Here is a 281,771-nt window from a genome sequence, read left to right as displayed (position 1 = left end):
TGGGTGGCTCAGTCAGTTGAGCATCTGACTTCGGCTCAGGTCATGATCTCACAGTCCGTGATTTCGAGCCCCACGTCGGGCTCTGTGCTAACAGCTCAGAGCCTGGAGCCTGCTTCGGATTCTGTGTCTCCCTCTCTCTCTGCCCCCTGCCCTGCTCACACTCTGTCTCTGTCTCTCAAAAAGTGAATAAACGTTAAAAAAAAAAAATTAAGAAATTAGACTGAAGACCCCTGCTTCCTTTTACAGAGCAGGTCATTGTGTTCTAATCCAAGGCCTGCGTATACCATGTTGCACCTGGAAGACCTTAGTGTTCACTTCTTGAGGGAAAGATGCCATCACTCACCAACTTACAGGCATGTAACTTGATGGTCTCACTAATGTGCACTTTCTCTCTTCTAGTTTACCTACTTTCTTGATAATGTCCTTTTCCGGTTCACTATTCTAATTAGCTTCTTCGATCTGCCTTGATGATATACATCACCTTCTTTACCTATCAGGCCATTATATTTAGCTTACTGAATGTTCTGAAAATACTGAATGCCTTCATTGAGGGGATGACAATTTGAAAAGGTGAGTCAAAAGAAAAAATAGGATAAGGAAAATGTGCAATTACATATTAACAGACATATAAAACATGCAGAATAAATGGCAAATATTGGAGAGGTATGTGAACATGAATGTTGAGAGATGGCTAATGCCATGGAGGCCAACACAAAACCAAGTAAGGTTTATCAAGAAAGATTTCACAGAGAATGTGAATCTTATGTTTCAGAGCGAAGGGTACATTTTCCAAAGAGTAAACTTCCCTTAATAGATGGAAACAAAGGCTGGGTTGGAAGAGGGAATTGGGAAGCAATATAGATAAATACTGGTGAAAGGAATGTTGGAAAGCCTTGAAGCAAGCATTTAGGCATTTGAAACTTTTTCAAGATAACCCTGAATGAGAGCTTCTAGAAAAGATTAGAACATGGTCAAAATGTGTAGTTTTAAGAGAACAACTCTCTTTGTCCTTAAGATAAAGTGTATGAAACATGAGACAATTAGGGAAATGGAAACTGAGAACTCCGGTCTCAGTTACAAATATATGAAAATGACACAATATACACAGACCTTGAGCATTTTTAAAAACTCACATTCCTTAAACCACAAAAACTAGCTTCTTCAAATCATGGAATCAAAGAGTAAATATTTGTATCCATTATGATATTTTTTTAAATTTTTTAATGTTTGTTTATTTTTTAGAGAGATAGAGCATGAGCAGGGGAGGGGCAGAGAGCGAGGGAGACACAGAATCCAAAGCAGGCTCCAGGCTCCGAGCTCTCACCACAGAGCCTAAGATGGGACTGGAACTCACAAGCCGTGAGATCATGACCTGAGCTGAAGTCAGTTGCTTAACCGACTGAGCCACCCAGGCGCCCCTTGTATCCATTATTATTAAATACTTTTGCAAAGCTCATGGCATCCCAGGGGAGGTACTTCATACACCTAAATTCTCAGCAGTCACCTCCCTGTGTTTCAGCTGTGACTAAGCTGACACTAGCTACAGTTTGTGTTTCCTTCTGTTGAAAGAAGGAACTTTGAAGGCAAACACCTCTTCCTCAGTGTAGAGCCACCCTCAGGAGGCAACTAGAACCATCTATTCTGGAGTCTTATTTTAATGGTTATTTATTTATTTATTTCAGTAATGTTAACATACAGTGTTATATTAGTTTCAGGTATGCAATATAGTGATTCAACAATTCTATACATTACTCAGTGCTCATGAAGGTAAGTGTACTTCACCCATCTCACCCATCCCCCCACCCACCTCCCCTCTGGTAACCACCTGTTTGTTTATATAGTTAAAAGTCTGTTTTTTGGGTTGTCTCTTTTTTTCCCCCTTTGTTCTTTTGTTTCGTTTTTTAAGTTCCACACGTGAATGAAATCATATGGCTTTAATAGTTATTTAAATAAATGAAAGTCATTCACTTAAATCACAGATATAGTATAATGTCAGAATCATAATATAGATTTCAGCCGTACAATTGCTGTATTTAAGAGCTGTGTTGCCACCCCAGAAAAGGTGTTGTTTTTTTTTAATTTTAAATCCAAATTAGTTAACATATAGCATAATAATTATTTCAGGAATAGAATTTAGTGATTCATCACTTACATGTAACGCCTAGTGCTCACCCCAAGTGTCCTCCTTAATGTCCCTTGCTCATTTAGCCTATCCTCCTACCCAACACCCCACCAGCAACCCTCAGTTTGTTCTCTGTATTTAAGAGTCACTTATGGTTTGTTTTCCTTTCTGTTTTTATGTTATTTTTGCTTCCCTTCCCTTATGTCCATTTGTTTTGTATCTTAAATTCCACATATTAGTGAAATCATATGATACTTATCTTTCTCTGCTTATTTCGACTTACTTCGCTTGGAATAATACACTCTAGTTCCATCCACATTGTTATAAATGGCAAGATTTCATTCTTTTGGATCGCCAAGTAATATTCCATTGTATACATATATACATTCAAGAGTGGCTGCACCAGCTTGCATTCCCACCAGCAGTGCAAAAGAGATCCTCTTTGTCTGCATCCTCGCCAACATCTGTGGTTGCCTGAGTTGTTAACGTTAGCCATTCTGACAGGGGTGAGGTGATATCTCACTGTGGTTTTGATTCGTATTTCCCTGATGATGAGTGATGTTGAGCATTTTTTCATGTGTCGGTTGGCCGTCTGGATGTCTTCTTTGGAAAAGTGTCTATTTGTGTCTTTTGCCCACTTCTTCACTGGATTATTTGTGTTTTTGGGTGCTGAGTTTGATTAAGTTCTTTATAGATTTTGGATACTAACTGTCTGATATGTCATTTGCAAATATCTTCTCCCATTTTGCCGGTTGCCTTTTAGTTTTACTGATTGTTTCCTTTTCTGTGCAGAAGCTTTTTATCTTAATGAGGTCCAAATAGTTCATTTTTGCTTTTGTTTTCCTTGCCTCTGGAAACATGTCAAGAAGTTTCTGCAACCGAGGTCAAAGAAGTTGTTGCCTGTTTTCTCCTCTAGGATTTTGATGGCTTCCTGTCTTACATTTAGGTCTTTCATCCATTTTGAGTTTATTTTTGTGTATGGTGTAAGAAACTGCTCCAAGTTCATTCTTCTGCACGTTGCAGTCCAGTTTTCCCAACACTATTTGCTGAAGAGACTGTCTTCTTTCCATTGGATATTCTTTCCTGCTTTGTCAAAGATTAGCTGGCCATATGTTTGTGGGTCCATTTCTGGGTTCTCTATTCTGTTCCATTGTGTCTGTTCTTGTGCCAGTACCATACCGTCTTGATGATTACAGCTTTGTAGTATGGCTTGAAGTCTGGAATTGTGATGCCTCCAGCTTTGGTTTTCTTTTTCAGGATTGCTTTGGCTGTTTGAGGTCTTTCCTGGTTCCATACAAATTTTAGGATTGTTTGTTCTAGCTCTGTGAAGAATACTGGTGTTATTTGGATAGGGATTGCTCAGAAAAGTTTTAAAGCAAGGATGAGTAGTACCAGACCATATATGTCAAAATCTTATGGCTGTTATTGTCATCTTAGACCATGGGGAGGACCCTGGATAGTTTTTCCAAATGGTCATGTCTTGACCTCTCAGGTGTCTGTGTTGTTAGGATCTCAGCTATTCTCTTCATCTAAAAGGCATTTCTAGGGGGGCGCCTGGGTGGCTCATTCGGTTGGGCATCCGACTTCGGCTCAGGTCATGATCTCACTGTCCGTGAGTTGGAGACCCGCATCGGGCTCTGGGCTGACAGCTCAGAGCCTGGAACCTGTTTCGGATTCTGTGTCTCCCTCTCTCTCTGACCCTCCCCTGCTCATGATCTGTCTGTCTCTGTCTCAAAAATAAATAAATGTTAAAAAAAATTAAAAAAAAAAGACATTTCTAGGTTGCCTTCAAAATAGAGGCATCAATTACCGATTTTTCTCTGAACACACTACCTTTTGGAACTGCAATGTGATCCTTCAGGGCCTCCTTCCGCCAGGAAATACTGGCGGGGGGTGGGGGGCGGTGGTGATAGTGGTGGAAGCATTCAATTAAGTGATGAGCCAGTGTCATCTCTGTGGAGGACCCCAGCTTCCCTTAGAACCGGTGGCGAAGCTTGTACCCAGTATAAGGTAATGAAGTATAGCCGAGAACCATGCAGTAATTATCTTTTATCCCTCGAAGATCTCAGAGATTTGTGTCCCGTTTCTCTGTCCTGTTACGGAGTATAGTGAAAGCAACAAATTTTGGAGACAAAGGGACCTGGCTTTGGTCTTAGCGGGGCCACCGCCAGAACTACAGCCACATTTGTGTTTTCCTGTAATGTATAGTGTGCTGTGACTGATTGGACTTAACTATGCACAACACTGGGGATTAACAGTTGACACATAAGCAGGTAGTTACTTCAAGTCAACTTTTAGGAAAATCCTATTTTGCGCAAGTATTAACACAGGGCATGGCGACGATTCTGGGCTCGGAAATACCCTTTTTCCACTTAGCGTTTGGAAAAGGAACGTAAGGCCGAAAGGAGGTCTAACGCCCACCAGCGGGCACCGCCCCCTCTTAGCCCCACCCCTACCAAGGCCCCGCGTTCCTTGCTATTGGTTCCTCTCGCTGCGCCGTCCGTTGCCGTGGAGACCAAGGCTATGGCAACCAGGAGAAGCCAAACTTGGTCCTTCCTCTGGAACCGCGAGGGCTCCAGGACAAGGGGCTGGACTCCGCGCCGAGTTCATGGCGCTCTACGAGCTTTTCTCTCATCCGGTGGAGCGCGGTTACCGCGCGGGGCTCTGCTCCAAGGCCGCGTTGTTCCTGCTGCTGGCCGCCGTGCTCACGTACATCCCGCCGCTGCTGGTGGCCTTCCGGAGCCACGGTGAGCTTGCCCGCGGCCGCTGAGCGCACAGTTCCCCGCGGCCCGCTGTGCCGGTGCCCGCCTTCGTGACCTCCCCATTGCCCTCTCTATCTCAGGGCTTTGGCTGAAGCGGAGCAGCTACGAAGAGCAGCCGACCGTGCGCTTCCAGCACCAGGTGCTACTCGTGGCCCTGCTGGGACCCGATCACGACGGGTTCCTGGCCTGGAGCACGTTCCCCGCCTTCAACCGACTGCAGGGGGATCACCTGCGCGTCCCGCTGGTTTCGGTAAGTGGTTCTCCCTCAGGCCTAGAGGCCCACCGGGACTGGGAGAGGGTGGCGGGGGGAGGGTGAGCGGCCCGGCCTGGGGAAGCCCAGCTTGGGTCTTAAAGGTCGTGAACCCACGAAAATTGTGTACACAGGCACATTGGCCTGTGTATATGTTTAATTTCCCGGGAAGTGACACTGTTGACTCATTTGACTTCAAGCAGTCCGCAACCCCAAGAAAGTTAGCCACTGCTGTTAGCATGTGTCCTACACAGAGACCCGAAGCCTGGGGACAGCCTGTGTCTCGTCCCCGTCATTTCCGTGGGCCTGGCCTGATGGATGAGTGGTCGCGAAAATTCCTTTATGAATCACAAAGGCCGAAAGGTGTTCTTATTAATTACCCCACTGTGTCGCTGCATTTGTGCATCGCCCCAGAGACCGGCAAGGGCATGCATTTTTAATGCAGACCTGACACGTGGAAGCCGAGGCGCTCATTGGTCAAGGGACCTCCCCAGAATGTGCTGGGGGCCCAGTCCCGCCTCCCTGGATTTGTAAGCGTGGATGCTGCTCCATTTTGCAGCTGTCCAGGATGAAAAGGAAACATTTTACTGTCTGTAATTTAGTATTTGGTTCAGGATGAGTGTTTCCTCTACATTCACCCCCTTTCTGCTCATTTTCTGAAAACATTTTCCTTTAGAAGTATAAAAATTCTATTTTTTCTTCTTCCAAAGTTGAATCTCTTTACCCACAAAAAATTTTTTAATCTGATTGGACATATGAATAACAACAAACAATATGAATTCAGATTGTTTTTTTCTGATTACTTTAAATTTTCATATTTTTTTCTGGTGGTAAACATGCATGCTCATTGTAAAATATTAAAGAATTACAAGTATATATAATGACAAAGGTACATGGTAGGCATATGTATACTTGTTAATTAACCTTATTCTTTTTAAAATCTGCATAGTATTTCACAATATGGAATAACTGTAATGGATTTAACAATTCTCTCTTGGTGAATGTTTGATGTGCTTTTACTTTTTCACGGTTAGAATACTGCAGTGAACAAGATTTTGAGTAAATCTTGCACCTTTAAACATCAAATTGTAAGGAATTGGAATACAAGCTGTTTGTTGAAATTGTATCAGTAAACATAAAACTAACCAAGGAAATAATTACTAAATCCAGTGAAATAAAAAGTAAGGAAAAAGGAGAAAGGTAAAGGATTTACTTAGTCATAATTATGGGAACACTGAATATAGATTGACTAACCAAAATGAGGGTTAAACTCAGTTGAGGAGTGGAGGGCAGAAAACTAACCTTTCATCTCTCCTTGTGGCAAGTCAATAGAGAATGCCCAACACTGAGAAATACAGAAGTGCCTGTGCCAATGTTATTTAAAGACATGGAGATACATTTCTGCATAATCAGTAAATGAGATGAAAATATTTGCCATGGGGCTGGAAGTCTGCTGCGTTTTGTAACAAACATTGTTGAACACCTTTGATTCTTTAAATGATCAGGTATTTTAAATTAATTTTAGAGGCATCTGGGAGGCTCAGTCGGTTAGGCGTCAGACATTGGCTCAGGTCATGATCTCACAGTTGGTGGGTTCGAGCCCCACATCGGGCTCTCTGCTCTCAGCATGGAGCCCGCTTTGGATTCTCTGTCTGCCTCTATCTCTGTCCCTTCCCCATATCTGTTTCCAAATTGCATTCTCCCTCTCTCAAAAATAAATAATAAAAACATAAAAAAATTGCCAGATGGGATTAAAAAATTGACTTTAAAACATAGAACTGGAGTAGGAGATAAATCTCCTTCAATAACTCCTCACGAATCATTACATGTTGCCCATTTTTATTCTTACTGGAGATGATAATGCCTGTGGAGAAGGGTGACTATGGATGAGAGGCTGTGTCAAGATGTGCTTACTTTTCACTGTATACCCACTGTATTTCTCGTGTTCCACATGCATGTGATTACTTTCCAAAAGTGGAAGCAAAGGCGTTGTTTATTCCAAACAAAAAATTAACTTGCTCGTTTTACTTTAGGTTAGTATTCCCTGTCTTTTAAGTTTTTGGTAGAAGATTTTTTCATCACATTTGTGTATTCCTCTCTATCATACTCCCTGGTTACTTGAGTCTAAGAATTAATTAGGAAAACTTAAAAATAATCATGAAAACGAGGATACAACATTAGGTTTTATTCATTTGTTCACCCACCAACTGACTGGCTTCCCCGACTGACTGCTAGTTAGCGAGGCTCTTATCTCTGTAACCGGAAACTACTCCCTCAAGAGCACTGCTCATGTTCCCCCTGCTTCGCCAATTTTTCATCCACGAAACCAAGACAATCTCTTATTTTTATGGTGCCCAGAACTATTAATCCTTTTTAATACCAGGTAATTTTACACTATGTAACACAAAGCCAAAGCTCCTTTTTCCTAGTCTTTCTTTTCCCTCCATTCCAGGCCAGTGTCTATAAGTAATCTATGACTATGTCATCTGTGTTCTTTCTCAGTAAATGATTTGCTTCGTTCTAGCTGAGCTCTTGGTTTGAGAATAATTTCCAATCATAAGATATAAATCAATGAGCTAGAAGATATAGTGCAAGTACAGATCTCAACAGCAACTCAACAAATAAACTCATTAGGAATAAGCTTAACAAGAAATGTACAAGATCTATGTAAATAAAAAGACTGGTGAATGACACAAAAGAGATCAAAAGAATGGTGATTTCTGTTATACTCTTGGATAGGAAAATTCAACATCATAAAGATATCTCTTCTCCCTTGGTTAATCTATACTTTCAATGCATTTTCAATGAAAACGTAACAGTTTGGAGAGATAGACAGAAACTCTAGCACAAAGAGAAGGGTAATACAAGGAGAATAGCTCTATCAGATAATAAACTATACGTTAAGGCCATAATAAGTAAAGCAGTGTGGTTTGAAGAACTTGTATAAAAAGTATAGAAAAGGACTCATATATCATAAAGGTGGCATTTTAAATCAGTGACGAAAGCTGACTTACATAATAAAATGGTGTAGGGACAACTGGGAAGCCATATGGAAAAAGTTAAAATGGAGCCAGGGCTCAGACTCTACACCAGAATTAAAGTCCAGACAGATAAAAATTCAATTTAAAATGTGAAATAAGGGGCACCTGGGTGGCTCAATCGGTTAAGCCTCCAACTTTGGCTCAGGTCATGATCTCACGGTTCGTGAGTTGGAGCCCCGCGTCAGGCTCTGTGCTGACAGCTCAGAGCCTGGAGCCTGCTTCAGATTCGGTGTCTCCCTCCCTTGGCCCCTCCTCCACTCATATTCTGTCTTTCTCTGTCAAAAATAAACATGAAAAAAATTTTAATGAAATAATTAATGAAACAAATGGTGGGCGAAAGCTTTTACATCTTGGAATAGGAAAGGTTATTCGAAGTGTGACATTAAATCTAGAAGCCATAAAAGAAAATTTGGGGTAAATTCAACTCTATAAAAATAAAAATTATTTTTTAAAACTATGGGCATGGTAAAACCCATAAGCACAGTCAAAACCCAAATGACAACTAGGACAAAGTTTTATTATTTGTATCACTTGTAAAAAGCTCCTTTCCCTAACACAAAGTGCCTACAGATCTATAATTAAAAGACCAAGCACCCACTAGAAAAACAAACAAAGGATGTAAACAGTTCAGAGAAAAGGAAACATATTTGACTCTTAAATATATGAAATCACACACACGATTAGAGAAATGCAAAGAATATATTGAGATGCCATTTTTTAATCTATCAAATAGGCAAAAACTGAAGTGTGACAACACCGTGGTCAAGATGTAGGGAAGTGTGTGCGCACTTTCGTATGCCACTGATGGGAGTGTAGATTGGAACAACCTCTTTGAAGGAATACATGTCCTTATTTTTCAAAATTACAGATGTACAGGCCTGCTTCAGGCCTGCTTCAGGCCTGCTTCCATTTCCAGTGAGGTACCCTAGGTTTGTGCACACATGTGAAACGAGTTATGTAAAAAGTTGCTTATTGTTGGGGCGCCTGGGTGGCGCAGTCGGTTAAGCGTCCGACTTCAGCCAGGTCACGATCTTGCGGTCTGTGAGTTCGAGCCCCGCGTCGGGCTCTGGGCTGATGGCTCGGAGCCTGGAGCTTGTTTCAGATTCTGTGTCTCCCTCTCTCTCTGCCCCTCCCCCGTTCATGCTCTGTCTCTCTCTGTCCCAAAAATAAATAAAAAACGTTGAAAAAAAAATTTAGAAAAAGTTGCTTATTGCAGCATTGTTTGTAATTAGGTAAACAACCCATGTAGTAATAGAAGACTCAGCAAAGAAATTGTGGTACATCTGCCCAGTGGAATGTTGCATAGCTTTTTTTTTTTTTTTTAAGTTTATTTAGTTTGAGAGAGAGTTCCTGTGCAAGTGGGGGAAGGGCAGAGAGAGAATCCCAAGCAAGCTCCATCCTGGGCTCAATCTCAAGAATCATGAGATCTTGACCTGAGCCAAAATCAAGAGTCCTAGGCTTAACTAACCGAGCCCAGGTGCCCGGCATAGCTATTTTTTTAAGTTATTATTTTTTTAAATTTTTTTAAATATTTGTTTATTTTTGAGAGAGAGAGAGACAGAGTGTGAGTGGGGGGAGGGACAGAGACAGGGGAAGATACAGAATCTGAGGCAAGCTCCAGGCTCTGAGCTGTCAGCACAGAGCCCAACGCAGGGCTCGAACTCATAAACCGTGAGATCATGACCTGAGCCAAAGTCGGATGCTCAACCAACTGAGCCACCCAGGCGCCCCTAAGTTGTTTATTATTATTATTATTATTATTATTATTATTATTATTAGAGAGAGAGAGAGTGCATGCATGCACACACACAAGTTGGGGAGGGACAGAGAAAGAGGAAGAAAGAATCCCAAGCAGGCTACACTCTAAAGCAGGTTTGACACGGGGCTCGAGCCCACAAACTGTGAGATCATGACCTGAGTTGACATCAAGAGTCAGACGCTCAACGAACTGAGCCACCCAGGCACCCCTAGCTATTTTTTTAATGAAGTGGATCTCTGTATATTGAATTACCTCCAAAAGAAATTGGTAAGTACAAAAACCAAAAATTATATATTGTAAGCTTCCATTCATATAAAAATAATAGAAAAAATAGCAACATATGTGTGTGTGGTTGTATACACATATACATACATGCATGTTCTTTCTCTGGAAGGATTCAAAAGACACAACACTGATTGCTCTGGGGAAGGAATTAAGTAGCTAAGGTTAGGATGGGAGAGAAACTTTTTCACTATATGTTCTTTTGCTGTATACCCTTTTACCTTTTAAATTTTGTACGATAAGAGTGTAATACATATTCCAGATTTTTAGACTATAACGACAACAATTTTTAAAGGAAAAAATTTAGAAAGTGCCCAAGTAAGGCAAAAACAAACCAAAAACAATAACAGCTGCTAAGTATATAAAGTGACACAGCCGCTTTGGAAAATAGTTTGCAGTTCCTCAAAAAGTTAAACTAGAATTACCGTATTTTCTAGTACCTCCATGCCTAGGTATATGTGTACCCAAGAGAATTGAAGACCTACAGCTACACAAAAACTCATGCACAAATGTTCATAGAGGCTTTATTTCTAATAGCAAAAAACCCAACCCAAATGTCCATCAACAAATGAATGGATAATTGAAATGTGTTATAGCCATTCAATGGAACATTATTCAACCACAGAAAGGAAGGTTCAGCGTGGATGAACCTTCAAAACATGCTAAGTGAAAGAATCCAACCACAAAACAGCACAGCGTATGATTCCATTTATATTAAATGTTCAGAATAGACAAATCTGTAGAGACAGAAATTAGGATTCCACAGGCTTGGGGAATTGGGGGAGGGGAGAGATGGGTAGTGACTCATGTGCTTGGGGTTCCTTTTCTGGATGAAGAAAATATTTTGAAATTGGAACTTAGATAGTGGTCATAGTTGCACAACTTTTGAATATCCTAAAATCTACTGAACTGTATATTTTATCATATGTGAACTAAGTCTCAGTTTTGTTTTAAACCAGGTGGGTGATCTTATGGTAACACACCAGGGAAGCAGTGGTTTTAGGTCAAGGTTTGACCAAATGCTGGGGAGTGGCTTTGTGGTTGCTAATTTGGGAAAATGCCTCAGCAGTCAGAAACGGCCTTGCTTCTCCTTTTGGTCAGATCACCTTGCACGGCGTCTCTAAAGTCCCTATGCTTTAAATGCTTTCAAAGTCTGAGTTTCTTGTTGTTGCTATTGTTGCTAATGACAGAAGGAAAAAAAAAAAAGCACAGGGTGACCTCTCTCTTCAATAAGGTGAAGGTGACTTAGCTCTTTAAGGCATGTGTGGACCCATAGAATATGGGGGCTGAAGGCTGTAAAGGGATTCAGGAAGGTGAGTGGGGAGCATCATGCGTCTGAGATACCCATTTTGTTTTCACATCTCTCAAATCAAAATCTGTCCTCTCTAAGGTATCTTACAATAGCTGCTGCCGGGAGACAGGCTTGGCATAGTCCTCATTGCCTACCCATGTGCAAACATCAGATGTGCCAGGGTCAAAACTTCCAGAAGGGACAACGGCATCTTGAAAGAAAACCCCAGCAACAATAATTAAACATTATCTTAACCCTGAGAACCAAATGTTGGCCATTTGGAAGGTTCAAGAGGCACTTAAAAATAGGCTAGCTCTACATAACTTTTAAAATTTGTATTTGAGGGAGGGAGGGAGGGAGGGAGGGAGGGAGGGAGAGAGAGAGAGAGAGAGAGAGAGAGAGAGAGAGAGAGAGAGAACGAACGCGTGTGAGCTGGGAAGAGGGGCAGAGGGAGAGAGAGAGGCTAATTTTAAGCAGGCTTCATGGTGAGCATAGAGCCCAACGCGGGGCTGGGATCATGACCTGAGCTGAAACCAAGAGTTGGATATTCAACTAACTGAACTACCAAAGCACCCCATAATTTTAAAGCCTGCTTAAGAGCCCAGACCAATGGATTTTAGTTAATTTTTAAAAACTATTTTATCAGAAAAAAAATTTTATTGGGGTGCCTGGATGGCTCAGTCGGTTAAGTGTCTGACTTTGGCTCAGGTCATGATCTTGCAGTCGGTGAGTTGGAACCCCACATCAGGCTCTGTGCTGACATCTCAGAGTCTGAAGCCTGCTTCGGATTCTGTGTCTCCCTCTCTCTCTCCCCTCCCCACTCACACTCTGTCTCTCTCTCTGTCTCTCAAAAATGAATAAATGTTAAAAAATTTTTTAAAAATATTTTACCAAAAGACAAAATTACATAGAAAAGCGTGGCTAACATTGAGTCACAAAGTGATGCAAGAGTATCAACATGTAGAAGTTTTAGGAATCCCTAGATCAATTTATTATGTATATATTTGTATATGTATATACATGTATAGTATATATACATATAATAATATACATATATATGTATGTACATATATAGAAATAAGTATATATATATATATATAGTTTTATTTGAGAGAGAGTGGGTGAGCAGGGAAGAGGGGCAGAGAGAGAGAGAGAATCTTAAGCAGGCTTCACACTCAGCACCAAGCCTGACGTCGGCCTCAATTCCACGATCCTGGGATCATGACCTGAGCGGAAATCAAGAGTCAGACACTCAACTGACCAAGCCATCCAGGTGCCCATATAATAGGTGCTAGGATATAAAGTAACGGTGCATTTTATAATTGTTGGTATCTTAGGTTCATTGAAATGCAGGTAGCAAGGATTTGATGAGTCTAGGGGCCATAAAGTATTGGTCCCTACTTTGCTGGAGACCGAAAGACTGTGCCAAAGAATATTTTCAACATTAAAAGAAAAAAATGAAACACCTAATGATGACAAGTAATACAGCACGATGGACACTGGTATACACTAAGAAATTAAACTTGGGGCGCCTGGCTCGCTCAGTTGGTACGCCATGCAACTCTTGATTGTGAGTTTGAGCCCCACATTGGGTATAGAGATTACTTAAACATAAAATCCTTTGAAAAAAATTAATAAATTAACCTTTGATGAAAGAATATGATATGAAAGAATTAAAAGGTATGAAAGCAAACAGGGGCCTAACAAAATTCCAACAAGCCATCAAATACTAAATACCATAGAATCTCCAATGGGGAAAATGTTACAAGTTGGAGCCCTCTGGAAGTAATGGCGGTGATTAAATTTACAGCAACTCTCACAGTCAGGTGGTGTGCATGTCAGTGGGTCTTGTTCCGCTCCACACCCATCCTCCTCCACCCCGCTTTGTCCTGCTCTCTGAGTTGCTGAAAACCACATCCTCCTTTGCCCACTGGCTCTCTGTGAGGCTCGGCCTGTAGGAGGCATGATGAGCTTACTTCTGGGAGTGGGAGAAAACTTGAAACTACAACCAGAGGGAAGAACCATTGCCCGGGTTAAGCAAACCGAAGGAAGAAGTCTCCTCCAGCCTTATTGATTCCCTCTGGTGGGTTCTTTCTTCCAGGCTCCTGAGGTCTGGGTCCCAACTCCTTGAGGTAATGCCAGCCTCTTCCCTTCCTTCTGCAGACCTAGGTGTGGTGCTGCTTCCTGCCGTCACCCTAACTTGGTACTCCCCTCCTGCCTTTCTGATCCTCTAATACCTTTGTTACTAATTATTCCCTGTACTACACTCCCTCTGTTAAAGTTATTGTTTACTTTTGTTTCTGTCTTCCTCATTGGCCCCAGATGGATCTAGGCACACTGATGAGAATTGACTAAACCTACCAATGCCTGCATTTATCTCATCTAGTATATTTGTATTGATTTCACATATATCCTAAAGGATTATCCTGCTTTAACCACCAGAAATCTTTAAAATTAGGGTTCTTTTTTAAAAAAAGTTTATAATGTTTATTTATTTTTTTGAGAGACAGAGAGAGAGTGGGGGAGGGGCAGAGAGAGAGGGAGTCACAGAATCCAAAGCAGGCTCCACACCATCAGTGCAAAGCCTGATGTGGGGCTCAAACCCACAAACTGTGAGATCATGACCTGAGTCGAAGTCAGACACTTAACGGACCGAGCCACCCAGGCACCCCTGAAATTAAGGTTCTTGTGGGCTATTGTAGAAGGAGCACTAAATAGAGCCTGTAAATCTAAGTCCTAGCCCCAGTTCTGTCACTGGGTCCCATACCCTTTCTTAGCCTCAATGTAATACTGTAAAGAGCTCTTTTTAATTATTGCTAATTATTACTATAGCTGAGATATGCAGAGGAATCAGATGGGACAATCAATGGATATACAAATTGCTTCAAATTGCACATATGCCTTATACAAATAAGGTACTGGTATAATTTATGAATTCTCTCAGCCAAACACACCAATCGGGTTTTAGATACTAACCTTGAACTTGTGTTAAAGAAGTATTAGCTCTCTGAATGCCTGCCTTTAGACCTGTTGCACATGTGTTAAGCTTGATTTGAACTCAGCGGAATGGAAGGGTGGATGTCATCAGTGGTCCAAGTGCTGGCACAGAAATGCAGCCCACCCTGCCCACCCTGTGGGGGTGACAGCCGGACCTGGCGGCGGGCACTTGTGGGAGATGCAGTGCATACATCATTCGTTCACCCCCCTGCTGCCTTGGCCTCAGCCTCCACCTCCCTCCTCACCCACTCGGCGGCACTGGCCTCGTTGCTCCCTTAAGCACTGACCCACTTTGCACACAGCGCAGAGCGCGGAGCGGGTGAACTTTGTCAGCAGGGATCACTCTTACCCCAGATATTTCTGTGCCTCATCACCTCACTTCATTCTAGCCTCCCACAGTCAGATATTCCTGAAAATTTCCTGTAAAAAATGGCTGTGAAATCCTACCCTGTCTTTATTTCATTTCAGCCTATTTTATCTCTCTTTGTGGCACTTACCACATTTATTTGTTTATTGATTTATTTTCTGCCTCCCTGGCCAGGGACAAAAGCGCCATTAGGGTAAAGAGTTCATCTGTTTTGGTTGCCATTATATTCCCAGCACCCGACAGTGCCTGGCACCTAGTAGGCCCCTAAAAAAATACTTGACAAAGTAACGTGTGAATTTAACAGGCAGACACTAAATTATTCCCCAGTGTCAGATTCCTGTCCTGTGTGAACTTGAAGCAGAAGTGTGTGCACAGACAGAACACAGACTTACAAACTTTGATGCTGGCTTTTTGCAAAAAGATTTGTCCTACCCAACATTTTCCCCTTGAGGGTTTGGTTTTTTAAGTCTGGGCATTTTAGTCCTAGAAAGAGGACGAGATTCTAAGTCAAAGATGAGGTTTCAAATCCAGTCTTTACCACTACTAGCCACACATGACAAACCCCTTCATCTCCCTGAACCTCAATTTTCTCGTCCATACAGTGGGGATAATACTCGCTCTGCTTCCCTCAGGCTTTATTGTAAAGATCAAATAAAAAATGCATTTCTGTCCCTCCCACACTGTGTTGGGGTCTGGATTCTTCTGGCAACTCATTCCAGCCACTCTCCTGTCCTGCAAGTGGAGACGTTTGATCTTTGTCTTCCTCTCCAATCCTAAGATCCAGAAGGCAGGGGTCCGCTACATAGAGTTAACGCGACTTTGTCTCGCCAGTCTTCCCAACCAAAGAAAATTCACGGGAAGACAAGGCAGCCTGTTCCCCATCCTACTCAAAATTGCTAATACCTCATTGCCTCAGCGACTTGATCGCCAGCCTTGTAACAGATATCTCTCCCCTACACCTGTGAAGCTGATGGATCAGGACAGAGAAAACAGAATCCGACAGAAGAGAGAGAGGGCAGGCTTCTCTGTCACAAGGCCTAGGATAAGGACATTATTGTCTAGAAGGAAAGACATGATTGAAAGGTCCTGAAAACTGAGCTGGCTTCATCTCAAACAACCGTAGTAGCCCGAAAAAGAACAAAGAATCTCTTCCTTGCATGGTAGTAATGGCGGAAAGCAAAATGAATCTGTTCACAGAGCATGCAGATGAGAATGTTGATATACCATAGTAGAATCTTTCTGAGGATGTACAGGGGAAAAGGGTCACTTGTAGCAACAGGATCCAGAGCTGTGCCAAGGAATCGTGTCACAGTGATCTTATTTCAGTGACCATCTTCCCGGTTACTCATTTTAGGGTCCCTATGGGGTGGGACTATGGGAGGTGAGGCCGGATTCTGGTGTTTTTTATGAGCCGTCATTTGCCTTTTTCCTTTCTTAGGTCTCTGTTTTCCCTACTTTCATGTGCATAATTTATAAATCATCTGTGTAGTTTTAATGCCTCACTGATTTTACATAGCTTCCTTTTTCATTGTGTTGATTGGTACTAAAAGAGGCACTCAGCTCCCAAGCCCCGACATCAGTGATGAGAATGAGGTCCAGTATCGACAGTCTAAAACAAAGACGCTCATGGTTAAACAAAGTATAAGTAGAGCTCGGTGGTTTTCTTCTGAGTCTGTTTGGGGGAATGCGTAATGAGGAAGATTCATTTCTTTTCTATTTAAAACAATTTTTTTAATGTTTATTTACTTGTGAGAGAGAGTGCAAGACTACAAGCAGGGGAGGGGCAGAGAGAGAGGGAGACAGAGGATCGGAAGCAGGCTCCGCACTGACAGCACAGAGCCCGATGCGAGGCTCGAACTCACAAACTGTGAGATCATGACCTGAGCCAAAGTCGGATGCTCAACCGACTGAGCCACCCAGCTCCCCTTTTTTCTATTTTAAAAAGCTGACTTCTAGGGGCGCCTGGGTAGCTCAGTCGGTTAAGTGCCCGACTTCGGCTCAGGTCATGATCTCACAGTTTGTGAGTTCGAACCTCGCATCGGGCTCTGTGCTGACAGCTCGGAGCCTGGAGCCTGCTTCACATTCTGTGTCTCCCTCTCTCTCTGCCCCTTCCCTGCTCATGCTCTGTCTCTCTCTGTCTCAAAAATAAATAAACATTAAAAAAAATTTTTTTAAATAAAATAAAAATAAAAGGCTGACTTCTAGAGAAGCAGAAGGCAATTCTAATGTGCTATTTAAATATTCCATGTAAACTCAAGATGTGTTTCCAAAGAAAAAAGAACACGCCAGCAGCACAACAAACCAAAAAGATCAAAGGAGACAACGAAAAAAGAAAAATGCCATCCCGGTGCTGTTGATCTTGCCGCTTCAAGTTCCTCTTCAGTTTGAGAAGCACTAGTAGGAAAGCTCAGAGGCCACGCACATGGCGTCTCTTTCCCTGATATTGATCCATTTATACCCATTTATTCCTTTGTTTCTTTTGGTGGGGGAGATAAATCCTGTGAATAGCAAAGGAATGGGTCACATGTACAACAGTGGCTTCTTCCCAGACTCATTAAGGACCAGGGTCACTGGCCCTCTTTGGGTTTCCTAGACTCGAGAAGAAGACAAGAACCAGGATGGGAAAATGGACGTGTTACATTTTAAACTGGAGCTTCCTCTGCAGTCCACGGAGCATGTTCTTGGTGTGCAGCTCATCTTGACTTTCTCCTACCGATTGCACGTGAGTCCATTCCTTGCGGCAGCCCGTCCCCTCCCTTTTGTCTTTTAATAGAACGGAGCCCTCTCCCTGAGCTCTAGGAAAACTCACGCTGCAGAAGGCTCTATTATGAGGTGTAGTTTGGGGTTTAATTGAGGCAAATCGAATGCTTCTCATCGGGGTCCTATTAATGTAGGTGAGCTGCTAAGACGCTCAGAGGGTTTTCTGGGCGGGGTGCTTCCTGCTTGGCTAACCCTGGTGTTTAAGGGACTAGTAGGCAGCAACCACAGACAGGGATGCTGGGAACGCAGAGCCTTCCGATGTGACTGAAATGGCTATCGTCTCTCCTTGTGATGATTTCAGAGGATGTCGACATTCGTGATGCAGAGCATGGCGTTTCTCCAGTCCTCCTTTGCTGTGCCAGGGTCCCAGCTCTATGTGAACGGAGACCTGAGGCTGCAGCAGAAGCATCCCCTAAGCTGCGGTGGCCTTGACGTTCAGTACAACGTAAGGGTGCTTTTTACTGTCCGCCTCTTTTGTTTCTCTCTGTTACCGTTTCCCAAGTTCTTTGAAGAGGGAGGACATGAAAGTTGGAAATAGCATTTTTCTGTGGGTGGCACAGAAGAGGATTTCTGAGGAATTCTTGCCATGAATTCTTTCAAAACATAGAGACAGATACACCTGTATTTGTATCTAAAAAGAGGGGGGGAATCTGTCTTTAAGAACTAAACTGCGTGTTGTTTTTGGGTGTCCGTGTGCACACACACGGCATATTCCAAGCGGTGTTTTGCAGTTCGTGTAAAACACTGGGGGAATCGTACTAACCACCGTTTATTAAGCACATAACATATGTCAGCCCTGTGTTAAGAGGTTTAAATATATCATCTCATTGAATCATGACAGCAGCCTCGTGAGACGCCTGCTCCTGTCATTTCCCAGCTCTCCAGCCTCTTGTCCTATCACGGTCCCCCTGGCTGCTTTCTAGCCACACGGGCCCTTTTGCTGTTCCTCAAGCCTGCAAAAGGAAGTTCCTGCCCCCCCCACCCCCCCCCACCCCCAGGTTATGCACTTGGCCTTTCCCTCTGCCAAGTGTCCACACAGCCTGCTCTGCTACTGCGTTCGGGTCCCTGCTGGAATATCCCTGAGCACAGTCCTTCCCTGACACTCCTTTCTAAAGAGCATTCTCCTCCCTGCCCACCACTCCACACCCAGATTTCTTTTCTGTACTTCCACTGGAAATATCAAAGATCTGTTTTCAGTTCTTTGCTAGCTGTTTTTCCCCAGTGGCAAAAGCACTGACATCTTCTATACTGTCACTCCAGTACCTAAAACAGGGCCTGGCACACTGAAAGCACTCAGACAGATTTGTTGAAAGACTGAACTCTCCTTCCACACATGAGGAAACTGGGGTGGATAGAGACTAACGAATTTTCCCCAAATCCTGCCGCTTGTAAATAACAGAACCATGAACTGTCTCTCCGGGGCTGGAACTCATGCATATGATCGCTCATGACTAACCTATCTTTTACCACATGGGGGGCCCACATAAGTTGGGCTGCTCTACTTTTGAAAATGAAATTCAGTGTTATCAGTTATTACAGGCAAAAACCAGGACTGTTCCAGATAAATGTATTTATGGTCACTTTAGCCATAATCAATATAAGTTAAAAAAAACAAAAGGAGGGGGACTATAAGATATAAACCTTTTTTTTTTTAAGCTTATTTATTTTGAGAGAGAGAGAGAGAGAGAGAGAGCAGGCATGCATGAGCAGGGGAGGGGCAGAGAGAGAGAGGGAGAGAATCCCAAGCACGCTCAGCAACGTCGGCTCAGCACAGAGCCCAACACGGTGCTGAAGACTGCAGCTGAGTCTGACACTCAACCGACTGAGCCACCCAGGCACCCCAAGATATAAACATTTTATATGAAGGTTTATATAGTAGCATATGTCACCAAGAATGTGATATTAGAAGGCAGGAGATCGTTTCCTTCTTCAAAGGATTAGATGCTTATTATTTGTACTTTATCCTATTTCCATTTCTACACTTAAAAGAGATAAATTACAGAGCATTCAAGGAAGAGCAAGAAAAAGACAAAGGGGTTGAAAATATGGTCTCCTTAAAAAATGTAAGGAATTACTGCCCCCCTTGGAATAGAGAGGGGTATTTTATAACTAGCTGTAAAACCTGTGAAAGGTGGATATTGACCCCTGTTTCTATCCCTGCAAAAGGGAAGACTGAACATAGATGATTTAAATTATTGGGGTGGCTCAGTCGGTTAAGCGGCCGACTTCAGCTCAGGTCATGATCTCGCAGTTCATGAGTTCGAGCCCCGCATCGGCCTCTGTCCTAACAGCTCAGAGCCTGGAGCCTGCTTCAGATTCTGTGTCTCCCTCTCTCTCTCTGCCCCTCCCACTCTCTCTCTCTCTCAAAAATAAATAAACATTAGAAAAAATTGTTGCACGGGAGGTCATCCATTCTTGAAGAAAGGGTTACTGATGTCTAAGCAGGCCACCATGCACGAGAGGCCAGTCTCAGCTGTGGGTGGGTGGGAGGAGAGAAGGATGAGTGGAAAAGTGGCTGGGGGCTCACTCCACACCCTCCTGCCACATCCCAGGTGTCTGTAATCAACGGGACCAGCCCTTTTGCCCGTGACTATGACCTCACCCACATTGTTGCCGCTTACCGGGACAGGAATGGTGAGTCACGGGTACAATGCACTCAGCTGCTTCTCCAAGACCTTCCAGGTCAGTGGGAACATTGGACAAAACCACAACTGGAGCTCTTGTCATGATAAAAATGTCCAAGCCAGTGACTACTCAGTGATGGGAGGGGAACAGGCTACCCAGGGTCTGTCCTTTTCCTCCTGATCTAAAGACCCCGCACCCCGCCCCTGCCATCGCTACTCTTAACGTCCAGCAGGTGAGTGCTCATTTATGTCCCATGTTTATTGATCACTAGCTTGATGGATTTCTTTTTTTCTGTAAACGCCTAATTGAGTTGCTCCCCCACCACACCTGTAAAAGGAGCCAAAGACAAATTGCTAACCCTGGCTTTCAGCTAGAAGTAGGGAATGTGACTGACTTACCCCCAAATAAGCAGCTGACGTAGAGCAGGGGGCCTGGCGTTCTGGCTGGAACGCTGAGCGTGTCCATCCCTCAGAGAGGAAAGGCTCTCGGGCCAGTGTGTGTGCTTGACTCAGCACATTGGTCTGGTTGGCCGTCTGAGGTTTCCTCTAAAGGCATCTGAAGCATTACGTGGCAGCCGGACATCGTAGATACCACCCACACACATTTATCAAGTTGTGAGGACCACAATCCCAGTACTTCTTCCTGAATTTTTGTAATAAACTGGTGGCATTATTCCCAAACCAGAGGAATGTTAAAACAAAAACACTCATCTACAACTTTTCTTTCTTTATTCCTTCCAGTCTTTGTCCATATGCAGATTTTTTTTATACAGCTCTTATCATAGTTTATAAAACATTTTAGGATCCAACTTTTTTTTTTTGTACTTCCCCGCGCTACTACAAAGCTTTAATTGGTATTATTTTTAGTGGTAGCATAGTATTCCTTTGCTTAGCCATTCAACAGTGGAAGAACACACAGACGGTTCCAAGTTTGTAACATAAATATTTTGACAAGTGTTTCAACAAATAATTTGTGAGCAGCTTTGCACAGTCAATTCTCTTTCCTCCGGAGTCATTTTTTTGGGAAAAGTTCTGATGTGCAGAATTCGCATGAGGGGTCAAAGAATACTTTGATAGTCCTTATTATTTTATTGAGAGAGCATTCATGGATTGATTTAACTCCTGCTTGTGTTGCAGTAACCACCGTCCTGATGGACTCCGACCCCATCTGGCTGGTGGGAAGGGCCGCCGAGGCTCCATTTGTGATTAACGCCATCATCCGGTACCCAGTGGAAGTCATTTCATATCCTTTCTGTTAAAGAGCCATAGTAGCTCAGTTTCAAAAACAGGAAAGTGCCTCCCTTGTCCCAAGAAGGGACAGATATGGGAAGCCTCAGATTGGAAATTGCTTAAATGACTCCGTCTGCTGTTCGTGCAGGGACAAAAAACAAACAAACAAAAAAAACAACCTCATTTCCTCTTCATATCTCTGGACGATTCTTCAGACCAGAATCATCCATATGTATGTATTAATAATCTTCTATCGTCCCTTTTATCATAAGGGCATTTGAAACATTTTTGCCATTTCCTGTCTAAACTAAACCTTTGGCTTAACTTCCACTTAGAAAATATCATCTGTGACTCCTTAACTGGCTGTACTTATCTACCAGGATTCTGGGAAATGATAAAGTTTGCCTGGATCCAGTATGTCAGTATCCTGCTTATCTTCCTCTGGGTGTTTGAAAGAATCAAAAGATTTGTGTTTCAGAATCAGGTGGTGACCACGATCCCTGTCACCATAATGCCCCAGGGAGAACTGTATAAGGAGCACTTATCATAAGACCATTTCTGAGAACTAAGCAGGACCCTGGCTACCTCAGCCTTGTCTTCTGGGAACGGCCATCTTAAGAAATTTTTGCAAAGAGCTCCTCATGGACACGTGCCCGTGTGTGTCCTTTTCCTATCAGAGACAAAGGACAATCCGTTGTAAGTTTTCTCTACACAAATTCCATGTCTTCTAAGCACCTCCAAAATCTTCAGGGACTAGTTTGTGGAAACATCCAGAGGTTCCTGAAGGCTATAATTTGCTTTTTTTTTTTTTTTTTTTTTTTGCCTTAGACTTGAATTTCAGGAGAAAACTGCAGTCAGTTCAGAACTCTTGGAAAGAGTCCCATCTCTGGTCAAGCAAAGACTTTTCCTCTCTTGAACTGAGAAACATGCTATGCATTTCTTCCCACTATTGTAAACCACTTTTTACTCTTTTCAGGCCTCTCTTGTGAGAGATATGCAAATCAGTAGCACTTTCCACTCCTGAGCATCTAAATTTCCCATTCAGAACTTTGGTTTCCAGAACTGAGAGGTCCTTGAGGGGGAGAATGGGAGCGAGAGAAAGGGAGCGCTGGAGAGCACATGCACGCACACGTGTCCAGTGGGCGACTCCAGGACACCGGGACCATCCACCTGCCCTCAGGCTAACAGACATTGGTCTGTCATCAGCTGGGCTGAGCAGCCCTTTATCCCTGCCCTGCTGTGGCTGGCTTTGTGCCCTGCCTTTTGCCCTGTCTGTGCCCCTGGAACAGCAGGCTGAAGCCAGAGTGCTCTTTCGCTCACAGTCCCCTCCGCAACAGTGGGGGAAGTAAGGATTATAACAACAGTTTCTTTCTCTCTGGCCCTGACCCAACAGCCTGGACACTTGCCACTCCTCCTCCTTGACAGCCCTCCCCCACTTCTTGAAAAGGACACGGGTGACAGAGGACCTGTTGTTGGTATTGGCTCCCACTGCCAACAACCACAGAGTTTGTTTGGAGGGCTAGCAGGAGACCCAGCTACTTGTATTTCCTGTGATGAAGGGACAGGGTGCCCGTCAGAGTGAGCGGCTTTGGGGAGAACGAACAAGGTGCACTGAGGGGGTAAAGAGGACGCTTGCCCGCCCAGGACAGCCTAATCCGGCCTGGTTGTTAGCAGAATGACAAGCGGTCCGACAGGGTCAACCTCCTGCCTAAGTGAGTGTCATCAGGATGGCACTGCTGAAATGGGCCTCTGTTGCACACGGAAGGCCAGTTCGCCGTTCCTGGCCTGAGGAAATGAGCTGTCCTCAAAGGACAGACGGATCTGCTTAATGATCGCAAGATGTCACTGGCACTGGAGACACGCCTGCTCTGAACCATGTTTCAGGCCCACCCACCCACACACTCCTCTACACGCGTATGCCTCAGTTTACCTTGGAGATTCAGTTCTCATTTCCAAAGCACCTTTTCTTCCAGGCTGGCCAAGATAAGAGTTTTGGAAACAGCCACTTTGAAGTATTCAAGCACAAAACTAGCTTAACACTGGCCCCTCTGCCTTGTGTTTTACTATCTAGGGCTGTTTATATACCTACACATTTTTTCTTGGGATTTAAATGAAAAACGGTTTCTGGTTTGAATCACAAAAAGGTAAGGAGAAACGGGAAGATCGCTAAAGACATGAATTAACACCGCTTTGCATTTTGTTAAATTATTTTCAGGCAGAACTTGTATAAAGAACCATGATGTTTTGTACCTTTCTAATTAAAATATTCAAAATGGAAGGCTGCACGTGTCTGTTATGAGACGACTTCGCAAAGTGGGTGGGGATGGGGAGGGCAGAGGTTGCGCACACTTCTCCCAGTTACTCACCGGCAGCCTTCCGTTGCCAGGGCTCTGCCCAAAGACCTTGGAGCTTTTGTTAGCTCTTTGGCAACATCCCCTGGTCCTGCCCCAAGTAAATGTGAGTTTTTGGTGGAATCCACATGGCCTGTGGAAACCCACAGGCTGGAAAATTACAACCGTGTCTGGTGAATATCAAATTATTTACGGATCAGATGTTGGTAGCTTCAGAAGGGGAATGACACAGTGTAGTTGGAAGAGGGGAAAGGTGAGAAATATACAGGATTTTATCCTGAGCTGTAACAGCTAAGTCAAGGTTTGAGACAATTACTCAATATGTGGGGTGTGGCGAGGGGGGGGGGGAGATCTCTAATTTTGGTAAATGATTTTCCAGTTTCTGTTTGAATCAGGTGAGGCTCCCTAAGGCCCTGCTTAGGTCCCATCATGTAAGATTAATAAGGCAATTCTCTGTCTTCTTTTTTTCTTTCTCTTCATGTGCATGCTTTTTAAAAGACGTCTTGTTTCTTTCTGACCGGAGAAGTTCTAAATGCCTATTGGGGAAAATGTAAAATTACAGAAACCTAAAGAAAATAAGTTGTCTGTAAATGTAGAAGTTATCACGATTGGCATTCTGGCACACATCTTTCTAATCTTTTGTAGTCTTAACTTTTTCATTATCATAAACAACACTTCTATGAACCTTGTGTATAAATCCTTCTTGCCAGTTTATTTCCTTAAGTTAGATGCTAGAAAGGAATTACTAATTCAGAAAGCTTATGGCCTTTCTTAAGGATTTAAATTCATCTTGCCAAACCGCATCCTGGAAAGAATGCACTAATTTATAGTCCCAGCAGCAGAGACTTCTTTTAGATCCCAGCACGGATTATAGGAGGTCAGAATTTTTTTTCAGATGCCTGGACTCTGTTGTTATCTGGGCGGGGGAGGGGGACGGACTGCTTTACTTTTTGAAATTTATCTTGTATTTACCCGGACTTGCTACCAAGCCTGTGCCTCTGGGATGAGACTAGAACAGGGAAGGGACGGGAGGAGGGGGCAGCCAGCTCTGGGCTTAGGTCCTGAGGGCCACCTGGCGTCTCGGCCCCTCCCAGCTGGGCTACTGGCTGGGGAGGCTGCGCTGTCCGCTTGGCATCAGGACGCCTTGGACTTGGCTTACTTAGGTCTGAGGCTGGGGGCTTGGGAAAGCGGCTTGGATTCCAAGTCACTTCGCTTCGAGGATGCCACAGAGAGCGAGGAGGGGCAAGATTACGATTTGATTTCCCTCGCCAGGGCCTTTTGTGCTCCCCGGAGGCTTCGCTCTCCGCGACCGGAGCGGGAGACAACTCTTTCGGTCAGTTAGTCGGGTGAGGGGGTGAGCGCCAGCGCCCTTTGACATCCTCCCGCTGCCCCCGGGGCCCACCTGCGCCCGCCCTCACCCCGCCCTCCCGCGCCCGCCCCCGCCCCCGGGCGGCCGCCCCTCCCCTGAAGTGGGGAGGGTAGTGGGAGCAGGGGGCCAACCGGCTCCTTCCTTCCTTCCGTCCCTCCCGCCCCGGCTCCCGCCCGCCGGCTCCGGGACCGCAGCCACGTCTGAAAGCGCCTCATTGTGCGCGCTCTTCTCGGGCAGCGGGCGGCTGCACTGGCGGCGCGGGGCGTAGGGCGCGGGGGGCGCGGCGCCCGGCACGGGTGGGGGGCTCCGGGCAGGGGCGCCCCAGTCCGCGTCTTGTCGTTGCCCCACGACTGCCCCGCACGCACACCCCCTGTTCTTAAGACGCCTCTCCGTTTCCAGGACACGCCTGCCGCGTTTCCAGCTTCCCCCCGCCTGAGCTCGCCAGGTGCCTCCAATATCGAGGCATCTGCTGCCCCCGCGCCCATGCCTCTCGGAGCCTTCTCCCCGGGGTCACTGCGTGCCCCTTAAGAGCCTTGGGAGCCTGCGGGGCACATCAGCTTCCGAGGAGTCTCCCGGTGAAGACACAGCCGGCCGTGGACGGGAACTGGGAAGAGGCGAGGTCAAGGAGCCCCTGCCGAGCCTCAGGAGAGAGGTGTCCGCCTCCCGCCGCGCCAGCTCGGGCAGGGACGCCAGCTTCGGGGTACGTTGGTTCGGCCTGTCTCCGCGCAGGATGCCCCCAAACCGGGGCATTGATCTTGCAGCCGAGGAGTCGGGTCTGGGGAGAAGAGCTGAGGGTGGTGGTTCTAACCGAAGGTGGAGAGGGCATTGCAGCCCCAGACGCTGGTTTCACGGTGTCTTCCCGGGGCTTCAGCTGCACCGGAGATCGCTACTGGGGATCCCTAATCTCTTAAAACGGGAGTTGCCAAGGGCTTTAATCCAGAAAGCTTTTTCCACGGAACTCTTTTGAGAAAAAGCAGCTTGGTGAGTGAATTGAGAACCATATGCAGCTGACCTTGGAGCCTGGAGGCCTCTGTTGGGGCTGCTGGATCTTGGCCTCAGCGGAGGTGCCTGGCCAATGTTAACTCTCTTTTCGGTACCCTCTTGCGCCGGAGGCATGAGGATGGGAAGACTGAGGCCTAGAGAGCAGGAAGGACTTGGCTTCCCTGAGGCCCAGAGTGAGTTGCCAAGTACCAGAGGTAATGAGAATAGTGCCTGGCTGCTTCAGCCCGCTAAGGGTTGGCTGTGTTGAGGGCTCTACGGTTCCATTGACTCCTCTCCATCGCGTGTGGTAGGGGCTGTCGCCGGCGTCCTTTGCAAAGGAGCCAGAGGAGGAAGCGCCCAGACGTTAGGAGTGCGCTGCCCCAAGTCACACACCTCACTGGTGCAGAGGCAGAATTTGAACCCAGTCCGGCTTTCAGAAGCCAGTCTTGTAGCCACTATTCACCGTTGTTTTGCGGTACATGTTCTGACCCTGCCTGGGCTTGCCACATTCTGTTCCCAGGGTCACCTGAACCAGATCAGGCTGTTGTCCTTGAGTTTTCCTTATGAAAAGGCTTTCGCTCGGATTCATAGAATATAGTTGTCTATGGATTTATGGATTTCCAGGATTTGGAAGATTTCTGAGCAAATACTAGTGTACTGTGTGACAGACCTTTATTTTTTATTTTTTATTTTTATTTAAAAAACTTTTAATGTTTATTTATTCGTGAGAGAGAGAGAGAGAATATGCAAGTGGGGGAGGGGCAGAGAGAGAGGGAGACACAGAATCTGAAGCAGGCTCCAGGCTCCGAGCTGTCCCCACAGACCCCCGTTGCTGCGCTTGAACTCCACAAACTCATGAGATCATGACCTGAGCCGAAGTTGGATGCTTAAGCTACTGAGCCACCCAGGCTCCCTGAGTTTTGCTTTTTTAACGCTTATTTTATTTTTGAGAGAGAAAGAGAGACAGAGAGATGGAGCGCAAGCTGGGGAGGGGCACACAAAGGGAGACACGGAATCTCAAGCAGGCTCCAGGCTCTGAGCTGTCAGCACAGAGCCCAGATGTAGGGCTCAAACTCAAGAACTGTGAGATCATGACCTGAGCCAAAGTTGGATACTTAACTGACTGAGCCCCCCGGCACTCCCATTTTTTTTTTTTTTCTTTTTTTAAGTGAGCTCTAGGGGTGTCTGGGTGGTTCAGCCCATTGAGCATCAGATTCTTGATTTTGGCTCAGGTCATGATCCCAGGGTTATGGGCTAGAGCCCAGCATGGAGCCTGCTTAAGATTCTCATTTTCTCTCTCTCCGCCTCTGTCACTCTCCCCCGCTCATGCATGCTCTCTTGCTTGCTCGCTCTCTCTCTCTCTAAAACAAAATAAAAACCTTTTTAAAAAAAACTTTTTTTAACGTTTTATTTAGAGACAGAGAGAGACAGAGCATGAACAGGGGAGGGTCAGCGAGAGGGAGACACAGAATCTGAAACAGGCTCCAGGCTCTGAGCTGTCAGCACAGAGCCCGACGCGGGGCTCGAACCCACGGACCGTGAGATCATGACCTGAGCCGAAGTCGGCCGCCCAACCGACTGCGCCACCCAGGCGCCCCAACAAAAACCTTTTAAAGTAAGCTCTAGGCCCAACATGGGGCTTGAACTCATGACCCTGAGATCAAGTCGCATGCTCTACCCACTGAACCAGCCAGGTGAATTTCCCCCGTCTTACAGATTCAACAACAACAACAACAGGCACAGAGAGATTAAGTATCTTGTCCAAGGTCACCCAGTAAATGATCAAATGGAGTTCATCAGCCACTGTGCCAGCACTGCTCCCTGTCATGAGACAGAATCCTGCTTCTGGTCTAGTAAGGGGACATAGGTACAGAAATGCGTGAACAAGAGTATTCTGCACAGTGATAGTAGCATTAACGGTGATTTCTCACTATCGCCTAATACTCAGGCAAGGTGAAATTTCTCTCATTGCCTCAAAGATATCTTCTTGCACTTGGCTTGTTTGAATCAGAATCCAAACAACATCTACACACTGCATTTGGCTATTCCATGTTTTCTTCTAAAACAGCCCTTTCCCTTTTTTTTTTCTTATGTGATTGAATTCTAAAAATGATTTGCTTTTCAAAAATAACAAATCAATCAAAATAAAATGTTAAAAAAATAAGCCAGAGAACTTTCCAGATTATCCCTGTAATAAGAGGGCTCTGTCAACACCTGGGGGAACACAGGAGAATGTTCTCAAGGTGCATTCCCTACCCCCCCTCCCCTGCATGAGTTATTTCAGAAAAGAGGTGGGAGTCCCCAGACTTCAGGTCTCCCCAGCTGTAAGGTTCTATGATTAGGTCCAGCGCAAAATGCATTTTGAGGATCCCCAAAGTTCAGAGCCAGAGAAAGGTGTTATGTGTTACCTGCTCATCTGCTCTGAAATGCCCCCTGGGGTGGCTCTGAGCCAGGGGGACTTGAGGCTCCTTTCCTAGACAATTTGATTTCATTTCCCAATAGATTCCTGCAGGCAAACCTGTTTCCTCCAGCAGCATCTGGACTGTGTGACTCCAGCTTCCTTGCCTCTGGCTGATGCCACGAAGCTGCTCATTAGGGCTGGCAGAGAGCAGATGTGGCCAGGGCTTGGGGCCAGGAATGTCTCCTGCCACAGCCTGACCCAGTCCACAGCCCTGAGGCTGAGGGCGGGGTTAGGGATCTTCACTCCTTGTAGCCTCTGGGAGGTAGTTCTCCGTCCTTGCCCCCGTCCTACTCTGGCCAGCTGGTACTCGGGTCAGCCAGGGGACTGATCTGCCGCACTCCTCGTCCTGCAGCGAAAGCTGGAGCAGGCAAGCTCCACCCGTGCCCATGCCTCCTTTAACCAAGTTTATGAGTTTACGATTACCAAAGTAATACAAGTCTGTCGTAGACCACCTGGAAAACGCAGCAAAAGCACTAACAAGAAAAAAATTACTTGTTATCTGGCCACAGAAAGGTAACTACTATTCAGCACACATCGTTCCAACTTTCTTTCTCTGCATTTTTGTGTATTTTTTTTAATAAAAGCTCTATTGAGATACAATTCACGTACCCTAAAGTTCACCCTTTTACGGTGCACAATTCACTGATGCAACAGTATACACATGTTGTGTGTTAATCACCTCGGGGTTTATCCATGTTGTAGCATGTATCAATATTTCATTCCTGGGGTGCCCAGGTGGCTCAATCGGTTAAGCGTCCGAGTTCAGCTCAGGTCATGAGCTCACGGTTCATAGGTTTCAGCCCCCACGTCTGGCTCTGTGCTGGCCGTTCAGAGCCTGGATCCTGCTTGGGATTCTGTGCCTCCCTCTCTCCCTGCTCCTCCCCCACTCACACTCTGTGTGTGTCTCTCTCTCAAAAATAAATAAATGTTAAAAAAAAAAAACTTTATTCCTTTTCATTGCCAGATAACACTGAATTACAGTTGACTCTTGAACGTGGGTTTAAACTGTGTGAGTCCACTTATATGCAGATTTTTTTCAATAAACACACTGTGGTAGTATAAATGTATTTCTCTTCCTTAAGATTTTCTCAGTAGCATTTTCTTTTCTCTAGCTTACTTTAATACATATAATATGCAAAATAGGTGACTGTTTGTGTTAAGGCTTCCAGTCAGCAGTAGGTTGTTTGTAGCTAAGTTTTCCGGGAGCCAGAAGTTACACATGGGGGTGGGGGGGTGGGGGTGCCTGGGTGGCTCAGTCGGTTAAGCATCCGGCTCTTGATGTTAGCTCCGGTCTTGATCTCGGGCTTGTGAGTTCAAGCCCCACGTTGGGGTCCATGCTGGGTATGATACTACTTAAAAAAAGTTGCACATGGATTTTCGACTGTGTAGAGGTTGATGCCCCAACTTCCACATTCACCAAGGGGAAGCTGTGTATGGATGTACCACACATTTTGTTTATCCGTTTATCGGTTGATAGGTATTTGGGATGTTTCCACTTGGGGGCCATTATGAATAATGCTACTGTGAAAGGTGATGAGCACATTTTTGTGTGGACATGTGTTTTCAGTCTTCTTGGATACGTATTTTATTTTATTTAAATGTTTATTTATTTATTTTTGGAGAGACATTGCAAGCAGGGGAAGGACAAAGAGAGAGAGAAAGAGATTGAGAATCCCAAGCGGGCTCCTCACTGATGCAGGGCTCGATCCAACAAACCATGAGATCGTGACCTGAGTCGAAATAAAGACTCAGATGCTCAACCACCTGAGCCACCCAGGCACCCCTGGATATATATGTATTTTAGAGTGGCGTCTCTGCACCACGTGGTAACCCTGTGTTTAACCTCTCGAGGAACTGCCTGTTTCCTGCAACACCTGTACCACTTTGCACCCCCCAGCGGTGTCCATGGCTTCCGGTTTCCCCACCTTCTCACTAACGCTGCTGATCTACCTTTTTGGTTCTAGCCATCCTAGTGGATGGGGAGTGATATCTCATTGTAGTTCTGATTGCCATTTCCCAAGCGACTAAAAGTATCAAGCATCTTTTCATGCGCTTGTAGGTAATTTGTATATCTTTGGAGAAATGTCTACTCAAATCTTTTGCCCATTTTTATGTTGGCTTCTGCGTCTTCTGTTATTGAGTTGTAAGAGCTCTTTGTATATTCTGGCTCCCATACATATGATTTGCGAGGATTTTCTCCCATCCGGGGCTGTCCTTTCACTTTCTTGATGAAGTCCTTTGATACCGGTGTATTTTTAACATCCTCGTATGTGTTGGTACTTGTGGTTTTTCCACTCGAAGTTATGTAGTTAAGAGCTCTAAAGTTAGGTGGTGAGGACTTAAATTCTGACTCCACTGCTGTGTGGGTCCTTTAGGCAAATTCTTAATCTTTCTAAACTTCACTTCCCTGATCTGTAAAACAGGGAGGGGTATCAGGTCCACTGCATAGGTTTGTTGTAAGGATTAAATCAGAAGATGGGCGCAAAACTCTTGGCACATAGGAAGCCCTCAATGGATGGTATTTACTGGTGCTCCGTGTTTCCAGCCCACTGTAAACATTCATCTTCCTCCTCTCTCTCCTTTTCTCCCTTGCCTCTCCCCCCCCTTTTTTTTCCCCTCTTTTTCCCTCCTTTTCAGCCTTCTTTGTAACAGATGCCCCAGGCTCCATTAGAGCTGGCTTGCCCCCCAGGGGTGGCCCTTGATGCCAAGAGTCCGCTGATCCCTCATCTGGGATCTGTTTTCTGTAGCCTTTGGGATTCCTGAACAGGGATGGCCTCCAGCTGATGCCAAACTGAGAGAAAGCTGAGCCCTGGATTTGTACTTAGTATTACATTTCACTCCCTTAGATGCGTTGCCAGGGCTGGGAAGGGCTGATGACAGGACATGCTGCGGAGTCAAGGGCACGCAGAGCTGGGGTGCAGGTGAGGGTTTCCCAGAGAGCTGGATTCCTGGGCTCCAGGTCACCCCCCTCCTGTGGCACACCGTCCTGCCCTCAGGTTTCCCTGAGCTGGATTCCTGGGCTCCAGGTCACCCCCCTCCTGTGGCACACCGTCCTGCCCTCAGGTTTCCCCTTGGCAAGTCAGGCAATAGCTCCTTCCTGTGTCTCCAAGGCCAAGAAACAGTCAGGGATATTTAGAAGATACTGTCACTTAAAAAAATTTTTTTTAATGTTTATTTATTTTTGAGAGAGAGAGAGACAGAGCATGAGTGGGGGAGGGACAGAGAGACCCCCCCCCCCCCCACACACACACACACAGAATCCGAAGCAGGCTCCAGGCTCTGAGCTGTCAGCACAGAGCCCGACGTGGAGCTCAAACTCACAGACCATGAGATCATGACCTGAGCCGAAGTCGGACACTTAATCGACTGAGCCACCCAGGCACCTCTGAAGATACTGCCACTTTAAAATGCTCAGGAGGACACTGCAGAGCCTGCTTGGGACTCTCTCTCTCTCTCTCTCTCTCTCTCTTTCTCTCTCTCTTTCTCTCTCTCTCTCTTTCTCTGCCCCTCCTCTGCTTGTGCTCTCACTCTCAAAATAAATAATTAAACTTAAACGCTCAGCAGGAAGAAATATGGGACACGTGGGGGAGTTCCTCCCTTTGGATTTGGATCATAGAGTGTCTGACTTAAGTTAGGCAAATCTTTATTAATATCATCTACTCTTTAGTCTTTGGGACATTCCCTGACATGACACTTACTGCCTTATTCAGTCGGGATTCTGAACTTTTTAATGAAATATAACATACATACAGAAAAGAGCATAAAAATACAGCTTGATGGGGTGCCTGGGAGGCTCGTGGACACTGGTGAATGGCTTGGTTGTGTGGTCAAGGGCCTATGCGGAGAAAGATGGGAAAATCAGGGCCTAAGTGATTAGGAGAAGAGGCATGTAGATGGATCTCTAGGAGTAAGCACAAAGAGTCACACATCGGGGCGCCTGGGTGGCTCAGTCGGTTGAGCATCTGACTTCGGTTCGGGTCATGATCTTATGGTCTGTGAGTTCGAGCCCCGCATCGGGCTCTGTGCTGACAGCTCAGAGCCTGGAGCCTGCTTCGGATTCTGTGTCTCCCTCTCTCTCTGCCCCTCCTCTGCTCACACTCTTTCTGTCTCTCAAAAATTAGTAAACATTAAAAAAATTGTTTTTAAATACAGCTTAATGACTTCCCACAAATCAAACACGCTCAGGTACTTAGCACCTCATCAAGAAACAGCATGACGGGCCTCCAAAAGCTCTGTCCAGGCTTCCTGAGGGTTCGGCCCACACCCCACCCCACCCACAGGACCCACTTTCCAGTCAAAATGCTTGGTTGTAAATGGCAGAAATCGAACTCGCATTGGCTTGGCTAAAAAAGGGGGTATTTTCCCCCACTGAGAAGTCCACGGGTGAATCTCGCCCAGCTGGATCCGGGTGCTCACGGCTCAGACTTTTTTTTTCTCTGCTCACTTCTCTTCTGTGTTGGCTTTATACCCAGGCAGCGTCCCTCTCCCCTGCAGAGCTACAAAACTCCTGGGATTGGACTTGGGGCAAATGTCCATTCCTAAGCCTGTCGCTTGGTCGGGGGATGACGTGCGGAATATACAGATGAACGAGGCTTGGTGCACATGACTCCCTACGAACTGGGAAGTGGGCGGCCGGCTCCACGCAAACCACGTGCACTTTGTGTGAGTGAGGGGTGGCTCCCCAGAGAAAAATCTAGAGGCTGTTAGCAGAATAAGGAGGAACAAGTACGAAGTGGACCCAAGGAAACTCTGTCTCGCGCACTCGTCCACACTGATGCCTGGGAACAGACAGTCGTGAGAAAACGCAGTGGCAAGGAGGCGGGGGCAAAGTGTCACTCAGGGCAGAGTGGTACCTGGCTTGAGAGAGGCACAGGTGAGGTGTCTTCAGAGGAAGCGGGATGGGCACTCGCAGCAGAGAAGAGAGGAACATGGAGTGTTGCTTCCAGGTCACCTGACCTGTAGGATGCTGGGTCGGAAGTATGGGAAGTGAGTCTGGAAAGCTGAAGGTTGCTGCACAGGGGAACGACACGATGAAATATACGGCATAGACGGCGGATTCTGTTTCCCTCTCCCTCTCTCTGCCCCTCCCCTGCTCACACACTCTCAATCTCTCAAAAAGAAATTAAAACATTAAAATTAAAAAAAAGGTAATTTCTACCTTCCAGGAGTGTTGGGAGGATGCAATTCACTCATGAAAATTAAGTCCTTGTCCTGGTACCTTTCGGACCCGTTCTTAACTTTGAACCCTGAGGTAACTGGGTGTGCTACACACAAGGCTCCTTATCAGGAAATCTCCCACAGGACCTGGTCTTCCCTGGGCTCCCGCATGGGGTAGGGTGTGTCAGTCCCCTTCCTAGTTCTCGAGTTCCAGTAATAAGATCAGATATCAGCTCCGAGTTCCAGTAATAAGATCAGATATCAGCTCCGGTATTGTGTGAGTCACTTAAGAAAATGTCTGGTTTCCCTGGAGTACATCGGCCTGTGGTTGAGACCCTCCCTAGCCAGAAAAGGGCTGGGCTGGCCAGGGCAGCTGTGTTTGGGCCAGACCTCAGGGTCCTTTGCTCCGCAGGGATCCCCCAGGATATGGGAGAGGCCAGCTGCTTGGGGTCAGAAAATGCCAGGAGCTTAGAGACGGAAGTCCTGGGTCGGGGTCCCCCTTCCCCTACTATCTCTCCAAGCCTTGGGTCCTTCACCTAAGAAGTTGAGATCACAATGTCTACCAAAGGGGCCATTGAGTCAAAACAGCATCTAGCACTCGTATGTCAGCAAATGCAGGTTGAGTTCCCTTCCTCTCCTGTGCCCTGTTCTCGTGGAGAAGCACATCTTTGAGGAGAGGAGATAACACGTGCAGAGCAGGAAGGCGGCTGCTCTCCTTATGTTCCGGGAGTGAGCGTAGGGTCCGGGACTCGGGAGACAGCGTCGGAGTCAGCAGATGTCACGTCCGTTGGGTGTCCTCCACCCACTCCTGCAGCCTCTGAATAAGTGGGACCAGCTCACGATTTAGACCCAGCTTCTCCCGGTGGTGATATGGCTGGGGGGTGGGGTGGCTTAGTGGGGAGCAAATACTGTGGAAGCAAGGAGGAGACTTCCAGGCTCCTCCTTCCAAAGCAGCTCATCTTGGAGACCTCGGGCTGTGCGAGCTTGGCTCAGGGTTCCTTTCACTGTGAGGGACAAGGGTGACATTCTTAAGATCCACCACAGGACCAGGAGTGGCTGGGGACTAGAGGTAGGCTCGGGAGATGCCGGGATTCCAAATGTAGGTGACCTCAGGGTGTCTCATCTGGGTGGAGAAGTCATCTGCCCCAGGGCTCCTAGCTGCTAAGTGGCACCGGAGGGCTCAGTGCCAGCCCTCCCTTCTCCATCCAGCAGGAGAGACCACCCGTTCGCACCCATTTGGAAAAATGTACCCTGCCCCTGGTCTGTGCCCAGCTCCAGGCGGGGGCTGGGCAGCTCTGTTCCCACCTGCAGGGACCTTTCGGTCAGTAAGGGAAGGCAAAACCCTCCCCCTGTGCCGGGTTATCTCCTCCGGTGAGACGCTGACCCAGCCTCCCTCCTGCTTCCTCAGGCCCTGAAGAACCCGCGGACGTCTTCCATGGATTTGTGATTGAGGTGGGCAGCTCTCCCAGCGGCCCTGGACTACCGTGAGTAACCTCAGCATGGAGGCAAACCGTGGCCAGGGGTCTGACTGCTGTCACCTCCTCCTTCCCTGGTTCTGCCCCACCTCCCCCTCAACTGCTTTCTTCTGCACATTCACGCAGCTCCAGAAGGGTACCTTCCCTCTGGAGTCCCAGCATCCCGCAGCACTGTACTCCCTGTAGGTGGCAACAGTTGGTGTTCTTTGTCTCTGTCATTTGTTTACTTTTAATAACAAAAGCTGTAGCTGCGTGTTTAAAAGAAGTCAAACAACACAGACGCGCCCTGTGTGGAAAGTGCAAGTTGCATGTTATGGGATTTGCTACATGCCCTGCCCCCATGCTCATTCCATTACTCCAGTGCCAGTATCAATCCCCTTTTTACAGATGGGTAAACTGAGTCAGAGGCAGATTAAGTGTTTGGTCAGAGATCACAGGCTAAGAAGTGGCTGAACCTGGGGAGGGAGCCAAATCACTCATCAAGCTGTTTAGCTAAACAGCCTAAAACTGTCCCCCAAAAAGGAATTCTTAAGCAAAAGGTGGAGATTCTGTTTTTAAAAGAGAGAGAGAGAGAGAAAGAAAGAAAGAAGGAGGGAGGGAGGGAAGGAGGAAGGGGGAAGGAAGAAAGAAGGGAAGAAAGAAAGAGGAGTAAGGCAGAGAGAGAGAGGGAGAGAAAGGCAGGGGAGGGGAGGAAGTAAGGACGAACATACATTTCCCGCAGTAGTCTGCAACTGGCCTTTGCTCTGCAGGGTCTAGATCATGGCTGATGTTTTAAAGTCCTGTTGCCGGGGGAGCGCCCAACGAGACGGCTGTAGTCCAGGGAGGCCCCCACAGGTCGGGGGGTCCAGACCCGGGGCCCGCTCTCTGCAAGCACCCGGCGGGAGTTGGGCTGCGGCGCGGCTAGCGGGCCGCGGTCCCCAACGGCTGCACTCTCCTCCCGCAGGCCCCCGGCCGGCGGCATGTGGCTGCCGCGCATCTCCAGCACGGCCGTGACCGTGCTCCTGCTGGCGCAGACCGCCATCCTGCTTTTCCTGGTCTCCTGGCCCAGGCCGCCGTCCCCGGTGGGCGGCAAAGAGCGGGTGCACGTGCTGGTGCTGTCCTCGTGGCGCTCGGGCTCGTCTTTCGTGGGCCAGCTCTTCAGCCAGCACCCCGACGTCTTCTACCTGATGGAGCCCGCGTGGCACGTGTGGACCACCCTGTCGCAGGGCAGCGCGCCGGCGCTGCACATGGCCGTGCGCGACCTGGTGCGCTCCGTCTTCCTGTGCGACATGGACGTGTTCGACGCCTACCTGCCGTGGCGCCGCAACCTGTCGGACCTCTTCCAGTTCGCGGTGAGCCGCGCGCTGTGCTCGCCGCCGGCCTGCACCGCCTTCCCGCGCGGCGCCATCAGCAGCGACACGGTGTGCAAGCCGCTGTGCGGGCGGCGGCCCTTCGGCGTGGCGCAGGAGGCCTGCCGCTCCTACAGCCACGTGGTGCTCAAGGAGGTGCGCTTCTTCAACCTGCAGGTGCTCTACCCGCTGCTCAACGACCCCGCGCTCAACCTGCGCATCGTGCACCTGGTGCGGGACCCGCGGGCCGTGCTGCGCTCCCGCGAGCAGACGGCCAAGGCGCTGGCGCGCGACAACGGCATCGTGCTGGGCACCAATGGCACCTGGGTGGAGTCCGACCCCGGCCTGCGCGTGGTGCGCGAGGTGTGTCGCAGCCACGTGCGCATCGCCGAGGCCGCCACCAGCAAGCCGCCGCCCTTCCTGCGCGGCCGCTACCGCCTGGTGCGCTTTGAGGATCTGGCGCGGGCGCCGCTGCCCGAGATCCGCGAGCTCTACGACTTCGCGGGCCTGAGCCTCACGCCGCAGCTCGAGGCCTGGATCCACAACAGCACGCACGGGTCCGGGCCCGGCGCCCGCCGCGAGGCCTTCAAGACCTCATCCAGGAACGCGCTCAACGTCTCCCAGGCCTGGCGCCACGCGCTGCCCTTCGCCAAGATCCGCCGCGTGCAGGAGCTGTGCGCCGGCGCGCTGCAGCTGCTGGGCTACCGGGCCGTGGCCTCCGAGGCCGAGCAGCGCGACCTCTCCGTGGACCTGGTGCAGCCGCTCGGCACTAGCAGCTTCAGCTGGGCGTCGTCCACCGCGGCGCACCCCCGACCTTAGCGCAGGCCCCCCAGGCTGTGGCGGCGGGGGAGGGAGCCGCTCACGCAGCGCCCAGGCTGCTAGTGGAGGGGCCCGGAGTTGGGGAGTCTTCCTCCGTAGTAGGAATGGATTGAGTCCCCGAAACTCCATGCTTCTTTCTTCTTGCTTTTCCTTCGAGTCCTCCTTGGGAGCTGGGTTCCCGTCGGGTGCACGCTTCACGGAAAGCAAAACTGTGTCCACGCTTCCTGTGGGCACCGCGAATAAGTTCAGACCACTCGGCTGCTACTCGAGTGCTTTCTTCCTAAGTCTCTTTTCCTTTTGGATGCATCATCCGACAGCTGACAAGGGGGTCCCGGCCTTACCTGGGAGTAGAGGGGGCGCTGCGGTGAGCTGGCCCCTCAAGTCCAGCCCCTCCCCCCCACACCCCAGACTTGTTGCCCCCAGGTCCCACCACCACACTCTATCAGAGCTGTTGGCATTTATATTGCTTGTTTCTTTCAGCAAGAAATCAGACAAGATGCCTCTTATCTTGTGGTCTCCCTCTAGCCTCTCTCTGCCCATCCTCCCAGGAGCCCACATACCCCCATCACCTGCCCTGACAGTAAAGGTCCCACCCACAGAAATAAAAAATTAATGAATCTGTGTGATACTGGAGTTTACAGTCTGTGAAGTTTGACGGGCAGAACACAAAACTGAAGGGACTTGTCCCAGGTGGCACCATGAGGAGGATGGAGGCAGGAGGAGGGTTTTGCTCTGAGGCTACAGCGGGAGGTCGAGGGGTGGATGAGGCTTGCAGAGACCTGTCACTTTTATGAAAGAAGGGCAGATTCTCCCGTTTTACTCGCGCTAGGGAAGACCAAGCAGCCATGGCTGGGGCCACAGCTGCGGGCTACAGGAAGCGATGAGCTGACCGAGCCCAGAGTGCAGCAGCTAGAGAGCCTGCTGGATGAGGCTGGTGGGAGGCCTCGGGAGGCCTGGGCAGCAAGCCAGGCAGAGCATGTGGCAAAGCAAGAAGTTGGCATCAGGATCAGTGCCTGGAGGGCAGGTCACAGGGCGACTGTAACCAGATAAATCTGGCCAGGAGACTGGAAGGAAAAAGCCTGCGGGGTGATTGTCTTCCCTTGGTCCTCCCAGGCCAGGCCCTAGACGAGCAGAATACCATTCCTGCCTGCAAGCCACAACACCTGGCTTCGGCTGCAGAGACTTATTAAAGGGACGCTGGGTGTCCAGACGGCTTAGTCCTGAGCTTAGCAAATGAAAATGAGAGTTAGCAAGCACCCAGTAAGTGTTTAAAAGGAAAAGGGGGGGGGGGCGGGGCGGAGCTCACAGACCCTCTGGGAAGAACAGGGCAGCAGATTTGAGCGCACACAAACTTTGGGGCACAGTGTTGGTGTGGGCCTGACAGTTGCCAGAACTTGTGTGCCCGTCACCTCTGGAGATAATGGAGCTGCCCTCACTGTGTGACCTCACACGGTGTGCCCTCACTGTGTGACCTCACACAACATTTGTGTGCCCTCAAATGTTGCCGTCATTTGCCAGAAGGGGTTCTGGAGGCCGCTAGCTTCTTTTTCTCCGCCCAGGTATGGCCTTGGATTGATGGGACCTTGACTGTGGACCCCTATCCTTGCTGCAAAGCAGGCAGGCAAGAGGGAATCTGGCATTTTCTACGTCTTTTCTGGCAGGGAGTAGAGACATATTGACCTTGAAGCTGAAGCTTCAGGACCCCTCACTTAAGGAGCCGTCAAGCTGTAGAAGCTTCAGGCCTCATAAAACCTCCATCTGCTCCTTCACAGTAACATGGGGAAGGTATTTAAACCCCCACATTTGTTAATGGGGATTCTGCAACTTCGAAAGGCTCAGGTCACATAGCTTAATATACAGGACAGACCTCGGGGCGCCTGGGTGGCTCGGTTGGTTGAGTGCATCCGACTCTTGATTTCACTTCAGGTCATGATCTCATGGTCTTGGGATCAAGCCCTGCATCGGACTCTGTGCTGGGAGTGGAACTTCCTTAAGATTCTGTGTGTGTGTGTGTGTGTGTGTGTGTCCCTCTGCCACTCTCCCCTGCTCGTGCTCTCTTTATCTATCTATCTATCTATCTATCTATCTATCTATCTATCTATTGGATATTCGATAGATAGGAGAGAGCTCAAACTCACATTTCTGACTTCAATGCTTACAGTTCTAACAAACTGAACTGGGATGCAGTAAAGGACCCCACTACCAGCCCGGAGAGCCAGATCATTCCCCTGGTAATGACATAGGTCTCTAGGTGTTAGGGAGCCATCCAGGCATTTGGCTGCAAACATCTCAAGGACCTGAGTGTTGAAGGGTATGGTAGGCAGTGGGCTGGGGCATCGGGGCCCCTACTATTGGCCCCTTTTCTCCCTGCCTGTCCCTCCCTGTCCTCTGCCCTGTGCTGGCCACTGGGGATAAAAGTAGCCTGCTGGCCCTGCCTGGAAGGATCACAGTGCCAACTGGAGGTGTCAGCCTAGGAATGGTCCTGGACAATGTGGTATGTTCAGGCAAAGAGGGATGAGCAAGATGTTCATGGTACCAGAGGCCACGAATAGGGAGATACTGATCCCTTGTGGGGCCCAGGAAGGCTTTGGGATGGCTCAGAGCCCAGCCTGATAGTGGCCTCACACAAGTTTCATTTGCCCTTGCTCTGGTCGCAGACCGTATGGATGGCCACCATTAATGGTCTTTGCTCTGTGATTCATCCATTCTGGATGTACACCCCAGATCCCAGAAAGGGGATGACTGGCTCCCAGACCTGGCTCCCTGCATATAGTGTACTCTGGGCAAGCCTCTGGGTGAATGTATATATGCCCGGTGTACCTGGTTCTAAGCAAGGCTGGGGGTGAACCCAGATCAGGTTTCCCGACAAGGACAGGCAGTACCCAGTTGAGTGTTTCAATGAGTCAGGACAGTTCAGACCCTGGAGACATAGTGAGGGGACAGAGCAGTCACAGACCTTGCTCTCGTCGGGAATACAGACCCAAAGTAAATAGTTCCGCAGATAAACCTGCAAACATAAATGTCAATTGTGCTCTAAGAAGAAATAATAAGAATGGGGAGAGGATGACCTACTTTAGTATGGGAAGTCAGGAGGACCTCTTTGAAGAGGAAACACTGATTCGAATAAATGAAGGAAGAATGGGAGCTCATCAAGCATAGAATGAAGAAAAGGAGCCAGATTAAAGACAGGGATTCGTCCCCTTGGAATCAAGTTTCCTTGACAAAATTAAAAACTCACTCGTGGGTCCAGGCTCATGAGATTAGAGAAGTCCCCAGGAGGTGACCAAGTTTTTGTGTCTATAGTGAAGATTCCTAGAAGTGGAACTATTGGATCAAGAAGCATTTGTGTCTTAAATGTGAAACTACCAAATTACTTTAAAAATGGAGTACTAACTTAAAGTCTCTGGAATGGTGTCGAGAATGCCCTTATCTTCCTCTCCTACTGACCACCACCACCACCCCGCCCCCGCCCGTCTCCTGTATAGGGGTAAGTCAGTCATTTTCATTTTTACCTACCCGATGGAATATTATCCAGTGATAAAAAGAAATGAGCGATCAAGCCATGAAAAGACACAGAGGAAACCGAAATGCCCATTACTAAATGAAAAAAGCCAATGAAGAAGTTGCATGCTATATGATTCCAACTAATATGACATTCTGGAAAAGGCAGAACTATGAAGACAGTAAAAATATCAGTGGCTGCCAGGGGTTGGGCATGGGGAAGGGAGGGATGAATGGATGAGGCATAGGGTTTAGGGTCAATGAAAATACTCTCTATGATACTATAACTATGGGTATATGTCATTATATATTTGTCTAAACCTGTAGAATGTACAACACTAATAGCAAACTCTAAGGTACACTATAGACTTTCGGTGATTATGACGTATGCATGTAGGTTCATCCTTGGTCACAAATGTACCACTCTGGTGAGTGATATTGATAATGGGAGAGGCTACCAATGTGTGAGGGCAGGATGTATATGGGAAACCTCTGTACTTCTCCCTCAATTTTGTTATAAACCTAAAACTGCTCTAAAAATGTTAAGTCTTTAGAAAAAAGAAAAAAAACTGGACCAGAAACACTGGTAGCCTCAGGAGGGAGTGGGAGTCTGCTGAAATGAGAGTGTTTGGCCAACGACACAGAGACTGAAGCAACCACTGCAGAGTGGACTTTGAATTTTCCTGGGGCGGCAGGTCATTCTGCCAATCATGCTTTCTCCCTTGGGGGTAAGATTGGAGAACCTGGCTGGCCCTGCAGTCCTGGCGCCATTCTGATCCGAGTCTTCAAGTCCGCCACACCTCCATTTGTTTGTTCAACACACGTTATGAAGTGAGCAGTAACCAGCACAAAAGTAGGAAAGAATCACCAGGATTAGGAATGTGTGGGCATGGGGGGGTGAGTTGCAATTTTTAGTAGGGTGATCAGCGTAGGTCTTGTTGAGAAAGTGACATGTGAGCAAAGTCTTAAAGGAAGTGAGGCAGTTAATTAAGGGGTAACGATAGGTAGAATGTCCCAGAGGAGGAAAGGGACAATACAAAAATCCCAAGGAGGGAACCCATTTGGCATATGGGGAGAACAGCAAGAGGCTAGTGGGTCTGGTCTGGGAGGCCAGAGGAAGAGAGCTAGGAGATGAGAACGCAAGAGAGAGGGAGTCAGATCATGTAGGACTTTGTAGGCCTTGGTGAGGACTTTGGCTTTTCTTTGGAATGAGATGGTGTCCAAGGCCACTCTTGCTCTGTGGTCCTCCTCAAATAACTGTGCATATAATATTATATATGTATGTAACATGTCAGATATTTTTAAAATAATAGATCATTGCACTGCCTATGTTAATATCCTTAGTGTATTGGCTAGTCTTGCAAGTTTCTCAACTGGATCAAGTCAATCGCACTGTGGCCTTCTTCTGTAACTTCGATTTTCCCCTCACCTTTTATATTCCACAGACTCATCATGTTGTTGCTTGCAGCTTTAAGTAACTTATTTCAATGACTGAATAGTATTTTATTGAAAATTATATCACAATTTTGTTAACACATTCTCGTCTTGATGGACGTCCAACTTGTTTTCAGCTGTTCACTGTTACCACGCTACTAGGAACCATCTTGTATGAGCCTCCTGGTGCCAACGCTAGAGGAGATTCATCTGGGAGCGAACTTGCTGGATCGTGAGACTCTTCACTCGACATTATTCCAAAATGGTTGTCAATTTACTGCTCAGGAGTTCAGTTGCTCTACGACGTCACCAACAACTGCCATTCTCAAGACTTCAAATTTTTTGGCTATTGGGTGGTTGATAAATGATCTCGTGACTTCATTTTGGGTTTCACTGATAAATAGTGAGGTTAAGCATCTTTTCCTATTTTTGTTGGCAATTTGTGTTTTCTCTTTGATGAGGTACTTATTCAGTTCTTTTGTCCCTTTGTCATTTTCTTACCTGAGTTTCAGGAGTGCTTTATAGATCCTGGATACTACTCCTTTGCTGCTTACAAAAATATCACAAATATCTTTTCCCAGTTTGTGGTTTGTCTTTTTGGTGTTTTTATGATAACACTTGAATAACACGTTTTTTAATTTTTTTTATTTTTTAATGTTTATTTATTTTTGAGCGAGAGAGATACAGAGTGTGAGCAGGGTAGGGGCAGAGAGAGAGAGACATACACAGAATCCGAAGCAGGCTCCAGGCTCCGAGCTGTCAGCACAGAGCCTGATGCCGGGCCCGAACTCATGAGCGGTGAGATCATGACCTGAGCTGAAGTTGGACACCCAACTGACTGGGCCACCCAGGCGCCCCCACAAGTTCTTAATTTAAAACAAATTTATCAATCCTTTCCTTTATAATCTTTGATTTTTCTATCTAGTTTAAGAGCTCCTTCACTATTGTGAGGTCATAACTATATTCGACATTGTCTTCTACAAGTTTTATAGTTCTGCGTCTCTCTGTAAGTGAAACAAGTGAGATGGTTGGTAGAGTTCTAAAAAGGAAACAAGCGAAAAATCTGGTTGCTTCCTAATTTTCTTGCAGGCTTGTGTCTCCTGGACTTTGTATTGCCTTTCAGGGTTTTTTTTCTAATTATTAAGAGAAGAAAGAGGAACTTTCTTCACCCTGCCATTAAAAATTTGAGCTTCTTGGGGCGCCTGGGTGGCGCAGTCGGTTGAGCGTCTGACTTCGGCTCAGGTCACGATCTCGCGGTCCGTGAGTTCGAGCCCCGCATCGGGCTCTGGGCTGATGGCTCAGAGCCTGGAGCCTGCTTCCGATTCTGTGTCTCCCTCTCTCTCTGCCCCTCCCCCGTTCATGCTCTGTCTCTCTCTGTCTCAAAAATAAATAAACGTTAAAAAAAAATTTTTTTTTAATTTGAGCTTCTTAACCATTTAGTCCATAGCTTGAGGTCAATTCCACTATTTTTCCTAGGACACTCTTCTTTCTGTTCTAATCTGGGTAGGTGGCTGCTAGGACTTAGGCACAGAAATCAGTCTAACACTCCAGGTTAAATCCATGGTTTTTTGTTTTGCACATCTTTCTCTTTCTCGGTCATCACTCCTTAACTTTGCCAGAGGACATACTCAGCTTCCTTAGAAAGGGCACATATGAGGTGCCTGGGTGGCTCAGTTGGTTATGCGCTGGACTTTGGCTGAGGTGACGATCCCCCCGGTTCATGGGGCTGAGCCCTGAATTGGGCTCTGTGCTGACAGCTGAGCCTGGAGCCTGCTTTGGTTTCTGTGTCTCCCTGTCTTTCTGTCCCTCCGCCTGCCTTGCCCTCTGTCTCTGTCTCAAAAATAAACATTAAAAAATTAAAAAATTTTTAACGTTTATTTATTTTTGAAAGACAGAGAGATACAGTGTGAGCAGGGGAGGGGCAGAGAAAGAGGGAGACAGAGAATCTGAAGCAGGTTCCAGGCTCTGAGCTGTCAGCGCAGAGACTGACGTGGGGCTTGAACTCATGAACCGTGAGATCATGACCTGAACCGAAGCCCACACTTAACCGACTAAGCCACCCAGGTGCCCCTAAAAGAATGTTTTTTAAAAGAAAGGGCACATCAAACATACATTTTCTGACTCCTGCAAGTGTAAATGTCATTTTTTTTAACCTCTCAATTCAGAATTTGGGGATAGACTTGTAAATTAAAAATAATGTTTCCTAATGTGATACACTATTGATTGTTATATAACCCTAAAATAATGTTTCTTCCACTTTTTACACACTCTCATGGTCTGAGAAATGTACCAGAAGATAGCATTAAATATTTCATGACTTTTTTTAATACTTACTATTTCCATTTTAGATGTTTCTTGGTTGATGCAAAATCCCAGTTGCAGTGTTGAGGAACGGACATTAGCTCTCAAAACGAAATCTTCAAGAGGGAACTCTAATAAACAATCTTGCTAATGTTCTTGAATTAATATTATGTAAAATACTATGAACTTTGTAAGCAATGCATTTCTTTAAGATTTGTTGACATTTATGTTGAGAGAGAGAAAGAACAAGCTGGGGAAGGGCAGAGAGAGAGGGAAACAGAGGATCCAAAGCAGGCAGGCTCTGTGCTGACAGCAGAGAGCCACATGCTGAGCTTGGATTCCCCAACTGTGGGATCATGACCTGAGCTGAAGTCAGATGCTTAACCGACTGAGCCACCCAGGCGTCCCTGCAAGCAAGGCTTTTTACTTTAAAGAAAGTTAAGCTTTCAAAAAATTCACTTTCCCTCCAAATATTGGAGGTATTGCTGATGTCTTCCAGCCTCCTTCACCTGGCTGCTGAACCATCTGATTCTCATTGCTAGATCCGTTTGAAATCTACGCGCCGGGTCTGGGGAGGGTATGCAATCCCCCTACTGTCTTATAGGTGGCGCTGCAGAGAAGGGCAGAGCTTCGCACATCCTGCTCTGGAGCAGGAGACACTTGCCCAGTAGGGGGCGTAGCCCGTGGGTGCCAGGTTTCGGTGAGCCGTACGCAACGTCAGGGGAGGGAACAATTCTCGCCCCGCCTCTGCCATCTGCAGCGTCCTGTGATTGGAGGAAGGTCCCATCACTTGGCTGAGCCGTTGAGGTGGGAGGAAGAGGGCCCCATCCGAGGGTGACGCTGAGGAGGTAGAGTCAGAGAGCGCTTTGGTCTGTGAGAGCGAGCGAGCCTCGGCAGCACTTCGGACGCTCCCCCACATCTCTCTGCGGTGAATGGCGGCGGGATGGAGCACGAGGGGAGCGGCGGCAGCGGAGGGTCGGCCGGGCTCCTACAGCAGATCCTCAGCCTGAAGCTCGTGCCGCGGGTGGGCAACGGGACCCTGTGCCCCAACTCCACTTCTCTCTGCTCTTTCCCAGGTACCGGCCCCGCCCCGCCCCGCGCTTGCGCACTCCGCGCTCCGTCGCCGCCGCCCGGCCGGGGGGCGCCCCTTCCCCCGCGGCGGGGTCCTCTCCGCCCGCCTGTCCCACTTTGCCGGCGCTGTATGTCTCCTGGAAGGAGGTTCCCGCTCCCTCGGCGGGGAGCTGGGGGGTATAGCTCTTCCTCCGTCGCTTCCCCGCCGGCACCTCTGGCGGACCATTCCGACTCTGCGCTGGGGGCCAGAGCGGAGGGAGCGGCCGCGAGTGGACCCGTCAGTGGAGGGAGCTCGGCCTCCACCCGAGCTGATGTTGCTGTTTGGAGTTTCCAGAAGCTCCAGGGTCAGACCGGGACCCGACAGAGCCCCGGAGGCCGTCGCGCCTGCTAGTTAGGGGCTCGAGGCGCCTGGCCCCTGTGGTCCGCGCCGGCCGCGCGGCTCTCGCAGCTCGGACGCCGAACCGTCCCGGCCGGGCTGAGGGGCGGTCGGCACGCCGCGCTGCCCTGGTGTGTGTGTAATTTCGCCCCAGCCCCGGGTGCCCCCGGGTTGTCTGCCGATCGCTGTCCCACCTGCGTCCAAACGCACCCACTCCGCCAGCTTCTCTTTCGAGGAATCACTTTCTGAGACCTGTTGCCGAATTCCCCACTCCCGCGTTCGAGATCTCTGACACAGATGCGTTTTCACTCTCCTTAACGTCCGCCGGAGCTTCTGCTGGGCCTGATGTAAGGGTTTTTTCAAAATTTATAAGAAGGTAGAAAGCTCTCCGTGCTCAGAAAACCGAGAGGAGGAGAAATGACTGGGGAAGGCTCATAAAGGCTTTGAGGGGAGGGCGCAGTTCTGTGTTGGACCTTTAAAAGGCCAGGAGACAGAACAGTGGCGATGGAAGGGTGAGGTTGGGCTGTCCGGCAAAGGTGACTGGGAGTAAACAATTCGAGAACTGCGCCAGGGACCTGCAAAAGAAGGACGATTGGATTGCTTACTGGCTGCAGTCATAAACAAGGCACCTGTGATTTCTCTTCCACGGGGAAGCGACTGCCGGGCGCCGTTCCGTGGACCCCCGGGACTTGGTGTGTATTACCTGCCTAGTAGTTTCCCTGACAGCTTTGTGGGACAGCTGATGATAACCACGTTGGGGCAGATGCAGATGTTAGTTTGGAACTCTAGCTAAAATGATAATCTGGCAGCTCCCGTTGTTTCAAAAGGTACTAAGAGCACATTTGACCGTGACAACAAATCTATGGCATTCTGGAGACACTATGAAAAATGCAGTGTACACACAGTCTGGAGGTTCTGCTGGACCAGATTAGTCTGTTTTTGTTTCCTTATTTTGAAATTTTCAAACATACTGATACATTGAAGTACTTTACTTCGACTCATTATTAACGTTTTCATTCTTTTGCTTTATCTCTATATGCATATATGTGTGTGTGAATTGTGTATGTACATACATACACACGCGCACACAACGTTTTTATTTTCTGCAGACCCATTTGAAAGGAAGTTACCGAAGTGATGATGCTTCGTGCCTAATACTTCACCATGTATCTTTTTTTTAATTTATTTAATTTTTTAATGTTTATTTTTCAGAGAGAGAGAGAGAGACAGAGCAGGGGAGGGGCAGAGAGAGAGGGAGGCACAGAACCCAAAGCAAGCTCCAGGCTCTGAGCTCTCAGCACAGAGCCCAACGCGGAGCTCCAGCTCACAGACCGCGAGATCATGACCTCAGCTGAATTCTGATGCTTAACCAACTGAGCCACCCACGCTCCCCACATAGCTTTTTTCTTTAAAAAAACCAAACAAACGAAAAAACCCAGATCTAATCCAGGATCACACTGTGCATTTAGTTGCCATGTCTCTTTAGTCTCCGTGAATCTAGAACAGTTACTCCATCTTTGTTCCTTCACATTTTTGAAGAGTCCAGCCTAATTTCATAGAATGTCCTATAATTTAAGTTTATCGATCATTTTTTTCATGCTTACATTCAGATTAAACATTTTTGTTTAGAATCCTATCTATACAGGTGATGTCCACTTCCCAGTGCATTATATCAGGAGACCTTTAGCATCGCGGTGTACCTTTACTAACACTGCTGTCAGTAATCATTTGGTGAAGGTGGTGTTTATCAGATCTCTCCACTGAAAGGGTACCTTAATCCTTTTGCGATAAGTCATATGTGAGGTGGTACTTTGGAGCTGAATATTCTCCAGTCTGTCTATCTTTTGGTTGCCTTTTCTTTAAGATTGAGATAAGTGGATTTGGGACAGTAGTTAGACATTATGTCATAGTAGCTATGACAGCTATGAGAATTGTTTTGCTTTCAGAAAGTATTCTGAAAACAGGAAACTGCCACATGTACATGAGTTTATGGGCAGTTCTATTGATATATATATATATATATATATATATATATATATATATATATATATATAATTTGGGGGAACTATTCATTCATATTCAGCAAGTATGCATTTGGCCCAGTGCAGGCTCTGGGCTTGGGATATAAACATACATGAGATATAGCCCTTGATCTGAAGTTGATCAGAATGGGATGGGTAAACACAGAGCCTCCCTGCTGTGTCTCATCTTTAACTGGACTAATGGATGTTATAGGTACGTGCAGTTTGATCCTTTTTGAGGCACCAAAGCCTGCTTACAGTGAGTTCTATTCATTGACCTGAATCTGGAATTACTTCTGTTTTGGCCTCACAGAAAAGGCTACTTGCACTTTACGACAAGTCAATATGGCAAAATCGTTGTTCTAAAATACTCTGTGGTTTGTCACCATCAGGAAGCTTTGAATTGATTTTTTTAACCTGCATTTGCAATTTAGCCATTTAGATTGCCGCCTAACCCTCCCTATTCCAGGTTGTTCAGATTTCTTTTGTCATCGTTTTTTAGCAAATCTGAAAGGCAGATCTTGTCTTTTAGCAGGAAAGCAGGAACTTTCTGAAGGTAGGAATTTTTATTAATGGCAGTGTTAAAGCGTGTCCTGTGATAGTTAAACTGAAACCTACCTAGGGTTTGGTTGTGCCATTGCCGGAGCCAAGAATGGGTCACACTCAAGACCAGTTATTTATGCATTCACTCAGTAAGTATTTACTCAAGTGTCTGTTGCCTGCCTATTATTTTCTAGGTACCAAGTAAAGATGTGTAGTGAGCAAAACAAAGGAGGATAGAGAGAAAATGAAAGTATGGAAAGGAAGAGCCGGTGTCGTCAGACAGGAGGGAGATAGTAAGTGGCAGGTCTTGTGCGTCAGGTGGGGGAATGCCGTTTTACTTAGGGTCATGAGGAAGCTCTTGATGATGATGCTATTGGAGCTGCAATCTGAAGGACGTGAGGCACGAGCCATGCAGCTGTTGGGAGAAGCTTCTGGACAACGACACAGCAGGTTCAGAGCCCTGGCTCAGGAGTTTACTTAGGAAACATAAAGAAGGCCACCATGGAGGACGGAACATTGTGGGCAAAGCAGGGAGGAAGAGGTGAGGTCACCTCCCAGAGGGTGGTATGGGAGGGTTTTGAGCAGAGGACGGATGATTTGGCCAACTCCTGAGTGTATAATTCGGTGGTTTTCAGCATCTGCAGAGTTTGCACCCATCATCACAAGTAACTTTAGAATATTTTATCACCCCAACAAGAAGCCTCATACTTGGGGCACTGGTGTGGCTTAGTCAGTTGAGCGTCCAGCTCTTGATTTCGGCTCAGGTCATGATCCCAGGGTCGTGGGCTCAGGCCCCACGTTGGGCTCTACGCCGAGCATTGAGTCTGCTTAAGATTATCCATCTTTCTCTCTCTCTCCCTCTACCCCTCTCCCTCGCTTGTGTTTGCGCTCTCTCAGATAAAAAAAAATAATAATAAAACAACCCCTCACAATATACTTCATATCCTTTAGCACTGATTTTCTGGCTTTGTGTGAATAGACGGAAGGCCAGATCAGGACCAAGAGGCCGCTGGAGTGAGACAGGCCAGAGGGTTACACTCAGAAACCAGCAGTGAGCAGGCAGTCAGGCAGTGGTGTCAGAAGAGAGGTGACAGCCCGCAGCGGGCAGTCCTGGTGGGAAGGCCATCACTGTTAAGGAGGAGTGGAAAGGTCTCTTGGGGAAAACTCCCTGCTTTCCTTTATTCTCACACTACTCCCACGTTCACCACATTCTGACACCGATCGTAGGGTTTTCTACACGTCTACCAATTCTTTGACACTAGTTGGGTGTCCTGAAGTTCAGTTCCTACTCTGTCTACCTGGAGTTAACACTAGATCCCACAGGTAAAGGGCTCAGTTTCCCCAGTTCGTATGCCAGTCAGAGGTCTAGGTGGTTGGCTGTGCCTCTGACCGGCCGGCTCTAAGTTGGAGGTTCCTATGACCCTCTTCCTTGGTTCAGTTAATTTTCTAGAGTAGTTCACAGAACCCAGGAAAATACTTTACCTACTAAATCACCAGTTTATTACACAGAATATTGAAGGATACAAATGGACACCAGATAAAGAGTTACATAGGGTGAATTCAGAAGGGATTCTGAACAAAGGAGCTTCTGTCCCTGTGGAGCTGGGCCTGCCACCCTCCCAAGACATAGGTGTAGTCACCAAACCCGGAAGTTCTCTGAACTCCCTGCTTTGGGGATTATATGGAGGATTAATCACGTACGCGTGATTGATTATTAACTCCACTTCCAACCCTTCTCCCTTTCCAGAGGATGGAGGATGGGGCTGAAAGTTCCATGCTTATAATCATGGCTTTCTGGTGACCATCCTGGAGCCTACCAAGAGTGCCTTCTGCGAACAAAAGAGGTGCCTGGAAATTCCAAGGGATTTGGAAGTTCTGTGTTAGAAACCAGGGTCAGAGAGTAAATATTAGGGGGTGCGGGTGGCTCAGTCAGTTGAGGGTCCTGTCATGATCTCACAGGTGCATGAGTTTGAGCCCCGCGTCGGGCTCTGTGCTGACCGCTCAGAGCCTGGAGCCTGCTTCAGATTCTGTGTCTCCTTTTGTCTCTGCCCCTCCCCCTGCTCACGCTCTGTCTCTCAAAAATAGATGTTTAAAAAAATAATAAAAGACTAAATATGAGAACAGAATATTTTCTAGCACCATTATTTTTTTCTTAAAAAATTTTTTAAACGTTTGTTTTTTTGAGAGGGGGGTGCGGCAGAGTGCAAGAGGAGGAGGGGCAGAGAGCAGGCTCCAGGCTCTGAGCTTTCAGCACAGTGCCCGATGCAGGGCTCGAACTCACAAACCGTGAGATCATGACCTGAGCCGAAGTTGGACACTTAAGCAACTGACACTTAGCACCATTATTTAAAGGGTTTTAGGAGCTCTGTCAGGAACTGGGGGCAGTAACCGATATGTATGTATTTGATTTTGCAGGGGACCAGAGGGGACCATGGTGGGTAGGTGGGGTTCAGTAAGAGAGGGGTCTCACAGTGGGCAGTGTGGAGAGATGTAGGCTGATGGGCAATTAGTGTGAAGGCAGTCCAGCACTGAGTTGCCAGGACCAGGTAGGACTACAGTTCCCAGGTTCCCTTAGAACCCTGGCTTCAGAGAAGCTGAGCTTGTTCATTCGGTTGTTTGACGTAACATAAGATAGAGTGGGGCCAGCTAAAAGGATGGCTGAGTGCTGAGCCTCACCCTGCCCACTTGGCTTAGGCTTCTTCTGCTACTCTGACTGGGGTCTGGTTGGTCTTGAGGCCTTGCTTAGAAATTGGTTGACTCAGTTGTGGAGATTAGATAGGGAGCCAGCCATTACAAACCCTTTCTGTTAATAAAGAACTCACCTAGAGGAATCTGCAGTCTGTGTGGCTTATCCCTTTAACTGAACTGTCTGTCTGAAAAACAGATTCTTAAAGGTAATAAGCTCCTTGTGGACAGCATGTTTGTCTTGTTTTGTTTCACTCAAGTGCCTGACATAGGGGACGGGCTCAGTAAATACTTGATTGTTGAAAGAATAAACTCTTGGCGCTTGTATTCGTTTGCTATTGGCACAGTAACAACTTACCACAATTTAGTGGCTTCAAACATCGTAGAGTTCTGGAGGCCTGAAATCCAAAATGGGTCAGCAACGCTACCTTCCTCTGAAGGTTCTAGGAAGAATTGGTTTTCTTGCCTCTTCCGTCTTCTACAGGTCACCTGCATTCCTTGCCTCTCGCCCCCTTCCTTCATCTTTAAAGCCAGAAGCATAGCATCTTCCAAGCACTCTGTCTCCAACCCTCCTGCCTCCTCCTACAAGCACCCTTGTGATTACATTAGGCCCACTTGGAAAAGCCAGTCTACTCACCTATCCCAGGACTCCTAACCTAATCACCTCTGCAAACTGCCTTTGCCACCTATTCGTGGGCTCTGGGGATGAGTGTGTAGACATCTTTGGAGCCCAGTCTGTCACCAGTGCTTAATCTGATTGCCCCTTATAATTTTTTGTTGCAGATTAATTTTCTGATTTATACTTCAACATCAGGCAGTGCTAGGACTTCAGCCGTCAGAGTAAGCAAAGCTGAAGATAATTCGCTTGATTTGAAATAGTGAACAGAGAAATACTGTAAGATATGTAGACACAGATTTTTGACAGCATATTGAACCGAAGAAATGAAAGTACTATATGATGATCCATAAGTAGCTATTACGTAGATAGCAAATTAAGATGCAGTAGGTTAAAGGGAAATCGCTTAGTTTTTTTTTAAGTGTTTTATTGATTGGGGTTTGCCTTTGCTATTAAGAGTCCTTTAATAATCTCATCCATCTGAAAAGTGTTTTATAAACTAGACTACTCGCCTAACATAATAAAGCCCTTTTTTTCCTCCTTAGTGTGGCTTAAGTGATGTTCTCTAAGATTTGTAGGCACTGATGGAGCTAATGGATGCAGCTCAAGGTTGTAGGAGGGTGCGTGCGGTATGCTTCCCCTTCTCAGAAACTCCGGAAGTGCTGACCTGCTGTGCCACACCTTGTTTACAAATAGGCTTCTCAGCTTTCAGGAAAATTGAGATGTGGGTTGGTAGCCTAGCAGTCCTCCTCAGGCAGGTGCTGTGCACCAGGAAAATAGGGAAGGAGTGAGGGTTGGTGTTTTAGGCTGCTGTAACAAAATGCCATAGGGTGAAGTGGTTTTTTTTTTAATTTTTTTTTAATGTTTTTATTTATTTTTGAGACAGAGAGAGACAGAGCATGAGCAGGGGAGGGGCAGAGAGAGGGAGACACAGAATCCGAAGCAGGCTCCAGGCTCTGAGCTGTCAGCACAGAGCCCGACACGGGGTTCGAACTCACAGACTGTGAGATCATGCATGACCTGAGCTGAAGTTGGACGCTTAACCGACTGAGCCACCCAGGCGCCCCTAGGCTGAAGTGGTTTAAGTGGCTCAGTCCGTTAAGCTCCTGACTCTGGCTCAGGTCATGGTCTCACGGTTTGTGAGTTTGAGCCCCACGTTGGGCTCTGTGCTGACAGCTTAGAGCCTGGAGCCTGCTTCGGATTCTGTGTCTCCCTCTCTCTTGGTGCTCCTCCCCCACCCGTACTGTCTCTCTTTATCTCTCAAAAATGAATGAACTTTAAAAAATTTTTTTTAAAATAAAAACTTATTTTCTCACAGTTTTGGAGCCTGGATGGCCATGCTGTGGTGAGGGCCCTCTTAGGCTGCCTTCTTGCTATGTCCTCACATGGCAGGGAGAGAGAGTGAGAGACGGAGAGAGAGGTCTCTCTTCCTTTCTCATCAGGCCTCGATCCTCTCGGACCCCCTTCCATGCAGTTATCAATTTGGTATGTCTCTGGCAGATCAAGGCCCCACCTCCCAGCTCAATGCCCTGATGGTGCCATGGCGTCCAGTATGAAGCCAGGCTCCAGCACCGCCTTGAGTTGCTCCTGAGAGCAGTGCTTACCTCTAAAACTTGGGGAGCTCCAGCAGGGCCCGAGAGTAGTATCGGCTCAGTGGCGGGGTCTGAAGTCCGTTGTGGCAGCCAGCAGCCAGCAGCCAGAATGGCAACTGCTCTGAGTTCTTAGAGGCAGATTTTGCATCCCATTGTCCACCCTGGGACGCTGGCGTTCCCGGTGCCGTCATAGAATTTCACACGCTCGGTGGTGGGATAGAGGTCAGAGTCTCCACGTGATTTGGGGAGTAGCTGGTAAGGACTGTGGGATTGAAGATGGGGTTACTGCTTTGGAAGGGGACAGCATGGTTCTGTGCCATGGCGTGGGGTCAAGCTGGCGGCGGTGGAGTACGAGGGGGCTTAGGCTGAAAAGACCAAGCTGCTGTCACTGAGCCAGGGTGCAGGAGAGGTGTGTGGGCACCAGAGCTCTGGCGGGGGCACACGTATTCGAGGGGCGGTTTCTGGACACTGTATTTTTACATATATTAGCTTTTTATGTTACATATATTTAGTTTTTAAGTTTGGGACCTTACTATTTAATCACTTTATGCCCCATATTTCATGATCTAACTTGGCTTAGCAGAATTTGGCAAACCCTGTCAAACAGACCAGTTTCAACAGTATTATGAAATTTCTCTGAAGATAGATCTTGTTCGGCGGGGGGTAAAAAAAAAAGTCTCACAAACGGTTTGAAAGTTTTTATAGCAATCTGTTTTTCACCAGAGCAAAAGTGCCAAAACACCCTCAGTCGTTTGTTATTTTTAATAAGCATTGAGCCCTAGATGGGGCACACCTGACACTTTCATTCAAAGCATGAACTAGGTGTCCTAATTCAGGTGTGTGTCGAATATAGTGTTAATTGAAGCTTTAGGTGAGTCAAAATGAGCAAAGAATTAGTATAGCCACCGGTGACAATGCCAAGGGTGGCTTGGGGGCATTTGGCTCCCACCCACCACAACAAGAATAAGAAATTGGGAAGGAAACATGCACAGCAGTAATTCTTTTTTTTTTTTTTTTTTTTTTTTTTTGAGCGTGAAGAGTGAGTGGGGGAGGGACAGAGAAGGAGAGGATCCCAAGCAGGCTCCGTGCTGTCACTTGGGAGTCCACCTCACGGGGATCGATCTCAAGAATTGTGAAATCACAATCAGAACTGAAATGGAGTCTGACGATCAACTGCCCAACTGTCTGAGCCCCCCGGCGCCCCCGCCCAGCAGTCATTCTTATGACTGCTTCAGATGCAGCTTCAGATACAGCTTGGAGAAGAGCCCCTGGTCCTGCCCTTCCCGCTCTCCACGCTCCCCAAGCCAGTTAGTGCTCCTCATCGTTTCTGTAATTGTTCATTCCAATCCCACCAACCTTCCCAAACTGTTCTTTTGGAAACAAAAGCCTTTTTTCTTCTTTTTCTACTTTCTTTTAATAATAATTCTGTAAAAGCCAGTAAGCAGCTAGAAAAGCTTTTTAAGAAAAATCAAAGTAAAAAGTGAATTGTCATTAGCCCTACCCCAACCTATCCCACCCCCCAGAAATAAGGCTCTTTTGTAGCTTGCCAGCATGGAGCATGCATGGGGCCCAATAGGGCTCTGCCCCAGCCCCCACTGGCACTGTGGGCTCTGGCAAGTTCCTTCCCTCCCTCTGCCTCTGTTTCCTCAGCCAAGAGCCAGGGATATCATGTGCCTCACAGAGTTGTTTAGAAGATTGCACTGGTTAAGATTTGTAAAGCACTTAGAACAGCGCCAGCACATGTCCTCAATATTTATTAAGTACACCTACATCCAGACCGTTTTCCGAATTCATAGACTTACGCACTCGTTCGTTTCTTTTGTTTTTATAAAAACAGCGTCTTCTGTACACTCTTCTGGAACTTGTTTTTTTTTTTTACTTCCCACTGTGGCTTGGGCATCTTATCCCATCAGTATATAAAGATCTATCCCATGTTTTTACGTGATAGTATAATGTTACAGTATGTAGGGGCGTCTGGGTGGCCCAGGCGGTTAAGCATCCAACTTCAGCTCAGGTCATGATCTCACGGTTCATGAGTTCGAGCCCCGTGTTGGGCTCTGTACTGACAGCTCAGAGCCTGGAGCCTGCTTCGGATTCTGTGTCACCCTCCTCCTCTGCCCCTCCCCCACTTGCACTCTGTGTGTGTGTCTCTCTCTCAAAAATAAAAAAAAAAAAATTTTTAAATGTTACATTATATAGCTGCACCCAAACATGTTTGACAAGTCCTACACTGATGGACGTACAGTTGGCATCTAGTCTTTGCCATTACAGACAATGCTGCCGGGAACCCCTTGTTATCTCTGGCCTTGCCTGCTTGTGTATTCCTGTCGGATGTATTCCTGGAAGTAAAGTCTCTGTGGCAAAGGTGTGCACACTGGACTTTCTTGGATACACCCTTCTAAATTACCCTCCAGAAAGGTTTTCTAGTTTGTACTCCTATTGGGAGTGTAAGGTGGGGCCTGTGAAATAGCGTCGGGACAACCCTTTACTGCTCAAAACCTTTAATGGTACTTTTAGGGCTTTCACACTGAAGTCTTTAGTCTGGCCTTGAAAGCCCACCATAGTGTGACCCCATCTGTCTTTGTAGCTTTTTTTTTTTTTTTTTTAAGTAGTCTCCACGTCCAATGTGGGGCTTAAAGTCATGACCCTGAGCTCAAGAGTCACATGCTGTACTGACTGAGCCAGTCAGGCGCCCCTATCTTTGTAGCTTTAACTGCTTTTAATCTTATAAACCCTCTGTTTTAGTCAGGACACTCGTTTTTACTCAGGGAAGTTTTGCCCCAGGAGGACATCTGGCAAAGTCTGGAGATAATTTTGGTCATTGCAACTGGGGGGAGGCCAGTACTGGCATCTAGTGGGGAGAGGCTAGGGTGCTGCTCCGTGTCCTGCGATGCACAGGACAGGCCCCCACAACAAAGGGTTAACTGGTCCCGATGTCGGTAGTGTTGTGGTCCAGAATCTCTAAGTTTAAGCTGTTGACTGGCCTCTGAAACTGCCTGTTACTTACCTGCTCCTAACGCAAGGATGGACAATATATTTTATCTCACGTGACACCTTCATTGTATCCATGTGGGTAGCTAAGGGGCTATTTTGAGAATTCTGAAGGCTTGCCTGGGCTCACTGAGGGGAATTGCTCTGTCTGCTGTTTACCAGATTGCAAAGTCTTGAGGGCACGGTGGTATCTCCTCCTTTTTTGTATTTTCTGAGGTGGCTCATGCATAGGTTTTTAGACATAGTTGCTGATCATATATTTTAATGTTGCCTAAATTACAGTCATCTTAAAAGTCAATTAGACATTCTCCCTAGGAACTAGTTGCTCTAACCTGCCCCCTCACTTATGTGCCGTTTGTCTCTAAGGCAGACATTTATATTTTCTGGTATTTATTTCATATCTTAAAGAGCTTTGCTATTCTAAGACGTGATGGCCTGATATGAATTTATGTATGTATGTGTGTATGTATGTATGTATTTAGGACCTTTATCCGTGGTAACCTATATTAAAAACATTGATCACTTACATGTAACACCCAGTGCTCATCACAAGTATCCTCCTTAATGTCCGTTACCCGTGTAGCCTGTGCCCCACCCACCTTCCCTTCAGCAACTCTGTTCTTTATAGTTAAGAATAGTTACGAGTCTCTTATGGTTTGCCTCCCCTTCTGTTTTTATCTTATTTAATTTTTCCTTCCATTACCCTGTGTTCCTTTGTTTTGTTTCTTAAATTCCACATGAGTGAAATCATATGGTATTTGTCTTACTCTAACTTACCTCGCTTAGCATAATGTACCCTAGTTCCATCCACGTCATTGCAAATGGTGAGATTTCTTTTTTTTTTTTTTTTTTTTTTTTTTTTTGATGGCTGAGTAGAAAATGATTGTTGTGGAGTACCTGGGTGGCTTGGTCAGTTGAGCATTCAGCTCTTGATTTTGGCTCAGGCCATGATCTCATGGCTCATGAGCTCAAGCCCCACATCAGGCTCTGAGCTAACAGTGCAACGCCTACTTGGCATTCTCTCTCTGTCTCTCTCTCTCTCTGTCGCTCTCTCTCAAAATAAAAAAAAAAAAAAATTTAACTTAAAAAAATTTAAAAAAAGGAAACGACTGTTGAATGAATAAAACTGTAAAGCTTTTCCATCGTAGAAGTCTAAAATGACTGATCATTTTAGGGGTTGACCAAGTTCTTCTGGAAATGGCCAGATAGCAAATATTTCAGACTCTGCAGGCCATGTGCTCTTTGTTACTGTTTCAGTTCTGCTCTTGTAGCTTGAAAGCAGGCCTAGACAAGATTTAAATGAATGGGCATGGCTGCGTTCAGTGAGAGTTTATGCACAAAACCAGGTGGTGGCCTGAGGGCCGTGGTTTGCTAATCCCTCTAGAACCATCAATATTTAGATATTTGACTGCTGAACCTACCTGGCACCTGGATGGGTTTGAAAATGAAATAAGCGGGCATGATGAGGAGCCCTTGGTAATTCCTGTACTAGGAAAGTCTGTGACTTATGACCTTTCTTTGCTTTTCCTCGTAGAGATGTGGTATGGTGTGTTCCTGTGGGCACTGGTGTCCTCTCTCTTCTTCCATGTCCCTGCTGGATTACTGGCCCTCTTCACCCTCAGACATCACAAATATGGTAGGTTCATGTCTGTAAGCATCCTGTTGATGGGCATCGTGGGACCAATTACTGCTGGAATCTTGACAAGTATGTTAGACATTAAAATACCAGTCATACGTTTCCTATGACTAGTCGCTTAATTTCAGGACCCATTTTAGAAACATGTCTGTGTGAAATGAAGAACAAAGGGTGGTTTTTAACCATGGGCGCTTTCTTTAGCGTACTGTTTTTCTCTTATCTCTAACCCCCGCCTCCCCCTCCTATGATTTGGCTAACATCTTTGACTTCCTAAGTTGTATTTTCTCTCACTGGCTTCAGATAAGCCATGTGAGGCTTTTGAGTTGTAGTAAAACTACATTTTGAAATCTAGTAAAAGGTGTTTATCTTTTTGGAAGCTACTGCTCCTTTCTTGTCAGCTATCAATTGACTGATGGCATCGAAAGATTGTTGACGAGGTCCTTCTCCTCACTCAGGATGAATAATAATTTTTTAAGGATGGAAGAGTAATTCTAGTTCAGAAAAGTACCTGATTTGGGGCACCTGGGTGGCTCAGTCGGTTGAGCATCCGACTTCAGCTCAGGTCATGATTTCATGGTTTGCGAGTTCGAGCCCCACCCGGGGTTTGCTGCTGTCATTGTAGAGCCTGCTTCAGATCCTCTGTAACCTCCCCTCTCTGCCCCTCCCCCACTTGTACTCTTTCAAAAAAATTTTTTTTTAATGAATGGTACCTGATTTGTCTTCTGGTTATTTTTTTCCCCTGTCAAAACTTTCTGAATAAGAATTGGAGGGGCGCCTGGGTGGCTCAGTCAGTTGAACGTCAGACTTCAGCTTGGGTCATGATCTCATGGCTTGTGGGTTCGAGCCCCATGTCGGGCTCTGTGCTGACAGCTCAGAGCCTGGAACCTGCTTCAGATTCTGTTTCCCTTGGTCTCTGCCCCTCCCCCGCTCGCACTCTGTCTCTCTCTCTCTCTCAAAAAATAAATAAACATTTAAAAATAAATTGGAATAACACAGGCACCTGGGTGGCTCAGTCGGTTGAGCTTGTCTTCAGCTCAAGTCATGATCACACAGTTCGTGGGTTTGAGTGCCTCATCAGGCAGGCTCTGCTGACAGCTCAGATCCTGGAACCTGCTTCGGATTTTGTGTCTCCCGCTGTCTCTGCCCCTCCCCCGCTCATGCTCTGTATCTCTCTCTCTCTCTCTCTCTCTCTCTCTCTCTCTCTCTCTCTCTCAAAAAATGTTAAAAAAATTTTTAAAGAACTGGAATAACAAATTATAAATTGTTTTTACTTGTTTTTGGCTTTTGCTGATATCATAAGGATGAGAATCAGTTTAGGTCATTTTTAAGCTCATGATTAAATATAAATATATTTTATATAAATTAAAAGCTCCAGAAACCAAAACTAAAAACACTCCATTATCACATCCCTAAGTGAAAACCTCAGTTTGCATTTTGGTATATGCTTTCAGACTTTTTTCCAGGTGCATATGTAAACATAAATACATGCTGAAAAGATAGAAACACAACATTCCTGCTAATTTGTAATTTTTGTGTGAGTGTGTGCATTTAAGCCTTGAGCTCTAAATAGAACTGCCCCTCTGCCTTTTCTTTGACTTGAGGGTTTTTTTTTTTTGAGGACAAAGTGGCCTCATTTCTTTGTGTTCTGTAGGTGGCGAAACCTTTGTGATAACAGGAGGAGGAGGCCAGTTTTCTCCTGTCTGCATTAAGGTGTTTCCATAACTGGCTTTATATAGTATTTTTAACTGTATCACCTGCTGCTGCTCTTTAGAGACCCTCTGTTCCAGTTTCCTTATTGGATTACTGGCTCCTAGGAGCTGTCTCAGATTTCTCATCAGTAAAAGAAGCATAATTCTACCCTCCTCAGATGCTGTGTGATGATAAAAGGAAATAATGTTTATTTAAAGTACTTAACATAATACTTAACACTTAGGAATCGTGCAATAAATGTGTCCATTCTCTCTTTAAGACTCTGGTGAGTAGAGTCCATTTCCTTCCCATTTTACTGCTCCTCCTGGTTTGCTTTTTTTTCGTTCTTCCCTTCTTCGTCATCTAGGCCCCACCTTAGGGCCTACTTCACGTTTCTTACACTGCTTTCTACCCACCCACTCGTTTGGGAGCTAAATTATGAAGGGGCCCGATGCAGCAGGTGCCTTGCAGATGTTAATGACACCGTACGTATGCATAGGCACTGGAGGTGGGCATTTGAAAGTCACAGATGTTCCAGGCAACCAATACAGATACTGGTTAATTTGCTCTTTCTTCTTCTTCGATTTTGATAATATGTTTTCATATCACATGTGTAAAATGTGTAGGCATTTGATTGAGATGCTGTATGTTGTCTTGTATTATTCAAAATCTGTTTCATGCTGTGCTTTCTCTGTTCCAGCTTGATCTGAGTATCACGAGAATAGGGATCTTAGAAAACATAGAGGCAAATACCTGTTTGCAGGAATGAACACACTGACCAAGGAGGATTCTGTTTGGAGTGGTCTTTGAGAGGAGGGTCATCTGGGAACTTTGGATCTATTATTGTCAAACTAATGAAATCTTGGCTCTCTCAATACAATGCTGAGTCCCTGTAACAATTCATCTGGGTTTCTAGGGAGGTACAGATGTTTGTGTTTGGTTTACTCCGTTTCTGGAAAGTTGTGGTGACTTAACGTAATAAAGACGATTAATGATGTGGGGAACAGGAAGGACCCCCTTAGCACCTCTGGCCTCATGCCCTTTGAATTAGTAACAACTTCATAAACGTAGAGTCACCCTTTCCTTTTCCCTCTGCTGCTCGTCGTCCACTTTGGGAGGGGAGCTGAGTACAGTAGAAGGCAGAGCGGGCGTCTCTGGCTTTTTCTGAAATATTTCTTGTTCAGTTTCCCTGGAAAGTTTCATTGGCATTCATTACCAAAATTTTATTAGGTACCTGTTAAATGCTAAGCATGGCAAATAAGAGATGTTTTTGTGATGAGTTTGTAATCAGGTCATGTGGAAATTTGTGATTTGGGTTATGATTTCCAGATTATTTTATTCAGTAAATCCAGGAGACTCCATTTTAAGGACTCACTTTTCAACGTCTGAAAGCACTAATCAGTAATTTATAAGTCATATGGAGAATACTTAAAATCTAGAGAAAAGTATAGGGAGAATAAGACATTTCTATGATATTTAAATTTTAATGTAAAAAAATCTGGAATATTCTACTTAGGGTAGGATTTTAAGTACTGTATTTTCCTGATTATATTAACCTTGATTTTTTTTTTTTTTTTAACACTCTTGAATTTTTAAACAGGTGCTGCAATTGCTGGAGTGTACCGAGCAGCAGGAAAGGAAATGATACCATTTGAAGCCCTCACCTTGGGCACCGGACAGACATTCTGTGTAGTAGTGGTCTCCTTTTTACGGGTTTTAGCTACTCTATAGCGAACACCCTTATACCCCGATGGCAAACCTCAGTTTTACAGAATCCTCAAAAAGAATACATTATGGAATGTAGTGTTTTCTTAATTCTTCAAATGGAAGAAACGGATGAAGAAATACGTGTGAAGAATGACATTTCAGCCCTTTCTGCGATTTGAAGCTCCAGGAATTGAAGATCTTACTGGACTCTTATTGTTCTCAACCAAAACAAATCAAGTGGGTTTTTTTTTGGGGGGGGGGGCGGTATTTAAGTAGTTTTACAGGTGCACCTTTACCCAAGCTAGGTCAACAATGCTTCTAGATTGACATCCTTTGCACTGAAATGTATAATAATATGTGAGAAAATGCAATGTTGCCTATAACAGAGAAACTATGAAAAATACTGGTTTCTTTCCGAACAGAGTATACCATACTAAAACCTTATTTAATCTAATCTTGATTAGAATTTGGCAGACTCTTCTTTTGCTACATCTTCATGACAGTAAGTGCCAAGTAGGTTTTGGTTGAGTAGAGCTTTGAGAACAAATTTGGTGAAACAGAACAGGAAAAAACCCTACAACACAAGTAGTGGCTTCAGTTCCACTGCTGAAAGAAAAGAAGATGATGTGACATTTTATGGAGAACTATCTTGACCTCTGATTACTTAAGATATTTTAAGAGATGTGAATCTATTGTTTTGTACATTTTATCAGAATAAGCTAGCTTACTGAGACTTTTTTGCCTCCCAAGTTCCTGTACCCCTTTTCTTGTCACTTTCATTCTCTTGATTTTGGTTAATTGGAAATAGACCCTATTAAATAGCTTGAGTTCAAAATTTTAAGCGAGATTGGTTAGGATGCTGTTTGGACAGTGAGGTACCAAAAAAATTGTTTTTTGTTTAAACATTGTTACAGTTTTTCTTAGTGACTTTAGTTGAAATTGTTGAAATGTAGCTTAAACTAGGGTAAAGGTTATTGATTTCTTAGTCTTAATATGGTTACCACTTTTACAGTATTGGGGGTCACTCCCAGAAAGTGCCTAAAATGTAATTTTCAGATATACTTCCACATTTTACATTTCCCTTCAAGAGACTCTATTTCCTTACAGAGAATTAAACATCGTTTCTTTAACCCAATTTTAGCTATCTTAGTTTTTCTTCTGCCTAAATTGCTTTTTTATTAAAATGTCTGAAAACTGTGACCTTCAAAAGAAAAAGGATAGCAAAAATTAGATATCTAAATTGATCCTTACCACCTAACTGCGTTGTATGGAATACAGTCATTCTGTTTTCAGAATAGTTTCTGATTCATTAAACCTGATGTTTTTAAAGGAAAGTTTTCATTGTGACAGTAAGGCTAACAGCCCATGAGGTCATGTACACACAAACAATATCTATTCCATTTAAAGCAATATGCCCTCCAGCTTCTGATTAAAAATAGCCTGGAAGATGAACTTATCAGGGAAAGTCAAAGAGGAAAAATTACAAAGAGGTCACAAAATTAACTGGAGATTTCCTTCTAACTAATAGGCCATTAGACCACTTATCAAAATTACAGTGACATATATTCAGACTAGATGGAAAATTACAAGAAGACTTGGAATGCCAGCAGATGTTTTTATACATTCCCCAAGTTTTCTCTCCAATGCTCAAATCTTTCTTTCAAGCAAATGTAGCCTTTTTTTTTTTTTTTTTTTTTTAAGAGATTGTATTTTTAAGTAATCTCTACACCTAACATGGGGCTCAAACTCACAACCCTAAGATCAAGAGTTGCTTGCTCCACTGGCTGAGCCAGCCTGGTGCCCCTAAGTCTTTAAATAAGACTCCTTTTTCCAGTTCAAGGAGCTGTGATTTTTGCAAAGTAGCCCTTCAATTTAAGACACTTGGGGACAGGGGTGCCTGAGTGGCTCAGTCGGTTGAGTGTCTGACTCTTGATGTTGACTCAGGTCATCATCTCACGGTTTCTGGGTTCAAGCCCTGCTTTGGGCTCCTCACGGAGCCTGCTTGGGATTCTCTCTCTCTCTCTCTCTCTCTCTCTCTCTCTCTCTCTCTCTCTCTCCCCCTCTCCCTCTCCCTCTCCCCACTCCTCCTCTCCCTCCTCCCTCTCCTCCCTGCTCTCTCAAGATAAACTCTAAAAAAAAAAGAAAAAGTGGGGACATTATATCCTTTATTGTAGAAAATTATTTTAATCATCTCTCTTGAAATATACCTCTTATTAGAATTCTCACCTAAAACATTTTGGATAGAATTTCACAAGTTAAACACGTGGGCCTATGGTTGGTAGGCCCCTCTTCCTGAATACTAATTTTTGAACATACTGATAGATGATTTAAATATTTGGTTATTTTTCTTTTAGAGCCAAGACACAAAAGTTAGTGCATTTTGAAAGGTGTTTTTGTTCCCATCTTTGTTTGTTTGTTTGCCATATTTTGATGATCTGCTTTTTTAAAACTTCAAATATAAACTATATCTTTAAACTACTGAATATTTCATCCATCCCCATATGTGAACATTCTACTGTGAATAAATTTCTATAGACCTTTATATAGATTGAGCTTTGTAGTTTGAGATGTTTTTAAGGAAAAACTATTTGGATGATAAAGAATGTTCTTTTTTGGATTTTTTTTTAAATTTCTTGTCTCAAATACACAATTGGGGGTGGTCACTCGTGGAAAAATACTGGCATTTGTGCTGAACATTTTATTTTACCATATATAGGTTTGTAGAATTTTTGCCAACAACTGGCTTTCTTAGAGGCTGTGCAAACACCCCTTCCCAGCTAGATATCCACTTTTTTTTTTTATAGTATTTTTTATGCAGGGGAAGGAGGCAGCTCCCAGTCATAAAAGCTGGATTCTTTAATACGGGGGCTTGGCGGGGGTGGGGGAGGCATTTCACGAAAACTTAAGTCCATGTACAAATTGCAATGAATATTCCACAAGAAGGATGTCTCTTTGTGCTCTTAACTCATTTTTAAATTTTGCAGCAAAACGTTTACTGGAAATGTCTAAACCAGTGAGAAAAAGTTGATGCAAATCATTAAGCCATTCCTTATGTTTTCTAATTTTTTTTAATGTTTTATTTATTTCTGAGAGAGAGAGAGAGAGAAAGACAGAGCGTGAGTGGGGGAGGGACAGAGAGAGAGGGAGACAGAATCTGAAGCAGGCTCCAGGCTCCGAGCTGTCAGTACAGAGCCCGATTTGGGGCTCGAACTCCCAAACTGTGAGATCATGACCTGAGCTGAAGGCAGCTTCTTAACCGACTGAGCCGTCCAGGCACCCCATGTTTTTTAAATTTGGAATTGTATGTTGGCTTTTGGTTTCAGTGTCCTTTCTGACTGCTCTGGTGTGTATTAAGTTCTTACTACAACTGCAGTGCATATCGACCTTCCCTAAGAAACCGTTTCCTGGGAGGTGAGGTCGGCTGCCATCAGCCAGCCCCAGGCAGGAAGTGTGGTGTGTGTGTGCATTTCTGTTTCGTGCATTAGTTAGGCTGGTTGTCACTAAAATCAGCTTAGCTTTTGTATTAGATTATTTCACCAACTGCTGCAGTCCAAATGATCAAATCTTTGTACAATAGAAAATTATTTAAATTTTATTTTTCTACTGACATTTCTAATTCTGGTATAAATGTTTATCAATAAAGAATTTCAATTCTGTGAACTGGGACTACTATTTCTATATTCAGTGGCCAATGAACTGAATCTTGCAGTAACGTCTGACTTAAATTTAGGGAGTTTTAAATAACTTACTAAAGATATGTTTGGCTGTATTCCTTTTACGTTCAACGTCTTACTAATTTATGGTAAAATTCTTGTTCAAAGGTGTGATTAAACTGTACTTAATATGTAATCTTGAGTCCTCTTAACTGCACTTTGTGGGCTAGATCTTATCAACTGGAAGCTTTTTGTATGAAACCACACTGGCATGGACAAAAGCTGATAAGATGTATGAAAAAGACATATTTCAACAGTAAATTCACGTGACGAGAGGCTCCCAGCATTGGTTTAGTACTCTTCATTGACATTGTCTTTTTCTATTCTACCATTTTCAGCAAATTGGATCGGCCTCTTTGAGTAGCTTACATCATGGGCACAAGGTGACCACTGTAGTTCCTGGCATTGTAGACAGACAATGTCTGGCAGTAGACTGCCCATCCACCATGTCTCTGTAGTTTTTATTGAAGCATAATATACGGTAAAGTGCACAAATCTCAAATGTGTAGCTTGATGAACGTTTATGTGTTCACACATTTATGCTGAATACCACTCAGATCAAGGTACAGAACAATATTTAGCACCCCAGGATAACTCTACATGCAGAGTTTGGCCAGAAGCCCCCAAGACTGTATCCAGGACCTAAGAGGAGGAGCTTGTCTTCAGTTTTCAAAAGGTGATAACCCAAGATTGGACAATGGAAAGAGACGTAGAAGAGGAGGGGCTGAAGGTGCTGAGTATGGGGGCACCTGGTTGAGCATCTGACTTCGGCTCATGTCTTGATCTCACAGCTCACGGGTTTGAGCCCCACGTCAGGCTCTGTGCTGACAGCTCAGAGCCTGGAGCCTGCTTCGGATTCTGTGTCTCCCCCTCTCTCTGCCCCTCCCCTGCTCACGCTCTGTCTCTCTCTCAAAAATAAAAAAATAAAGGTGCTGAGTATGGTAGAGAGGACCCCATAAACTCTTGCTAAGACAACACAGTAATAATGAACCAGGAATCTTCTAGGGAGTTTGTACTCTGGCCAACTGGAGAGCCCTGTCTAAAGGGGCCAACCATTACTTAGTCTCTTACTTTATGGGATTTTGAGCCCAGTATGTCCAGATTTTCAAGTTTTTCAGGGGAAGTTGGAAATCTAGGTTGACATCTCAATTTTTAAGTGCTTGCAACAAACTTGAATTCACATAAAATGCTTTTCAGGTCAAACAATGCATGCCTTTGAGCTGGATTTGGGCTCTGTTAAACTATTTGAAATAATGGAAAATAGCTCCTACCCTGATTATCCTTAAAGTGGCTGGAAACTGTGAATTTGAACAAACGCATGGAGTGACAGTGAGCTGCAAAGAGACTGGGAGAAATGAGATGATGCGGGGGCGGGGGGGGGGGTGTTGGAGAATTCTAACGCATCCTTTTCCCCAGGGGCAAAAGGCTATATCCCAGTTTGTCACTGCAGGGTCCATTTACAGTGTCCAAGGAAAGAGGCTGGCATGGTAAACTCCCAAATACTGGGTCCTAATTTCACATCTACTTTTCTCTTATCCTCCCATAAGGACGATCTACCTAAAGCACAGACCCGAATGTAAGAACTAACACTATAAAGCTCAGAAGAAAACGAGAGTATGTTTTGTGATCTTGAGTTAGGCAAAGCCTTCTTAGATAGAACCCCAAAAGCACAAGGGACCAGAGAAAAATAAATTGGACTTGGTCAAAATTTAAAAATGTTATGCTTCAAAGGATGCCATCAAGGGTGTAGAAAGACACGCCACAGAATAGAAGGAATTATTCAAGTCCTATGGTTTATAAGAGACGGCTATTTAGAATATATAAAGAACTCTTAAAACTCAATAATAAAAAGACAAATGATGGGGCACCTGGGTGGCTCAGTGGGCTAAGTGTCCGACTTCGGCTCAGGTCATGATCTCGTGGTTCGTGGGTTCAAGCCCCGCGTCTGGCTCTGTGCTAACGGCTCGGAGTCAGGAGCCTGCTTCGGATTCTGTGTCTCCCTCTGTCTGCCCCTCCCCTCCCCTGCTCGTGCTCTGTCTCTCTCTGTCAACAATAAATAAATGTTAAAAAAATAAATAAAAAGACAAATGACCTGGTTTTAAAATGGGCAAAAGATCTGAATAGACATTCTCCGAAGAACATATATCATGGCCAATAAAGACATGAAAAGATGTTTAATATCAGTCATCAGGGAAGTACAAATAAAAACTACAATGAAATGCCACTTCACACCCACTAGGATGGCTTTAATAAAAAAGACAAGGGGTTTGGCAAGGTGTGCAGAAACTGGAACCTTCAGGCATTGTTGCTGAGGTTATAAAATGGCACAGCTGCTTTGGGAAGCAATCTGGCGGTTCCCCGAAAGGTAAAGCATATGATTTCTATATGATCAAGCAATTCCACAGGTACATCCCAAAGAGAAATTACCTCTGAAGATGTGTTAAGTGAAAGGAGACAGTTACAAAAGACCACATGTTGTATAATACCATTTACATGAAAAGTCCAGAATAGGCAAGTTTATAGAGACAGATTAGCCTGAGGCTGGGGATTGGGGAGAAATGGGTCAGAGGCTCATTTTTTTATGTGATGGCTGCACAAGTCTGAATTTACCAGAACTATTGAGTTGTGCACTTTAAAGTTTATTTATTTAGCCAATCTCTACACCCAACATGGGGCTTGACCTCACAACCCCAAGATCAAGAGCCACATGCTCTACCAACTGAGCCAGCCAGGCACCCCTGAACTGTGTACTTTAGATGGGTACATTTTATGGTCTGTGAATTATGTTTCAATTAACTGTTTTTATTTATTTATTTGTAATGTTTTATTTTATTTTTGAGAGCGAGTGAGAGAGAGAGAGAGAGCGCGCGCACACAAGTGTGGGAGGGGCAGGGAGAGGGGGAAACACAGAATCTGAAGCAGGCTAGGCTCTGAGATGTCAGCACAGAGCCCGATGCAGGGCTGGAACCCATGAACCACGGGATCATGACCTGAGCTGAAGTTGGACACTTAACTGACTGAGGCACCCAGGTGTCCCCAATTAGGCTGTTTTTAAAAGTTTGCTGCTATAGTGCCACCACAGTGCCCCTTTTTAACATTTATTTTTTTTATTTTTTTTATTTTCAAGCTAGTTAACATACAGTGTGGTCTTGGCTTCAGGAGTAGAACCCAGTGAGTGATTCATCTCTTAGATATGACACCCAGAGCTCATCCCGAAAAGTGCCCTCCTTAATGCCTGTCACCCATTCACCATAATGTCCTTTTAATCACAGGTGTGTTCATCTATTTCTTAGATTAACTCTAGGACTGGGTGACTCAAACCCAGACTAGTATAGAGTAACAATGAAGAGCAATTTTCATCTGAGAAAAACCCTAAACCTGAACAAAAGGATGTTAATTGTTGCTGTCTCCTGTGTATTTGTTTCTGATTACTGCTTCCCATAATTGGATTCTAATTAAGAAATATTTTTAATCTGATAAAATGATAGAGACCATAGGTGGCCATACTTCCATGTGGATTAACTTGAAGGATGCATGTGGGTGTTGTCTGAATTCTAGGATTCTGTTGATTCTCGTTCACAGTAGTTATGTTTATAAAGTCATCGTGCACATTCAGTTAGCAGTACAGGGTTGGGTTCCTGTTAGTCTCCGGTCACAATCTTTTTTGTCAACTATCAATACATAATCTTGTTTCATGTGTGTTTCTGTTCCAGAACACCTTATTTAATACATCTTTCTTACAATAATTATGTGCAGTGTTTTTATATAATAAAACACGGTTTCAATTACAGCATTTTTGTATAACATCCTCTACAATACTGAGATTGTATTACTTAACTCTTTTCCTCAGTCAGACACACACATGCAGTAATCATATGTAGTACATGTAGCAAACACACAGTATAACATACAATATTCACATAAACACAGAGTACGTCAACACATACTGTATATTTCACAGTAATGCAAATAGAGTCTGGAAAACGTTAGAGATTTCATTAAAACATTAACTAAAATCTTACTGTTGATGGAACTGCAGGACGTGTGATGCTACAGCACACAGTGTGGTTAAACCTCTTGACCTTGGCTTGCCCCACGATAACCACGGGTGAGGTAGGTGGAGTTTATTCTGCAGAAGAGGAAGAGGGAAGCATGTCGACATTTGGCAGTTCAACCTCAGGAGTTTGCCTCTCGTGACTTGTTGACGGAGTCGGCAATTTTCCCTCCCAAACTGGCTCGAAAAGTTGGGTCAGCCTTGTCTGCTTAGCTTTTTGCCTCAAATCTTTAAGCATCTCGGCATAAGGGGCAAATGCTGTGGAGGTGAGGCGCTTAAATTTGAGGCTGCGATCAAGCATAGGGTCACACTCTATCATGTCATTGAAAATTCTTTCCAAGGCAGAATTCCATTCTGATATTTTGGTCGCTGTAAGAGGGTCAATTCTTGAAGTCTTAGGCTGACTCTCATTGCCGTCCTCATCACTGCCGACCCCAATGCCTTGTTTTGCCATCTCGTCCAGGTCTTCGTTGGTGGGTTCTACTGCCTTCTCTGCCAAAATTTCCTCCACATCTTCCTCCTTCATGTCGTCAAAGCCTTCTCCACTTATTTGCCGTGCGATATGCATTATGTTTTCGACACTGTTCTTTATGCTTTCTGCAACACCTTCAAAGCCTTCGAAATTTTGCACACAGTCTGGCCAAACATTTTTCCAACAGCTATTGATAGTAGCTTGTTTGATGCTGCCCCAGGCTGTCCCAACATAATCAATAACGTTACGTATGGTAACTGACTTCCAATAGTCCATCATGGTAGTTTCCTTGTTGGATTCGAGAGCCTGGAAACCCTTGCTATAAAGCTCCCTGGTATAGTGTGCCTTGAAAGCTTTTATTATACCCTGATCCAGGGGTTGGATGAGAGATGTAGTGTTTGGGGGCATGAAAAGAACTTCTACGTTGGGGTGGGCATTTTTGAGTTCTTCACAGCAATGGACTGGGGCGTTATCCAAAATTAATAAAACCTTGAAGGCAAGGTTTCTGCCCTGGAGATAGCATTCAACTTCTGGTACGAAGCAGTTGTGGAACCAGCTGGATGTCATCCACGCTTTTTTGTTCCATCTCCAATGGACAGGCATATGGTTGACGCTTTTCCCTTTAAGTGCTTGTGGATTCTGGGCTCTGTATACCATGAGAGGTTTGCACTTGAAGTCGCCCTTGGCATTAGTGCACAACAGCAAGGTTGCATAGTCTTGGAATGATTTAAAGCCAGGGGCTTTGCAGGCCATCTGTGTTATATAGGTTCTTTTGCCAACGTCCTTGTAAAATAAGCCAGTCTCATCAGCGTTGAAAACCTGCTCTTCCACGTATCCTTTGTCCTGTATAACACTCAGCAAATGTTTTTTAAATTCTTCTGCAGCCTCCCGGTCTGCAGAACTTGCCTCACCTGCAAGTTTAACATTGTTCACACCATATCGCCTTTTGAAACGTGCAAGCCAGCCAGCGCTGGCGGAGAAAGGTTTAACGTTTTTCTGGCCTTGGGTTACATGACCGTAAATTTCTTTGGCTTTCAGCCTCACGACAATGCTGTCCACCACGCCTTTTTTATCGGTTGTCATCTCATGAATCCACAAATTTAGCCGCTTTTCCATCTTTTCCATAGCTTCCTCACGCACTATAGACGTTACTTTAGCACTTTCCGGAGCAGCCTCACGTACAGATCGGCGAATTTCCTTTTCCTTTTTCTTGATGTACCGGATTGTTGATTCATTAACATTGAACTCACGGCCAACAGCACTACAACTCATGCCTGAACGAAGCTTATCTAGCACACGTATTTTCTCCATAAGGCACATGACAGCCTTCTTGCGCTTAGGAGCACTAGGCACCACTTCACCACTACGCTTGGGGGTCATTTTTAACAGCAAAATCACCAACAAAAAGCACGGAAACGCAAAAAACGTGGCACCAAATAGACTGCAAATAGGACAATTATTTACAGCATGAGAGATGAAGCAAGAAAGCCCATTGTCTGCCTTGTTCAACCTCTGCTAGTACACCGCACCGCTGGTTGACTCCAGCTTTTCATCCTCTGCGCATGTCCGCGAATAACCCCAAAAAGCACCGCGAATATTGATTTTGGGGGTACAGTAAGTTTAAGCAAGCAAGCGATTCGAAAATACCAAGCTGTAAATAACGAACGTCAACTGTATTCCCACAGACATATAATTTTGTTTAAGCACATTTATTAAATCAAAGCGTCCAGACAGCGCTGGAGACTACAAGTTCCATCAGGCACCGCTTCCACGCGGAGCCTGTGCTCCGTCAACCACTACAGCAGCGCCAGGCGCTAGGCATTGGCCCGGAAGTGTCGCGTTTGGAATACGTAGCCCTTTTTGCGCACGCGCACACGTTGTGGGGGCCGCCCCAGCCGCCGGCTCCCCCACCGCAGCTCTATGGTCTCTCCCTAGAGCTTTGCCGTTGGGGGCAGCTGCTGCGGTCCTGTGGCTTCGTCCGCCCGGTGCAGCAGCAACATGGAGGAATTCGATTCCGAAGACTTCTCCACCTCAGAGGAGGACGAAGACTACGTGCCGTCGGGTGAGCGTTTGGGCCGCAGGCGAGAGGAGGCTTGCCCCGCCCCGCGCTTCACGTGAGGCGTGTTTGGTCCGGCGTGCGTGGCCCGGGGCCCCGGGTGGCGCCGGTCTCGAGCGTCCCCACAGCGCGAGCCCCGCATCCTCGCCCGCGTGGTTTCTTCGCGCGGTGGTGCGGGGCCGAGACGCGTGCACGCGGGCGTCTCGCACTGCCACTGCCCGCGGCCTGGCTCGAGCCTCCGCCCCTTCCCGGAGCGCGGGAACCGGCACGTGAGCACCACCCTGATCTGGGGACGCTGGCGGTGGCTGTCGGTACCCGCACCGCGCTGGTACTGAACTCCCGTGAAAGGCAGTGTGAGCGTAGGATGTTGTCGTCAGACCTTTCGTCCCGAGGGGCTTGCCAGCCGGCACCGCGTCCAAGATAAATCTGTCTACTCTCTGCCCTCGCATGGGATCTAGTTATTAGAAAGTTCACGTATGATGCATTTTGTCCTTTTGCGACGTATACCTGTTACTCTCTTTTCAGCTCCCCCCCTCCCCCCGCCTTCCTCTTTTTGGCGTAGGTTTGTCAAACTTAAAGGGGTCATTCGAACCTACCCCTTCCCCATCCTGCGCCTTCCCTCGGACTGTCCCATCTCATGGAAAGGCTCTACCCACACAGTCGCTCCGATCAAACAAAACCCTTAGGACTCATCCATCCTTACTGTCTCTCCTGGTTCAAGCAGTCAATAAGTGCTGTTGTGTCTACGTGGAAAATCGTTTTTCTGACCGCTTCCTCGCCAATCTCACTCACTGCCACCGAACTGCCGTTCTTCGCTAGGATTAAGGCATAGCTTCCCAACTGGTTTGCCCCATTCCGTTTCCATTCTTGTCCACCAACATTGGTCTTGTGATGGTCAGAGTGGTTATCTGAAAGCTAGTTTTCGTGTTTTTTTTTAAATTTTTTTTTCAACGTTTTTTATTTATTTTGGGGACAGAGAGAGACAGAGCATGAACGGGGGAGGGGCAGAGAGAGAGAGGGAGACACAGAATCGAAAACAGGCTCCAGGCTCCGAGCCATCAGCCCAGAGCCCGACGCGGGGCTCGAACTCACGGACCGCGAGATCGCGACCCGGCTGAAGTCGGACGCTTAACCGACTGCGCCACCCAGGCGCCCCGCTAGTTTTCGTTTTAATGAAAGTTGTGCATCCACGTAAACATAGTCCAATATTTCTAAAAGGCCTGTCTAGAAAACTAACGGTTGCCATCACCCTTCATCCCGCTTCATTCCCCCGCGGAAGAAACTGCTTTCCAGTTTTTAATTTGGTATTTTCATTGTGTGCGGGCTTCACCCAGGCGCGGTAGGTCTTATTTTAATACCCTCTTACTTCTTCCCCCTCGTTCCCAACACACACCCTTCCACCATCAGGCCCTCCCCAACTCCCCAGCCTGCCGTTGTTACCATGTCTAATTTTGGTTAGATCAGTATTCCATGTTTACATTTTTGTACTGACTGTGAACAACCCCAAGTTCAGCTCTGAACCAGGTGATCCTGTGATTGCTTTTCCTACACTGCTTGCTTTCTGTGGAGTTAATAATTGCCATTTTGCTGTTGCTTAGGTGTCTATGTCCTTCCTATTAATTTGACCCTAAATTCTCAGAATTGTATAAAAATCATCTCTCAAGGTAATTTGATTCATTAAATAATCTTTTACTTTCGAAGTCCTGTCTTTGCCTTCTGACTTCCGCCTTGCCTTGGTTTTACCACTTTAAACCTAGTATCTTTGTCACCATCACCCCTCTGGGTGTTCCATTCATCTGTCTTCCGTTTCTGTTGGATTCCGTTTCTTGGGTCCTGTGTTGTCTTTTTTTCCTTAGCGTGTTCCACCGAAATGAGAATAAATCCTCAACTACTTGAGCACGGATGATGCATAGTAGACATTCAAGGTGTGAAAACAGTATTTCTAAAAATAATGATGTTACCCTAAGGCCTAATTGGTGCTTGTTTGGTATAGAATTCTGTTTTATAATAATAATTCTAGGATTTATAATGATAGCTTTCCATTAGAATGTTAAAGGAACTGCTTTATCGCTTTCTAACTTCCAGCGTTTCTATTAAGAAGTTTGTTTTGCTGATTTCTGCTCATGTATGTAAGATCTCTTTATCTCTAGAAGCTGATAGAACCTTGTCTTTGTTCCTGATTTTTCTGATATTTCACAGCGCTATAACTTGGTAGGAGTCTGTTTTCATCGATTGTGTTTGGCCTCTGGAACTTTTGGGGGGAGGTATTCTCCTTTCTTCATTTTCTGTCATTTTTTGGAAAACTCATTATTCAGATGTTGAATCCTGTGTTAGATCTTCTGTACTGGCCCTCTAATTTTTATCCCTTGACTATTTTCTAACCCTTGACTTTTTTCCACTTCATGGGAAATTCTCAGTATCTTCAACTCCTGTATTTTTTCCTTTCATATTTTTACATTTGAATAACTTTTTTGTTCCTCGAATAGTCCTTTTTTTTTTTTTAATTTTTTTTTTTTAACGTTTATTTATTTTTGAGACAGAGAGAGACAGAGCATGAACGGGGGAGGGTCACAGAGAGAGGGAGACACAGAATCTGAAACAGGCTCCAGGCTCTGAGCTGTCAGCACAGAGCCCGACGCGGGGCTCGAACCCACCGACCGCGAGATCGTGACCTGAGCCGAAGTCAGACGCTTAACCGACCAAGCCACCCAGGCGCCCCTCGAATAGTCCTTTTTTATAGCATCATGTTCTCGTTTCATAGTGCTGAATCTTAGTGCTCTGTGGATATTAAAACTAATTTAAAATTTTTAATGTTTAACTTACATACAGTAAAATTTACTGTTTTCAGTGTACTGACTGTTCTGTCAGTTTTGATAAATGCTTAGAGTTGTGTGACCATCACCAGAATTACCAGTTCCAAGGCCACCCTCACCCTTTCCTCTCCAAATAAAAGAGATTATGAGGGACACCTAGGTAGCTCAGTTGGTTAAGCGTCTGCCTCTTGATTTCTTCTCAGGTCATGATTTCACAGTTCATGGGATCTAGCCCCATGTTGGGCTCTGCACTGACAGCGTGGCGCCTGCTTGGGATTCTTCCTCTGTTTTTCTCTCTGCCTCTTCACCCACTCACGTGTGTACTTGTGTTCTCACTCTCTCAAAATAAATAAATTAAAGAGAGATCATGATGTCTGTATATAGAAGCCATTTTAGTTTTTCTTTTACAATAGGTATGCCTTTTGTTTCTTTTGCTTGCCCTTCTGCTCTTGATAAGACTTCAAGCATGATGTTGAGTAGGAGCGGTGAGAGTGGACGTCCTTGTTCCCATTTTGAGAGGAAATTATCAATGTTTCACTAGTATGTTAGCTATACGTTACACATGCCTTGTGTGTGTGCTTTAAGCACTTTACAGGGACTAACTCCTTACTAGCTCAATCACATAACACTAATGAATATGTGCCGTTCTCCACGTTTTACAGACGAAGGAGTTGAAGCACAGAGAATTAAGCAACTTGCCCAAAGTTGTTCAGCTACAGAGTAGCTGAGGTAAGATTTGAACCCTGGCAGTCTGCATATACTGCTCCTTACAGATGCGTTTTATCAGGTTAAAGAAGTTGCCTTTCCTCCTCATTTGCTGAGAAGTGAATTTTGTCATATCCTTTTCCTCTGTTGAAAAGATTATGTGTGATTTTTCTTTCTGTTAATATGGTGAGTTAGTGATTGATTTTTGAATTTTGAGCAGCCTTTTATTTCTGGGATAAAACTCACTTGGTCATGATGTACAATTCTTTTTATGCATTGCTGAATTTTATTTGCTTATATTTGTTGAGAATTTTTGCTTTTGTTTATGAGGGATGTTGGTCTGTAGTTTTCTTGTAATTTCCTTGTCTTGTTTTAGTAGCAGGTATTGCTAGCCTCAGAATGTGACGAAACATTTCTCTAAGGTCATTTTTATTCACCCTATATGTTTGCTTTTGACTTTACTAGAAGATTTTCAGTGATTCATAGTTGTTCGACTCAGATTTAAGCATGGGGGACTGAAAAGGTGACGGGGAGCTCTGTCTTTGGACAAGATGTATTCATTTTGTTCTTCATTATCTACAAGGATGTTATTTGCTTCTTACCCTTTTTTTCTTTTTTGTCATAGTAACTGCATGGGATTTGATCTTTTTGTGTGTATATATAATTTAAAATTTGCTTATCTCTTATCAGTGAGATTGAGCATCTTTTTACATATGTAAGATCCAGAGCCACGTTTTTCTCCTTATCTGTCTGCAACATTTACCCGTTTTTATGATGAAAAATAACCTTATATTACTATAAAAGCAGGACATGAGCTTTGTAAAAAAAGTTAGAAAATTCAGGCAGTTAAGCATAAAAAAATAGAATCATTACATTCCCACCACCCAGAGATTATCAGTATTAATCCTTTAGTGAACGCTGGTCTTTTTCTACACTCAGGTGTAGATATTTGTATTTTAACCCCAACCTGAAATCATACTTTTTCATGTTACTTTGTTATCTGCCCTTTTCAGTGAACAGTCTCTCCCTGTCCATTCCAGTAAACATTTGACACATCTTCACATACAGACTTTACTCAAATTTTCCCATTTGACCCAGAGTAGACTGTAGCTTGTTTATTCAAATCAGTTAGGTTCAGCGCTACCCAAATCACCTAGTTGTCCCATCTTTTAAATTTGTTTTAATCTAGCATGCTCTGTAATGACATTGATTTGCTTAAGAGATCAAGCAGTGCGTCCTGCAGAATGTCTGTCCTGCAGAATGTCTTCTAGATTTGTTTGGTTGCTCCCTCCTGGTCTTTTAGGTTGTTCCTTTGTCCTTTGAATTTTCTGGAATTCTGAAATTCTGAAATTTCTGCAAGTTAGATCTAAATGCTGGGTGGGTTCAAATGAAGTATTTTTGGCTAGAATGCATCATAGATGACTGTGTGTTTCAAATGCCTTAACATCAAAGACACACAATCCAAGTTGGTCACCTTAGTTGCACCTCCTGACTCCAGATGATGAGAGTCTGACCCCTCTATTGTGTAATTGTTTCTTTCCTTTAGGGCGCCTGGGTGGGTTAGTCAGTTAAAGGTCCAACTTTGGCTCAGGTCGTTATGTGACAGTCCCGTGAGTTCAAGCCTCGCTTTGGGCTCTGTGCTGACAGCTCAGAGCCTGGAGCCTGCTTCGGATTCTGTGTCTCCCTCTCCCCCTGCCCCTCCCTTGCTCCTGCTCTGTCTCTCTCTGTCTCAAAAATAAATAAAAACATTAAAACATTTTTTTAAAAAATAAAAAAAAATTGTTTCTTTCCTTCGAACTGAAGAATTCTGTGTTGTAATACACTTAACTGTTAAAACTGTATGTTTTGAGAATATTACTTGATAATCTTTGCTTAAATTGCTATCATTACAGCGTGAGAAGTGATGTTTTTCTAATTCTGTGGTTTTTCTACATTTTTTAGTTAATGTTCTTCTGTGATGTATTGCTTTCTCTCATCAACTGGGACAGAATAAATGTTTCATTTTCCTTAATTATTAACTTCCAAAATAGGGAATAATTTTAATAGTAGGTTAAGTAGTACAAATCATTTTTTGTCTTAAAAAATTTTTTTTAATGTTTACTTATTTTTGAGAGAGAGACAGAGTGTGAGCCGGGGCAGGGGGGCAGAGAGAGGGAGACACAGAACCCGAAGCAGGCTCCAGGCTCCGAGCTGTCAGCACAGAGCCTGACACGGAGCTTGAACTCACCGACCGAGATCATGACCTGAGCCGAATTGGACACCCAACCAATGGAGTCACCCAGGCATCCCTATTTTTTGTCTTTTTTAAAAATATCATAAAGGGTGTACAGATTTTTATTGATTCACTATATGTACTCACACTTGTTCCTTTTAATGCTCAAGTCGTCACTTTGGCCACTAGAAGTTCTTTCAAGCTGGATCTTACATCCTTTAAATGTGACCCATTATTCTTAAGTAACTACCTTGCTTTCTGACACCGCAAGATGTCCCAGTTTCACCTTGTGCTTTCCTTCCCTCATACCTGAAATTGCCTGGTTTCTTCCAGGGAGCCCTTTTCATGATGAGTCATATCAAGGGATATAATCTGGACTCTGAATAGATGCCCATTGCTACCAGGGTGACATTGTTTCTGTGCCATTTCAGTGAACAGAGTAAGGAAATATTTATCTTAAAAAGAGTTAGAGTTCATACTAATGTTTTTTAAAGATTTTATTTTTAAGTAATCTCTGCACCCAGTGTGGGCCTTGAACTTATAACCCCGAGATCAAGAGTCACATGCTCTACTTGCTGAGCCAGCCAGGTGCACCCTCATACTGGTATTTTTAATGCAGTTTTAACATTTGAATTTTCATCTGATTTCTTTGATTTTATAATTGTGCATCATTTCTCTTACTCTGAAGATCTGGATCCCTAACATGATCAGCATCATTACTTGCTTTAACCTACAACATGAAATAGGTTCAAAATACCAACATTGATGTTACTACACGGAATAGAGTTTTTTGTTTTGTTTTTTGTTTTTTTGTTTGTTTTTTGTCTTCAGGATGGATCTTGCTAAGGGTGTACAGTCAAAATACTGTGTTTCTGAAGTCCTTGGAATAAATCCTTTCTTTATCAGTTACGTTATTGTTTGGGTGTAGAGTTATTTATTCAAATAAGTATTTGTTTATTCCAACTGTTCTTAATTTAAGGGATTTTCAAAATTCTTCAGAAAGATAAACACAGAATTCTTGCTTTTACCCCTTGCTATCCCACTGTGTTCAACCCTAACCTTACAGGTACCTATTTTCATTAGTTTTTTTGTTTATCCTTCCAGTGTTGTGGGTTTTTGTTGTTGTTGTTGTTTTGCAAATACAGTGCAGCTAGGTACCTACCTAGCTTGTAGGTTTATGTTTTTTGCTGTAGTGATTTTACTGGGCTTTCAAGGGAAGCAAAATGACATTTGTGTGTTCAGACTGCTGTCTTAGCCTGGAACTCAGTCCTTTGTTCGTGAACCACTTTCACCTGTCACTTGGGGTCGAATGCACATTCTGCACGTGAGAATGCCCACGTGATGGGCTGCTTCTCATCAGCTTTGTTCTGCTATTGTATTTGTAGTTTTCAAGAGTTTTTAAAGTTTTTTTTAATGTTTGTTTATTTATTTATTTTTAATATAATTTATTGACAAATTGGTTTCCATACGACACCCAGTGCTCATCCCAACAAGTGCCTTCCTCGATGCCCATCACCCACTTTCCCCTCTCCCCCACCCCCCATCAACCCTCAGTTTATTTTTCAGAGTGAGAGAGAGCATGGATGCATGCAAGTAGGGGAGGAGCAGAGAGAGTTCTAAGCTGGCTCTGCACTGTCGTACTGTGAGATCATGACCTGAGCCAAAGTCGGACACTCAACTGACTGAGCCACCCAGGAATCCCTAGGTTTTTTTAAAGTGTTTTGAAAAATGCTGAAGTCATTATGTCGTGATGGTAATACGTTCTTTTATCTTTTTGAAGATTTTATAAAGGCTTTTTTTTTTTTTCTTATTGTGTTATCTCTGAATGACTTTCATGTTTTCAGTTTTGCCTTTCATATTGGAGGCTTTCCTCAAATGTTTGGTGGTCCTTGGTTCTTTGTGAGTGAAATATTTAAAAGCTGATTGGATGTACAGGAATATTTAAAACAGTACTATTTGTAATAGTCCCAAACTAGAAACAACCTCACTGTTCATCAGCAGGAGAATGGATAAATACATCATGGTCCAGTCATGCGGTGAAACACTACTTCAGAATGGGAGTGAATAAACTGAGCTACAGTAGGTGACCTACACACAGCATGTTGAGTGAGAGAAGCTGGACACTCAGGAGTCAAATTGTAGGCTTCTGTTTGTTTAAGGGTGGAAACCAGCCAAACCTGATCTGTGGTGTTAGGAGTCACGATGGTCCTTGGGACGGGGTGGTGGCCAATGCCTGGAACAGGGCACAAGGGGCCTTCTGGGATGCTGGTTCGTGTTCTGGTTTTTGAGCTAGGTCTGGTTATACAAGTGTGTTCTCTTTGTGTAATTTCATTGAGCTGTACGGTAGATTTGTGTGCTTTTCAGTGTGTGTGTTATGCTTCAAATGAAAGTTTACATGAAGTAAAAAAGAAAACTACTTGAATCTCCATATGGATAGGATTTATTGACTGATGCCTATAGAGCGTGGTCATCCTGGGCATCCAGGTAACACCTTCTCGTTGGGAACCCCTGAATGTCAGTGTCTGAGGATGGGAACTGGACTTTTTTTTTTTTAATGTTTATTTACTGAGAGAACGTGTGCACATGTGAGCAGGGGAAAAACACAGAGGGAGAGAGAATCCCAAGCAGGCTTTGAGCCAGACACGGGACTCAATCCATGAACTGTGGGATCGTGACCTGAGTTGAAATCAAGAGTTGGACACTAACTGACTGAGCTGCCTAGCCATCCCTAGACATGTTTGTTCTTTCTGCTGTGTCTACCTGGAAGTCTTGAGGCCTCTTTTTTGTCAAGGTCTCTTTTGATTACTTTTTTTTTTTTTTTTTTTTTTGGAGAGACAGAGACAGAGCACAAGTGGGGGAGAGGCAGAGGGAAATGGAGACACAGAATCTGAAGTAGGCTTCAGGCTGTGAGCTGTCAGCACAGAGCCCAACATGGGGCTCGAATCCACTAACTGTGAGATCATGACCTGAGCTGAAGTCAGACGCTTAACCTACTGAGCCACCCAGGTGCCCCTCTTTTGATTACTTTTGAAAGATACCCAAGTTGTGGTGGGAACAGTAATTTCTTCTTTGAACAGTACAGTAGTAGAATTGGAATTTCTATTCATTCATTCATTCATTCATTCAGCAAAGACTTAACAAACAAAATCTGTGTCCTCATGGTGTGGAGAGCATAATAGATATTGCAAACATCAAATATAAGCAGGTTGACTTATGGAGGGAAATATGGATGATCTGGAGGCCTAGAATAGGGAAGACTTCCCTAAGGAAATGATATTTTCGTTAGACCAAGAATAGAAGAAACTACTAGACTTTATTTTTAATGAAAATGTCTTGTCTCGATGTGTCTGACCACCCTATTATGTGTGTGATTTCAGGTGGAGAGTATAGTGAAGATGATGTAAATGAATTAGTGAAGGAAGATGAAGTGGATGGTGAAGAGCAGACACAGAAAACCAAAGGGAAAAAAAGAAAGGCTCAGAGCATTCCATCCAGGTGATGCTGCCCTCAAGGCCCTTGGAAGTCAGGGGCTGTTGTCACAGCTTTCCTGATGGCTGGGATTGGTCTGATGAGTTCTTACTACCAGGGTTTCTTATCTTTGTTTTTCCAAGGGAAACATTTGGTGACATTTAGGATTAAACACAAAAGACCCCACAAAACAAAGAGTGGCATCCTCTGTGTATGGTTTCTTATTTTCACTGTCTCACATCTTGCAGGTGATAGCACAGCAGTACAGTTAGCTATACCTTCTTCTTTTTAGTGACTGCATAGTGTTACATTAGGTGGTTACACCTTGTTTTAAGCATTCCCTTATTGAAGGACATTTAGATTATACCTTGTCTTTCCTACAGCAAACAAGACTCCAGTGAATATTCTTTGTTACGTCTTTTTGTACAGGTACAAGTATATCTGTGAAACAGATCTGTAGAAGTAGAATCGTTTGATCCAGGGTTTGTACAGTAAAAAAATTTTTTTAATAAATATTAGCAAATTGCATTCCATAGGCCTGCTACTGAATTACACCCCCACCACCACCAAATTATGAAAATGTTGACAGGCTATTTAGCTCAGATAAGAGAATCTTCCATAGAAGTCTTTTATCTCTCTTTGATTAGTATTTATATCTTTTTGGGCATTGAAGCAAAAAAGCAGATTATCGTTTATAAAAAATGGAAAAAGAATTTTCATAATGAAAATTGAAGTCAGAATAGTCTAAGAAGCAATTTACTCTTTTAGGTCTTGGGCCCAGTTCTCTGGTCCTTGAGTTTTTCTGTATGCCAGCTTTCATATTTTCAGAAAGTGGGAAAAAACATGGATTTTTTTTTTTTTTTTTTTTTACCTCCTGAGAACTCTAGGAAGAAACAGTGCCAATAAATTTGATGCTCTCCTCAATAGAACATGTTCTCCAATTGGAGTATATGTTCTTGGAACACACTTCCTGGACAGATTGATTCTGTGAGGTGATTTTGGGTGTTTTCTTCGTGAAAATAGCTGGTCCTGATTTAGAAGTAAATCACTATATTTTGAGTCTCAGTGTTTGGGGAAATTGCTAACTGTATGAGCTCAATTCTTTCCTTCCACAGAATCTCAGCTTACCTCCCCTGCCTTCCCCGGGGGGTGGTGGGGTGTTAATCAGTAGTCCTCAGATTTTAAAGTTTTCTCGGATTTGCAACAGTATGTTTGGAATCGAGGAGGGGATAGCTGAAATAATTTCACATTATCTGTCTTGTCTTTCCTTTTCCTCATGACTGTTGGTGATTTAGGAAGAGAAAACAAGGTGGCCTCTCATTAGCAGAAGAGGACGAGGAGGACGCCAACCAGGACTCCGAGGGAAGTAGCAGTGAGGACGGAGATGCAGCTGCAGAGCAGGAAGAGGACATTGGCTCAGACGACGTGAGGAGGAAGAAGGAGGATGAGCTCTGGGCCAGCTTCCTCAACGATGTAGGACCAAAGCCAAAAGTGCCCCCAAATACACAAGTTAAAGTAAGTTGATAGCCACACGAGGTGTAGACTTTCCGGAAATACCCTAAGTTCCCCAGATAGACTTTTATTTCCAAACTGAGATTTGATGCTTACAGCAGAAGGCAGACCAGATGCCTTTTTTTTTTTTTCCTTTTTTACATTTATTTTTGAGAGACTGAGAGAGGCAAACTGCAAGTGGGGGAGGGGCAGAGAGAGAGGGAGACACAGAATCCAAAGCAGGCTCCACGCTGACAGCACAGAGCCCAATGCGCGGCTTGAACTCACAAACTGTGAGATCATGAACTGAAGTTGAACGCTCAACCGACAGAGCCACCCAGGCACCCCGTGACCGGATGCCTTTTGAAAAGAATTCTAAGCAAAAAGCAAAGCATTCCCTATGGTAGAAAAAGCAAGCCTTTCTAATCAAATACATTTCCAGTAGGTCTTCAGTTTGGAGGTGAAACATTTCAGAATAGCCCAAAATAGCATGTTGGGATGGTTCTTTTAGGTTTCATCCTTATGTGAAACTGTGATAGTATCTCTTACCTTTTTCACAGAGTGGAGGGAAGACTGAAGGGACGGGTTCAAGTAAATTGTTGGTCAGAGCAGAAGAGCTGGAGAAACCTAAAGAAACTGAAAAAGTTAAAATCACCAAGGTGTTTGATTTTGCTGGTGAAGAAGTCAGGTAAGGTGACCGTTACAGACTTTGAAACTAGTTTGTTTAAAAATGAGCATCTTTCTGAATGGTGTTAGACATCTGGCCTCATTCTACTCTATCATCATAATATTTTGGAAGAGTTTTGTTTTCCACTCCAGGAAAGTGGTGGTTCCATGAATTATCAGGGAACATGATGTAGTTGTGGGTATTGTGAAGTGTCTGAGAGAAAAAAAAAAAAAGAATTAAGTATTTGGTTCCACTTATTGCCATGCCTTGTGACTTTGGCTGAGTCATTTCTCGCAAGAGTCATTTCTCCCATTTTCTCCCCAAAATTCATATTGGAAAAAAGAATTTGGCATTATTAGTTTTATAAATTGTGTGGAGCAGAACTTTTTATTTTTTTAAAAATATTTTTCCCCAACTTCTTCTGAAAGATTTCACACAGCATTATGCTACAAGAATTAGTATTACAATGAGTACCCGTATACCTATTATACACATTCACCACTTGTTAATGTGTGGCCTCTGTCTCCATCATCTAGATCTGTATTATTGTCTTTTTGTTTTGGCTGAACCATTTGAGAATTGCTTGTAGTCATGATGCTTCACTCTTAAATATGTCTGCACAGTTTCCTAAGAACACGGGCATTCTTCTCCATGGTATAACATAACTGTTACATCCACTAAATTTCACATTAATGCACATTATTATCTAAATCTGTGGTGAAGGATGCTGATTACAATTTTCAACTTGCTGCAGACCAATACTCTTATAAAACACAATAAAAAGGAATTGCTAGAAAAATAAATTTAAAAGATATAGAAAATACAAGCCCAAATTTTTAACAATGAGATTCAACAGATACAAATATACATTTCAATAAATATAGTCTAAATGAACATCAAATAGGAATAGGAAGAGATTTATATAGTTCTGCATGCTGTTTATTGAAGGTGGGAGTATAAATAATTAGTACAGGGAATCACTGTTCTGTTTATACGTTTACATTATTCTATAATAAAAACAAAACAAAAACCCAGGATTAAAGTATCAATTCTCAATACTTAACATCTAGATGCACACCTTGAATACATACTTGTGTATATTAATTTTTAGTTTTTAATGTGACAAAATAGCTCATTTCTTTGTTAATTTATTGTGTCTATGATGGATATATGATCGCACTACTGGAGGATAATCGATATGTAAATTCTGTGGGTTTTTTTTTTTTTATGTTTATTTTTGAGAGAGAGAGAGACAGCGTGAGTGGGGTAGGAGCAGAGAGAGAGGGAGACACAGAATCCAAAGCAGACTCTAGGCTCTGAGCTGTCAGCATAGAGCCCGACGCAAGTTTCGAACCCACATACTGTGAGATCATGGCCTGAGCCAAAGTTGGACGCTTAACCCACTGAGCCACCCAGGCGCCCTGTCTTTCTTTCTTTTTCTTAATAATCCTCATCATAAACCCATCTCACAGATATTCTCGTGAGGATGGAAATACAGATTTTAAAACTGTTTCAGTTAAGTTCAAGATTTTTATTTTTACTTTTATACAGAATGAAGTCAGTGATACTGTATTTTCAAAGTTTATCTTTAGTGCTTCATCAGTAGCCGATTCCAACAATTTGTCCTGTCAGGTTATAATTAAATTTAAGGTATATTTCAGTGGAAAACAGGATTTCTGCATGCATGAATTCCCTGTGTCTGGCTATTCTTTTGACAGAAAATGGAATTCAGAACTTTCAGTGAGACATGTTAATCTGTAGAAACTCTGTTCTTCCAGGCTTCTGGCTTTCGTTTTTATTTATAATTTATTTGCTACTGAAATCATGTTGAATCATTTCCTTACATGGAAGTACTAAGATTATTAAAAATACAAAAGGTCAAGCCAAGTTAATAAGCCAAGTTATACTGTCTGGTTGAGATCTTTAAAATTGGAGACCAACTGGTGTTTTTCTTTTAAAGACACTAAGTTTATTCTGAAGCTCATCTTGTCAACAGCATTTTTCTCTTTCATAACCATTGTACCTCAGCACGCGATATAACATATGCACATTTCCGGTCAGCTTTCAGCTTAACACATATAAAGACAGGCATTGAAAAAAATGTAGTGCATTAGCCTTACATAATTTACAATTTTTACTGCTGTACTAAGAACAGTGGAGTTGTTTGTTGTGGTGGCAGGATTTTTCTCAGCGAAGGAAGCAGTGTGTTAATTTTATGTTCTAGCACAAGCTCCTTAATCTAATCTGTTCTCCTGTCTTGCAGCTGTGCCATTAGAACATACTCTTCAATACACTTAAATTCCAAATCACACTTGTTAACAGTGCAATCTTAGTTTTATTATACAGATTGGTGTCAGTTAATGTTTGTCAACCAGAAACTGATAAAAGAATCCTTTGCATCACCCTCATGTTTAAATCACACATGTATCATAATTTTCATGTTAATAATAACCTGGCATTCTTCAAATGCATTGAAAAACCTTTTGCTAACTTTATTATCATTCTCACTATCGTAAGCTAGATCTTGAAGCCTTCAAGCTGTGGTGTTACTGGAAAGTTGTACTTGAATCAGCTTCTTTATCACAGATTCACCAAGCTTTCCAAGCAGACATCTTCCATAAAGTCTGACTGATGTCTTGGCGGGAGCTTATTCTTCTTTAGTTAACCAAAAGCGCTTCTTTCTCGGAGTACTACAATACACTAAGTAACGTTAATGTATGGAATTTGGCACCTGTTTCTATTGGCTTTTTAGATCAGTACTCTTTCTTTCAAAGAATTCTTTTGGTTTTGGATTTATGATTTGTATATCAATACCAATGAAGATTGGATGAATTCGTTGCCTCATTAGCCAAAACATCTGCAAAGAACTCACTATGGTTTTAGCACTACATGATCAAAAACCAAACTCCGTGTATGAGTGCTCATAAAGTAAAAGCAGTTTGACCTTCGATTGGCCTTGTTTCTTTGGAATTGCTTCCATCATCACGTGGTTTACTACTGCTGCATTCAGAAAAGCTTTGTTTTCTTTAGAGAAATACCCAGGGAGGCTTGTTTTGCCATCAGTACATTAGGATTAAGAAAATAATACTGATTTTACTTTCTTAATTTAATTATTTAAAAAAATTTTTTTTAAGGTTTATTCATTTTTCAGAGACAGAGAAAGAGAAAGCCTGAGTGGGGGGAGGGGCAGAGAGAGAGGGAGACAAAAAAATCTGAAGCAGACTCCAGGGTCTGAGCTGTCAGCACAGAGCCCGAAGCGGGCCTCGAACCCACGAGCTGTGAGATCAAGACCTGAGCCGAAGTTGGACGCTTAACTCACTGAGCCATCCAGGGGCCCCGTCTTAATTTAATTTTAAACTATAAATTTAAAAAGTCACACTCGGTTAACAATTAGAATGATTGTAAAAATAATTTATAAAAATAAATGCTTATGTTTTGTCACATTTTGGGGTTTTGATAAAATAACCCTAAACTATCCCATGCATTATAGTGTTGCACTGTGCGTGACTAATACACTGATGTCACATGTGACCACCTTGCGAGTTTGACAGTATCCAAATTGTTTTGTATTCATTGAGTCCACTAGTCATGTCTTGAATATTGTGACATTGTCAGATTGCTAAACAAATTTTCAAATACTTACGTTTTCTGTACCCATCTTGTATTGGACCAATAACAAGTAGTTTTGTAGCCCACATTTTAAGTAGCACTATATGCAATACTACTCAAGTTTTTTACCAGTTTTTCCAATGATAAATTCTTTTATAGCTGTATTTCTTGTTCAAGTCCAATATCTAATCCAAGATTACACTCTGCATTTAGTCTTTTTAGTCTTTTCTTGTTAAGCCCCTTTTTTAAACCTTTCATTTAAGTATTTCGTGACACTGGTATATAGAGTTGACCCTTGGACAACACAGGTTTGAACTACATGGGTCTATTTGTAAGTAGATTTTTTTTCCCACTAAATACAGCACAGTACCATAAATGTATTTTCCTTATGATTTTCTTAGTAACATTTTCTTTTCTCTAGCTTAGTTTATTGTAAGAATACAGTATGTAATACATATACAAAGTGTGTGTTAATTGTTTATGTTATCAGTGAGGTATCTAGTTAACAGTAGCCTTTTAATGGTTAAGTTGGGGGCAGTCAAAAGTTACACGTGGATTTTGGACTACATGGTGGGCAGGTAGCAGCACCCTTAACTGCTGGTTTTTCAAGGGTCGATTGTATGTTTTTTGTTTTTGTTTTTTAATGTTTGTTTATTTTTGTGAGTGACAAACAGAGCACAAGCCGGGGAGGGCAGAGAGAGAGGGGAACACAGAATCTAAGGCAGGCTCCATGCTCTGAGCTGTCAGCACAGAGCCCGACGCGGAGCTCAAACTCACGAACTGTGAGATCATGACCTGAGTGGATGCCAGACGCTTAACTGACTGAGCTACCCAGGCGCCCCAGCAATTGTATGTTTTTAAGAGTCCATCTGTTTTGCAGGATGGTCCTTAGTTGGGAATTTTGCATAGTTTACTCATGATAGGCTTCAGATTCGTCACCTAGACAAAAATGCTAGGTGATGTTTTTCTTCCTAGTACATCGATAACAGTAAGTTAGACCACTTAGGCAATATCTGTCAGAATTCTCCATTGTAAAGACACTCATTTCCCTGATAATCAATCATTTTGGGATCCATTAGATAATTCTTGATGATGTGAATTAGTAATGTTATTTTGCTGCCGGAAATCACACTGGAAACTATATATAGAGTTCTCCAGTAGAGGGTAGCAGAACACTGACAGTAAGCCTTTAATGGTTTGGAAATCGTACAAAATAATGCAGAAAGTGTTTGATACACCAATAGGAATATATAAAAAGTTTTAGAACTCTTTCTTGGCTTGTATTATTTCCCATGTGTCATATAGGGTAGCCAGGAAAGATTTACAGCTTTATGATCAGCCCTACACAGGGAGTAAGAAAAGCTGGTAAATAACTGTTGTTATGAGAAATCATTAAATTTTCTGAACAAATAAATTTTGTGAATGTATTAGTATTTATATTAATGACACAAATTTCCTATTTCATTTTGTAAAGCAAAGGGATGGGAATTTTAAGTACTGGATAGGTATTTGGGAATCTGCTATTTCTATCATTTGTCAGAAGAGGGCAGCATGATGTCTTTTAAAAAAAAAGAAATTGCTCAGGGAAGCGCCTTTTTTCCCCCCTACAAATGTATACATTCTCATGTATACATTTCATATTCAGAAGTAATGTACATTTTTTAAACGTATATTGCAGAGATACGTAATGGGACAAGCAAACGTTCTCTATAACTCCTTCCTCCTAAAGAAAATAAAACCCTGTTAATAATTGGCATTTGGCAGGATTTTTTTTAACTTAGATTATTTATACTTAAAATTTAGGTATTGTAAGAAGTCCTCACATAGGAATTTGGGAGGCCTGAATTACAATTGACAGCCAAATGCAAACTTGACATATGGATTTGAGCATATCTTTTAATCCCTTGATGTCATTATTCTGCTTTTTCTTTTTCCCTTTGTATCAAGTTAAGAGCATTACTGCATCTAAGAAATGTGAGAAAGAGCTAGTGATGACTGTAAGAATTTGTAAGTATAAGCATAAGGTAGTGTTAGCACAAAGTTAGTTTTTTATGTTTAATTATGTTTTAATGATTAAGCTGTGGATTTTCATCTTTTTGTTTTGTTTTCTTTGCCCTTGAAAAATGTGTAGCTTGTAATCCTTTAGGAATGAGGAAAAATTGTTTGTTTGTTTTTGAATGTTTATTTATTTTTGAGAGAGAGGCAAAGCACCAGTGGGGGAGGCAGAGTGAGAGAGAGTGAGAGAGAGAGAGAGAGAGATTGATTGATTCATTCTGAAGCATGCTTCAGGCTCTGAGCTGTAGCACAGAGCTTGATGTGGGGCTCGAACTCAACGAGTCTCGAGATCATGACCTGAGCGGAAGTCGGACATTTAACTGACTCAGCCACCCAGGCACCCCAGGAAAATAGTAGTTTTTATTCTTCTGTATCACATAACCAGCTGAGCCAGTTAGCTCAGACTTTCCCAAATGATTCACCTTTTGGAAAAGGCCAGTCATGGAAAGTTTCTGCCTAAATAAAGACTTTTTAGGAAGTTCTGAGGAAGTGAAATGAAGTTAAAATGACATTTCTGCTGATAACGCTTGAACTGACTATTGCTAATAGTGGGTGTTTCCTGTCAGGGTTCCCTCTTGTATATTTGAAGTGGTCTATAATTTAACTGTTGTCCTTTTTTTTTTTTTTTTTTAAGTTTATTTAATTTTTTTTAATGTTTATTTTTGAGACACAGAGACAGCATGAGTGGGGGAGGGGCAGAGAGAGAGAGAGAGAGACCCAGAATTTGAAGCAGGCTCCAGGCTCTGAGCTGTTAGCACAGAGCCCGACACAGGGCTTGAACTCACCAACCATGAGATCATGACCTGAGATGAAGTCAGGCACTTAACTAACTGAGCCACCCAAGTGCCCCTCTGTATTTGTTTTAAGACAGTTTGTGTATGCGAGCTGTTGAGGGGCAGAGAAAGAGAGAATCCCAAGCAGGCTCCCTGGCTGTCAATGTAGAGCCTATTAGGGGCTTGGCCTCTGTGAGATCATGACCTGAGCAGAGACCCAGAATTGGATGCTTAACTGGCTGAGCCACCCAGGCACCCCTAACTGTTCTCTTCCTTGAAGAAGGTATTTTGAGAGCTGAAGTTCTTACTGATTATTAAAAATGGATTTCTTCCAGGGGCACCTGGGTGGCTCAGTGAGTTAAGCATCTGACTTCGGCTCAGGTCATGATCTCGCCATTCATGAGTTCGAGCCCCGCGTCAGGCTCTGTGCTGACATCTAGGAGTCTGGAGCCTGCTTCAGATCTTGTGTCTCCCTCTCTCTGCCTCTCTCCCATTCGTGCTCTGTCTCTCTCTTTGAAAAATAAACATTGAAAAGAATTTTTTAAAAAATGGATTTCTTCCAGACATAACTGTCAATGAAGAGTAAAAGTCTGCTTATGTTTTTTCTTGTTGATTCCTAAAGTCCCTGAGAGAAACATAACAGTTTATAGATGTCATTTCTTTGTGACTGTGGAAAGGACCTTGGCATTAAGAAACTAACAGAGATACTCCCATAGGCTATGCTTTTTTCATGGTTTCTTTGTGGAACTTACTATATATCCTGTGTTGTCATGATTTATTTCATGGTTGGCTGTCCTGATGGACTGTGAGCCCCTAAAGGGCAGAGACTATGCATATATTTTTATTTATACGTTCCATATCTAACACAGCGCCTGGATCTAGGGTCTAGGTTGCTTTTCAGAAACTGTTGACCAAATTGCTTTAGGCGGCCGCGGCAAGAGCTTTGTTGTTGCTGTGGTAAAACAAGTGAACAAAACAAAACATGCTTTGCATAAAGGCTTCTTTTACTTTCCTTATAGCTTGGACCGCTTGATCTTCATCTGTTATTGTGCACATTCTAAGATCTTACAGTGATGTGCCTTGATGTGGATCTTAAAATTTGCGATGTCAGCTATGCTGTGGGAAGTCAGTAGTAAAGTTTCTTTTTTGTTGACAACCTCTCACGTATTTTCTCTTTTTCTGAAATTCCTATTCAGTTGATAATAATCATGAAGCTATGCTAGGTTATGCTGTGGAAACAAACCCAGAAACTCAGCAGCTTAACACAGTACAGTTGACCCTTGAACAGCACAGGTTTGAAGTGTGGGTCCGCTTCAGTGTGTATTTTTTCTTGTGTGATTTTTGTAATATTTTTTTCTCTTTAACTTACTTTATTATAAGAAAATGGTGTAATACATACACAAAATGTGTGAAATCGTTTATGTTATCAGTAAGGCCTCCTACCAACAGTAGGCTATTAGTAGTTAAGTTTGGGGAAGTAAGAGGTTATACGCATATTTTCAGGTGTGTGGGGGGTCGGTGATCCTAATCCCACGTTGTTCGAGGGTCAGCTCTATATACGTATTTTTTACTGGTGCCAAGTCCAGTCCACGTGGGCAGCCCTCCATCCTGTAACTAACTCAGCCGTGTGGAGCACATAGCTTTCGAGGTTGCTGTGGTAAGGGAAGAGTGAATAAATAGATTTTCATTTAAGTACCCTGTTTTCACAATGAGACTTCAGCCCTGCGCAATGAGTTTGGAAATTCTGTGGTTTTCATTTCTCCAACGAGTAATGGGGTTTTGCCAGGTTGGATGGGGGACACCGTATGGTATGAGGTTCAAGAAGGGGGTCTGGGATCTAGTTGCTCCTGATACAGACTTGCAACTCACGTTAGCCCTGCTCCTCTCCTTCTCCCTTCAAAGGTTCCTGGTATTTCAATTCACTGAGCCATTCTGGAATAGCGTAGTACAAATCAGCTTGCTTGTTCGCCGTTCCATATGGCTATAGGCTTAGGTCAGAGAAAACAAAAACCAAAGCCAATTTCTACTTGTTTCTTTACTTTCTACCTTTAGAAAATTTGAGTGGCATCTTTTTTCTGTTGCATCTTTTCATCGTATCCTTGTGTAATTTTGCCCTTTGTAAATTTATTTACCACTGTGTAGTAGGGAGTGGAGAATCAAGTGTGTGTTCAGACCATCATTTCTAAGTGCAAGTATCTGCTTGTTCCTTAAAAAAAAATTTTTTTCATGTTTGTTTATTTTTGAGAGAGGGAGAGAAGATGAGTGGGGGGAGGGCAGAGAGAGAGGGAGACACAGAATCCGAAGCAGGCTCCAGGCTCTGAGCTGTCAGCACAGAGCCCACTATGGGGCTCGAACCCACGAGCCGTGAGATCATGACCTGAGTGGAAGTCAGACGCTTTACCGACTGAGCCACCCAGCGTGCTGAGTATCCACTTGTTCTTAATGAGCCATCTCAGGTCTGCCCCCAGATTCTACCCAGGGCAAGGAGATGCAAAGCAACTCTTTAGTCCAGTACCCTGGGATTCTGCGTTAAGGTTTAGGTTTGGGTGTGGGTTTGTTTTGGTTGCCTGTATAGCAGTGTAAAGAATTACTTCAGACTTTAGTGGCATAAAACAATTGTTTTATTGTAATTTCTCATAGTTCTGGAGGATAGCTGGGCTCAGGCAGCTCTTGCGCAGGGTGTCAAGCAGTTGTGGTTAGTGGCTGGATATGAAGCCACCTCGAAAGTTTCCTTGTTCTCATGTCTTAGGCCTGGACCAGAGCAGGCTCTTCAGGCATCCCTTTCTGTGTGGTCTTCCTGTATGTTCTGCGTAGCGTGGTGGACCAGAGGAGCCAGGCATCTTGCATGGTAACTTGAGGTTTAGAGGTTGCATTCTCAAGAGAGAGCGCCAGGTAAGAGCTGTGTCATCTTCTCAGCTAGCCTCAGGAGTCATGTAGTGCCACCTCCACCGAACTCTGTCGATTGGCAGCACAAAGGCCCACCTGATTAAAAGGAGGGGGTGCCCTATACCTCCCTTCTCATTGAGGTGATGTCGGGTTTTGGAAGAGCATGTAGAATGGGTTGTGGCAGCCATCTTTGAGAAACAGAGTCTACTATGGAGTTTTCTCTAGCATGGCTGCTTAATCTCTGGACAGTCTTGGAAAAGTGACTTAACTCCTTAGATTTCCTGTTTCTTGCTCATGAAATGTAAATGTGTCAGCCATTGCAACAGAAACGCTGTGTGACAAACCATCCCCAAAACTCTGGTATACAACAAGCGTTTGTTCGTTGCCTGTGTGTTTCTGAGTATCTGGGGTTCAGCTGATCTGGATTTGGCTCTAAGTTGCTTGTTGGATTCAGATCTGCAGTGTGTGTCTTTCAGCCATCTTGGACCAGCTTGAGGCGTATTCTTCTTATGGGGCCAAACGCAGGGAACTGAAGGGGCAAGTGAAAGAGCACAGACACGTTAAACCTTTTCCTGTCACACATCTCATTGACCATTGAAGCGTGTGCCCAAGCTCAACATCGGGGGGTTAGACAAGTTTCTTCTTGCTTAACAGGAAAGGAGTGTATATTTGCTGAATGATGATCTAATCTGTGGTATAAATTCTCTGTCCTGTTTTTGACTCTTGACTCTCATTACTGAGAAGTTCATTGGGAGAGTAGAGAGATACACCCATTAAGCCTGATAAAGAGTAAGGTAGGACCAGATTTTGGAGGGTCTTGAATGGGAGGTTTGGCAATTTATATTTGATCCTCTGAGTAATACTGAGCCATCGCAAGAATGTGGGCAGGCGAGTAACAGAAGGTAGTGTTGCTTTAAGTCACCCCTCAAGATTAACTTGCCAGTCTTTCCCGGTGAAGATTCTCAATACAAAACTCTCCAACTCTTACTCTGTGCCGCTTGAGTAGGTGACACAGCACTGAATGCAGGAATGAGATGGCTCTCAATAAGAAACCTTGCTTCTGCTCCCAAGAAGCCTGGATGGAAGGAGAGAAGAGACAGCCTTACATTCCTGCAAAGATGGACTTTATTGGATTCACCTGCCATTATTCTTGGCCAGTTTACTGGAGGACCTGGTTGAACATTTAGAGTACGATGACCTTAATCTTGGGCCCTCCTACAGATAGATTGGAATTTAAACAAAATTCCTCAGATGTTTTTATTGACTTGGCAAGACTGAGCAGGCATTAGACACTTCTCTCTTTAGCGGAGATTTCAGACAGTGTAAATAACCCTATTTGATCCTTTTAGGACTCAGTTTTGTTGAGGATCATTTTTCCAGGTTTGACATTGGACAGGATTTCTCAATCCTGTAGCTTTTTTCCACTCCCAAATGGGTGTTGATCTAGCCAGTTTTAAGGTATTTTGTTTCATCTTTCAGTTATTTTAGCTGTAAAATAGGAGCATTCTGTGGAGTATTTCCAATTGTTTATACTGTTGCTCTTCTTGAAATAATGTAGTGTTTTCCTCCCGAATATTCCATCTCCCTATTCCAACTTTTACTAGACCTTTAAATATGAGTCCTCATCTCCACGTGAGGTGAGTGGCAGAGCCTTCTCAGCCATCACGTCGGTAGCCACAGGGGCTGTGAGTCAGCAGTGACTGCGGGAGCGTGTGGCCTTCTGGCAGAAGTAATGGAGGGGATTTTAGGGACATGAGGTACATTCGTTGTTGTTCACTTAGTAAGGGGAAAATGCCTTTCTTTAGAACTGTTGTAGTGGACTTGAATCAGAAGCCTCACTCAGTAGCCAGAGCTCATCGTAAGCTCAGTGGGTGTTTTCCTTTCTTAGTGTCATTTAATCCCCTTAGATTTTGTTTCTCTCTTTTTATTCTTCTTGTAAACTTGACATCTGCTTCCTTGCAGGGTGACTAAGGAAGTGGATGCTACATCTAAAGAAGCCAAATCTTTCTTCAAGCAAAACGAGAAAGAAAAGCCACAGGCGGCTGGCCCCGCAGCTGTGCCGCCGCTCCCTGCGGGGTCCGGGTGAGTGTCCTGCTCTCGGGCTCAGGTGCGCCTGGCGGCTGGTGAAGCGGCTTTCAGGACACGGACCCCCTTTAGCTCGTGGGACTCGCTTCCCCACAGCAGGAATTCTGCTGCCGCTTTGCCTTTCCTGAAATAGTCGCCAAAATGGAAGATGCAAAGGAAAATTAGCCTTAGGTTTCTCGTTTGATTCCAGCCTGAAAAAAGTGCTGATTTCCAGTGTTGACCACAGAGCTGAACATGTAGTAGACTTTACTTTTAAAAATCATTTTTGTATGAAAATATCAGCAGTTTATTAGAACTTCTAGTGGAAATTGGGCTAGAGTACTCGGTCCCATCCCCCAAGGACCTCAAAGGAACATAGGAAGGTCAAAGCTGATTTACAAATAATTCTGTTAACGCGTTGTCAGGAACTTAATAATTTTTCTTTCTTCATATTTTCCATATTACTTGAGTTATTTTTAGCTGAAGAGTTGAATGTTTTCCTTTGGAGGAAATAAAAATTCCCTTCCTCTTAACATGTATGTAAGATGTAAAGCATCACGGCCAGTATGAGAAGGCAGGGCGCTAGCATACAGGCACGGGAATGCAGATCCCGGCCCGGGGCCAGTGCCCATCGGCCAGCCGCTGACTTCTGTGGGAAGGCCTGTGTCCTGGAGGGTTTGAGGTGGAACAGGTCACTTCCAGGGGCTTCTCCGACCCTTCCCTCCCTAAATATACCTACCTATCTCGTCGCTACGAACGGTAAAGTTTTGTCTGGGTTTTTACATTAAAAAACAAAAATTGTCGGTTTTCTTATCAGACTATGGGCTTTTCTAGGACTGTCCTTTCTCATCTTTGCAGCCCTGGCCCCAGACAGTGCTGTGTAACCGGGTGTGTGCTCATCTAGGTTGCGCTTACCCAGAAGCAGACCCTGAGACAAAGGTTTGAGTACGAGCCATTGATGTGAGAGGTGACTCCAGGGCTTCTGGAAGGAGGTGGGAAAGGCTGAGAATGCAGCCTGGCCGGGATGTATGTTCTAGCAGGTTACTGCCGGTAGTGGCTGGTACTCACTTGGTTTTGCTAGGCATCTCAGGATGGTGGTGAACAGCTCAGAGAGGGCGAGGAGACTGGAATAGTTACCCTCTGGCTTCCACCTGTCACTGGCTCAGGGCTGCTTCTGCATGCCCGCCGCCCTCACGCTGTGAGCTCAGGTGCTTGAGGAAGATCCTGCTCGCCAGGTGTGCCGTGATGGTGAGCACGAGGACGTGGCCGGGCCGTGTCCGCATCCGCCCCGGCCTCTTTATCTGCTCCTTATTCCCTGTGTTTCTCTCCCACTGGAGCGAGTGGGTACCACAAGTCATGTAGCAGTTACACCGAAACCTGAGAAGGAAAGGGATTTGAGAGCTTGCTACCACGGCGGAAACGACGTGAACAGAGTGATGTGAGCAGAGTTCTCCACACTGGCCCTGTTAATATTTTAGGCCAGTAACTTTCAAGCTATGGTTTGCAATCATTGTTCAAAAGAAACTGGGGCTCCTGGGTGGCTTAGTCATTTAAGCAATTGACTCTTGATCTCAGCTCAGGTTTTGATCTCTCAGGGTCATGAATTCAAGCCCCGCATTGGGCTCCACACCCAGCAAGGAGCCTACTTAAAAAAAAAAAAAAAGAAAGAAAGAAAGAAAATGGGATAAAAAAAATATCATACTGTATTACATGGTAAGTATTGTTTCATAAAATTTTTATTTTGGTTATTGATGCAACTATGCTGAGTGACAAATGATGTTTTTAGTGCGGGTTGAGATTTAAAAAAATGTGAGGCTCTAGGCTGAAACAGCATGTTTTTAGCCTTATAATTGTTGAATTGTTTGAAAGGGATTCTCTTCAGACCAGTAGCTTTCAGACTTTATTGACTGCCACTCACAGTAAGGAATACATTTTACAGTACTCTGTACTATGCTCGTAAATATAGGTGTGTAAGAAAGTGAAATAAAGTTTGGTGAAATACTTACCTGTACGACGTATGGTGAATTCTGATTTTCTGTTTTACATGATTGTGTATCATAAGTGTCATTTAAAATGTCATGGGCCACTGAACTGATTTCAGACTCTATAATCTGAATTGACAGATACTCCAAGTTACATAGACAGTCTTCTGCAGGTTTTACTTGGGTTACCAGGCTTATGTCTGGTATTAGTAAACGGTGTCTCTTGCATTTATTAAGTGTTACTGTAAAAGTTACCTGTGGATCAAGTACCAGGTAGAAATGCAAAGTTTCTTGTACCTTGGCGTCCTAGTGTAGTTCATTTCACCTAGCACAATTTTTACTTCTAATCGCTTGGTATTTCTTTAAATAATCCCCTATTGATGCTTAGAGATTCTCCTTGGAAACTGTGTGTGTTTCAGAAAACACTCTGTTACTATAATTACGAAGATAACTAGAGGAGGGAGAAAGTGGGAGCTTAACAGGGTCATCTTGTTTAAGTCACTAAGTCACTCATGGAAATCTCACAGCATTCTATATCCATGCCTTCCTTTCTTAGAAAGAGCTAATAGCTCTCAAGGATAAATTGCTGAGATGGTATCTGTATCAGGGAGACCCAGCAGGAAACAGATGGCATTGTCAAAGTAGGGTGCTTTGAGAAGAGTTTAATAACTCACAAAGTGATGAAAAACCACAGGGATGGAATAGTATGGTGAGCCTGGGGCTAGTAAGAATGAGGCTCCATTACCTCCCCTAGACCTAAAGGGGGCAAAAGGGGGAACAGTTTTGATACTGGAGGCAGGGAGGGCCTCCTGATGGGAGCTGAGACCTTCACTTGAGCAATGGATTCTCCAGGGGGGAAGCCAGGGACATAAATACCCAGATCTCTCGCTCCTCCTCCTCTCCTGTCTCTTACCAGGACATTCCATTCTGATACTTGTTAAAATGGTTAGGAAAACTCACTCGGGATTATTGCAGCAAGTGTCAAGACTACCACAATAACGTAGAGAGATTGGGCTCAGCTGCCAGTACAGCAAAGACAGTTGGGAATTTATGGCCAGGGAGCCAGGATGAGGGCAGTGGAGAGGGTGTCAGAGGATGGAATTACTAAGAGACACCAGGGATAGGGAGATTCTCGCTAAGCCGACCTAACGGGATTCTTGCTGAAGGCAGGCCGAGTGCTTACACATCAAGGCTGGGGAATGAAGAGCTTCATCAGATACCAAGAGTGGGGAATTCTCTTAAAGCTGGCCTAGCAGGATTTTTGCTAAAATTGGGCTAAATTGCTCAGATACAAGCCCAACAAGGATTGGAGCCGAGATTGAGGCCTCGTTGAGGAGAGGGCTCAAAGGAACCTGACTAGGTTTGAAGAAGAAGAGGGTCTGTCTCCGGCTGTCCGTAAATGACAGCATCTGGGGCAGAGAACAAGTACAGACAGAATGTGGAAGGGCCTACAGGTAAAACGCTTTTCATTAGATGAACAGACTGCTGACTCCCTTATGAAAGGGTCAGGTAAAATTTAATTAAAATCTGTTTCTTTGAGTGCTGTAATGGAATGTAACAGATTACAAGAATGTGTCTGCCTGGGTAAACAACGTGTTTGGAGTTGTATGTGAAAATGGGGACACATTTAATTCTGATGTAGTACACCTTGAATTTCTAAATAAATCCAGGAGGTGGCCTTCAAGGTTGGCGTGATCATCTTCCTGAAATGTATCTCAGAAAGCTTCTCCAGTTGTAATTGTACTTGGGAAAAGATGGTCAAGAGGAATTCATCTGATCTGGAGGGTCTACGTGGGCACATTTTATCATTGCAGATATTAGTATCTGCTGCCGGCCGTGCGTGCCTGGCGTGGGAAGTCTTTTCAGGAGAAGAATCTGTAGGAATAATCCAGTTGATTAAAAGAAAATTATTGTAATACTTTTTGCAGATGTTTTTCATTTTCATTTTTGGAGTTGCTTCAGTTTATAGATTTGTCCAACAAAAACACTTTATTTGTTTATTTTTCTTCTCTCTAAACAGATTTAAGCAATACAGGAAAACCAGAGCAGGAGGGTAAAACATCCTGTCTCACATCCTTTGCTAGCAAGTAAGAACAGATTCACAGGAGCAAATGTTTGTAACTGAAAATGCATTTCCTCTACACGTTTAAAATAGCACACTGCTTGGGCTATAAAAAGCCAAAGTTTGTGCTTTGGGAATGAAGTAAACCAAACACCCAATTTTAATTAGAGGCAGGAATCACAGATGATAAGAAGCGTTCTCTACAGTTGGTTGTAGAAAGCCCAGTACTCTGCTTAGCGTGTCTAAATTTCCACAGTTCTATTGTTCTAACCTCTTGATCCATTTCTTGCCCTCTGCTCCTCCTGCCAGCCCCCCAGTCTCCTGCCCTAGCCCTCATTCCAGCACCGATGACCCTTTGAATCCAGCTTTCATGGGTATTTGGCTGGGTCAGCCTTCACCCCCACATTTACTACTTGCTTTCAACCCTAACATTTATTACTCACCTCTTCCAGCAGTAGGTTGCTAGCGGGCTCTCAGACTTGTACAGGTTTATAATCCTAGCTGCAAGGTATCACCTTATTTCATTAAGGGCTTACTATTTAGTTGCCTCCTTATAGATTGGGAATGGCCTGAAGCAATAAAACATAAGAGTGAAAAACATTGTTTTCCCATATAGTTTTGTCTTCTTGTTCTATTGAGACTATTGAGAAAACAAACAAACAAACAAAAAAAAGACCTTACTATTGAAGTCTCCCTCGACATCGTGGATTGTGCCAGTTTAGCAACGATTGCCCCGAGATAGAAGAGTCAGAATTGCTCATAGTGTCCTGCTGAAGGTAGAAGACCCAGACTAAAGACCTGGGAAGACAGTTGTTCCTGACTGTTCCTGTGGTTTGTCCGTGTTCAGTGTGTTTCACCAGTTGGTCCCCAGGAGCCTTTAATCCATGCATTGTTCTGCCTGCCTGAGCAGGTGATCTCGTCTTCTCCCAGCCTCTTGGACCGGAGCTAACATTAACATGACCTTGTTGGCTTTTAAGTTTTTACATTTTTCAATACATAGTCTTCTGGTAGAGAGCATTGAACATTTCACTTAAAGTAACCAAAAGTAGGCATAACCACAATATTAGGTGGAAATGTTTTTAATTTTTATCCGAATCTCTTGTAGTGATCAATCACACCTCTGATTTATGTTCATCTGTGTTTAAGCCCTTTTACTTTTAAAGGAATTGCTTTCATGTTGAGCATTTCAAAGCTAGATCTGATTTCACTTGTTTTCACTAACAGAGAAGAAAGGACCTCCAAGTTATTCACTGCAGAGGTGTTTATATCAACAACAATAAAAACGACCAGCTACCTCACAAATCTGACTTTACCTCCTGGTTTGATGCCCTTGTGAAATGTCTGATCAGGGGGCACGTGCCCATGTTCCCGGTGGACAGAGGTACACAGTGAGGTTACTAATAATGCCTAGAGAATGGCCACTCCAAGAAGAGGAAAATCAGCTTGTTTCGAAAGAGTAAATATTATGAGTAAGGGCTTATTTGTAATTATTATAATAATAATTAAGATACTTAGAACAAAGTGGGTATTCCAGCAGACATGGTCTGTGATATTGTTTAGTCTTTAGGAGAACAAACAGTATTAGTCAATTTAATGATTTAAAATTGGATGTGCCTTATTTATTTATTTTTATTTTTTAATGTTTATTTACATTTGAGAAAGAGAGAGAGAGTGAGAGAGAAACACAGAGCATGAGCAGGGGAGGGGCAAAGAGAGAGGGAGACACGGATTCTGAAGCAGGCTCCAGGCTCTGGGCTGTCCGCACAGAGCCTGATGGGGCCTTGAAGTCGCAAGGCTTGAGATGATGACCTGAGCTGAAGTCGAACACTCAACCGACTGAGCCACCCAGGTGCCCCTTTTTCTTTTTAAAAACCGCTTTTATAAGCTGTTTTTATTTACTCATCTGTTTAAATTCTACACGTCACTGGTTTTTAGCATGGTCACAGAGTTGTGCCCTCGAGAGGCTATGCAGCCACGATAATTTCCATCACCCCAGGAAAGAAAAGCAGTCCCTCTCCCTTCCCATTTCTCTCCCACACACCTCGGCAGCCACCACTCCATCCGCTGTGTGTCTAGGTTGCCTGTTTGGATATTTTACACAGTTGGAGCCATACAGTATTTGCCCTTTTGTGTCTGGCTTCTTTGACTTAGCATAATGTTTTCAAGTTTCATTCATGTTTCTGTGCTGTGTTCCTTTTTATGGTCGAATAGCACTCTATCGTATGAATATACCACATTTTGTTTATCCATTCGTTAGTTGATAGACGTAGAATTGTTTCCACTTTTTGGCTATTAAAAATAACGTGTCTGTGAACATTCATGTGCAGGTTTTTGTGTGGACATGTGGTTTTATTTCACTTGGGTATATATCTGGGTGTGGAATTGCTTGGTCATGTTGGTTGGACATGCTCTTGAATAGGAGAATGAGCAATAAGAGAAAAATCCAGGAATGTTACCGAAGGGTGGGTGCCGTGGGTGCCCAGATTTCTTCCACGGTAATTTCTTTGAAGCATGAACTGTTCTGTACGTAAGCTCCGGCTGTTAGAAACAAGATCAGTGGAAAACTGTGAAGTTCAGTAATACTACTAAAGCGATGACTAGAAAAAAAAATGAGGCAGTTTCCTTCTGTCTTAATTCTAGAAGTAGGGAGAGGGATTTAAGCCTTTTGATTTGTTCCCACAGCCAACTCCAAGCTTTCTACTTAGTGAGATTTCCTGTTTGATGATAATTTGGGATTTGTAGTTTAGTTTAGACTCAGGGCTGGCCCTGTTCTTATTTTATTGCTGTTTGTAAATAGATGTTCTTGACCTTCCCACTGACTTTTGAATTTAACTTTGTTATTCTTAGTGGTTGTGGTGCTGCTAGTAGGAGGTGTTCAGAAATGTGTGGTGAGATATTTTAGTTGTCACAAGACTTGAGGAGACCACTGGTACTTAGTGGGTGGGGTTCAGGAATACTAAATATCTGCAGTGCTTAGGACAGTTTGTACAGAGAAGAATTTTCTTTTCCAAAATGCCAACAGTGTGCCCTTTGAGACACGCTGTTTTAGGGAGCTGAAGTCCCTTGGTTATATAACTACTGGGCTTTTCTTCAGTTTCTAGTTTGAGACTCCATTCCAGGGCAGGCATTCACAAACTGGCAGTTCGTGGACCAAGTCTGTCCGTAGATGTTTTTATTCGGCCATTATTTAAAAATCAGGAGAGTTGACATAAAAATCTGGGTTCCTGGCTTTTCTTGAGAAATGAGAAGTCGTGCCATTGCCTTCCCTCTTTTCTTACAGTAGCAGTCAGCCAGAGCAGAATAGATGGGGTTTACCCTTTCCTGGTGCCGACTCAGCTGCTTCATTATTTATGTCACCTGCTGGGTTCCCGTAGTCAGGAACGGGGATGACACGTTTCCCTTTAATGACCAGGTCAGTTTCCTTTGGGGACCAGTTCTTTAGATTAAATATCAGACGTATTATCTTTTGATGCTGCATGTTAAGTGTTCTTTACCTTTTTTTAAAAGGATAAATAGCTCCTATTGACAAATTACCAAATTTAAGGCACAGTGGTAAGTGTTTTATATGTATTATTTAATCTACACAAATACTTTAAGAGGTGGGTGCTAACTCTGTGCCCATTTCGTAGACCAGGGAACTGAGGCCCAGGAAGGTGCCGTTAACTTGTGGAGATCTCGTAGATAATGGATGGCGGAGCCAGGATCCCAGTCCAGATCCATTTGAGACCCGAGCCTGAGCTCTCAGCCACTGTGTTATGCAACCATTCTTTCTTACACACCTGGTTGGACTTTTTGGGGGGTAAGAAGTATCTTTTCAGCTTTATAACTGATGAGGGACTCTTTTAAAGCTATTTTGAATTTTGTAATTTTTTTAGGGAAATTGGATGACTCTTTCCTCCCTTTTCCCCTGTAGGCCCTTTCCCCATTAACTATGGCTAATCTGGGTTTCCTGTACTGTATTTCAGTCTCGTTACTATTTTAGGAGATTGCAGGGGCAGCACGTTTTTAAAAACGAGTTCGAGGTATGTTTGCACATTGATAATCTGTCAGCAGACAATGAAGCTGTGGACAAGATGCGATCAGTCAGCTGGGGTAATGGTTATTGCCGCTTCTGTCATTGGTTCGTACTGAGGGCTCAGTCCTCCATCGTAGGCAGCTGATGTGAGGGCGTTGCCAGGAGAGCCGGGTAGGGTATCTCAGTTCAGAGCATTTCTTCTGGCCGTCATTTGTTCCAGGGTAGGGCTAGCTGGAAATAGCTTTTCAGATGATATTTCAGGGACCTAGTGTGACAGTAGAAATGATTGATTCTGGCAGTGTTGGTGGTCCTGCTGTTAACTTACTTGTCAGCTCCAGAATGATGTGTTTTATACTGGGGCAAGACTACTCTACACTGGACTTTTACCTTCATGTCCTTCAGTGGATGCTAAATACTCAACTTCATTCAGTTTTAACTTACTCTTAACTTGCTTTTTCAATATACCTCCCTAGGTGTTGTAGGTATAGAGTAAATGAGTTGGCATTGAAGTGAAATTAATTATTGAAAGATTTTCCCGTAAGTAGTTGGAATATTTTGAATTTATTAAGGATTATGTCATTCACATTCTTGATTTGAAGAGATTATTCCAGGCTATTCTCAGAACCGGAGTAATTATGAATGGAGAGACTAGTAGTAGTTTTTTGGTTTCGGTTTTTGTTTTTTGTTTTTTGGTTGGGGAGAATGGTAGAATATTTGACCATTTGGGTCAAACAGTGAAGTGCCGGCCAATGTGAGCATCTAAAGCAATCTCAGACATAGAAAAGCTTTCGAAGCAAGAACATTTTTCATTTGTGGTTACTGGGATGGGGTAACCTGTGTCAGTTTGAACAGAATACCTACAGCAAATACTATGAACCTAAGAGGTGCCCCTACCGGTTTTCAAGGTTGCCCGGGGTGGAACAAATTCTAGTGTTCTTAGAAGATCCTTAGGGATTTGAACTTTATTACACAGAGCGGTCTTCTTCCTTTTGCTCTTAGTGTCGAGTCACAGTTTCAACAAGCTTCAGCAATCTTTTAAGTTTAAAAGTCAGATGTCTATACGTGTTAGAAACTTTTAAAACGTTATTTTGCTATATCCTATACCCTTTATCAGGAAAATGCTTTGGGTGCTTTGCCGGGAGTGTAGGAAAGAACAGACAGCTGAAGTTATTATGTTCACAGAGTTTTATTAAGTATGATCATTGGAAATTGATTTAGAAACAAGGTTGTGGACATCTTCATTCAAAGAGAAAACTGTGATGCTCTAGGAATGAAGTGAAACTATTTTGGTTAACTAATAAAACGCTGACGTATCGCATTGATAGTTTCATTTGCTTTAGCTTCTCTCAGTGTACGCTAGAGGGCAGAACCACCCCCCACCACCCCCCCCCCCTCCAGCGGAAATGGTTCTTCTTTGGCTGCATACAAGGAACACGAAGCTTTCCTTGATTTGGTAGATTGAGTGCTTTACGCTTTTCTTGGCCTAATTAGGTTAGTCTCTTGCATGAGATTTCTAGGTACTATACAGTTTCTGCATTTTCTTTAATTAATATTTGTTTTGTTTTCAGCTCTGCCGTTGTGTTCAGAAAGTGAAAAATGGTTTTTCTTCTTTCATTTTCTTTCTTGAGATACAAAAGCTTGTATTGTATGCTTGTTTAATTACAAATAAGAAAGTAAAAATGACCCGTAGTGCCATCACTTAAGTTTTTTCAGAAAGGAGACAGTGAAATTTCCTTGCCACTTGCCTTCATTCCCAACTCCAGAGGCTAATGCAGTTTACCTTTGAACAACGTGGCATTTAGGGTTGCTGATCTCTCTAAGCAGTCAAAAATCTGTGTATAACTTTTGACTCCCCAAAAACTTAACCACTAATAGCCTGTTGTTGACCAGAAGCCTTACCGGTAACATAGTCAATTAACACGTATTTTATATGCTACATGAATTATATACTATATCTTACCATAAAATAAGCTAGAGAAAAGAAAGTGTTAAGAAAATCATAAGGGAAAAAATGCATTTATAGTACTTTACTGTAAAAACACTGCGTATAAATGAACCTGTGTGGTTCAAATGCGTGTTGTTCAAGGTTGTTCAGTATAGTTGCTGATTATCAGTTTTACACAGATCCTTCCACTGTGCTAATACATTGTCCTTGTATATACATGAAAACAAAAATGGACTCTGTGTTAGTCTGCAACTTGTATTTTTACTTAACTGTCTGTTTGGGGCATCGTTTCAGGTTCAGTATGAACATGTATATATTTTTTGTGCCTGCATTGTATTACATTATGTAAATATTCTATAATTTGAGTAACCATTCCCTTATTGATGAACATTTAGTTTTCCAACTTTCACAGTTACGAATAATTCTGTAGTGATCCTTGCATATGCATTTTTATGTTCTCATGCTGTTATTTCTGGGGGACAGATTCTTAGAAATGGGATTGCTGGGTCATCATGTATATGCAACTTAAATCCTAATAGATGTGGCCAAATAGTACCAATTTGAAGTCTCTCCAGTGTTACGTGAGAGGGCCCATTTCTACACACCATTACTGGTATTCATCAAGGTCTTCTGCACAGTCATGACATTAACTAGATTTTCGTTATGTGCTAGTTTGATTTGTGTTTCCCCTCTGAAAGCCTTTACCAAAAAGAGACTTTTCAAGAATTAAAGTAATCCTAGGATGCCTGGCTGGCTCATTTGATTAAGTGTCCAACTCTTGGTTTTGGCTCAGGTCATGATCTCACAGTTTGTGAGTTCAAGTCCTGAGTTATGCTTGGGATCCTCTCCACCCCCTCCCGCCCCTCCCCCACTCATTCTCTCCTCTCTCTCTCTCTCTCTCTCTCTCTCTCTCTCTCTCTCTCTCCCCCTCTCTCCTCAAAATAAATAAATGAATAAACTTTAAAATAATTAAACTACTGCTATATTTCTGTGTATTTGCCAAATGTTACAGAAAGAATAAATTAAGATTTGAGTATCACCTATAGGTAGTCTCCATACTATATCAAATCATCAAAGTTAGTTAATTCTCAGTCATCTAGGAGTTCAGGTAAAAATCTGAATTTTATAAACACTGAGAGAAATTGTGAGCCAGCTTAGGAACTGATCTATATTATAGATATGTATAATATATACATAAGATATACATAGATCTGTAATATAGATATATATAATTATCTATATTATAGATCAATTAAAATGCTTTGTGCGGTTTCTTTCTTAGGTCCTTAATGTTGGAAGTTACTATTCCCAAATGTTTTAAAGACAGTGAAGAATGTTACTTATCCTAAGCATAGCAATCGGTGATTCTTATTTTCTGATCAGGTTCTGATACAGGCATCTTGCTGCCATTTCATGGAAGGTTATGATTACATAGAAAGTTTTATATTAGGTAAATATTTTAATTTGGATCAGGGAATTTTTCTTATGGGAGAGGCCAAGCAGCTGTGTTCTAATTATTTTGGTCAGGGATTGAAAATCAATCTGATCTGAAGTCCAGCACTTACTGTATTCATTTGCTTAGCCTTGGATTCTTGCCAAAACCTTTACCCAAGGGAACCTATGATAAATTTAAGCTGAAATAACTTAAGACTTCTAAAATAGGTTAATATTTCTGTATCATTGTGAAAATGGAAGATTCCAAACCAGCATTCATCTTCAGGTCTAGTAATTTTAGATGCATATGACCATAAAAAGTCACAGCCTTTTGATTATTAGCCTCTCCTTGAATTTGAAATGTACAATTTCAGTAGCTGCTAATTTGTGAATGAGCAGGAAAAACTCATGTGTTGCCTTTGCTTCTGCTTTAAACTGGAATCTTTTAGCCCAGTTGCTTGTGAGATGGTGTGCTGTGAGAGGGAGATGCCAAAGGAGGAGAGTTTTCTCTACAGTTAGATAGTGACTTGTTTGGACCAGAAGTGAGAATCAGATTCAAGGAATACCATGTGCAAAACACTCTTGATCTTGGCCTTTCGTCTACTGTAGCGAGCTTCAAAAAAAGATGGGAAAAGTTTCCTTTAGCGCAGTAACCACAAGCATCATGTCTGCTTTCCAATTATGTTTCTGTGTTGCACTGTGGGTGAACTGAATCCAAGTTTTTATACCGTTTCAAAAAGCCATTCCAATTTCACTTTTGTTGGGCCAGTCTGGACCTCAATTTCTCAGTCTTGTTGTGGTGAAGCCAGCTTTCCTTTTGGGCTAACTTAGATCAGCTGTGTGTTTGACAGCATCGTGTAAGAAGGAGCCAGGCAGAATTCCAGCTGCATGAAGGGTTAGATTATAAAGTATCTGCCTTTATGAAATTGGAGTTCTATTTTTTTTAAGCTTCAGAAGAGTAGAACTTTGGTTAATACTGTAATGAAAACAAAGGATTAGTGTTTTTTAGGTATAGTATGGAGAGTTTGTGATAAAGGCTTTTATTTTCCTTACATTTTATCAGTTGCTGACGAAATTGGTTGGCAATGGAAAATCAAACACCACTCCTTTCTCCCTATGGTACTCTGTCTCAGGACACTCCCTGATAAGACTGGTACGCCTCTGAGCTTCTTACTGCCACCTTTGCTTTATTTGTTTAAGGTTTTGTCAAGATTCCCGGGTGTCTTCTTTTTATGCATGTAATAATATCATTTATCTACTCTAAAGCTTTAACCATCTCTTTTATGTTGGTGATTCTCTGCTCTGACCTTCCAGTTGGCCTTTCTTCTGCGCTCCAGACCCATATTTCTTACTGCTTGCTAGAAGTTTATTCTGAATTTCCTTGACATGACATTGGTCCAACATTCAACTCATTTCCTCTGAGTGCTCCCATTTTACAGAGCTGAAGAAATGGAGCCTGTGAAGTTAAGTAGCTTGTCCACGAGAGAGAGCCTGGACTGGAATCTAAGGCTTCTTTCCAATCCATCGTGGTCATCTGCTGAGCCAAAATGCCTGTCTGTCTCTAGAGGAAAGAATGTACCGCCGTGGTTTCCTCCATCACTCAGGGCATCTTCAGTTATTTCCCTTTCTTTTCCTTGCCTCCCCACCTGCCCAATCCATTCAGTGCTTTTAATTCTGCATTCAGAATGTCTGTAGATAATCATTTCGTTTCTTTCCTTCCCTCCTCTCCCCTCTTTCTCTCTGTATTTCACCTCCATTCCCATTTGCCTTTTTTCTGGGTATTAAGCATCTGTCTCTGTGTAATTGGACTGTTTTCTAAAGGTTTGGACTATTGTAATTGTTTCCTAAGTTTACTGAAAGCCTGCAACCCCTCTTCCTGTATCCATGCTACATGCCACTGCTGAGATAATTTGGCAGAGATTCAGTGTAGATTATGACACTTTCTCAAAAATTTGATACTCGTCTACCGTTAGTTCACATTCTTTGGCCTGATATTAGTGAACGCCATACTGTAGTCAACCACACCTTGTTGGGAGTTACTCTGTTTGACAGAAAAGAGTCTTCTCTACCGATATTCTCCTCCCTCAGCTTTGTTCAACTGTTCACTCTTCTCCCCTGGTTGCCCTCATCTCTCCCATCTATTGGAATTCTGCCTCTTTTTCAAGTCCCACCTCTGCCCTCCCATACGCTTCCCTGGCACACACTCTCTTTGGATTCTTATTCCACTAATGGGCCCATTAAATGTTTGACCATGAATATAGTTATTTTATTCTTTCTTATTCATGCCCTATGAAGAATAAAGGCTCTTTTAAGCTCTTCTCTTTGACTTAGATTTCTGCGGTTTAAATACAATGTGGATTCATGGCTTTTGAAAGTCCTGAAAAATTCTCAAGTCTTATCTCTTTGAATATTGCCTCTTTTGCATTGTGTCTCCTACAACTCCTATTATTAGCTTTATGTCAGCTTTATGTCTTTGCACTCTGTCTTCCATATTATTTCACTTCTCCTTGGTATTTTTTATCACATTATTTCTCTGAGTTGCCTCCTAGTTATTTCCTGTTTTTCCCATGCTGTACGTTTTCTTCAGCTGTGTCTGATCTCTCTTAATTTGTCCACTGGGTTTAATTTCAGTGGCTGAGCTCTTTGTTTTTAGAAATTCTGTTTGGTTTGCTTTCAGATCTGTGTGTTCTTTTTTCCATAGGATCTTGGTTTTGGGGCTTTCTTTTTATTATTATTATTATTATTATTATTATTATTATTATTATTTGAGAGAGCATGTGCGGGGGAAAGGAGCAGAGGAAAAGAGAGAGAATCTCATGCAGGCTCTATGCTCAGCACATAGCCCAACGTGGGAGTCACTTCCACAACCCTGGGATCATGACCTAAGGTGAAATCAAGAGTCGAATGCTCAACTGACTTAGCTACCCAGCTGCCCCAAGGCTTTCTTTTTATATATAATCATTGTAAGTGTATACTTCTTTATAGTTCCTGTCTGATATTTCTCTTATGAGAAGTTCTTGGGGTTTTAAAGTTATCTTTATTTTATTTGTTGCCTCTCTTATGGTAGATTATTTCCTTTTGTGTTTAGTATTTTGTATTCATATTTAGCAAGGTTTTGTCTGTGGGGTGATCTCATATGGTGGAGGATGAAGTTGTATTTCTCAAAAGTGGGAGTGAATTTGTTTCTTCTAGATGCCATGACTTGGGCTAATTTTTATGTTAATTTCTTGCTTTGGACCTCCTGGAACATTTAGGTATTATCATTGAAATTAGAATTGTGAACCCCAAATCCACGTGACTCCAGGGTTTTAGTTCTTAAGAGAGACTTTCTCCCCTATCCCCCGCAACCCAGGCAGAGAGGCTTTCTTGTCTCCTCCTTGGGCTGTTAAGTGAATTTTTCCTGATCTGTCCTTTCCCTGAGCATGCATAGAGTTTCCACTTTATTTAGGATTTTAGTTCTAATTCTCCACCTCTGTAAGCCCAAGATAAGTCCTGTATGTGGATATAACAAAACCCAGGCGGAAGTTATTGAAACTTCTTCTCACTCCCCCATGGCCACTGTATCTGCTCATGTGCTACTTCTGTGGTTTTCAGTTCCTTCTTTGATCTTGATACTCTGGGGTTTCCCTTTCTTTCTTGTGAGCTTAGCTATACGTTTGAAATAATTTGGGGTATATCTAAGAATCTAGCATTTCTAGGTCTTTATTTGGAAAATGTTCAGGTTATATTAAGCATCCATTTTGCCTGAAATAGACGTTCATCATGAGCACTTTAAAGATGAATACCCTATATTGCTTTTTTTTACGTTTTCCTGCAGCTAGTACAAAGTTGTCCATTACATTTGATGAATTTGAAATTTCCTTTTTAAAGGAAACATTTTGACCACTGTGAGCATAGGAAGGAATACCCAGTACCTTTTAAAACCCATCAGATGATTTATCTTTCATATTAGTTATGAGCTATTGCTTCTCCAACCCAAGACCTATTGATACACATCATTAAAATACCGCATCTTAAATGTTCAGTGCTGGGGTGCCTGGGTGGCTCAGTCGGTTAAGCATCTGACTTCAGCCCCCACCCCACCCCCACCCCCGCATCAGGCTCTGTGCTGACAGCTCAGAGCCTGGAGCCAGCTTCTGATTCTGTGTCTCCCTCCCTCCCCCCTTGCCCCTCCCCCCCCCCCACACACACACTCTCTCTCTCTCTCAAAAATAAATGTTAAACATTTTTTTAAGAATAAATAAAATTAAATGTTCAGTGCTTTATTCTTTTGAGCTATTGACATTGCTCTGTTTGTTGGGTTTCCCTGTTCTGTTTAGAAACAAAATATCTGGAAATACTTTCTGATATAATTTCTAAAACATCCATGAATTTTCTTATGTGAAATTCTCTTATATCTATCTCACTTTATTTGTAACCCCCCTTTCATCTCCATCTTTCTGTTTTGAAAATCATTATCCATCATTATTGTGGACCTTCTTTTTGTCTGTCTAGTGTCTGACCCCCTCGGAGATCTTCAAGAAAACTTGTAGATGCCACACTTTGTGGGAGGCAAGAAGCTGAAAATTCAAAACTTTTGATTTCCCACCCTTCTCAGCTCCAGTTTTTAGTTTGGAGCTTCGACTTCATGAGTCAGACATCTGCCCAAGGTAATGAACCCAGGAGTGCTGAAGCAGAGGCCAGGAGCACTGCAGATCTCGGGCCCTCCAGTGCGGGGGTCCAGGGTGGGGGAGGCCAGCTGGAGCACATACAGAGCAGCCATGACAGCTGTGTCCTCACTAGCATAGGTCTGTGGTGTGATTTGGGGACATTGTATCCAGCCTCTGAATGTAATATTTTAGCCCTCCTGGATTTTGTGAGTAACCCAGTACCTTTTTATTATGGTTATTGTTAAGCTTTTTATTTTGAGAGATTGTAGATTTACATGTAGTTGTATAAAATAATACAGAGAGATTCCTTGAGCCTTGGCCCAGTTTTCCCTTATGGAAACATCTTCTAGTGCCCCAACCAGAATAATGACATTGAGACGGTCAAGATAGAAAACATTTCCAGTCTACTAGGATCCCTCATGTTGCTTTTTTTTTTTTTTTTTAATTTTTTTTTTTTCAACGTTTTTTATTTATTTTTGGGACAGAGAGAGACAGAGCATGAACGGGGGAGGGTCAGAGAGAGAGGGAGACACAGAATCGGAAACAGGCTCCAGGCTCTGAGCCATCAGCCCAGAGCCTGACGCGGGGCTCGAACTCACGGACCGCGAGATCGTGACCTGGCTGAAGTTGGACGCTTAACCGACTGCGCCACTCAGGCGCCCCCCTCATGTTGCTTTTATAACCACACCCACCTTCCTACTGCCCTCTGGCAACACTCATTTGTTCTCCATTTGTATAATTTTGCCATTTCAAGAATGTTTTATAAATGAAAGCATACAGTAAAAGCCTTTTAAAATTGGCTTTTTTTTCACTCTGCAAATTCATTCAGGTTGTGGTTTTTTTAGATCAGTATCTTTTATTGTTGACTAGGATCCTGTGCTATGGATGCACCACAGCTCCCTTCACTGTTCATCCACTGAAGGACGTCCGGGTTTCCTGTTCAGGCTGTTACAGATAAAGTGCTATAAATATTCGTGTACAGGTTTTTGTATTGCCACTATGACAAATTACCACAAATTTAGCTGCTTACATAGCACAAATTTATTCTTTTAACTTTTTAGGCAGAAGTCCAAAATGGATCTCACTCTATTGAAATCAAAGCAGGTTTGTGTTTCTTATGATTGTAGGACTTAGATTCTCATTTCCTTGCTGCCTTGTCAGCTGTGGACCATTCCCAGCGTCAGGAGACCATCCCCATTTTTGGTTGCTGGCCCCCTTCTTCTGTTGTCAAAACCAGCAACAACTTGATTTCCCCCTCAAAGCTGTGAATCTCAACTTCTTACATCTGTTTCATCTGTCTGACCCAGCTGGGGAAGGGCCTCTGCTTTTAAGGACTCCTGTTTAACACAGGAGTGATTGGGCCCACACAGATAACCTAGGATGAATCTCCCCTAGCTCAAGATCCATACTCTTAGTCACATCCCTTTTGCTGTAAATGGTAACTAATTCACAGATTTGGGCCCGGGGGTGGGGATACGGTGTGGGCATCTGTGGTAGCCCTTATTAGAATTTCATTTCTCAGAGACAAATACTCAGAGGGGTGCAGTTGCTGGGGCCAATGGTGGTTGCATATTTAGGGTTTTTTGTTTTTGTGGGTTTCTTTAATCTCAAAAAAATTATTTTAAGTAAACTCCACACCACATGTGGGGCTCGAACGCACAACCCTAAGATCAGGAGTTGCATGGTCTACTGACTGAGTCAGCCAGACACTCTACATGCTTAGTTTTTGTAAGAAACTGCCAAACTTTTCCAGAAGGGCTATACCATTTTACATTTCCACCAGCAGTGTATAAGGGATATAATTTCTGCACATACTCATCAACATTTAGTATTGTCACCATTTTTCATTTTAGTCATTCTGATGATAGTCATTCTGATTTAGTCATTCTGAAGCATATATAGTGATGCTTCATTATGACTTCAATTTACATTTACCTAATGTTAATGGTGTTGAACATCTTTTCAAGTGCTCTTTTGCTATGTAGATATCTTTTTTGGTGAAATGTCTGTTCATATATTTTGCCCGTTTTCTAATGGGATTGTTTGGGTTTTTACTGTTGAGTTTTAAGAGTTCTTTATATATTCTAGGTATCAGTCCTTTATCAGTTATGTGATTTGCAAATACTTTTTTTCCAGTTTGTAAGTTGTCTTATCCTTTTGAGAGGATCTTTTACAGAGCAAATGTTTTAATTTTGATGAAGTCCAATTTATCAATTTTTTCCTTTTATGGATTCCACTTTTGATGTCAAGTCTAAGAATTCTTTGTCTGGCCCAAGATCCCACATATTTTCTCTTTTGCTTTTTTATAAAAGTTTTAGAGTTTTATGGTTAAGCCCATGATGCATTTTTGAGTTAATTTTTATATAATTTAGCAAGTTTAGGTCAAAGTTAATCTTTTTACCTGCGCTGTCCATTTTCCAGCACCATTTGTTGAAAAGACCATCTTTGAATTGTTTTTGCACCTTTGTCATTGAATTGCTTTTGCACTTTGGTAAAAAAAATTAGTTTGGTATATTTGTGTGGATCTATTTCTGGACTCTTATTCTTTCCATTTACATGTGTTTATCCCTCTGCCAGTACCACAGTCTTGATGACTAACGTACATAGTAAGTCTTAAAATCTGGTAGATTGACTCCTCGCACTTTATTCTTTTCAAAATTAACTATTCTGTTTCTTTTGCCTATATATATGTTTATATTTATATTTATATTTATATTTATATATTAGAATAATTATGCTTCTGTCTACAAAAATACTGGGAATTTGGTAGGAATTGCATTAAGACTTGTTACGGACTGAATTGTTTGTCCCTTCCCCAAATTCTTAGGTTCAAGCCTTAATCCTCAGTGTGAGTGTATTTTGAGATAGGGCCTTAAGGAGGTAGTTAACGTTCAATGAGTTCATAAGGGTGAGGTCTTAATCAGATAGTACCAGTATCTGATCTTGGACTTCCAGCCTCCAGAACTGTGAGAAAATAAATTTCTGTTGTTTAAGCCACCCAGTGTATGGTATTCTGTTATGGTAGCCCAAGCAGACTAATACAGACCTGTATATCAATCTGAGGGGAATTGATACCTTTGCTGTGTTGAGTCTTCCAGTCTATAAACATGTTATATCCATGTCCTTCCATTCATCTAGATCTTTGATTTCTTTGATCAGCATTTTGTAGTTTTCAACCTACAAATCCTATACATGTTTTGTTAGACTTATATGTAATGTTTTTCTTTTCAGTGATTATAAATGGTACTATATTTAAATTTTCAGTGGCCACTGGTTCATTGCTAGTATATAGAAATATAATTGATTTTTGTATGTTTATCTTATGTCCTGCAACCTTGCTGAACTGTGTATTAGTACTATGAATTTTTAATCACTCCTTGGGATTTTCTGCGTAGGTAATTATTATTGCTTTTTGCTTTCTTCCCTTGTTGCACTGGCTCAAGGTTACGGCACTGTGTTGATTAAAAACAGTGAGAAGCCCTGTTCCCGGTCTTAGGGAGAAGCATTCAGTCTTTTGGTTAGCTTTAGGTGTTTTGTAGATGTTTTTAGTCAAGTTGAGTAAGTTCCTCTCTACTCCTAATTTTTTCAGACTTTTATCGTGAATGGGCGTTAAATTTTGTCAAATGCTTTTTCTGTGAAGATTGATATAATCGTGTTTTTTATAACAGCTTTATTGATATGTAATTTACATACCCTACAACTCACCCATTTAAAATGTACAATTCATTAGTTTCTGTATATTCACAGAGATTTGCAAACATCATGATGGTTAATTTCAGACCATTTTCATTACCCTAAAAAGAAATCCTGCACCTGTTATCTGTCACTCCCCCATTTAGCCGTCGCTCTTCCATTTTTTCTAGCTCCCCCCCCCCCACCAGCCTAGGCAACCATTAGACTTTCTCTCTATATGGACTTCTGTATTCTGGACATTTCATGTAAATGGTATATACAGTATGTGGCTTTGTGTCTGGCTTCTCTGAATTAGTAAAATGTTTTCAAGATTCATCCATGTTGTAGCATATTTCAATACTTTGTTTCTTTTTATTGTCAAATTTTTGACATTTTTCAGTTGATAGGCATTCACGTTGTTTCCACTTTTTGACTAGTATGAATAATGCTATGAACATTTCTACACAAGTTTTACTATGGACATCTGTTTTCATTTCTTTCGGATGGGAGGAAGTAGAATTGCATGGCCATATGGTAACTCTTTTCAGCTGAGAAACTGCCAGACTTCGCCAGGCAGTGGCTGCACTGTTTTACATTCCAACAAGCAATGTATTAGGGTTCTAGTTTCTCCACATTCTCATCAACACTTGTCATTATCCCTCTTTTTGATCATAGCCATCCTAGGGGGTATGAAGCGCTATCTCATTGTAGTTTTGATTTGCATATCCCTGGTGGCTTATGTTGGTGATCTTTTCATGTGCTCATTAGCTGTTTGTATATCTTCTTTGGAGATGTATCTATTCACAACCTTTCCTCATTTTTAATTGGGTTATTTGTCTTTTATTACTGAGTTGTAAGAGTTCTTTATATATTCTAAATATAAGTACAAGTTCCTATCAGATAAATGATTTCTAAATACTTCTCATATATGGGTATTTTTTCACTTTCTTGATCATGTCCTTTGCAGCTCAAATTTTTTTTGATAAAATCCAATGATTTTTTTTTTTTTTTTTTTTGCCACTCATGATTGCATATCTAAGAAACTTTTGTCTAACTTAAGACCATATTAACCCTTATGTTTTCTTCCAAGAGTTTTATATTTTTAGGGCTTAACATTTAGGTGTTTGATCATTCTGAGTTAATTTTTGTTTATAGTGTGATGTAGCAGTCCAACTTCCTTCTTTTGCATGTGGATATCCAGTTGTACCATTCTTGAAAAAAATATTCTTTCCCCATTGAATTGTCTTGGTACCTTTGTTAGAAGTCTGTTGACTTTGGGGTGCCTGGGTGGCTCAGTCAGTTAGGCATCCGACTCTTGGTTTCAGCTCAGGTCATGATCTCACAGTTTTGTGAGTTCGAGCCCCGCATCCGGCTTTGTGCTGACACTGTGGAGCCTGCTTGGAATTCTCTCTCTCTCTCCCCCTCTCCCTGCCACTCCCCCTCCCTCCCTCCCTCTCTCTCTCCCCCCCACCCAAAATAGATAAACTTAAAAATTTTTTTTTTCTTAAAGTCAGTTGACTTTAACTAGGTTTATTTCCAGAATCTCAGCTGTATCCTTTTGATTTCTGTGTCTATCCTTATGCCAGTATACATTGATTATTTTCAAATATTGAACCAGCCTTTCATCCCTCACTTGGTTATGTTGTATAATTCTTTTGACTATTGTTGAATTCTATTTGTTAATATTTTAAGAATTGTATGTCTGTTTCTGAGAAATGTAGGTATTAGTTTTCTTATTTTGTTTTTGTACTATCTGGTTTCAGTATCAGACAGTGTTAACTTTATAGAATGAATGAGTAAGTGTTCCCTCCTTTTCTGTTTCTGAAAGACATTGTGTAAAATTGATAGATTCTCCAGTGAAACCATCTGGACCTGGAGATTTCCTTTTTGATAGTTTTAAAAATATAAATTCTGTTTCCTTAATAGTTACAGGGCTTATCAAATAGCTATTTCATAGTGGATGTGTTGTGGTAGTTTGTGTTTTTTGAGGAGTTGGCGTTTTTGTCAATTTTGTCAATTTTGTCATTTTGTCAATTTAAATTGTTAAATTTATGTGGGTAGGATTTTGTAGCATTCTCTTATTATCCTTTTGAGGTTTGTAGCGATTACTCGTTTTATTCCTGATGTTGGTAATTTATTTGTTTGTGTGTCTTGCTAGAGACTTTTCCATTTTATTGATTATTTTCAAAGAAGTGACCCTGTTTCATTGATTTTTCTCTGATTTCACTGACTTCTGCTTATTATTTCACTTCTGCTCACTTTGCATATTGCATTTATATTGTTGTTGGAGAGCCTCCTCTTTATGATTTCAACTCTTAAATTTGTTGACGTTAGTTTTATGGCCTTGGATATGGTCTGTCTTAGTATATATTCTGGGACACTTGCAAAGCCCAGTATTCCTTTTTGTTCCTCTCAGTATCTTTTTAATAAATTCCTTTTCTGTCTTAATTCGCCAGAGTCAGTGTCTGTGTCTTACATCTAAAAATTCCACCTAATACCCCTCTCTACCTGAATTTGTTAATAGCCTTTAGTTTAGCACTTACTGCACTCTCCCAACTTACATATGTCTCTACCACTGCACAGTGAGCTTGAGGGCATAGACCTTGTATCTTTTTTTTTTGTATGTCTACTCTGATACATGGTAAATAACTTACAGGTGTTTGTTGAATGAATGAATAAATGAATGAATAGCTTTTATTAATGACCACCATTTTTTAAAAGCCTTGGGTAGACTTTGATCTATGGAGATTTCATTCTTATCTCTTTGGTTGTGTCTGTTCTGTCAGTCTTCATCCTAAAAGTAGAGTGCTTTTCGCCAGAGTGGCTAAAATGAACAAATCAGGAGACTATAGATGCTGGCGAGGATGTGGAGAAACGGGAACCCTCTTGCACTGTTGGTGGGAATGCAAATGGGTGCAGCCGCTCTGGGAAACAGTGTGGAGGTTCCTCAAACAATTAAAAACAGATCTACCCTATGACCCAGCAATAGCACTGCCAGGAGTTTACCCAAGGGATACAGGAGTGCTGATGCACAGGGGCACTTGTACCCCAATGTTTATAGCAGCACTCTCAACAATAGCCAAATTATGGAAAGAGCCTAAATGTCCATCAACTGACAAATGGATAAAGAAATTGTGGTTTATATATGCAATGGAATACTACGTGGCAATGAGAAAGAATGAAATATGGCCTTTTGTAGCAACGTGGATGGAACTGGAGAGTGTTATGCTAAGTGAAATAAGTCATACAGAGAAAGACAGATACCATATGTTTTCACTCTTATGTGGATCCTGAGAAACTTAACAGAAGACCATGGGGGAGGGAAAGGAAAAAAAAAAACGTTAGGGAGGGAGCCAAACCATAAGAGACTCTTAAAAACTGATACATATATACACATATATGTATCATATATGTATGATACATACACACATACATATATGTATGATACATATATATGTATCATATATGTATTTTATATATGTGTGTGTATATATATATATATATATATATATATATATATATATATATATGAAGGATACATTCTTTAAAAAAAAAAAAAGTTGGGGCGCCTGGGTGGCTCAGTCGGTTAAGCGTCCGACTTCAGCTCAGGTCATGATCTCATGGTCTGTGGGTTCGAGCCCCGCGTCGGGCTCTGTGGTGACAGCTCAGAGCCTGGAGCCTGCTTCAGATTCTGTGTCTCCCTCTCTCTCTGCCCCTCCCCTGCTCATGCTCTGTCTCTCTCTGTCTCAAAAATAAATAAAACGTTAAAAAAAACTTAAACAGTAGAGTGCTTTTGGTTCCACACCTGTGTTCAGCAAGTAACTGACCCCGGAAACAGACCGTGATATTTATTATATGATTGGAATGACATTTTATTTCAGCTTAATCATACCATAGTTCAAGCATAGACATGTGAGAAGTTCCTTACTCATTCCACAAGACTCATTTTGCAACTCCTACTGTTTCCTTTATTTCAGGTTGACTTGTCCTTTGGTAGAACTGTTGTTTGCACAGCAGTGCATTTCACAGCACACATTCTTGTTAGAGTGAGCAAAAGCTTTGATTTGTGCCTGGAAGCCTTGTTTCCTAGCCAGGAAGCACATGGTATTCCCTCAGCCTTTCCTGCACTTAACTTTGGGTTTCCTTATGGATAAGGAAACAGTTGTTTTCTCCCATTTAGCCTAGGTGCCAGATTAAACTGGATCTGAGGGATTTTGAACTACAAGGTGTCCTGTGACTAAAGTACTCAGGCTGTGACTGGTGACTGCTGGGAAAATTGCTCTGTGGAATAGATGGGATACATGTGGGAGACATAGCGGGGACGTAAGCTAAATATTCTGCCACTTGGCATGTTATCCTATTTATTGGTAAGGCAGTTTGGAGTGACTACCTCTTTGTTGCTTTGGGGGATTTTCTTATGGCTTCTACTGCAAGAAAAAATAGAACTGAGTGAACTGATGGGAGGGGCAGTGGAGAAGTAAACTTGGGCTTTTGGAGTGATTCCCTGACTTACATTCGTGAGTACATTTAGTGGCTTCATGTTTTTCCTGCTTTGAAGCTAAGTTGACTAGATTGCGCTTGAACACAGGAAGTCTTTTCTAGATCTTCTCTCATACTTAGTTTCTTATCTTCTTTGCCTCTTTCTTGCCTTACCGTTTCTTTTCTTTTTTCTTTTCTTTTCTTTTCTTTTCTTTTCTCTTCCCTTCCTTCCCTCCTTCCCTTCCTTCCTTCCTCCCTTCCTGTCTTGCTTTCTTTCTTGTAATTTCAGCTAGATGACTTGTTAAATGGACATTCATTGAAAATATTCAAGAAAGGGGTGAGATACAAATAAAGCAAAGTTTCAGAGAGGTAAAGATACCATTTTAGTTGTGATTAGTATGCTTTCATCTCATTTATAAATTACAAACTACAGGAAAGTACGTTGAGATTTGTGGTGACTCACATCAGTATAGTGGTAGAAGAATGAGGGAGAGCAATTTAATGACAGTTCTCCATATTCCAGGCTTTAATATTTTCTCAATCTTTGTTCACAAGATGTATCTGATGGCATCCGTTAACTAGTGCCTGTGAGTTCCCCATAGCATTTGACCTTCATGGCAGGAGATGGCTTAGTCTTAGGAGCCTTCAGTGTTCAATTCAGTCAATTTTATACATCCACATAGCCACCACCCAAAATAAGATCTAGTATGATTCCATCACCCCAGAACGTTCCCTCGTGTCTCTTTCCAGTTGGTTCTCTTCTCCCACTTCCTCAACACCCTGTGCTTCAGGCAACTACTCATTTTTATTATGATGGATTAGTTTTGCCTGTACCAGAACTTCATGTAAATCAAATCATACATTGTGTAACTATTTTGTGCCTGGCTTCTTTTATTAATTACATTGTTTTTGAGACTCATCTGTGTTGCTGTGTCTATCAGTAGTTCATTTTTTTAATTTCCATTCTATAAGAATATACCAATTTATCCAGCCATCCTATTGATGGGCATTTGGGTTTCCGGGTTTTTTTTGTTTTTTGTTTTTGTTTGTTTGTTTTAATTTTGAAGACCTATGTTTTTATTTCTCTTAGGTAAGCAAGTACCTAGGAATGGTATTTCTAGGGCACAGGGTAGATGTGCATTTAATGTTATAACAAACTGCCAAACAGTTCTTTTGAATGATTGTGCCATTTTATGTTTCTGCCAGCAGTGTATGAGGGTTTCACTTGGTCCATTTCCTTGCCCACATTTGGTATTATCTGTCTTTTTTATTTTAGTGGATGTGAAATGCTCTCTGTTGTGGTTTTATTTTTTTTTAATATTCATTTATTTATTTTGAGTGAGAGAGATGCGTGTGTGTGAGCGGGGCATGGGCAAAGAGCAAGGGAGAGAGAATCCCTCGCAGGCTCTGCACTGTAGACACGGGGCTCCAACTCATGAACCATGAGATCATGACCTGAGCCAAAATCAAGAGTCATATGCCCAACTGACTGAGCCATCCAGGTGCCCCTCTCTTATGGTTTTAAATTGTGTTGCTCTAGGGGCGCCTGGGTGGCGCAGTCGGTTAAGCGTCCGACTTCAGCCAGGTCACGATCTCGCGGTCCGTGAGTTCGAGCCCCGCGTCAGGCTCTGGGCTGATGGCTCGGAGCCTGGAGCCTGTTTCCGATTCTGTGTCTCCCTCTCTCTCTGCCCCTCCCCCGTTCATGCTCTGTCTCTCTCTGTCCCAAAAATAAATAAAAAACGTTGAAAAAAAAAAAATTAAAAAAAAAAATAAATAAATTGTGTTGCTCTAAATAATGATGACATCTTTTCATGTGCTTATTGGCCATTTGTATCTGTTCTTTTGTGAAATGTCTCTTCCATTCTTGTTTTGTATTGGGTTGTTCCTCAGTCTATTGTTGATTTGTAGAAGTCCTTTATGTATTCTGGATAATGGGTACTTTGTCTGTTATAAATGTTACTGAGTATTTTTCCTGGTCTTTGTCTTGCCTGTTCACTTTTTTCTGGTGTGTATTGATGAACATAAATTTAAAATTTTGATGAAGTTCAGTTTATCTGTTTTTTCCTTTTATGGTTAGTACCTTTTTTGTTTCCTAAGAAATCTGCCTATCTTAAGGTTGAGATTTCTCTTTCTCTCTCTTTTTTCTTTTCTTTTCTTTTTTTTTTTTTTAGAAACTTTATGGTTCAGGGCTAAAGTTGAGGTTTTTGCTGTCTTGGATTTTTATATAGGGATACATTTTAGGTTTTTTAAAAGTGTCATAAAAGTAATACCTGGCTATTGAAGAAATTCAAACAATACTAAAAGATGTAGAAGATGAAATGAAAGTTAGTAGTTTGACATTTCTTTTTCTAGGCCGCCTCTGTCTTGTACAGCAGTCAGTCTTGAGTACCCATATACAGTCAGTGCTGTTGGGCACCTGAAATGTGGCTAGTCCAAATTCAGGTATAAGGGTATAAGTGTAAAGTACACACTAAGTTTTCAAGACTTCATAAGAAAAACATAACTAAACCATTTCAATAATATTTATATCAGTTACTCCTTTGAAATGGTAACACCTTTAACATACTGGTTAAGTGGAATCAATGATTAAAATTCATTTTACCTTTGCATTCTTTAATGTGCTTTCTATAAAGTTTCACATTCTGTATATGGCTCTCATTATATTTCAGTTGGACAGCTCTATTCTAGATCTTTCCCTAAGCTTTTAGTATCTGTGTTTATGTATCTGTGTATGGAATTTCTTTTCACATATAAAATTGCTTTCATTTATATAATAGTATCATCTAAGCCTACTTTCCTGAAATTCATCATTTTTGCTTAAAAATGCAAAATACGTACACTAATACGTTTCATGTTAGTGCATGTAAATTTATCTGATATTCTTATTAATGGCTGCACAGTGTTATCTTTTTAGTGTTCTATAACTTATAAAGAACCATTTCCCCATAAAAGACATTTAGCTTATCTGCCATTTTGCTCTCTGATAAACAGTGTGTTTGTAGAGACAGCTTCATATTTAGAAAGGCAAGAAAACCCATATTAGAAATTTCTTCTCAAATAGAAATGGTTTTTACTGCTAGGATGGGTGAATTGTATAGAGGAAGTCAAGGTTTCCCTTATAAAGGACAGAATGGCTTCCTAGCTATAATCAGAACAGTCTTGAGGGCAAATACAATATAGTGTGTTTCTCCCACTTGAGTTCAAACTGTGCCTCTCTTATGTTCACTGAGTTTAGGCAGGATAGAGAGGGTCACGAAGGCAAAGAACCCAGGTTTCTGTGTCTCAGCTTAGGGGAGGTTTTCTTTTTTTAATGTTTTTTTTTTTTTGTTTTTTTGAGAGAGAGGGAGAGCACGTGTGAGATGGGGAGGGGCCGAGAGAGAGGAGAGAAAATCCCAAGCAGCCTCTCTGCTGTCCGTGCAGAGCCCTACACTGGGCTCTATATCACACCGAGATGATGACCTGAGTAGGAATTAAGAGTTGGATACTTCAACCGACTGAGCCATCCAGGTGCCCCTCAGCTTGGGGGAGTTTTTAATGCCTGCTATGTGAAAATTCTTGCGAAAAGCTTCCTTCTTCGCCAATTCTTTTTTTTTTTTTTTCCATAGAGCAAAACGACTTTCCTAGTATTTATAAAACATTATGTGAGCAGTCATTTTGTGAGAAGAAAGACCCTGGAAAGAACGAATCTGTAAGCATTAGCAAGAATGAATGAGATGAGATTATTTAAATATACTTTGGTCAATTTAACATCTGTTTGTGAGTGGTGAAATGAGTCATCATTTTATTTCCATAAATGTGGCCTGGGAAATATGCCTCCTTTTCAATTAGCACATGGAACTGATAAATCCAGACCTTGGAGTAGTTTTCAGAGGCAGGGAGAAAGTAGACAGATGGGAGCAGCTGTCCGGCAGAGGTGTCAAGCACATCGTCACTGTTTTATCCCCAGGCCAGGGTTGTTTCGGTTCCTAAACTGAGAATTAAGACTGTGATCTAATTCTGTGCCTGGGAATGCCTTTAAGACAACGGGATCATGAACTTTTTCATCTTAACACTTGATAAAATTAATTTTCCCTTTCACTTAGCAATTTGCCTTTATTTTTTGTAATTTTTTTTAGTTTTATTTATTTTGATAGCGAGAAGCGTGTGTGTGAGAGGGGGAAGGGCAGAGAGAATCCCAAGCACGCTTTGTGCTGTCACGTGCCTGACGCAGGGTCCCATCTTCATGAGATCATGACCTGAGCCAAAATCAAGAGTAGGATGAACCAGCTGAGCCACCCAGGAGTCCCAGCATTTGCCTTTACAATTTTGGAACTAAAATGTTTCCTTGGGGAGGCTTTTATTTTCTTCTCCCTGACACCTGTGTTCTAGCTTATTTAGGATTCAACCAAGCATTCAAATGTGTGTGTGTGCGCGCGCTTTTAAATACCTGGGAGATGGGTGCCAGAAGAAAAGTTAGCGCTCTCTTGTGTAAACGAGCGGTGGTTTTATTTTTCTTCATGAAACAAAACCTGGAAGAAAAAGTTGAGGGAACTTTGCAAGCAGTTGAAAAAGTAGACTGTCTTCCAGACCTTAGCCTGAGTTAAGGCATAAGTAGAGTACCTCTCTTAGGTTTTCTCTTGATTCTTTCATGAAGATATTGATGCTCTGATCCTGGTCTTGAGTTTTTAAACACTGCTAGTTCTGTTTGGATTCTGGAACCATTTTTGCAGGCATCTATATATTACTTTCTTAAAGAACCGGAAAGTTCCACTGATCTAGATTCTTTGACAGAAGTTGACATTTTATTGACTCAGCGCTCCCAGCTAGAGTCTTGAAATTGTGGTTGTGTTCCTGCTGCCCGATGTTATTATTTGTGAACAGATATGAAAACCTTATACATCTGAATTTTGTTACCACTAGATTGTGTTAACTTATTTTTATTTGGAGATTCTTAGTTCTTTGTCAAACTCTTCAGATTAAGACCCTTCTTGTAACTATTACTTTGAGCCTCTGGTATATTTTACAGTAAAGGGAAGAGAATGCTGTCATTAATGTTATTCTTGTCTCCTTCTTTGGAAGTAGGTAGAGTATAATTATATGTGCTTTTGACTTGGGCAGTCCTGCTTGGTTCAAACCCTAGTTTCACAGAATTCTTTAAGCTGTAGAATGAAGATTGTAATTCCTACCTATGAGCTGTTTTGAGAATGATATGAGATCAAGTGTCTTGATACCCTTGCTGGCACAGAAGGGCTCAATAAAAATTAGTTCTTGATCCCTTTTACCCCTTCTCAAATAAAAAGGTTCACTTACTAGTTAATATTTGGACAAAGAAATTATAAAATGATCAGGAAAATCAGAAGCAGAGTTAAATAGATGAAACTTAAAACTGATGAAAAACCTACATAGGTTTATTCAATATTTACCTTCCTTCTTCTAAGTGAGATATTTAAATTAGAAGAGAATGCTCTCTGGCTGAAGTTTCACTGACTTTTCTCTGCTCATCTTAATGTATAAAGAGACATCTGGGGTGCCTGGGTGACTCACTTGGTTAAAATGGCTGACTTCGGTTCAGGTCATGATCTCACACAGTTTGTGAGTTCAAGCCCCGTGTCTGGCTTTGTGCTGACAGCTCAGAGCCTGGAGCCTGCTTCAGATTTTGTGTCTCCTTCCCTCTCTGCCTCTCTCCAGCTTGTGCTCTCTCTCTGTCTCTCAAAAAATGAATAAATACTAAAAAATAAAAATAAAAAAGGGAAGGAAGGAAGGGAATATCTGAGGGGAGTCTTAGAAATAGGTTCTTCCTGGGGCGCCTTGGTGGCTCAGTCACTTAAGTGTCCAACTTCAGCTCAGGTCATGATCTCAGGGTTCGTGAGTGCAAGCCCCACGTCAGGCTCTGAGAGCCTGGAGCCTACTTCTGATTCTGTGTCTCCCTCTTCTCTCTGCCCCTCCCCTGCTCATGGTGTCTCTCTCTCTCTCAAAAATGAATAAACATTAAAAAAAATTTAATTTTTACAAAAACATTTAATTTTACAAAATTTTAATTTTTTTTAATGTTTATTCATTTTTGAGAGAGAGAGTGAGACAGAGTGTGAGTGGGGGAGGGTCAGAGAGAGGGAGACACAGAATCGGAAGCAGGCTCCAGGCTCTGAGCTGTCAGCACAGAGCCTGATGCGGGGCCCGAACTCATGGACCACAAGATTGTGACCTGAGCTGAAGTCGGATGCCCAACCAACTGAGCCACCCAGGCGCCCTGAAAATTTCTTTTAATAAAAAAAAAGAAATAGGTTCTTTCCGTGAATGTTAGGCTATATTAGTGTTTTTATGTGTTGGAATATAGAAACATGTATTCAGAAAACAGCCTGAATTAGCAGAATAAGAACTTCTCAACTACAGAAGAAGCTTAACTATAGGATTTATGAAGATATTCGCCATAAAAAAAATTCTTTTGAGTTTGTGGAAATCGTTAAGCTTCTTAGTTTGCTTTGATATCACTGTTTTTTAGGTTCTCAATTTCATTTATTTAAGGTATCAATTAGCCAGTGTTTGATCATTTACAGTTATGTATACCTACACATACACAGAAAGAGAGATCACTAATTAGGAAGTTGTATATATTTCTGCTGGCCCGTTGAAGTAAAATATTTTAACTTGTAGCCTGTCCCAGGAAACCTTTGGCAGTGTCTGCAGGCACTTGTGGCTGTCCTACCCTGGGCTGGGGACAGGGGAGAATACTACTGGCATCCAGGGGTTAGAAGCCCGGGCTGCTGCTAAACATCCTGTGGTGTTATCCAGGACAGCTCTTCACAAGAAAGAATTGTCCAGTTTGAGATCTCGGTGCCTAGGTTGAAAAATCTTCAGCCTGCGGTGACGCCCGTGTGAATATTTAGCTATTTGTTTTTTACAGTTGTAAAATTTGCCTTTTTCTGTACTTGCACAGTACATGCTTATATATAGGACATATTTGATAAATAAACACATAAACTAAGGCAGGTCCCATCTTGAATTTCATCGTGGAGAGGTCCTTTTGCAAATGAGTTCATTTCTGCAAATTGATCTTTAATTTTGTCTAGTAAGATTTATGGACTGTTTGTTATCAGCCTAGTGCCAATTAAAGGCTCCTAAGGAATATTAATGAAATGCTTGATAATAACCTTTATATTAAAAGTATGTATAATATATGAAGCCTCTCAAAATATAAGACGGACCATGTTTGAGTGCCAGAATATCTAGCACTAAAAAGAAATATTTAAAAAATTTTAAGAGGGGGATGCCTGGCTGGCTCAGTAGGGCATGTGACTCTTGGTCTTAGTGTTGTGAGTTTGAGCCCCACGTTGGGGAGTAGATTATACTTAAAAAAATTTTTTTAAGCAAACTTCTGGGGCACCTGGGTGGCTCACTTGGTTGTGTCCGACTTTGGCTTGGGTCACGATCTAACGGTTTGTGGGTTCAAGCCCCACGTCGGGCTCGCTGCTATCAGCCCAGGGCCTGCTTCAGATTCCCTGTCCCTCTCTCTGCCCCTCCCCTGCTGGCATTCTCTCTCAAAAATAAACATTAAAAAAAAAAAATCAGACTTTTAAAGAGGAGACTCTGATTCACACACACCACCACCACCACCTCATTCATTATAGTTGGATTAATTTTACCTGATTGACACACGGACAGGGAACATCATGTCTGTGTCTGTCTTTATATCCGTCCTGAACAGGGGGCCCAAGTTCCAGTATCTACCAGTTAGTTGTTGCCACATGAAACGTTACCAGATTTTTTTTTTTAACTAGTTTTTCAAGAGATGTTGGAGGTCCAGATTTTTATGTGAATCTGTGTGTGTATTTGTTTTTCTATTTTACGAAAGACGATGTGTGGGTCAAACAACACTTGATCTTAGCCTAAAGGCCGAGAAGCGATATGTGTGGGTCAAACAAAAGCAGACCAGTTTGGAAACTCTGATCTGGCTCCTTAACCAATTTTTGAGACTCTGCATAGTAGAGAATAGATTACCTTAGCGTAGAGAACAGACTGATTGTTTTCCCCTCTCCTAATCCCCTTTGTGTCTGGTCGACAGATTTGCAGTCATTGCTTTTCCAGTTTCATCAGAGGAAACAAGTGCGGGGACATATGTCTCTAAATAATCTGTGCTTAGATTATTGCACAATAATAGACTACTCGCCGCAAAGCCAGGAGTCTAAATGTATAAAGCAGTAGCCACATGTGCTAGCCTTCTATAGAGCAATAAGTGCCTTAAGCTTCATCATCATCATCGTCGTCATTATTATTCCCCGAATTAAAAAAATTTATGCCTAAGGAAATCAGTCTCATTTTACCTTTAAATATGATAAAGGAGGACTATATTTACTTTTGATTTTTGTGCGGCTTGTATTTATCTATAATATACGTATTTTTTTCTTATTTTTCAAACCTTAAATTTGATCCATTAGCTGATTGTGGCTTGATCTTTGTAAAGCAAGACATGATTGTGCAAGTACTGGAATGTTTTATTGCATTTTACTCTTACTTTATTTAAGTTACTGAGAAAGGAAAAAATGAAAGTGCTGATGCCATTAATGAAACATCTAGACCTCAGGCTCCTTTAAAAAAAATTTATTATGGAAAACTTCAAACATACAGAAATGAAGAGGGAAGTATAATGAATGAATCCCTGTACCCAGCATCAGACTTGCACCAGTTACCAACATTTTGCCAATCGTATTTTATGGTAAGCCCTTCATATGTGTTGTCAAATTGAATCTATGAGGTAGATATTATCCCCTTTTTATTTTTTTTACTATGGAAAATTCCAGAGAACGGAGAAAAATAAGTGTATGCATCTTCATATACACATCACCCAGCTTCAGCCCTCATCTGTGTGATCCGTGACCCATCCCAAACATTCACTGAAACTCCCAACGGAGTGTTTTGAAGTAGAAGATTAACACCATAAGATTTTATCTGTAAATATTTCACTATGTATCTCTAAAAAGTAAGTATTGTTTTAGACAAAATTACCATTACTACATCTGAAAAATAACAGTCCCTTATGTCTTCAAGTATTCATTTAGTGTGCATATTTCCTTAATTGTATCATAAGGATTTCTTTTTAACAGCTCATACTTGCTTGAACCAGGGGGCAAACAGGTCCACATATTAAATTTGACTGATGAGTTTTTAAAAATTTTTTAATGATTGTTTATTTTTGAGAGCAAGAGAGGCATAGTTCAAGCAGGGGAGGGGCCGAGAGGAGACACAGAATCCAAAATAGGCTCCAGGCTCTGAGCTGTCAGCATAGAGCCAGAGCAGGGCTCAAACTTGGGAATAGTGAGATCCTGACCTGAGTTGAAGTTATGCTGTAGGATATATCAGCTGAGCCACCCAGGCACACTGACTGATGAGTTTTTGAAGTCTCATTTGTTTCCTCTACCCTACCCCTTCCTCCTAGCAATTTTTTGTTTTTTTAAACAAATGTTTTTATTGTACTATAAGATTCACCCAATATAAGTATATAGTTTAATGGTTTTTAGTAAAGTTTTTAGAGTTGTAACCTTCATCATGCATGATTTGGTTTTAGAGAACATGTTCATCTCCTAAAAATCTCCCTCTTGCCCGTTTATAGTCATTTCCTGCTCCCACTTTAATCCTGGGCAACACTGGTCTGCTCTCTGTCCCTGTAGATTTGTCTTTTCTTTTTCCTTTTTTTAAAAACCATTTTTTAAATGTTTATTTTTGAGAGAAAGTGCCAGCGAGGGAGAGGCAGAGAGAGAGAGGGAGACAGAGGATCCGAAGTACGCTCCACGCTGACAGCAGAGCCCAATGTGGGGCTTGAACTCGCAAACCATGAAATCATGACCTGAGCTGAAGTCGGATGCTTAACCGACTGAGCCACCCAGGAGCCCCAAGATTTGCCTTTTCTGGAAATTTCCTGTACTAAAGGAAATGTCTTGTCTTATCACATGTTTAGTATAGTCTTTTAACGTCTTTCTTCTTTTACTTCGTATCTTGTTTTTGAAGTTATGCTGTAGGATATATCAGTAGTTCATTCTTTTTATAACCAAATAATGTTCTTTTTAAAAAAAAATTTTAATGTTTATTTATTTTGAGAGACAGAAAGCAAGCAGGGGAGGGGCAGAGAGAGGGAGACAGAGTCCCAAGCAGGCTCTGTGCTATCAGTGTGGAGCCTGATGCAGGGCTCAAACTCACAGACTGTGAGATCATGACCTGAGCCAAAATCAAGAGATGCTTAACCGACTGAACCTCCCAGGCGCCCCAATAATGTCCTTTTCTATGGATAAGCAACATTTTGTTTCTCTTCATTTGGATCGTATCCACTTTTTGATTATTATGAATAATGCTGCAGTGAACATTTGTGTTACAGGTCTTTGTGTGGACATGGCCTGTCATTTCTTTTGGGTTGATAGGAATATAATTGCTGGGTAGTATGGTAAATTTGTTTAAAGAAATTACAGAATTGTTTTCCAAAGACGCTATACCATTTTACATCCCCACTGTCAGTGTGTAAGGGGATTCCTGTTTCTTCACTTTTTACCAACACCTGGTATTGTAACTCTCTTTGATCTAGTGGGCGTGTAATGGTACCTCATTGTATTTAATTTACATTTTCCAAATGACTAATGATTTTGAGCATCTTTTTGTGTGTTTTACCAACCCTTTGTGTATCATCTTTGATGAAATGTCTTAAAATTTTTTTTTGCCTATTTTTGAATCAGGTTATGGATTGTGTATCTTCTTAATTGAGTTGGGATTTACCCCCTCATTTTCCAGCTGCTCTGACGGCCAAACTCAGTACTCTGTCTCTTCAAGCCATGAAGATGCTTTCTGCTTGAGGTGTCGCCACTGTAACTTGACTCACACAGTAGATTCCCTGCTGCTGCTGCTGCTGCTGCTGCTGCTGCTTTTTAAGTTTATTGATTTTGAGAGAGTGAGCGAGAGTGGGAGAGTGGCAGAGGGAGAAGCATAAGAGAATCCCAAGCAGGTTCTGCTTTGTCAGTGCAGAGCCCACCTTGGGGCCCAAACTCACGATCCATGAGATAATGACCTGAACCGAAATCAGGAGTCGGCTATAGGGCAGACAAGTAGCAACAAGACTAGACACTTGGGACCCAGGACTGTCCTGTGTGGCTGTCATCACCTAATTTGTATAGGTCGTACACTGTAGGAACATGCAAGTGTTTGATACCAGTAGAAGCACCTCCGTGGAGCGCCTAAGTGGCTCAGTCAGCTGAGCGTCCGACTCTTGATTTCAGCCCAGGTCATGATACCAGGGTTGTGGGATCAAGCCCCGCATTGGGCTCTGCACTGAGCATGGAGCCTACTTAAGATTCTCTCCCTTTCTCCCTTTCCCTCCTTCTGTCTCTCTCTCAAATAAAAAATAAAATAAAAAAACACCTCTGGGAAAGAGCAACTTCATTGGACACTTGGGTTTTTCTGAGCTTTCTTCATTTTACACAGTTTCCTGAAGGTATGGGAATTACTGGTCAAGGCAGGCTCTTTTACTGTTTTTCTTAGGCCAGGCTTCCATTCCATGCCATAGCTATACACCATGGAGTAGGAGAAGGAAGAGGGCAAAGAAATAACAGAACTTTTGAAAACAAATACAAGGAAACCAAGGGAACCAAAAAAGAAACAGACATGAGAAATTTAGAAAGAAACCAGACAAGAAGAGAACACGTCCGTGTGTTCAGTTATTTTCTACAGTGTATTTAGGGAGGGTACAGGTGCCTTGGCAGTTCCATTGTGTGTTGTAAAAGTCTTTTCATTCTTTTAGCTTTTCAGATATTCCTTTCTAAGTTTTTGTGACATCAGATCTACATTCTATTTTGAAATGAGAATTATAGTTCCTGTTGGACCTCTTGTCCTAAAACAGCAAACTGTAACGCTGAAAGCGGTCATCATTTTCGGAGGCATTTATGGGGACCTGAATCTGAATTAAACCCAGAATTTCATCTACATAAGTGCTCGTTGCTGTGGTTGGGTAGTGTTGGGTATTACGGTGAACAGGGCCATATTTGTATAATGAAGTCATAAGTCCCAAGACATTGAAGCCAGTCTGCTTTGTTTACTTACCTTTATATCAGCAGCATTTAGAACAGTTTATGTTAAAAATAGACAGTCAATAAATACTTGTTAACAAATGGTTGGTTATAGGAAGAAAATTGGGGAATGGGTGGTATGTTTGAAAAGATAGTCAGAAATGTATCTTAATGATTATTCAAGAAGTTGGATTAATACTAGAGACCGTGTAGACAATCACCTGTTACTTCTTTATTGCTCTTAAAAAAAGAAGTCTTCTATACAACTTTTAGACATTTTACGTATGTCATTTCTGTGGTTTGTTTCATATTTAATTTGTTTACTGAAAATGTTTAAATATTAAACATTAATTAAAATGTAATGTGGCTTGTTCTTTTAAACACTTTAAACAACTTAACAGATAAAATGTATTATACAACTTATCACTGTCTGGTTTAGGAGTAAACTGGTACTAATTTCCTTACAAAATTAGTTTGTTTCAATTAACCATGGTTGTTTTCTTTTGACTCTGTAAATGTCACAGTCTGACTAAAGCTTTGTCTTTAAGCTGACTCCTTTGTCCTTTCAGCACTACTCGGACAGACTTCTGTATTCCTGCTTTCTGGCAGTGCTAAAAGGTGCCAGAACAGTCTTGATTGTTTTCTTGCCCTAAGACCTGGAGTTGCCTCCCCTTCCAAGAGTCCCAGTTCCTTTTAGTAGAGAGTAATAGTATAGATCATTCCGGACTCCAGGGAGCTTGTGAGTTTTGGTGACCAGCAAAAGTGCTTGAAAGCTGTTGCTTTTTTTTTTTTTTTTTTTTTTTGACATTTATTTATTTTTTAGAGACAGAGAGAGACAGAGCATGAGCAGGGGAGGGGCAGAGAGAGAGAGGGAGACACAGAATCCGAAGCAGGCTCCAGGTTCCGAGGCATCAGCACAGAGCCCGACGCAGGGCTCGAAGTCACGAACCGTGAGATCATGACCTGAGCCGAAGCCAGACGCTTAACCGACTGAGCCACCCAGGTGCCCCGAAAGCTGTTGCTTTTAAACTGATTTTAGTGACAGCTTTGTTTTCCTGTTCATTATAACATACTCCCTATGTACAAACAATATGTGTGTAATGTATGTATAAGAAATACATACGGAGCAAACACCCTCATGCTCACTACCCAGCTTCAGGAAGAGTGCGTTATTCAACTTCAGAAGTTCCCTGTGAATCCTTGCATTTTGCATCTCTTTTCAATCCCAGAGAGGTGCGTAACCATCTATCTTAATTTTTGTCTTTGTTGTTCTCTTTTCTTTATAGTTTTTTTTTTAATCACTCATCTGAGTGCCCCTAAACAGTCGTTATTTAGTTCTCCTTGTTTTTAAACTTGAAATAAGTGCTGTCTTGTAATATGTATTTTTCCCTTTTTTTCACTTAATGTTATTTTCAGATATGTGTTGATGCAGTAGCTTTAGTTCATTCATATTCACTGCTTTGTTACGTCTCATTGCATGAATATGCCACAATTCTTAATTTTTTTTTACCTTGTTTCCAGTTTTTTACTCTTGGAAAAATATTGTGAACGTTCCCATACACATTTCCTCATGGACACACATAAGCGCTTGCCCAGGTCACTATTTTGGGAAGCGTTTTTAGCTATGAGCCCATATTAAGAAATCATTTTCATTATGACTCCAGTACACACACGCACACACACACACACACCCTACACACACTACTGAAACAAAAATTCTACTAGTGTATAATAAGGTAAAATGCAATACTTGTCTGTAGTAAGGTAAAAATACAACATTCTATTCCATTCTATTCTGTTTCATTAAAATAAAATACTGGTCGTCACCCACTAAATTGATTAGTGATCCTTTGGGTTATAAGCATCAGTTTGAAAAACTGCTCTAAGAATGGTAATATACCATGTTTAAATTTTAACCTAAGAAGATTATGGCGATTTGGGGGCACATGGCTGGCTCAGTTGGTAGAACATGACTCTTGATGTCCGAGTTGTAGGTTTGAGGTGCACATTAGGTGGAGGGATTACTTAAAAATAAAATCTCTTTTTGAAAAAAAGTTATGGCAGTCCTTTGTTTTTCAAAGTGGTTAATCAGTCTAGCAGTAGTGAAAGTTCCTGTTTCTCCAGTCCTTGTCAGACTCGTTGCCAGTCTCACGGGTGTGAAATGGTATGTCCTATAATTTGAATTTGCACATCTCTCTTTCCTATTACTGATTGGATTATCTGGTGGAGAGACAGTAGTTTCGTCTGCTATTAGAATACACTTTGATGTTCATCTAAATATAAAGTAGGTCTTGACCTTTTTTAGATCTTGAGGCCTTTGAAAATCGAATGGGTATTATGGACCTCTTAGAAAAATTACATATATGCACATACATAAATTTGACATGAAACTTCAGAGTTCTTGACCATTCAGGACCTTTGGGGGAAGGGATTTCTTCCAGGAGAAGTTCTCCCAGGAGAGCAAAAGGAGAAATGGTGAATTCTGTAGTACAAAAGTCATTTACTATGCTGGGTTGAGATTTCTCCCCTCCTCCGTGCCAAAGCTCTCCCCTGCCCCCATCCTGAAACCTTCTGTAAAGATTTGAAATGACCTACAGCTTTGCATCCTGGCAGAACTGAATTGGCATCCATCATGGGGCTCTAACATATAGAATGTTGTGTGTATAGTGTGTGCTAAAGATGAGTGACAGAGCAGAGATTATAAATTCCACACAACCAAAAGAATTGAAGAGAGAAGCAACTAATAAATGAAAGAGCCTAAGAATATCCAGGAGAGAGTGAGTAGGATGCATGTTTTCCCTAGATACAAGATGACAAATCAAACCAATTTTATTTCAATCTTAATAGGATAATCCAGTAGCCTTGAGGCCTTGGTGATACCTTGGTAACTGATAAGAATTACATGGACCCCAGTTACACACAAGCTAATTTGTTCATGTTACTGGTAGAATTAGTGAGGTTCAGTACAATTCTACATGTGTAAATTGATCTTAAAATAGTTTATGCTTTCTTTATCTGCCAGTACCATAGCTTTGTTTCCCCTCGGGCTTCTCTTATTCTTCTAATGCCAAGATTTAGAATTTATCTCACTACTTTGGCTCTAAGGAGCTTTATTCACTACCCAGCTATCTGATTCAACACCCAGTCAGGGGCTTAGGCTGATTGAGATGCGTTGCTCTCTTTGGAGCCGGCTTCAGCTCTACCCTGCTGTCCACCTCAGAGTCCCCAAGTCTATGAAATGGAGCTGTATTGTAGTATAAGGACCCGTGTGTTTAGTTTCTGAAACAACCTCCTTCCAGAAGCCATCTTTTGTCTGATACGATAAGCACGTGTGGGTAAGTCACAAAGCAGGCATTCCAAGCTCTGTTGGAAGATGAACTTTGAAAAGGTAGAAAGTATACAAGATTTAGCCAAGTAGACACTAGTGGGTTTCAGTTTTCTTTGGAGAGTAGCCATTGACAGTGTAAATGTGTGGCACAATAAACAAAACACTGAAAACCTTAGATGGTATTTACAAAACACTGGCCCTCAGAGAAATTGAATTTGGTTAAGTAGACAGCAAAGCACATCCCTGTTGTGCCAGAGGTTGTTATCCTTTTGTTCTGAATTCAAAACCAATTGTAGGTTTTTTTGCTGGGGTGGGGGTGGGGGGTCAGGGAGGGTTAAGTTTATTTATTTTGAGAGAGAGAGCACATGGGGGAGGGAGAGGGAGAGAGAATCCCAAGCAGGCCCACATGCCATCTTTGCAGAGCCCGATGTGGGGCTCAGTCCCCTGAACCGTGAGATCTTGACCTGAGCCAAAACCAAAAGTCAGATGCTCAACTGACTGAGCCACTCAGGCACCTCCAATTGTTTTTTTCTTTTAAGTAAAGTAGCCTCCACACCTGCCTAACATGGGGCTTGAACTTACAACCCTGAGATCAAGAGTCACATGCTCCACTGACTAAGCCAGCCAGGTGCCCCCAAAACCACTTATTTTTAATGGTCCTGACTGTGTCCACATTTGCTTTGGGCCCTTATCCCTGGAGAAAGAGAGGAAAATCTGATAGAGGATGAGCACTTGAATTAGTGCCAGCTGGAGGTGGTGATGGTCAGTGACACTGCTTACAGGCTGCAAAGGCTTGGAATCTCAGGAAATATCAACTTGATGGTTTGCCAAACCCAAGGCATAAGATTTTGGTTGTTTTTTTGTCGTTTTGTCTTTTTTTTTCTCTCTCTAAGAGTAAAAAATCAGTATACAAACTAACTAAAAATCAGCACTTAAACCACTTCACTGTGTATCAGTGTCTGCAGAGCTTTGCTATTTTGGAGCCAGTGGTGTGAATTATTCTCTGTTAGTAAGAATCTGGCCCTTTTTCCCCTTATTGCAGAAAAGCAGCTTGTATGCACATATTACCCTAATCAGCAATTTTCAAACTTCTTGTTATCAGGACCTCTGCAACTCTTCACAATTATTGAGTGAGTTATAACTGTCATTTACAGTGTGAGAAATTAACACTGAGAACAATTTTTTTGAGTTAACAAAAATATAATCATTGCAGGGTAGAATCTAGAAATAAAACAGAATCTTTCACTCACCTGCAGCAAGAAAAGAGTCAAAACAGATGTAGGGTCTAAAACTGAGAACAGTTTAAAATATTTTTTAATTCATTTTGAAATAGTAATAAACCCATTACATGTTAATATAAATAACTATATTTCCCCCCAAAAAATTACCAAGGGGAGTAGTATACTAGTCCCCTTTATCTGCAGGGAATACATTCCAAGACCCCTAGAGAATACCTCAAACCACAGATAGTACTAAGCCCTCTATATACTATATTTTTCCTATACATACATACATATAATAAAGTTTAGTTGATAAATTAGTCACAGTAAAAGATTAACAACAATAACTAGTAAAGAACAATTATAACAATACACTACAGGGGCTCCTGGGTGACTCAGTCAGTTGAGTGTCTGGCTTCAGCTTAGGTCGTGATCTCATGGTTTGTGAATTCGAGCCCTGCATCAGGCTCTGTGCTGACAGCTCAGAGCCTGGAGCCTGCTTCGGATGCTGTGTCTTCCTCTCTCTCTGACCCTTCCCTGCTCACCCTCTGTCTCTGTCTCTCAAAAATAAATAAACATTTAAAAAAATCCTTTAACAGTGCACTACAGTAAGAGTTTTGTGAATGTGGTTTCTCTCCAGAATATCTTATTCTACTGTTACTGCCTTCTTGTGATGATGTGAGATGATAAAATGCCTGGTGAAGAGAGGAAGTGAGCTGAATGACGGAGGCCTTGTGACGTAGCACAGACTGCTATTGACCTGGCAGTGGGGCAGGCGGAGGGCAGTCTGCTGCTGGACTGGTCGGCTGTGGGTGATTGAAACTGCAGAAAGCAAAACTGGATAAAAGGGGTTGCTGTATTGTCATTTTATCCCTTTAGTGTCAGGCTTAAGAGAGGATAGCTGGATCTCAGATCTGCTTCTCTCATCAGTTTGTTTTGATACATTATTTTGGTTGAATTACATGAAGAAAATGTAGCCTTACACAGGTATGTAGTTGCAGAAAAGGGAGTATTCTAATAGCTGTTTAGATAATTTTAGACATCATCTATGATACTGCACCAAAATGTGAACTGTGGTAGTTTCTTAGTTTGGTTGCAAAATGGGATCTGAGACCAAATCAACTTTTTGTTCTGTTACATTAAAGTCTTGGCTTCACTTGTACTTTGAATGAATTATTTTTTGTCATTATGCATGGTGCTCTAAACCATGCATTAGTCATTTGGACAATACTAGTTTACTGGGTTATATAGGTCTAATAATGACTAATTTCATTAACCAGCCACATTCATATAACTGCCAGTCTCATCAGAAAGTCTTTAAGTACTGGGGAGTTGTCCAGCTCACAGTAGTAGATAGAAGTTTTCCAAAATTCTAAAGCTCAAAATTTATAATTGGCAGCAAAGACTGTTGTTCTCCTTGAAGTGATAGACTTCGTTCATTTTTCAGAAATGAGAAAATGTCTGCCAAGCACCCAAGTGTGAATAACCGTAGTTTACCCGGAAAAAGGTATTTAGACTGCAACTCAGGTGCACGAAAGCTTTTCCTAGAGATCACCACACTGGGCATAAGAGTGGCCTACTTACCATTTTATAAAAATATATTAGAAAGATAACCTATTTAAGAATTAAGATTTAATAAATTAATCTCATTTTTAAGAAAACTATATTTCATTATAAATACAATTATATTTTAATATATGGCATATAAAATATTTGTTTTACTTAATTTTTACTCTTTGTTCTTTTTTATAAAAAGTAAAGTTATTTTAGGGATACCTGGCTGGCTCACTTGGTAGAGAATGCAACTTTTTTCTTTAAAAAAAATTTTTTTTAATGTTTATTTATTCTTGACAGAGAGAGAGAGAGAGAGACAGAGCTTGAGTGGGGGAGGGGCAGAGAGAGAAGGAGACACCGAATCCGAAGCAGGTTCCAGGCTCTGAGCTGTCAGCACAGAGCTCGACGTGGGCCTCGCTGAGCTGAAGTCTGACACTCAACCGACTGACCTACCCAGGCACCACCCCCCACTTTTTAAAAATTAATTAATTAATTGTTGTTTTTTTTGAGAATGCAACTCTTAATCTCAGGGTGATGAGTTCAAGCCCCACACTGGGCGTAGAGCTTACTTTTAAAAAAAAAAGTTATTTTAGAACAACTTTTTATTGAAAATCTGAATAGATTATGGTTTCAGAAAAGTTGCTAAAATGATGCAGAAGTTCCCTTATTCCTTTCACCCAGCTTCATACCACCATGGAACATTTGTCAAAATTAATAGATTAATAGACAAAACTATTAACCAAACTCTAGATTTTATTCCAGTTTTCTCACTAGCGACCTTTTGCTGTTCCAGGATCCAACCCAGAATACCCCATTGCATTTAGGTGGCTAATTCTTAAACCGCACTTTCCCCTTTTGCCGTACCATATTTAAGAGCATAAATAAGTTTTAGATTTATAGGATAGTTGCAAAGACAGAACAGGGGTGCCAGGTATCCTTCACCCAGCTTCCCTTGAGGTGAACGTCTTGCCTTAACCACAGTGCATTTGTCTGAACTCACAGATCTATGAGGCCACCATGTTTTTGTATCCTCATGAGGACGCCTCCCCTGGAGATGTGTCATAGATTTTTCAGGATCTCTACATCTGTGAGCCTTGAGATCACGCAAACCAGACTTTGCATCCCACCTGGCCATGTCCTCCTGTGTGACCTCCCTGAGTCTCAGCTTCCACTTCATAGATGGGCGAACACCGGTGCTGATGGCAGGAACCCAGCAGATCTGCTGCTTCTTTCTTAAGTGAAACTGGCTCCCTTCCTCCTTTCCCTGTCCCCCGCTTCCCTCCCTTCTTTCTTCCTTTGACTGCCTGGCAGTGAAGGATACTTTTGGCAAAGCCTTGTGCTAAGGGTACAGAGAAGAAAGAAAAAAGTCTCTGTCCTCAAAGAACTCAAATCCTAGTGGGAAAGAGAAAGATCTCTTCAGCTAACTCTAAAACAAGTCATTCTTAATTGTTGATTGGAAGCAGTGGTCTCTAACCCACTTCAAGAATCATTTGGCTATGGGTGCCTGGCTGGCTCAGTCGGTAGAGTATGTAACTCTTCATCTCAGGGCTGTGAGTTCAAGCACTTCACTGGGTGTAGAGCTTACTTTAAAAAATAATAAAATAAAAATAAAATAAAAAGCCCATCTTAAAAAAAAAAAAAAAAAAAGGATCTTTTGGCTTGTGTACATCCCTGTGTGTTCTTTCCTCACAGATGACCACATTACTGCAGGGCTTCCACATACTCCTTCTCACACAGGCGTGGGTCTCGGAGGCAGATAGTCTAATATTTCTTTGTGGGCTGGTATCTCCTTTCCCCCAGCTCTGCAGGACGTTCTGCTGCCCTTCAGGTAATGGTGGCAGTAATGGCTTGGTACTCTGTTCCTTCAACAAATTTCGGGAGAGAATGATGGTAATGGTTCTTTAATTTTACAGATAAACAGGTTGAGATAGGTTTGTCAGTCTGCTCAAAGTAATTAAAGGCAGAACCCAGGTTTGTCTGACTGCACAGTTCAGAATCCTTCCATGATCTTAATGATGCTTTTCCAAGGAAGGGGGGAAGCTAGGAAGCAAAGACATGGTTGCTAGTTATTTGCCATTCCCGCTATAAGTGATAATGTTCCCTTTGGACATTTGCCGTATTAATTTTCCTTTTTTTTTTTTTTTTAATCAAGTTTATTTATTTATTTTGAGAGAGAGAGAGAGAACAAGCAGAGGAGGGATCCCAAGCAGGTTCCACGCTGTCAGTGTAGAGCCCGATGTGGGGCTGGAACTCACAAACCATGTGATCATGACCTGAGCTGAAATCAAGAGTTGGACATTTAAGGGACTGAGCCACCCAGGCGCTCTGCCCTGTCACTTTTCTAAATGAATGGCTTTTGTGCTGTTTGGACTTTAAATATTCCCTGAGAAACAGGAATTACATAAAGGTTGTGATTCACATTTAACTTTTTTTTTAAATATTTTTTTAATGTTTATTTATTTTTGAGAGGGAGAGAGAGAGTGCGAGTGGGGGAGCGGCAGAGAGGGAGATGCAGAATCCAAAGCAGGCTCCAGGGTCTGAGCTCTCAGCACAGAGCCTGACACGGGGCTCGAACCCACGAACTGTGAGATCATGACCTGAGCCGAAGTCAGACGTTAACCAACTAAGCCACCCAGGCACCCCTAACTTTTCTTATATTTAGGTATACTCCCAGTGAAAACCATTTAGTTCATTAAAGCACCAAGCTTATTTTTCTGTTAACTTTTCCTTTATGTTACAGTAAAAAAGTCTTTATAATATTGGTATCAGGGAAACACCTATTCCATTGGAGACATGGTTGTATAGTTAAGATTCTTTGAATGGATTTCTGTGGTAGTTTCTGTGGAAATTCTTCTTTTAAACACAAAATAAGTACAGCAGAGAGGGTAACCATTCTACTTCAATTACAAATAGTCTCTTCTATTCCCAGAGAGAGGCATAGAACAGAGACTAAGTAAAATGATTCAAAACTTTAAAATAGAACAAAAAGAGGCTTAAAAACTTTGATAACGAATTTTTTATTGTTATTCCTCTAATATCATGGTCCATTATTTCTTTTTCCTTTTTTGCCCACCTTCAGTAATTAAGCATTAGTGCCCAGTCTTACTTCATCAAATCCCAGAATATAGTTATAGTCATAAATCTTGTAATACATATCTCTAAAAGAAAAATATTCATAAATATTTAGTATGCATGTCTTCTTTTTAAACATAACCACACCTGAAAGTCACACCTGAAAAAAAATTTTTCATAATATTACCAATTATCCAATCATTGGTTAAATACCTGATTTGTCTCACATTTGGTTATTTTTCTATATAGTTTGTTTGAATCAGGATTCAGTAAGGCCCAGGCTTAGCAATTGGTTGCTATATCTTAGTCCCTTTTAATCTTAAAATTTCCATTCTATTTCTTCTATTTTTACTTAAAATGTGTTGATAAAGAAACTAGGTTGTTTGTCCTATAGAGTTTTCCACATCCTAGATTTTGCTGTTTATATCCCCATAGTAGAATTTAACATGTTCCTCTGGCCTGTTTCCTCTAAATTGGTAGGAAGATTTGATTAGGTTCCAATTAGGTATATATGATTTTAATTTCCAAGACTTCATCAGAGTGATACGTAGAAGATATAATGTCTAGTTTTCTCTTTTTGTGATGCTAGTAGTTGTTGATGATCCTGGCTCCACTTGTCGTTACAAAATGGTGACTGTCTTAGTCTGTTCAAGCTGATGTAATAGCTTACTAGAGACTGGGTGGTTTATAAACAACAGAAATTTCTCACAGTTCCAGGGACTAGAAAGCCAAAGATCAAGACACCAAGATTCTCTGTCCGGTGAGAGCCCACTTCCTGGTTCTTGGCCTTTCACTGTACTCACATGGCAAAAGGGGCAAGGGAATTTTCTAGAGTTTCTTTTCAAGCATACTGATCCCATCTATGAGGACTCCACCCTCATTACCTAATCACCACCGAAAGGCCCCACATCCAAATACCATCACATTGTGAATTAGATTTCAACATGAATTTTGGAGAGGCACAGACATTCATTCTATAGGATTGACAGTCTGATTCAGTCATTCCTTCTTCATTTATTAGCTGTAATACTTCTATAAGTATAAACCTCTCTGTATCTGTTTAGTTCCCAATTCATATAGGAAAGACAGGATACATGCTTGATTCTTTTTAGTTACCTATTTTCAAAATGAGTTGGTTCACTAACATGCTTCCGTAGTATCCAATTAGTGTTTTTTTATGAATTCATGAAGTTAAACATGTGATGTTATTTCAATCCATTGCAGTCCTTATTCTTACTGATTCTCAAATTGTTTTCATTTGCTCAAAAAGTACTTCTTCAAGTAGGTTCGCAAGTCCTTTTAACAGTGACCCTAGCTTCCATGTTACCTGATAGGACAAAATATCCCAGGCCCATTTTGTACATTTCCTGCCTTAGGCCTACTATCCGCTCTCTCACATAGGGAGTCCTGGTACCTTTTACTGGGAAACATTATTTCAACATACTAGGGACATAAGGAGTTGCTAGTTGTTACTGAGTAGGTCATTGTCACAAGAACTTTTCAGTACACAGAGCAAAGAATTTTGTTTTGGTTTCCTTACTCTAAAGACAGTACTGCTACTTCCAAATCAAATTTAGAACTCTTTTTTTGTTGTTGAATTATTATTCTAGTATAATTAATGTACAGTGTTATATGAGTTTCAGGTGTACAGGATAGTGATTTAGCAGTTGTGGAAAACAGTACGGAGGTTCTTCAAATTTAGGACTCCTGAGTTCTCTTACATCTGAAGCTTCTCCCTTCCTAAACTGAGGTCAAACAGGAGGAATGAGAGACTATCACAAAAGTACCTATTTGCTTTATTTCACAACACAAACAGTAATCTCAGAATGACAATACCAACACCACCACCACCACCGAGTGTGATTAGTACAAATGGATTAAGTTGGATTGTTGTGTTTTTGCAGTTCTTTTTGTCCTCAGGATACATTTCACTAGAAATGTAGAGTCAAATTACTGTGTTCTGAAGACACCTGGAATAGTTTTTCTTTTTGTAGTAATGCTACCAGCTGGATTCATATTAGGGTCATTTGTTATATATTTTATTTTTAGAGTTTGCTTTTGTTTCTACTTAAAATTTTATTTTGTACTTAATGCAAAATTTCTAAAAACAAGCTTTCTAATGAGTTTATCTTCTGTCTCTGTTCACTCCACCTATTCTCTTTATACTGTAAGTAGTAATGTTTTAATAGTTTATCTTTCCATTAGAAAAAAAATACATTTAGGGCACCTGGGTGGCTCCGTCGTTAGGCATCTGACTTACAGTCAGGTCCAGATCTCACAGTTTGTGGGTTCGAGTCCCACATTGGGTGAACTTGTGCTCTGCTTCAGGTGAGCATAAGCCCCAACTTCCTCTGTCCCTCTGTCCCTCTGTCCCTCTCTCCCTCTCTCCCCCCCCCCCTTCCCCCTTGTGGGATTCTCTGTTTCTCAAAAAGAAAAAAAAATACACTTATCTCCTCTGACTTAATTAACAATAGTATACTATATATACAGTTTACTGTGCCTTGGTTTTTTTTTTTTTTTTTTACTTAATGATACATTCTTGATAGTAATAGTTAGAGTTTCCTCATTCATTTCTTTTCACATGCAGAGTGTCTCATTGTATAAGTGTACCAGAGTTAGCTAGTTTTCTTTGATAAACATTTGGGTTGTTTCTAGTCTTTTGTTGTTATCAAGAGTCCTGAAATGAATAATCTTATGCCTGTGTGTTTTTGTGGTTTCTGGCCAGGATTTCAATGTGATTTTCAGCTATCCTTACTTAGGTTGTATCCAGTTAAATGTCTGCAGTTATTTTAAATAACATTTAATTAAAAAGCGATTGCAGTTATTCATTCAGGAAATGCAAATCAAACCGCAATGAGGTACCACTTTACACCCGCTACGATGACTATAATCAAGATATGGAAATAGCAAGTGTTGATGAGGGCGCAGAAAAATTGAAAGCCTCCCTCACACACTGCTGGTGGGATGTAAAATAGTTTAACTGCTTTAGAAAAGAATTCGGAAGTTCCTCAAGTAGTGAAGCACAGACCTATCATATGACCCAAAAATTCCACTCCTAGGTATATACCCCAAAAAATGAAGACATAAGTCCACTCAGAAACTTGTACACACATGTTTATAACGTTATTCATAGTAGTCAAAAATTCGAAATAACCTGATGTCTGTTAACGAAGAATGGATAAACATACATTTATTCGGGAGTGTTTTCCAATAGCAACAGCCATTTCTCTGATTCTCCAGAAATCAACTGGGTGTTCAACAATTCAGTTCTGATGCTAACTACTTGGAGTTAGTGTATACCAGCAATATAAGGACTTAGTTCCACACGATTGCTCCCCGCTTCGGATGCCAATCCCTACTTTTGACCAGTTATCTGTAAATTACAATCACAGTCCTCTTCCAACATTTTGTGATGGGCTAGAATGGCTCACAGAAGTCAGGAAAACACTTAAGTTTACCAGTGTAGTCTAAAGGATACAACTTCAGAACAGCCAAAAGGAAGCCCTGCATAGGGCCTGGTGTTGGGGAGGGTGCACACAGAGCTTTCAGGCTGTCCCAGCTGCACCTGGATGTGTTTACTCATCTAGAAGTTCATCACATCTCACTCTTAACAGTTTTTATGGAGCTTAATCTCCGCTCCCTTTCCCGTTTCCTGAGGTCAGTGTGTGGGGCTAAAAGCTCCAACGCTGTGATCATTTGGTCTTTCGGGTGACCAGCTCTCTCCTGAAGCTATCTAGGGGTCCTACCTTAAGTCACGTCATTAGCATAAACTCCCAGCGTGATCAAAAGGAGGTCTTAGTATGAAGAACAAAAGACACAACAATGCTCAGAAAATTCTGAGGGTTTTAAGAGCTCTGTCCCAGGAACTGAATACACAGACCAAATATGTTTCTCACTATACCACATCCATACAGGAGAATATTATTCAAAAATATTATTGCAAAAAAAGGAATGAAGTAAACTCAACACACTAGGAATAGAAGGGAACTGCCTCAAGCCGATAAAGGTCAATTTATGAAAAAACAACTCTCGGCTAACATCTTACTTAATCATGAAACACTGGATGCTTTCCCAGGATAGGAACAAGACAGATGTCCCTTCATGCCTTTCTATTCAGCATTGTGTTAGAGGTTTTAGTCACAACACTTACACAAGAAAATAAGAGGCATCCAAATTGGAAAGGGAGGACTTAAACTGTATTCACAGATGACATCTTCTGTATAGAAATTTCTAAGCAGTCTTGTAAAAAACTATGAGAATTAATAAACAAGTTCAGCAAGGCAGTATACAAGATCATTATGATGTGGAATGTCGGGGTCTGGGAACGAACTGTCAAAAAAGAATTCTTGAGACATTTTTGGTGCAAAAAAGGTGGTTTTATTAAAGCACAGGGATGGAACCCGTGGCAGAAAGAGCTGCACTGGGATTGTGAGAAGGGACTGATTCTATACTTTCAAGTTGGGAGGGGGTTAAGGGTAGCATAAACCTCTAAGGAATTTGGAAGCAAGCCTTCCAGCACCTTCAGGGGCTAGCTGCTGTTAAGGTTCATGAGACTCCTCAGATGTATGTCAGTGGGGCTTTCATTTGAAGGATGATTGCTAACACACATTTTGGTGGGTGGAGAGAAAAGATGTTTAAATGTTAAGACTTACAGGATCCCGGAGGTTGGATTAATGACAAGCTAAAGTTGCCTTTCACCTCTAGCAAAGTACTACTAACATTGAGGTGGTTGACGCAGTTGAGCTCCTGGAAGAAGGTCACTCTGCGTGCCTCGGGTACTTGTCAATGGGCTGCAAGTTGTGAGGAAATTTAATTTTTCCTGCATTTCTTTTGCCTCTCTTCTCCACGTTAATTATATTTTGACAAACTAGCAATGAACAATCTAAAGATGCAATTAAGACAGTTCTCTTTTAAAAAGCGTTAAGCATAATATACTTGGGAATACATTTAACAGAAAATGTTTAAGATTTGTACACTGAAATCTCTAAAGTACCGGGAAAGACAAGAGCAATCTAAGTAAATGGAAAGGCATCTACGTTCATGGGTTGGGAGATTTAATATGGCTAAATGGCAGTACTCCCAAAATTGATGTACAGTTTCAGTGCAGCTCCTATCAGAATCCCAGCTGGCTTCTTTGTAGAAATTGATAAGCTGGTTCTAAAATCATGTGGAAACTTAAGGGATCCAGAATAGCCAAAACAGTTTCGAAAAAGAAGAACAAAGTTGGAGGATTCACATTTTCTGACTTCAGAACTTCCTACAAAGCTGCAATAATGAAGACCGTATGGTACGGCGTAAGGAAAGACCTATAGAGCGTGGACTTGAACTGAAAGTTCAGAAATACGGTAGTTCCTCCCCGCCGACCCCATGGTTTCGCTTTCCAGGGTTTCTGTTACCTGTGGTCATTTGCGTTCTGGAAGCAGGTGATCCTCCTGACATATGGTCAGAAGGTCACTGGTAGCTGAGCACTGGGTCACAGTGCCTGTCTCCTTCACCTCACTTCATCTCCTCACATAGGCATTTTATTATCTCACATCAGCACAGGGTGACTACAGTACAATGCGATATTTTGAATGAGAGAGACACCACACTTCTTTAATGGTTATTAGTAATTATCTTCTCTTAATTTATAAATTAAACTTTATCATAGGTATACATGTATAGGCAAAAAACCGTATATAGGGTATCTGTACTGTCCTTGGTTTCAGACATCCCCCATGGATAAGAGGGGACTACTGTAGACCCTCACATTTATGGTCAGTTAATTTTTTATCATGATGCCAAGACAATTTAATGGGGATGGTATAGTGTGGTCGTTTCAACAAACAATACTGGGACAAGTGGATATCTCTTGTCCACACAGTGTTCATAGCAGCATTGTTTATAATAGCCAGAGGGTGGAAACAATCCACATGTCTATCAGCTGGTGAATGGATAAATAAATTGTGAATGGATAAATAAAATTCATGTGATGGAATATTATTGGCCACAAAAATGAGTGATTTCGTGCTATAACATATAGATAAACATTGGGAACCTTATCCTAAGTGAAAGAAGAAGCCAAAGGGCCTCATAGTTTATGATTCCATTTATATGGAGTATCCAGGATAAGCACATCTTTACAGAGAACACAGATTAATAGTTGTCAGGGGCTGGAGAGGGTAAGGAATGGAGGCTGCTAATCAGTACAGGGTGTTTGTTTGTTTGTTTTTGGCAAAGGGGACGGCCAATGGAAATGTTCTAGAATTCAGTGGTAGTGATGTTTATACAACTTTGTGTCTATACTAATAATCACTGAAATATGCAGTTAAAATAGAATGCATTTTATGATGTATATGTCTCAATCCTTAGAAAAAGTTGGCAATAAATTACTACCTCATTAGTTTGGTTTAAGGCAAATCAAAACGAAAAAAAACAGCTTGTAGTTTACCCCAGTTTTTCATGTTAAATCAGCATTTCTTTCCCATTCAAAACAAGACATTCAATGACTTTCAACGAAGAGATCAAGAAATTTTATAGGCTTTGGGCTTAAATTTATTTATTTTTGTTGTGCTAACAGCTCAGAGCCTGGAGCCCGTTTCAGATTCTGTGTCTCTCTCTCTCTTTGCCCCTCCCCTGCTGGTGCTCTGACACTCTCACTCTCTCTCTCTCTCTCTCTCTCTCTCTCTCAAAAAAAAAAAAAAAATTTTTTTTTTAATTAAAAAAGAAAAAAAAAAGATCAGCATTTCTCAAGCTCTTAAGATGCACTCAGTTACATTCCTTATGGTCCAGCTTCCACATTTGGTCTACCTCAAACCAAGCACGATAGGAAAACAAACGATCTTAATCTGTTACCAAATTCTCTCACAGGTTTTAGGGACCTTGTACCAAGAAGGTATTGCTTCTGGGCTTTTCTTAAAGGTATTATTCTCATTCTAAAAGTTTATTTTGAGTAGTTTCTCATTCAGCTTTCCTTTTTTTTCTTTTTTCCTTTTTTTTCTTTTTTTTTCTGCTTCTCATGTGAACACACTACTCTAAAACATCTGAACATGAGCTACTATAATAGGATTGTTTGGTCATGAACTGTACCATTATTATATAGATATTTTTCTAACAGACCTACTTCTTGTGATTTTGTTTTCTAAAGCAATTAAACGGATTTAACTCCTGATTCCTTTGTTTTCTTACTGAGGTGAAATTCACATAACGTGAAGTTAGTTTAAAGCATACAATTCATTGGTATTTAGTACATTCATATTGTTGTGCAATCATCATTTTGATTCGTTTTTGTGTTTGTGGCTAGCAATGAAAAAAATACGTATAGGCCCCCAAAGCCTTCTATCTGCCGACAGGGCAAGCTTTCATTGGCTTCCAAATTTGTGCAGTATTGCTAGAGGCTGGTTAGTTTCATCCAACAGCCAAGCAATTGATCTATAGGGTTTTAAGCAACTGTGGTTTATTAAAGTCCATTTTCCTACCATAATTGCACCAAATAAAAGCTCTAAAGTCATTCGTGCTTTTTTAATTTGGCGATAAGGAGGAAACTGTTTCTTATTAGAGATTCTTGAAATGTCCTCCTAATTAAACAAATTCCTTTAAAAAATTCTGCATGAAATGTTGCATATTCATTACCCAGTCTACTTAGCTCTCCAATCATTCACTTTTCTCTATTCCCTTTTCTTTACCTCCTGAGGAAATCAAACTTGCATGAGCTGATCTCACATTGATTGACTGATTTACAGTGGTATGGCAGGAAACAGTAGTGTTACTCAGTATTAAGAGATTGATCATTTTTAGCTCATCAGGCCACCTTTAAGAGTCCTACTTAGTTTACCAGCCAAGGCTGTTCCAAAGTTCAGTGCTTGGTTTCTATTTAGAAGCTTTTAAAATAACTGAGCTAGTAATGAGGTCATGAAATCCCTCCCAGGCTTCCGTCATGTGCTGTAGGGCCTCATGCTCCCCTTCAGACTGTGGGAATTTCCCCAACTGTTTTGTCATGGACATATATTTTCTGCCAAATTCCCTTCCATCTTGGAACAGTTCCATTAGCACTTGTTTCTCATCTACGTGATGTGGACTGACACCTTTTTTGCTGGAGAAAAATGGAGTCAATACATTACTGTGAGGGAATTATAGCCAGGCTTTTCCCAGGCCACTTGAGGGCTGCTCAGAGGTGGATTCCTCAACAAAGGAACTGCCATTAAACCAGGGAGAAGAACATGTGCATGCAGAGAAGACTGGATGTCTAGCATTTTGTTCTCTAACCAGCTAAAATGTAAAAGGGTTTTTGCTGATGGTATTTAGAAATGTTTAATGTCATGCAATAGAATCTTTATGTTCAGTCTAGAGATTTTTTTTCCATTTTCCCAAGAACCAGGCTAGTCTCCCATTTGCCCAGGAACAACCAGAAGTCGAAGCTCATAGATCTTAAATCTGGATTTCCTCCAAGGAGCTCAGAGTGCTCTATCAGAGAGACTGCTGTGCTCATTTTAGCAGCTCTGCAGAGTGCTACCATTTATAGAGGACGTGCCATTTCACCTAGGGCGGAGCTTCTCAACCTCTGCACCCCTGCCATCTGGGCTGGATAGTTCGTTCTGGTCGAGAGCTATCTTGTGCATTACAGGGCGTTTAGCATTATCTCTAGCTTCTACCTACCGGGTGCCCGTCATACCTCTTTCCTCTTCTCCAAATTGGGACTACCAAAAATGTCTCCGGATGTTGCCAGATGTTCCTGGGGATAAAATCACCCAAGATTGAGAATTCCTGACCTAAAGTTTCTCAAAAAGGCAAGATGAGGATGAGGGTTGCTGACTCTTAACCCAGCCACCTGAACTCAAAATGCTTTTTTTCTTGGGGCGCCCGGGTGGCTCTGTTGGTTAAGTGTCTGACTTCTGCTCAGGTCATGCATGATCTCACGGCTCAGGAGTTCTGGCTCTGCACCAGGCTCTGCGTTGACAGCTCAGAGCCTGGAACCTGCTTCCATTTCTGTGTTTCTCTCTCTGCCCTATCCCACTCGCTCTCTGCCTCTCTCTGTCTCAAAAATAAACATTTTTTTTAAGTAAAAAAAAAAAAATGTTTTAAACAAATGTTCTTTACTTGGGGAGCCTGGGTGGCTCAGTCGGTTGAGTGTCCGACTTTGGCTCATGTCATGATTTCATGGTTCGTGGGTTCCAGCCTCGCATCAGGCTCTCTGCTGTCAGCACAGAGCCCACCTAGGATCTTTTGTCTCTCTGCCCCTCTCCCTCTCACTCCTGTGTGTGTGCGCTCTTGTGCGTGCACGCACACTCTCTCAGAAATAAACATTAAAAATTTTTTTTCCAATGCTTCTTCTTTTCTCCCAAGTAAGAGCCTAGAGAAAAGATTCCTGTTCTGCTCTTGTGTGCATGTAGACAGCGGGGATGCTGATATATAAGAGTTGGTCAGAACTGTAATTGGGTTTGGCTTTGGCAACCACTGGGGATGGGAAGTGATGAGCAGTGTGACCCCCTTACTACCTGCCCCTCTTACTCTAATTAAACACATTTTTATGGTCTTTCTGTTAATGAGTCAGCTGGTAAAGAAGAGACTCTTCTTTTGCCAACGCTCTTGTGAGGCAGAGACAGCAGCGTTTTGTGCACGTAAGTGCCTGTTGTCCTAGTGACTTTTTTTTCCTGGAGAGTGGGGTGGGGTACCAATGGAAATACCAGGTGTCACCATGGATTTGTGAGTAGTAGTTTTCAAAATAATAAATCTGAGATTTTGCCCCAACAGTAATAATTAGAAAGTACCACTGATCTCCGCATCTTCCGGTAAAAAGTAGACTCTGATGTCCACAGAGGATTATAAAGCCCCTAGCATGGCCGGCTCCACGAGCTGGACGCGGCAGCAGGCTAGAAGCTGGGAACATCCTTGGTGAGGCCCGCGTATCCAGGCACCTGAGGTGCATATTTGAAGTGGTGAGCTTGGAAGACACGTACTGTGCAAGTATCGGCAATCGGGAAAATGCCACTAGAGTTTTGGAAGTGAAACAGACCCCGAGCTGGCGTCTCCATGCCCGCATCCGGGTCTTCTCACTTGCGCGCACTGCCTCCTCAGCTGGCGGCTTGGGAAGAGCAATACACTGAGCACAGAAAGGGAGTCTTGGAAATGGTCGCAAAAGCAGGGAGTGGAAAGGGAACACAACCTCTCTCCCCCCTCAGAAATGCTGTGGCTGCCTTTCCTTCTCTTGGCGCGCTGGAAGCCGCGTCATCACTGCTGGTTCAGGGCTGCTCGGGGAGGGTGGGAAGTCAGGTCTTTTGTTCCTCATACCCTGCTGAAACCTGCTATTTGCAGCAAGGCCATAGAAGCCTTTCCAAGGCTTAATTGCCAGAGCAGTGCCAGATACACAGGAGCTCTGCTTATAATTTCCCCACTGGGAGCTTTTACTTTGGAGTTTTGCTTTAAGCTCTGTGTTACTCCAACCAGTCGCTTATTTTGGAGAGAAATTGCCAGCCTTTTGACAGTGCGAGGATTGCTCGATCTTTCATGGTTTCCCCCTCAAGGTAGATGCCAGGCTCAACACTACAGAAGAAGGCCTTTCTGAACATTATAGCAAAACCAGTTGGGTTTGCATAGGGTTATTAGTAGCTTTCACTCTGTTTTGGACTATGAACAGTAGGTCACAGTCAAGAACAGGAGCCGTCAAGGAGAATTGTAGCTGCTAGCACTCCGTGAAGGTGGATGGGCAGGCAATTACTGCTAAAACTTGCCTAATTTACAGCTATTAACATTTACATAAAAATTCACTTAAAAAGCAGTGCCTTGTCAGTAAAACCCAATGAGGTTACACATAACATCATTAGAACATAATTAACTGGGAACAAAAAGCATTAGAAAGTCTGGGAGTAGAAGCCCCATGTCTGCCCATTGGGCCTTTGGGCCAAGTGTAACACCAGCCTGAGAAAAAAACAGTCATCAAGAAAATATTTTCTTTCCTCCCAAGCCAGGAAGCAGACTCACAATGGAGTCTGCTTCTCCATTCTGAATTTTGAGATGTGCAGGAAACAACCGGCCATTACCAGCTGAGGTTTTCCTGCTGATAAACGAACCCTGAGGCCACAGTGACCTGTCTTGTTAATGAGTTAGTGAAGAATCTAGTACTTGAGTTGACCCTATTCTTAAAAGCTTTGTGTGGAGCTGAAACAACATTCCTCTAATTTATGAGTTAACTCTTTCTTACTTAGCAAATGAGAAACAGGCGGGAAGAAAAGAACCCATGTGGCAGAGAAGTGGAGAGCCTACTAATTGGCTTCTACTTCTAATTTCTTTATTTCAGCATCAACTTCACCTGCAGAAGAAATTTCATTTAAAAAATATCTTCTTTTTACTGCAGAACTTTAATAAACCTGATCTTCTATTTGTCATGTTGCTTTTTACCCCAAGGCAATGACATTTTATTGAAGAATTTCCCCACCCATTACTCTGACAAGAAACAGCTTTAAGTTGAGCAACATAGGTATTTGAGTTTTATGTGAACATTTCAGTGCAAGAAGAAATTTTAACTTCTGTAAGTAACAGTATTTTTTTTTAAGTTCATTTATTTTGAGAGAGAGAAATAGAGCATAAGCAGGGGAGGGGCAGAGAGAGAATCCCAAGCAGGCTTTGTGTTGTCGTACAGAGCCTGACATGGAGCTCGAACCCACAAAGGTTAGATCATAACCTGAGCTGAAATCAAGATTCGGACACTTACTGGCAGAGCCACTTGGGTGCCCCTGTAAGTAACATTAGTAACCTAGCATGTATTAAACGAGGTATATCCTCTCTTCAGTTTACTAGAGAAAGAACAGTCTCCTTTAAATTGGTTTATCTTGGAGAAATAGAAATTATTTCTTTTCCTGAATTATTTTTTCTTTTAGTGACTGGTTGTTGGTGATGTTCCATGGTTCAGAGGGGCCCCCAGGGTTATCGTGGATACCTCTGTCCCAGGGTCCTTTCTCAGCTTCGCCATTCTGGAAATGTGATTTTATCAGTTATTTAGATACTGGTGACATGGTTCATGACAGCCATACTCATAAGGCTGGTGTTACATTTGGTTTAGAAAATGTTTGTTTGTTTGTTTGTTTGTTTGTTTTAAAGGAAAAAAATAAAATGTTTATTAACTTGTACTTACTATTTCACTCTCCAGAAGAGTTTGTCCTATTGAGGCATCCCAAAACCCAATACTTGGAAAATCATAGAAAGTAACCAGGCTTTGTTTGGTAAGCAAAAAAAAGAAAACCAATCCATCGTATTAAAGATACCTCCTACATATGCCCATTTGGAGACTTGGAAGGAATGTTGGGTTTTTTGTTGCTTTTTTGTTTTTTTTAAATGTTTATTTTGAGAGAGAGAAGAAGCAAAAGCAGGGGAGGAGCAGAGAGAGAGAAGGAGAAAGAGAATCTCAAGCAGGCTCCATGCTTAGCACAGAGCCCGATGCCCAGTGCGGGGCTCAATATCATAACTGTGAGATCATGACCTGAGCTAAAACCAAGAGTTGGATGCTCAATTGACTGAGCCACCCAGGCGCCCCTAGGAATCTTGGATTCTATCATAAGGGATGTGTCTATCAGGTGCTTGGTATTAGTGGTTCAGATGTAGAACACTCTGTACCTGGTCAGTGCTAAATGGCTATTGCTAAAGTGGCTTAAGACAGTAAATTGAACACATGCCAGGACTTACAGGCCCCAGACCCCCTAAATATATTAGAAAGATATATCTTTAACAGTGCTGAAAAAAATAACGTCCCGAGTAGTCTAGAATTGAGGAATTCCTGAAGGACAGAAGGCAATGGAATCATATTAAAGTAGAATTCAGAGTCTGAAAGCCCTGTGTGTCCTGCCCCTCTCTGTGATGACTGGTTACGGGGTGTGGCACCTAGGTTTACACTCTGGGGATCTGAAACAGCAAAGAGCAAGCACATAACTCAGAGTCACCAAACATCAGAGAAAAATCAACAGTCACAAAAGAGAAGTTCTAAACTCAAGAAATTTAAAAACTAATTGTGGAGGGTACAAGTAAATAGAACATAAAGAAGGAGACTTTAAGGAAAGCGTGTTTGTACCCTGAAAGGGATAAAAAGAGAATATATTGCATTCATGAAACAAGAGAAAGCTATTACAGGAAAGAATGAATTTTGTTTCCTGGATCTTAGAAATAAAATATGGTTGTTTAGCTAGAGCCTCGTTAAAGGGGCTGCATAGCATAATGGGTACAACTAAAGGGAATTCACGAACAAGAGGAAAGGGCCAAAGAATTCTCCTGGAGGACAAAATAATAAAAAGAGAAAGAGTGACAGAAAGGGTGAATGCGATAACGGGTCATTCTGAAGTCCCAGAGTTTATCCAGGGAGTTCTGGGAAAAGAAGAGAGAAGATGGTGGGGGAACATGCCCAAAGAAATCATGGAGAAAATTTCCCAAATGGAAGACAAGCAAGAAACCTTAGCATGGAAGGCTTTGCCAGAGTGTCACTGTGAATTTATCAGTGTGAGAAGACTCACATCTCACACTGTCAAAAAGAAAACTACAGGCCCAAGGTAGTCAGTCACCTGCAGAATTAATTGCGGAGTCAGCCTCTCTAGGAGTAGAACTTAGGACAGTCAATCTGGACTTCTCTGGTTGGCACCTGTGAAGTAGTCTGTCCCATGCACTCTCTGTCCCTCCGAAGAAGATGAGGTAATGTGCAGAAGACCTCAGGGGTGCTCATCTGGACTTAAACGGTCCTTTTCTTTTGCCAGCCCCGCCTCCTCTTTTATCTCCCATTATGTAGAACTTCTAGGAGCTCCCCTCTGCTTGCGAGAAAGGATGCCACCCGATTCATAAATTGATTAATAAAGCCAGTAGATACGTAAAATTTACTTGATTGAATTTTGTTTTTTAAAAACCCATATGGGGCACTTGGGTGGCTCAGTCAGTTAAGCGACTCTATTCGGCTCAGGTCATGATCTCATGGTTCGTGAGTTTGAGCCCCACGTTGGGTTCTGTGCTGACAGCTCAGAGCCTGGAGCCGGCTTCAGATTCTTTGTCTCCCTCTCCCCTTCCTCTCCCCCGCTCTCTCTCTCTCAAAAGTAAATAAATATTTAAAAACCTACATATTTTTTTTTAAAAAACCATATGATCGAAGTCTTAGAACACTAAAGATAAGAAAAAAATCCCAGAAGCTTCTAGCCTATGAAGACGCAAAAATCAGGTTGGCATCAGAGTCTTATTGGCAGCACTGGGTGCCAGAAGATGATGACACAACAGACGTATTCCTGGTTCTGAGAGAAAATGATGTAGACCCTAAGCGTCCATACCCGGGGAAGCCGTCCCTTGGGTATCAAGGGCAAATGACGTTTTTCGGGTGGGGAAAAGCTCAGTTTCCCACTTGTGATGCCTGTTCTCTAGAAGTGCCAGAGGGATGTTGCCCAGAAAAATGAAAAGGGAAACAAAAGAAGCACCGATGAGGAGGGGTGAAACACCAGAAAACGGGTTTGGTCAGTAATAGAACTTGAGCAGCTGCATGCTCTGGACAGCAGTGACATCTGTGTACACAGGCAAAAGCAGCCACCAGAGGTCCCTCACCATGGTGTGCTCTGACATCCATTGTGGCTGTCACCCCAGGTCCAAGCCTCCAGATAACACTCACGGGTCAGATGCTCATCCCCCGCCCTCCCCTCCCTGTCTTCTGGTACCCTTGGGCACTTTGGGGATGAGTAATCTCTCTTCCGTTTTGTAGGAGTGAGGAAATGTCCCCTTCTTCCCTTCTAGGTTCTTCAGCTGGTCGAATAATTAAATTGACATAAAACAGATTAACAGGAGAAAATTTTAATGTTGTATGTTTGGGAGCCCCATAAAAAAAATGAGACTCTGTGAAGTGACCAAAGCAGGAAGGTTCTCTGTCCTTTAGACAAAGAGGCAAACGTGTGAAGAATTGACAAAATGAAGGAGCGTGGGCTTGGGGTAGTGAACTGGTGAAGAAACAAGACATTTTTAATGCCCTTCTCAGTCCTGAATTCCCCCTCCCTGGTGATGAGGATGCCCCCTACCCTTCCGGTACAGGGAAGGTACCTTTCAAGTGGGAGGTTTATCTCCTGCTTTCAGGGGGATGGAGCGGGTCAGAGTGTCTGTCTTACACTTGCTGTTTCTCAAGTGCCTTTAATTAAAAATAATCAGTGTCACAGCAGCACATTTGGGGTATGAACTCTGAACCCCCTACAGTTTCAGTTTCCCTGATGAATGATCCCGTGACCTTCTGCCTTGGTGGGAAACTGGGCCCACAAGTTCTCTGGAGCCTCCTCAGGGAGAAGCAGGTTTTTTCTCCCGCGCTTCACATTTCCCAAGACCTGAAGGTGAAATTAATGTCTTCCTTGTACCCTGTCACTGCTTGCAAATTCTCTTTCCTCCTCCTCCCTGGATTTGCTATTGAGGTTAGTGGAAATACTACTGTATTTGAGCCTCAGAGAGTAGGAGGAAGTGATTGGAGAACAGAAGCTTTGAGATAAGGTTGTGGAGGTTTGTTGGGATCAGAGAATGCCTGCGGGCACAGGTGGTTGAGTTGGGCTAAAGACAAAGTGACTGGGCTCTGAGAAAGGCAGAAATTGAGAGACCGGGTTTGAATCATCTGTGGATGTTGAAGTCCCCTGACATGAGGACAGGAGGAAGCTATGGGGCTGAAGTCGTGAGTCCGTGACAGCGAAGTGGCTGGAGAGTTAGGACGCGGTAACAATGAGGAGGGACAAAGGGCAGCAAAACCTGATGACCGGTGTTTCAAATTAGGTCAGTTGGGGGCTAAAAAAGGAGCGTTGGGAAGTGGTGGCTCCACCATCCCTCCAGCACCTGTCCAGGCAGAAGCCCCGTTCCTGCCTTCCTAGCACCCTGCAGGCCCTGCGGTGTGCGGCTCCCCGACTCCTTCCTGCGCTCATTCCCTGGCTGCCCTGCACCGTCATCTTCTCCCTTCAGCTGGATCATTCCTAGCAGCAAACACACTCTTCTTTTTTTTTTAAAGTTTTTATCCAAATTCCAGTTAGTTAACACAGTGTAACATGAGTTCCAGGTGTACAGTATAGTGATTCAACGCTTTTATACAACACCCGGTGCTCATCAGGGCAGGTGCCCTCTTTAATCCCTAGCACCTGTTTCACCCATTCCCTCCCACCCCCGATAACATCAGTTTGTTCTCTAAGAGTCTGTTTCTTGGTTGGTCTCTCTTTTTTCCCCTTTACTTGTTTGTTTTGTTTCTTAAATTCCACATCTGAGTGAAATCATATGGTATTGGATTTCTGTGACTTACTTCACTTATAATACTCTCTGGCTCCGTCCATGTCACTGGAAATGGTGAGAATTCATTCTTTTTATGGCTGATATTCCATTGTATACATACACCACCTCTTCTTTATCCGTTCATCAGCCAGTGGACACTTGGCTGTTTCCATAACTTGGCTATTGTAAATAATGTTGCTGTAAACATCTAGGTGCATGTATCCCTTTGAAACAAACTCTTCTTAATGTTTAATATTAATATGGGGAAGTCTGTTTTAACTAAGACCCAGCATCTTTCAAAGCCTTTTTAAAATTCATAAAAATAAAAATGGGGTGCCTGAGTGGCGCTCAGTCCGTTAAGCATCCAAGTCTTGATTTTGGCTCAGGCCATGATCTCACGGTTCATCAGTTTGAGTCTGAGTCAATGCGCTCTGCACTGACAGGGCTGGAGCCTGCTTGGGATCCTCTCTCTCTCTCTCTCTCTCTCTCTCTCTCTCTCTCTCTCTCTCTCTCTCTCTCCCTGCCTCCCTCCCTCCCTCCCTCCCTCCCTCTCTCCCTCTCTCCCTCTCTCCCTCTCCCTCTCTCCCTCTCTCCCTCTCTCCCTCTCTCCCTCTCTCCCTCTCTCCCTCTCTCCCTCTCTCCCTCTCCCCCTCTCCCCCTCTCCCCCTCTCCCTCTCCCTCTCTCCCTCTCTGCCTCTCCCTCTCTCCCTCTCCCCCTCTCCCTCTCTCCCTCTCCCTCTCTCCCTCTCCCTCTCTCCCTCTCCCTCTCTCCCTCTCCCCCTCCCTCTCTCCCTCTCCCCCTCTCCCTCTCCCCGCTTGCATTCACACTTGCCTGCTCTCTCAAAATAACATTTAAAAAATAATAATAAATAATAACTTCTGCATAGCAAAGACCATCATAATAAAGACAAATAACAAACTAGGTTTGCACCTCAAATCCAAACAAGGTGCAAATTTCCCTAATAAGAACCTACACAAATCAGGGGCTCCTGGGTGGCTCAGTCGACTTTGGCTCAGGTCATGATTTCATGGTTTGTGAGTTCTAGCCCTGCGTTGGGCTTTGTGCTGACAGCTCAGAGCCTGGAGCCTGCTTCTGATTCTGTGTCTCCCTCTCTCTCTGCCCCTCCCCTGCTCACGCTCTGTCTCTCTCTCTCTCTCAAAAATAAATAAACATAAAAAATTAAAAAACCCAAAACCTATACAAATCAATAAAGAAACATCAACTGCCAGGTTTTTACAAGGGCAAAGAAACCTCACCAGAGAGGAAGTACAAGTGCTCTTATACATTAGAAAAGATGCTGAGTTTTGTAAATAAAAAGAGAGACACAAATTGAAATAACAAGGAGATGCTGTTTTTCACCTGACGGGCAGAGATCCCAGAGAGTTTGATAATAATGCTTTGACAAGGGTGTGGCGCTCCGTGTTAGTAGTGGCAAAAGATCATCGTTGATAGCCTGTCTGGAGTGACTGCCTGATGAATTACAGTTCTTCCATACAGTAGAACAAAGGGATGAGGATATGCTTTATGCACTCACAGGTAATATATAAATAAGTGAAAAAAGCAAGGAGCAGAATAGTGTAGGGGGGGCATACAATCATTTATGTTAAGGAGGGAGAAAGAATATATACAAATATGTATTGTTTGGATATGCATGAAATGGCTCTGGAAAGAGGAAACAGGATTTTTAAAATCTGATTTGCAGAGGTTTATTTCCAGACTCAAACTATAGGGAGATCTGCCACAAATGATCAGGTAGGAAGTTAAGTTCTACCTACAAAACTAGGAAATCAGCTACTGGAGGGTAGTCTATGAATGGTCGGATGTTTGCAAATACAGAGAACAACTCTGGAAGGACACAAGAAACCGGTGACAGCAGTTGCCTCAGAAAGAAAAGGTGACTAGGGGACTAGTAAAACATGTTCACTGGGTCTCTTTTTGATCATTTAGAGTTTTGACCAGTTGCATAATCCAAGTAAAGGTTTAATCCAGGTTAAGGTTCAATACTTCTGGCAAATATGAACTTGATATTCTAATAACTCAAACATTTCCTTGTAAATCAAAATATCTGGGTGTTTGAAACCTGGCCAGAGGGCAGGTTACAGCATTTATAAGATGGCAAGGCCAGCTGTGCCTGGGTGGCTCAGTAGGTTGAGTGGCTGGCTCTTGATTTCGACTCAGGTTATGATCTCGTGGTTCATGAGTTTGAGCCCTGTGCTGGGCTCTGTGCTGACTGTGCTGAGCCTGCTTGGGATTCTCTCTCCCTCTCTCTCTGTCTCAAAATAAATAAACAAACTTAAAAAAAAAAAAAGATGTCAAGGCCAACACAAAATGGATGGCTGGCTCTGGAAGGATCACTGAATTAGTTGAGTCTATGGACTCTCCCCACCAGGAGACTAATTTTAGGGACACCTGAGCCATTTCTCAGCCCTCCCCCCCCCACCCCCCCGTGTGTGTACCCTTGACCCATCAATTGATTCGGTGAAGAGGCTTTTTTTCTTGGTCTCCAGACTTGTTTCAGTTGGATAGAGCTTAGCTTGTGCAGGAGTGTCCCACCTTTCATCTCTTTTTTTAGTCTTTTTTTGACAATTTCATGTCAATAGTGTAAGATCCCACCTTTTTCCCCTTCTCCCTCCCTTCTGATGGAAACCTCCCCCACCCACTGCACCTGCCTCCAGCTGATGGCTTCTGCTTTGCAGCAACAGACCGGCTGTGCAGCCTTTTTCTGGGGTTTGCATCCCGAGGAAGTACAGATGTTCTCCAGAGCATTCCAGGCTGGCAGGATTGTCTGGACAGGTGGGGTTGCTGCAACAGTTTATCCTTATTATTATCCTCGTTCGTGTTCCTTTTCACTTGTTTCTGTTTTAAAGGGTTTTGTTTGGATTAATTACAGGAGAGGGAAGAAAGCAAACTGCCACAGCTGCAAGTAGGTCAGGTGCCACAGGAGGCGGCAGGTCTTGGGTCATCGGGAGGCCGTGATTGTTGGCCTTGCCAGATGATCAGGAGCAACTAATACCGCAATGCCTCTGTCCGGTGGACGCTCTCGCAGAGCATTAATGATTAATAATGCTCACGACCTCTCACAGTTAAATTGGTCGCTGTGTGTCTCAGTTACTGAAGTAGAAAATGTGAAGGAGTGATCGATCCAGGGCCGGGGCAGCCCCCACAGCAGATGAATTAGATGAATTGCAGGCCAGAAGTCGTTCTATCTTAACGCCTTGCTCTAACCACCACAACTTCCTTATTTTTTAATCAGCTTGTGGAGGGAGTGAAAAAAGGGGAATGGGCTGTATAATAACCAGAATGTGGTATGAAGCTTTTAAAGACTTCCTTGCCTTGCCTTTTTCACTTCCCTCCCCCTACTTAAAACAAAAACAGAGGCACCAGGGTGGCTCAGCCGGTTAAAACGTCTGACTTCTGCTCAGGTCATGATCTCACGGTTTGTGCGTTCAAGCCCAGCATCACGCTCCACACTGACACTGTAGAGCTTGCTTGGGACTCTCTGCTCCTCTCCCCTGCTGGCTTGCTCACTCACCTCTCTCTCTCTCAAAATAAATAACTAAAAAAACAAAACTTTCCGATTTGCTGACCATCTTGGTGGCATTTTAGGACTTCTCTCCCTGATTCTCATTTGATAGAAACATGTTCGTTCCATTTTAGTCATTTCTCATGCTTTACTTTGGCTCTGCAGCACAACATCTATCTGAAGGGGAGGCCATCAAAGATTTTGTCTGTCTAAAATTTAGCTTACTCTTAGGCAATGGAATGAATATGATGGTTTTGCATTTGCTAAAGAAGAAATGCTGATCAGCTTGTTTCTTTAACTCTCTGATGTTACTACTTTTTCCTTCTTATGTTGACCCAGTAACTCTCCTCCTGCTCATTTAGAGACATCATTAAGTGGGCAAGTCACAGAACAAAAGGAAATATTTGCAAAATATGTGTCTGATACATATACATAAAAGACTATGACAAAACTTTTTAAGGGAAAAAAATGGACATTACACAAAAGAATACAGGTGTAAGCACATGAAAAAAAAGTGTTCATCATCATTAGTCATCAGGCACATGCACAGTAGATCTCAGGTCACACCCCGGAAATGGGCGAAATGAACAAGACTGAGAAGACCATAGGTTATGGATATGGAGCAGTTGGAACTGTCAGTGCACTGCCGGTGGGAGCCTGACCATGAATGTTAATCATTTCAGCTGTCTGTATCACATTTTGTTAAGTTTAACATATACTTACTCTGTGACCGGCATCCTACTTTTTATAGGTTTTCATTCAGGAGAAATTAAAGCATGTCTACAAAAAAAACCCCATATAGGGGCGCCTGGGTGGCTCAGTCGGTTGAGCGTCCGACTTCGGCTCAGGTCACGATCTCACGGTTCGTGAGTTCGAGCCTCGCGTCGGGCTCTGTGCTGAGGCTCGGAGCCTGGAGCCTGCTTCGGATTCTGTGTCTCCCTCTCTGCCCCTTCCCTGCTCATGCTCTGTCTCTCTGTCTCTCAGAAATGAACAAACGTTAAAAAAAAAAAAAAAAAAGTTGTTTTTTTTTTTAAAAAACCCATATGAGAATGTTGTATTATTCATGATAGCCCAAAACTTGAGAGAGCCTGGGTGCCTCTCAGCCAGAGAGTGGATAAGCCAAGTGTGGCACAAACAGGGAATAGGCCACTGGACACCCGGCACAAACTGGTCCACGTGGCTCCGATGGACCTCAGGATCGTGCTGCATGAAAGAGCCAGATACAAAAGAATAAATACCATATTATTCCATGAGTGCGAAATGAGGCAAAATTAATCTGTGATGGTAGAAGTCAGGATTGGGGTGGTAACTGACTGGGAAGAGAACTTTCTGGGATGATAGAAATGTTCTGTATTTTGACTTGGGGCATGAGTTACACAGGAGTGTACATGTACTAAACTGGTGGAAGAGAAAGTGCACTGTTCATCTGTGCATCTTCACTGTGAATTTCAGTGCCAAAAAATGGGTGGGGGGTTGCTGCTGGAAGTGACAGAAGTGACAGCCAGAGGTCTCTCTTCCTTTTCCCCTACTATTAGGGCAGGAATCCCGACCCGTGCTGAGCACAGGATAGGAGCCACAGTGGTGGGACTGACTGCCTTTGCCCCCCCTGTGGAAGGGGGCCAAGTTTGAGGCACTGTGGAGTTTGATTTTTCCTCCTAAGCACGTGGCCATCAGTGCCCGCCGCCCCACACAGCGGGGGGAGCGGTGCCTGACGGAAGAGGAGGCCCATCCTGAATAGCTGTGGAGTAAGTGCCATTGCCCCTGGTAGCCTTGGTGGATAAGGCCCGCTCTGTTTTTCTTCCAACTTTCAATAACTGGAATTCACTTCACTTCGTCGTCATAAGGGCCGGCTTGTCTGCCTGAGCGGCAGTCTTCAGAATAATAGCAAAATTGTGCTACTTGGTGCTTGGACTCTGTGTACTTGGGACGGACCGTTGATAAAATGAGGGGCCTTCTCATCCCATGAGAGTTGTGAACAGTTCTGTGCTCTTCGTATTCTAGTTAACAGCATACAAAACCTATGGAGAAGTAAGTATGATTCTCCAAAATCTTTTGTATCAAGTGTTGGAAGAAATGTTCTCGCTTTCATCTCATTCTTTCAGCACTGCATACCTGGGGAACACATTGTTCCACCAGCTTTTCTAGTGGAGTGATTCTGCCTAATGAGTTCAAACCCACCCTCCTCCTGGCCTCCCCTCAGTCGTCAATCTATGTATCCACCATTATTCCTGAAAACCAGCCTCGTGACTCCTCAGTGACTTGGCCCTGCTGACCCAGATTGCGTCCACAGCCTTACCTGAATGTTTGCACAGCCCATTCAGTTTCTCTTCAAACCATAATGTTTGGATAATTATTCGAGTGGTAATGTGCTTCAGTGGGAGGTCTTGGGGACTTTCTCTAAACTAGCAGCCTTCAGATCGTCCTATACTTCTAGTATATAGAGAACAGCTGCCAGGGCCCCGTGCCCGGAGGTTCTGATTCGGGATGCAGGATGGGCCCTGGAGTTTGCATGTTTAATAACCACAGGGACTTCTCCAACAGTATTGAGAAACACTGAAAAGTGTTATGCCAGGTGTTTGTGGGAGGAGCAGGGAGAGGATTTCATCCCTGAAATTTGGCAGGTGCCCTCAGGGGCTGTAGCTCCCTCAGAACCCTGATGAGGCCATCCTTTTCTTTGTATCCCTGGCATCAGCATGGCTGCTAGCATATGGCCCGAGTGTGAGACATTTTGAATGAGTAAATACATTAATTGAAGCAAAGGAACAAGTGACACACACAGAGAACGCTATCAAATACAGCTCAGTTCAGGTACTTCGGTGTTACGGGAAGGATTGCACATGTAGAAAATCTTTATTAAGGATAAACAATAAGAAACATGTTAAATGACAAGAGGGGCAAAGGTCAAAAAAGACACACTGCACATCAGGGGGGCCAAGAGCCTAATACTGCCAGACTGCTGGCTACACATAAAAATCCCTTTCTCTTCTGCTAAAGGGACATGAAGGTGTATTAACCCCTACAGGTACATAGTTGGCGAAGTCAAATGTGCTGCTCAGTCTTTTGACCTAGTCCCAGGCCCTGCTTTCCAGAGACTACTGCTTTACACTCCATTGGCTAGTTCTGATTTGGTCCAGATTTCATTTCATTTCATTTATTTTATTTTATTCATGTCTATTTAGTTTTTGAGAGAGAAAGAGGTGATAAGTGGTGGAGGGGCAGAGAGAGAGGGAGGCACAGAATCGGAAGCAGGCTCCAGACTTTGAGCTGTCAGCACAGAGCCTGACACGGGCTCAAACTCACAGACCATGAGATCATGCCCTTAGCCAAAGTCAGACGCTCAAATGACTGAGCCACCCAGGCACCCCTGGTCCGTATTTTAAACTCATGTGTTTAGTGTAGTGTTATTTCTTGGTTTATCATTTTTAAGCATGATTTATTAACTTCCTGTTAACTAGTTTTTAAGAAGCCCCAGCTCTCGGGCCCCTGAGTGGCTCAGTTGGTTAAGCATCCAACTCTTGATTTCAGCTCAAGTCATGATCCCAGGAGCACGGGATCGACCCCTTGTCAGGCTCCTTGCTGAGCATGCAGCCTGCTTAGGAGTCTCTCCCTCTGCCCCTCTCTCTCCCCTGCTCACCCTCACTCTTGCTTTGTCTCAAAAATAAATAAACATTAAAAAAAAAAAAAAGGCATCAGCTCGTGTTTTAAAAGAAGAGGACTGTTTTCTTGTGGCACCTGCCCCTCAGCTTCCCCCGTCCTCCTTCCAGTCTCCCAGTTTCGTGACAGTATTGTCACTGTAGTATTGTTCACCACTGAGCCAGGATGTGGACTGATGCTATATTTCCTTTCATGTATATATGTGTGTATTTGTTAGTTTGCTTGGTTTTCTGTGTCCCCCTCACAAATTTTTTCCAAACTCTTTCAGCAAGCCTGTAAAATCCCTCTCAATACTCTTCTTGACTATGTCAGAAAAATCTGTCATTTCCTTCCCCACTCCCCCTTCCCCCCATCCCTTCTGGACCCTTCCACCCTCCTGCTCCAGTTGGGGCTCTTTGTTCTCTTGGCTTTCTGTCCAGCTGTTGTTCTGGGCCTGCGTTTTATCCCTCTTTGTGTAGCTACTGTGTTTCTTGGATCCCTTGTTCTCTTCTTTCTAGGTTTATTCTCCTGTTTAGACAGAACTCATCCTCCAGTGACATCCTGAGGAAATGGTTTATGGGGGATACATTTTTGAGACTTGGCATTTCTGAAAGTGACTTTGTTCTAACTTCACATTTTGTTCGTGGTTTTGCTGGGTATGATATTGTAGGTGGAACATTATTTGTCTGTACAATTGTGAGGACATTGCTCCACAGTCAGGCTTCTTCTAGAAGTCTGAAGCCATTTGGAATTCTTGCATCTTTGTATATAACTTCATTTTCCCCTGCCCCTGTCTCTTCGCAGGTTTTGAAGTTTTTACGATCTTCTTTTTATCCCTGGGATTCTCACCAGGCCCCAAGAACTTTTTGGCATCTTTTTCTAGTTGCTTTTCACCATCTTATGCCTTCCATTGTGTATACCAGCGCAGATTCTTGCTGAACAAGAAAGTATCTGCATAATTCTCTGACGTTGACATGGTTCGTGTGACAGCTAGCGGGAGTGCTCATCTCCGCTGCAACTCCATTTGCTGCCTGTAGCTACTCTGTACCCCTGGATAATTCTGGCAGATTCTGACAAGTTGTTCAGTTGGCTGAGTATTCAGTTAGCTAATTGCTCCCATTACATCCATTCAGTGTTGGTTTTCGCTTTAAAGCTGGATTCAGGCATTGTTTCTGGCTTGTAACATAGTTCTGTAAATGACTTTAAAACTAGCCCCCCAAAACTAACCAAACAAAAGCAGCCCAGCATAAGGTAGCCAGTCGCAAGGAAAAAAACTCGTTTGCCGCACATAGCAAATGAGGTCCCTGACCTGATTGTTCCGGAACTGCATTTTCACATAAAATGAATCCAAATACCACTTTTTTTTTTTATTGTTCTCTTTTGTTTGCAAATGCTGTTATCATGGACACCAAAGCGGGGGAGGGGGCAAAAGATTCATTGAGGATTCCCCTTAATTCTACCCCTTACTTACATTTCAATTAGGGTATCTTAGCCTCTGGTCCCTCAGATTGCAGTTTATGACAGGATTGTTGAACATCCTGCAGGCTCTCAGGGTGGTGCCGAGGCCAGCCTAGGACAGATTCCACGCTACTGACAGCCAGTCGAAGGGGGCCTGCCATCTGTTGCAGTGAATAAATGCTTTTCCTGTGCCTGCTCTGCAGGACCTAGTGCTTAGTGCTGGGACCGGCGGCAGCTACGGGCTTAGCCAACACAGAGAATTGTTACTTTAGTAGGTATCGTTATTGGAATCTATTTATAATGTGCGAAGTTGATATGTTTTCTCAATATTCATACATTCTTCTAACAGATACTTATTGGGTGCCTACCATGTGCTTGGCACTGTGCCAGGTGCTTGGGTTATATCCGTGAACAAAACAGACATTGGTTCTAGCTTTGTGGAGTCTTCATTCCAGCACGGAGCTAGACAGTAAACATGACAGATAAATTACGTGGTGTGTCAGAAAATGCTAAGTGTTAGGGAGGGAAGAAAAATCGGAGGAGGTAGGGGATCAGGAGCGTGGGCCGAGGGTGAAGTGTTGAATAGGACGGTCAGGGTAGTCCTCCCTGGGAAATTGAGATTGGAACCAAGACTTTACGGGGGTAAGGAAGTGAACCAAGACACTGTCTGGGAAGAGAATATGGAGGGCAGAAGGAGGGGCTTGCAGGTCCCAGAGAGTGAGCACGTGCGTGAGGCGGGATGATGGGGGGGGTAGTCTCAGGAGAGGAGGTCTTGAGAGGTAAGCACCGCCAGGTGTCGTTGCCCTCGGCAAAGATGTGGCAACCCGCTGCAGACGAAGCCCACTGCACAGGTGGGTATGGAAGGCTGGAGTTAGGGACAGAGGTCTGGGCCAAGGATAAGAAAGACACTGGGGAAAGGCGACACATAACTGGTAAGTAAGCCTTGGGCCTGGACGAGGTCACTCGGGAAGTGAGTGTAGGTCGAGAAGAGTGGTCCAAGGATCGGGTGCCAGAGAACTCCCAGATGCCTTGAAAGATGCTGACAGTAACAGTCAGAAAAGTCCAAACTGTGGGCCATTCTGCCGGTGGGGGAACTATTCTAGATTAAAGCAGATCAGCTTCTCTTGGCTTAGAATTTTTCAGGATAAAAAGTTTGGGGTAGGGGAAGAAGTCGAAATTTAAAATCTGCTTTGCCGCCAAATATGAATTAGCCTTGGAAAAAGATAGAACAAGCAACTCCTAAAGACCTAGATCCACTAATTTTTCTCTAGCAGCAGCAAGATTTTAATTTCTTTCTGGATTCCAGAGCATCTTTTCAAAGATTTAGGAGAATAAGAGTGGGGACAACAGGAAATACTGATTTTCTGCTCTGTGCCAGACATTGTGCTGAGTTGCCTTCACGTGTAGTGCGAGTGTTATTACCTCTTTCTGAACTTCTTTATCCCAGTTTGTGCTCCTGGCAAGTTCCTTCTCATCCTTCAAACTTCAGACACCCACCCACCCCCACCCCCCACAGCCTTCCCCAACTAACACCCTGACTCCTAGTGCACCTGCTGAGTAGCACTTCTCTCCTGGTGTAATTACTTATCTGTGTATCTGTCTTGCGTGGATAAACTGAGTGAGGGTAAGAGACCTGTGTCTCTGTCTCCCGTGACCAGCAGAGTCTCGCCCACTGGAGGCCGTCAGTAAACAAGAGCTGACCGGAGGAATATCTCATTTAATCATCATCCTTCAAGGCAGTTAGTATTATCCTCGTTTTCATAATTGGTTAGTTGAGACTCAGATTTTAAAAAGAAACACAAATTAAGTGGTAAGGGCAGGTTTTTGCCCTGCGTGTGCCCGGCAGCTTTTCAGACAAAGCTCCAAACTGGCACTGGTGATGTGCGGGACTGGGTTCCCCTAGCAGCGCGTAGATACTGCCGTTGTCGCAGGTCTAGGTTTCTTATTTCCCTGCCCTTCACGAAATTTCTGTGTGACCATCAGCATAGAGGATGGAGTGGGAGGATTGCGTTTCCTATAGGAAGATGTAATAGGCATGAACTGAGAGACGTGTTGTTGCCTTTTTTTTTTCTTTATTTGAGACATGTTGCTTCAGAATTCAGCTTTAAGATCTTAAACCTAGGATTTAAAAAGTGTTAGTTGAGAGAACAGATCGATAGAGAAAGTAGATTAGTGGTTGCCTAAGGCTGGGGACCTAGGGATGGCTGCTGATGGGTATGAGGGTTTTTTTAAGGGCATGACAGAATGTTCTAAAATTAGGTTGTGGTAATGGCTGCATAACTGAATATACGAAGCACCACCGACTTGCCTACCTTAAATGGGTGAATTCTTGAGTATGCGAATTGTATCTCAGTAAAGAGGTTTTTAAAAGTATTAGCTGAGAATCAGAAATGATTGGTCATCAGATTTTCCAGCACTCTTTCAAAATACGAATAAACTTAGTAGCTGATACATTTGGGTTATTGTCTCCATCGTCTTCACTCTTAGAGAAACCTCTTCCCCAGTACAGCTGGATAGTTTGGGCATTCTGTTTTGTTGTGTCTGCTGGTTTTCATCTCAGCTGTAGCATTTGGATGAGAGCGGCTGTGTCTCCTAGCTCCCAGCCTCCTTCCCTCGCCTGGGCAGTGAGAATGAGGAACACGCTCACGCTGCTGAGCGTGAGCCTCACAGTGACAGGAAGGGCAGCTTGAAGCCCCTGCCCCGGAGAGGGTCACAGACCCTCACAGGCTGCTCTGCTGCCTCAAGAGCAAGGGGCTGCAGGTCCGGGCCTCCGTCTTGTTTTAATTCCCTCATGGCATCTCTGCCTGGCGGGGCTGGCCGGGTCTCAGCAGACCCTCGTCTCTCAGCCAGCAGTTGCTCAAGCACCTTTTTCAAATGTTTGGCCGCAACCCATTGTGGATCGTGGTCATAAAGCACGTGCTCTGAGGGGACGTCCCCCCAGGGTGCAAGCATCTGAATTTGTTCAGGGTTCATCCATCACTCATCAGTAGGGTTGGGTCATAGTTACCTTGTAGAACAAACCTCATTTCTGAATGAAAAAGCTGCTTTAGCAACCCCTGGCTGGCAGAAAGGAAAGAGACTTGTCGCTTTCTCTTCTTGCCGTAGAGATGGAGGGTGGGAATTCTTTTTGGTGGTTAGTGATGCAAAGGGTAAAAACCTTCCATCTATTAAAGAGAAACTATGTTGTGGTTGTACAGATGGCCCAACTGTGGTTAGCATCTATGAAAGCCATTTCCTGCGTGCAGGAAAAAGAAAGTTTTCTGCTTTCTCTACCAGACTCCATGGGAACACATATTTCTCTTTGTTCAAATCTACTGCATCGCCTTAGCAAAGGGACATCCTGGACTCAGGCAGAAACGGCCCCCTTCTTTTGATCACCCCGTGCAGGTAACTGCTTCCCAGGGGCACCTAAATGCTGGATTGGAAGGCTGCCATGACAGGGGAAGCTGCTGATGCTGATGGTGGTACGCCCCGGCTTTTTGAGCACAGATGAGAGCAGCTCCCGAGAATTGGGAAGGTTGGAGTCTAAGCTTCGTCGAGTTGCCCATTGAGGTTAGCCGAATCACAGCTTCTAGGAGGTGGGACAAGATGCCCTGGCTGCAGAGCGAGTGAGCGATGTTCTAGATGCCACCTTCAGAGAGATCTGGAGTCAGGGCCCCAAGCAGGAGTGCCAGGTGCTGAGAAATGGCCTTTCTTGCCACTTCAGCCTCGTCTGGTGAAAGGACCATAGAGCACACAGCCCTCCAGACAGAACTTGGAGGAGTTGGGAGTCCCAGCTGTGTCCAACTTCCATATCCTTTCATTTGGAATGTGGCATGCTTATATAGGAGCAGTGAGAAGTTTAGGACGAAGGGGAATAATTTTGCAGGATGTATGGCAGCCAACTCGTGTGGAGTTTCATTCACAACCATGTGGTTCATGTGCCTCTCCATGGCTAGAAAGGAGCATGGTCATGACTCATTTTCCATGAAGTCTCCATGATGTAAAACTAAAGGAATATTTCTAGTCTGACTGAGGACACCCCCACATCCTGAAACTTTGACCTGATCTCAATTTGGGATGAATCCAGGAACTTAATTGTATGTTGACATCCTCAGACATTTTCTAAAGGGGTTAGAGATCTGCCTGGGAGAAACAGAAAGCTAAAAGTCAAAGAAAAAGTAGAATGTTAGGGTTTGGGAAAGCATGCCAAGTCCCTCATCAGCAATTAGCCAGACGAGCCACCGTTGAGGCACATTTCTCTTCTGTGCCCTGTGCTTTGCTTTTCACATTGGCTGGTTTGAGAGACGTGCTGTTTGCTCAACCGTGTTTCCTGATGAGAGTGATCTGGGTGAATGTGGCTCCTGCCCTCAGCCCAGATAGGCATCCGCACACCCACACGGGCTCGGCACTGTCACAGGAGAAAGCCATCAGGACTCTCCTCTACAGGGGGCAGTGACTTTGGCTACCAGGTCCTGACAGCTTCATCTCTTCTTTGCCTCTGTGTCTGCACTTGATCGGGAGCTGATATGAAACCACTATCTGGAAAACAAGCCGTGTGTGCCCTCCTCAGTCGAACTCCCAGGCTTCCGCATAAAGAAAAATATCATTATGGGCTTCGTTAGAAGCTGTATTTAATAATCCCTTTAAAATTCTGTCTCAGAAATGTAAATGGTCTATTTATGTTGGCCAGTGAATTATTCTTCCCACCTGTGCCTGATCATACAGATTCAAGCAACAGCAGCTTGCACCTCAGGGAGAAAGCATCCCCTCCCCGGGCATGGTCCTTATTCCAGTATAATAAAGGTTTCCGCTTTGGAGAGCCAGGCCTTCTTCACTCTCCAGCTACTATAAAACGGTGGAGGCCCTTCCCTGCTTTGCCATGATCCCCCAGCATGGGAATAGTGTAAGGAAGGAAATTGCTGGAGCAGCGGCAGGAAGGGATGTGGCATTATCTCTTTCCCAGGGAATGGGGTGAAACCACAGGGGAGTGGAGCAGAGCAGAAGGGAAATTCAGGAGGATCATTTCCTAGAGGTCTGGTGGGCGGGCCAGAGGGTTTTTCTTTGTCACTAAGACTTCTGTCACTTAACCCTTAGGCATAGCAGGCGCCAGGCCCTTGAGAAGAGTAACCAGATATGTAAGTGAATGCCTGCATGTTGGCCAGAGAACTCCGTATTCACCATTGGCCTGTGCAGTCTAGGACTCTCTTGACCATCCTGTAACCCTTGGCCTTTTCTCTAGTTACTGCTCTTTGACTTTTAAGAGACTTTCTTACAGCCAGAGCTCTATGATCCCTTTAAGAGTTCCTGAATATTTGTCCTTCAAATAAGATCCTTCACTGTTTTTTTTTCACTTCAGTCTGCCCACAGACATTTCCAGGGCATTACAGAGTGAGGCACCAGAAATAAGAAGCAGTCAGAACTTGCTGAGCGTCCTGAGAGTAGTATCCTATGCATCACACACATTAATTACAAATTGGTTACAGAGAGGAGAGTACACCTTTACAAACGGGAGCTCTGGCGGTCACCACCTGCCCCAGGGGACCACACAGATCATCATGAGTCCTGGGCTGACCTCACACTCCGCCCGGCTCTGGGTGGTGGTGCAGTAAGCTGATTCTGACCTCACCTGTGTACCCACCTGGCATAAGAAACGGACAAACCCTAAACGAGCAGTACTCTATAAGACAGCCAACCTGGACTCAAAAAAATTGGCAATGGCATTAAGGACCAAAAATCAAACAAACCAAAGAAGAGGCAGGACACAGTACTAGATTAAAAAGTAAAGGAGACTTAGGAAACGTCAGATACTTCCTGCCTGGAAGGAGGGAATGGGGAACGACTGTCATGGCCATCTGGGGAGGCAGTGAGGGAATTGTGAATATGGACTTTACACCATTCGATCAGCTTTAAAGTTCTTGGGTGCGGTATAAAGTGTTGTGTTGATGTATGAGGATGCCCTTAGGCACCACATGCCCAAGTACTTAGAAGTGAAGGGGCATGATGTCTGCATCTTACTTAAAAGTGGTTTCACGCCTCCAAAAAAGACCATTTAAATGGAGAGAAAGGGGGAAAGCGGGAGGGAGGAAGGGGGAGAGAGAAAGCAAATGTGGCAAAATGTTAATAATGAGTGAATCTAGGCTATTCAGATAATGCTTGTTCTCTGCTTTCAACTTTTCTGTCAGCGCGACATTTTTAAACTAGAAAGTTGGATGTTTCTCACCAGACCGCACTGGGGTTCTTGTGCTGAGTGCTGCTGTACCCCGTCCCTCAGAAGCGATAGTGGAACAAATGCTCGTGTTAAAGCTCACACTTGCCCCACTTGCAATGAAAGACTTTTTGCATCTCCATGCAGATCTCTCCCTGCGTTACACACACGAGCCAAGCATCGCAGATGCCTTCGTGCACCAAGGAAGGGTGGGGGAAGAGGGCCTGTTCCTCCCTGACACTTGTCTCACTTTGACCTTCTTTGAAAGGTCTGAACCAGGCAGATTAAGAAAAACAAACAACAATTAAAAAATAAATAAGTTGGGGCTCCTGGGTGGCTCAGTCGGTTGGGCGTCCGACTTCAGCTCAGGTCACGATGTCGCGGTCCGCGAGTTCGAGCCCCGCGTCAGGCTCTGGGCTGATGGCTCAGAGCCTGGAGCCTGCATCTGATTCTGTGTCTCCCTCTCTCTCTGCCCCTCCCCCGTTCATGCTCTGTCTCTCTCTGTCTCAATAATAAATAAACGTTAAAAAAAATTTTTTTTAAATAAATAAATAAATAAATAAAACAAAACAATGGCCCTTTGTGGCAAGACACTCAAGCCCACTAAGCAGGCTGGTTTCAGCAGAACAATAGACTCCTAGAGGACAGTTCTTCACAGAGAAAAGGGACAGTAAGTTTCTCTTGGGGTGTGTTGCTAATAAATACACTGCCCGACAGATCAATTAGCTTGTCCCAGGAAAAAAGTCCTTTTCATTGTCACTGCAGAGCCCCTAAGCCCAGTTACTTGTCCCAAGATGAACGCCCTGGATTACAGCAGGGACCAGGAGACTGTGCAGTGAGAGGGCCTGTACTGCTCTGGGGAGAACAGTTCATGGCTCACTGTGAATGGATGATGCATCCACTCCCGGAAGAGCCATCCATTTCAGTAGATCCGACCGAGTCTGCTGGCGTGATCGGGTTTCCGGCATCAGCGGAGACCTCGGTGCTTCACTGACAGGGAAGGAAGAGTTGGAAAGGGCTTTCTGTAAAACACTGTTTCGGAAGAGATTAGAATTCAGAACTTTCGGGGCACCTGGGTGGCTTCGTGAGTTAAGTGTCTGACTCTTGGTTTCAACTCAGGTCGTGATCTCACAGTTCCTGGGATCAAGCCCCGCATCAGGCTCTGTGGTGACACTGCAGGGCCTGCTTAGAATTCTCTCTTTGCCCCTCCCCCTGCCTTTCTCTCTCAAATAAATAAACCTTAAAAAATTTTTTTTTTAATTTTTTTTTTTTTAACATTTATTTATTTTTGAGACAGAGAGAGACAGAGCATGAATGGGGGAGGGTCAGAGAGAGGGAGACACAGAATCCGAGACAGGCTCCAGGTTCTGAGCTTTCAGCACAGAGCCTGACTCGGGGCTCGAACCCACAGACCGTGAGATCGTGACCTGAGCCGAAGTCGGCTGCTTAACCGACTGAGCCACCCAGGCGCCCCAAACCTTAAAAAATTTTAAAAACAAAAAAGAATTCAGAACTTTTGCCACCAGAATAATCAAGTGTGTTTTGGAGACATGTTTTAAAGATCTAGTACAGATGAAATCAAATCAGACTTAAGTGTACTTCATTCTTGGATTGGGATCGAAGCAGTAGAACCAAGTCACAAATCACTTGTTATTTGTATAAAAGCTGAAGCTGCTGCTCTTTGTCAGCCTTTATTTCACCTTTTGCTGATAGATGCCACTTTTGGGGGCAGGTAGCTGGCACAGTATCAACGTTAGTAACAGGTTCCAGAGCACTGAGAGTTTTTCAAGCCACAAAATGGTTAAGATCATTTGATACTTCTTGTCTGACTTCTGATTTTCCACTTTCCTGAGCCCAGTGGCCTATAGGATACTGCCGGTACATTGTTGGGAGGTGAATGGGATTTGAACTCTCTCCCTAAAGTACCGCTGGCTTCCAGGCTGTTTCCTTGAGTGGTCTGGTTTTGGGCTTTGGGGAGATCACTTAGAGATTTGCACTGACGAGGAGTGAGACTGGCCCAGGGATCGGGGCTTTACTTTTCATTCTTGCAGATTTTAGGTAAATCCAAAGAAGATCTAAAAGAGGACGGTGGTTCCAAGCAGACAGCTCTCAACGAAGAATTATCATCATAAACTTTCTTCCCATTTCTCAGGGAGTACCGTGACAGTTCCGGACCCTTGTATGGCTCTGGAAAATAATCCCATGTGTGAGCTACAAAAAAATCCACTCCTGCCTTGTAAACAGATGACAAATCCTAAGGAAACTGGGTATCTGTGCCAAAGAATCTTTGTTCCAAATAATTTGCATTTTAGTGGTTATTCAAGTTATGAGACGGAAGGCATAGACTAGAGCCAGGCTCCATGTGTTAGAGTTCTAAGTAAAGGTCAGTAGTGCTTCCTTGTACATGTGTTGACCCTATTCTTGCCAGTCTACTTTTGGAGCTGCCTTTTCTGACGTCTTGGTTCCAGTGCAGTGTTGACTCCTTTTGTCACGAGAAAAAAATTCATTTGGATAAGCCCATTATCAAATCACAGGGATTTAGTTCATTAAACACGTAGTGATCACCCACGTAGTGTGGGTGAGTCAGGAATGAGTAGGACATGGGAATGAGTAGGCTTCCCCTGTGAGCTCCAAGACAACAGGGGAAATAAGAACACCCCCCCCCCCAAATTAGCAGTGAAAGAAGTCGGAGTATGGCATGGATCCCCAAAGGCTGTCTGTACCCAACTCCAGCATCAACCAGGTAGAAGAGACAGGTGGGGAGGTGGGGTGGGTGAGACAGGCCGGAAGTCAGAAGCACAGAGAAGCAGAGAGTACTGGTCCCACGTCTTCCCTTGGGAACTTGGGCAGGTTTCTTAATCTTCTTGGATTTCATAGTTAACTCATCTCTAAAATAAGGAAGTTGGATTAAACAGCCTCTCATATGGTCCCTCTTTTGTGCTCTGAAAGTAAGTATGTGGTTATAATTTGCCTGTATGGCGGTCTCTTCTATTACATTGTCTCCTTGAAGCCAAAGATTATGCCTTATGTATTTGTGTGTCCCTAGGTCCAAGCACAATGTCTGGTATACAGTCATTTCTCAGTAATCTCTGATGGAGGAGTACAATGAATGACTGACTCTAAATTCATTCCCAAACCTAAAATTCTATTCTGTGGGCCGGCTGAGTTCCTGAGGCCAATTTTAAAGATCTTGGGGAAAGATGTGCCCACTTTGCCTTCACAGTCAGTTGCAGTGTCCTGCCATCCTCTCTGTTTCCCCTTGTTATCTTCCTGGTTCTTTCCCAGCACCTCTTGGAAATAAACAGCAGGATCCAGAGCATCATGAGGGCAGCTGGATAGAGCAGTGCTTTTGCTACAAAATGAATGGAATCAGTGGATTCGTTCGGGTGAATCTGAGTCCATGCTTCTGAGGCTGGAGCCAAGAAAACAAGTTACTAATGTCTTTCTGACATACTCAACAGGATAGAGCTTATCATTTGGTTGCAGTGAATTTTGTTAAACTTCCATTTCTGTGACTCAAGAGAAGCAGAAAAAGTTCTAGCAGATTATCATCATAAACTTTGAATTGAGAAAGGAAAAAGATGACTGTCGTTTTGCCTTTTTTTGCCCCTTTTACTTTTTTGGAGGTTCTGAATCTGTGTGTGCGAGGTCTTCGTGGGTGTCTGGTGTTGGCATAGGTCGTTGGGCTGGGTGCCGTGGAAAGGGAACAGAAGAGAATTGCTTATTGAGGGATAACGAGCTCTAATACACGAGAGAAAAAAGCTTGATAGGAGCTGCTTTCACCAGCAAGCCTGCTGCACTCAGCCAGGTGCTCTTGGCGCAGAAGCCTGCTGCTTTAGAGGAGAGGGGAGCCGAGGCCATGCGCTTGGACGGGATTAGTCTTCACATCGAACTTACGGTAGTTAGGTCAGTAGAGGACAGTGGCGTTCAGGAGGAGGGGGTCGAAAGGCCATCGTTATTTTGGAAACATCTCGGTAGCCACATACCGGACATGTCTGAGAATGAGCAAGTGAATGGTGCCTTTCTTTGGACTTGGCCTTGCAACAGGTGGATGAGGAGTCTCTTGAATGAAATACCGTGGTCTTCGGTGACACCGCTCACCACAGTTTAGAATCAAGATCCGAAAATCCATGGCTGGGGAAACAGGTGGTCTGTCAAAGGTGACCCTCTGGTAGTACCTTGCCCTTATGACTTAGGATCCAGTACAGAGAGAAATCGGTGGCTCTGTTGATCTGGTGCCTGCAACTGCACTGGTTCCTGCTGACAGCAGAGGGGTCTCTGAGGGAATTCTGACCTCCCCCTTCCCACAGCTGCCAGAGGTCTGTGGGAGGGCAGTGCTAATAGACGCCTCCTGGCGAGCCGCCCCTCTCGGGACCACTGCGGTACTCTCTGCGGCGCTCTTTCCTGGCCAAGAGAGCCGGCCGCCCTTGACCAGAAGCTGAGGCTTTCTTGCCTGCCTCTGCCCTCCTGAAAGCCTGGTTGATGAGCCTTAACAGCAGAGCTAGGGCCGAGGTCATGGTACACGTGCCCTCCTGAAAGCTGTGATGGAGCGATGCCAGGCTTGTGCCACTGCAGCCCCGTGTCGAGTGGTGGGGCGTATGAGTGCTCCAAAGCCTGCAGGGACCCCACGCCCCAGATTCCAGAAGAGAAAGGGCTCTCAGTCGTGATGAGCCTCGCATGTTTTGGCTGCTGCCATAAATGTGTCATTCACTTTGATGTAGCCTCAAATACAAGACAGGTAATTTTGCTTTCGAGACTTACCAGATTAGGAAGTCACAAACCACATTCATGATCCAGTGAAGACAGACCTGGAAGCTTTCCCTTAAAGCATATTAGCACAGGGGACATTTCGCTGGTGTTTAGTGGTGAGCAAGGCAAAGGGGGATTATGGCTTTTTACTTTTCTGGAACTCTCTTCACTGTTAATGCTGCAAAAGATCATTATCTCAGACTTCTCAAAGTGATTGTCAGAAAGATGGTATAATTTGGGACTACCATCAGAACTGCAGCTGAGGGGCGCCTGGGTGGCGCAGTCGGTTAAGCGTCCGACTTCAGCCAGGTCACGATCTCGCGGTCTGTGAGTTCGAGCCCCGCTTCAGGCTCTGGGCTGATGGCTCGGAGCCTGGAGCCTGTTTCCGATTCTGTGTCTCCCTCTCTCTCTGCCCCTCCCCAGTTCATGCTCTGTCTCTCTCTGTCCCAAAAATAAAATTAAAAAAAACGTTGAAAAAAAAAAAAAAAAAAGAACTGCAGCTGAGGGTGGGAGATGCTGTACAGAGCTTATGGTGCCCCTCGGGTGGAGGGACCAGGTTGTCATGAGCTGAACGATGAATGAAGGCAAGTAGAAATCACTCCCCTCGGGGCGCCTGGGTGGCTCAGTTGGTTGAGCGTCCGACCTCGGCTCAGGTCACGATCTCGCGGTCTATGAGTTCGAGCCCCGCGTCAGTCTCTGTGCTGACAGCTCAGAGCCTGGAGCCTGTTTCAGATTCTGTGTCTCCCTGTCTCTGACCCTCCCCCGTTCATGCTCTGTCTCTCTCTGTCTCAAAAATAAATAAACATTAAAAAAAAAATTTTTTTTAAAAATCACTCCCCTCAGAATCCCCAATTTAAAAGTATTCTGAACACCCTTTATTCTGCAAAGAGCTGATTCCCTCCAATTGTTTCTGTGATCCGGGTGACGTTGATTGAGTGCCTACTGTTTGTAACACCCAGTCCATGTGCCATAGAGAGATTTGGGGACCCGGAGCTTAAGTACCCTCAGAGAGACGGAGCACGCACGAGGAAAGCAGTGTTGCACCTAAGCAGTTAGGTTCCCCTCAAAGCAGGACCTCGGATAAGTCCGTTAGTGTAGGTCCTTCTTTGGGAAGCCGTCTTCGGGCAGCAGGAGTGAGGAGGTAGAGGGAGGGGATGGGGCAGGAGGGAAAGCCAGTATGAGAGTGTGTTTCCAGGGCTGCAAGAGCTCCTTGCCACCAGGACTTCTAGGAGCATTCAGATGACCTCCTGGAATTGCCTGTGTGAGGACAAGAGTCTGCGCCTTGTAGCTGTAGCCATCTGGGGCCATCAGGGTGGCCCCAATGGTATGACCTCCACCACGCGGCCAGGCAGTGCTTCCAACATGTAGGCAGGATCAGAGGAGGCCCTGCAGCCAGAAGAGGAAAGCCTCGAGGTGCATGCTTTTGGTAGATGTTGTCAGCAGTGATTCTGAGCCTGCTCAGAAGTGCCCAGTGTGGCGGCAGCTAGAATCAAAGTTCTCAAGCATCTGCTACGGGAAGGATCGGTGCTCGAATGGGTGCCCTAGACACACCACCAGGAGGCATCTCATCCAGAGATTGGCAAAGGGTCGGAGAAGGCTTCCTGGAGGAGTCGCCCCTAAGCTGAGACAAGACCAGATAAATGGGAGATGAACTCTAGGTTCAGGACTGTATGGTTGGACCTTAGCTTACAAGAGTAGATGTGGTGAGGGAAGATGAGGAAGAACTTTGCAAGTTAGGAAGAAACGTATTCTTTCTTTTAAGAGCAATGAGGGGTCAGGGAAGGGACATTTAAGCAGAAAGACATGATAAGCCTTGTGTTTCAGAGAATTCCCCCTAATGATGGCACGTGGAATAGAGGCCAGGGTGGAACAGGTGAGTGGGCTGGGACAAAACAGGTCAGGGAGACCAGAGAAGAGACTGCAGAGTGCTCCAGAAGAGATGATAAAATAGTAAGAACCAGGGCGATGGCAGTGAGGCCAGGGAGGAGGGGAAAGATGGGGGACGTACTCAGTTTCTGTACCCTCACTCATGCTCTGCTCCTGGTAAAAATACAGCCTGGGTGCGTGCGTGTGCGCGCGTGCTTTGATGAGAGATTGCTGTAGGAAGTGACTTATGTGGAAAAGAATTTTTAGAAGATGTGAAGTGAAAATCACAGAGAGCTGTTTGGAAAATTTTTAAGCAAACTGGGAAGTAAAATAGCTGTCAAAAAATATCTCAAGTAGATTCTCAGCTTAGACGTGAGACTGCACGGGGCACCGCACTGGGAGTCAGAAAGACCTTGCTTTGTCCTGGCTCTGCATGTTCTATTGGCTTGACCTTCGTTGTGTCATTTAACCTCTCTGAACTTTGTTTATGTGTCCAATTCAAAATGAGGACGAGGATGCCTGTCCAGCCTGTCCTGCGTCCATCTTAAGCTAACATCGTGTGGTGGGATGTGACCACAACAGGGGAGCTAACATCCTCCTGACCAGCATGAATAGGATGAGGGTGTGGAGGGTCATGGTTTGGCCCCCGGAGTCTTGTGTTCAGTGTGGACACCAGCCTGTCTGCTCACTCTGAGGCAGGAACGGGCCATCCTTCACTGGCCCTGTGCTGCAGGGAGGTGGGTTTCAGAAGGGTTAGCATGACACCAGATCCTCTCGAGTGTTCCTCCCCCAATTCGGAGATGCAGTGGTCCTCTTTCACGGGTCGTAGTAAGAGTACAATGAGAAAATGGCAAGGGAAGCACTTGGAGAATTAGTATTCTAGGCAAGTGAAAGGTATTACTGCTGATGTTATCAGTAGGACTTATGATGTTAGCTCATACAAGTTGTACATGTTTGACTCTCCTACATATCCCAGTAAAGCAGAAAGTAACTTTCAGTTTCCTGTGTGGTCGTATACAACGTGTTTTAGTTCCATAAAGTGACCAAAGGCCATGTTCCTTCCATAGTTCTTTGCCCTGATGCCACCTTCTTACTAACTAGCTGCATTCTGTTTTCCTTATTTTATCTTCTACATTTAACAGTGACTGGAGACATGTGACCTGCCAAGACTTGAACTTGGGCGTATGGGGTTTCTCCCACAGTCCATGATCGTGTCACCAGCAAGTAGAACACAGGCTGTATACTCCCTCCTTTCAGGGTGAGGAATGTTCTCCACCTCCTGGGAAAATCCAGGGTCCTGACTCACAGGAGTCGAAAGGAAACTGACCTTAGAGTCTTGTTAAGATACTGTGACTTCTGCTCATCAGTGTTGGGATCTGTTTCTCTTTCTCTTAAAGGAGTTCCCTGGGGCTTTAGGGCACAAATGATGACACTGACTCAGGGTGACTGACATTTGTTACACCTTTACTCTGCGCCCAGTGCTATTTTAAAGCACTTTACCTCCAAGATACACTACAGCCCTGTGAATAACTATTCACCTGGTAGGTTATAGGAAACCAGGGCAGATGCGGTTAAGTAGGCTCAGGTCACACCGAGCCAGAATATCTACAGAGGGATGTGACTCCAGAGCCGTGTCTGAATCATGCGGCGCGTCTCCCTCTCTGCAAGTAGAGACCTGTCCTACAGAGCAAACGGAGGTCTTTAGGATTTCCTAGTCCTAGGTCCTTAGAGCCATCAGAGATGTTCAGCAGGAAAAGTACATTCGAATTCTGGTCTACTTAAAGTGTTCTCTACACCAGACAGGAAGTACTCTAAACACAAAAAAAAAAGGTTTCCATTAAGATAAAAAGCTCAAATCTAGGGAGCCCTGCAACAATCAGAAAAACCATGAATCAAGAGATGATTGTTCTTACATGTTTACACATTTCGTTTTTTCGCTTTCCCTAGGTTAAAAAGATCAAGTGGCATGACCAGCCTTTTGGGGAAAATTGGAGCTAAGAAGCAGAAGATGAGCACCCTAGAGAAGTCCAAGTTGGACTGGGAGAGCTTCAAGGAGGAGGAGGGCATTGGTGAAGAACTAGCCATCCATAATCGAGGGAAGGAAGGGTAAGGAGTAGTAGATTCCGTTCCTCTGAAAATGCTGAACACTCGGAAATAATTCATTATAGCCAGGCTGCCCAGTGTAAGCAGGCAGGCACTTTTCGTAGTGAAACAAAAAATGTGAGCACTTTGGCTTGTCGGTGAGGCTCTGTTCTAATGCGGAGCAGACCCTCTGGGTGAGCAGCACACTGAGGGGCAGCGGGGGAGGGGACACGAGAGCAGCCCTCCTCTGGGGGCCAGTCACACCGGCCCAGCTGCCCAGCCGCCCAGCCGAGCTCCCTGAATGACTGCTCCCGTGAACTCTAAGTCCCCTGGTTTGGTCACATGGTCAGATCTGGCTGGCCGTGTCAGCCTTGGCCTGATCGGAATGGTTTGGCCTTCTGAGAAGCCAGACCAGCCCAGTGCTTCAGGAGCTGAGGCAACAGAGTGCCCAGATGTCATTGCCTTATCGCGGGATTGGTTTTGCCCGTGTCACTATGGCCCAGGCTGGGGCTTCAACCTGTACGACACACCGGCCCTCACACAGCACCCAGGCTGTCACTTGCACCCTCGTCTTCACTGTGGAATACGGAGAGGGCATCCGTAGGCTCTGTATTGAGGAATTATCAAAAAAGATGGTGTTCGGTGAATACTTAGGAATCTCAGAAGGAGTAAAAAACAGAGTTGCTACAGAACAGGGTCCATGGCTCAAGGTCATCACTCCCTGCCCCCCTAACAGTGAAAGGAAGTGTTATGTGGCTGTCAGACAGCTCTGGGTCCTCACCACCCCCCCTCATCAGGAAGGGCTCTCCCTGCAGCATACTGGGCGTTTCTGAGGCTCAGCTCCTTTGCTTGTTAATTGGGGTCATGATACCACACTCAGGGTGACTGTGAGGATCTCATGAGATAACGCATGTAACACATGTATAACATACACATCACACACATGAAATACATAAAACCCTTTGCAGAGCCCCTGTCACGTAAAAGGATGCATTATGGGGTAGTCATTCAGGTTATTTGTGAGTTAAGTTATAATAAGGACAGGTAAGGAAGGGGGTTATTGGGAGGGGGTCACATTTCTAAATCAGGCCTCAAGATTATTTGAATGAACCTGGAAGCTGATCAGTATGTTCAAACATTTTTTTGTTAAGTGACTTCATGAGCTCATTTAACCATCAGGCTTCTAAGTCAGTCTGTCAAAGACAGAATGCCCCAGGACAGAGGCAGAAGTGCCGAAGCCTCCTGGGGAAGGCCCAGGATACATTTATTTATTTATTTATTTATTTTTGAGAGAGAGAGAGAGAGAGAGAGAGAGAGAGAGAGAGAGAGAGAGAAAGTGAGAGCGAGCACAAGCAGGGGATGGTAGAGAAAGAGAGGGAGGGAGACACAGAATCCAAAGCGGGCTCCAGGCTCTGAGCTGTCAGTTGTCAGTGCAGAGCCTGACTTGGGGCTCGAACTCACCAACCGTGAGGTCATAACCTGAGCTGAAGGCAGACACCCAACTGACTGAGCCACCCAAGCACCCCAAGGGGAAGGCCCAGAATACAGCACGGGCAGGAATCTGTGTTATCTAGAGAAGGCCTCTGACCTCGCCCCAGACCTCCCCGCCTTTTTAGCTCTGGTAACTCACAGATCTTTCCTCTTCTCCACATTTGCCTTCTGATCTAAGGCAGCAAGGGATCTGCCAGTGTGTGCAACTTTATTGCTCCTCTGAATATTGATTGTATGGGTCGGACAATGTTCGTTCTGCTGAAGTTAATAGAGGTCTTATAAAAGTAAGGAGTGGTGCTGTTGAAGATAAGGGAGAGTTAATAAAATGTAGACTGGAAGAGAAAACAAGATTAAAAGGACATCTGCCCAATGAGGACTTTTCAGGCAATGGAAAATTACGTAACTGGGTTAGGGAACTACTAATAGCATGCAGCTCTTAGGTGCTCTGCTTTCCCTCCTTCTCTGAGATCCTCCCCGCCCCCCTGCCCCATTTGATTCTGCTGATCTGATTCTGTTTTTCCGGTGCAGATCTGATGACTTCTTTGCCCTGCCTCTGGCTGTTCTCACCTTCCCTCTCTAGTGCCCACCCGCACACCTCCCCTCACCTGCCTTTCCTAGCTCTTGTAGTTGTAGTAAAGGGGCTCAACCCCTAGTCCAGGGAACATGCTGTAGCTCCAGGGTCTCACCTTGGTTAAGCGTGAGGATCCTCTGGGGGTGGTTTCCAGAGTTGAGGTGACAAGGGCACCACCCCCATACAGAGCTGCTGAATCAGGAGTCACAGGTATCTGTATCTTTAACTCACTCCTCAGGTGCTTCTGATACACAGCCAGGGTTGAGAATCACGAGACCATAACATCAAAATTCTAGAGATGAGAGCAAGATAGCCAGCTGCTGGGTGAGCCTTTCCAGCACACACGAAACTAGAAAGCCAACTTCAAAACAGGGAATGTCGAGAAGGGAAAGATTTCTCCTGAAAAGGGAAGGAGCATAAGAACCAGACCTGTAGGTCTGCTTGGGCAGAGGCAGCTCAGGCCCCCAATTCTTCTTCACAGGTGCCAGCAACAGCAAGGACTCAAGGGGAGGGAATCTCTGAGGGAATGTGTGCAGAATCCCAAGAGGTATATCCCTGGAATAAAGGTGATCTTTGCTGAAACCAAGAAGGGGAAAAGTCCTATTCGATAACATCTCAAACGAGGCACCTATGATTGGCCTCTGCCATATATATTTAGAAGACTGTGACCTTTTTACAAGTACCAGATTTAAATTGATCTCATACAAGAATTCAGATCATAACTGGCGATAAAAATATTTCTGTTCTGCATTCTTGATTAAAATAAGATTGGATTAAGATTAAAAGCTTATGTCATGCTTTTTATATTTTCATAGTAACTCCAGTTCAGTACATGCTAACACATCTTCCCCCTTAAAAAGATTTGATAGAATGTGAAGCTAGCTTGGTCAATTTTGGGTTATTACTGTCCAATTATTTAAAGGCAGTTTTGCCATCTTAAAATATGCATGTAAGGAAACAAGGTACCTTGAGAAACTGCAGGCACAGGACCAGGTCTGTTTTAACATGTGTGTCTGCTACTTCCATTGACATTTCATTAAATGTCAATAAACTAAACACTCCAGTGAAGAGACAGGGATTGGCACATTGAATTAGAAAATAAAAAACAACTAATTTACTGGTTAAAAGAGACACATCAGAACAGTGGGATGCAGAATTGGTGAAAATAAAAAGATGGGAGACAAATCAAGTAGCCACTAACCAGAAGAAAGCTGATGGAGCTGTACTGTTATTAGACAAAATAGACTTTAAGACAGGAGCATTTCCAGAAACAAAGAGGAGGTCTCCTCGTAACGATGAAAACATTCAGTGCATCTGGGAGATTCGACAGCTCATGTTTGAATGTCCCTCTTGGCATTAACCACCGAAGCGTGGTCACTTCTTGCAACTCAGCAGCCCCACACCAGCCGTGTTCCCAGCAGAAATTCAGTTGTGTGTTCCCCAAAGACAGGTGTGAAGATGGCAGTGATAGTACCTTTCATAATATCCCCAAACTGGAGGCAACTCAGGTATCTGTCAATAATGCAGTAGACAAAGTATGAAGGTCGAATTGGCTTTATTAAACGGCTCGTGAATTGGGCAGCCTCCCCTCTACCGCGTAGAGGGCTACAGAAAGGAAAGAGTTTTTAAAGGCAGGACAAGGAAGTCATAAGCAAAAAAGGATTATTTCAGGTGAGGTCACCTCCATTTGATGACAAAACGGTTCTAATAGGTGGATTACCTCATCTTTCTTTGGCAGATAAAGAAGGCCCATGTGACAGATTACCTTATTGGTGCTGACCAGAAAATTCCTGACTGACCGGTTAAAGGTTACATTCCTAGGGGGTTGAAACTGCAGTTAGGTTAGGTATTAAGTCTGGGTTTACTGACCTGGGGCCTTAACCTAAGTGACACCATTTTGGGCCTGAGGTTTTCTTTAGCAGTTCTCACACTGGGGTACTCTTTAGTAATTGGAATGAACATGGATAAATTTCAGCAACGTAATATTGCAGAGAAGTTCATGCAGTTTGATTCCATTTATATAAAGGTCAAAAACAGGCAAAAGCAGTGCTGTCCACTAAGTCATCTTGTGAAAGAAGCAAGTCGCAAAAGAATTCACACTATAAGTCTACTTCTGTCAAGTTCAGAATTAGGCACAACTAGACCATAATGTCGAGGGAACAGAAACTTCAAAGGCAAGCAAGCTCACACCTGGCTGGGCTGGCGCTGGTGGACGAGTGACGCAGGGGCCTCCTCCAGGCCACCAGCATTCTGAGTCTTGACCTGGCGATGGCCGCGTGAGGGCTCGCTCGATGATGATTCGTTTGCCTTGCCCGTTTCGTACACTTTAGTGTGTGTTTTACATTTTACGGTAAAACTGAATTGAAATTGAATTCAAATCCTCGCGCTACTGCCAGCCTGCTATGTGCTTTAGCCCATTTCTTCACCTATAAAGGAGAAACTCTTCAGTGTACCTCTCGAGTTGAAGGGGAGATGGCTGGGGTGTTTATAAATATAGTGAGTCCTCTGCTCACTCTTCTTTCTCCCATCTGCTATTACTGACCACACCCCATCAGGGGCCTTACTCCTTCAAATTCCCTCCTGGTGTATCCCTGCCCAACTTTCAGGAATGCTTTCCACAGAGGTGGCAGATACAGCTCGGTGGCATTTCCTCCCAGTCCCCCTGGCTAGCCTCTTCCTTCTCTAGGCTTTTAAACTTGGGAAGTTCCAGCGCTGAGCCGGGCAGCTGTCTGTCCTCACATTCGCCCCACACCCCACCTCCCCCAGGAGAGCTCACTAGTTCCACAGCTTAGGTACCACTGTCTGACGGCTCCCAGAAAAGCTCTCCCCTGCCTGACCATTCCGCCGAGCTCCAGACTCCCGTATCACCTGTCGGGTTGACATCTCCGTTTGCGTGTGCAAGACACACATCAGATTTAACATCCAACACCGAATACTTGCCTTCCTTCCGTAGACTCCTTCCTCAGACTTCTCAGAAAACGGCACCATCACCATCGATCCTCCTGTTAAAAGAAAAACCTAGGAGTCATCCTTGATGACTTCCTGCTTTCTGCTCACTTCCTGAAAGTCCAATAGACCATTGTCTCGTAAAATACATCAGTCCGTCGCTTTATCCGGCCCCACTGCCCCTATTCCAGCATAAGCCACAGATGTCTGCTGGGCTCCCTGTTTCTCTGTCTGTACCCTTCCCTCCTTTCTCCCCAATAGCAGCTAAAAGGATTTTTGTGTATGAGCCATTTTTCCTCTCTTCCCTGCTGGAAGCCCTCCAGTAGCACTTGCAGTCAGGGTTCAGCTTACCCTGGCATTGTAGGCCCTTCGTGAGCTTTCCCTTGCCCACCTCATATCCCCTCTCCCCTGCCCATGACAGCCCAGCCTCTGTAGGGCTCCTCCAGGTCCTCCTCCACAATGGCTCTTACTTGTCACTCGAGTGCCACTCTCTAGAGTAGACTCCCCCCCGGGAACCATCAGTCACATCACCGTGTTTGAGTATGTTGTCGTGTCGTTCCATATACAGTGAGCCTCCAACAGCAGGGGCAGGTTCACCACCCCGTCACCAGCATCTAGAAGAGAATCTAGCCCAGGGCAGGTGCTGAGCCATTTCGCTGTCTAAATGTCCATCCCGCCGGCCGCCAGACAGCATGGCTTTGTTTTGGAATTAGAATTAGCCACCTGGAAAAGAAGGGCATGATACATCAGAATGATGTCTCCACCCAGACATCATTTCCAGGCCGCACAGTTGGTTAAAATGCCTATACCCAAGATGATCAGTCACCTGCACAGTAAAGAGTCACTGCTCTTGCTCTGAGCCCTGGACTCCCGGGCCAGCCTTGTAACCCGATCACACGGGTTCCCCACAGTGTTCATGGTCAGCTGAGGCAGAGGCCGGCAGGCCTGGGGCAGGGATCCGTACAGAGTGAATGAGAACAGGCCCATTGGGCTTGGCTGCTGCTGGCGATCAAACTGAAGGTCGGGGGTTCGATGATTGGAAACCAGGTGCATTTGTGATGTGGAGAGACAGGAAGGAGAGCCCAGAGAAAATCATTTTTTCTCCATTCTACCTCCAGGACCCCCAGGAGTCCGTCTTTCAGAACCAGCACAGCCTGGTGAGATGGGAGGAAAGCAGTGGAGATATTTCATTAAAATGTGGCCATTCTTTCACTCTGGGCCTCACACACTCCTCCACCCTGTGGCGCGAGGTGGGGACACGCAGGCTTGTGCAGCCCTGGACAGGTTGCTTCTTTAGTTGCATTTCTCCGGCAGAAAAGGGCATATCTTATTACGTCCACCACGGGGCTTTATCTTCAGCCTGCCTCCACTGCCGCCGCCTCCTGCTGTTGGGACCTGAGCTGACCCGCGTTTCCTGTCATGTTTGTGCCGCACTGCATCCTTGCTTGGGGAACTGAACGCTGGCGCTCTTGGACCAGAGCAGTAACGCAGCTGGAAATGTCCTTGGTCGTGTACCTGCTTCACCTGTCCTGGCACCTCCCTGTGCTCTTTCCCTGACTGGTGGGTAGGAGGCCTCTCACTGGCGGAAGACCGGGACAGCCCGCCCAGTGGGCCGTCCCACCCTCAAAGGCCTCTGATTTCTGGGGCGGGTGGAGGGCCATCCTTCCTTTGCTGCGTGGGTACCTAAGGAGTGAGTAGGTACCAACATATTCCCTAGAAGCACTTTCTACCCATCTCTTACCTTCTGCCATTTTTCCCTCCCTCCTTGCTGGCCTGGACCTCAAACAGCTGGTACCAGAAGAGTAATTTGGGTTGAAAGATCAAAAAGGTGTCAGAGCCTGTTGTATCTAACCTGGTTCTGAAAGGAAAAGCTAGAGAATCCCTTAGGGTTTGATGCTATTAGCATGTTTTATTAATGAAAGTAAGGAGCTGCTTCCTCTTAAATGGGCCACATAGAGCAATAGTAGCAGGAAAGGATGATGGCCCCGCCCCACCCCTGGCTTCCCAGTGGACTAGGCCCAGTCAGGCTGGGTCCCCCAGGAGTGCTGGGCACAGGCCAGAAAAGTGCCATTGCACTTGTCAGCTGGTGGTTCTGTTCTGAGACTGTAACCTGCTTAAGGTGCCTGAAATTTCCTGAGGCTCCATTTAAATAGGCCATCTACCTGGACCACCTTGGAGGAGGTGGCCTTCCCCCCAACCCCTTGCTCTTGGTCTCTTAGTTCCTGTTCCAGCTGTCCCAGGTTTTGAGGCTTTGTAATGATACAGTTAAGTCAGAAGTGGGAAGCAAGCAGGGCGCCTGGGTGGCTTAGTCGGTTAAGCGTCTGACTTTGGCTCAGGTCATGATCCCGTGGTTCACGGGTTCGAGCCCTATGTAGGGCTCTGTGCTGACAGCTCAGAGCCTGGAGCCTGCTTCGTGGATTCTGTCTCCTGCTCTCTCTGCCTCTCCCCCGCTCATACTCTGTCTCTCTCTCTCTCTCAAAAATAAATAAAACATTAAAGATAAAATTTTTTTTAAAGAAGTGGGAAGCAAGAACCCCTCAGTGCTCAGCTGTTTTTGTTTTATTGTTTACAAAGCACTTCTCACAGGCTCACTGCTTTGTCAGGGGTATTGCCATTTTTATTCCTGCTTTACAGAAAAGAAAAATACAGCACAGAATTTAAGCGTCTTGCCCAAAGTCAAACATACCTAGTAAATATCAGAGCTGCTCTTATCCTCTGCACCTTTCCTGTCTTTTGGCAAGTGGGGGGAGTCCATGTCCAATAGAAGTTTTGTTCCTGGCCGGCTCTCGGCTGGATCCTGTTAGCAGCTGCCGATGGCTGTGAATGGGGAAATACAGTTGCCAGGCCTGCCTTGATGACTTTTGTCCGAGTTGCCCTTGAGAATACAGTTGTGTTCTGCACATGTGCCCCTCTTGGCTGCCTGAATCCTTCCCTAAACCTGAACTCTGCCTGCAACTGCCTGTACAGCACCCAGCTTGGCTTCACTCGATTGTGTCAAGGTCAGCTGGACCTAGCACAGCTTCTGGGAACTTGCAAGGCCATCATTCGTGCTCAGTGAGCATCCTAATTTAAGTATTACTTCCTCTTTAAAGGAAAATCTAGAAGACCACAAATGCTCAAAGCCATGTACTTCCCCTTCCTTGCCTCCAGGCACTCTCTGACAGGTAGCACCGGGTGATGGCTCTCTTGCAACATGCCCTAAATTCCTCTCTGACTATGGTTCACCCCCTTTTTTTGCTGAACTTCGAGGGTCATTTAGTTAGAGCTGTCAAAACACTGATTCGCATCTCGATCTTAACCCAGGGCGGGTGGAGTAAGGTGAGGGGTGATGATAGCTGTAGTGTGGCAGAGCCCTTTAGTCGATATTGGTTAGCTGACCCCTCTGGAGAGTCACGGGCCCCTTGGTGATAGATGGCAGGTGAGCTCGTTCTGTCGCATGTCTGCTTCCCTACCAGTCTGCCCTGTCTTCTCCCTTTTATCAAAAGGGGATCCACGGTGTCTGTGGCTTTCCTGTCAGGGAATCTGAAATTCACATTTAACCAGGCATCCTGTATTTCACTCACTAAATCTGGTGGCCTGACCCTGAGGACTTATATCAAACCCAAGAGCAGGCTCTGCTGCTGTTTCCAGCCATTCTGGCCTCTGGTTGGTGGTTTAGACACAGCAGCTTAGTTCCTGATCCCCGACCAGGTGGGTAGTTACTAGTCGCTGATAATACCCATCAAGAGCTGACTGCTCCTCTTGGATCCTTTGTCCTCGGGACCCTGGCAGAAGCCGGCCTCCCAAAATGACGGTGACAACATTAGCTGCCATTTTATTGAGCACCTGCTCTGCTAGGTGTTATGTGTACACTGTTTCATTCAGTCCACACAGCAGCCCTTCAGAGTAGGAATGATTATCCATTTTTCTTTCTTTTCTTGGCAGATTAGGAAACAATTGGCAAAGTTATGTGGTTTCCCCAGAGTCACACAGCAAGTGGCAGAGTCAGGGTTTGAACTCAGAGCCACCTCCGTCTCTGCAGTAAGGCATCGGGCTGGTGGCCACAGCCTTAGGCTGGAAAGCAGATGGGATGGACCGCAGGAGGGAAGGCAGGGCCTGAACTCAGCAAAGGAACACGGGCTCCTGAACCTGGTAACATTCTCACCCTAAACACAATGACCTTGTAATGACAGATGCACATTTTACACAGTGCAACAAAAGAAAAATTAGTGCAGAGATTCAATTATGTCTCCCATTTTCAATGACAGTTTTGCTCTCTCAGTAGATTAATTAGCAGCACAGAACCCCCCCCTCCCCCGGGTGAGACACAACCCACTTTATGGCACGAAAGTGCGTTAAAATGCAGCTTGTCTCATTAAGCTGCCAGCCTCTTCTCCTCTGCTGCCGGCTTCTGCCTTGCACCTCCTTCCCAGCCTGCCTGGGAAGACGTGGGGAAGCTGTGTCTGCCGAACCTGGCCCCCGTTAGGGCGCACAGCACTGACCTTTTAAGGGGCCCCTGTATGTATGTGGGCAGCTGCGCTCACTCTCCTTCCCTTAGAGGCACTTCAGGGAGGCCTTTCTGGACCCATTTGGGCAGAGGGCACCGGAGATAAGCAGGGAAGGAAGGAGGGGGCTGAAGTCAGGGGCTGAAGTCAGTGGAATCCCTTTTTTTTTTTTTTTTTTTAATGTTTATATTACTAATTTTTATTTTTGAGAGAGAGCCTAAGCAGGGATGGGCAGAAACACAGGGGGACAGAGGATGTGAAGTGGGCTCTGTACTGTCAGCAGCAAGCCAGATGAGAGGCTTGAACTCACGAACCATGAGATCATGACCTGAGCCAGAGTCCGACCCTCAACCACCTGAGCCACCCAGATGCCCTGGCAGTGGGATCCCCATAAAGTGAGTGCTTTGGGTGCCCTCTTGAGCTTCACCGCAGCCCCAGGAAGTAGTTTCCACGAAGACCCTGTTCCTTCCATTTTCAGCTGCGCCTTTTTTCCCATTTTGCTGTACTATACACAGGCAGGATGCATAGCTCTCTCTCTCCCCCACCAACCCAGCACACCACTACGACCAGGAAACACGGCATCACTCTTTTGCCATTGAGAAAAATGAGGCTTCGAGATCTTCAGTCCTTGACCAGTGTGGCTTAGCTAATGTGTAACAGAGCTACCCACTGAACCTTGCTCAACTAAGCCTGTGTTCTGTCCCTAAAACCTTGTTACAAAACTGCCCCAGCAGCCAAGCCGTGGATGAATTGTTGCTTTCTCTTTTTCATTTTACTTTCAACGACATCTGAACCAGAAGCGTCCTTGTTTAGACCAAATGCCTGTGGCTTGGATGTTCCGAAGAGAGTTGCGGGTGGTCACTTGGTCATATGTTTGTATGCACTATAACCGGTGATCCTGCCGGCCAGGTGGACCGTTCACACCTGGGGGGATGGGACAGTGTGGGGGAGGCATTGTTCTCCTACAGGATTCTTCTGACAAACATTTTATATTTTCTTCTAGGTACATCGAACGGAAGGCTTTTCTAGACCGAGTGGACCACAGGCAGTTTGAAATCGAGCGAGATCTCAGGCTGAGCAAAATGAAACCCTGATGTTATAGGGGGAAATCAGTAGCAGCTTAATCCTGTTTACAATGTGAGCTTCTTGTGCGTCTGTGAAATGTTTCCGGTGTTTCTCATCACCTGTTTCCCAGCAAGGTCTTTTTTCTACGTTGAACTTTCTGTCTTTGTATCTTGACCTCACATGGTTTCATTCATTTTACTTTTAAAAGTTTGTCCTTACAAAAATAAAAATGAAAGTTGGTCCTACAAGAGGCTGGCGAAGATGAGGGCCCCACTGGCCTTCCCTTGACTCCGCTGTGAAGGCCACATGGAAAGCCCTGGGGAACAGAGCTGACCGGCCTGGGTGTGAATTTCTGGGGCCCTTTCTGAAGTCGGCCCTGCCCCAGAGCCCGAGGGAGGGAGGCTCGCTTGTGTGGGTGGAGCACCAGGTCCCTGGGCAGTTTGGTTTTTGTTCTGCTGGAGCTTCTCTCCGGATCTCTTTCTCTCTCCTGAACAGGGTTCCTATTTACCAGTATACAGTCAGGCTGAAAATAAGCACAGGCTGCTGCTGAATTCGGGAGATTTTCCCCCTTCGGCCTTTTTCCTCTTCCTAGAGTTCAGGTCAGTTTAAGATGTGCTCCCACCTCAATAATTCCTTTTCTGTTTGTCAAAGAAGACTCTGAAAGACTTTCTTTTTTATACTCCTTAGGAAATCTTAAATTCCAGACTTCATAGTAATAAAGCAGTAAACCCCACAACTTGCTTTTGGGGGGAGGTGGTGTCTGGGCATCCTGAGTAACATGGACAGGTTTAGGGGAAGGTAGGGTTTCAAAGACTGGGAGCCAGTGCCTGCCTGGACATCTAACAGTTGTGACCTTGACCACAGCTTGGCTTTCTGAGCCTTCGTTTTCTGGTCTATAAATGGTTTGAGTAACACCAGTACCTCATCGGGTTGAGATGAGCTAATGACACACCTGGGGTCCCCCATCCAGTCCTCAAATATGGGGTCAGAAGCTCATGGTAACCAAGGCCTGATCCTCCACACCATATGGGGTCATGGACCTTGTCACTCAGAAAGGTAGTTTACTGGCTACATTTGAACCCATCGTCTGTTCATATCCACTCGGTTAAAAAACTCTAAACGTGATAATATAGCCCTTCGGGCCAGCATCAGAGTAGGTGAGGCCTCAGTTACGGTCCTGCACAGGATGCAGGAGTGAAGGAAAGTCCTTTAAGGTAAGACAAGCCAGCGCTTTGGTTAGGGCATGGACATCCGGTCCTACAGGAGCCACAGCCGAGGCAGAGATGCACATCCTGCTGTGGGGCATCTTCTGGGCATCATCGCCTTCTGGGTCCTGATGGCCTCCGGCACTACTCCCTCAACGGTTCGTTCGTTCTTTGTCTCAGCCACCACACCCACCGCGTCAGCAACACATGAGCCAGCTCCTCCTCGTCTGGCTTGCAAAACGACCTGGAATCCTACAGAATAAATGGTGCTGAGCCCATTGTAAATTAGGGTCTTTCTTCTTGAGCAAATGTTCACACCTTTGAAGCCTCCGAGAGATTAAGACAGTAGCCGCAAGAGCACACTGGGTTCTTTGTGCAGGTGGGTTTGCTGTTCTTGCTTTGCCCCAGGGCGTGGAGAGAGAAGTCAGATGTGGTGGTGAGCACCACGGCCGGTGCATTTGCCCTTCAGTTTGTGCTCGTGATCCAGCCCTCACACCGGCTTCTCTGGCTGTGCCTGTCGTGGATTGAAATTACGGCTGCAGAAAGGTTGGTTCCTTTCAGCTAACTCTTGACCTAGCGAGTGTTCTCTCAGCAGATGTACCGCACACATCTAATCCGTACTCGGTGACTTTTTACACATCCATGTGTCTTCTAGAGAGCCCCTCAAGAAGCAGCCTGGTGGCCAGCCTGGCAAAGCCAACACCAGGCCCGTCATGAGTGGCCACCCCCAGCCACCAGGTTTCAGGAGGTGCTGTTCTTGTCAGAGCCCCACCCCGCCCCTCCCTGTCGACCAGGCAGGCTGCAGCAAGCAGAGGCAGTTGGGTTCTTTTATATCAAAACAGCAAAAGGAAGCGAAGAGAACCCTGCTCTTTACTATCCAAGCCACACGGGAGCCTTCTTGACACTCTGCAACCGTGTGCCTTGTGCCACGTGGAAAATCCCAAGCAGCCAATAAAAAAGGTCAAAAGCCCCTCCAGCCTAACCCCCTTTTGACAGAATCTGGCAGCCTGTCAGGGAATGCATAGCTATTTGCACCATTCTGGTAACAGATGCCCTTCCTCCTGCCTTTGTGCATCCTGACATAAACATTTCAAATAGTTTCATTTGCCTTGACTTCAGCCGTCTCCCTCTTGATCTGCATGTAACCTCTTTAAGAGCTGCCTGTATTGGGGCGTCCGGCTGGCTCAGTTGGTAGAGTGTGCAACTCTTGATCTCAAGGTTGTAAATTTGAGCCCCAAGTTGGGTGTAGAGATTACACAAAAATAAAAAATCTTGGGGCGCCTGGGTGGCTCAGTCGGTTGGGCGGCCGACTTTGGCTCAGGTCATGATCTTGCGGTCCGTGAGTTCTAGCCCCGCGTCGGGCTCTGTGCTGACAGCTCAGAGCCTGGAGCCTGTTTCATACTCTGTGTCTCCCTCTCTCTGACCCTCCCCTGTTCATGCTCTGTTTCTCCCTGTCTCAAAAATAAATAAACGTTAAAAAAAAATTAAAAAAAAAAAAATCTTAAAAAAAAAAAAGCCACTTGTGTTGAATAAGTTTATCATATTGATGAAGCGGCTTCCTCTGGTTAGTACATGTGCACATGTGTGTATGTGCACACACATGTATCCTACAGTGAGACTTTTCAAAGCAGCTTCAGAGCAGCCTTTCATGTATGTCTCACTGGCCACGGCTGGCTCATCTGACTGCCCCCGGCTGTAGGGGAGGCTGGAAAAACCTGTCGTGGAAGATGGGGGGTGGAATTAGGAATAGGTGATAGGTCTGAAAACCAGCGGTACCTGCAACACTCAGTTGTTTGTAATAAACCGACAGGCTTTTCTCCATTTGGTCTTTAAAATTGTCACTAAGGAGTGGGTGGGCTGAGATTAAAAGAGATGGGCCATGTGTTGATGATTGTTGGACCTGGGTGAGGAATACATCAGATCTTTCACGCTATTATGTTTTTATTTGGATTTGAGTTTTTGATAATAAATTGGGTTTTTTAATTGGACCACAGAGCTAGAACTGAGCTGTGTGTCAGAAAGGACTGTGAAGTGTCCGGGCTCTTCCAGGACAGAATGGGCAGCTCCCGGAGCCCCGTTCCCCACCCTGAAATCTGACAGTGGCCAGGAATGTAGTGGCAGGGACCCCTGGTCTAGGAAGAGGTGCTCTCCACCTCCTAGGATCCTGTGCTTGTTTTAACAACTTGGAAACCCATTTATAGACTGTATGTTGTCTCCTCTCCCAGACTCCTCTGACCCGTATGTTCACTTACTGTTGTGGATCAGTTCCAAGGGGAAGGAACTGGCCAGCGAGACCGGTGCTTGGGCACGGGCACGAATGGCTGTTTCTCGTAAGGGTAAGCCAGGCCCCCGGAGACAGGAGCCTTCTCACCCCTGCCGGGCCATCTGCAGCGTGCTGAATGAGCCCCTGCTGCCAGCCAGGGACCCAGCAGAGGACTAGGGTGCTCACACAGAGGAAATGGCCCAGCCACTAATGAGCAGGCCTGCATGATTCAGCTGGTGTTGAAATCTGGAGGGGGTGAGGTGGGTGCTCCTGGGGGCGCTTGAGGCAGGCAAAGACCACCCTTGGGCCTTTCTCTTGGTTGCCCGTACTCCTGTCTGAGCCCCATCTGCGCCCTTAGTGGGACCTACCTACCCAGCCAGTGTTGCCACTTGTCCCGGCCTCTTCCTACCTCGCTGTCTAAGGCCTGGGAGTTGTCTCAGCGAATGCCTGGCCTTTCTTGGTGAGCCCACTGAGGCCAGGCCGGGTGGTAGGGCCGACAAGGGTGTTACCGTGTTCTATCAAAAATCTCCTTTTTGGGGGGCATGTGGGTGGCCAGTCGGTGAAGCGTCCGACTTTGGCTCAGGTCATGATTTCACAGTTGGTGGTTTCGAGTCCCGCGTCGTGCTCTGTGCTGACATCTCAGATCCTGGAGGCTGCTTCAGATTCTGTGTCTCCCTCTCTCTCTGCCCCTCCCACTCCCCTCCCTCCCTCCTTCTCTCTCTCAAAAAAAAAAAAAAAAAAAAATATTAAAAAAAACTGCTTTGCAGCAGATAATGTATAGCCCACAGTGTTTCAGAGCAAGTGTACAGTATTTTATCTAGCTCTTCACATCCACATTTAGTGAAAACTATTCTGCCCAACCCCAAAGGAAATGATTTCGCTTTATCCGGGAGTCGGGAATTGTCACGGAAAACGTGTGGGAAGTGGAAAGACTGAGTCACTGCCAAGAGGCACCTGGGCAGGGGCGCCAAGCGCCCCCCGGGCCATGACATGAGTGACTAAGGAGATGAGCCCAAGGACACTTCCTGGCTGGTCCACGGAGTCCCGAGAATCCCTGAAAGTTAATTCCTGACCTTGCTCTGCCATCCGTCTCTGTCTTCTCGCCCCAGGTGGGTGGGTCAGATTTCCAGGGCATCTGGTGCCTTGCCATTACTGAAGAAACTGCCCCCAACCAGCAGGAGGTCAAAGAAGAAAACAAGCTTCCTTCTGCGGTTCTGCTCACCTATTTCCCGAGGAACACGGCGCTCTAATTAGGAACTGGGCGGCAGGTCTCCAGGGAAGAAGGGACCCATATAGCGCTAAGTCTTGAGAGAGCTGAACCCGTCGAGGCTGAGGAGGAGGGCCTGGAGGACAAGTGGTGGCAGCTTCCTCGAGAGCCATCTGCAGATCCCCATTTTTCAGAGGAGGAAACTCTGAGGTCACACCGCCAAGCCGCCAGTCACCACACCTACATCTGGTGACTGGAGGGCCGGATGGGGGTGGGGAGAGCGAGGCTAAACTGCCTCGCCTCATCTTCGGTGTCCCAGCTCGCTGTTGGAAGGTGCGTGTTGGAAAGGAAAGCCGTGAGTGCGAGGGGACGGCAGAACCAAAGACGGGGAGACAGCTGGCCAGCCCAGTGTCAAAAGTTTGTGTCAGGAGTACGCCACAGGTGTGGGCACACCGCCTCCCTCCGGTTTGCCTCCGCCCGGGGCAGCAGCCCAGCCGCCCTCTGCAGCGGGAGGGGTGCCCCACTAGACCCCCCCGGGGCCTTATTGGGACAGGCCTCTGCAGAGGCGCCCCTCATGCCTAAGCGCTGCTCCAGGACCACACTCCGTGCTAAGCAAGGGGCACATGGTTGCCCCCTCCTCCGGGGTGCCGCCTGGAGGGAGGGACTGGGTGCCTGGATGACCGTTCCTTGGAGTCAAGGGCTGTAAATGCCTCTCCCACTGTACCTCCTTCCCTGGGTGTGTGCACAGTTCCTGCCTCGGACTTGTCTGCGAAACCTTTCTTTCATGCTCCCCTAGAGAAACTTAGATCCCCAAATACTATCAGATGTGGTCTTTGCGCACAGGCAAGTCGGCCACAGCAAGGAAAATGGAATATGGAAGTCCAGAAGATTCTTTTTTTTTTATGAGCTATTAATTAATTAATTAATTCAAGTTTTTATTTATTTTTAGATAGAGTGCACAAGCAGGGGAGGGGCAGAGATAGAGAATCCCAAGAAGACTCCGTGTCGTCAGCATAGAGCCCGATGTGGGGCTCAATCACAAACAGATCATGACCTGAGCCGAAATCCAGAGTCAGACACTTAACCAACAGAGCCACCCAGGCACTCTAGTCCAGAAGATTCTGCCCTGCTTCCCGCCACTGGAGTGGCCCAAACCACAGAGACCCTCTCTTCAGGTTCTCCTCTCCATGGTCTGCCAGTGAGCTTTTTTTGTGTTGTTCCCTCAGAAAGCTGATGGGGTAAACTGTGATCTGTGCTTAAGTAAGGTATGAGGCAGCTGCCAGGGGGAGGGGACAGAGAGAAATTAACATTGCATAAGGAGACCACCACCCTAGTCTGACACACTGGGGTTGTTTGCCCTGCCCCTCACCTGAAATCCTAGCGCTCTGCCATGGGGACCCAGGTGGAGTAGCTCCGAGTCTCAGATTCTTTGTTCAGAAGGTTGCCGACAACGGTGAATAATCCTGCTCTGCCAACCTCACAGTGGTTTATTAAATGAAGTACACTGGGGCGCCTGGGTGGCTCAGTCAGTTAAGCGTCCAACTTCAACTCAGGTCACGATCTTGCGGTCCGTGAGTTCGAGCCCCGCGTCGGGCTCTGGGCTGATGGCTCAGAGCCTGGAGCCTGCTTCCGATTCTGTGTCTCCCTCTCTCTCTGCCCCTCCCCCGTTCATGCTCTGTCTCTGACTCAAAAATAAATAAACGTTTAAAAAAAATTTTTTTTAAATAAATGAAGTACACTATCCAAGTGTTGAGTTACTATAATTGTGCACCTGGCCCCCAGCTCCCCAAGACAGCGAGGCTTACGTGAGTATAAATTAGCACTTTGAGGAACACCCTGGCAATGTCTACTCTGGAGCTGCTCTCAGCCCATGACATAGCAACTTTACTCCAGGGCTGATATCCTGGAGAAGCAGCCCAGGGAGCCAGGCTTGTTGATGGTCATAAAAAGCTGGAAACCACCCATCAGGAGAAAGGATCCGTTGTGAATAGTCATGCAGTGGAATATCGTACAACAGAGAGCCAAACGAGTAGGGCTGCACGCCTCAGCACAGATGAGCCTCGTAAGCAGCATTGATGCAAAAAGCAACCAGCAGGAGTCCTAATGTCTGATCCCAGTTATACAAGTTCAAAATCGTGAACACGTAATGGTTGCCCAAAGCTGCAAATGCAGTAAGTGCCGCTGAATTTTACACCTTAAAATGATTGGGTTTATGTTGGGTGAATCTCCCCTCAAAAGCATATTTTAACTTGCAGAAGATATTATACCTTGGTTCAGAATATGTAGAGTATATAATTATATATATAGCATACATATAAATTATAATTATATATAATGAATGGGTGATCGACACGAAACTCAGCATAGCGGTTACCGCTCATGGGATAGGGAAGGTTATACGATCAGAGAAAGACAAGGAGCTTCATTTACAGTTGTGGTTTTATACCTTGAACGGGGAGGTGAGGATACAGATATTTCTTACATTATTCATGATACCTTTATTTTCTGAAGTATTTCAAGACTTTTTTTCTTTTTTTAAAAAAAGACAAGCTCACATTTAAACTTGCATCACCTGGTCCATTTTACAGAGAGATGTCCAAGGGATGCTCAGGGATGCAGGGGTTGCCGTGGTGATGAGTTTACATCCCTTCCTGGGCTAGCAGGCATTCCAGAATGACATTCCCAGATGGCTCCTGGAACATCTCCTAAGGAGGCCAATGACTCACTCAGGTGAACTACCAGGTGCCCCCCAACTTCCCTTTGTCTGAAAAGCAGGTTGGGCAGTGAGGGGAGCTGGGGGGGGGGGGTCTGTGCTTGGACTGTGCCCTCCCCCAGCACACCCAGTGGTCGGAGTACTGCTGAGTCAGCCTTCCCCTTGCCCACATGGCCTTGACAGATGCACACAGGACACAAAAAGGCCATATGTTGGAAAGATGCTGCAGCAGGCTTTGACTTGTTAGATGCAAATAAATGGTTCTGACCCAGATAAATGAGCTTAAAATGTGAAGACACCGAAATGAATTACAGTGTGTGGGTTTTCTAGTAGAAGGTATGGAGCTGCCTATCTTCAGACTCCGCCCAGCGTCCTGAGCTGTCCTGAGGGCCCTTGGGCCACAACTGTGACATGGGGCTCCTGTGGGTGTCTGCTGTGGGTGGTGTGGCCAGGCTCCTCAGGGTGTGACCACTGCCGCCCAGCTCTCTTTGGCTTTACCTCTTCACCTGACATCTTTGCATCATAACCTAAGTCTGTCTGTGTTTGAGGCACCAGGACTGACAAATGGGAGACATTTTTTAGTCTGGCAGATCTTCGGGGCCCTGAATCTGGGGCAGGGTTGACCCTCCGTGTTCTGGATGCTTCAAGATTGCCTCATCTTTACTGCTGTATTTGGCCGGACCTCACAGTTCTGTCACAGCTCTGCCATAGAGCTCCGTTATGGGAACTTTGAATTTGAGGTTGGGATCCCGGGGAAAAGGAGGGATTCTGCTCATTTCCAATCGCATACCCTCCAGCCCTCCTACGCCAACAGTGTCTGGTATGATCCGTGTGTGCCCTTAAGACTGCTGTGGACAGCTGGAGCTGGAAATGAGAATAAGCATGGGCTTCTTTTGTCTTTGCAATGCAAGTGGTGTTTTCCACAAAACTGCAAATCCCCCATGTGGTATAATAGAAAAATAAATAAATATTTGGTTTCTGTGCAGTTCTGGGTTGCTAAAACCCTTGGGATTTGTATGCTAGTGGAAGATTCCCTGGAAAAGTTCAGGATGGGGACTGGTCACCAGCCAAACCACCCCTGTAGCTAGAGGGTTAAAACTTTCAGCCCCGTCCCTGGACCTCCAGGGAGGGAGGAGAGGCCAGAGATGGAGTCCAGCCGGACCAGTGATTTAATCAGTTGTGCCTGTGTTATGAGACCTGGGTAAAAATGCCTCAAGCACAAAGTCTGGGGAGCTTCTGAGTTGGAGGACACATCCATGTACCGGGAGTGTGGTGCACCCCAGTTCAACCGGCACACAGGCTCTCGCGAGGTGCCCTTTTGGGCCATCTTCGTCCATTTCACTTGTATCCTTTATAACAAACTGTAATAATAAATAGAGCACTTAACTGAGTCTGTGAGTTCCAGCAGATTATCAAACATGTTGGGGGTGTTTGCGGGCTGGACAGGGTGAGTAGTCTGAGCACCCCATTTGCAGCTGGCGGCTGAAGTGGGAGCGGTCTTGTGTGACAACCTCTCATCTGTAGGGGACGGTGGGGGGGTCTGTGCTCACTCTGGGTAGTCAGGGACAGAACTGAATTGAACTGTTGGACAACCAGGTGGTGTTAGAGAATTTGTTAGAGGCCTTTTGTGTCAATATAACACCAAACGTCTACCACAGGTGACCTAGAGGCAGCGTAATCTAGCGAGACACCCCCATTGGAGAGTGACCTGGATGAGCACGTGGCTTGGCCCCCTCCTTCTCCTGCCCCCATTTCTGCATCTGTAAAGCAAAGAAGAAGGATTAATCCTGGGGAGTGAACGCGAGGAATCTGCATTTCTGACAAACAGCCAGGTGATGCTTATGCACTGTGAAGTTTGAGAACCTCTGCCCCTTGCCTCCCTACTTATTAAAAATAAAAAAGCCTCCGGCTATGCATTTAGGAAAATTCCGTCTTCCTTTATTCTTGCCACTTCAAATAATTCAAACTCCTAAATTCCTGACGCATCAGCAAACCGGAATGAGTAAGCCCAGGGTTCCTTCCCTGCCGTCTGCTGAGACCCACCTGCAGGAGCTTTCTCCTCCTTGGAAAAGCCTTTGGAAGCCCAGCAAAGAGCTTAGCAGGAAGCCCCGGAAAGTTACCAGCAACTTGGAAAAGCAGCTGAAGTAAGGCCTGGGGAAGCAAGCAAGAAATTCAAACGACAAAATCCGCCCAAGTCCCAGTAAACACAGCTGAAGAGTCAACGCTTCGCTGCCAGGTCGGCTCCAGATGGCGGGGCCCACGTGCACACACGCACGTGCTCACACCAGCTAAGCTGAGCGTGTAGTGTGTCAGCCAGGTTGCCCTGCAGCTTGGAGAAGACCCAAGCCACCAGAGGCACAGCGCTCCTGTCAAAACAAGCCCCGCGAGAGGCAGATTACCCCAGCTCGAGCCAGCCCAGCCAGCGCGGGCCTTCCTGCCAATGTGAGCTTTGCCTGCACCAGGCTTTGCCTCTCTCTTCTCCCTTCTGATCGTAGAAGGAAACTGTTCATTGTTGGAAAAGCAGAAAGCAGAAAAATTGGAACAGAATTTAAATCTCTCATCATCTTACTAACAGAGAAAACTGCTATCTACGTTTTGGGATACTTTGAGACTTTTTCCTGTATTTTTACATACCTTTTCTTGAGGCAATTGGAATCATGCTATACCTGTGCAGCTCAACACAGAACCCACCGACCACATGTGGCTGTTTATAAATAGGGGCGCCTGGGTGGCTCAGTTGGTTAAGCATCCGACTTCAGCTCAGTTCATGATCTGAGTTCATGAGTTCAAGCCCTGGCTTGGGCTGTATGCTGACAGCTCAGAGCCTGGAGCCTGCTCGGATTCTGTGTCTCCCTCTCTCTCTCTCCCCTTCCTCTGCTCACTCTCTTTCTCTCTCAAACATTTAAAAATTTTTAAAAATAAATAAATGAAAACTTAAAAAAATTTAAGTAGACTCCACGTCCAAAGAGAGGCTTGAACTCACAACCCCAAGATCAAGAGTTGCATGCTCTACTGACTGAGCCAGCCAAGTGCCCCTAAATTTAAATTTTAAATTCATTAGAATTCAAAATTAAAAAAAAAAAATTCAAAATTCAGTTTCCCGGGCACACTAACCAAAGATTTCAAGTGCTTAGTACTCACATGTTATTAGTGGCTACAATATTGGACAGTGTGGACACCCAGCATTTCCATCATCACAGGATTCTTTTGGATTGAACTCGTATATGCAGTTTTGTATTCTCTTTTCTTTGCCTGTGGTATATACCATGAGTGTTTCCCCATTGACTCAAGCATTCTTCGAGAAAACGATTTTAACGGCTGAATAATATGCCATTACGTGGTTGTACCGTAATTTATTAATGCTGGCCTTCCACTGTTGGTCACTGAGGTTACCCACTTTCTGTTGTTTTAAATAATGCCGTGATGAAGTGCCTTGTCCTTAGATCTTGATCTGCATCCTTGGTGATTTCTACATCACTTCTACAAGTGGAGTTATCATATCAGGGAGGGCACACATTTTCAAAGCCTTGAAATATCATGTCCAATTACCTCCCAGGAAGGTCTCCCTCCTCTCTCCAGGGGAGTGGTTGTGCTCCTCTCTTCCCGTGTAAACCTTCTGAGAAGCTAAGATTCAGCAAAGCACCCTGCCTGCCTGTCTCTGAGCATGTAGCCCAGTGCTTTGGGTGAGATGTGTCTGGAACTAGGAAGAGAATGGCCATTCATGGAGAAGACTGGACTAGGTCATGCCTGAGTGCCAGAACCTTCTGTGGTACCAGCCCAGCCCAGCTCTGTCTCTGGAAGACACATTTGAACAAGGCAGGCGTGATGGTTAATTTTATGTGTCAACCAGCCTGGGCTAAAGGATGCCAAGAAAGCTGGTAGTACATGTCTGTAAGGGCTTTTCTGGAAGAGATTAGCATTTGAGGAGGTAGATTGAGTAAATGTCATTGTCACCAGTGTGGGTGAGTGTCATCCAATCCACGGAGGGCCCTGAAGAAGGCAAATTTGTTCTCTCCTTGAGCTCAGACATCCTTCTCCTATCCATCAATGCTCCTGGTTCTTGGAGCCTTTGCACTTGGACTGGGACATACACGGTCAACTCTTCCTCCTGGGTCTCCAGCCCACAGATAGCCAAACGAACATGGGACTTCACAGCCTCTCTGTCTCCTATTGCTTCTGCTGCTCTGGAGAACCCAGCTAATGCAGCAGGAATATGCCTCAGGACTTGATTCATCACAAACCTAGCTTTGTGGCACGTTCCTCTGTGAGTTGCTCTAAACATTTTCTGAATCTAGTTCGCCCCTCACCTCTCAGGGCCAATGAGTTTTGCACAGTTAAGAGGCGGGCCTGGGGACGTCTGAGTGGCGCAGTTGGTAAAGTGTCCAACTCGTGATCTCAGCTCAGGTCATGGTCTCATGGTTTGTGAGTTCAAGCCCTGCATCAGGCTCTGTGCTGACAGTTCAGAGCCTGGAGCCTGCTTCAGATTCCTTGTCCCTCCCTTTTTCTCCACCCCTCCCCTGCCCGTACTCTGTCTCTCTGTCTCAAAAGTAAATAAATAAACATTAAGAAAAACATGAGGTAGGGCTTTACTACACTTCTCCCACACTTTCCCAGCAGTTCTGAGGTTTGGTCAACAAGTCCAAGTTTGCCTTAAACTATTATTCCCAGCTGCACAGCCTCCGATCTCACTCCCTCTCTGTCTTTATCTTCCCAAGCTAAGGCTCCCCCTTCTTTTTTCTTTTTTTAAAGGCTTTATTTAGTATTATTTTTTTAAGTAGGCTACATGGCCAGTGCAGAGCCCAACATGGAGCCCAACGTGGGGCTTGAACTCACAACCCCGAGATCAAGACCTGAGCTGAGATCAAGAGTCAGACGCGCATCTAACTGAGCCACCCAGACACCCTTAGAGGTTTTATTTATGTATGTATGTATGTATTTATTTATTTATTTTATTTTAAGAATTTTTATTTTTATTTTTATTTATTTATTTTATTTAGAAGAGCCAGCAGGAGAGAGGGGCAGAGGAAAAGAGAAAGAGAATCTTAAGCAGCTTCTGCACTCGGCACGGAACCTGACACGGGCCTCAATCCCACGACCCTGGGATCATGACCTGAGCCGAAGAGTCAGACGCTCAACTGACTGAGCCACACAGGGGCCCCAAGGTTTTATTTTTAAGTAATCTCTTCACCCAGCGTGGGGCTTGAACCCACAACCTGGAGATCAAGAGTCCCACCCTCCACTGACTGAGCCAGCCAGGCGCCCTTCCCCCTCCTTTCCATGGCTTGCCTGCCCCCTTCTCATTTCAGCCCCTCTTGGTGTGTTCTCCAGGGACCATCAGACCTGCACGTAGGATTCCAGACTTGCGGTCCAGGCCCCAAGCATCGGTTCTGGCACCATTGCTTCTTTTTTAATTTTGACTGCTTGATGCAGCCTCACTTTTGCTCTCCGTAGGGTGGCGGTGTCTCGTGACAGTTACGAAGCGGTGCAGACTGGGCTCGAGGCAACTGCCTCATTCAGTGCGTCCTTGGACGGGAGGGAGCCAGTGGGGCTGGGGCAGCAGGAGAGGCGGAGCGGGCCTGGGCTTCTGTGCGTGCGGACGGTGAGCTGGTTCACGGCCAGCTGCAGCAAGACCCCAGGCCCCCCAGGACTAGCTGGGCTCGGGCTACCCCAGGGCTCCGGGCTGCCGAAGGTTCCTTCCCTGGAGATGGGTGACCCGTTTATCTGGAAGGAAACCATTTAAAACCAACCCAAAGGCACATCCGTCTCAAGAGTCCGAGATGCTGGCAGCAAGAACGCTAGTCCACGATGCGCCGACTTCTCGGGCAGCTGCCCTGGCTTCTCTCCAAGCTGAGTCATGGCCGTGAGGCTCCCTCAGGCTGCCAGCTCGTCCGGGGTTGCCGTGTCCTTGTTCCCTAGTCTCCCCGCGGTCTGGGTTATTCAGCGGCCTAAACCAAAGCGCCCAGACCCCAGAGGGTAAGAAGGGACCCTGCTTCTGCTCACACAAAGGGAGCCTCTCTCACCCCCTCTCTCACCCCCTCTCTCTCTCAGGGAAAGAACTAGAAGTCAGAAAAGCTGGCTCCTTGCTCCAACTCTGTGGTGCTTTGGCGAAGCCCCTTCCTTTTCCTGGGGCTCCTTCCTGACAGGGAAGAGTTTGGGCTGAGCCTTCCCCCGCTGGAGTGGCCAGGAACACTGAATGGGACACCGAGCGGGGTGCTTCCAGGATGCTAGGGGGCAGAGCAGCAAAAGGTTATAGCTAGTGGCTCCTTACGGGCAAAAGAACCTGTCAAAGTGTGGCCTGGCTGACCCGTTGTCCTCTGTGGAGACGTTGGGGGTAACAGCCCACACGTGCAGATGCTGGGAGAGGTGACCCCTCCCTGCGCACCGCTGGTGCTTCTCTGGAAAAGTCCTTGGCAGGATGGGACCTCCTGGCCCGAGTTACGCCCCACCCCATGCCAGGCAGTGCTCAGTGTATAGTGACGAGGAGCCTAAAGAGGCAGCCCCCAGCCCCGGGTGGGACCAGTTCTGCAGTACAAGTCATTCCAGAGCTCCCCAGGGGCCAGGCGGGAGCTGGACCTTCCCCGCTCCCTCTGGCCCACTCCCCTTCTCTCAAGAAGCCAGTTTTGAGGGCGCCTGAGTGGCTTGGTCGGCTAAAGGTCCTACTCTTGGTTTTCACTCAGGTCACGATCTCAAGTTTCATGAGTTCGAGCCTCACATCGGGCTTTGGGCTGACATTGCAGAGCCTGCTTGAGATTCTCTCTCTCTTTGCTCCTCTCTCTCTCTCTTTCAAAAATAAATAAGTAAGTAAACAAACAAACAAACATTAAAAAAAGAAAAATATCTTTGGGAAAACAAACTACTTTCAGAGAATCCCTGTCTCAGGCTCTGCTTCTAGGAAATAACAACCCCTACGATGTCTTGCAAATATCAATCAATATTTTTTTTTAATTTTTTTTAACGTTTTATTTATTTTTGAGACAGAGAGAGACAGAGCATGAACGGGGGAGGGTCAGAGAGAGGGAGACACAGAATCTGAAACAGGCTCCAGGCTCCGAGCCGTCAGCACAGAGCCCGACGTGGGGCTCGAACTCACGGAGCGCGAGATCATGACCGGAGCCGAAGTCGGCCGCCCAACCGACTGAGCCACCCAGGCGCCCCTCAATCAATATTTTTGTATAGGTGACTGTCACACAGGACTCCCTTCCTCCCATGTCCAGGTTTCCACCAGGATGCAGGGGCCCAGGAGGAGTCTGGGCCCGATACCTTAAAATACCCTGAGAGGTTGTTAAACAAGGGAGTAAGACACATTACTCTAAGGGAACAGAAGTGGATCTCCCAAATGGCTGGACCCAGGTGTCCCCAACACTCTCTCTGAGCCCCCATGCAATTGCCCCATTGGCCAGAGGAAGACACTGAGGTCTCAAGAGGGACAAACAGCCCAGGTGGGCCATAAGAAACGGCAGAGCCAGGGTTCGAATGCAGGCCTCCCCACTGGGGCTCAGCTTCCAGAAACCTCACTTTGTCCCCAGGAACAGATGGGGCTCAGCCTGCTGGACCCTGGAGGGGACCCCCTGTCTACACTGGCTTTGTTGCCCACAGAGGCCCTCCACAAACTCTTGCTCATCCTTCAAGCTCCTGTTTGAGTGCTTCCTCCTCCAGGAAGCCTGTGCCTCCCCAGGCAGGCCAGGAGAGCAGAGCCCGATCCTACTTCTCCACCTGGGTCTGTCTCCATGTTTCCAGGTCCAGCCTGGCAGGTCCCTCAGTAAGTATTCCTCCACCTGACTCAGAAGGTCTGTCATGCAGGTGATGTGGGGACTTATCTTTCTGGAACCTTCCACCAGACATTCCTCCCATCAAACATTGAGCCCAACGGCCTGTATAAAGAACTCGCCCTTGCTGGAAGTTCTCCTGGAGGCCAAAATTTGCACCAGCTTCCAACATCTTTTTTTTTTTTTTTTCCTCAGCATCCAGCATCTTTATTAGCCTCCCTTCTGCTTGGCCCCATCTGTAAATGTAAGGCCTTCAGGACTTGTGGGGCGACCGCTGCCTTGAGGGAGCAGGAGAAAACTCTGGGGCCAGGAGACGCAGGCTGGGGGGTGGTGGGTGGAGGGACAAGTCAGGGATTCTGACAGCCGCATTTAGCAGACGCTTCCTTGTTGGGTGCCACAGCGGCCCTGATACACCCTATATCCCAGTGCTCCCAGGACATTTGAACTGGGCCACCGCACCGCACAACCCTTGGGGGGCATAGGATGAAATAGAGGGGGGCTGTAGTTGCGGGCTGCTTTGCTGCGTTATTCAGCCCCATTTAACAGAGGGGATGAAAACGTGCTTAGAGTGTAAATACGGTGCCAAAGTTCACAAGGCAGGACCAGAAACCAGGCCAGCCTGGCACCCGGCCGCGCCGGCCGCCCTGCCCTGCCACTCGAGGCCAAAGGTGACAGGGAGGCTGGGTTCTTGCCAAAGTGCAGACCTCACTCCCTGCCGTGAGCTCCTTCCTGTTTCCACAAGGGTCAGCCTCACTCCCGGGGAGCAGGCAGACTTTCCCAGCGCCCCTGGGGCAGACCCTTGGCCTCCTGGCAGGGGAGCAGCCGATGGGAGTGGGGGCCCTGGCGCCCCTGCCTCACTGAGAACCTACCTGCTGCTCTGGGGACTCGCACTGGTGACCTCAATGTGGCAACAGCTCTTTGGGGCTCTTTAATAATTTAGGGAATGTATACTATTCAGCGGGGAGGCTTCATCCCAGGATTCAGAAACACAATGCCCCGGGGATTGTTTCCAGTTGAGAGTGAAATTCCACTTGTCACAGTCACCGAGAATACAGGCCTGTTCCTGGAAGGGGCTCGGCTCTGGGTGTTTACAAACATCCTTGAAGACCGGGGAGGCCAGAGGCCAGGGCCCTCGGTGCTGAGGCGGGAGCCTGCTGCTCTGCCTGGCTCAGGGGGCCATTCAGGGGGCCCTTGGGCCCTTGGCAAGTCCCTTCCCCTCCACCTCCTACCTTTCAGGGGGAGGGGAGATGGCGGTGGCCGGGCCTGGGGAGGGAGGGGGCTTATTCTGCTTCCTGTTTGGTTTCCTCTCCTCCCCAGCCTCACTTGGTGTCTGTCCCTGGGGGTGTCAGGCCCCAGAGTGTCTGTGGGAACCCACACAGGGTGGTTTGCACTTCCTAGGACTTGGCAATTACATTTTCCCCTCATAAGCTGTTCTTAAAAAAAAAAAAGAAAAAAGAAAATTACCCAAGAACAGGCAAACTCATAAACACCAAAGGTAGAATGCTGGCTGGTGGTTGCCAGGGGCTGGGGAAAGGGGGAGTAGGGGGTGGTTCTGTTTGGGAGGATGAGAAAGTTCTAGAAATGGAGAACAGTGATTGTTGCACCGACATTGTGAATGAACTTCATGTTAAAATGGTAAAACTGGCCAACCCATTTTGGACTTTCAACCAGAATTGTACAATAATAAGTTCATTTCATGTTATGTATGTTTGACCATAATTTAAAAAAATTATTTAAGTTTCTGTATTTATTTTGAGAGAGAGAGAGAGAGAGAGAGAGAGAGAGAACCAGCAGGAGAGGGACAGAGGATCTGAAGTGGGTTCTCTGCTGACAGCAGAGAGCCTGAGGCAGGGCTCAAACTCATGAACTGTGATATCATGACCTGAGCTGAAGTCAGACACTTAATCAACTGAGCCACCCAGGCGTCCCTATTTTACTACAATTGTAAAAGGTGTATACTGGAAAAAAAAAAATGCACAAGTAATGAATGTTCATTTGAAAAACATTGGAAAGTAGAGAAAATAATTTTCGTTACACCAAAACCCCATTTCCTCCTCCAAAAACAAACAAATGAGTCTCCTGTGAAATTCTGCTCCATAAAGACAGAAAAAGCCCTATTTATTAACCAGCACAGTAGGCCCTATGTACAAACCACCCAGCAGGGCCTTCCTAAACATTACATGTAGTGATCAAAATCTCACCCCCACCCCAAGATCACAGCTGATACTGTACTATCTAAGCTTCCACGTTTTTCCCAATGCAAATATATGACATAAATATAAATACATGAATTTTTATGAAAATAGGACCTGCCCATACTTATTTGGAAGCCTATTTTTCACTTTACGGTATATTGTAGGGGTCCTGGCTGGTTCAGTTGGTGGTACACATGGCTCTTGACCTCGGGGTGGGGAGTTTGAGTTCCACGTTGGGTATAGAGTTTACTTAAAAATAAAATCTTTGGGGCGCCTGCGGGGCTCAGTCGGTTGAGCGTCCGACCTCGGCTCAGGACATGATCTCACGGTCCGTGAGTTTGAGCCCCGCATCGGGCTCTGTGCTGGCAGCTCAGAGCCTGGAGCCTGTTTCGGATTCTGTGTCTCCCTCTCTCTCTCTGACCCTCCCGTTCATGCTCTGTCTCTCTCTGTCTCAAAAATAAATAAACATTAAAATAAATAAATAAAATCTTTAAAACAAAACAAAACAGAGTATTATAAACATATTTCCATGTCACTCTATCATTTATGGTGATGCCCGGGATTGGATTCTATCATGCGAATATCCCATGATATGTTTAACTGCTGCCCATTGTTGAACATGTAAGTTGTTCTTATGTTTTCCTGATAATAAGGGAAACTGCAAGTTATATCCTTGCATGTATATCTTTGGCTACTCTCTGAGTGCATTTTTTAAGATAAATTCCTAGAATTTCTGGGTCAAAGGGTCCCTGCCCCTTAGAGTTTTTTGCCTCATCTTGCCAGACAGCATGCTGGAGCCATATGTCATTTATAGCTATTCCCACAAACAGCAAGAGATGCCACTTGAGCTGAGTAAGAGGATTCTTGCCCCGGCCTGACTCGACCATCGCCAGTATTCAGGCCATGGGGACCAGATGGGGGGCAGCTGGGGGGCCCAGGGGTTCCCCCCGCCATACACATCTGAATCCCTGGCATCTATGATTAGGTTACATTGTAAGGCAGAAGGTGCTTCGCAGCTATGATGAAATCGATGGTCTTAAGCTGGGGAGGATATCTTGGATCACCCAAGTGGGCCCATGGTAATCACGAGGTTCTTGTAAGAGGGAGTCGGGAAGGCCAGAGTCAGAGAAGATGTAATGACATAAGCAGAGGTCGGAGTGATGTGGGGCTCCAAGCCAAGGGATGTAGGCAGTCTCTAGTAGCTGAAAAAGTCAAGGGAAGGTATCCTCCCCTAGAGCCTCCAGAAGGAATGTGGACCTGCCAACCCATTTTGGACTTTGAACCTCCAGAATTGTACGATAATGAGTTCATGTTGTTTTGAGCCACCGAGTTTGTAGTAATTTGTTACAGCACCCATAAGAAACTAATATATCTATCTCTCTCTTGCCACCAGATCCTGAAACCCCACTGTCTAGGGCACGATGGTCTTCCTCTGCACCCAGTAGCGTGATGAGCTGAACGTTACCTCCTCTCCTAACCAGATGCCTCTGAGGCAGAGCATACCCAAGGTTTTGTGAATGTGGGACAGACGAGGAAGTGCTTTGCCCTAGCCCCTAGGACCCATCCTTGACCAGACTGTGAAATTACCCACTCTGGGCTTACGGTTACAGGATAAGTTCGAAGTGGTGCCAGGACCGAACCCCAAGGTCAGTGGGCTCCCCATCCACTTCTCTAAGCCAAACATCTCTTTCTGTGCCAGTCTGACTTGCCTTCCCTGAGAGAGGCAGTCATTCACACTTTAGAGTAAGACAGAACATCTAGCCGGGTACTTCCTCACTTGTCTTTTCTTTTTTCTTTTCTTTTCTTTCTTTCTTTCTTTCTTTCTTTCTTTCTTTCTTTCTTTCTTTCTTTTTCTTTCTTATAAATGGTTTATTATTTATTTTTGAGAGAGAGAGAGAGAGATGGAGCAGGAGCAGGGGAGGGGCAGAGAGAGAGGGAGACACAGAATCTGAAGCAGGCTCCAGGTTCGAAGCTGTCAACACAGAGCCTGATGTGGGCTCGAACTCACCAACTGGGAGATCATGACCTGAGATGAAGTTGGACGCTTAACCGACTGAGCCACCCAGGTGCCCCAAGGTAGTTCATGTTCTCATCCACTCTAGAGCTCACAGGGTCCCATTAGCCACTCCCAACCCTAAAATCTCCTTCTAGATCTCCAAACAAGCTCAGTTCTTACTCTCCATAGGGATCTGCTTATCCACGCCTGGCTCATGCATGTGGCAATGATGGTCCCTGCTATTTATTTTTTTTTTAATTTTTTTTTTAACCTTTATTTACTTTTGGGACAGAGAGAGACAGAGCATGAACGGGGGAGGGGCAGACAGCGAGGGAGACACAGAATCGGAAGCAGGCTCCAGGCTCTGAGCTGTCAGCCCAGGGCCCGACGCGGGGCTCGAACTCACGGACTGCGAGATCATGACCTGAGCTGAAGTCGGACGCTCAACCGACTGAGCCACCCAGGCGCCCCTATCCCTGCTACTTAAAAAGCAAGGGTTTTGTGCTAGCTCAAGTGCCCCAAACTTTACCGGAGTCATTTGACTAAATCCTCTCAACCATCCAGGAAATATTATCATCCCATTTCACAGATGAGGAAACTGAGCCCCAGGCAGGTTTAACTCACATGCACAAAATGATTCAAGTGCAAGCAGCAGAGCCGGATTCAAACCAGGTAATCTGACTCCAGAGCCAGAAGCTGCCTGGAGTTGGCCTGTGGAAGCATTTCATTTGGCTTACCCAATGTTTCAAAATCCAGACATTTTATTTATTTATTTTTATTTTCTATTTAAATGCTTATTTATTTTTGAGACAGAGAGAGACAGAGCATGAACGGGGGAGGGTCAGAGAGAGAGGGAGACACAGCATCTGAAGCAGGCTCCAAGCTCTGAGCTGTCAGCACAGAGCCCGACGCGGGGCTCGAACTCACAGACCGTGAGATCATGACCTGATCCGAAGTCGGAAGCTCAACCGACTGAGCCACCCAGGCGCCCCAAGACTTTTTATAAAAACAATCTGGATTTCTGGATTTTCCTGAAAAATCTGATGCACCAACTGGAAGAACTCCCAATAACCAAAGCAAGATCAATACACGCAAGAAAATATTTTCTTTGTATTGATTATAATCATGCCAAGGTATAAAATAAATAGCCACGAGTTCATACTGATATAAATAAATGCATAAGTCAATAAATGAAGAAGAGATAAATTTCCCATACAGAATAATTCCGAATGTTTTTATGTAGATACTCTGTCCTCAGGAGGTGGAGCCTAACTCCTTACTCCTTCCAAAGAGTAGGGAATAGAAAGCAGGGAGAAAACCTGACAAACATTCTAACAGCCACGTGATCAAGGTCAACGTCAACAGTGTTCAGTCCTACTGATGGTATATGTCCTTGATACCACGTGGTGAAAATGGCATTTTTTCTGAGGTCTTCCTAAAAATCCATACCCCCCGTCTAACCCTGAGAAAAACACCCTGCAAGTCCCAGTTGAGGGACATTCCATGAAATCCTTGACCAATACTCATCAAAACCAGCAAGGTCATCAAAAGCAAGGCAAGTCTGAGAAATGGCCACAGCCCAGAGGAGTCTCAGGAGACCTGACAACTAGATGTAATGCGGGATTCTCAATGGGGTCTGGAACAGAAAAAGGAAAGGGACAGTACTAAGGGAAGGGAAGGACTAAGGCAGTCTGAACTGAGGGTGAATATTAGCTAATAAGGATGTATCAACGTTAGTTCATCAGTGGCGACCAAAGCACAAGTGCCCGCAGAGGCTCACTGTGCTCTCCTGTTAGAGAGGTCCGTGGTCACCCTGAGTGGGGGTGGGGAGAAGGAGCCACCTTGCAGGCCTTGGCCCTCTAGATGCGGCAAGGCTCGGGGGACAGAGGCCTGGGTGTCCAGAAAGCTGGGTATGAAGCTTATCTGTGCCCAGATTTACTCTGTGGCCATGTCCAAATTCCCTTCCCTCCCAGCCTCAGGAACAACAATAACCCCTGTCTCCCTGGGGCCCTGGTCAGCCCCCAGGGATCCTCTCGGGGTTCTGGCAACTGCTCAGGCAGCCCAGCTGTTGCTTCTGGTGTGAACTGCTCGTCAGGAGGCCCCCGGAGCCTGTGCTCTGCAGCACTGAGTTATCCTGGGATCGTTTTCCTGCTGGGGAATCAGGGTGGGGGGAGATGCAGTGAGGGAGGCAATACCATAACCCAAGGTGCTGGGTCCCTGCCTTGGAGTAAGTGAGGGTCTGGCCGGGGATCCCTTGTCCTGTGCTCAGGGATAAGTTAATGGCTCCCTCCCTGAGCAAGCAGCTGTAAGCCATTGTTGCGGGCCAGCTAGAGGCAAGGACTAGATGGTTTGGAGGTCATGATCCCAGCTGCACCCCCTCCCCTAGGTTTCCATTTCCCCATACTCAGGGGTATTGAGGGGCTCTTTCCCCACTGCTCACCCAGTTCTGACCTGGGCAGCTAGAGAAAGGGCTGATTGGACAGGACACAGAGCGGGTGGTAAGAAGGAGAGTGGGAGTGGGAGAGGAGGAAGGAGGGGGAGCCTGGGCTCAAGGAGGAAGGCTCAGTGAGGGGGGAGCCAGGGAGGCAAGGCGGGGGGGGGGTGCTCAGACAGCGGGGGCACGTGTGGCTGGGAGCCCAGGCACCAGGCTGAGCTGCTGCTCCCAGCTCAGGAGCCCCAGTGCCAGCTGGATGCTGGCGGGTGGGCACGGGCAGGGCTCCCTGCCAGGCGCACACAGAGCGCCCTTTGAGGAGGTGGCAGCTGTCGGCCCAGACCCCTCTCTGCTTGCCATGGGCCCGCATGCTCCCTCCAGCAATGCCTTGCCCAGCGTTGGGCTGGGGAAACGGAGGTGTGTAATTGGCAAACCCCATTCAAGGGGGCGGGCGACCCTGCCTGGGTGGAGCAGGAAGGGACCCCAGCTCCTCAGTCCTAGCATTGGGACTTGGGCCTCAGAGCAGGCCTCGATCGCCCCCTTTATTGCACATCTAGTACCCCTCTCGTTGCTGGTGGTCTCTCCAGGAACCTCCTTAGATGGAGGCAGCCCCACCTCTTGGGGAGAAGTCTGGAAAGCCTCCTAAACCCCAATGGATGCCCTGCTAATGGGGGATTTTGCAGCCTTGGGAGCTAGGGGCGGATCTGAGTCTCTGAGAAAGCCCACCTCACCTGGTCCCACGTCCTCCCTCCGTTCAGCCACCTAGGACTCGTGGCACTGCACACCTGGCAGACAAAAGAGCCTGTAGCCCTGGGCACTTGCCCCCACAGATTTCTCGGTGGCCCAGGTGCTCCGCCAGGCCATGAGCCACATCTGCGGCCACCCAGCCTCCTGGAACCAGTTCTCCCTTTCTTCCCCGGACTGACCTGGCCCCCCAGAACCTCGGTCTAGGTGCTCACTCATCCTTCCTGGGTAGTCGGAGCGCTTTCTCTGGGTGCAGCTTTGCCCAGGAAGGGCTCCCAGCGAGCAGGGACAGGCTGTATGTGGTGGGTGGCAGACCAGAGTGGTCAGGCTTCTGGTTTTGCCTTCTGGTGGCTGAGGGACCTCAGACCTCAGTTGATCAGATGGGACATGAGAACAGCCAGCAAGGCCTACCTGACAGCGGGTGGGAAGTCAGACCGCGCACGTCTGTGCCCACTACTTGCGGACGACCATGTCAGATGTGGAAGGAATCGGGGATGTTTAACCCTGGGGAAGAAAGGCTGGGGCCGCGAGGGCCCGTCTTGCAGTGTCTGAGGCTGCGGGTGGCCCTCGAGTGGGGGTTACAGGGAGCCAGGATCCTCCCTAACGGCCAGTCCAGCTCTGCGGGAAGAACCGACAGCGCGCCAGGCTGTTCCTAGGCCGTCGGGAGCTCCCCGTCACCGAGGGAGGGGCAGGGGGAGTGCAGAGCCGGCGGAGGAGGTCTGGGCAGCGCACCGTGGGGGTGCCCGCGCCTCCGGGCTTTCAGCGGGAGGAGCGGGGAGGGTTTCTAGGAGCCCCGCGAGGCTGACCTGCAATCGCCTTCAGACACGGGGACTGGGAGCCCCGCCAGACCACCGGGCAGGCGACCAGCATCCTGGGCTGGGCAACGTGGGGGGGAGGAGGCTCCGGTCTCCAGAAGCGGGTGGGCGCACAGGAGATGGTGCGACGCGAGGTGGCCCTTGAAGGATGGGTAAGGGGTGGAGACCGAGCCTCCTCGCCCGTTGGGCCGACAGAAAAATGCCACGGTCCGGGGTCCTCGCCTTTAACGCGGCCCCCAGGGAGGAGACGGGAGGGGGAGGGGCGGCGCGGGGCGGCGCATGCGCGGCGCGGACTGAAGCCGCCGGACCGTCCGGCCGCCGGGAGCGCGCAGGAGCCCGCAGGGAGCCCCGAGAGCGCCGGGACCCCGCTCGGGGCGGTGGCGGGGGGGCTCTGAGAGGCGCGGCGGATCGGAGCCCCCAGCCTGCCGCCGCCGCTGCCCGCCCGGGCCCCGGGGACGGCGGTCAAGATGTCCGTGCCGGTGAGTACCGATCGCCGGCCGGGACCCCGGGTCTGCTGCCCCCGGCCGGGCCTGAGACCTCGCGCCGCCCTCTGAAGGCCTAATGCCGCGGGGGCTCCGGAGCTGGGGTGGGGTGGGGGGTCACCCCACCCGGGCCTGCCTGGGCCGGGCATGGGGGTTAGCGTGGGGGCGTCTCCCCCAAGCCGGCCTCTCTGCCCCTGCCTTTCTTTCCATTCTCGCCCAGAAGTCGGCTCGGTCTGGGTTTTGTGCTGTCCCCTCCGGGAGCCCCCCCAGTACCGCTGGGTTGGCAGGGGCCTTTGTTGGTCCCGGGAAGCCCCTGGGACAGGCAGGAGTCGGCGCTGCGCCCCGGAACCCTGCCCCCCATCAGGATGGCCAGGCCTAGCGGGGACAGTTCTGTGCCGCTCGCCCTGAACCCTCCTCCGCTCCAGGGTAGCTGGGCCGGGTGAGGCGGGGAGGTCTCTGCTGCCCCCGGGAAACCACCTGGGCCAGCTGCCCTGTTGTGCTCCTGGGCTCTCAAGGATGGCCAGGGCTGGGGCAGGGTGTGCATCTCTCTCGGGACAGCCCACCCCCAGGACTGCCTGGCGGGATGCGGATCTGTGCCTGTCTCCAGAAAGGCTGATGCACTCACTTTCCCGGGAAGTTTTCCCTGGGTGCTGGGCCGGCCCCCTTCTTCCCTCCTAGCAGTGGGGGATTCTCTGCTCGCCTGACACCATCACTTCCTTGGTCCGGCAGGCCGGCTTGAGCAGCTCCCAGCCATCATGGCTCCACACTTAGGCCGGCATCTGGAGGCAGCTGGGCCCCGCCTCCTGAGGATGGCAAGTGATCCTGGCCGCCCCCCCCCCAGTCAACAGGCCTCGGGTGCAGACCCCAGCCCTCTTTACAGATGGACAGACTGAGGAAGGGGCCGACCTCCTGCGGCCTGCCCGGAAGGGGCGCCATCTGCAGGCTGGAAAGCTGTGGCTTCCAGCCATTGTTTCTCAGCCGACTTAGGGGCTTTTCCCTCCAATAGGAAGGGGCAGTGGGCCAGGGTGGCTGTCCACCTGGCCTTCTTTCTGGGACTGTGCCCCTCTCACCCCATTCTTAGGGTGAAGCAGACAGTAGGGGCTTCCTGGCAGGGCAGTGGCCTCTTAATTAACCACCATGGAGTGTGTGGAGATTACTGGAGAAGTGCTGTGTAAGTGCAAAGCATTGTTGTTATGGAATTAGAGACCCCAGCTCCTGCTGCCTCCAGAGCAGTGATACAGAGTTACAGATGAAAAAAGTAAGGCTTCCAGACTGTGCTGATGTGACCCCTCTCCTCCCTGCCCCTTCTCCACACCTGTTCTGGTTCAGAGCGGAACTGCCTCATCTTTAGAAAGACAGAAGACAGAACAGGCCCGTCCAGCCTTTCTTTCCTGCTGTGCCTCTGCAAAGCTCTGGATCTTTTCTGGCCCAGCGCACCAAGGGCCCTGCCCTGACCCTGTGGGTACTAGCCGGAAGGGAATGGACCTTCCAAGCCTGCTTGAGGGCCTGGGTCTTCAGGGCATTAGTGAACAGAGTATGTACCCGGGCCACGTGTGTAACGAGGGAGGTATGGCAGGGGGGTGGGTGCGACTTGCACAGACAGGCACTGCCAGGGACACCTGCTGTGAAGACCTGAAGCTGTGGTCCACTGTCCACACCACTGCCAGCTCCCGGTCCCTCCCCCCATTCCTGCCTATAGCCACAGCCCTCGGGGATTCTGCAGGAGGGGGACAGGGGTCTCACCATCTGCCTCCTAGTGGCCGGGCTGTCAGATCACCCTGGTTCTCTCCTGGGACCTTGGGCAGTGTCAGAGCCGGTGGGGCTGGGAGGAGAAGTTCATTTTTGGAGCAGCTGTGAAATGTTCGGAAAATTGCTTTCATGTGCTTGTGAGCGGTGAGGCCCCATAGAGGCTTCCAGGCCGAGCTGCCTCTTTAAGCCCTGCTCTTGGAACCCAGAATGGTGACTGCCCATGTGGTATTCACGGACATGTTTGGGTTTTAAGCACACCCGTTCATTTGGGCAGTCTTTTCCTGGATGGGGCTGACGCAGGCACTTTGGCCCACAGAAATTACAAGATGCTTCGGAACGGAATGAAGGGTGGTGGCAGGAGAGAAGAGGTTGGGATGGGCCAGGCTGAGCCAGGAGCGACTTCCTTGTAGAGCAGGGGGCTGTGCAGGGATTAGTTGGTCTCGCTCTGACGTTTGACCCACAAGGGCTCTGGGGCCTAGAGATGGGAGGGCACCCGGGGTCATCCTGAGTCCCTGCACAGTGCTCCTTCCTCTTCCCTGAGCTGAGGGAAGTGCTCACACAGCACCTGGAGATCTACTTCCTGGATGTTCTCTGACATTGGCCTTCTTCTTGGCACGGCCATCTGTCACCCCAGGCCTGTCTCTTCCCTCTGGCCAGGCAGGAGGCATTTGAAAGGAAAACGGCTGTGCCACCCACCTGAGACCCCTGGTGGGCACTGGCACGATTCATGTTGAGGAGTGACAAGAGGCTGGCTGCCCCCTGGCAATGTCAGGCAAGAGGCCAGTGTCTGGCTTGTAGAGAGGTTCCCTGATGTCTGTTCCTGCCACTTGCTTCCTGGCTGTGAGATGGATGCTATCATTCTAGCCTCTCTGCTCCTTTTTATTTATTTATTTTATTTATTCATTTTAATTTAATTTAATTATTTTTTAATGTTTTATTTATTATTTTTGAGAGCTAGAGAGCGATTGGGGGTGGGGCAGAGAGAGAGGGAGACATAGAATCCGAAGCAGGCTCCAGGGTCTGAGCTGTCAGCACAGAGCCTGACTCGGGGCTTGAACTCACGAACTGCGAGATCATGACCTGAGCTGAAGTTGGACGCTTAGCCGACTGAGCCACCCAGGCGCCCCCACATTATTATCTTTCTCTCTGCTCCTTTATTGATGGATGACAGGCCCTATCAAGGAGTGGAGTGCTGACATGTGTGCTGGGAGCTGGGCTCAGGGCTTCTTCACAGGCTCAGGGAGGACCTGTGTCTTGCCAGGGTCGCGTGACCACTGAGAGACAAAGTCGGGGTGGGAACCAAGTCTGGCAGCATCCGAAGCTGGGAAGTGAGCATCATCCTGCACGGCCTCTCTAATTGTGGGGGCTGTGGCCTGTTGAGCTGTCCACACAGGCCAAGGCTGCTGAGAGCCTGACCCTCTGCTTGTGGTTTTACAAATGGGAGTTTGCATAACCCCTTTGGCACCCCAGAGAGGTCAGGCAGCTTGCCCAGGGCTGTGCAGCAGGGTGGGCTTAGCCCTGTGAGGCCCCAGCTGAGGGTGATGGAGATCACTGGACCAGGCGTGGCACCTGGTTGAACCTCCACCAGCGATCTCAGGAACCTGGGTGGCTGGTTCTGTCCCAGCCAGCACCGTGATGGGAGAGCTGGCCAGGAAGCCAGGAGGCTCTACCCTGGGCTCGCCGCTGGCCTGGGCAGCCAAGCTGTGGACAGCCGGGGCCCGGTGGAACAGGCTTAAAAGAGGATGGTGGGAGGAGGCAAGGTCCTCGTCCAAAGTCCTCCGGTCAGTCTCCAGAGCACCTGGCATGCCCCTCCTCCCACCTGGCCTTGGATCTGCCTGGCCCTCCCTCTGCAGGAAGTGATCCCCAGCCACTGCCTTGCTCACCAGGTCACTTCTCACCCTCAGGTGCTCAGGCAGAGGGCACCATCCTGCGAAGCCCTCTGGGACTCATGTGTTTATCGTTGGGGTTCCCTGGTTGCTATCAGGCTTCCTCAGGGTAGGACGCAGGCCTGCTTGGCACCTCTGTCTCTGCCTTGTTGCCCCGCGTGCCCTGGCTGCCTGCTGAGGGTGTGGCACTGGGAGTGCAGAGGAGCCCCCGTGGACAGGCGGCCGTGCCCCATGCAGAGAGCCTGATGCCTCAGCCACTGTCCTGGAAGCCTGGTTGGAGCTGATTGGAGGTTTCCAGAGAGGCTGCTTCGGGACGGGGAGGGCATGTGGTGGGTTGAGGCCAAGGACTCTAAAATGAATCCTGCTGGCTTGTGTGCACCTTGAGCCAGTTACTGAACGTCTCTGTGCCCATTTTCTCATCTGTGTTACGGGATGTTAACAGCACTGAGAATTCTGAGAGTTTTGTGAGAACTTGGCCAGGGTTCCAGAAAGCTCTTTGTAACAGGCTAAAAAGTCCTACATGGCAGTTACTTTTGTTGAGGTTCTGATCTTTCTCCTGCCACCACTGGCAGGTGCAGTGGCCAAGCCCCACCCCTGGCTCTGGCCCAGTCAGCTCGGGCAGGAGCGATCAGCTCTTTGTGGCCCAGTCTTCCTCCACTGGCCCTTTGTCTATACAGTTGGTGTGTTTCCTACCAAGGCCTTAGCTTGGGATGACCCCGGACCCTCTCCTGCCCCAGCGTGCCTACAGGACCTCTGCCCCTTGAGCCTTGGATCACCAAGTACTTGTCCTCACCGCCGACGTTGAGGTGGATGCCCTGCCCTGAGTGCCCCCAGGAGTGGGTGCAGAGTTGTAGACAGTGGAAGCCAATGGGGCCCTGCAGGCCTGTCGTCAGGTGCGATCAGCAGGCTGCTAGGTTAGGGAGTGGCCCCTTCTGCAAAAAGGAGGCACGTGAGGGGGGCTCAAGCCTGTGTGTAAGGCAAGTGGGCCACAAGGCTGGGAGGATAGCACCCACTGAGTCCCCACTTCCCACCTCCAGCCGTGAGACTGTGTTTCCTAGGTGCCTATGCTCTGCCCCCTCCACCCACGGTGTCACCTTTGGGTCCCCAGCCTTTGACTCTGGCTTTTGTCACAGCTGCCTGCCTTGATGGCGTCCTGGTCAAGCCCCATTGTTTCTTTGGTTTACTCTTAGTCACTGTTTGATGGTCCATTGTCTCCCTCTCTTCAAGAAAAAGAGATATGGCTAGGAACAGGTTGGGGACTGGAGTCGAGGTGGGTTGGATGCCTGCACTGGCAGGATTGATGGTCACAAGTTGCAGCTCCAAAAGTAATCCCTTCTTGAAAGGGGATTAGAGGCTAAGGGGGCTTTTCAGTAACCTAAATTTATTATTTAAATCCTTCCAAGTCCAGGAAGGATTGGAAGCCGATTCTAGTGAAAGACACAAATAGTCTGGGATCATCAAAAGATCCAGAACTATGTAATATATGGGGAAGGTAGACATACATAACTTTAAGCTTCCTGACAGCCAGGGCAAAAAGGCAATGGTGGGTTTAGGGTTGCAATACTTATTTTTGGTATTCCTAATCCCATGCATTTTTTCCTCTGTGGTTTGTTTTATTTTTACCAGTTGAGACTCTAATAGGAATATTTTATGTGTATTGAAATGGACAGATGTTAGATGAGTTTTGACTAATGCAGACCCCATGTAACCATCAATCAAATCAAGATAATATCTCCATCATCTCAGAAGATCTTATAGTCAGCTGCCCCAGCCCCCATAGGGTGGCCAATATTCTGATTCCTCTCATCATGGCTTAGTTTAGCCTGTTTTTGAGCTTTATATAAGTGGAAACATACAGTGATACACTCTTTGAGGTCTGGCTTCTTTCGTTCAGCATAACACTTTTAAGATTTTCATCCATGCAGTATGTATCAAGAGTTCTTTTTTCACTGCGATGTTGAGTAGTGTTCCACTTATGAATATGAAATTATGGACTTAGCCATTCTCTTGTTGATGGATATCTGTCTCTCTCTCTTTTTTTTTAATGTTTACTTATTTATTTTGAGAGAAAAAGAGAGAGCACAAGCAGGGGAGGGGCAGAGAGAGAGAACCCCAAGCAGGCTCCATGCCGCCAGTGCAGAGCCCAACACGGGGCTTGATCCCGCGACTGTGAGATCATGACCTAAGCCGAAATCAAGGGTCAGACACTCAACCGACTGAGCCACCCAGGCGCCACTCTGCCTCTGGTCTTTGTATGCTGTGTATTTTTAAGTACTGACGCACTGCCATTGTTGTTGGTGTCATACCCTGTTTCGGTATATTCCAAAACCCGATATCCAAGGACGTGTGCCTTGAGGTGTACCCAGAGCGTTGTCTGTGCTGCCGGATCCTGGGTCCCCCCAAAGTTACAAGCTTGTTTAGGAAGTCGTGTGACCACACGCCGTTCTGTTGAGCCCTCCTGGGTGTCCGGGGTTTGAATTCCCTTTTTCTAGGTTGCCCAAGAGGTGAAGTGTCTTAAGTTTTTGAGTCACCTGTGTTTACCCCTGGCCCCTGTCCACTCCAGAGGTTCTGGTAGGGAGACGCTTCTAGGAAAGTAGGCGGTAGGAGGGGAGGGAGCCTTACCTGAGGGCTGCCGGCGTCCCTCCCCCCTCTCAGGTCTGGACAGATTCCTGGCCTCACTCCTCTTTGTCCCAAGACGCCCCACCAAGCAGACACTCCTGGCTGCTCTGCTTCAACTCCGAGGGGCACCGGCCCGCTGGACACCTCCCCACTCAAGGAAGGGGGAGGGGTTGCTTGAGAACCACTCCCTGCATCCAGGGACTGAACACCTCCTGCTCCACTCTCCACACTGAGCGAGTTGGCGAGCCTGGGCTATTTTTACAAATCTTTACTGTTCTTTTTTAACACATCACGAGCCTCGTGGAAGAGTCACACATCTGCTTAAAGGCCACCTCCTCAGAGAGGACCCTCCCCCGCCGCAGGCACCTCGTACGAAGTAGCCTCTGCCATCACTCTGCCGTCCGTCCGTCCGTCCGTCTCCTTCTCCTCGAGGGCTCTCAGCACCATAGGTGGTCACGTGTTTATGTGGGGGGTGGGCCCACGCACACACCCTGCAGTGCAAGTTCCCCAAGGACACGGACATGGTTTCTCAGTAGCTCTGTCCTTGTGGCGAGCAGGTGCTGAAGGAATGACCCGCACGCTGGCTGTGGTATGTGTAGTGATGGACCCCGTAACCAGCCGTTCCCCACACGGCCAGCCCCCCCCCCCAGCCCCGCCAGTGTTGGCCGGTGGATTTGGGGGCGACTGGGCTTCCCAGAAAGATTTTGCCCACGGGTCTCAGAGGAGGTTTTGTTTCTCTTGCGGTCCAGGGGCTCAGGGAAGCTCAGGGCACCCGAGCAGGGGCTGGGAGAGTAGGGAGGGCCTAGTGGAGCAGCCCAGCAAGTGCCTCCCGGTGCCAGGATGGGTGGCGCTGGTGTGTAGTGGGAGGTGGTGGGTGCTGCTGACCCCAGGGTGCCTTTGTCCACTGTGCAGTCTCATGGCCTGGTGACCGGCAGGACTGCTGGTGTCCTCACGCTTCACGGATGCGCCAACCGAGGCTCTGAAAGGTCCGGTGATGGCGGAGGGTCCCATGCCAGCTGGAGTCATTAACAGTCTCTGCTCCCGTCCTTGTGGGTGGGTTCAAGCCGGGTGAGGACTGGGGTCTGGGTGTCCTGGGACACACGGAGCCTTTCCCTGTGGGCTGGAGCAGGGCAGGTGGGACGCCCCCACGGTGCTGTCCACGGAGGGAGAAGCAGCGGTTTTCCTGGTGGCTGCCTGCCATGGCCCTGCTTTCTCCGTGTCGCCCCTTTCTGTACTCTCGCCCCGCTGCCCCTCCTGGAGTTAATGACTCCAGCTGGCATGGGACCCTCCGCCATCACCGGACCTTTCAGAGCCTTGGTTGGCGCATCCGTGAAGCGTGAGGACACCAGCAGTCCTGCCGGTCACCAGGCCATGAGACTGCACAGTGGACAAAGGCACCCTGGGGTCAGCAGCACCCACCACCTCCCACTACACACCAGCGCCACCCATCCTGGCACCGGGAGGCACTTGCTGGGCTGCTCCACTAGGCCCTCCCTACTCTCCCTACTGCACCCCCGACCCCGACCAAGTGACTGGGCAACACTGTTCCGCCTCTTTGTGGGTGTGGGCACCTGTGTTCCTGCGGAAGTAGGCTGTGAGGGGGGTTGGCAGATGGCATTTGAAGGCACCCCCCTCCAATTGCCCTGATGCTGGCGCTGGTTGCTATGAGGAGAGGCGAGAGCAGATGGCTAGCTCGGGTGGCTTCTTGACCACACCCCTGTCCCTGCTGGCCCAGGCTGTCAGCCAGATCCGGGGAGCCACCAGCCACTAAGCTTTCTCTCTGAGGACAGGGACTTGTCCCTGTGCCTGTCTTCATCCCCCTCCTCCAGCCAGGACCAAGCTCCTCTCTTCCCCTACCCCCATTTCTTCTGCTGGCCTCTTCCTCATTCCTCCCCCAGACGGTGTTGGGGACAGGGAGGGGGGTGAGCATCGGCAGGGAGGGCAGAGTGTACCTAGACCCTGACCTTCTTGCACACATGGGGGCCTCCACCTGCCAGCACCCAGGGGGATCCCCTGCCAGGAGAGTGATGGTTCTCAGAGGGAGATGGGAGGAAGGGGTGCAGAAGAGAAAGGGCCACCAGGGTCAGTGCCCTGGGGTGTGGCAGAGAGACTCTGGGAAGTGCCCCAGGGCCCAGCTCTGTCATCCTGCTCCAGCCTTGGGCCTGCTGTGAGCAGAGCCCCTCTCTGAAGCAGGCACTTTCCTGCGGGTGCCTCCACTGCTCTCTAATTTTCAAATTAGAGAAGCAATAAAAGAATTAGGAGAGTATGCAGTTTCTTCCGTTCCCAGTCCTTGAAAGAGCCAGAGGGGATAGGGGAGAGAGCTGTGAGAAGGTGGGAGCATTGCAATTGCTGGAACCAGGCCTGGATCTAGGAGGCTAGCCAGCCCTCTGCCCTCACCCCTGGCTCTGTCCTTGCACCCGGCAGTTCCACCCCCACGCTTACCAGGGGTCCTGGTTTCGACCCTGTACCTGGGTCTCTGGGCACTAGTCCGGGCACATGCTGAAGGGGCCGGCAGGCTGAGATCTGGCTCTAGACTGGCCCCGCCCACCTTCCCACAGTCAGGTTGCTCACATTAATGACAGATGAACTGCCCCATTGGTCACTGGTCACGCCATCCTCAGAGAGCAGGGAAAATGGGAAAGCTCTTTATGTCTGACAACTGCAACATCACCCTAAGAGTGTATGCTCTGCACTGTCTGGGGTCCCCTGGGGTGCTTCTCTGTAGGGACACGCCTGGGGAGTTGGGTGGGGTGGGTTACAGATGTAGCTCCCTTCCTGGCGGGGTGACCTGGGCACAGCATGTCCCCTCTCTGGGCCTCTGGGGAGTGGTGGTTGTGACAGCAGGTGTGCGGGGTGTCCAGCCGTGTGTGGCACTGGTTCTGGATGCAGCTGGATTCCCTTCTTTTCTGGCCCATCCACAGGCAGGCCTCAGCTCACAGGCTGGGTTCGAGCTTGCCAAGGTGAGTGGCCAGCCCAGGGGGAAGGCGTCAACACCCCGTGGCCCTCCAGATACATCATTTCTTCCTGTTCCTGGGGCTGGCAGCACTCACCTCCGGCCTCAGGAAATCCTTTCCTGCTGCCGCTCCCAGAGCTGCCGTCAGCTGACCCATCCGCCACCCTCTCCTGCTGCTGGGAAAGCGACTGCCTGCCGTGGCACTCTGCAGGCCATTTTAGTCTGCTGTTTTCATTCACCTGGTCATAAGCGTTTTCTTGCATAATTTCTCACTCTTTGAAAGTGGCTATCTTGTCTTTTTAAATTTTTTTAAGTTTCTTTACTTATTTTGAGAGAGACAGAGACAGCACAGGGGAAGGGGCAGAGAGAGGGAGAGAGAAACCCAAGCAGGCTCTGTGCAGTCAGCTTAGAGCCCGATGTGGGGGTCGAACTCACTGAACGTGAGTGAGATCATGCCCTGAGCTGAAACCGAGAGTCGAGAGTGGGAGGCTCAACCGACTGAGCCACCCAGGCGCTGGGAAAGTGGCTATCTTAATAGCTACACAATATCCCATTGAGAAGGCAGTCGCCTATAGTTGGGCCTTCAGGTTATGCCCCCTTTTGTTTGCTGTTACAAATGCTGCAACAGACATTGTTGGGCTGAAAGCAAGAATAGTTCTTTGTGCAGTGGGTTTGACCTGAAGATTAAGATGCAAAAAGCCCAGAGAGCAGCGCTGGGTCCCAAGCTTTTCCTCCCATTTAGGGTCTGGGATCAGCAGCAGCCTGCACCCCAGTAGACACTCTAATGGGCGGATGGGAACCATCATCCCCATGTGCTGGTCCCACCATGTTTCCTACACAGCCAGCTACTCTGGGCTCAAAGGGGAGGAGTTGGCGACACCCCCCCTCCAGCCCGGGGCGGGGTGGGGTGGGGCTCCTCCTCAGCCAGCAACACCTCCGCCTTCTCACGCTCATCACTGCCCCCACATTCCCCTGTACTGCCTGTGGGGGTGGAGGTGCTGGGCCCCAGTTCTGAGCTCACTTGTGTTTGGGGAGTGCTTGGGTCTCAGCTGCTTGTCCTTTGGGGTCTCCGGGCGCGACAGCTTCTTTGGCTTTCCGAGCCCTGGTGCCCCTGTGCCCTCATTCTCTTCCTGCCCTGTCCTGAAGCACCACCTGTCTAGCAGCCCCTTTGTCCCTTCCCTGGCCATCAGCTCTGATCCTTTTGTGGCTGGGAGTCTATAGAATGGGGCCAGGGGCGGTAAACTGGGTCTCAACCTCTTCATCACGAAAATGGGGCTAATTGCAAAGCTTGTTTTACAGGATCTCTGCGGGCGTGAAATGAGCACATAGTCATAGAGCTTGGTCCAGGGCCAGCATGGAAGCTCTCCTGGGGGCTATATCACTGTCAGAGCTTCTTGGCCCCAAGGGTCTGCTTCCCCACACATCCCAGCTGCAGCCTGCCCAGGGTGCCCCTCTCCCACCCATCTACCTGCCGGCCTGGGAGGGGGCATTCCTCTCTCCTTTCAATTCCCCCTCCCCCCCCCCCCCCCTTCCATCACTGTGGGGCACAGATCCTAGGGCCTTGATTACAAAGCGGAAATGCCATTCTGGGAGGCACAGGCTTGGGGAGTGGGAGGGAGTTTAAGTGGAAAAGGAGCAAATTTTTGAAATGCCTCTGCCTGAGCTGGGTTCCCCTCCCCCGCCTGCCTGCCCACACCAGCAGCCCCGCCCCCAGCGCTGCTTTAATCCTGAGCCAGAGTCGGGAGGGTCTCCTGTTCCCTAGGTCCCAGCCAGCAGCCTCCTTTCTCCCAAGGCCAGCTAGGATGGAGTAGGGCCAGCCGGTTGAGGGCCAGGCATTTTGTGTCCCCACCCACCCTTGCGGAGACCTGCCTGGAGCCCTGCAAGCAGGGTTCTGCCTGGCTGTGGGGCCTGGTCCCCACCCCTCTCCTCAGTGGAGACCCTGGAAAACCTAAGGACTCCTCGAGCACCCAGCACAGACAGATTCTCATGCATGGCCTAGCTGGTTCCGATCTGCTTCCTTGGAACCTGGGGTGCCAGCCGCGCTGAGGACAGGTTCAGGGTTTAGGAGGGCCCAGGCTCACAGCTCCATGCCTGACTTTGAGGCAGACATTGGGAACAGCAGGAGGGTATGCCCTAGGGAGTGTTTCCCTGACACCTGGCTCCTCCTGTGGGAAAGTGACAGCTCCTCCTCCAGAATGACAAGGGGCCAGTCTCCCTCCTTGAGGACTCTGGGTCACAAATCCCACCGCTCCTTACTTCCCTCTCCTGCCAGGCCATGAGTTCTGTCTACTGGGTCCCTGTGAAGTTTTGAGGAAATGCAGACGTCTAGGTCCCCCACACTCAGTTCTTCTGGAGCAGGGAGAACTAGGAATCCAGTGTTTTAAAATTTATTTTATTTTAAAAAGTAATCTCTGTACCCAACGTGGGTCTTGAACTCAAAACCTCAAATCAAGAGCTGCATGCTTTACCGACTGAGCCAGCCAGGCCCAAGGAATCTGGTTTTTAACCAGTTCTCCAGGGGCCATAGCCCACCCCCTTCATTTTACAGGGGGGAGAGGGCTTAGGTGGCACACCTGGCCAGGGGCTCAGTCAGCTGAGCCCTGGCTGTCAGGCCTGTGTGTCTGGTGGAGGGGCAGCTGTGGATCCATCTTGGGCTAGTATGTGTTTTATAGGCCCTGCCTGAGGGGCCTCTGCAGAGCAAAGCCAGGTTGGCCGCACTGCTTCCCTGGTACTGTGAACTGCCTGATGGTGTCCCTATGCTCAGCAAGGGGTCTAGGATGAGGGCTAAGGATCCTGGAGATTGAGGCACAGAACTGGCTGACTCTGGAGCAGGTTCTATCCTACATATCCTTGCAGACCATTATGCAACCCTGGACATGCTCAGGGACTCTAGCACACCCTGATTCTGCTGTGTGGGGTGACAGTCACTGACCTCGGGAGAGTGGACTCAGGAGAACCAAGGTGCTCTCCACTATTTCCCTCCGGTGGTTCTTCTTCCCTCTCATTCCCAGCAACCTCCCCCTCTCCCCATGTTGTTGGGCACAGGTGTTAGAGGGATTGTGGGTGGGAGCAGAGCTCCTAGGGCAGAATGGAGACCATGGGGCATGCTTCGGGGATGCTCAGTTCAGTTCAGTGGATAAGGTGGGAGATGGTGAGCCCCTTGACCCTGGGTAGACTGAGCCTCAGGCACATCTGATAGAACGGACTCTGTGGCTCTGTGGCTCTTAGGTTATGGGTCTCTGTCTCCCTGCCTCGTGTCTTCATTTCCTGGAGCTCTTAACAGGATAGGCCTGACCAGAGTTGGTGCGGTGGTCGTTATTAGTTTTCTGCCAGCTGGGGTATGCCCCTTCCCTATTACTTCTACATTCAGATCTGAGTCGGATGGCCGGATGGACACGCGCAGAATGCCCCGGATTTGGTGCGTGGTGAAGGCAGAAGTCCACTGGAGGTTAGGCTAGCGTTTTGGGGTCTGCATGGGGGCTGCAGCGAGCGCATGGGGGTGGTAATCCCAGCAGTCTTCCCAAAAGAGGGGGCGTTTGCTTAGGCCTTGAGGAGGGGCGCGTTCTCGCTCTTACTGGAGGGCAGGGGACATGCATTTGGGGAAAAGGAGATGCCCTCGGTGCTAGCCTCGCAGGCTGGTAGCGGTTGGATGCCTAGGACCTGGTGCGGGGTGGGGGTGGGGTTAGGGGCGGTTCCACTGGGTGGCGCGCGCCCGCGCCCCTCGGGCTGGCGGGCGGCTCGTTTGCATGGGAAGCCACAGTGGCCAATGGGCTCGCACGGCCGGGCATGCTGGGAGCCGGGCCCCGCCGGGGGGCGGAGGCTGCGACCGCGGCGGCGGGTGGAGCGAGGTGGAACCTTCTCCGGGCAGTGGTGGCAGCCGCAGGCGTGGTGGCTGAGGCGGCCGGACCCAGACCGGGACCCGGACGGCTGCGGCCCTCTCGGGGCCCCGAGGGCGCGCGGCGCGGGCAGCTTGGTGTGCGCCCTAGCGGAGAGGCGGGGCCGCAGGCCGGCCGGACACGATGAACTACCTGGTGAGTGCGGCAGACGCGGCCCCGGGTCCGGGAGCGCAGATCCGGGCGGCGTCCGCGTACCGGCTTCCAGGCGACCGCCCTGCCCACGCCCGGCTCGGTCCCAAGCGAGAAAGAGATAAATGTGTGGCATTTCCTGCCGGACCTGCGGGTCCTGGGAACAGCTGGCCGCTGGAGTCTCCGCGGGGTCGCGACCGGGCCGGGGTCCGAGGTCTGAAACCCCTCTCCCGCCGTGGCGGGAACGCCGGGAGGCAAGGACTGCGGAAGATCCCAGAGCCTGTGCGCCCACGGGGCGGTTAGAAGGGCGGGACTCAGGGGCCGCTGGCCGGCAGGAAAGTTCCTGGATCCGGGAAAGTCGCTGGCGGGAGTCCCGTTCTCCCCCTGCCGGCCGCCGCCTGCTGGGTGACCTTGGGCCTGCGTGACACGCCTCCGAGCCTCAGTTTCCTCAGCTACAAAGAGGGGTCCGAGATTCCTTGGATCGTGAACTTCTAGGAGGCGTGGATTTCCAGCAAGCGGGATGGTGGTCCATCTCTGTTTTCGAGTGGGGAGCAGCCCCTACCCACCCCCAGGCTAGGGGTTGAGCGAACAAGTGCGTGGTGATTGAGGAGGTGTTGGTGCGCCTGGAGCACCAATCCTGGGTTTGTTAATGATTCACCCCCAGCCTGCCAGCACCGGATTCCAGGCCTGGGGGCAGGCTCTTCTAGGCCTTTACCTACCACGATTGCCCTACCTTCGGTAGGAGCCGGATCATGGCGGTGGGAGTCCATGGCTGTGGAGGGACTGGGCTGCCACTCGAGTGTCCGCAACCAGGGCTCCCAGCCCCTCACTGCTGCAAGGGCTACAGCCCAGAGCAGTTTTGGAGGAGTCGAAGTTGCGATTTGCTGAGGGCTAGGGTGCTCTAGGACCGAGGGTGGGTTAGTGCCTGGAGAGATTTTGGGGTCTTGGATCCCAGACTGGGGACATCAGCCCACTCATCGGTCTTGAGGACAGGAGTTTCTTTTTCCTCACTTCTCCCCTGAGAGTCTAGGCTGGGAGGCACTCTCCAGGTTTGCTGTTGACTTCTGTGCCCATTTCAGCCAGGCTTGGACACGTTCCTTCTCCCTCTGGGCTGGGAGACACATCTTCCTGTGCCCATTTCCTTTCCCAGGTGGAGAGCTGATGATGTGATGTCCCAGGGTGGAAGAGTCGACTGGCCTAGAAGAGCAGGTGTGTGCTGGGTGCTGGGACAAACCCTCCTGGCACCAGCACCCTCTACCCACTTGCCCTGGGCAAGGAAGGAGCCCAGTGGGAACCGGTGGAAGCCGGGCAGGGCAGCCCCAGGTGCTGCTGGGACTGTCACCCTTGGTTCCAGGAGGAGAGCTGGAGCCTCTGGCCATTACACTTTGCGCGAGCCAGGTGTGAGTGCTGTGGGCTGCTGGCACCATCCCCTCAGGCTCGGAGAAGGGTTTGAAGTAAGGGCAGCGCCCCTAGGGCGTCTTGAGCAGGAAACGCCCTGAGACAGCTGCTCTCCCTGTTGTCATACAGATGGGGAGACTGAGGCAGAGAGGGACAGGTACTTGTTCTCACAGAATTGGATCCAGAACTTTGTCTCCTGGTATAGCCCCATGCTCTGTGCCACAAGTGTTCCACCACACCCCCTCCCTGATTAGGAGCGCTCTGGTCCCTGAGGTGCTGTTGTGCTGTGCTGGGGCTGCCAACTTGGTGGGGTCCTTCTGGCTCCGGGGCTGTGTTTCTGTGGTCCCTCCTGGCATCCATTGTGCTTCTAGGAGTTCCCACCACCCTTTTCTCTTGGGCCTGGAAAACTCCCTTCCCCACCTCCTAGGAGCCCGTAGCTAATTGGGACAGCCAGAACCAGAGGCCAGTTGTGCCCCTCAGGAGGCTTCTGGAAGGGTGAAGGGCAGTGTTGGAGTCACACTTGGTGAGTGAGTTGTAGGGTTGAGGCGACAGGGATCATTCTCCAGCAAAGATACTGGGCAAGCTCCTCTTCCCCTGGGTCCTCAAGGCCCCTCGACAAGGGGCTGAAGCGTGGTCTCCCTTCAAGGAAGGGGGTAGGGCTGGGCCCTCTAGCCCTGGAGAGAGGCCCTGGCTCCGGTGTCTTGCTGCCCTAATTCCCTTGCACTTTTTTCTTTCTTTCTTTCTTTCTTTCTTTCTTTCTTTCTTTCTTTCTTTCTTTCTTTCGAGAAGAGAGAGAGAGAGACAGAGCGCAAGCAGAGGAGGGGCAGAGAGAGGGAGACACAGAATCCAAGTAGGCTCCAGGCCCTGAGCTGTCAGCACAGAGCCCAACGCTGGGGCTCGAACTCGTGAACTGTGAAATCATGACCTGAGCCAAAACCAAGAGTCAGATGCTTTCTACCCTGGCACCCCTTAAATTTTTTTTAATGTTTATTTTTGAGAGAGACAGAGCATGAACATGAGCATGAGTGGGGGAAGGGCAGAGAGAGGGGGAGACAGAGAATCTGAAACAGGCTTCAGGCTCTGAGCTGTCAGCACAGAGCCTGACGTGCGGCTCGAACCCACAAACTGCGATGTGAGATCGTGACCAGAGCTGAAGTTCCACGCTTAACCGACCCACGCAGGCGCCACCGTCCCCCTGCCCCCCTTGTACTTCTGAGTAAGGAGTGGAGTGGAGTACTGGCCTGGAGTGGAAGCAGCTCAAAGAGGGAAGCAGGGCCCCATCTCAGACCCTCATCTCTACTGTGCATCCCAGAAATCAGGGGTTCGGGACTCTTTTTTGAGCTAGAGAACCCCACTTTTTGTGCCTTCGTGTTCCCCTCCATCCCTGCCCAGGCAGATGCTGCTGCTTTAAGGGTTGCAGCAAGTTACCATTTAGGGCTGGGGAGTGGCAGTCCGCAGGGGGCTTTAGATGTCAAGGTGGAGAAACTGGGGTCTTAAAAGGAGTGAGGTCCTTCCTATCCCCCCTGGGCTGTCCCTTCTGCCTTTTCCCCTCCGTGATGACGTGTCTGGGGCTGGTGCTATCCCTGAAGTAAAGGTCTGCCTCATGCTGAGCGCTCTTCAAGAGACTGAATCCCAAGAGGGGACCAGCAAGGCCCCAGGGATGGAGAAGGAGAGCAGTGAGTGGTCAAGTGCGCAGCTCTGGCTTCTGGCAGCCTGGGTCAGTTCCCTGAGCTAGGTGGCAGTGGTGAGGGTTCCAAAGGGGTTGGGGACCATTCCCAAGCTGTTAGTAGTTGGAATGGACTGCAGGATAGAGGGCTTTGCCTTCCTACCATCTTGGTGCTCTGACTCCAGCTTGCTTGTTCTCATCATCTGTGGTGTGTTAGGGGCTGCAGGTGTTATGTCCTACAGCACAAAGGGCCTGCCCACGCCACCTTTCTGTCTGTGCCCATCCTCCCAGGGACAGTGCCTGGGATGCCCTGGCAAGGGTGGTGGCAGGGTCCTGCTCCTGGACCAGAGCTGGCTCCGGAGACAGAAGCATCTGCTGGCTGGGCCATGGCTCATGTTTGTTTGAAGGAGCTGCTGGCAGTGGCCATCACAGGTGGATTTTTAGTCCTTCATTCAACAGACCCAGTTTCTAGGTACAGAGTATCAGACATGGGGCTGAGGACCCACATATAGTCCCAGCTCTGTTCTCTGAGCCTCAGGCACTCCTGAGGTAGGTAGGGCAGGAGCTGTGCTCCTCTTGGGATGGCTCTGGAATAGGGGTTGCCCACAGTCTTGCTCCTTGACAGTCGAACACTGAGGACTTGAGCCCAGACCCTGGCTACTCGCTTATCCCTGGGTGTATTAGGGGAGTGACAATAAGGCTGGCTGGGATGGAGTTTCACCAGGGACGAGGGTGTGGGCATGTCTGGGAAGGGAAGGAACTCTGCCCTTATGGTGCCATTAGAGCCTGGGAGGCAGGGGGAGGGGATGGTCAGGACCCTTACCAGTGGGCCCTTGGCTACTGCCTTTCCAGGGGGATTCTGCAGGCACCAGTGAGCAGGGGTTGTGGATGCACACTGCCACTCAGACACGCATGCATTGAACCTATATCCATTAGCCACTGGGGGCTCCTTGAGACAAGCAAACAGAATACCCCAGAAATAATCTTGGCCCGAGTAGGAGATGGTTCCGAGTATGAAGGGAGCTAGTGTTTCCCAAGTGACTACTGTGTGTGAGGCTCTATGTTTGGAGCTGGGGTGTGTGTGTGTGTGCTTGTGCACGCGCGCGTTGGTGCTGAGGGACAGGGGGGAGTTTCAGGAAAAGGCCTGTCAGATTTCCGCTCTTGGCTTCCAGGGACCTAAGCATCAACCTGGAGCCTTCCAGCTCTGCTTTATCGTAGAGCCCAGGTCTGCCTCTGCTGCTTCCTGACTCTGTCCCTAGCAAGTCGGGTAACTGTTCTGTACCTCAGTTTCCCTGTCTGCAAGATGGAGGTAATCAGTCTCTCATAAGGTTAAAAGGGATGACTGAAGTACGCAAAAGAGCCTGCTCCTGACAGAGGTCGTCGTTACTGCTGTGACTGTAGTGCTGTGAACCTGTCCATCATGTCCCCATCAGCCTGGTGTCTCCTCACCAGTTCCAGCTACCAGGTCACGCCTTCCTGCAGAGTCAGGGTTTAGGGATACCCAGAGCACATCCAAGGCTCCCAAGGCAGCAGGCGAAGCCAGTGGAGAGACCCACATAGGCGTCAGATGGCTGCAGTCCTCCAGACATGTGCCCCCCTGTGGCCAAGGCCCAGCTACTCCATGTCTGAGGGCACACCTGGGCTGCGTGGGTCTGGTGCCCACAGGGCCCTGGGACACAATGAGGGCTATTCTGAGTCCGGCGGGGCCTGTGGGGCAGCCCCGTTAGCCCCCATTTGCGACAACCAGGGTGTTGTTCTGAACGGGGCCTGGCGGTGTCGGCCTTGAGCTAGAGGTTCTCCTTTCCCCTCCTTCTGGGGTGAGTGAGCCCCACGTTGTCTTCCTGGCTTCCTCAGGCATGGCCACACTGCTACCAGGGAGGCTTGGATACCACCTTCTGTAAGGGGGGCTTCTGCCTAAACCCGCTCATTCAGGGCCAGGCTCTGTGCACATGTGCCTGAGGGTTCCATACTGAAGGACCCCACCCCCTGCCCTGTCCTCTCCTGAGCATCTGGGTCAGAGGGCACAAAGTAGGCAGTAATGAGATGCTTGGGTCAGCACTTTGAGTTGGGGGCAGTGGGGAGCGTGTGCTCAAAGAGGGGCATGGAGCCTTCCTGGAGGAGCGCCACCCAAATCCTGTTGTGGAGTAGAACACAGCCCAGGGTTTCCTAGAGGCAGGAATGAGGTTGGCCAGAGGCTTGGGGCAAGTCAGGCAGCACTCTCTATGGTCCCCTGGAAACACGTGGCTGGCAGTGTCTGCATGGACTGTGATGGTGCCCTGGCAGCGCGCCCCTCTAGACGTCATAGCTGTGCCCCCCTTATGAGATGGATGGGAAGGCCCTGATTGGCGCAGCAGTGAGGGAGGCTGGAAAGCTAGATTCTGGGGGCGCTGGCCCCTCTTCCGTGCTGGGGCAAGACTCTGGGTCTTGAGGAGTGTGTCCGGAGTAGATATGCTCAGATGCTGTAGGCTTTGCCCTGGCCGGCCTTACCTGCCATGAGGTGCCACCACTGGATGACATCTACTGAGGTCTCATGCATTGTCTCCCTCCAGCCTCTTCCTCCTCCAGTGCCCCGGCTCATGCCCATCCTCTGCCAGTATGCTCTTCCCTGGCTGGTGTCATGGTTGTCTGTTTTTCATTCTTCATGAATCATCTGAAGGATCACCTCCATGGGGAGGTCATCTTTGACCACTCTATATGCAGTGGCTCTGTCCCGCATTATTTTTGGCATTGCGGTTTTCCCCCCTGCCCTAACAAATTGTTTGGTGTTTGCTCCACTGGAATGTAAGTGCCATGCAGATAGGGCCCTGGTCAAGCTAGACCTGCACCATCTTGCAGAGCCTGGCCCAACACCTGACAGAGAGCAGGAGCCTGGCAAATCTTTTGTTAAACAAAAGAACAGTCCTGTGAAACCAAGCCTGTGGCCTTAGCACAGGGGATCTGGATTCTCAGAGGCTGAGAGACTTACCCAGGGTCACCCAGCAGTAGAGGGAGAACCAGACCCAGGTCTGGTTTTAGTTGCTTGACTTGGAAGAAGGAAGGAGAAGCAAGGAGGAACATGTCTCAGGAGCAGCTGGGGAGGCTCAGAGGCCCAAAGCTAGGGTGCTCGGCCAGCTGGAGTGCCCAGTGCCAGCGGTGCCTAGGACTCAGGAACAGGCTGTGGAGAGGCTGCTCCTGGGACTGTGGGTGGGGGCACCAGCTGATGCAGGCAGAGGCGCTCCTGGTGCCAGGCACCCTGTGCCACGTGCCCAGCCCAAGAGGTGCTTCCCAGCCTGGCTCCAGCCGCCCCAGACTATACAGTTGCAGTCGTTGTTGGCCTTGACTGCTCAGTGAGCTCACGCCAAGGGGGTGGGGGCTGGCCACCCTGGGTGCAGGAGGCCCCACAAGCTGTCCTGGGCTGGCGCAGACCCTCCCCCTCTATCCCTCTCCCCCACCGGACCTTGCCCTCTTTAGAGCCTTCCAGCTTCCCGGAGCACCCAGCACTGCCTGGCAGGGCCTGGTGGAGGCCCCTCTGCCAGCCTTCCTTGGGCTGTCCTCCTGAGAGGTGAGGGGCCTCAGAGGGGCAGTCCCCTCTGTCTGTACCCCGCCCCCTCTGACTGGGCTAGAGGGGAATTTTCCCGTGACTCACTCTGCTGGCACTTCCTGTGGTCACCAGGGCAGGGGCTGGGGGGGACCCACTGGGGTGGCTCTGTGTTCTGGGGTCACAGGGGGAGGGTGGGCCGGGTGTCCCGCCCCCTGACGGGATGTGATTCCCTGAGGCAGGCTGCAGACCATATTTGGGAAACTTGCTTTTCTTGCAGGCAGCTGGGAGATGGGGCCCATGGGCCCCCATGGGCTGCAGGACAGCCCCTGCCACTGTCTGCTCCTCCTGGGGCTGTGGCCTCTGGACCTGCTTCGGCCTCCTCTGTCCCATCCTGACTTGAGGCCTAGGAGGTGGTCCACTGTTCTTTTTCAGGATGTGTTTTTTTTTTTCTTCAACCCCCAAGCCTTGTTGAATACAAACTGAGAAATTCTCAAAAACAGGAAGAGAGAGCACCCCGTTGTCTGAAACATTTACACTGTACTTGTATAAAGTTTTTTCTTAATTTTTTATTTTTACTTACTTATTTTTTTTAATTTTTTTTAAACATCTATTTATTATTAAGAGACAGTGAGAGATAGAACATTAGCATGGGAGGGGCAGAGAGAGGAAGAGACACAGAATCTGAAGCAGGCTCCAGGCTCTGAACTGTCAGCACGGAGCCAGACGCGGGGCTTGAACCCACAAACTGTGAGACCATGACCTGAGCTGAAGTCGGATGCTTAACCGACTGAGCCACTCAGGCGCCCCTGTTTTTTCTTAATTTTTTAATGTTTATTTATTTTTGAGAGAGGCAGAGAGAGAGACACAGAGTGCGAATCGGGGAGAGGCAGAGAAAGAGGAAGACACAGAATCCGAAGCAGGCTCCAGGCACTGAGCTGTCAGCACATAGCCTGACACGGGGCTCGAACTCATGGACTGTGAGATCATGACCTGAGCTGAAGTTGGATGCTTAACCGACTGAGGCACCCGGGTGCCCCTCAAACATTTAGACTGTTCATCTTACCCTCTCCCCATTTTTTAAAAGTTCAAGTGACATTTTATTGAGGATGATTTATGCTTCAGTGCATATTTAATCATTATAGTCATGACATGGGCAGTGTTGCAGTAGCCAGAAGTTTTGAGGGCCTTTGCCTCAGTGCTCACCTTGCTACTGGGGTGAAATCTCTCTTCTGTGCTGTCCATGAGCTGCCCCCCTGGGCTGGCTTCTCCCCTGATCCAGCCTCTCTCGGTTCCCAACTTTCCAGCTTCTGGCTTTGTCTGGGTCTGGAGGCTCTGAGTTGCTCTGGAGAAATGGGCTCCCAGCTGATCCCTGTTCCTCCCCTCCCTGGGACGCCAGAGCAGCCCTGGTCTCCTCTCACCCAGGCACCTCCTTTGCTCTTCCCTCTGCTGGGAACCCTCTATGGTATCTCTGGGCCTGACCCGAGCCTGGCACCTGCACAAAGGGAGTAGCTCAGCAGAGCCCGAAGACCGAGAACACGGGAGCCTCCCCAGTCCCGGTTCTTTATCCCGGTGATGCTCAGGCCTGCTAGCTTGGGCTGTGTCGTGCTGTGGTCCTCCCGCCTCTATCTCCCCAAGGCCTTTCCCAGTCCCACACAGGCTGCTTGGCAGCAGGGCCTTTCTGTGCCAGGGCCATGTGGAGCTCATGGCCCTGCTCTGCGGTGGAGGGGGAGGAGGGTTGCTAATTAATGGAGCCCTGTAGTCGTGCGTGCTTCCGGGGTGGCCGGGAGGGTTACCAGGAGAATTACAGGGTAAAATGTGGGGCTGGTGGAGGGTATTGCTCTTCTGTGGTCACTGTCTTTTGAGACCCCTTTCTTATTTTGCTGTAATTTCCTCATTCCTGATGTCTGTCCCTTTTTCAGAAGCATCCGTGCTAATGTAACGTGTCTAGAGTCTGTCCCTGGGTGAACGTCTGGAAAATAACATAGAGTTGTTTTGTAGACATTTATTACATTTACATAAACGATTCTGGGCCATAGATCTGCCTGTTATTTTGACTCAGGGCGTGGTTGACCTTCCTTACCAGATACCTAGACACATGCGGGCGCACAGAGCAGAATCGCAGAGATGTCTCGCTGTGCTGGTTGGACCCTGAGCATCCTTCGTAGAGGTCTTGGCTATTCCTTTTCCCCTTCAGAGAACTTGCTGTTTTCATTTTGTTGGTTTTCTGTTGGTGTTCTTATCTTTGCCTTGCTGATTTGGAGAAACGCCTCCAGATTCTAGATTGATCCCTCTCTTGTCATTGGTGATCCGTTACCCTGTCAGTTTTGTGTTCTCCCCCAGGCAGTAGAAACCATTCACTTTGGTGAGGTTGAGTCCATCCATGTGTCATTGTTGTTGTTACCTTATGTTTTGTGCTTTGGGGATATTTGTTTCTAGAGTTGTATTTCATAATTTTTCCCATTTCTAGGTCACAAAGATATTCTCCCCGATTTTTTCTTTTATTAGAGCTAGACTTGTATCTTTGACACTTGGGTCTTTAAATGTCCTTTGTTTATAACACAAGGCAAGTGTGTGGACTGATTTTTCTTCCTACAGTGAGTGAGTTCTCATACCACCTGTGAAGCGGTCTTGTCCTTCTCATGGCCGTGTGGTACCACCTGCAGCGTCCCACGGGTTCCCCAAGCATGGGGCTGTCTCCGGGCCCTGTCCTGGTGCATCGGCCCCGTGCCAGCTCGCTGATGCGGAGTTGTGGCACATCCTCACAGCTTGAAAGGAAAGTGGAGTGCCCATTTGCTTCTCATTTTCAGAACTGACCTGCTTATTCGTGGACCTCTCTTCCTCCATTTAATTCTAAAAGGATTCTCCTCCTTTGGTCAAATTCCTTAAAAAAAAAAAAAAAAAAAAAAAAATCCTCCTGGCATTTTTGTTACAATTGTAACTTATTAAGTAAGTTTGGGCAAATTGGCCTTTTATAGTGCTTAGTCATCCCACCGTGAACTTGGTATGTTTTCCCCTTTATTCAGGTTTTTCCTTGAGCCTTTTGGCAGAAAGTACACATTTTTTCCCCTGAGGTCTCCTGCTGTCTTTGCTTGATTAATTCCTGGATTAACTAGTAGCTTTTTGTTGTTGTCGTGCGATGTCTTTTCTATATTTCTTTCTCATCAGTTACTGATTCTAATTTGTTGGAATTATGACGTAGATGATCATATGGTCTGCAGATGGTGACCGTTTTGTCCCTGTATGTCCCCTCCCCACTCTCTCTTTTTTTTCCTTTTGGCTGATTGCTCTGGCAGGACAGCAGGACTGTTGAGTTGGAGCAGGGAGGGTTTGCATCCTGTTTTCTTCCCAGAACGTGGTGACCATTATTTGCATTATTACTCTTCTCCCCAGTGTTGTCATGTGACTTAGGGAGTGGCTTCCCTGGAGTGAAGGTGGTGGCTGCAGTCGAGAGGATTTTGGGGCTTATTTGGAAAATGCCAGCATCAGCTGGGCCTCTCTGCTGGTGGGGGGTGGGGTGGGCAGAGCCCTCTCTGCCACTGAGCCCCTGATGCACATCCTCATGCACACCTGCTTCCTCTCTCCCCAGAACGTGCTGGCCAAAGCCCTCTATGACAACGTGGCCGAGTCCCCGGATGAGCTCTCCTTCCGCAAGGGTGACATCATGACGGTGCTGGAACGGGACACACAAGGCCTGGATGGCTGGTGGCTCTGCTCGCTGCATGGGCGCCAAGGCATTGTGCCCGGGAACCGCCTTAAGATCCTGGTGGGCATGCACGACAAGAAGCCAGCAGGGCCCGGGCCTGGCCCACCTGCCACCTCGGCCCAGCCCCAGCCTGGCCCCCACGCCCCGGCTGCCCAGTACACGCCCATGCTGCCTGCCACATACCAGCCCCAGCCCGATAGCGTGTACCTGGTGCCCACCCCCAGCAAGACTCAGCAAAGCCTCTACCAAGCCCCTGGACCCAGCCCACAGTTCCAGTCTCCCCCAGCCAAACAGACAACTATGTTCTCAAAGCAGATGCCCCATCACCCTTTTCCCAGCCCAGCTCCAGACCTTTACCAGGTGCCCCCAGGGCCTGGCAGCCCTGCCCAGGATATTTACCAGGTGCCACCTTCTGCTGGCGTAGGACATGACATCTACCAGGTGCCCCCATCCATGGATGCACGCAGCTGGGAGGGGACGAAGCCACCGGCAAAGGTAAGGCTGCCCTGTCAACCCCCCTGGCAAGTTTTGCCCAGGCCCTGGTTTCTGGGCCCAACTGAGTATCCTTGGCGTCTCTAGGGCTCCAGCTGCACGTTTCGTCTGGGGCCAAGATGGGAGGTGAGTGTTTGGGGAATGTGTTCATCCGTCTGCTAAAGGTGAACAGGTAACCCACAGAGAAGACATCCAAGCTGGCCTTGAATCATGAGGTAGCCTTCAGTGGACAAACCCCATTGGGAGGGTGTCACCAGCAAAGGATGCAGTCTGTCGAAGGCCTGGAAGTCTGGAAAGGGTGGGCAGGCGGGACTTGGCAGGTGAAGCCCGAGCAGCAGGCTGGGGACCAACCGCCAGGGGTGTGGTGCTCCTGAGGAACCAGATACCTGCCAGAGGGTGAAGGGTTTTGAGTAGAAGTGTCCTGCGCACTGCATGTTCTAGTGACATCATTCAGCCCGCAGAGTTCAGGGGACAGGGCCCGGTGGGGGTGGGGGACACCCAGGGGAGGGAGGGGTGTTGGGGGCGCTCAGTAAAACTGTTACGCGAGAGTGGCTGAAAGTGCACAGGAGTCGATTGGATACGAGACTTTGTCATATGCCGTGGTTTGGATGTGAGCGGTGTCAGGCTGACAGCACCTCCGTGGGTATCAGGGGCCACACCTCAGTCCATCTCGTTCCACCATCCTCGACACGGGGCTTGGCATCTCATGGGCCAGGATGGTTGCCGCGTCAGCTCCATCCAGTGTGTCTGCATCGCAGCCAGCGGGGAAAGGGGGAAGACAAGGGGAGAGGCCAGCCTCCTTGTGTCTGGGGCTCCCACGAACCCCCTGGGTGTGCGGGTCAGCCCCCTGGGTGAGCATGGAGCGCATCTGGCATTCCCGGCTCCACGGGCGCCCGGCCCCTTCTCTCCTGCGGCACGTTGGCGGGCAGCAGAGGGACCTGTTCGTGATGCTCGGACAGCGGGGAGGACACTACCGGGGGCGTTGCCAGAGTAGGGTCTCTCAGAGGTCACCTTGCACGCTGTTGCCAGGGGACGCGGGGTTGAGGGACAGGGCCCTGAGGGCGGCACCCTCGGCTCTACACAGGCCTGCCCGCACGCCCCGCCCCCAAGTCCGTCCGCCTGTGCGAAGGAGGAGGCTCTGCCCCACTGGCTGCTCTGGGCTGAGTGAGGAGCGGCCTCTTCTCCCCTGTGGCCTGTGTCCTTCTGTGTCCAAGTCCCTTGAAGATTCGGGGAGTGAAATTTCCAAGGCCCAGAAGGAGAGGAGGCCTCCCCCATATTGTTGAGGACAGAGTCGTGGCACCCGGCACTCTCTCCTCCATGCTGTTCTTCCCTCACAGCTCGCCCAGGAGGACCTTGAGAAACCCACCCCTGCCAGCAGGGAGGGCCCCCGAAGCCAGCCCAGCCCCAGCTGCCGGGCTCACCCCTCTGCAGAGGGAGACTGCGGCAGGCAGTGTGCCCCGGAAGCCCTTAGGAGAAGCCGCTGGACTCTGAGGATCAGCTCCCCGAGACCCAGACCAGGCCTCGTGTTTGTGCCACGTCTACTCTAGAGCCACCTGTGTCTGGGGAGACGGTGGCTGAGTGGGCGCTCCCCTCATGGCACCGAGCCTCTGTCCTCAAAGCGTGTCCAGGGCTTTGGGAGCCCTGCCCGTTCTAGCTGGGCAGTAGTCAGCAGGGAGCGTCGCCCTGCCCCTGCCCACAGGGTGCAGCTTGGTAGCCAGGAGACCTGGCCAGAGGTCAGGCTGGCCAGCCGAGGGTGGAGCCACATGGACATTGGCCACCAGGGAACCCTGGGTCACTGGCTCCCACTTCCTGCCCTCCCTGCTCCTTCAGCTGCCTGGCCAGAGATGGGCCGCTCCCAAGGTGCTTTAGGGAGAGGAACAGAGCCCTGCCAGGGAAACACCTGTCTTGTGGGGAGGTGGCAGGGAGCAGTGCCTGGCTGGTGAGCCTGAGGACAGGCCATAGTCTATCCCCCTGTATGCTCACACTCACTCACAGACACACACACAGTCCCTCTCTTGGTCACGCTCGCTCGCTGTCTCTCTCTCTCTCTCTCTCTCTCTCTCTCTCTCTCTCTCTCACAGTCCCTCTCTTGGTCACGTGCTCGTGCTCGCTCTCTCTCTCTCTCTCTCTCTCTCTCTCTCTCACACACACACACACACACACACACACTTGGCACATCCCCTGGAGAGGCATGCCTTTTTCCCCTGCCCGCTTCTCTCCCTGAATCTTTATGGACAAACTTGTCGTGGTGTCTGTGAGGTTGGGGCACACAAGCTGGAAGCCCCGTGGACCAGGAAGCAGCAGCAAGACCCCTGTACTGGGCTGTGGACTTGAACCCACATTTTGGCTGTGGTTTCTGGTTCCCTCCCTTGTGAAGGGCTTGTTCTCAGGTTCCATCTGGGCTCACTGGCTGCCCAGAGCCTGTGTCCCCAAGGGCCCTCATCTGGCTGGTGGCCTGGGAACAAGAGCCCTGTGTCCTGGGGCTTGGTGGCTCTCCTCTAAGAAGCCTCGTCTCCTCGCTTGGGCAGCCTCGGTTGCATCTGCTTTTATATTATGATCATGAAACGGTGCTTATGTGTTGTAGAAAACACACAATGTACGAAAAAGCGTGGAGAAGAGATTCCCCCGTCAAGAGGTGATCCCTGGGAATTTGGGCATATTTTGTCTAGCATATTCCCTATCTTGCAGAGATTTGTATGCAGACTTTTGCATTTTGAAATTGTAAGTTCCACAGTTATCAGAAGCATTTCCTTGGGTCCCTGAAGTGATTGTGATCGCCACGCCAGATTTTGCTGCGTCACCCCCTCCCCGGGGATGGATTCCAAGCAGTTTCAGATTGCACGTGTCTCTCTTAAAATGAGGCGATAAACGTCTTGGTGCGCGCTTCTTTGCCCACATTTCATGGTTCTGCTTTCATTAGCCTTGTGCTCCCCCTCAGAAGTTTGGGAAACTGAGGCTTCTGGTTCAGGGGTAGAGGTCAGGTAGGGGAGGAGGTAACCTGCCAGGACAGGGTAGAGTGGGCGGGGGGGGGGGTGGGCTTGGTATCCAGGAAGCTAGAAGGTGAGCGATGAGAACAGTGGCCAGGAGACACAAGAGGAAGAAGGGTCAGATGTCTGGACCCTCGGCCAGAGTGGCCTTTGTGGCTGGGGAGAGAAGTTGGGGCCACGGCACAGCATGAACATCCTCTGGGCTGGGACGTGGATGCCGAGGGCAGGAGCAGGTGGGGCCCGCAGAAAGGGAGGTGTTTTTGTGAGGTCACTTTTGGGGGAACACCTCTGGGTCAGGATCTGCAGCTGTGCTAAGGGGACAGCTGTGGCGCTGGGTCAGGCACTGGGGCAAATGCAGTTGAACTCAGCACCATTCCTCCTGGGGAGCCCGGGAGCTTGGAAGGGGACCTGCGCCCAGCATGTCCCTCACTCTCAGTGAGGGACCTGCTAGGTCCCACAGCACTCCTGCTCCAGAGGAAGAAGCTGGGGCTCAGACAGGAAGGGGCGTGCCAGAGCAGGAGCCAGTCTGGGTCACGTGGGGTGACATCCACTTTGCAAAAGGGGGAGACCAGCAGCCAAGCTGCCTGGAGAGTGACTGGGGCCCCGAGCAGGATGCGGCAGGTGATGGCGTCCTTTCCCATTGGATCTCCGGGGCCTTCTTTGGCTCCACGTCTCCCCCCTCTCTGCAGATGCCCTGATGGGGCTGCCCTGCCTAGCTCTGTGGTCTGTCTTTGTGGGTACTGTGCGTGTTTTCTCTGCGTCTGTGTTGGCCTCCTGCACTGCTGGCGTGTGCATGCGCAAGAGCACGTGGGTCTTGGGTCTGGGGTTCTGTGTCTCCTCCCGGGCTCTGGCTTTGTCACCCACCCCCGGCGGCCTCAGGGTCCTGCTAATGGGGCCTCAGGTGCAGAGCAGGGCAGACTGTGATTAGCAGGCTCAGCAGCTCTCTGGAGAGTAGGTTTCCCTAACAAGCTTTTCCCCACCAGTGGCTGCCTTACAGTTTTTTTCTAGCAGAGAACATTTGCTGGCCAGGACAGCTGCTTACTGTCACCAGCTCAGCTGCAGGAGTGGCAAGCTGCCGAAAGCCTGGGCCTGGGGTCCGGCCCCAGAGCCCTTCTGCCTGCCCTCCCTGCTCTCTCTACATTCAGGAGGCACCGTAGGGGCTTGCGGTGGGAGTGAGCGGGGTCCCCATCTGCCTTCTGGAGTCAGCAGGGCCTGGAGACGCTTTGGGCCTTGCCTCGAGGCCCTGCCAACCTGCCACGTCCCGCCAGCCCCCGCCAGCCCCGCCTGCCCTGTTGTTGGCAGGTTCTAGCGTCTAAAAATAGCTCTGGAGGAGACTCAAGTCTGGGGCTCAAGGAGGGAGATGAGTCTGGGGAGGGCCGCCAGCTCTACTCCCAGACACACTGGGGGTGGGGTGGGGTGGGGTGGGGTGGGGAATACCCCCGTGGAGGCGCTTCCACAGAAAGGCTGTGCTGCTGGGGAGGGGGCCAGAAGGATGCATCAGCAGGAGGCTCTGCCAAGCCCCAGGCTGATGAGAAAAGTGCCGGTGCCCACGCGGTGCCCACGCTCCAGGGTTTGGGTATTCTGCTGCTCCTGGAGTACCTAGCGCTTGCGTGTGAAGCCTGTACCCTCCAGGATACACGGGCGTGTACAGCTGGCTGTCAGTGCCATGGGCACTGGGGGCCAGGCATGGTCTGCAGGGTTCTGGGGGGTATTGAGCCCGAGGGCCAGCCCTGATTCCCCTCCAGGGATGTGTGTGGGGAGGGCCTGAGTCAACTCTGTTCCAGACGTCCCCTTTGATTAGGGAACAAAAGGCCTTTCTGTCCCAGAGTGCTGAGCTGGGAGCCTTGTGGGGGAGGCGTGCCCTGAGCTGGGTTCCGTCCTGCCAGCCCCTCCCACTGGGCCGCCTGCAGCCTGCATGGCCGGGGTGCTTGCCGGGAAAGAGGCTGGTGTGAAGGGCTCTCAGCAGTTTGCTGTCCTGAACGCCAGGCCAGGGAAGGGCACCAGAGAGGGGAACGTGTTGGCCCCTTCTGTGGGCCAACGACCCCTAATTAAGGTCTTCTCCTTTTCGGGTTAGTGGTGGCCTTGGCAGCCCGGTGGGCGTGGTGTATTGGAGCGAGGGGGGTCTTGGCTGTAGTCTTGGCCACTCCCTCACACCCACACCCAACTTTGCAGAATAGCCCCAGAACTGGCCCTGATGGTCTGGGAGTCTTTGGTGGCCCAGCCCTCAGGAATCTCTCCAGCATATGCTCGGTTGATGAGGACGACAGGGGCACCACTTGCTGCTCTCCAGGCCACCACCTTCTGGGAGCCCCAGGCACCAATTATTGGGACCTCCTGCAGGCCACCTCTGGGCCCAGCGAGAGGAGGGCACAGCCTGGCACTATCCTCTCTTCGTCCTGGAGCCAAGAAGCTGGTCCTGCAGTCGAGAGAGCCCCTTACTGGAAGCCTTTCTGAGGAGGGTGCAGCTAGGAGGTGTTGTGAGGCAGGGGCATCCCAGTCAAGCCCACTTGTATGCTCCTCTGGAACCTTCCAGGTCATCCACCTGTAGAGACTACTTGACATTTCCTGGCCAGAACCAGACGACTCTAAATAAACCCTGGGGGTTCTAGTGCTCCCCAAACACTTTGTGCTTTGAAGAAAGGGTAAAGGTAAAAGGAATGAGAAAACCTTGCCTCTGACTGGCCTCCCAGCCCACCTTTGGAAACCCCCTCACCCTCCCTGTGTACCTCACCCACCTCATGGGGGTGTAGAGTCTCCCCAAGGACCAGAGGATGGGTCCCAGAGGCTGGTTTCTAGGCTGGAGGTGACAGGGTGGTGACGGTTGGCTATCTGCCCCCAGGTGGTGGTACCCACCCGTGTGGGACAGGGCTATGTGTTCGAGGCCTCCCAGCCAGAGCAGGACGAGTATGACATCCCACGCCACCTGCTAGCCCCGGGGCCCCAGGACATCTACGACGTGCCCCCTGTTCGGGGGCTGCTTCCCAGCCAGTATGGCCAGGAGGTAGGTATTGGGGTAGGGGTCGGGGTGAGGGCCTCAGCCCAGCCCCACTTAGGGAGCCGTGCTTTCTCTGCCTTGGCCGGGGTGGTCCTAGGGGAGGAGCTGTGTGGTTTCTGCTCTTCCCATCCCCTCAGGTGGCCCTAGTACCCATATCACTGCACTTTTCTGTCTCAGGTATATGACACGCCCCCCATGGCTGTCAAGGGTCCTAATGGCCGGGATCCATCGCTGGATGTATATGATGTGCCCCCCAGTGTGGAGAAGGGCCTGCCGTTGTCCAACCACCATGCCGTGAGTAGTCAGGGAATCCTGGGGCCTCATGGGCTGAGGCCTGATCTGTATAAAGAGTTTTGGGTGTGCCTGTTTTGTGGGGTGGGGACCCATGTTTGCAGGGATAGAGGCAACAAGAAACGTGACAACAGGCGCCAGCTCTGTCCCTTGCTCTGTGACGGAAGTAGAAACTGAGTGCTCCTTTGAGCTTCAGCTTACTTGTCGGCAAGAGGACCACTTGTGAGGTCTTCTTTAGCAGGTTCTTGAGAGGATCACACAGGATATTAGAAAGGTGACCACAGAATTTATCATTCAAAGCAAGACACTTTTTTTTTTTTAAACGTTTATTTATTTTTGAGGGAGACAGAGACAGAATGCGAGTGGGTTAGGAGTAGAGAGAGAGGGAGACACAGAATCCGAAGCAGGCTCCAGGCTCTGAGCTGTCAGTGCAGAACCCTCCACGGGGCTCGAACTCACGAGCTGTGAGATCATGACCTGAGCCGAAGTCGGACACTCAACCGACTGAGCCACCCAGGCACCCCAAAGCAAGACACTTCTAAGAGTGAAAGGGGGACTAGTAATTATGAGGGGCATCGGGCATAAACCAGGACCGTCCTGGGTAAACCAAGGTGTTGTCGTCCTAAATGTAACACAAATCTTCCTAGTTTCTGCCACAGAGTCGAGAATACATAAATGGTGGTGGTGGTGGTAGTGATGTTGAAGATGATGGTGGCGATGATGGTGAGGGTGATGTTGATGATGGGGTGAGGTGGTGGCGGTGATGTGATGTAGCGGTTGTGGTGGTGATGATGGTGACGGTCATGGTGGCCGTGATGGTGGTGGCGGTGGTATGACCGCTGTTTTCTCACCAAGTATTTATACTTACACAGTGAATTAACTCATGTAATCCTCACAACAAACCTTTGAAAGAGTTCTCCCATTTTCTGGCTGAGCAGATAGGCACAGGGAAATTGAGTCACCTGCCTTACATCCCACAGCTAGTAAGCAGTGGAGCCAGGATTTTGAACTCAGGTCTGGCTCCAGAATTGGGCTCTTAGCCACAACCTGTGCGGACAAGAACCGTGACACGCGTGCGCACCTGTGCTGTGTCTGGATGTGTGACTGGGTGCTGATCCTCAGCTCCCGGAGGGGTTGGGCGGGCACCCTTGACCGCTCCTGTGCCCCCAGGTGTATGACGTTCCTCCGTCGGTGAGCAAGGATGTGCCTGACGGCCCACTGCTGCGTGAGGAGACCTATGACGTGCCCCCCGCCTTTGCCAAGGCCAAGCCCTTTGACCCAACCCGCCACCCGCTGGTCCTCGCCGCACCCCCTCCGGACTCGCTGCCGGCTGAGGATGTGTATGACGTGCCGCCCCCCGCTCCTGACCTCTATGACGTACCCCCTGGCTTGCGACGGCCCGGTCCCGGCACCCTCTATGACGTGCCCCGTGAGCGGCTTCTTCCTCCAGAGGCGTCCGATGGCGGCGCGGCTGATGACACCGTGTACGCGGTGCCGCCCCCGGCGGAGCGGGAGGCCCCTGCTGATGGCAAGCGCCTGTCGGCCTCCAGTACGGGCAGCACACGCAGCAGCCAGTCGGCCTCCTCCCTGGAGGCTGCGGTGCCGGGTCGTGAGCCCCTGGAGCTGGAGGCGGCTGTGGAGGCCCTGGCACGGCTGCAGCAGGGCGTGAGTGCCAGCGTGGCACACCTCCTGGACCTGGCGGGCGGCATCCCCGCGTGTGGAGGCTGGCGTGGTGCCTCCGAGCCTCAGGAGCCGCCGGTGCAGGACCTGCGGGCCGCCGTGGCCGCCGCCCAGGGGGCTGTCCATGAGCTGCTGGAGTTTGCCCGCGGTGCCATAGGCAACGCTGCCCACACTTCTGACCGCACGCTGCACGCTAAGCTTGGCCGGCAGCTGCAGAAAATGGAGGATGTGTACCAGACGCTGGTGGCCCACGGTCAGGCCCTTGACGGTGGCCGGGGAGGCCCGGGGGCCGCTCCCGAAGACCTGGACCGCCTGGTGGCCTGCTCACGGGCTGTGCCCGAGGACGCCAAGCAGCTGGCCTCCTTCCTGCATGGCAATGCCTCGCTGCTCTTCAGACGGACCAAGGCCCCTGTCCCGGGGCCTGAGGGGGGCGGCTCCCTGCACCCCAACCCCATCGACAAGGCCAGCAGCATCCAGTCCCGGCCCCTGCCCTCACCTCCTAAGTTCACCTCCCAGGACTCGCCAGATGGGCAGTATGAGAACAGTGAGGGGGGCTGGATGGAGGATTATGACTACGTCCATCTACAGGTAGGTGCCCGCCTTGCCCAGCGTCCCCAGAGGATTCCCTGGGGGAAGCCTTCTGGCCTCCTCCGGGCCCTAATTTTGCCACCCGTTATGGGGACCTTAATCCCCTCCACACGGAGGGCTTTTGTGGCCAAAAGAAAATTTGGGCCCCAGGAGGCTCAGTGAGTCCCTTTGCCCACTCTCTTTTTTTCATTTTTATTGTTAAAATTTTTTTATTTTTTATTTTAGAGGCGGCGTGTATAAGCAGGAGAGAGGGGCAGAGGGAGAGAGAGACAGAGGGAGAGAGAGACAGAGAGAGACAGAGAGACAGAGGGAATCCCAAGCAGGCTCCATACTCAGTGTGGAGCCTGACGTGGGGCTTGATCTCACAACCCTGGATCATGACCTGAGCTGAAATCAAGAGTCGGACACTCAACCGACTGAGCCAACGAGGCATCTTTGTGCCCACTCTCTTTGACCTTCTAGGCTATATGCCCCCTGCTCCATACCCATTCCTCTACCTACCTATTGCCCTTTGGATGGACCTGGCCGTGTCATCAGGGGTCCTGCAGTACCAGCCAGGGCTGGGCTTCTCCAGTGACCAGGGCGGGAAGTGCCTCTGTTCTGTCTCAAGAGATGGATTCTGAAGTATAAGCAAAGACAGAGATAGTTGCGGGTGTGGGGTAATAAGTAAAACAAGAAGATGGGAAGATGGGGTAGGGATAGGCCTCTGAGCAGAGACCTGGGTGCCAGCTGAGTGCCCTGGTAAGGAGCATTCCAGGTTGAGAGGCAGCAGGTGCCAAGGCCGGGTGGTCAGGGATGGATGAACAGGCCCCGTATGCCAAGGGGAGGGGTTTGGATATGATTCCTGGTGTGGAAGCGGGGGCAGGGAGGATGACCTGGCCACACGCAGTGTACCCAGCCCTTTTCTGGGCTAGAGGAGGTGAAAGAGGCCGCAAGAGCTGCCTCCTGGGAAACTGTCCCCACTCTGAGTCTGATGGCTGCAGTGTGAGCCTGGGCCTGGCTCGCAGCGCCACCTGGTGGCTGGCTTCCCTGCCCTGTGCCCCGCCAGACCTGTGGGGGCTTGTGGCTCAGCCCGGTCCTTGTGTCTTGTCTCCAGGGGAAGGAAGAGTTTGAAAAGACCCAGAAGGAACTGCTGGAAAAAGGCAACATCATGCGGCAGGGGAAGGGCCAGCTAGAGCTGCAGCAGGTGAGGATCCCCAGGCTGGCCAGCTTCTCTCTGCTTGGGCTGCTCGTGGGCCAGTGAGCCAGCCAGGCCCCGCTCAACTGTGTGACTGTCTCCCCGTGTGTTTGTTGGATTCGTGTGTGATTTATTATGAGAGTAATCATGGTAGACCTTTTAGGGAGCACATACACAAAAGTGTAAGACAGGGAAAAGGCTCCAGAGGTACTGGTGGTGCAATGGGGCTGGTTTTAAGCCCCGCTCCTGCCCCTAGGGTGACCTCTGTCCATGTGCTTGAGATGATACTTTGTGAATAGTTACATCTCTTTTTATCCCAAGGTTTTTGCATGGCATCAAACCTTCCTTATAAATTGTTTTTAAAGGCCTCATAACATCTATTATTGTTGGCTGTTTACATTGTACCCAGTTTCCCTGAGTATAATGATACTACTGTGCTTATCTGCAGACATAGAATTTTCTTCATACTTTGGATCATTTCCTGAGGGTGGGAAAGGGATTTTTTTTTTTAAAGAAATAAGGAAGTTTTATCTGATTATGAAGATAATAAAAAACTGAAACATAGACTAGCACAAAATAAGCACAGAAACATCACCCATAAAGTTGTCCTCGCTCCACCCCTCCACCTCCCACCCATTCCCCCACCCCCCACCGGTCAGGGGGAAGGATGGTGTAGGTGAGATCCGGCTCCGTCCTGAGACCCACAAAGCCACAGTTTCCCCAGCTGTGAAGTGGGGATCATAGTTACATCCATCTCAAGGTAATTGTAAGGAGTGAGTAAAGAATGTATAATTCTTAGGAAGTGCCTGGCCCATATAATGTACTCAGTAAAGGAACCAAGGGTAATTATTAGGTATCTCTCTATCCATCCATCATCTGTCTGTCTGCCTAATAATATACGGAATCTCCACTGATCAGAGAAATGAACATGTACTTTATCTTTCTCTGGACCCTTCCAGCATTTATTTATCCAGTCCCTGTTGGTGGACATGTCAGTTATTCCCAGAATTACTGCTGTAAACGGTGCTGAGCTGAATATAAATCTCTTCATGTAACTGCTTGATCATTTAGAGAAATTACTAGAAGCTAGAATAAGAGATAGGAGTATAGATGAAAAACTCTAAAGGTCTAGAGCTCTTAGGCCGGAGCATAAAGCACAAGTGTAGTATGGCGGGTAAAATGTATGGACATGGGTGTTGATTGCTCTGTTTCCACATCAGTGAAAGATCTGGAAACCCCCACCCCAAATATCTAATATTGGAATATTGGTTGATTAAATAAAATATAAACATTCATACAGTAGAACAGTATGTAGCTATTAAGAATTGTCAGAAAACAGGAAAGACCCTGCAGAGTTCAAACTAAAAATGAGTGTGTTTCTCGCTGGATATGAGAGCCGAGTGGTGAGTTTCACCAGGTTGCTGCCTGAGGAGGAAAGTACGAGTGTTTCAGATATTAGGACAGGGCAGTTCCAGTGTGGTTTAGCCAATTAAGCCTTGAAATCTTGGATAAAATAGAACTTGTCTTTCCCTGAATCTGTGCACAGCTGGTCACAGCCGCTTAGTCCCCTGGGCAGAACCAGCGCTGGTAAGGACACGTCAGTCCATGCTGATAACTCCCAAGGCAGAGGCTGCCCGTTGTAGAAGTTTCCCTTTCCCTCCGCCTGTCATGACTGACACGAAGCACGTGACCTACTGTTAGGTGCTAACAGTAGAATATAAAATACTATATATTCAGTTGAATCTTGCACAACAGGGGTTTGAACTGCATGGATCCACTTACACCTGGATTTATTTCAATAAACATATTGGAAAAGTATTTTGGAGACTTAAAACAATTTGAAAAAACTTGCAGATGAACCACATAGCCTAGAAATACTGAAAAAATTATTATTGTAAGAATACAGTATATAATACATGTAACTTGTAAAATACATGTTAATCAACTAGTTTTGTTCTTGGTAATGCTTCCAGTCAACAGTAGGCTATTAGTGAGTAGTTAAGTTTTTGAGAAATCAGAAGTTACTTGCACATTTTCGATTGCATAGTGAGTTGGTGCCCATAAACCCCATGTGCTTGAGTCACATGTACTGTGTTTCCAGTCTACCAATTAAAAAGGAAATAGGAAATAAAAATAAGAAAATAAAAAGGAAATAGGAATATTCATGTTTAAAGGAAAACATCTTGAAGAATAGTCACCAGTTTTTTATGTGAATTTTGTTTTCTGAAGTTTTACACATACCATGACCTACCTTTTTTCTTTTCTTTTTTTTTTTTTAAGTAATCTCTACACCCAATGTGGGACTCGAACTTATAACCCCGAGATCAAGAGTCGCATGTCCTACCAGCTAAGCCAGCCAGCGCTTTCTTTTTTTGTTTAAAGTTTTTATTGTGGGAAATTGAATATATTTATAAAATTAAAGAAGACAGTCCCGATACCATTCACCCAGCCCTAATCCCTCAGCACAATAGCTAACCTGGTTATCTAGCACCCCTTCCCCCCAATTTATTTTGGAGACATTATATCATATCATCTGTAAATACGTTAATGTTTGGTTGTAAAAAATAATTTATAGGGGCATCTGGTTGGCTCAATTGGTTAAGCGTCCAACTCTTGATCTTGACTCAGGTCATGATCTCAGGGTCATGGGATCGAGCCCCGTGTCACAGAAAGATAATTTACCAGAATTGTACTTTATCAGAGGTTATTTCTGGGTGCGTGGGTTTCCAGGTGACACCTTTTTTTTTTCTGCTTAATGTATTTGAATCTTTTTACAACGTATATGTTAAGGACAAAATGTGTGTGAGTGTGTGTGTGTGTGTGTGTATGTGTGTTTGTTTTTAACTCATTTTGAAGTACGTATAGATTCGTAGGAGGTTGCAGAGAGAGTACAGAACAGTCCTGTGTGCCCTTCACCCAGTGTCCCCCAAGGATTGTGTCCTAAGCCAGCAGGGAACAGCACCCACACCAACAGACTGGCGTCCCCAAACGCTACACCTGCTCATTTGTTCTCCATTTCTATCCTTTTGTCATTTCAAAACTGTTCTATAAATGGAATCCTACCTTTCTGAGATGGGCAGAAGCTCCTTGGAGAGGACCCGTGCTCGGCCTGTAGCGCAGAGATAGCGGGTTTCCTTTGTGCGTGTGGCTGCGATGCTCACTGTGCTCTCCCTCTGCCCCAGCTGAAGCAGTTCGAGCGACTGGAGCAGGAGGTGTCGCGGCCCATCGACCACGACCTGGCCAACTGGACGGCAGCCCAGCCCCTGGCCCCAGGGCGGCCGGGCGGCCTGGGGCCCTCGGACCGGCAGCTGCTGCTCTTTTACCTGGAGCAGTGCGAGGCAAACCTGACCACCCTGACCAACGCCGTGGACGCCTTCTTCACCGCCGTGGCCACCAACCAGCCGCCCAAGATTTTCGTGGCGCACAGCAAGTTCGTCATCCTCAGCGCCCACAAGCTGGTGTTCATCGGGGACACGCTGTCACGGCAGGCCAAGGCGGCCGACGTGCGCAGCCAGGTGACCCACTACAGCAACCTGCTGTGTGACCTCCTGCGTGGCATCGTCGCCACCACCAAGGCTGCCGCCCTGCAGTACCCGTCACCCGCCGCCGCCCAGGACATGGTGGACCGGGTCAAGGAGCTGGGGCACAGCACCCAGCAGTTCCGCCGGGTCTTGGGCCAGCTGGCCGCCGCCTGAGAGCACGGGACCAGAGAGGTGGGGGTCAGGGGAGGAGGGCGGCACCCGCCCTGAGAGAGTCGCCATGCTGCAGGCGCGGGGACAGGCACCCCAGCTCTGCCCGGGCCTGGTGCCCCAGACTGTCCAGGGGTTTGTACATATTTATGATGGGGCAGGATATGGGACGGGGCCTCCTCGGAGGAGCCCAAGCAGAGCTGGACCCCCCGGGAGCCGAGCCTGAGGAGGGAGCTGGTGGTCTTCCCTGAGTACCCTGGGGGCCAGGCCAGCCGCACAGGCCCCCCCACCCACATGGCCTCAGACGACCCCTTGAGCTCCCTTGAGCTGACCCTCGACCCACAGGAGTGCCATGTTCCCCCGACAGTGCAAGCGCCACTGTAACCAGGAGAAGAACCCAAACACTATTTTTCATTATTGATTTTCCAATCATTTGACTAATAGTCTACATTTAAATAAAAGTTTAAAAATGAAAAGCGGCCTCTGGTGTGAGAGGCAGGAGGGCCCCTGGGTGTGCGCAGGTGTGTCCTTGATCTCAGATGCCGCAGGGGAGGAGCAGCCGATGGAGCGGATTTGTGGTGATGCCATGGGCAGTTCTCTCTCGGGAGGATAAAGAAAAAGTGGGTCCCTTCAAGAGGAAACCAAGGCCCCGGGAAACAGGGCTGGGCTAGGGGCGTGAGCCCAGGGGTCTTCCGCAAGGTGTGCCAATGGTCCTGAGACCTGGGGAGCTGGGGCTGCTGGAGAGAAGCTCTCTGACACCAGCGCTGGAGGCTGGAGAGGCTCGGTGAGTGTGGAGCCCGCGGTGAGGTCCCACGGCCCCCGGCCAGAGCGAGGGCCAGCGTGGGGTCCAAGGCAGCTCCGGGACGAGGTGGGCTTTACTGTGGCACAGAATTGGTCGAGGGCACCGCTGGGGGATTCCACATAAACTCGTTTTCACAGACCTCACCTAGAACTTTGCTCTTAGAAGCTCATAGTATCAGCTTGTGGAACTTCTTCCCAAGTGTCTATTTTGAAATACACATAGACTTGGCCTCCAAGTTGGGGTGTGGGGGCCCAGAGGGCCCTTGCCCTGGGTCCACGTGTGGCCTCCCCAGCCTTTCCGAGTATGTCTGGCACCCCAGGTGAGACAAGAGCCCAGGGATTCAGGGAGTGCTGCTCCTAGCTCTGACTGTTCTGCATGTGAACTTGGGCCTCAGTCTCCCCATCTCTGTGAGGAAAGGGTAGGGTCTGTCAGCCCTCTTGGACTCCACAGAGGGGACCCCAGTGAAGACAGCCAGCCTCCCACCGCTCAGCACGCTGGCGAGGACACAGAAGTGAAGAGGCACGCAGTTGCTCTAGGGTTTTATTTGGGTTTTGCGGAAGTGGGGGTGGGGCAGGGGTTCAATTGGCCTCCAGAACCCCAAGAACCCAGGAAATAAACTTGGTGACACGGGTGTACACCCCCGGTGAGAATGGGTTACACCAGTCGCTGCCCCAGGACACGATGCCCACCAGGGTCCAGGCTCCGTCCTTCTGGCAGACCAGGGGGCCGCCAGAGTCGCCCTGTAGGAGGAGAAAGGACCTGTTTACAAGCCTGAAGCCGGGTGCCGGGGCCCCGGTGTGCGCCCTGACCTGCCCCCGCGCAGGTTCTGTGCAGACAAATGACAAGTGTGGGGGCAGAGACCGGGCAGGAGGCTCTCCGGTCTGGGCCACGTGGCAGGCCCAGCTCTGTCGCCTACTCCTGGTGGGCCTGGGGCACGTGGCTGACACTCTCCCCCGGCTGGCTGGCGTGGGGGCCCCCAGCACCACGGCCGCCCGGAGGGGTGGAGCCGACGCGGCAGAAAGGAGCAGCCCCCTGGCCCGAGCGGGGGCGGGGCGGGGGCGGGGCCGGCGGGGCGGGGCCAGGCCTTACCATGCAGGACGAGACGCCGCTGGCCCCGGCGCAGATCATCACGTCCGTGATCTTGCTGCCCCAGAACTTCTCGCAGTCGGCGTTGGACAGGAGGGGCAGGGCCGCCTGCTGCAGCTTGTCGGGGGTCTTGTTGGCTGGAGGGACACAGGGGGCGGGGGCGGGCGGGGGAGCGGAGGTCAGGAGCCCTCACCCAGCCGGCCCACCCCAGGGTGGAGGAGACCCTGCCTGCCCCCTGCCTGCTCCCAGTCCTTCCCCATCACCATGACCTCGGAAACGGAGCTCCCCACCTCCCCTCAGACCTAACAGTCAGTCCCTGCGGGACCCCTTCCTCTCCCATTCCACACCAGGCAGCGGTGACATGGCTTCCAGCACAGCTGTTCACGCGAGCCCTGCCCTGGCAGCCCGTGTGGTGGGCGGGGGGCACTGCCTCCCCTCCGGGGAAGGGGGCTGACGTCCTTTTCACGGGGCCCCTGCTGGGGATCCGCCGCTCTGGGTGGCAGATGGGGGAGCACCGTCCTCCTGCTGCCCTTTCCTGGCCGCCTCCGTCCCGGTCAAGGACCAGAGGGTGAGCCGGGGCCTGGGCAGGAGCACCCGGGACTCTGGAGGAAGATCGTCAGCGGAGGGAGCAGCCGGGGGAGGGGAGACCCAGCCGGACTCTCAGGGCCCCGAACCACACCGGGACATCTGACTCCCGGCCCAGACTTCACGGCGAGCTTGACACAAGCGCCCGCCTCAAGTCTGGAGAGGAGTCCAGGCTGGAAACCCGACCGTGGGGACCTCGTTGCAACGTAGTGAGAGTGCCACCTGCTGGTACTTGGGCGTTTCTTCAGCAACTTCGTCTTCAAGTGTGCAGTATTTAAGCTCATCTTTATTCTTTGATTCTTTCATTAAGAGGGTTTTAAGTAAAGAAACGGAAAGGAGGGCCTGAAGGGCTCAGTCAGTTAAGCATCCCCTTCAGCTCAGGTCATGATCTCACGGTTCATGGGTTTGAGCCCCACATCGGGCTCTGTGCTGACAGCTCAGAGCCTGGGCCTGCTAAGGATTCTGTGTCTCCCTCGCTCTCTGCCCCTCCCCCACTCATCCTCTGTCTCAAAAATAAACATTTTTAAAAATGCTTAAAAAGAAAAAATGAAAGATATATGACTTGGAATTTATGTGCTTGGAATTTAGACCATAAAAGCCGAATGAGTCTCCCTTCTGAAAAGCCCCTGCAAGGACACTCACAGTTATACCGGGTCTTGCCCCAGCCGGTGGTGGCGCAGAGGGAGCCGGCAGGGAAGCTGGTGTTGGCACTGGGCAGGCAGACGGGGGACGCGGTTGTCGAGAGGAGGGCCGGTGTGGCCAGCTTCAGCAGGGCGATGTCGTTGCGGCCCGAAACCTGGTCCCACAGTGGGTATTCAAACACCTGTGGAGACGCCATGGGGGCTGGGCAGTCCTCACGGGAGGATGGCCGATCTCATGGACGGGAGGGACCTCAGGCCAGGAGAGGGCTCAGTGCCAAGGGGCCCTTGTTGAGAGCGAACACAGATGGGGCCGCACGGACAAAATCTCTGGAAACTGGTGGGAAAATGGCCCTTGACACGTTGGTGATATTTAGTTTTTTCTTTTTTTGTGCTTTTCTACAATGAGCCAAACTTCAGTGTTTGAATAGGAGTCTTCTTACTTGGGAAAGAAGGGAAGAAGGCTTTGGTGGGTGAGGCCTGAGCCGACTGGCTGGGGTCCTCTTTGCCCACACACCCTGCCCGCCACGGTCCTCACCCATCCCTGGCGCCCAGGGGCAGCCCTGCCATGGCCTTACCGCCCCACCCTCCTCAGCCGGCCTGCCTGGCGGTACCTCAGTGATCCTCAACACCTGGACAGCCTCCTCGTCAGAGCCGTGATCAGACACCCCAGCCACCACACGGTGGCTCTTCCTGGAGAGAGAGGAGGCAGCAGAGGGTACCCAGGTGAGGGAAGACCTTTCTGGGCCCCTCACTCCCACGGGGACCTCTGGGCCTCAGTTGCCCCGTCTGTAAGGTGGAGGCACAGGACTAGACCAGCTCTCGTGGAACAGGCTGGGGCCTGAGGTGGTGGGGGGCATGAGGGTGGGGATTTTCTCCGGGGGGGAGGGCGGATAGCAGCAGCTTTGTCCCCACCTGCCATCTGTCTCAGACCCTTCCTGCCAGGCTTCATTCCCTGGAAGCCTAGTGGGTGGCTGGGCAGGGGTGGGAAAGGGCAAGGAGTGACCGTCATTCCCTGACAGCCAGGGCGTCCCCACTGCCCCCACGCAGGCCTCACCTGACCCTGCAGTGGGCAGCAGTGACGACCCAGTGCTGGCTGATGAGGGAGCCCCCGCAGAAGTGGAAGCCGGAGCGAGTCTGGGGAGAGAGGTGAGACAGTCAGCCTTCCCCCTCACGCCTGACCCCTCCCCGTCTAACCCACCTCTCCTCAGCTTCCCTCTCACCTGCAGGGACACCTGCCAGGGCCAGGAGCTGGGGACCGCATCCTCTCCATTGACGATCCGGGACAGGCCACTCAGCTCAGGGTGGATGGCAGGGACCCCACAGCCTGGGGGCAGGGACACGGCAGCCGGTCAGGGGATGGTGTCCCAAGGGGGCCAGGGATAGAGCCTGGCACTTCCAGGCCTCTGGAACCTAGGTGGCAACCTAGCACCCAGAGCTTTGGCCAGTGCAGGGCAGCCGGCCCCTTGTCACCCAGCCAGCAGCTGCCCCAGTTGTCCTTGTGGAGGGTCCTTGAGGCTGAGGGCATCTGGAGTTGGGTGGGGCCTAGGGCCCGAAGGCTGGGTGTCCACTGTGTGTCCTGAGAGGAGCGTCCCTCCCCTGCTGACCCCAGGGTCCCGGGGCGTGGGGGCCGGGATGTCCTGCTGGAGTCGTTGTTCTCAGGGCCCCTGGGTCTGCAGCAGGGGCAGGCTGAGGTCAGAGTTACCCTGCTCAGGGCAGCATAGTCCCGAGAGGCTGCCCACGTCCAGAGGACCGGGGGGCGGGGCCAAAGGGATGGGCGTGGGAGACATTCTCAAGGCAGAGCTCCTACGGCTCGGGGGCAGGTGTGGAGGAGCCCGGACTCACCCTGGCTTTTGAGCGGGTGGACAAGGCCAAAACGAGGCAGGTCCAACCTGTCTGGTTGAGTCTGAGGGGCCCGATGGACCTCCAGGGGGAGGAGGAGTGGGGAGCCGAGGAGAGGCGCCCAGAGAGGCTGAGAGGGGTGGGCGGGGGCCCGGCCCCCGTGGGCGGTTAGACGTGTGGGGACTTGGTCCTCCGGTTCCCAGCTTCTGGCGGTGGGGGCCGGGGAGTGGGGAGTGGGAGAGGCTTGGTCCGGGGCTTCTGGGCCCACCGGAACCTTGCACTCACCAGAACTGCTGCCAAAGAGGAGGAAGCCAAGGACAACCGGGAGAAGGGCCATGGTGTTCCACTCAGGAGGTGGGATGGGGTCTGCCCGAAGGACCCCCGTTATATTCCCCTGGCCCACCAATTGGGACGCGCCTCGCCATCCCTCCCTTATCGTGAGTCCTTGGGTTCAGAAGCACCTGGCTCCTGCCCGGGCCTGGGAAAGAGTCGGCCCCGGGGGGCTGCTCCTGGGAAGGTTCCCTGGGACCACAGGTGTGTGCAGCCAGCAGCAGGGCTCATCCCCCCCGCGGCCCGCTCCCTGCCCACCCCCCGGGCCGCCGTGCCTGCCGGGCGGGGGGGCCCAGATCTCACATCATCTACCTGCGCCCTTCCTGGCCACTCTCTGGGGAGGAAGACTAAAGGGGGGCCTCTCTGGGGACCCTCTGGTACCTGACCCAGTCAAGACCCAAGTTCGGGAGAAGGAGGACTCAGAGGCCCCAACACAGGAGACACCATCATCAGTGTGTCTTTTATTGGTTTATTGACTCTGTGGGAACAGGTCAGCAGGGAGGTCACGGTGGGGCCGACGGCTCAGTTGGCTTCCAGGATCTGCTGTACCCAGGGCATGAGCTTGGTGACTCGGGCGTACACGCCGGGCCTAGAGGTGGAGCAGGTGTTGCTGCCCCAGGACACGATGCCCACCAGGGTCCAGGCTCCATCCTTCTGGCAGACCAGGGGGCCACCAGAGTCGCCCTGCAGGAGGAGAGAGAAAGCAGCTTGGATCTGGCCACCAGGTGGCCTGGGCCAGGGACCCCTGGACATTGTCCCAGAGACCATTCCGGGGCCTCATGGCCAGTAGACGCCCGGCACGTGCATATTGGAGGGATTATGAAAGAAGCTTCAGTAGCTCCGTCTGTGATCTGTGCCCCTGAATGTCTGGGCCATCAGCTGGGGTCCTATAATAGAGGCCCGATAAAGCTGGTTTGCTTGACAGGAAGGAAGCATGGGTGGTGCTGGCCTGGCTATGGAGCCACCGCGAGGGAGGGAGGGCTGCCCGATTCCTTCCAGAGCCCTCTGGGCCACTACATTCTGCTGCCCAGGTTGTACACTGCACTAATCCAGGGGATGGCATTTGTTCAGACATTGATGATGTCAATGGAATTTTGCAATATGGCAGTTTCGAGACCAGAGGCCCTTGCTCTGCATCCCTCTGTTGAGATCATCAGTTTTTACAACTGCTCAGGCAGGAATTCCAGAAAGAGCATGTCAAGCCTTCAAAAGGGGCCCTATGTGTTATTTCCATCTCCTCTCTCTGGCCAAGCCCCTTGGCCTGGGCTTTGGCCTGAATCCGCCCCATGCTGGGAGAGAAGGGGGTGCTGGGTGAGTCCAGTAGACCATACCATGCAGGAGGAAACGCCGCTAGCCCCAGCGCAGACCATGAGATTGGTGATCTTGCTGCCCCAGAACTTCTGGCATTCGGTGTTGGACAGGAGGGGCAGGGCCGCCTGCTGCAGCCTGTCAGGGGTTTGGGCGTCTAGAAGGGCAGGGTGGGGGGTCAGCACCTGTAGGTGCCCGCTCGGCAGCCCCCACCTCCCACCCGCCAGGCTAGAGGTCACTCACTGGTGTGTTTGGTCAGGCCCCAGCCCGTGGTTGCACACAGGGTCCCAGCGGGAAAGTTGTCATTGGCATTGGGCAGGCACACGGGGGACACAGTCTGGGAGAGGCGGGCAGGCGTGGCCAGCTTCAGCAGGGTAATGTCATTGTTGATGGTGAACATGTTGAACTTGGGGTTCTTGAAAACCTATGGGGAGGGCAGAGGCTGACACAGAGCTGAACCAGGGTCCCAGGCTCCCCCAAATCACCTCAGTGCTTCTCTCTGGACAATGGCCTGTTCAACTTGGCAGGCCTTTCTGTGGCCCCAGGAGCCTGAGGCCGGGCCCAGGACCCAAGTGCAGACCTCGAACGCCCTGCTTTCTGCTCTGCCCCCTCACGGTGGACCACTGGGGAGGTCGAGAGCAGCGGGGGGTTTTCAGGGCTGCACACTCCGGAGGGCCCGCCGCACCTGGCCTCCGGGGCCCACCATACCTTGGCAATCTTCAGCACCTGGATGTCCTCAGCATCTGAGCCCTGGTCAAACTCCCCGGCCACAACCTGGTGGGTGGTTCTGGAGAGGGCCAGAGAAAGGAGGGGGTTCCTGCCGTGAGGTGCTGGGGCCGTGCGGGGGTGCCGAGTGCATACGTGTGCGCATATACCTTTGTGCATCTGCTCAAAGTTGTTGATCACAGAGACGGGAGCTCAAAATCTCAATAATTGCCCCCGAAACAAACTGCCCTAGAGCCTGCTGTGTGTGTGTTTCCTTCCCAGTAGGCTTTGGGAGACCGGCAGGACTTGGGTTTTCGACACAGTCCAAATAAGGAAACTGAGGAACGAGGAGTTAAAGGTCTGGCCCTCACCGCCAGGAGTCTTCCCCCCACCAAGGGGTTTCCTGGGGACCCTGGGCCCTCACCTGACACCACAGTGGGCAGCAGTGACCACCCAGTCCTTGCTGATGAGGGAGCCCCCGCAGAAGTGGAAGCCGGTGCTGTCCTGGAGGAAGATGGAGAGGTCAGTGCTGGCTGCACACCAGCAGCCCCCAGCCTGACCCCAGCTGGCCCAATACCCCAGTGTGTCCCCCACTCGTGCGCAGAAATCCCCCCTCACCTGCAGGGACACCTGCCAGGGCCAGGAGCCCGGGACAGCGTCCTCGCCATTGACGATCCTGGACAGGCCACTCAGCACAGGTTGGATGGCGGGGACCCCGCAGCCTGAGGGTGGGGATATGAGGTGAGGGATGGAGGCCAAGGGCGTCCCGGAAACCCCCCAGGGACAACTCAACCTGACTTGCGCTTCAGCCCAGACAAGCCCAACAGGCTGGCGGGGAGGTGGTGGCCATACTCAAGCACGGGCCGGAGGCTGGGCTCTGTGGGTTTGAACCCAGCCCCATCGCTGCCTCGCTTTACCATTCAGAAAAGCGCGAGCAAGCAAGGCAGGAACTTGCTGTGTTCCTGGCACATAGGAAGCACCAAGTGAACACAAGCTGTCAAGTGCTGGGCTCACGGGCCCCAAGGCGCCCACACCTGCCTGCTCACCATCTGAGTCTGTTGGGGAGCCACTAGCTGTTCAGAGTTTTCGCTGCCTCCGGACCCGTCCTCCCGAGCCCTTGCACTGGGCGTGAGGCCTCAGTCAGCCCCAGGAAGGCCCACCTCCCCCTGGGGGCCTCACACTGACTGGTCTGGCCCAGTCCTCCCAGCATCCCCATTGTGGCGATGGGGCCGGTGAGGCTCAGAGCGGGAGAGAGACCCGCTGGGGTCACACCACAGTGCTCGACCGAACTGGGAGCAGGGACCCAGCTGCCCCTTCTGGTCTCGGGGTCTGGAGGGCAGCGGAAACATCCCTCCTGGCCTCTGCTTGCCCCGAACTTACCGAAGGCTGTGCCCAGGAGGGCGCAGCAGGAGAGGAGCCAGAGGAAGGCCATGGTGCCGTGGTCAAGGAGACATAGGGTCCCTGCCTTGGGAGCTCCCCATTATATCCCTGTGCACCAGGCTGTTATCGGAAAACCTTGAGGTGACAATCCCTTTCCTGGGCGTGTGCCCGAGTAGGCAGGATGTGCCAGAGCAGGCCTGGCATCAGGGCCTGGGATGGCAGCAGCTGCGGCCCATGGTTGAGCTTGGGTCTGGGTCAAGGGCGAAGGTGGGACCAAACAAGGTGGCCCTCGACCCACAGCCACAGGGAAGGGCTCAGGAAGCTTGGGCTTCCTCTTCTAGGCCCTGTTTCATGAGGGCCAGGGCCAGGCCTGGCAGGGTTTGAGCCCCAGCCTATTGTCTCATAGGCTGGAGAAACTTGGACAAGTAATTTATCTGGTCTGTTAGTTATTCAAAACCCCTGGGCAGGGGCTCTGGGGTGGCTCGGTCAGTTGAGCATCCGACTGTTGATTTTGGCTCAGGTCATGATCCCAGGGTCATGGGATTGAGCCCCGCCTCAGGCTCTGTGCTCAGCACAGAGCCTGCTTAAGATTCTCTTTTCCTTCCCTCTGCACCCACCTCCCTAAAAACAAAACAAAAGAAAACAGAACAAAACAAAAACCTGGGCAGTGTGATCAAGTAGGGAGGACAAAGGGGCGTCTGGCCAGGGGGCTGAGGATGCTACCCTGGTCTTGGGGGGTGGTCAAGAAGTCTCAGTGAAGGTTCCTTCTGTTCCACAGCTGGGGAGGTCACGTGGCCTGTGTGCAGTGCGGCTCAGAAGAGCAAGCCGCCCCCCGCCCGTTCACGTGAGGCTGGGTCACTTAGTCCCCATGGGCTCCTGGAATGGAGCATGTGGCATCTGGGGCAAGACTGGACCCAGTGAGAGCTGGTAGAGGCCGGTCAGGCAGGAAATGGGGGCGTGGGGAGGCAGGCAGGAGGCCTGTTTCTGGCTTGGCCGACAGGGTGGGCAGTGGGGCCCTTTCTCAGCACCAGGGAAACTGGAAGAGGAGAAATCTGAAGGTGAGGCTGCCAGGCACAGCGAAGCCCCGCGAAACACACAAGGAAAATGGTATCGCGGGGCTGTTTGTAACTTCCATCGCATCGATGACCGTAGCGTGCTCCACGGCACACATCTCAGCACCAAAGAGCTGTGGAGACTTGGGCAGGTTACCTGCCCTCTCCGGTTTTGTTTCTAAGCATGTAAAATGGGGATGCTTATAGTGTGGATCCCACAGTATGAAAGGGCATGACCCATCTTGAGCCAGGACCAGGCCTAACACAAAATCATCCATACTCGCTGGTCCTCTGAACTCCTTCCTGCATTGCCCTGTTGGTGCCCTTCCCACGTTCTAGAAGACTGTCCCATGACAGCAAGGGATGGCCACACTATATCAGGTGGGAAGGCAAGGCACAAAATGGGTTGCAGGGGGCGGGGTGGCCCCTTCTGTGAGACCATGCTACCTGAGCAAGCCTGTTCTTCCTTACAACCCACGCTTACCAGGCCCAGGCCCCTAGTCAACTGGAACAAAAGAAAAGAAACAAATTTCTCCTGCTTTAGCAAGCTTCCATGGGGAGGAGTTGGAGAGTTTAAGTTAAAAAAAAAAAAAAAAGTAAAATGTACATTCCACCAGTTAAGGAATTATCATTTAAAACAAAAAATTTTAAATGTTTATTTATCATTGAGAGAGTGAGAGTGCAAGTCGGGCAGGGGCAGAGAGAGAGAGGGAGACACAGAATCTGAAGCAGGCTCAGCACCGTCAGCACAAAGCCGGATGTGGGGCTCAAACCCACCAACCCTTGAGATCGTGACCTGAGCTGAAGTCGGATACTTAACGGACTGAGCCACTCAGGTGCCTCATATCCTTATCATTTTAAAAAGATTTTGTTAAATGCCGATTTATTTTTAAGAGAGAGAAAGTGAGTGGGGGGGAGGGGCAGAGAGCGAGGGGAGCAGTGGATCCGAATCGCATCCATCAGCACAGAGCCCCCTCCGGGCTCGGGGGGTGCTCGATCTCACAAACCTTACCATTATTAATACCGAGGCAGGAGGGCCTCACCCACACCCGGACATTTAAGTCACGGGAGCATGCGGGAGTGCGCCAAGCAAAGCTCGGAGGCTGTGTCCACGCCTGAGCTGGACGCAGAGCAAAGGGCAAAGTGTGCCTAATGTCGCAGGTGGTCGCCCGGAGGAGGTCAAAGGGCACCGATGAGCCCACAAGGCAGGGGGCCAGGGCTGAGAGGCCGAGGGGGGCGACCGAGGAAGGAAGGCCCAGGTGGAGGCACTGTCGGGAGTGGCTGGCCCTGATGCTGCGGCCCCCGGTGAGTTGTTCCATCTGTGGAGCCGCAGCGGTCGTCCCCTGAGGCGCAGTGGCAGCGACCGCGGGTGTAGCGGGACCCGAGAGGGGGAGGGGCAGAGTGGCGGGGGCGGGGCCAGGACGGCCCGAGCCAGCAGGTGGCTGAGGCCTTGGGAACAGACTGCCCGCCCGCGCCCCACCCCCCCGCGCCGCTCGCGCGCCCTGAAAGGTCTGAGAAAGCGCGCAGCTGCAGGTGGAGGCGGGGAGGGCGAGCCCGCACCTGCGCCCACTCCTGCCGGGGGCGGGGCCAGAGGCTCACTGGGGCGGGGCCCGGGCCCTCCACCCCGCCCCGCCGCGACCCCAGACCCACCCGAGGGACCCCTCTGCCTGCGCCCTTCCCTGCCTTACGACGCCAAGGCTCCTCCGCGCCTGCGCGCAGAGCGCCTCCTCACGGGCGCAGCTCGGCCTCGGCTACGGCCGGCCCCTGCCCAGCAGCCTCTCGTCGGCGTCCCGGGACAAGCCGACGGGTGTCTGCGCCCAGAAGTTGTTCAGCCAATCAAGTTTACGGTAACGAATATTTTCCTGGCTTGCATTTTTCGTTAATATTTCTAACTTCCCAGCCAGGGGTTTGGAACCCTGCTTCCTAAGCCCCTGGAGTGCACCCGTCCGCGCTCGTGCACACTCCCAGGGAGAAGGTACGGCTTTGCTTGCGGTTTGTCTGCCATCTGAGAAAGTCGTAACTCTGCGCTTGTTACCTCGTTGCAAGCAGGCAGCGTCTAGTGTGTTTAGCGGGCAGTGCTGAAGCAAGCCCGGGGAAAGGTGTAACTCACTGAAATGTATTCAGGAGACGACCCGATCCCTGTGCGCCCTGGGAGCAAACATGATGGGGACAGCTCTTTCCCAGGCAGCCTGTGTTGAGGGGAAGAGCTTTGCTGGGGGCCCTGAGCCAGTCTCTGCCCAGCTACCTCCTGGGATTTGGCCTCGGGTGGGGGTTGTGCCAGGGATCCCGGTCCTGTCGGCGTGGACGGGGTGGGGGGAGGTGAGCATTACGCAAGCGTCCTCCCATGGTTGCCAACTCTAACACTAGGGCATTGCTCGAGGCCAGAACTCAGATGTCCGTTTCCTTAGGTGAACTTCCTTCTTGAAGTCCTGCCTCGTAAGGAGTCAAATCCGAACTCTCTTTTTTATTAAAAATAAGATACACTGAAGTATAATTTACACATGATGAAATGCACAGATCTTAAGTAAACAGCAGAATGAATTTATATATATATACATACATGCAGGCGCACACCATAGTGTCACAGACACCACAACCAAGATGTAAATTAATGCCGTCACCCCAGAAAGTTCCCTCACGCCTCTTTCCAACTACCCCTCTCCTGAGGCAACCAGCAACCACTGTAACTATTTCTTTCCCCATAGATTAGTTTTGCCTGTTGTAGAAATTTACATAAGTGGAACCTCCTGTCTTTGCATCTGGATTCTTTCACTCAGGCAAATGGTTTTATGATTCACTTGTGTTCTTGCCTCTGTTGGTAGTTCCCTCACCCCACAATGCTTGCGTCGTTCTCCCACCTGGAAGTTTGGGCTGTTGCCTCTTCCCCATCCCAGCCCTCTTTTTCGTTCCTTGTACTGAGGTGACTCTCAGCCCTACACACAGGCATGTGAAAAATGTAAGGTTTTAAGTTTTTCTATTAGAGAACATTGTCTCTTTTCTTTTTAAAAACTTGTTTTAATGTTTACTTATTTTTGAGAGAGAGAGAGACAGAGACAGAGACAGAGACAGAGTGCAGGTAGGGGAGGGGCAGGGAGAGGGAGACACAGAACCCAAAGCAGGCGGAGCTGTCCACACAGAGCCCGACGTGGGGCTTGAACCCATGACCTGCGAGATCATGACCCAAGCCAGAGTCAGATGCTTAACTGACTGAGCCACTAAGGTGCCCCTGTTTTCTATTTTTTTTAAGGTTTATTTATTTTTGAGAGAGTGCGAGTAGGGGAGGGGCAGAGAGAAGGAGACAGGATCCAAAGCGGCCCTCTTTGCTGTCAGCACAGAGCCGGATGCGAGGCTCAAACCCACGATCCGTGAGATCGTGCCCTGAGCTGAAGTCAGACACTGCTTGCCCTGAGCCACCCAGGTGCCCCGCGTCATTTCTGTTTTGATCATTTATTTTCTCAGGAGCCTGAAACCAAATCTCAGCCCATGGAGCGTAACTACTGTCATCCTTGGCTGGCAGTGAACCCAGACGTACAGAGGGGAGCTGGTTCTCCTCAGGTGTCCACACTGCTGGTTGCCGAGGAACCTGCATCTCGTGGCTGCAGCTGGCCCTTTCTCTGCCCTCTCCCGAGGCCTCCCCAGGGCTAGGTTCCTTTCTCAGCCACTGCCGCACTCTTGCGGGACCCTGGGAGACTTCTGGCTGCTTCCTCTGCTGTGCTAGGCTCGGGGCGCTCTGCAGGGTCCAGCCTCCCGGTCTTCACAGGCGGCCCTCAGATGGGATTGGAGGTGCATGTCTAAGGTTGGTCAGAGGCAGTAAGACAAAGGCCCTGCCTTAAACTCCCTTGTTTTCCTATCATTTTTTCCCCCCAGCCATGGCAGATTAAGGAACAGAAGATGGCTGCGGGCAGGATCTCAAGCCTGTTGTCAGAGATGCACCCTGAACACTCCTTTCTCCTCTAGCTCAGGGCATCTTAAGTTAGTGTTTGGAGGTGGGAGGAACTATCATATATTTCAAACTGCCGGGCACGTGCTGGCATTGTGTTCAGCTGTGAAATATAAACACCTGAAAAACTATAGCTTAAGCGAAGTAGACATTTATTTTCTCATTTAACAAGAATTCTCAAGGGAGAAGGTCCGAGGCTGATGTGGCAACTCAAAGCCCGAGGCATCTTCCTCGTGGCTCCAAGATGGCTGCTGAACCTCCAAGCATCACGTCTGCATTCAGGCAGGAAAAGAAGAGGGAGCGAAAAGGGCAAAAAAACAATGCCAACAGAATCTGTTCCATTTTAAAAAGTCTTCCCAGTAGCCCCATCCAGTGGCGTCTCCTTACAAGTCATTAGCAGAGCTGTCTCTCCAGGCCACCTCTAGCTGCAAGGGGGTCAGGAAAGGAAGCATTTTAGCTGAGCCTTCTCTATCTCCAATAAAATTTGAAAGAATGGGGGACTAGGTTTTGCTAGGCTACCATCACTGACTGCCAACCAGGGAAAGTATTTCCTCTGAGACCAGAAAAATGGAAACTGATTCTTTCATCTTTTTTTTCTTTTTTTTAACTGTTTATTTATTTTTGAGAGACACAGAATGTGAGCTACGAGGCGCAGAGAGAGAGAGAGAGAGAGAGGGTGAGAGAGCGAATTAACGCAGACTCCGAACTGTCAGCACAGAGCCCGATGTGGGGCTCGAACTCATGAACTGTGAGATCATGACCTGAGCCGAAGTCGGATACTTAACCGAGCCACTCAGGCTCCCCTTGTCTGTCTGTCTGTCTTTCTTTCTTTCTTTCTTTCTTTCTTTCTTTCTTTCTTTCTTTCTTTCTTTCTTTCTTTTTTTTTTATGGCACATATCTTATGCCTTGATTCCTGCAGGACTTAGGCATTTGAAATGGAACAGCCTGGCATCCCACAATTCAAAAGCTGTGGCTTTTTGTGCAAGTCAAGATTCTCAGTCACCAGCAAAACAAAACTCTGTGGACTTAAGGGGAGAACGAGTTTCTTAAGAGGCTCACAGTGTTGTCAGGATGGTGAGCTGGAAAACCAGACGAGGGGTTCAGCGGCCAGGTGCAAACTCCCCACTGGGCTCAGAACCCACGAGGCCGGCAACCCCCCGAACGTAGCCAGGGAGCCTGATGCTGGGGGCCTGCACGGAATGGCACTCACCCACTTTTTTGGCTCACCCAACATGTTTGTCTCATTGAACATATTTGATCAGTTTTTTAAATTTATTTATTTATTTTGAGAGAGTGTGAGCGTGGGTGGGGAAGGGCAGAGAGAGAGGGCAAGAATCCCAAGCAGGCTCTGTGATGTCAGTGCCGAGCCCAACACAGGGCTCGAACCCAGGAACCGTGAGATCATGACCTGAGCTGAATTCAGGAGTCAGACGCTTAGCCGACTGAGCCACCCAGGCACCCCAACCTACTCGTTTCTAAGACAAATGATTTTCACATTTTCGTTTTTTTGAGATTCAGAGTTGTCTTACAGTTGACGTCCGCTTTAAGTTGCCGGCGAGGTGGCCCTGGTGCCTGTACAGACCTGGTTGGTATTCCTAATGGCATCTCTGGGCAGGGTCAGCCTGTCTCGGGCTTCAAACCACAGCCCGGCTGAGGACCGTTTGAGGCAGAGGAGCCTGGTCAGCGTCTGAGCATCCTCGTGGCCCCTTCCGGTAAGGTCAAGGGAGCGGCCACACCCAGTGGACGCTGGCCTTTTGGAAACACCTCGCAGGCGCCATTGCAAGAGTCTCTTCTAAGCAGTGCTGCCCCACGGATACCCAGGACGGCCAGGTGGCACGGGCCACACGAGCAGAGGTGACTCCCACCCGGAGAGGCCTTAGAGGGACCAGCTTCTCGGGGTGACTGAGTGTGAGGAATACCTTCATTTACCTTCCTTACGTCTGGTCCTTTCTGTGTGCCCAGGAATAATAGGTGATAAAAAGCCTATGTTTAATACGTAACAAGGCCTCTTCCCATAAGGCAAAACTAAAAATCCTAAGTGAAAAGAAAGCATTATTTCGTAGCTCAACTGGCAACGTTTCCTCAGAAAAAAGGCATGTCCCAGGGGCCGCCTGGGCGGCTCAGTCTGTTGAGTGTCTGACTCTTGATTTTGCCTCAGGTCGTGATCCCGAGGTTGTGGGATCAAGCCCCGTGTCAGGTTCCGCACTGAGCGTGGAGCCTGCTTAAGAGTCCCTCTCTCTCCCTCCCTCCCTCCCTCCCTCCCTCCGCCCCCTCCCCTGCTCGTATTCTCTCTCTCTTTCTCTGTCTCTCTCTCTCTCTTAAAAAAAAAGTCACGTTCAGCTGATAATACAAGCAGTTTTGGGCCGCCTGACCGTATCTACCCGGAACCCCCGGCCCCAGAGGAAACAAATAGCCGGATCAACCGGGCAACTCGTGGAACCTTTAACAGACCACTTGTGAAGGTGTGGGCGCGGCCTCGGGAAACCAGGAGAAGGGGAGCTCCCAGCTGACAACGGTGGGGGGACGCACCGCGGGGCTGGCAGTGCAGGAGACCTTACCTGGACCCCGGAGGGGAACGTGCGTGGGGGGCGCCGCCAACAGGAGCCTGGCCTTTGTGGAAGTCCGGGAGGACCGCGGGAACGACAACAAGCCGAGGCTCTTCGTTCGGAGCTCGCCACGCACGGCACGGAGCCGGGCAGAGACTCGCAGGCAGGCAGGCGAGAGGGAAACCTCTGTTCCGGACGAAGGGCAGGCTTGAGGGGTGCCCTGATCGCAGGCCTTTGGTGCGGAGAAGCCTGGGGGGGGCCGCCTGGAAGCGGATAATCCCACGCGAACGGTCAGCGATGCCCACTTGCTTCTCTGGCTGGTCCTACCTTGGAAGTGGGGCAAAGGTTAGGGAAGCCGTCCGAGACTCGAGGCCTGGCCGTTTGGGGCCCGGTGTTCCCGGCTCGCTGGGCTGGCGGCTGCAGACGGCAGGTCTGAGTTGTTCTTCCGTCTTCTGTACGGCCTGGCTCTTGTCCGTTTGTGTGTTCAGTCTCTCACCTTCCATATGGAGTTTAAGGGAGAAAGGTGTGGGTACAGGGAAATGTGAAGGATCTAGTCTCGTAGGGGTGATACGGATTGGTGGGGTAGGTTCTGAGGACAACTGGCATTGTCTCAGAAGGTGACAGCCCCAGGATGTCCCAGAGAGCTTTTATGCAGAGAGAGATTGGTTCTTTCAGACAGGGGATGCGAACACCTGTGCTGGCTTGGGGGGGGGGAGGGTCACAGAGATTTGGGGGTTCAGAGTTCTCTAGCCTTGCTTTGCCCGAAGCACCCCATCTCATGTTTTCAGGGGCCCCACCCCTTCCCCACCAGTTCCTAACGTGACGGGGTTGAGTGTGTGTCAGGTTCTGCAACTTTCCAAGCCCCAGGTCAGGCTCCAGGCTCGTCCTCGGCCACACGGTATGAACCACATACTATACAACTCACCTATTTAAAGTGGACAAATCAGTGGTTTTGGGTATATTACATTAAATTTTGAAAAACTGAGAACAAACTGAGGGTTGATGGGGGGTGGGAGGGAGGGCAGGGTGGGTGATGGGTATTGAGGAGGGCACCTTTTGGGATGAGCACTGGGTGTTGTATGGAAACCAATTTGACAGTAAATTTCATATATTAAAAAATAAAAAAAATTTAAAAAATTTAAAAAATTAAAAAAATTAAAAAAATTTAAAAAAAAATTAAAAAAAAAAAGAAAATTGTGGTAAAACATGTATAACATAAAATTTGCCATTTAACCATCAAAAAAATTTTTTTAACGTTTATTTATTTATTTGGAGAGAGAGAGAGCGCGCGAGGTTGTGCGCACAGACAGGGGAGGGGCAGAGGGACAGGGAGAGACAGAATCCCAAGCAGGCTTCTGGCCGTCAGTGCAGAGCCTGACACGGGGCTCGATCTCACGAACCATGAGATCATGACCTGAATTGAAGTCAAGAGTTGGATGCTTACCTGACTGAGCCACCCAGGCATACTGCTGTCTTAACCATTAAAAAAAATTTTTTTTTAATGTTTTTATTTATTTTTGAGACAGACAGAGCATGAGCAGGGGAGAGGCAGAGAAAGAGAGGGAGACACAGAATCTGAAGCAGGCTCCAGGCTCCGAGCTGTCAGCGCAGAGCCTGATGAGGGGCTCAAACTCAGGGAGTGTGAGATCATGACCTGAGCTGAAGTCGGACGCTCAACTGACTGAGCCACCGAGGCGCCCCCGTTTTAACCACTTTTAAGAGTACAATTCAGGGGGTGCCTGGGTGGCGCAGTCGGTTAAGCGTCCGACTTCAGCCAGGTCACGATCTCGCGGTCCGTGAGTTCGAGCCCTGCGTCGGGCTCTGGGCTGATGGCTCGGAGCCTGGAGCCTGTTTCCGATTCTGTGTCTCCCTCTCTCTCTGCCCCTCCCCCGTTCATGCTCTGTCTCTCTCTGTCCCAAAAATAAATTAAAAAAAAAAAAAAAAAAAAAAAAAGAGTACAATTCAGTAGCATGGATTACATTCACGAAGTTGTACAACCGGGCCCACTGTTTCCAAAACTTTTTCATCACCTCTACTAGAAGCTCTGTGTCCATTGAACAATACCTCCAATTTCCCTGCCCCCTCTAGCCCTTGCAGCCTCTTCTTCAATTTCTGTCTCTATGCATTTGCCTATTGTGGATGTTTCATGGAAATGGAATCGCACAGTCGGTAGTTGACGGTGACTCTGTCTTCGAGCATAAGGTTTTCAGGGTTGATCCCTGTTGTAGGATGTGTCGGTGCTCCACTCTTTTTCAGGGCTGAATAGTATTCCATTGCATGGATGCTCCACATACTGTCTCTCCATTCGTCCACTGATGGACATTTGGGTTGTGTCCACCTTTTGGCTATTGTGAGTAGTGCTGCTGTGAACACTGTTGCACCAATATCTGCTCGACTCCCTGCTTTCATTTTTGAGGATCATATACATAGGAGTGGAATTGCTGGGTCCTACACTAATTCTATTTTTAGCTTTCTCAGGAACCATCATACTGTTTTCCACAGAGACGACAGTGTTTTACATTCCCTCCAGCAACATATGAGGGTTCCGCTCTCTCCACATCGTTGCCAAAATTTGTTATTGCCTATTTAAAAAATTATGGCCATGGGGCACCTGGGTGGCTCAGTCGGTTGGGTGTCTGGCTGTTGATTTCAGCTCAGATCGTGGCCTCCCCGTTTCTGGGATTGAGCCCCACAGCAGCCTCTGCTCTGACAGTGCAGAGCCTGCTTGGGATTCTTTCTCTTCCTCTCTCTCTGTACCCCCCACCTCAAAATAAATAAATAAACTTAAAAAAAATTTTTTTAATCTTAAAAATAAAATAATTTTAAATTATAAACAAAAAATTTTAAATTATAGCTATAGCTATCATGAAGTGGTATCGTGTGTGTGTGTGTTTTAAAGTTTATTTATTTTGAGAGAGAGAAAGAGCACACGAGTGGGAAATGGGCAGAGAGAGAGAGGGCAAGAGAGAATCCTAAGGAGGCCCTGATCGGCACAGATCCCCATGTGGGGCCTGAACCCACAAACTGTGAGATCATGACCTGAGCCAAAACCAAGAGTCGGTGCTTAACAAACTGAGCCACTCAGGTGCCCCTGCGTGTATGTGTTTTTAAAATGTTCCAAATTGTGGTAAAATACTCACCACACAAAATTTACCATCTTGGCCACGTTCAAGTGAACGGCCCAGTGGTGTTAGGAGCGTCTGCATTTTGTGCAGCCGTCATCACCACCGTGTCCAGAACTCTTCATCTTGCCACACTGAAACTCCGTACCCATTAAACTGTCACCGTGTCCCTCTGCCAGCCCCCAGGCAGCCACCAGTCTACTTCCTGTGCAATCATCTCCTGTAAACAGATCGTGCAGATCTTTGCCTTTTTGTGGCTGGCTTACTCACCCCGCACAATGTCCTCCAGGTTCCCCCACGTGGTAGCCTGGGTCAGAATCTCCTTCCTTTTTAAGGCTGCATAATACTCCATCCCGTGTGTGGACCACGATTCGTTTGAGATACGTGGGTTGCTTCCGTGTCCTAGACCGTAAATGATGTTGCTACAGACACGGGTCTGCAGATTTGTCTGTGGGGACCTGTTTTCAGTTCTTCTCGGTATACTCGCGGAAGTGGATGGTGAGATCATAGGTTGAATCTGTCTTTAATGCACGCTTCCAATGGGCGAGGGATCTCATTTCTTCACATCCTAATTCTTGTTATTTGCTGTTTTCTGGTTTTCGCTTCTATTTGCCATCCTAATGGGTATGAACTGTATCTCACTGTGGTTTCGATGTGCATTTCTCTAATGACTGATCACCCTGTCGTGCGCTCCTGGACCACTGGTGCGACTCCCCAGTGTTTATGATCAGCACTGAACCTGCGGGAACTCGGGGCCACAGCCACTTACCCTCCGCTGCCTTATTCCCGCCTGCACTCCAGCCTTTGCCACCCCCAGTGTTAATCTGAGTATCGTGATGCCACCGCATGCCATCGGCCACCCGGGCCTCATCTTCCCTGACATAGAGGTTCTCCGTGGACTTCTCCAGTATGTGGGCAGCCCTTTCCCAGAATCCCGTGTTCAGTGGTCCTGGGGGCACAGCCTGTATATCAGCCAGAAAACAGGTGGCACACTCAAAACTGGGCTGATTGGGGTGAGTTTAAATAAAGGGAATTTTACCAAACTGTGGGCAGGGCTTAGGGAAAACAAAAACGGTGAGTGAGGAGGGGCGCCTGAGTGGCTCAGTTGGTTGAACGTCCGACTTTGGCTCAGGTCATGATCTCACGATTTGTGAGTTCAAGCCCCACATGGGGTGTCATTGCAGAGCCTGCTTTGGATCCTCTGTCCCCCTTTCTCTCTGCCCCATTCCTGCTCATTCGCTCTCTCTCAAAAATGAATAAACATAAAAAAGAAAAAAAGATCCTAACTGCCAGTTCCCTCCTCCGCCCTCGTGGACAAACCCCTCCTCTTAAAAAAAGAAAAAGAAATGTCGCACAAGGCCCTGGCGACAATAGGGACATCCCCAGAACTGACAGGACAAGGGGAGAGCAGTTCTGGAACCCAGAACGGGGGCCTGAGCAGAGAGGGCCTCCTGAAAGGAACTGCAGCCAGTGGAGAGGGGTGCAGCCAACCCTCAGAGAATAAGTAGCAGACCTCTCTCCCTCCCCCCGCGACAGGACCCTGCTCCTGTCCCTGAGGGTCAGTCCGCGGGAGGCCAGCACGGTGGAGAAAGCTGGAAGGTGGGTCAGAAGGGGAAAACGAAGACACGTAGCTCCATTCTTGCGGTTACTTTGTATTAGTCCAGATGCTTCTTGTCATAAAACACATGACACGGTGATTAAACAACCGGGATTTGCTTCTCTGAGAGCGAACCAGCAGAGATTTGGAGGTTGCAAATGCGGGTTTTGCTCAGCAGCTCAGTGATGCCGTAATCCCGAGGCAGGATCTCTTTCTTGTCTGGGCCTCGAGATGGTGGCCCCAGTGCCAAGTGCCACAGCCCCACGAGACCGCCACAGTGCAGGAAGGGCGGGCCGGGGGTCCCCGGGACTCCTCTTAGCCTCTCCTGCTTACAGGAATCAGTCTGCCCCTGAGAGCTGGGGGGGCGGCGACTCTCCTCGGGAACCGCCTGTGGGGGTGAGAAGGGGGAACGGCTGTGGGCACGCAGCCCTGGCGATCACTCTTGGTAACACGGAGATCACCCTGCCCCCAGGGAGTGCTCCCCTCACGGTCTGGTTTGTTGTCAAAGCACAAAATGCAGCGACAAATAGGCTCAAATGTGACCGGGTTGCTCTGAGCCGCCCTGGCTCATCTCTCAGTGGGGAAGCTCTCCCTCCCTTTCAGGTAGCCTTCTGAGGCCAGTTCCTCCTCCTTCGCTCAGGTGGGCCGGGAGTTCACTTCCACAACAGACCTAGAGAGTCAGAGACTCTCTGGAAAAGTCCCTGAGGCAAGCAAAATACAATTGGCGTGGCGACCAGTTTGGAATGAGGGAAGGAAAAAACGAGAAGAAAACCCAGCACGTGTTAATGTTTCAATAAGTGACCCTGACCTGAAACTTGGATATGGATTCCTTCCTCAAGGCCATGGCTGACACTCAGCTGGGACCCCCGGGAGGACCACACAGCCTGCTGAGGTATCAGAAAGCCTCAGACCTAGTTAGTGGGGACGCCCTCTGTGTCCCCAGAAGTACGGCTGCCTCAGCCCTTCCCCAGAGACGGGGTTCCTCTAGGAGCCCCGCGCCGCCTGCGGCCACCATCCCCACTGGTCAGAGCCCCCGCTTGCCCCTCGGGGAAGCACTTTGAACCTACCCCGTGGTGACTACACACAGCTCTTCTGTAGAACCAAAAGTACAGATCAAGACAAAACCTCCAGGCCCGTGGAGTTCCAATCAGAAGCAGTGACCCTGTGCTGCTCACTCTGGCCAGCTTCTCCCAGGACAACTGGGCCCTGGGACCACAGCGCCTGGAGGCCCCGGGAGGAGACTGCTCTGGCCGCCCACCTTCCTCTACAAACCGCCTTACGGGGGAGGCCCAGGGAGCCTTCCAGAACAGCAGCACTCTCCCTTCCCTGCCTGGACTATAGGACTCACGACATCATATGCCTGTCCCTTTAGTGTCTGTCTCTGTCACTAGGCTTTTGGCCCCATGAGGGCAGGGTGCTATGTGCGTGTGAGCACCCAACATCTAGACCAGGGTCTGCCGAGAGGTCACTCGGCCTCTACTTACGGCAAATGCATCACCGTCCTGTTATGTACACCCTCCTTTTCTCATTGTTCTGGGACCATCAACATTGTTTCTTTTCTGTTCCCTCGTGTGTCATTTAATGGTGTGGAATCAAAGCCCCACTTAAAAAAGATATATTTTTTTAAATGTTTATTCTTGAGAGACAGAAACAGAGCACGAGAGGGAGAAGGGCAGAGGGAGAGAGGGAGACACAGAATCCGAAGCAGGCTCCGGGCTCTGAGGTGTCAGCACAGAGCCCGATGCGGGGCTTGAACCGACGAACCATGAAACCATGACCTGAGCCAAAGTTGGTTGCTCAACCGACTGAGCCACCCAGGCGCATCTCAGAGCCCCATTTTCTAGGACACGAAGCTATTTACAGTTCCTTAAATTGTGAATTACCACAGAAGGAGATTCAGTTGAGCCCTGGGTGTTTGCCAGCCTTGCATCGCTAGTGGCCTACAGGGGGGCGATGCCCTCACCGCCCCCCCACTCCCTCTCCCGCACTCAGAAGCTGCTTGGCTGGGCTGGTTTGAAGGTGACCCTCTGGAAAAGCCAGGACATTTGTAGAATACTTGTGGATGATACTGGGTGAAAGTACTCTTTGCTGGGAACCTGCAGCCTGTGTTCACCATGCTGGAGGCCTCCCAGTGAGCACAGCTGGGGTTCCTGGACCCCGTGGTGGGATTGCCTGTAATTAGGACCTGGGGTCCCTCCCTGTTGCACTGGCAGCGGCTGGGTCTCCGCCTCTGGGACTGGCAAAGGCTGCACAGAGCTGGGCTCTGCGGGGCCCAAGCTCCTGGCCCGGGTGCTGGCATTGCCGACAGAGCCTTTAGGATGCCAGGCACTGCCGGGTCTTAGGGGGGACGTTGCATCAGGACAGCTGCCCTTTTCCCAGGGGCTGGGGCATCTCGGGCCGAGAGCCAGGCCAGGCTGTGAGAGGGGCTTGGCCCCCACTTATCGCTCAAGGTCCTTGAATAACAGTGGATAACAGAGAGGGCGGCTCTCAGGCTTCTCTGGCTGGGCAGGGCCACGGGTTGGGCAGGGCTTGTGGTATCCCCGGGGACTTAAAAACAGGGCCCTCAGGGCAGTCAGCCCACACCTTCCTTCCCAACTGCAGCAACATGGCCTTTCTCTGGCTTCTCTCCTGCTTCGCCCTTGTGGGGGCTGCCTTCGGTCGTGAGTGTCGGGATCCCAGGGGTGGGCCTGCTGGGCCTGGAGTCGGCTTGCGGGGAGGCCCTGAGCTCCCAGCGGCCCCGCGGCCAGGCCCATCGAAGGAGCCCGAGAGGCTCTGTCCAGAGTGAGCCTTGGGGGCTGGCTAAGAGGGACTTTAGAGACCCCTTCTCTGCACCCTTGGGTCTCTTACCCAGACAGGCAAACTGAGGCTGTGGAGAGCACAGGGGTCCTCTTGGGGCCCTCTGAGACAAGAGGGTACCAAAGAGTTCTTTGGCCCAGAAGTGGCTTGGGCAGGGGTGCCGTTGGCAGACTGAGGGTATGGTTGCAGGAGACTCTCAGTGTCTCCTCCTAGGATTTTTATTTATTGTGCCAGGCACTTTCAAAGCCCTTCATTTTCCATTAAAAAAAAGAAGAAGAAATAATAGAAAATACAGAAAATGACATTCCAGCCATGTACCTACCATCAGGGTTTTGTAAATATTACCTTTTTGCAGACTGGCCTCAGGTACTTCTTTTTAAAACATAAAATAGATTCAGCTAGAGTTACCTTCTCCCTCCTCCCCTAGAGGAAGATGAACCCAATTCCGAACTTGCTGTGTGGGTTTTACTAATTTAGTACATGTTTTTAAATCCATAAACCCTGTACAATAGTTGTATAAGCTTTCACAAACAGTATTATACTCTACGTCAATTTTAAAACATGGCTGGGGCGCCTGACTGGTGAAGTTGGTGGAGCCTCCGACTCTTGATCTCAGGGTCAAGGGTTCAAGCCCCACGATGGGCTTAGAGGTTACTTTAAAAAAAAAGTGCCTTTTCCCACCCACCTGAGTTTTAGATTTATACCCGTTGGTGCGGAGACCCATTCACTGTAATCACGGTAAAGTACTCAGCTGTGTAAATACATCCTGGTTTAGCTCTAATGTTTTTGCTGTTGCAAAGAAAGCGATTAGTATGATGACATATGTTTTGGCAATAATGATCTGCACGGAGTCACCCGGGGGCAGCAGGGCGGGCACTGACCTGTAGAGAAGCCTGCGTTGCCACAGGGAGCGGGGGAGGGAGGGCTGCCTGGTGGTCGGGCCTGCACCAGCCTGACCTTCCTTGTGCGGGTGCTGAGAAGTCCCCAGGTCCCGGCACAGCAAGTGCGTCACAGACACATTAAGTACACCTGTCTTTTCTCATCCTCTGACAGTTCGAGCCCATGTTTTGTGTTTTCCCCCCTGTGTTCTTGTATGGTGCAAAGTCCTGTTTTATTAAATAATTAAGAAACTAACACTTGACACGATGAATAGTTCCTGAAACCTCTGGAAAAGAAAAGTCAGCGTAGGCACAGAAGGGTGGAACGTACCGGTTCTTACCGGCTTCAGCAAAGCGTCAGGGTTCTGGACTCCCCGTGTACTTGGGGTTGGCCGATTTCCCTGCTCCCATCTAACAGGTGAGCTTTGACCTGTGAGGTTAGCCTCGGGTGCTCCCCAGTTTACTGAGGAAAATGAGCCCTGGAGATTCAGTGACGCCCTGAGGTCTCTCACAGCATGAAGGCTGGGCCTGGGAGTCCAGCCAGGCAGTCTGATTTCTCAGCCTGTTTTCTGCTCCTTCATCAGGAATTCCCCGGCAGGACCTGCCCCTGGCCTCTGCATCCCTGGCAGGGTGCCTGGGGGCTGGCTTCACGCGGGGATCCCTGTTGCTAGAGGTTGAGGACTGCGGCCAGAAGTCGCCTGGAGGGTGTTGTGGGGTCCTGGTGGAAGGAAGCAGGAGTTCTGTGGACTCTGGGCCTCAGCCTTCTTCCCTCTTCTCCTACTCCCCCAGAATGTGGGGTCCCCGCCATCGAACCCGTGCTGAATGGCCTGTCCAGGATCGTCAATGGCGAGGACGCTGTCCCGGGCTCCTGGCCCTGGCAGGTGTCCCTGCAGGTGAGGGGGTTTTCTGGGAGAGAGTGGGGGACACACTGGGGTGTTAGCCCAGCTGGGGCTAGGCTGGGAGCTTCTGGTGTCCAGCTAAGCCTGACCCTCCCCATGTCCCTCCAGGATAAAACCGGCTTCCACTTCTGCGGGGGCTCCCTCATCAGCGAGGACTGGGTGGTCACTGCTGCCCACTGTGGTGTCAGGTGAGGCCTGTGCGGGCTCAGGGCTCTGCTTCTGGCCACATGTGGGGGTGAGGAGGGAGCAGGGCCCACTCCCAGTCCTTAACCCCCATTGATTCCTCTAGGACATCCCACGTGGTCGTGGCTGGGGAGTTTGACCAGCACGCAAATGAGGAGAACATCCAGGTCCTGAAGATCGCCAAGGTAGGCCCGAGCCCTGCCCAGCTGGCCCAGGAGGCCCAGCTGCGGGGCTGGGGACAGCGGCAAGAAGGTCAAGACCCTTGGGCTGCTTGAGAACACAGGAGCCCGAGTGGCTGGGCTCACCTTCAAGTTCTCATTCCGGGCTCCTGTGGATCTGTTTTCCCCACGGGGGCCGCCAGGAAAAGGGCTTGGACCCTGCCGATTGCTGACTAATCCGAGGGCCTAACTTTGTCGTTTTGGCTCCGCCCCACAGGTTTTCAAGAACCCCAAGTTCAACATGCTGACCATCCGTAACGACATCACCCTGCTGAAGCTGGCCACGCCTGCCCGCTTCTCCGAGACCGTGTCCCCTGTGTGCCTGCCCGCGGCTACGGATGAGTTCCCCCCTGGTTTGCTGTGCGCTACCACGGGCTGGGGGAAGACCAAGCACAATGGTGAGCACCACCTGGCCTTTTCACCCAGGAAACGCATCTGGGGCTGGGGCTGAGCAGCGGGGGTCTCCAGGTGGGACCCATATGGCTTTTCCTTTTTTTCTCGTCTAAATTGCTACACACTCTGAAACCTTTCCATTTATTTATTTATTTAAAACCCTCTTTTAAAAAAAAGTTTATTTTGAGAGAGACAGTGCAAGTTGGGGAGGGGCGGAGAGAGAGGGAGACACAGAATCCAAAGCAGGCTCCAGGCTCTGAGCTGTCAGCACAGAGACCAATGCAGGGCTCGAACCCATGAAACTGGGAGATTTTATGACCTGAGCCGAAACCAAGAGTCGGACACTTAACCCACTGAGCCACCCAGGCGCCCCTAAAACCCTCTTAATGAAAACCTTCGGAACATGAATAAAGATGAGCTTAAATACTGCACACTTGAAGACGAAGTTGCTGAAGAAACGCCCAAGTACCAGCAGGTGGCACTCTCACTACGTTGCAACGAGGTCCCCACGGTCGGGTTTCCAGCCTGGACTCCTCTCCAGACTTGAGGCGGGCGCTTGTGTCAAGCTCGCCGTGAAGTCTGGGCCGGGAGTCAGATGTCCCGGTGTGGTTCGGGGCCCTGAGAGTCCGGCTGGGTCTCCCCTCCCCCGGCTGCTCCCTCCGCTGACGATCTTCCTCCAGAGTCCCGGGTGCTCCTGCCCAGGCCCCGGCTCACCCTCTGGTCCTTGACCGGGACGGAGGCGGCCAGGAAAGGGCAGCAGGAGGACGGTGCTCCCCCATCTGCCACCCAGAGCGGCGGATCCCCAGCAGGGGCCCCGTGAAAAGGACGTCAGCCCCCTTCCCCGGAGGGGAGGCAGTGCCCCCCGCCCACCACACGGGCTGCCAGGGCAGGGCTCGCGTGAACAGCTGTGCTGGAAGCCATGTCACCGCTGCCTGGTGTGGAATGGGAGAGGAAGGGGTCCCGCAGGGACTGACTGTTAGGTCTGAGGGAAGGTGGGGAGCTCCGTTTCCGAGGTCATGGTGATGGGGAAGGACTGGGAGCAGGCAGGGGGCAGGCAGGGTCTCCTCCACCCTGGGGTGGGCCGGCTGGGTGAGGGCTCCTGACCTCCGCTCCCCCGCCCGCCCCCGCCCCCTGTGTCCCTCCAGCCAACAAGACCCCCGACAAGCTGCAGCAGGCGGCCCTGCCCCTCCTGTCCAACGCCGACTGCGAGAAGTTCTGGGGCAGCAAGATCACGGACGTGATGATCTGCGCCGGGGCCAGCGGCGTCTCGTCCTGCATGGTAAGGCCTGGCCCCGCCCCGCCCCGCCCCGCCCCGCCCCGCCCCGCCGGCCCCGCCCCCGCCCCGCCCCCGCTCGGGCCAGGGGGCTGCTCCTTTCTGCCGCGTCGGCTCCACCCCTCCGGGCGGCCGTGGTGCTGGGGGCCCCCACGCCAGCCAGCCGGGGGAGAGTGTCAGCCACGTGCCCCAGGCCCACCAGGAGTAGGCGACAGAGCTGGGCCTGCCACGTGGCCCAGACCGGAGAGCCTCCTGCCCGGTCTCTGCCCCCACACTTGTCATTTGTCTGCACAGAACCTGCGCGGGGGCAGGTCAGGGCGCACACCGGGGCCCCGGCACCCGGCTTCAGGCTTGTAAACAGGTCCTTTCTCCTCCTGCAGGGCGACTCTGGCGGCCCCCTGGTCTGCCAGAAGGACGGAGCCTGGACCCTGGTGGGCATCGTGTCCTGGGGCAGCGGCACCTGCTCCACCTCCGTCCCCGCCGTGTACGCCCGCGTCACCGAGCTCATTCCTTGGGTTCAGGAAATTCTTGCCGCCAACTGAGCCTCATTCTCCCACCGTCCCAACCCCGAGTGTTTCCAATAAAAGCATGTGACGGGAGGCACTGAGTTACCCTGTGTCTCTGTGTGACCTGGGAGTCGCGGGGCTGCAGTATCACTGTGACCCAGGGCCGGTGTTACCAGCGTCTTTCCCAGTTAATCCTGCTTTCTTAGAAAGATCTAGCTTTATTTTCCATCCTCCCTGCTCAGGACTCCACTCGAGGTAGAACTGAGTTTCTATCTGCTGGAGCCAGCTTTACCCAAGGACCTCTCTGGAAGGGTGCGGTCCTCGGCCAGGCTATGCAGTTCGTAGCCCTCACCCTGTGCTCCAGGCACCTTCCCCTGCCTCTAGCCCCCTGCGCCCCCTGCGCCCCCCTGCCCTTTGCCCTTCCCTGCCTGGGGTCTGCCGCACAGGCTGGATACACACTAACCTGTGCAGGTCGGGAAATATCCAACAGGCACCAGCGCTTGTCCCCTGTGCCCTGGCGGCCCCCTCCTCGTCCTCTGTATTTCTGGGTTCCGCAGTTAAATCTAGAGGCCGGATCAGACGCGGGGTCACCCCCTTGGCCAGGCTGTAGGTGGGGGCCACTTCCTTGGTCAGGAGCCCTCAGGGCTGGCTGGCTCTCTTTCGGTGAGGTGAGCTGACTCTGACACTCACCGCCTGGGTCTGTTGGTTCTTCCAGGGCTTGCACGCTGGAGGCAACTTAATTTGAACACTCATTTCTCATATATTATCTAGAATACTTCCACAGAGACACCTCCATCTGTCAGTTACCCAGTGGTGCTGTTGGTTTAGCACATGGAGGGGAAAGTTTACCTCCTTTTCCTTCACGAAATTTTTTCACGTTTTTTCTTTCACTGATTTTCAGGATAATGAATTTGTTCTCTATCATCCTCCAAAGGCAACCCAGTTCATTATGCGTTTTTTTTTTAATGTTTATTTTTGAGGGGAAGCGGGGAGGGGCAGAGAGAGAGAGAGAGAGAGGAAAACACAGAATCTGAAGCAGGCTCCAGGCTCTGAGCTGTCAGCACAGAGCCTGATGAGGGGCTTGAACCCACAAACTGTGAGATCATGACTTGATCCGTAGTTGATCAATTAATGGGCTGAGCCACCCAGTCAACCCAATTTTTTAAAAGTAGGCTCCACACCCAGCACAGAGCCCAGCGTGGGGGTTGAACTCACAACCCTGAGATCAAGTCCTTAGCTGAGATGAAGAGTCGGACCCTTAACCGACTAAGCCACGCAGGCGCCCCAAGTTCATTATGTTTTCGCATATTAGAATTATGTCATTTCCTGTGGATTTAAACGTATATGAGGGTTTTGATCCATCGTAATTATGTCCTTACTGAAGCTCAGGTTGTGTCCCCTCAACCAGTGGGAGCTTCTCCCATTGGCTCAGAGGCGTTGTGACATGGTCCAAGTAGGGGCGTCATAGCTTCCTTGCTGTCCAATGTGACAAGACACCTCAGGCCCGGAATCAGCGCTCTGACCAAAAATCCCTGGTTTCTTTTAGTTGGGAAAGGAATTTCAAGACCACAGTCTGGGTGTGGGGGATGCTCATGGTTATCGGATTGTTTCTAGGCCTTTCCAGTGGACCGAGCAAGGAAATATTTGAAGGTAAATAATTTGAAAGATGAAGTACCTCATGAGTTCCTACTGGTATTTCAAATCACAGACCAAAGGTGTTTTTACTTCACTGTACATAGAATACATCGGCATGTGAGAATGAGAAGCTTCACTCTCAAGGACACGGGGGCTGATGGAACTAGAGTATTCTAAATTTATGTCTGCTTCATCTCATATCACACACATGAGCTGCGGGAGAACAATACTGTCTTCACCAATATAATGAGTGAAAACAAATTGTATTTTGCTGTCCTCGATTAAAAAAATTAATGTTTATTTTTGTGAGAGAGAGAGACAGAGCACAAGCAGGGGAGGGGCAGAGAGAGGGGGAGACACAGAATCAGAAGCAGGCTCCAGGCTCTGAGCTGTCAGCCCAGAGCCCGACACGGGGCTTGAACTCGCAAACTGTGAGATCATGACCTCGGCCGAAGTCAGACGCTCAACTGACTAAGCCACCCAGGTGCCCCTTCAGTC

The 281,771-nt window shown here is 47.4% G+C and overlaps 9 protein-coding genes and 1 long non-coding RNA gene across 21 annotated transcripts; 6 read left to right on the top strand and 4 right to left on the bottom strand.

The window, feature by feature from the left end:
• The first annotated feature begins 3,849 nt into the window (after positions 1-3,849).
• TMEM231 (transmembrane protein 231) lies at positions 3,850-23,763 on the top strand. The gene is made up of 7 exons (XM_015538005.2): positions 3,850-4,869; positions 4,965-5,134; positions 17,465-17,593; positions 17,933-18,076; positions 20,184-20,265; positions 21,393-21,498; positions 21,855-23,763. The coding sequence occupies exons 1-7, from the start codon at positions 4,731-4,733 to the stop codon at positions 22,033-22,035; spliced, it is 951 nt and encodes a 316-aa protein (XP_015393491.2). The 5' UTR covers positions 3,850-4,730; the 3' UTR covers positions 22,036-23,763.
• A 2,023-nt stretch (positions 23,764-25,786) lies between these two features.
• Positions 25,787-38,054, top strand: LOC122234286 (carbohydrate sulfotransferase 6). Of its 3 annotated transcripts, none has more exons than XM_042970112.1 (3): positions 25,787-25,905; positions 35,213-35,288; positions 36,223-38,054. In XM_042970112.1, exon 3 carries the CDS (start codon positions 36,239-36,241, stop codon positions 37,424-37,426), a length of 1,188 nt encoding a protein of 395 aa, XP_042826046.1. In that variant the 5' UTR covers positions 25,787-25,905; positions 35,213-35,288; positions 36,223-36,238; the 3' UTR covers positions 37,427-38,054. The 3 variants fall into 3 exon arrangements, with proteins under 3 accessions (XP_042826046.1, XP_042826047.1, XP_042826045.1); XM_042970113.1 differs by lacking the exon at positions 25,787-25,905 and adding an exon at positions 33,295-33,309; XM_042970111.1 differs by lacking the exon at positions 25,787-25,905 and having other exon boundaries at positions 35,224-35,288; positions 36,223-36,610; positions 36,785-38,054.
• A 7,394-nt stretch (positions 38,055-45,448) lies between these two features.
• Positions 45,449-62,724, top strand: TMEM170A (transmembrane protein 170A). 4 transcript variants are annotated; one of them, XM_042969273.1, is made up of 3 exons: positions 45,449-45,738; positions 58,092-58,193; positions 61,483-62,724. In XM_042969273.1, exons 1-3 carry the CDS (start codon positions 45,606-45,608, stop codon positions 61,611-61,613), a joined length of 366 nt encoding a protein of 121 aa, XP_042825207.1. In that variant the 5' UTR covers positions 45,449-45,605; the 3' UTR covers positions 61,614-62,724. The 4 variants fall into 4 exon arrangements, with proteins under 4 accessions (XP_042825207.1, XP_042825206.1, XP_015393493.1 ...); XM_042969272.1 differs by having other exon boundaries at positions 58,092-58,262; XM_015538007.2 differs by lacking the exon at positions 45,449-45,738 and adding an exon at positions 45,787-46,801 and having other exon boundaries at positions 58,092-58,262.
• Positions 62,725-69,426: 6,702 nt separating this feature from the next.
• Positions 69,427-71,208, bottom strand: LOC102961395 (tigger transposable element-derived protein 1-like). Its single transcript, XM_007083368.2, has one exon. The coding sequence runs from the start codon at positions 71,206-71,208 to the stop codon at positions 69,427-69,429; it is 1,782 nt and encodes a 593-aa protein (XP_007083430.1).
• A 517-nt stretch (positions 71,209-71,725) lies between these two features.
• Positions 71,726-190,569, top strand: CFDP1 (craniofacial development protein 1). 3 transcript variants are annotated; one of them, XM_042968388.1, is made up of 8 exons: positions 71,726-71,890; positions 80,992-81,109; positions 82,378-82,597; positions 83,134-83,261; positions 94,526-94,645; positions 179,633-179,791; positions 185,894-185,932; positions 190,263-190,569. In XM_042968388.1, the coding sequence occupies exons 1-8, from the start codon at positions 71,827-71,829 to the stop codon at positions 190,351-190,353; spliced, it is 939 nt and encodes a 312-aa protein (XP_042824322.1). In that variant the 5' UTR covers positions 71,726-71,826; the 3' UTR covers positions 190,354-190,569. The 3 variants fall into 3 exon arrangements, with proteins under 3 accessions (XP_042824322.1, XP_042824323.1, XP_042824324.1); XM_042968389.1 differs by lacking the exon at positions 185,894-185,932; XM_042968390.1 differs by lacking the exons at positions 179,633-179,791; positions 185,894-185,932.
• Positions 190,570-197,420: 6,851 nt separating this feature from the next.
• On the bottom strand, positions 197,421-213,825 carry LOC122234098. Of its 2 annotated transcripts, none has more exons than XR_006211828.1 (3): positions 213,256-213,825; positions 199,756-199,863; positions 197,421-199,472 (listed from the first exon to the last, which is right to left on the bottom strand). It is a non-coding gene; the product is annotated as an uncharacterized LOC122234098 (long non-coding RNA). The 2 variants fall into 2 exon arrangements; XR_006211829.1 differs by having other exon boundaries at positions 213,651-213,825.
• Positions 213,826-213,974: 149 nt separating this feature from the next.
• Positions 213,975-252,095, top strand: BCAR1 (BCAR1 scaffold protein, Cas family member). Of its 3 annotated transcripts, none has more exons than XM_042969227.1 (8): positions 213,975-214,138; positions 237,544-238,155; positions 238,240-238,278; positions 243,979-244,140; positions 244,312-244,428; positions 245,596-246,693; positions 247,790-247,879; positions 251,053-252,095. In XM_042969227.1, exons 1-8 carry the CDS (start codon positions 214,127-214,129, stop codon positions 251,563-251,565), a joined length of 2,643 nt encoding a protein of 880 aa, XP_042825161.1. In that variant the 5' UTR covers positions 213,975-214,126; the 3' UTR covers positions 251,566-252,095. The 3 variants fall into 3 exon arrangements, with proteins under 3 accessions (XP_042825161.1, XP_042825160.1, XP_042825162.1); XM_042969226.1 differs by lacking the exon at positions 213,975-214,138 and adding an exon at positions 227,180-227,379; XM_042969228.1 differs by lacking the exons at positions 213,975-214,138; positions 238,240-238,278 and adding an exon at positions 227,180-227,379 and having other exon boundaries at positions 251,053-252,091.
• Positions 252,096-252,939: 844 nt separating this feature from the next.
• On the bottom strand, positions 252,940-256,849 carry LOC102962235 (chymotrypsinogen B). The gene is made up of 7 exons (XM_042968085.1): positions 256,798-256,849; positions 255,894-255,997; positions 255,728-255,807; positions 255,285-255,363; positions 254,675-254,855; positions 253,451-253,584; positions 252,940-253,101 (listed from the first exon to the last, which is right to left on the bottom strand). The coding sequence occupies exons 1-7, from the start codon at positions 256,847-256,849 to the stop codon at positions 252,940-252,942; spliced, it is 792 nt and encodes a 263-aa protein (XP_042824019.1).
• Positions 256,850-257,311: 462 nt separating this feature from the next.
• LOC102956672 (chymotrypsinogen 2) lies at positions 257,312-262,657 on the bottom strand. Of its 2 annotated transcripts, none has more exons than XM_042969428.1 (7): positions 262,300-262,657; positions 259,474-259,577; positions 259,280-259,359; positions 258,859-258,937; positions 258,394-258,574; positions 258,174-258,307; positions 257,312-257,526 (listed from the first exon to the last, which is right to left on the bottom strand). In XM_042969428.1, the coding sequence occupies exons 1-7, from the start codon at positions 262,604-262,606 to the stop codon at positions 257,365-257,367; spliced, it is 1,047 nt and encodes a 348-aa protein (XP_042825362.1). In that variant the 5' UTR covers positions 262,607-262,657; the 3' UTR covers positions 257,312-257,364. The 2 variants fall into 2 exon arrangements, with proteins under 2 accessions (XP_042825362.1, XP_007083415.1); XM_007083353.3 differs by lacking the exon at positions 262,300-262,657 and adding an exon at positions 260,236-260,349.
• A 12,430-nt stretch (positions 262,658-275,087) lies between these two features.
• On the top strand, positions 275,088-279,731 carry LOC102962532 (chymotrypsinogen B). Its single transcript, XM_042968873.1, has 7 exons — positions 275,088-275,152; positions 276,956-277,059; positions 277,174-277,253; positions 277,355-277,433; positions 277,684-277,864; positions 279,005-279,138; positions 279,513-279,731. The coding sequence occupies exons 1-7, from the start codon at positions 275,098-275,100 to the stop codon at positions 279,672-279,674; spliced, it is 795 nt and encodes a 264-aa protein (XP_042824807.1). The 5' UTR covers positions 275,088-275,097; the 3' UTR covers positions 279,675-279,731.
• Positions 279,732-281,771: the final 2,040 nt, after the last annotated feature.

This window comes from Panthera tigris, chromosome E2, assembly GCF_018350195.1.
Source record: "Panthera tigris isolate Pti1 chromosome E2, P.tigris_Pti1_mat1.1, whole genome shotgun sequence".
Lineage (NCBI taxonomy): Eukaryota > Metazoa > Chordata > Mammalia > Carnivora > Felidae > Panthera > Panthera tigris.
Note: the sequence above shows the minus strand (reverse complement) of the source record. Positions and strands in the feature narration are given on the sequence as shown.

Excerpts from the sequence above, each read along its gene's own strand:
- LOC102956672 (XM_042969428.1), bottom strand. The coding sequence starts at position 262,606 with ATGGAACAACTCACCGGGGGCCGCAGCATCAGGGCCAGCCACTCCCGA. Across the intron at positions 258,308-258,393 it reads GGGCCTGACCAAACACACCA|ACGCCCAAACCCCTGACAGG; the intron begins GTGAGTGACCTC and ends CTGCCCTTCTAG. Across the intron at positions 257,527-258,173 it reads GCGGCGTTTCCTCCTGCATG|GGCGACTCTGGTGGCCCCCT; the intron begins GTATGGTCTACT and ends CTCCTCCTGCAG.
- BCAR1 (XM_042969227.1), top strand. Across the intron at positions 238,156-238,239 it reads GGACGAAGCCACCGGCAAAG|GGCTCCAGCTGCACGTTTCG; the intron begins GTAAGGCTGCCC and ends TGGCGTCTCTAG. Across the intron at positions 244,141-244,311 it reads CCAGCCAGTATGGCCAGGAG|GTATATGACACGCCCCCCAT; the intron begins GTAGGTATTGGG and ends TTTCTGTCTCAG.
- TMEM170A (XM_042969272.1), top strand. The coding sequence starts at position 45,606 with ATGGAGCACGAGGGGAGCGGCGGCAGCGGAGGGTCGGCCGGGCTCCTA. Across the intron at positions 45,739-58,091 it reads TTCTCTCTGCTCTTTCCCAG|AGATGTGGTATGGTGTGTTC; the intron begins GTACCGGCCCCG and ends TTTTCCTCGTAG. Across the intron at positions 58,263-61,482 it reads TACTGCTGGAATCTTGACAA|GTGCTGCAATTGCTGGAGTG; the intron begins GTATGTTAGACA and ends ATTTTTAAACAG.
- TMEM231 (XM_015538005.2), top strand. The coding sequence starts at position 4,731 with ATGGCGCTCTACGAGCTTTTCTCTCATCCGGTGGAGCGCGGTTACCGC. Across the intron at positions 17,594-17,932 it reads CTTTCTCCTACCGATTGCAC|AGGATGTCGACATTCGTGAT; the intron begins GTGAGTCCATTC and ends TGATGATTTCAG. Across the intron at positions 21,499-21,854 it reads TACCCAGTGGAAGTCATTTC|TTATCTACCAGGATTCTGGG; the intron begins ATATCCTTTCTG and ends AACTGGCTGTAC.
- LOC102961395 (XM_007083368.2), bottom strand. The coding sequence starts at position 71,208 with ATGACCCCCAAGCGTAGTGGTGAAGTGGTGCCTAGTGCTCCTAAGCGC.
- LOC122234286 (XM_042970112.1), top strand. The coding sequence starts at position 36,239 with ATGTGGCTGCCGCGCATCTCCAGCACGGCCGTGACCGTGCTCCTGCTG.
- LOC102962235 (XM_042968085.1), bottom strand. The coding sequence starts at position 256,849 with ATGGCCCTTCTCCCGGTTGTCCTTGGCTTCCTCCTCTTTGGCAGCAGT. Across the intron at positions 255,364-255,727 it reads GCTGCCCACTGCAGGGTCAG|GAAGAGCCACCGTGTGGTGG; the intron begins GTGAGGCCTGCG and ends CTCTCTCTCCAG. Across the intron at positions 254,856-255,284 it reads AGGTGTTGAGGATCACTGAG|GTGTTTGAATACCCACTGTG; the intron begins GTACCGCCAGGC and ends GCGTCTCCACAG.
- CFDP1 (XM_042968388.1), top strand. The coding sequence starts at position 71,827 with ATGGAGGAATTCGATTCCGAAGACTTCTCCACCTCAGAGGAGGACGAA. Across the intron at positions 71,891-80,991 it reads CGAAGACTACGTGCCGTCGG|GTGGAGAGTATAGTGAAGAT; the intron begins GTGAGCGTTTGG and ends GTGTGATTTCAG. Across the intron at positions 82,598-83,133 it reads CCCCAAATACACAAGTTAAA|AGTGGAGGGAAGACTGAAGG; the intron begins GTAAGTTGATAG and ends CCTTTTTCACAG.
- LOC102962532 (XM_042968873.1), top strand. The coding sequence starts at position 275,098 with ATGGCCTTTCTCTGGCTTCTCTCCTGCTTCGCCCTTGTGGGGGCTGCC. Across the intron at positions 275,153-276,955 it reads TGTGGGGGCTGCCTTCGGTC|AATGTGGGGTCCCCGCCATC; the intron begins GTGAGTGTCGGG and ends CTACTCCCCCAG. Across the intron at positions 277,060-277,173 it reads CCTGGCAGGTGTCCCTGCAG|GATAAAACCGGCTTCCACTT; the intron begins GTGAGGGGGTTT and ends ATGTCCCTCCAG.